The sequence below is a fragment of the Danaus plexippus genome (assembly GCF_018135715.1).
Source record: "Danaus plexippus chromosome 9 unlocalized genomic scaffold, MEX_DaPlex mxdp_26, whole genome shotgun sequence".
Taxonomy (NCBI): domain Eukaryota; kingdom Metazoa; phylum Arthropoda; class Insecta; order Lepidoptera; family Nymphalidae; genus Danaus; species Danaus plexippus.
This window is the reverse complement of record NW_026869848.1, coordinates 3,381,987-3,670,344: the sequence shown is the minus strand read 5'-3', so window position 1 is coordinate 3,670,344 and position 288,358 is coordinate 3,381,987. Positions and strand designations below refer to the sequence as shown.

At 30.9% G+C, this 288,358-nt stretch overlaps 17 protein-coding genes and 2 long non-coding RNA genes across 48 annotated transcripts; 9 read left to right on the top strand and 10 right to left on the bottom strand.

The window, feature by feature from the left end:
- Nucleotides 1-9,795: 9,795 nt before the first annotated feature.
- On the bottom strand, nt 9,796-18,874 carry LOC116767798 (intraflagellar transport protein 81 homolog). Its single transcript, XM_032658297.2, has 11 exons — nt 18,617-18,874; nt 18,335-18,540; nt 15,528-15,715; nt 15,322-15,443; nt 15,120-15,251; nt 14,719-14,850; nt 14,010-14,210; nt 11,593-11,712; nt 11,339-11,512; nt 10,528-10,914; nt 9,796-10,060 (listed from the first exon to the last, which is right to left on the bottom strand). The coding sequence occupies exons 1-11, from the start codon at nt 18,761-18,763 to the stop codon at nt 9,893-9,895; spliced, it is 1,977 nt and encodes a 658-aa protein (XP_032514188.2). The 5' UTR covers nt 18,764-18,874; the 3' UTR covers nt 9,796-9,892.
- Nucleotides 18,875-21,600: 2,726 nt separating this feature from the next.
- On the bottom strand, nt 21,601-58,809 carry LOC116767693 (trafficking kinesin-binding protein milt). 18 transcript variants are annotated; one of them, XM_061527360.1, is made up of 15 exons: nt 53,254-53,429; nt 51,740-51,952; nt 40,808-40,912; nt 38,607-38,711; nt 31,438-31,514; nt 31,197-31,361; nt 28,212-28,413; nt 26,510-26,640; nt 25,774-25,863; nt 25,210-25,415; nt 24,858-25,031; nt 24,630-24,772; nt 24,390-24,545; nt 24,167-24,317; nt 21,601-23,911 (listed from the first exon to the last, which is right to left on the bottom strand). In XM_061527360.1, the coding sequence occupies exons 2-15, from the start codon at nt 51,825-51,827 to the stop codon at nt 23,158-23,160; spliced, it is 2,547 nt and encodes an 848-aa protein (XP_061383344.1). In that variant the 5' UTR covers nt 51,828-51,952; nt 53,254-53,429; the 3' UTR covers nt 21,601-23,157. The 18 variants fall into 18 exon arrangements, with proteins under 18 accessions (XP_061383344.1, XP_061383342.1, XP_061383345.1 ...); XM_061527358.1 differs by having other exon boundaries at nt 51,740-52,057; nt 53,316-53,422; XM_061527361.1 differs by having other exon boundaries at nt 53,316-53,421.
- Nucleotides 58,810-61,820: 3,011 nt separating this feature from the next.
- LOC116767561 (DNA primase small subunit) lies at nt 61,821-65,990 on the top strand. The gene is made up of 7 exons (XM_032657940.2): nt 61,821-61,972; nt 62,045-62,301; nt 63,079-63,248; nt 63,423-63,621; nt 64,233-64,440; nt 64,595-64,934; nt 65,826-65,990. Exons 1-7 carry the CDS (start codon nt 61,970-61,972, stop codon nt 65,843-65,845), a joined length of 1,197 nt encoding a protein of 398 aa, XP_032513831.2. The 5' UTR covers nt 61,821-61,969; the 3' UTR covers nt 65,846-65,990.
- Nucleotides 65,870-75,722, bottom strand: LOC116767302 (peflin). 2 transcript variants are annotated; one of them, XM_061527571.1, is made up of 6 exons: nt 75,571-75,722; nt 75,277-75,300; nt 66,819-66,855; nt 66,564-66,776; nt 66,348-66,491; nt 65,870-66,272 (listed from the first exon to the last, which is right to left on the bottom strand). In XM_061527571.1, exons 2-6 carry the CDS (start codon nt 75,286-75,288, stop codon nt 66,052-66,054), a joined length of 627 nt encoding a protein of 208 aa, XP_061383555.1. In that variant the 5' UTR covers nt 75,289-75,300; nt 75,571-75,722; the 3' UTR covers nt 65,870-66,051. The 2 variants fall into 2 exon arrangements, with proteins under 2 accessions (XP_061383555.1, XP_032513448.2); XM_032657557.2 differs by having other exon boundaries at nt 66,564-66,855.
- On the bottom strand, nt 69,659-73,042 carry LOC116767249 (leucine-rich repeats and immunoglobulin-like domains protein 3). The gene has a single exon (XM_032657499.2). The coding sequence runs from the start codon at nt 72,722-72,724 to the stop codon at nt 70,046-70,048; it is 2,679 nt and encodes an 892-aa protein (XP_032513390.2). The 5' UTR covers nt 72,725-73,042; the 3' UTR covers nt 69,659-70,045.
- Nucleotides 73,048-73,804, top strand: LOC116767251 (uncharacterized). Of its 2 annotated transcripts, XR_009753617.1 has the most exons (3): nt 73,048-73,116; nt 73,185-73,303; nt 73,496-73,804. It is a non-coding gene; the product is annotated as an uncharacterized LOC116767251 (long non-coding RNA). The 2 variants fall into 2 exon arrangements; XR_004353300.2 differs by lacking the exon at nt 73,048-73,116 and having other exon boundaries at nt 73,127-73,303.
- A 380-nt stretch (nt 75,723-76,102) lies between the features above and the next one.
- Nucleotides 76,103-78,333, top strand: LOC116767250 (NECAP-like protein CG9132). Its single transcript, XM_032657501.2, has 5 exons — nt 76,103-76,360; nt 76,429-76,634; nt 76,737-76,921; nt 77,135-77,316; nt 77,532-78,333. Exons 1-5 carry the CDS (start codon nt 76,275-76,277, stop codon nt 77,593-77,595), a joined length of 723 nt encoding a protein of 240 aa, XP_032513392.1. The 5' UTR covers nt 76,103-76,274; the 3' UTR covers nt 77,596-78,333.
- A 10,046-nt stretch (nt 78,334-88,379) lies between these two features.
- On the bottom strand, nt 88,380-136,539 carry LOC116767514 (potassium voltage-gated channel subfamily H member 8). 5 transcript variants are annotated; one of them, XM_061527484.1, is made up of 16 exons: nt 136,399-136,539; nt 113,275-113,379; nt 98,909-99,139; nt 96,511-96,648; nt 94,232-94,488; nt 93,885-94,119; nt 93,642-93,805; nt 93,267-93,483; nt 92,830-93,009; nt 92,450-92,649; nt 91,798-92,047; nt 91,605-91,720; nt 91,225-91,505; nt 90,944-91,145; nt 90,723-90,869; nt 88,380-90,593 (listed from the first exon to the last, which is right to left on the bottom strand). In XM_061527484.1, the coding sequence occupies exons 2-16, from the start codon at nt 113,348-113,350 to the stop codon at nt 90,123-90,125; spliced, it is 3,165 nt and encodes a 1,054-aa protein (XP_061383468.1). In that variant the 5' UTR covers nt 113,351-113,379; nt 136,399-136,539; the 3' UTR covers nt 88,380-90,122. The 5 variants fall into 5 exon arrangements, with proteins under 5 accessions (XP_061383468.1, XP_032513745.2, XP_061383467.1 ...); XM_032657854.2 differs by lacking the exon at nt 136,399-136,539 and adding an exon at nt 135,188-135,328 and having other exon boundaries at nt 94,241-94,488; XM_061527483.1 differs by lacking the exon at nt 136,399-136,539 and adding an exon at nt 135,188-135,327.
- Nucleotides 125,895-127,846, top strand: LOC116767728 (uncharacterized). Its single transcript, XM_032658182.2, is given in 4 exon segments — nt 125,895-126,325; nt 126,509-126,559; nt 126,635-126,847; nt 126,850-127,846. Coding segments are annotated over 4 exon segments (873 nt in total). The 5' UTR covers nt 125,895-125,977; the 3' UTR covers nt 127,111-127,846.
- Nucleotides 136,540-143,334: 6,795 nt separating the features above from the next.
- On the top strand, nt 143,335-145,977 carry LOC116767504 (uncharacterized). Its single transcript, XM_061527450.1, has 2 exons — nt 143,335-143,570; nt 144,688-145,977. Exons 1-2 carry the CDS (start codon nt 143,384-143,386, stop codon nt 145,302-145,304), a joined length of 804 nt encoding a protein of 267 aa, XP_061383434.1. The 5' UTR covers nt 143,335-143,383; the 3' UTR covers nt 145,305-145,977.
- A 2,429-nt stretch (nt 145,978-148,406) lies between these two features.
- Nucleotides 148,407-152,287, bottom strand: LOC116767417 (protein kintoun). The gene is made up of 3 exons (XM_032657728.2): nt 150,163-152,287; nt 149,617-149,737; nt 148,407-149,490 (listed from the first exon to the last, which is right to left on the bottom strand). The coding sequence occupies exons 1-3, from the start codon at nt 152,160-152,162 to the stop codon at nt 149,137-149,139; spliced, it is 2,475 nt and encodes an 824-aa protein (XP_032513619.2). The 5' UTR covers nt 152,163-152,287; the 3' UTR covers nt 148,407-149,136.
- A 294-nt stretch (nt 152,288-152,581) lies between these two features.
- On the top strand, nt 152,582-154,949 carry LOC116767692 (rRNA methyltransferase 3, mitochondrial). The gene is made up of 5 exons (XM_032658139.2): nt 152,582-153,089; nt 153,232-153,479; nt 153,655-153,810; nt 153,943-154,237; nt 154,710-154,949. Exons 2-5 carry the CDS (start codon nt 153,287-153,289, stop codon nt 154,876-154,878), a joined length of 813 nt encoding a protein of 270 aa, XP_032514030.2. The 5' UTR covers nt 152,582-153,089; nt 153,232-153,286; the 3' UTR covers nt 154,879-154,949.
- Nucleotides 154,950-155,891: 942 nt separating this feature from the next.
- Nucleotides 155,892-202,885, top strand: LOC116767303 (transmembrane protein 132E). Its single transcript, XM_061527420.1, is given in 22 exon segments — nt 155,892-156,333; nt 188,587-189,418; nt 190,247-190,393; nt 191,149-191,416; nt 192,521-192,664; nt 193,388-193,562; nt 194,204-194,352; nt 194,940-195,141; nt 195,575-195,747; nt 196,514-196,682; nt 197,098-197,370; nt 197,571-197,705; nt 197,789-197,829; nt 198,313-198,444; nt 198,447-198,507; nt 198,587-198,881; nt 198,995-199,100; nt 199,182-199,300; nt 199,390-199,688; nt 199,878-199,967; nt 200,347-200,492; nt 200,883-202,885. Coding segments are annotated over 22 exon segments (4,002 nt in total). The 5' UTR covers nt 155,892-156,302; the 3' UTR covers nt 200,898-202,885.
- Nucleotides 202,886-204,422: 1,537 nt separating this feature from the next.
- Nucleotides 204,423-206,376, bottom strand: LOC116767304 (large ribosomal subunit protein uL16m). Its single transcript, XM_061527530.1, has 5 exons — nt 206,219-206,376; nt 206,053-206,130; nt 205,803-205,960; nt 205,050-205,292; nt 204,423-204,707 (listed from the first exon to the last, which is right to left on the bottom strand). Exons 1-5 carry the CDS (start codon nt 206,247-206,249, stop codon nt 204,492-204,494), a joined length of 726 nt encoding a protein of 241 aa, XP_061383514.1. The 5' UTR covers nt 206,250-206,376; the 3' UTR covers nt 204,423-204,491.
- A 1,526-nt stretch (nt 206,377-207,902) lies between these two features.
- On the bottom strand, nt 207,903-212,628 carry LOC116767357 (glycolipid transfer protein). 6 transcript variants are annotated; one of them, XM_061527416.1, is made up of 7 exons: nt 212,458-212,582; nt 210,275-210,378; nt 209,498-209,777; nt 209,358-209,413; nt 209,162-209,274; nt 208,875-209,025; nt 207,903-208,792 (listed from the first exon to the last, which is right to left on the bottom strand). In XM_061527416.1, exons 3-7 carry the CDS (start codon nt 209,634-209,636, stop codon nt 208,625-208,627), a joined length of 627 nt encoding a protein of 208 aa, XP_061383400.1. In that variant the 5' UTR covers nt 209,637-209,777; nt 210,275-210,378; nt 212,458-212,582; the 3' UTR covers nt 207,903-208,624. The 6 variants fall into 6 exon arrangements, 3 of the variants coding, with proteins under 3 accessions (XP_061383400.1, XP_061383402.1, XP_032513533.2); XM_061527418.1 differs by lacking the exon at nt 210,275-210,378 and having other exon boundaries at nt 212,458-212,579; XM_032657642.2 differs by lacking the exon at nt 212,458-212,582 and having other exon boundaries at nt 210,275-210,522.
- A 23,353-nt stretch (nt 212,629-235,981) lies between these two features.
- Nucleotides 235,982-236,965, top strand: LOC133320153 (uncharacterized). Its single transcript, XR_009753598.1, has 2 exons — nt 235,982-236,104; nt 236,456-236,965. It is a non-coding gene; the product is annotated as an uncharacterized LOC133320153 (long non-coding RNA).
- Nucleotides 236,966-237,679: 714 nt separating this feature from the next.
- LOC116767366 (cytochrome P450 306a1) lies at nt 237,680-243,171 on the top strand. 2 transcript variants are annotated; one of them, XM_032657653.2, is made up of 8 exons: nt 237,680-237,810; nt 240,011-240,331; nt 240,400-240,545; nt 240,897-241,096; nt 241,567-242,017; nt 242,166-242,312; nt 242,674-242,848; nt 242,915-243,171. In XM_032657653.2, the coding sequence occupies exons 2-8, from the start codon at nt 240,013-240,015 to the stop codon at nt 243,094-243,096; spliced, it is 1,620 nt and encodes a 539-aa protein (XP_032513544.2). In that variant the 5' UTR covers nt 237,680-237,810; nt 240,011-240,012; the 3' UTR covers nt 243,097-243,171. The 2 variants fall into 2 exon arrangements, with proteins under 2 accessions (XP_032513544.2, XP_061383393.1); XM_061527409.1 differs by having other exon boundaries at nt 237,720-237,810; nt 239,992-240,331.
- A 108-nt stretch (nt 243,172-243,279) lies between these two features.
- Nucleotides 243,280-246,458, bottom strand: LOC116767365 (cytochrome P450 18a1). Its single transcript, XM_032657652.2, has 6 exons — nt 245,904-246,458; nt 245,563-245,684; nt 245,231-245,455; nt 244,930-245,134; nt 244,580-244,844; nt 243,280-244,495 (listed from the first exon to the last, which is right to left on the bottom strand). Exons 1-6 carry the CDS (start codon nt 246,286-246,288, stop codon nt 244,075-244,077), a joined length of 1,623 nt encoding a protein of 540 aa, XP_032513543.1. The 5' UTR covers nt 246,289-246,458; the 3' UTR covers nt 243,280-244,074.
- A 28,293-nt stretch (nt 246,459-274,751) lies between these two features.
- Nucleotides 274,752-281,427, bottom strand: LOC116767508 (serine/threonine-protein kinase fused). Its single transcript, XM_032657847.2, has 11 exons — nt 281,209-281,427; nt 280,778-281,037; nt 280,277-280,445; nt 279,888-280,043; nt 279,458-279,645; nt 278,182-279,023; nt 277,895-278,001; nt 277,236-277,373; nt 276,879-276,973; nt 276,184-276,317; nt 274,752-275,457 (listed from the first exon to the last, which is right to left on the bottom strand). The coding sequence occupies exons 1-11, from the start codon at nt 281,317-281,319 to the stop codon at nt 275,105-275,107; spliced, it is 2,553 nt and encodes an 850-aa protein (XP_032513738.2). The 5' UTR covers nt 281,320-281,427; the 3' UTR covers nt 274,752-275,104.
- Between the last annotated feature and the right edge of the window lie 6,931 nt (nt 281,428-288,358).

The following is a 288,358-nucleotide window of genomic DNA, read 5'->3' as shown; positions in this document are numbered from 1 at the left end:
TAAGAAAGTATTAATGTTACGCATATAGCATTTTAATATTTGATAAATTCTTTTTAAACTATTAATTCACATTCTTTTTCTATGAAAGCTGTTGTATAAATTGCTGGCGAGAAACATTTTCAAAATCGATAACATTTTATCTAGACGATTAAAAATAATCTTAATCTGAAAAACTTCTGTGTCACTACATAGAATAACTATATGTTGACATATTATTGCACAAAACATATTAATACATTTACACAAAATCTCTATTTTCATTAAAAGGAGGAATGAATGAAGATAAATTATAACTCATACAAATTGATTTCACTAAGAACTGACGAGCAGTTTAATTTAATCACACCCGTCTGTATGGGCCGTAATGTTGAAAGATAACTCATTTAACAACTATATAAATGTTACGGAATATGAAGTTACGATGAAATCTGTATTTAGGAAACTGCTTGAATATTGAAATGAGAAAGCCGTTTATATAGATTTAGTTACAATATATGAGTTAATCCTTAAATATTATATTATATAAAATGATATTAATATCATATTTAATACAACAAACACTCATCTGTACTGAAACTGTACGCCTTAATTGACATTTAAAGATTAAACTGGCACACGTGAAGTACTTAATTGAGTAATTAGATACTGAAAACGCCTTATACTTGGCTAAATCGATACTAACCAAACATAGCTAAGAGCCACTGTAATAAAAAAAAGCCTTCAAATGAAAAAAACCGAATCGAAATTAGTTCACCCGTTTAAGAGTTAAGATGTCACAGACAGATAAACACACACATTATATGTGGAAGAGCCTAGCTGTGGTTCAACGACTACCATTCAAACATGGGCTGGCTCGGGGAAGTACCACCCTCTTACAAGAGTGGCATGAAGTAGCCTTAAATGACTGCGTTTCGTCCGATGAGTGAGAGAGCCGATTGCTCTTTCCCTTTTCCCACCCTTTTTTACATTTCCCTTTTCCCACCCTTTCCCATTCCTCTCCATCTTCCATAATCTAGGTGGGTAACATCTCTGCAACATCCCTTATGTTGCAAGTGTCCTTTGGCGATGGCGACTACCTTCCATCAAGTAGGCTCTCTGCTCGTTTGCCACCTTTGAAATATAAAAAAAAGAGTTATAAAAATCCTTTTTTGATTCATGTGTTGAAGTCATATTTAATACTTATAATGTCATGCATAAAAAATACAACTTTCACACATTATATACCGTCCTCTCTCACAAAATAACATTGTAAAAGGTAATCTATCGCAAGCTTAAGCGAAAGGTTAAGAGTATGAAAGTAAGTTGTAAGTGTTTTATGTGTATTAAATATTAAAGGTGAAACTTTATTTTGGTATTAAGCTCGGCTACATTTGCATATTTTGTATTAAGCCCATATTTGAAATAAATTTCAGTAATGATGTTTACGAAAATACTAGATGAGAAATCCGAAAATACCGGTCCTTATATTATTTATATATTATTTTCAATACAACTTTGCAGTACAATTTATTTTGAATTTTAACCTCTACGTCTTATATATATTAATGTCATTCGAAGCACTGTTTCATACTGTCTATTCTTTGTATATATCTAATTATATTCATTGCAACATTTTATACAAAACTAATTACTCAAGAAATGTCTTTTTTCGAAGATAGAACAAACTAAAGTAGACTTATTCCATTTGTTAAATCACTTTTTCTTAAGCAAATCAACATAAATATCCCAGAACCTTAATGCGCTAATCACATAAGTTCTTATTTGAATTATTTGTGCAAACAAAGCATTACTTTCTTTAGGATCTCAGTTACTATTCATGAGGTTGAATAATAGAAACGAAAGATGTCAAGCTACAGTTGGAATTAAATTAGCAGTAGCGAAATACACTCTGATTATATTCATTTGTTTATTGTAAAGCAAGGGATAATGGTTATAGTCATAATTGGCACATTCGTTTTTTATAGACAGTCGCAAAAATTACAAAAATACCAAAGTTCCATACTATAATATGAACGGAGTGGCTAACTTTGTAGAGACATTTTCCTACTGTGGATTCTGACGATGTCAAAGATGATATCCCAATAATTGGTAAATGGTTTTATCCCTAAGATAGACAGATAACCTTACAATATTTAGTTTATGATAATTCAGGCCCCTTCTAGCATTTTATCTCAATAAAAGTCTTTATATTTCACAAGCTTTTGTCTATATTCGTACGTCTTTTCATTACAATCGTATCTGAAATTAAATGTAAAGTTATTAACTTAACTTATTCATAATAATTTTTATTTTTTCATAGTCAAAAGTAAGTTGACGAGTTAATATTATTTCTTTATCAAAATATATCTATTAATATAATAATAATAATAATAATAAAATAAACTTAAACGCTATTAAAATGAGATCTAGTTGTGAAATTCACGGAACGTAATAGCCGTAACAATTTGATCTCTTCACCAACTACTTATAATAAATATCCCTTCCCTCTGTCACAGGACTTGTCGCGTCAGCTGTCAAAAGGGTGATTAAAGACATTCCCCTATTGCAAAGCAATCAAGGAAACCTGTTGCCTCATAGATATTGTATTTTGTTCTTCCCTTCAACTTGTACAAAATTATTACTGATCATATCAATTCATTAATTGCGACGTTGAGGGGTTTTGTGCAGGTAATAAAGTTACATATGTTGATAGTGGAAAGCTTCATTAGTTTCTATTAATGTACAGAATTTTATGAGAATACGTTAATTTTTTAAAACCGTGGTATCCAAGTGTTTTTCTTAATATTTAATGTACTTTTCGAAAAACCAAACAAAAACATGTAAATGAATTGTGTGTTCACACACTGCTGACTTCGACGCGCGCCTATTTTTGATATCTGTCACAATGGACAAACCGGGCCACTACATTCGGTTTGATAAACCACAAACCCTCGCTCAGGAAGACAAGTATATACCGAGGTTAATTCGCGAGGCTATTGAAATTACAAAACATCTCAATTTTAATAGCGAAGATGGCTGGAATCTATCAAACACCTGGGACTACCTTCTTAAAAATATAAAATCCCATGTCCGTAACCACACCGCAGGACCTCAAGACACCGTAAGCGCATTCTGCCGGCATCCAGAGCGGTACCCCAGAAAATTAAGAAATCAATGGTGGTAGGTGATAAATAACAAGGACCAACTGACAGACATTCACATCTCGTCTGCCCGTGATCACGGTTGCTGAAAAGTAACCGAAACGTCGGGAGTATGTAGTTTTTTACAAAAATAAATCACGCGTAGGTTATCCGAAAAATACTAGTTTCATTTAAATGAATAAAACTCGCGAAAATCTTAGATCTCATTATCTAAACAAAAACAATTTCGCAGACAGTTAGGGAAATTTCTGGTTTTAGCATTTTTTTACTTGATGAAAAAGTGTTGGAATGAATATTAATTGTTAGGTACGTTTTATTCCAACATGCACTGATGGAAACAAGAAAATAAAAGAAAAGTATTAACAATATTATCTTTTTTTTTTAATAAACATCCGATAAGAGCCTAATCCCAAACATATAATGCATTAAGTATTATTTTGCTATCTGAACTGACATATTGTTTAAATTCCAAATAATTCTCAGAAGTTGTAATATCTGTATTCTTCATCACTCATAAAACAGCATCATTTCAAATATCTTTTCGGCAAATGTTTTTTTTTTTTTTCATTGTATATTTTTAAATATTTTCATATAAATATTTCTGAACGTGGCATTGAAAAGTTAATTTCTTACAATGGTGCATTTTACTGTATATGTTACTGTAAATGAATGTCGAAGTTTCAATTCAACTAGTGCTAACGGAAATGACAGATTTCTACGAATCCCTCCGACTGCAGCGTATCAAATTACTTTATTAGAGTATTTTAAATACTATACTCTTATATATTTTATTCTATAATAACTTCAATATTGAGGCATTCATTGAATATTAATTTATAATATAACAAAAATACAGCTAAAACAAACGTGTAACATGAACAGTTTAAATTACTTAAAGTTGAAGCGTCGTATTAAATGACCTGTTCTCAGCACCTCGCAAACTTCTATTCGCCTGTCAGTCATTAGGATACAACAAACTTCAGCATACTACCACTGGTATGTAATTAACGACTTTCTAAACTAAGGCATAACCAAATTGTCGCTTCAATTTCACATCTACCGACTATGTACGACGGTGTTATCTATAAATGCTACTTAACCCTATTCATGGTAATGATCGTGTATAATAGTGTATATTATATCGTAATAAATGCGATTTTAGATAAATAGTATTTTAATATCCTTTTTGTAACAACGTAAACGCAAGTTAGACGATATCTCTAGTCAAAGGTTTCACAAAAAAAATATAAAATCAATGTGCGATCTCGGATTTTAGGACATGTTGTCTCATACATCTCATACATTTCCTGAATTCTTTTTTTTTTGTTAATTATTCTTAAAATGCCGATATTGCAAACAGAACTCAAACATATTTTAAATCTCATTTGCGTAACCGTGACTCTGAGTATCTTATGTCTTATATCTTCAACCAACATAAAAAATATAAACCCAAACTAATGGAGGTTTCTAGTAACACAGAAAATTTAAAGCGTCGTAATGTATGAATAGAGGTTTATCATAATATTTAATATTAAACATAACTTTCGCTTTGAAAAAATGACGGGGATAAAAGCTTTGAGAGTGAAAAGAGTTGTTCTCTTTTACGACATTTTTGAGCTTATTTATATTCTAAAAACAAATTGCAAGAGAATACGGAGATATACTAAAATATAATTCCAGTCTCATTTACAAGGAGAACAGCGGTATTCGTATATTGTACATGAGTTTGTATTGGGAGGCAATGTTTATTTATTTTATATATACTGACATTCCTAATTTAACTTCTGTATGTGTATGTGAGAGAATTTTAGCTGACAATGTTTACTCTGTATAAATAGTTTCAAGGATAGGAATAAATTTTGGAATTTCGCCTAGAGTCGCAATATCTATGGGTCCCTGGTATAATAACATGCGAAAATAAACAAAATATGGTAAACACGCCGGCTATTAGTAAAACACAGTATAATATAATATTCTTGACTACAAATAATTAATTGCTCAGTAATGAAGACATATTGTTTTTTTGAAATAAAATTCGAAGCAAAAAGGCTGCAATACCTTCATTTACAGAGAATTTTTTATATTAGTTATATTGAGTGTTAAATATACTTATGTGAATTAATTATTATATTATATTATGCTTATTTTAGAAAGTCTTTCGGACGTTTTGATAAGGAATGATATTATCAATTTAAATCGACCTATCGAATAACTGTAAGAGTATTTTTCAGCAATTGTTCTTTAAATAATAATAACCCATGAAAGAATGAAACCAATGAAAGAATTCTGCCAATGAAAGGAGTTATGTATCATAATTTAAACAGCTCCTTATTTATAACTTAGTTTTTAATTTAACCTTTAATTAATCTTGTGTATTTTTTTCTGGGTAAGCAATTAGTTTATTTATTAACAATTTTCAAAAAATTTCCACCAAACTTACCTAATTGTATCTTTTAATATTATATTCGCTTATTAAAAATAAATGAATTTCGTTATCCTGTAAGTACAATATAACTTGTATCAATCAATTATAACGTTACGTTGTGAAGCCGTATAATATTCACGATAATTTATTAAAAAGTATATATAGGCTTGACATAATATCCCTCTTTGTAATAAACAATATTTTGTTTTTCATTTTAAAGTAAATAACTCTTAAATTTGTTTTTGACTTAGTACTGATTTGCTTTGCAATTCAAGAAAAAGTAATAAAAATTTTCAATCGACTTACTCGTGTAAATTATATAATATGAATATGAATTAAATATTTACTGTAACTGTGATTACTTAATTACGTAAAAACTATTCAGCCTTTTCTTTTCACAATATCATACAATAGTTAAAAATACTTTTAATAATTTTAGTAAGGGAAACTCGTTTATTCAATTGTGAAATCCTCACATGTACCAGATGTATGACAATTAGACACAAATAGGTCCTACCAACAATAAAACAAACCATTTCATACTAGCTTTTGCCCGTAACTTTATCCATGTTGTCTTCAATATATGTATGGGCATAGAAAAATGAGTTGTGTGCCTAATACACCTTATAGATTTGTATGCTCAGCAACCGCCAGCTATCGTCTCAAAACATCATGGTACACAACTGAACAAAATATATTATCATAGATTATTTATAGGTTATATGTTATTATAGTTTACTAAGCTATATTATTGGATAATTTCATGAAAATCCGTTAAATATATTTTACGTCAAAAAGTAACAAACAACCAAACATCCCTACTAACGGTCGTATTTATGATATAAGTAGAATTAATTCACTGTAAATGGTATTTTATATTCATCATAAAATCAGTCATAGATTCGTGGACGACAATTTAAATTTTAATGTCCAATGTAAAAGAAGGATGTGTACTCAACCCATTATTCGTTTAGACAATGTTTAAACAAGAAAATTAACATAAAATGTCCGAAACTTTATCATCTCATTTGTAGTTTTAAATTCCTAGTAAAAATGAGTGCAGAGTATGCCACTGCGACATCAGCTGAGCTATTACGTTGTTATTGGAAAAGTTTGTGCTGATTTACTGCTATTTTCATTAAAATATTCTGTACTTCATATGGTACAAATGATAGTTTCAATTCCGGTATGAAGACATGTGTTACGTGAAAAAGTTTGTTTAAATTTGATATCTACATATGTTAATGAATATACAGTTCCGCATCAACTCTTAATATAAATAAAAATTAATAAGAAATAACAAAAGAAATAATTCTAAATATATATATTTACTCTTTAATATAATGTTCGAATTACATTGGACCATATTACGACGCTGGTTAAAAAAGCAGAAATTTTATAAGCAGGAATTGTTCGAACATCAAGAGCCAGCGAAAAGCTTGTTGACTTTGAGTTTAAAAATGTTTCTACAGTATAGACGATGTAAAAAAGTAACATTATTAAAAATAAAAAATGAGGTGAATTAAAGGATCTGAATTAATCATTTTGAACCGATAATAAACCCAAAAATAAACAAAATCGATAAAACCGTCTCACATACATATCATTATTTCACCTTAAAAACTTTATTTAAAATAAAATTTCTAAAAGTGAAATGTATGTTTCGTATTGAAAATATTCAGGTATAAGTAAAACCAAGTCGGCACCATTCTTTTGAATGTAACCCATAACAGAGAACTCATATATTTTAGGCCCTAGTTTACGTAACCTAAAATGTGCGAATTACTCCAAGCCAGACCACATTGTATGAAGAATAGTCAATATTGGAGATTTGTTATTTGATTTAAGTGTAGACAGCTTTTTCGGTATTTCTTTTTGTATTGCAGTTTGATTTCCTACAGTTTTCATTCTACTTTTAAATGAAAAAACGATACAAAGGAAAATTTTAAGTGAAAAGGAAATGCTGGAAAATAAATCATAAAAATGTGTTTTAATAACATTAATGAAAGCCATTAAATTATTTTAACCATGTAGATATGATAAGCACAAGTTTTTAAGCTATTGCACAGGTATTATCGCGGACTCTGAGCGCGGTGACCAAATAATAAAATACCGTAAAGAAAATAATGTTAGGTTTATTTTCGTCGAAATGCAATAGCTTTACCGCGCTAGTAACCGAATGAGATCCACAGGTTTTCAATGAGGGAACAAAGATTGATCTGGTTTTAAAACATTACGTTAAATCATTTAAATAGAACAGAACAAGTACTTATATTTGTAGGAGCCCAAAATAGTCATAATGGTTTTTGTGAACTGAGATGTACATTTTTTTATAATAAAGAAGCACTTTCAATATGAAATACTTCATTGAAGTAATAATCTGCAGCCCCGTTTCGTCTTGACACTCAGACAGATTGTCATGTTCCAAACTCAATAACGTCGGTTCTCAGATGCTTTGTAAACATAACAAAAATATTTAATATACATAAATCATAGTATATATATAAATATATATATATATATGTAATTATTTTACAATATACAATATAAAGCACGGGTTGTGGAGTTAAAGGCAGACTGCGTGACTGTAACTTAAAGTAAATAGTCACGTGCTTGTTTTCATTTTGAAATAGTCATTCGTTCATCTATATATTTAAATATTTATTTTAATAGCAAAACGACTTAATAAAATCCAGAGTCGATATATTAGATACGCAAAAAGTTTTATTATTTCAAACGTTTAAGTCAACCTGTTACAAAATTTCAGTGTTCATTCATGTGCAGACATTTTGCCAAATTTGAATAATGTCTAGTCAACGGAATAAGCTGACGTCACCCGAAAAGGATTTAAGAATTTTTATAAAAGAGCCAAAGATTTCACAAGATGTTAATATGCATGCTTGCATGATTCCTTTTTAATAAAACTATCTTGGAGACACTGCGAGATTTATATCTGGGACACGATGATTTAAAGCATTTTTGACATATTGATAGTTGTTATAGAAAAGTTGCATAGCAAGGCTTTAGCAACGCCGCTGGTCGCTGTAATGATACAACAGTATATTTATATTGCATATACAGATCAAATCTGTACGAAATTATTTATTGGGCGTAATTAAATTGCTATCTATGGCTCTCCACCAAGTGGCGAATTTGTGTTTGAATTCAGATATTTTTTTTATTTATAATTTCATGAACAATGCAATGTTTAATAAAATAATAATAATATGAAAATGATTATAAGTTTCTCTATAAATTTGTGGCAAAAAATATGTAACATTTCTTTCATTGGTGAGCCATAATTAAAACGAATAATTAATTTAGCACTGATCACAGTAAAGCCGAGTATGATCTATACAAGTCACGCATTTCCGAGCAAAAGCCATCTATCTGAATTGCAAATTAAAGTAAGTTTGTCTCAGCTAGCTGAAAATGTCAACTATCGGTGCGCTTTCAAGAGACGAAATGAGCGCATATTGTGTAACTTTCAAAGAGAATACTCAAGTCTCGGTATTAAATTATTTTAAATGCATTTCATTAACACTAATTTAAATATCATATAGGATGTTTTAATTATAATTTTAACATTTCTCCAAAGGATTATTCATATATATTGAACAATATTAGGTACATAATTGACTATTTTATTTCTCCGAACTTGCTGTTCTTGTATTTTTACTAGCTAATTATAATTGTATATTAAATATCTCTACTATTTAATTTTATTATCTGATGATTGAACCTAACAATGGACTGTACAAGATGTTTTCTGCATGTAATATTCTTGTCACACTTAGAGATTTTTATCATGTTATGAACGAGATGCCATGACACGGAGATATTGCAATATATGTATCTATGTGTCCACGTACATATGTATGTATAAACAATATAATATCTGAAACTTGATAACCTACCATCACATATTTGAAACCTTTTGGAACCTCATGTTGCTCGGGAGAATGATTTTTCTATTCTTTCATCCCAATTTACTAATTGGATACCCACCATATCATCTTTAAAATTGCACTTGTAAAATTTTGTATTTACGAAGCAAAAGTTTTATAGTTTTACTAAATTTATAATAAACTGTCTGGAAAAAAACAACCAACTAAGTAGAAGTGTAGAAATAGTACGATACGATTTAATAATGTTTTAATTAATTATCTTGTTAAAAATTATCAGAAGAATTACATTTTTATGATAAAAGAAACCATTAAAACAAAACAAAATGGTACAATTTTTTTTATTGCTATTCCATCAAAAACTGGCTGTCGTAAATCAAATCACAAGTGTGCAGTCTGACCAAGGTGATAATATTTATACACTAAGTGAGAGTCAACATCTGTGAATGTTTCGTGATGTGCATCCGTTCGTGACGTGTATTAGGTTCGCTGCGTGCCTTTAGTTTGCAACGCAACAATTGCAGAACGTTCTGCCACAAACGCGTCTGTTCCTCGACCGCACCTTGCTTGGAACTTATCTCTCTTTGCTCCTAGATACATAAATAAATATGTTAATATTTTTATATTAATAAATTGTTAATTTACTTAAATCTCTTGCTGTTTGGAATGCTTTAATTCAGGTTCACGACATGTCGAGTAAGTCCTAGCTGCTAACTTTTATAAAAAAAAATATACTATATTATTATCATTGTGTTAACATTATATTTTATATAATATATGGATAAAGTAACTGTTTTTATAAAATTCAAACCATTACATACATCTTATACTACAATAGTTCCATGAATACATTCAATATTTTTTTAAATTAATCAAATATTATTCCATCAATTGAGTTTGAATATTTTTTCAAGCAATTGTAGCCCAAGCGTACCTAGACGTATCAGCTTTTATATTAAGCATAAAGTTATTTTAAATATTTTGTCGATAATAATATAGAAGTTATGATATATAAACGTATATTATTAAAAACTTTCAAGACGACCACAATACTCACAACTTCTAAATTCCTAACAATCTCTTCAAGCTCCGCAACCCTTTTCTTCAAAGCTTCCATTTTGGACGGGGTCCTCGGAGATTGCATTGAGTTTTTCATCTCAAACATAACAACTTCTTGCAAACTTTCAGCCTTTGTTATTTTTTGTCTTAAGTTTTTCCATTCATCTTCTTTACGGTTTAACAAATCAGTCAATTCTTTAACTTGACTCTTTAACGGCTCCATTTGGGAAGAAATATTTATAGAAGTGGCTTCATAAACTCTTTTTTTCTGTTCGTATTGGGTCTGTATTTCTTGGTATTCCTGTTTGATCGGCTTAACCTCATCAGCTAATGGTTGAATTTCTTGACGAACCATTGACAACTTTTGAGCCGTCTGGGCAACTAGCTGTTCGTAATTTGAACATATATTTTAAGACTTATATAAACATAATAGAGAACCTCGTATAATAAATTTTCACGAAAGATAAAATTCAAATTTATCAGATTTATATTTTGCGGTGTAACTCATTCTTAATCATATAGAAATTTATATTTTTCATTAAATGATAAATGCATAATGTGTTTTAATATTTTAACACGTAAACTGCTGGGTAAGTTCATTCGTTAACTTACAAAAACATCAGATAATATATAATTTTATATTTTCAATAAAATTAAATAATTTAATACTATAATCTTTAAGACAACTAAGAATTTAAAACTTTGATTAAGATTAATGTATATAAATAAAGTTCGACTTTAGAGCTTCTTAGAAACCTAATCACAACTTATTTATTATGGCCATTGAAAACAGAAATTGTTTTGGACACCTGAGAAACTTCATGAAAAGATTTTTTAGTTAAATCCGTAGATTTCTCCTTATTCCCTTCAATGATGTCTTCGTCGTCAATTATCATTTTCTTATGATTGACGAGTGCCAATTCCACCGTGGGATCCTTCGTGCATAATATTTGTAGAGTTCTGGACAGTATCCCCGCCTCCACCTAAATTATAATGAATACAAATAAAACACAATAAAAAGTTTTAATTTGAATATAAATACGAATAAAAATTTAATACCAACCTTAAAAGTTGATAAATTTGCCCTTTGCCTTTTATACAGGGTACTTTTAGTGCGAAGAGAATTGACATATTTTTTCAACTCTTCTCCTCTTAGTACCATATCGCCGAGCAATTGTTTCACCTAAAACAATTTAAACTGAGAAAGAAATAAAAGGACATGACACTTCTCTTTATCCTACATTTTAAAAGAAGCTTTAACGAGGCAGATGAAAATCCTTCTAATAGGCAATTCCGGGTTAAAACAAATGAAACGAATCAAACAGGATTACAGATATCCGTTATCTCAATACCCAATCCAGATTAAAGATTCCATTCAACATCATCGTGAAAGGCAATAGTAAAAAGAAATTATCGATGGCGGATCTCTCGACGGTTCGACATAATGACCGATTACTTGAAATGGGAAGAATATCTCATCAGATAAGAGCACTCGATTATTTCTGAAAACAAACTCGCTATGAAAGCCGAAGTGTTCTTTCCATTACCCGTAAATTGACTTATTTTTTGATACGTTGAGAGCACGACCTTTAATATAAGCTTATATAACTTTAAATAGAATAGATAAATCTTATTTTCTATGTTATCTCTGTTTTGAGAAATAAATAGTCTATAAACAGATATAGAAAATTCATGTACGTTGTTGCAAACGTTAATTGACCAAATTTTTTCGTTATGAAGTAAAGTGAGCCAAAAAAAAAATCTCTGTTTAAACTGTAAATGAAATGGAAAGCTGTGATCTATAATAAAGCACTTTAACATATCTTTAGAACAGAGAATTTAAGTACAAAATTTTAAAATTGTAATTTTTTTCTACCTACCGGAGCCGAATTTTTATAGAAACCTTCATGATATGAGTTTTATTCTTTCTGTTTTAGTAGCCATAAAGTTTTTTGCATAAAAATTTAATTACGGCTAGATAAAATAAAAAAAGGTTTATTTTTGTCCTAAAAGAAATATGTATTTAATGTTAAACGAATGATATATTAATATAAAATGACTACAGTTTGTTGCTCAAACTAACCACTTTTATTTCTCAACGTAATAATGGCAGTATTATATGTTTAAAAAAACTTATGAGATCGGTAAATCACAAATCTTTTTGATTTGATTGACAAATGTTTGATCTACATCTTAGAATTATTAAAAATTCGGTGCTTATTAGTATTTAAAACCTGTCTGTTATAAAAAATAACAATAATCTTATCTCTGAACGCGGCTGTTCATAAGCCTCTTTAACATATGATTTTATATTTCTAAATTCTTATTTAATATCAATATTTTAAAAATAAACAAAGATTTCCAAACAGCTGGCTTACCTACAGTTTGCATTAGTATTTTTTTCTGAGCGCTGTCTGTGATCATTTTACCGACACACACAAGTTAAATTGTCAAAATGTCATTGCAACTTTTTTCCATTACAGTCTGTCTTTGTTTCTTTTTATTTTATTTTAAGACCGTACGAGACCGTTGGTTGTGTAATTTTAATATGCGATACATTACATTAATTATCGTTATATGGGCAAAAATATTACATGAGATATTTTACATTATTAAACTCTAAATACCGATACAATAAGGTAGTGCTTTTCAAAAAACATATATACATATAGTTATTTATTTATTGCATTCCCATATTATTTTCAAATCCTTTGAAGGATATTACTTCAATAATGTCATATTTTTTATTATTAAATAAAGTTTAACGTTAAAAATATAATCTGTTTGAGGAAATATGTAATTAAAATAACGATATTATGGAATATTTTATAAACATCCTTACTGAAAGAGAAATAACATTTCCTTTTAATACGAAAACAAGGCATAAAACCAAATTGAAAACAGTCTCGCTTAAAATTTTAGAACCCGCCCTCGGGAACTTGGCAGCCGAGAGAACTATCAATGGCGCAATAAACATGCCACACTATTGCTTCTAGCTGAATTTGGCAAAAGTGTACCATGCAGTTTGTCATAAAAAATAATTTTCATATATGACACCAACACAAGTCAAAGAATAATAAATTGTATAAAAACTTTCCTACTATAATTTTACATTTGTTTTATTCGTTATAAACGAAATTTCAGTTTTCACTATTTACGGGAGGGAAGTTATGTTGCATTCCCGAGTATAAATTATTTTTAATCATCTTTTTTGTTCATACTTATGGGATCAAAAAAACAAGAGCTAATAAAATATAAATAAAAAATAATAGTAAATTATAATAACAAATACAAGACCAGAGATAAACATATTGTTTTTTTTTTTTCATAAAAACTTAATAATTTGGCAAATATTAACAGATTGACATAATATTTGTATTAAACAAGACAAAAACTGAAAGAGGATAATAGACTTTAGTTCGGATTTAAACCGTTTATTAAAAACTTTTTTATAATTGAAATTCTTCTAACCCGTCTCACCTGTGATCGTAAGTCAGCTAGAGTCGCCTCGTGTTCCCTGAGTGTGGTAGTCAGCTGGTGTACTCGAGCGGCGCTTGACTCCTTGTTCCTCCTTATGACGGCCGCCTGTTGACGGAAAGGAGCCAGCTTGTCCTCTTGAGGATCGGATTCAGAGAGACGACGTTGAACTATCTGCTCGATCTCACCATTCACTTTTGTTATCTTTACATGAAAAATATTTTGATGTAACATGTGTGTTATATTAGTGTTTACAATGGAACATGTTTTGGCTAATTATTTATCATAATTAGGGATCCTATTGATTCAGAGATATTTTGCATTAAAAACATATATATAAGAAGCACAATACTCAAAGTAAAAAAAAAATCACTTATATCTGTTTATTTTGAAATGAACAAATATAAATTATAAGGCGCGAGCTTTTTAAAAGGATAATAGAAATGTGGTTGTAAAAAAGCAGGCATAAATGTCATTGTATCTTCTTTATGATTACAAAGTGTTTAAAGAAATGTTTTCTTGTCTTTTATGTCTACTTTTTACATGAGTTTTCCGTGTTAAAAAAATAATAAATATATATAATAATAATCAAAAAAAGGTCTTAACTATTTCTCATCTTGAGAAAAGGCAAACGTTAGTAAAACCATATGACTGGTAACAGATTTTTTTTTTTAATGTCATAATACAATAATATTAACAGCAAATATCATACCTTATCCTGAAGGACAATTAGATCAGACCGTGTCGGATGTTGTTCCATGGCAATCGTTTGCATTATGTTTAATTCCTTCTGTAGACTCGCCGTCTCTTGGGGAAGCTTTTCTTTAATTAGATAACTGTTCAACTAAAATAAAATTTACTTACTTGCTGTATATATAATTAATTAAAGAAGCTTGCATGAATTTTATACAAATGATTTTTAGGACTAATTTACATGAGATTGCTTCTTTAAATATTAAATATATTTCCTTACAAACAGATTAATAATGATGGTGATAATAATGTATTTACAGCAGAGATTAAAAAAATTAAACATTTTTTATTCAAAGAAGTGTTTTATAACACGAACTACAGAGTAATATCGGGAACAATAAACGTCAGAGAGCGCGCTACCTGTATTTCCTCTTCTAAATGTTTAATAACGTCTGCTGCGGTTTTCGGGGTTGCACTTTGTCCGTGCATAACGTTCAAATACCGCTTCAACTGTTCCGAAGCTGTTTTCAATTGAGCTTGTTGCATGTTGTACTGAAATTTTCAACTCTGTGTTGCATGAAATGTAATTGGAAGTTTTCGTAGAAAAATTTGAGTGGCTTACTTGACTTTCTAATTCCTTTGCTTTTTCCTGTTGGACACGTAGTAGTTTACTCACTGCCAGCAAATCTTCTTTATTCCTTACGTCTACTAAATGAACTTGGACGTTTTCTAAGCGCTTGATAACTAAAAAAATTAACAAGCAATATTTATGAAAATTAATTTCATAATGACTAGTTTTTAAACATAATTATCTGCCAAAAAAGTTACCAATGTCCCTTTCCACTGCCATTTCCTTAATATCATTAATTATTTCAGTTGCGTTTTCTTTTTGCAGCATCCTTGTTCTTTTATGTACATCCTTAAACTCATCGATAAGATTCTGATAAAGGTCTAATAAATCTTGGATCGTATTGTTCCTTGTAACATCGGCTGGTATGTCAGGAACTTTCAAGTACCTACAAAAAACCACCGTTTAACTAATATGTTTTAATCAAATATCAATATCAACTGTTATCGTTTTACTATGATAATATATAGTAATAAATTTTGATATGTTGGATATATGTATGATAATAATCTCTGTTTGTATTATCTTCACATAATAGGTATACACTTGAGCACTAATTACCCTAGAAATGCATTGTACCAAATTGCATTATACATAATAAACATGACAAAGACGAAGTGATCATATTCTGTTTGCTGAGTTGTGACTCCTGTTATGTTTCATAGGCATATATGTTCATGATGCAATTGATCATAAAATATTGAAGAGAATCATATCATAAAATATTTAAATCTGAGATATTTTATTGAAATTAACGAAACAAAAGGTAAAAGTTAAAGATTTATTTAATATCACGAATATGACATATTGGTTAATAAATATAATTTAAAAAAATTATATATAAAAGTATTTTATATTTAGTTAAAGTGTATGTTTAGCAAAACAACACTATCGAATGCTTTTACATATTATTTCTTAAAGTAATAGTAATCTTCTTGGGTTGGGTTTAGGGGGTATTTACTATTTATTATCACCAACATCACGCTTGAGGTAATGATGTAATGAATATTCTATTCATGCCTTCTGTAGGTATCAAAAAAGAAAATGGCCGTCATTGTACGTTATTTCAAAGTGCGACGATAAAAAAATATGCCTATTTAGTGTCTAAAAATAATTTACTATTAACTATATCAAAAATAGGTTGAACATTTGTATGGAGTACTTAATAACAATAAAGTGTTTCCGAATATAGAGACATTGAATATGTTTTTGAAGAAATAATTTATTATCTATATAATATTTAAGTAGCATTAATAGGAAGAGGCATTTGACTACAATATTAAATTGTTTGACAAAAAATATACTTAATTTGAAAAAGCACATCATAAATATATTAAATAAAATAAGAAATAAATGAAAAACGTAGGTATTCTACTCACTACGTTTATCTTTAATCTAACTGAATTCTATTTGTATCAAGCTTTGCCAATCAGTAGCTATAAAAAGACATGCAAACAGTTTTATAAAGACCATATTATACGAATATAAATCTTGTAAAATTAAACAGTACTATATATTTAATTGCATGACTTATGAAATTCTACAAAGAATTATTTACTTAAAATACTATTCAAAATAATATATATGCAGACATTTAAGAAGTTCCTACTGTTAAAATACTGTTTATTTATAAATACAATAAAAAAGTGTTTACAAATAAATTCAATATTTGAAAAATATTGGACAGTTCCAAGTTTATTATAATAATTAGTTGCCAAAAAGTTAAAGTAATTATGTGGTAAGATACTAACAAAGTGTTACTGAACAATATAATAATTCAAGATTTTTGGACTAGAAAGCGAAAATATCTAAACAAATAGGTTTATTGTTACGAATAAATGTTCTAGAAAATCAGGAAGATTAAATCAATACACCACAAGCGCAACAGTCTAGCGTGAGTCATTATAATTAGAATAGTAATTAAGTATGGCCTTCTTCGTCATGGGTTATAACCAAAACTAATAGGAGTTAAAGTATAGTGGTATAATACCTGCAATAATAGTTCCCGACATATATTTTTTTAAGGACACAACTTATAAAAATTATATTATTTAGGATATAAGAGAAAGTCTAGAGGATCACTCGTCCGAGGGTGGTCACATTTTAAGGGCCGACGAATACAAAATAAAAATAAATAATGATAGTGATAGGTAGTTCATAAATAGTCAACAGAGAATTTGTTTGCTTTGACATGTTAAGAAAAGGTCAAAAAAAAATGAAAACATAGTGAATCTAAAAGTTGTGTCCTTTATACGTACATACATACAGACATGTGTAGTTTATATTAAATTTAGATATCGCAACATTTTTATGAAACTGAGAACAAATGTCTAAAATTTACAAATTTTATTAAGGTTTAATCTGCAGTTTTACTGTAATATAATCACAACTCAATCATTTCATTTACATAAGTTATAGGATCAGAAAAAACTATGCTAAAACATATTGATAAAGAATAAAACTATGGTAAGTAAGTTCCAAAATTAATTTTACCGTTACAAGTTAAGAATATGACATCACATTATTATACAAAAAGTGGTTTAGAATGGAGTATAACTTAAAGTAAATATATATTAAATAATTTGCTTCCCGGTCCTTTATATACTTAATGGATTTTATCAATAATTACCATACATATAATTTCGTAAACTGATGAATGTTTATGAAGGTTAAATTTGACAAGGTGAATCAAAGAAAGTAATTACTGGAATTAATACAAAATATTAAAATGTGTTTGAATTGAAGGCTTTTGCATTTTCATAGATTCAGTTTTCCAAGATTTCGTCAAATATGACGAGAATGCATGACCAAAAGCTTCCAAATAGAATTGATATTTCGAAAAGTACATGCCAGAATCATCAGTAACTAATAGTAGGAGAGTTGGCTCCAAATTTTGAGGAGATGTTTGAGGAAACTGAAAACTTATCCCATGCATCTTCTATTATAAAACTGGAATGTAGGTTAATAAACTAGGTAGCTATTATTAGGCATATCCATAATTACTTACTTAGCCAAATATGCTGTATTTTTCACTTGTTCTTTATTTGACAAAAGCCAATGTAAGACATGGTGAACAGTCCTTTGATCTCCTGCGATTAATTGCGACCTAAATGCTGTTGCTTCAACACTAGTAGGCGGCCGATATTTTACATTACCCAACATTTCTAAAAGCCTTACGGTAACCATCTCCGGCTCATCTTCATGAACATTGAGCTATTAAGAGTGCATTGAAAAATTATCTCCTTTGTTACGAAGATACAAAGTATAAAACTAAAAGATACATTCTTACCTTTTCCCCTGCTCCAAAACTAACCAAAAGATCACTTAGTACTTGCAGTAATTGTTTTTCGTCTAAAGAGTCAAATTTTATTAAGTCGTAATTTTTGCCTAATGTTGAATTCAATTCCTTCACTATAAACTTTATTTGCTCAGTCATCTTGCTTATTAAATTAAGTTAATAACAATTACTAAAGGACGATTGCACAATCGTACAAAATGCGTTAGTGTTTTCGTTTTAAAGTTGCTTGGCAACCAAATTCGACGCAGCAGTTACAATAGCGCTATCTTTTTCTTATCATTTACTTATTTTTTACTTATGTCATCCTTACATGTTACGATATATATTAAAAATTTTAAGTCTGAAAGGAACAGGTGTTGTCCCCAACTTGGAATTTTATATGTGGTGGTTGGTGGTGTTGTTTTTTCGATGTTACTTGTGCGGTCGTTTATATTCAACTTATTCAAAAGCGTATGAAAAGACTTTTCTGTATTTAGATACAAAATAAAATTCCTTATCCATCATTTTTTCAGTTCAAACCAATGTCTTAGATATAAGTTTTATCGATTTTTCTTATTTTAAAAAAGTCCAAGACAACGTTCATGAAGCATGGCAATGTCTAACAAATAACCTAAAAATGGTAAATGCGAGAATACATCAGCATTCGCCATAATTTACAATAAGGGGCCGTCCATTAATCACCTGAGGTTTGCAAGGGGGGAGGGGGGGGTATATATAAAATCTCGAAATATCACACAGAGGTGGGGGGTTCTAATAATATATCACGGGTATTTATTTTTTCGGGATACCGAACCAAAAAGCGGCGTTCGTCTTTTTGGTCTCACGCTATAATAGTGAGGTGATAATAGCGAGATAGTAATAGTGAGGTGTACAATGTTCGTCCTGCCCACATCCTCACGCAACGATCAGACGGTAGATCGAGAGATTCTCTGCGTATTGCGCGAAAACGATGACGCCGAGTGGCTTGACGAAACGGATGTTGATCTTCAACCAAGCACTGTCCCAACATCTGACTTGCAAGATGCTTTATATCCAGTTACTGGTGTAGAAAAAAATCTGACGAACCCATGGTCTGAGGATACTGCACATTAAATCTGTCTACATTTAAACGTTATAATAATAATTATTGTAGTCTTTAATTTTCTATAATAAAATTAGACTATACCGCCTAGTTTCGAATTGACTGTAGCTGTTAGCCTTATTGGTTTTACAGCGTCACCGAGATGGATGGGCGGCCCGATGGGACGCACGCGTTTAATTCAGGCCCGAAGGGCCCAACTGAGGAATACGCCCGTTCCAAGGCTGCCTCTAAGAGGCCGGAGGATGAAATCGGATATTGGATTACATGACGTCCCCCGACGGCAGAACGCCGGAGTGACACGGGACCTCGTCTTCGCCGGCGAAGACGGTGTGTGTAGATGTGATTTTGTGTCGTGGGGCTCCTTGCGTCTGTGTTGTCTGTTGTTGTTATATCGTCAGGGTCTAGGAGAACGTCTTTGGGACGCCTCTTGCCTAACGGGGAGTTGGGTGACGGGGAGTAGTCACACGCTTTGACTACTAGTGGGTTGGGATAAACCGTCGCGGTCTCGAAAAATCTCTTTAAAATCGTCTTGAAGTGTGCAGCTATCGTAGGAAGTCGCAGGTGCCTATGGAGGTCGGAATTCCTGATGTACCAGGGTGCGAGTGTGGCAGTGCGCATGAGTCTATTTTGCAGCACTTGCAGTTTGTTGATGGCTGAGGAACGAGCGTCGGCGAAGCACGCGCTTGCGTACGACATGACGGGAATGCAGGTCTTGTAAAGTGTGACCTTATTTCTAAAGGACAGTTTACTTTTACTGCAGATCAGGGGATATAGGCGACCTAGGATGTAAGCTGCCCTATTTCTAACTATCTGAATGTGGGGTCTGAAAGTGAAATTACTATCCAGAGTGACCCCTAGATATTGGGCTCTTTTTTGCCAAGGAATGGGGCTGTCGTACAAGGAAATTTTTCGGGAGAGGATGCCTACTCGATTACTTCTGGTAAAAATAACTGCAGCGCTTTTGTCTAGATTATACTGAAAGCTGTATTTTATAAATATTTAGAAATAGTTACGAAATTATATAGTTACTAAAAAATACACGTGATATAGGAATGGAGGGGGGGGGAATGTTAAACCTCACTGTGTATTACCAAGGGGGAGGGAGAGTGAAAAAAAGCTAATATAAACGTCACGTAATTAATGGATAGCCCCCAATATTAATATGTACACCGATAACTTAGCTAAAAAATAGCTTAGGTTAAGTATGCATAGTCACTAAAATACGATTTGTATTTCATAAAGCTTCACACATTAACGTAGATTATTGAAACGGAAAAGACTAACGCTTTATATGTAAAGGAATTAACAAGGACTAAGCATATCGATTCTGATTACACATACATATATATCGGCGCAAGCAGCTGCAATGACGGATGCAACATGAAAATAACTGTCATCAATTATTATAACAACTTATTGGTCGTCGTTACTATTGTTAAAAGTAAAACGAAATCAAAGAGAATAGAACTATGTTTGAATTCTGGTATAAATATGACGTCTGGACGCACGACAGCGGACTGCAGAGTTCAGCGAGTGCGGATCATAAAGAATGTGATTATGAAGAACCTTCGAGAAATACAAGAACATTTAGAAGAATTGAAGTTTCATTTTAAAATATCTGGAACGTACTGAAACAAGTGACGTCAGCACATTAGTGACGTCAGCGAGGCTGGCGTCCTGTCTTTAAAATAATGAATTTGTAATAAATCCGATATATATTACACATTCTGATTACACATACACATATATATACATAAACAAATTATTAAAAATATTAACAGTAGTAATAAAAGTTAACCAGCCTTCAATATATGAGAACTTCAAAATATGTTTGTACAACCATAAGTGACGATAAAACGATTTGCATTACATTGAGGGTCTAACAATAAAACACTTTTTAATTGTGGAATAAATTATATTTCTATTATAATACAATCATTGCTATCATAATTTTTATCGTCAATTCTCAACAATTACCGTTATATTATACAGTTTTGTGCCTTATACTGTATTAAGTAGATCGAATTAAAAAACAATCGTATCCCCTCACAGCCTTCACTATCTCAATTAGTGACCATTAAGTTTTTTTTTCTTATAGCTTTTAATTAAAGCATAAACAAAATTCAATAATACCCTATTTGCCTATTGATTTTGCAATCATTCTATACTAAATTCGTGCGATTGCTCACACAGGAAACCTCACTGGCATAGTTGATACCTAGCACCGATGGGGTAGGAGAAGCTGATAGCACTAACGTTATTTAAATGACAAAGAAACTAGGAAACGTTGAACTTGTTATGTTTTTACATAATGACTCGAATTAACTTCTCCTCCCCAATGAAAAATAAAATGTTAATAAATAATAAAGCTATCAGAACATTCATAGATTTCAACTAAACTTATTTTCTATAGTGTTAAGAGGAAATTCAGAATAAATCTCTTCTGTTGCAAACATGTACCATCAATCTTTTGAAACCCTTTTGGAAAATTATACAGATAATATATTACATTGAAAATTTTTATAATTTTTTTTTTCGTTATAGCAATCTTAAAAAGAAAAAAGAATTATTAATATGTTCATTATAACTAATCCTATGAATTAAGTAAACAAATAGTTTGTACTCTCCTATTTTACTTGAAACCCAATTAATTGTTTACCGATTGATGCATGAACTAATACTTAGTTTTGAATAACTATATTTTAAATGATAATGTAATCATACCATATTATCAAAAATAATAACTATAGATAGCATTCCCAATACACTATCTTAGAACCAAAACTACACTACAGTGACCAAATAAACTTGTATAATTTTACAAGACAATATGTATATGAGCAAATGTGATGATAATGTTTCATTGATTATAATTAGGTTAAATATTAATGATCTATAATATTCCCAACAAAATAGAATTGATTTGAACTTTGACAGCTTGTAGACTGCAAATGGATATTTAGTTATACTTGTTTCATACAAAGTTGATCTATAAGGAATGTGTAAAAAGATTTCAAAATGCTGTATGTTCTTTTTGCACAGATAACTTTTTTTTATTATTTTTTACTTAATTAAGATCATATAAGATTCATCATTGTATCCAAGTATATAAATGCAAAATATCAATTTTCTAATAAATATAATACAAAACGAACAACGTCAAAACAAATAAAATCACGAACATAAACGTCTCAAAACGTAAAATAATACACCACGTTATTGATGATATCCACATTTACACTTAAACTCTAATGATCGGTACCTCACATGGTATAACGTTCTAAACAAAAGTATACTTCCTAATTCTAAATCACAAGTAAGAAAATCATTAAGGCGACGTATCAAATATAATCCGATTCAGTTCGGCGACGCCCCGACCCGTCATGTGCGAACGGGGGAGTTTGTGTGACTCATGGAAGCTCTGTCCGTCGCACAGGCGGGTTGGACACCCTCACAGAAGGCCACCTTTCCGACCGAAGAGAAAAGTGCTGAGAGTGCCCAGGGGAGATGAATGCGCTGGTACATTATTAGCGGCGGGCGCCGTTCCCACCGTGCCCAAGTCGGTACGGGGTCGAGGTGCTCTTACTCGTGGCCTCCGCGCTCCGTTTGAAGGCCCCGTCACGCATCCCAACCCCATCGAGGCAGCCACGTCTAGGGCTCCCTCACCCGGGTGAGCGGGCACCCCCAGTGGAGCATCCGCGTCATCCGACCGTTCGGAGGGCGCGGCAGCGGGCGATCGAAGCGTTCTCTTCAGGCACGTCAGCTGTTCCATCGGACTGCGATGGACGAGACCCATATAAAGAGAACCCGGGGTTTGCAGAGCGAGCGGGGCCGGTGAACCGTCGGAGTTCGGAGAAGTTAGGTATCGCCGCCGAAGGATTGATGTACCGCTCGCTATCAAAGCATGCAGGGAGGGCGGGGCGTCCCCAGGCCGCGGTGTGGGAGGAGGTGAAGAATCCGGCGAGCCTAACAGGGGGCTGTTAGCGGGTGTGGCCGTCGGTGTGAAGTGTGAGCGCTGGACTGGAACGCATAGCGACTCTCGGCGAGAGTGAACCGGTGACACCGCGGCGGAAGACCGGCGTGATGTGAGGCGCGAACTCCAGGCGCTGCCCAGCACACTGCTGGATAGACTGCTCATACCGCTGCTACACACGCTGCTCACGCTGCTACCTACGAGGCTGCCATCGTTCGGATGTAAGACCGTGCTGCAGCCAAATCAAAACAAAAAGAAGCTTAAGCGATGATATCATAATTACAAATAAATAATCAATTGTGAGTAGCCTGCTGCTAAAATACTGATAATAATTAAGGAATAATTAATAAAATTAAGTTAAGCGAACATGATGGTAAAAACAGAAATGTTCACAGTACAATATATAAGCCAGCTATTGTAGATAACATATTGTCTTAAGTAAGGCTTCATGTGATATACATATATGCTCATTTATTTGTAAACATACCTGTTCGTATATGTGTATATATGACTGGAGTGTGGTAGCCGCGGCATGTCATCATCTTCTTCTACATCCGATAACCTGTATACCCTCATGCCTAACGATTGTGCAGATCGTGAGCCCCTCACACCAACACCTTCTTGCTCTTCTAATAAGCCTGCAATACATAAAAAAATAATTTGCTGCTCAACTGTTTAAATTCAGTTAACATTAGTTAGTATATACATACCAGACATATTAGGCTTAGCGAGCTGAGCCCAAGTGTGCAGCGTAAGGGAGCCTTCCATAGGCTTAACGATCTGTAACTTATGAGGAGCGCGGAACCTCGCGATCCCGCCTGCCGCACCTGCTCCCCATACCGCACTCTCTTCACTGGCATCCCTATCTGCAAGATAAAAAATAAAATGTTATCATTAATAATGCATTAACTTGAAAAGATATCGATTTCCAATTAACAATAACAACAAACCAGATCGTCGTCGTTGATGTAGCAAATGCGACGCCGCTAGTGAAGCGCGCCGCGAATTGATCTCTTGTGGAGTGAGACGTCTCAGGGCCGCTGCTAGCTCCGCGGCACCCGGTGCTCCAGGAACGCCGACTGCTGCGTTACCGCTGTAACATACAATTTATTGCATTTTTGTTACAGCAAACCAATAAGTGAAAAACATCAAGAAAATTAACAAAAAAAAATATCTACGGGTACAAATCCTCAGACTCGGTGTCCGATGTATCTTCAAAAAAGGAGTCGGAGGTGGTTTTAGGAACCGGCTTGAAGACGCGGGGAGCGACATCGTCCTCGGAGCCAGACAGTGAAGCACCCGACCAGCGAGATGCACACTGCACCGTTTCAAACACCTTCTGCATGCTTGAACTGTAACAATACGTTTATTCTCCAGTGATATCGTAAGTTGTAATAAACAGAATTTTTTGAGGTATTATATACGAATCAAACGTTTTTTTTATATATGGATCTAAATATACCGTGTATATTTTTATACAGTAGCACAGTAAAGAGTATTATTGTGAAATAAAAAACAAACATGACTTACTGTGCGAGCGGGTCTCCGATACCCGAGTCGAGACTGAGCTCGGAGTACACGGAGGAGTGCATCTCACGATGTAGGCTGGCTGGTAGGAGACCGGCAGCGGCGGCCACGGAGGGCATGAGGCCGCGGGTGCTCTCACCGCGACGACGGACCGCGCGGAGCTGCTCCTGTGCCTCCGCCAAGAGTGCTGCCACCTCTGCATACCGCTCCTGTAAACATTTTCATAATATATTAGTAATTTTACCTCGCGACTTTGTCCGCGTCAATTTCGAAATTGGATTCAGAGAGTAGTGTGTAAAGTATATTATTATAGATGTGGTAACCCATAGACAGCAGCTATATTCTGTACCAAGTGACTACGCAAAATCCAACTGTTATGCAGTAATCTAGCGGGAAATACTAGCATTGTAGAATAAGTTCTGAGCTATCGTATCCCGATATTTAAACTTTGGAGTGAAAGAAAGCAACAATACGTTACCCACACACATTTACCTTTAATGATTACGTTGGAAAAAGGGATGTGAAAAAAGGTAAACATTTTTAATAATTGTCATTATAACTACCAACCTTAGCGTCTGCCAATTCTGATGCGAGCGCATTTTGATTATCTTTTGTGATTTCCAATATTCGTATAGTGTGCTCGTGTTCTACGGTCAACTGTAAAAAACAATAATTATAGTAACTCAATACAAAAAACTACCCCCACCACCTGTCAACAAATGAGAATGACAAGTGAAAATGTATTAGTTTTAGGTCAGCACACTCGTCGGAATGTTTTGAACGCATTTAGTAAGTCTATGTATAATATAATTATATACTAAACTAGTTCATTTACGTAAGACCCATGTCGTGACTACCGCTTACCTTTCTAACTTACTAAGATAGAATAGAAAAGAAAGTTACTTAATGTAACTGTAATTAATATTCTATTACGGTGATATTCATTTACTATCTGATATGTTATAATTACATTAAATACAATACAACTTGTTTCTTTGATATATAAAAATCTAGTGTGTTAGTAATTAACGCCATTATATCTTTATCTAAGTATGAAGGTGGTAAGAGTCAGTTAAAACGGAAAAATATTTTTTAACTGTTTGTACGTCTGTCTTTCATGTGAAATATCGGAAATTACTTATATATAATTTTAATAATCACCATAACTAAAGGTTGATAAACATTTAAAGCAATAGAGAATGGAAATCATTGTGACGTCACGATACTTGGAATTCAGATTTCATTAAATTAATACTATAATAAATTAATACTAAATATTGTTTCTTAGTACTATTGTCATCACCTGTTGTAAGCTTCGTTCACTGAGCGCGAGCCTTGCGCTGGTTGAATCCAATTGATGCTGGAGATCAGCGGAACGTTGGCGTTCTTCAGCTAACTCCGAACTTAACACCGATGCTTCAGAGTTAGCACTCGCTGGAATGCAATAAAAAGGTGGTTACTTTTAATTATAGTTATAGTAAGTGTAGATTGTTATGGTAATTTTTTTAATCCATTAATTAATAAAATATAAAGATTATATTTGTTTTTGAGTGTAACAAAAACAATTTATACGAATTTAATGGCATGAATTCTACGAAACCAATTCGTAAAAAAACAATGAACGCGTTAAGTAGACAGTAACTGTAACAAACATGCAACATTACTACACAATGCATTGAAAGTTTTGAAAGCTTCAATTATGGAGACGGTCCCACGGTGATAATGGAATTGTTGGAACAAGTATGGTCTGACAGGGTGCAAGCCTTAGGAGAAAACACGCTGCTAGGCCACCTTGTCCCACCAAAACCACTTTTAAACATCTTCATATCCTTCTCAGGCACAAGTTTTCTTGTAAACATATAATTACATATTAATGATAACAAATAAATTTGTTTTACTTAATAACCAAATTAACTAATTTTAGTCCGTATCCTTATTATTCCTAGTTGGTATAGTAAAGTAGTTTTTCTGTTCATAAATCGTAGCACATTTCAATACTAAGGCAGGTAGCTCACTGCGAAACAATGATAGACTAAACATAAATTTGTCTAGTTTTACTTTCGTAACATTAACAGTATTTCCTTCATTTCCGGTGATATAAATTACTGTACGGGGGATATGTGTGCCATTTATGATAAAACAACTAGTTTCCGTTCCGAGTGGTGTGTTGTGTAACTAGCCGATGACGTCACACAGTTCAAAGATCTTAATACTTGTGTTAAGAATACATTTCCTTAGTTCTAAAACTATTATATTATCATTGTATAAGTGAATTAAAATGTTAATAATATTCTATATAAGCCAATCAAATAGTTTGAAGTAATTGAAGTAATAAATTAATAATATTATAACCAGTATAAATATAGGAAATTAATATTTATGCGTTTCATTACTACCAACTGTCAAGTATATAACAATTCTACAATTTATGATCCATTTCCTATAATTATTCCGTTCCGTAACATATCTAACAATTTACAATGTGAATTATTCTGTTTCTCATCGTACGTTATTAGAATTAGTTCAACACTGATCACATGACCTTCATTAAAATCCCATATTCAAAAATACATTTATTATTGTCGAACTACAACTTATGAAATTAATTTTCTAACTGAAATACAATATGAGGTTCGTGAATCGTAATTTTCACATCAATCATAACATGTAGTGTTGTGTGTATTTGATAAAGGCGTAGTTAATTGGACAATAGTTCTAAAAGCTTCACTGCTTGCTAACATGTTGGTATAATAATTAAAGCATTTTAAGTCATATTATTGTTAAGAGTGTTGTAGTGATATAGCGAGAACACAATTTCTTATATATAAATTATTAACAAAATATGCTAAATAATAATCAATTTAACGGACTAAGTCCAGTATTGTTAATTACAACAACCTTATACATATATCTATACCCAGCTATATATGGCATATTAATTAGTTTGATTAATAATAATGTCCTAATGGAGCATCGACCACTTGTATTGTAATGTGAATACTCACAAAGCTGTGAGGCGATGTCCCTGAGGAGTTGTCTCTCAGCGAGCTCGGCGCTGTCAGCTCCGGCTGCGAGGCGCGCCGCCTCATCCCTGAGCGCCCTGTTCTCCCTCTCCAGGGCGCCTGTGCGTTTCTTCAGAGCGATCGCAGTAGCCGCCTCTTGCTCCTCAGCTGTTGGCGAACCATCCTCTGTGTCGTTTGTTAATATCTGAAAAGAAGATCTTTTTAATATATATGTTTATATTATATAAGAATATAGATTCTATTGATATGATATAGAGCAAGACCCAGGGCTGCAAGACGTCACGTATTTTCTGACGGATGAAATGTGGACGATTGAGTAGCTTTAGTATGTACTATGATCGTATGCCTACCTGCTGTATGTCAAACGGCCAATTTTTAGGTACTAACTGATCAAGGTACATAAAAACATTACTTCACTTAAATTCTCATGGCTGATTTTTATATATGTTTTAAAATGTGTACTTAAAAATAAGTTGCCAATACTCCCAGACATTGTCCGTCGGCCATATTGCTTGACAGGCCCTTTAAAGCTCTCACAATAACTATATAGTTAACTTCACGTAAGTTCTGATGTTCCATTTTTATATATGTTCATTCTAAATGTCGATTATAGTGAGGAAGTGAGTTATTATCAGTAATATAATTATATCAACTATAACCTGATAATTAGATCATGAAATTCACTATATTCAATATGTGATTGTTGTAATCATAGCTTAGCAAGCATGCTTTCAAAGATAACGATAACAAATATTAAATCAGATGCATATTCAGATGATAATATAGTAAATTTACGATTGTCCTATTTTTATTGTAATTATAATCTATAAATATTATATGATGCTTTTAATACTCGGTCGCGAATTTATTCATAATTATTTTATCGATCGCGAAGTTATGCAGATATTATTTAGTGATAAAGCATATCTCGTGCTTTTATGATTGGTAAGGTAAAGAATATGAAATTATTTACCTATACTTACAACAAGTAAATGTATGAAATATTTAATTAATTATCCAAATCTGTTACATAAAAATGTTGTGTTGATTCGACACGAGTTTATGATAACGTATTTATAGACATACTAAGTAACACTGTATATTGTCTATAGTTTTGTCAGTTAAAATTTTGTTAAAACTGGTACTATTGTAGTTTAATATCAGAGAGAACTGGTTCCTTGGTTGGTATCGTTTCTGAGTATTCTTAACTGTTAGTCGTTATTCTAGAACTCCAGACACATTTCTACTCGATCAGATCTTTATTTGATAAATATTTTAGTGTTGCCCAACTGAACAACGTTTTAAAATCTTTCCTACTGTTTTTTTTTCTTCGTTAAACAATTCACGTTTTTATTTGGATCTGCACACGGATTACATATAAATATTAAATAATATACCAACATTTAAATATTAATTTCTTTTGTGGTGAGACCACCGGCTTCCTATTTATATTAATATATATGTATTTAAAAAAAAACTCTTCCGAAATTAGTTTCTTAGTTTGATTAGTATTTGAATGGTTTTTTTATAATGAAAAATTATATGTTTTAATTTATCATATTCAGACCAGGCGAGCTTAAACAAATAGTTTAATTTGATTTTTGTAACAATTAATAACAATTATTATTCTTAGTTATATAATTAAACATCAATTCTTAAAATAAAATAAAATTATTTATGTTTTTTATTTTAGCGACTTTGTTTAATTGTCCCTTAACAGAAACCTAAAAACCCTAACTTCGACAAGAAATAATTTTAATGGAAAATGACAAATTGATTTTCGTTACCTGATCGACACTTAATTCATGAGGTATTTATTACCTCAAGAGGTAAGAAAATTGTGGGTCTACCATACGAATTAAATAACTGGTTGCGTACAAAAAAAACACAAGAGCGTAACTGATGCTGAACTGATTCTCAATTTACAAGTTGGAAAACTTAAAAAACAAAAAAAAAATATTGTTTTAATGCAGTTTAAAGTTGAATTGTCTTAAGTTACTTGTAACGTAAGTACGATAAATCAATTAAACATGATAACTAAAAAATGCTTAAATAATGTAACGCAAGCTATGTGATAAAATGATCGAAACGTTGGTCAAATAGAATAAACTATGTACGTCTAAAGTTAGTATTACATTAGCAGAATTTTTAATAGAAAAAGAACAAGCGCTTTTGTCTTAAAACAACAGTTACCTAAATATTAAGTTCGCCTGTAAAACTCTTGACATAACTGTAGACGGTTCCATTCTCCTTAAATGTAATGAACAGTTACAAGTACAGCTCTAATGAGCTCCAGGTGAAGCTTAGATCTGTCTCTACCATTAAAAAACTCATCTTCCAGCATATTACACCATGATATCTGATATTTTGTTTTACATAAAAAGTATACATTTATTGCCATACAATTTTTGGCTTTTTTCTAGAAGGTTAAAATTACAAAAGCCCCCCAAATTATTTGTAGTGGACGCTTTAAAATTAATTATTATACCCATAAAATATATAGAATATAAAAAAAAATAGACTTAATAAACGAATAACTTGCATGTATAATAAAATATATGAAGATAATAAAAATAACAGTGAATGTTTTTGGCATTGCATTTATGTCTAAAATATTCTAAATCTGTGATTAAAATTCTTATCATACTAAAAACAGGAAACTGCTTGGACATAGACACTACTGTATCATCTAATGTTCATGTTATCTTAAAATAGATTTGACAGTTACAAGTATAACACTTGGTCTACTATTATCAGGCTTGAGTAAACATGCCTTTGGGATATGAAATTTCAGCCAGAACTAATGAACGTAACTATTATTGATATATTGATATCGAACTAGACAACATATAGTCAGAAAGTGAATTACAATTAACCAGTTAGAACAACGTTCGTGATTGTTTCAGGAGTCAGGACGGATTCATATATGATATAAATGTGGCATTTTTTATTCTGTTCATATCTCACCTGCAGTAGATCACTCTTAGCAGTAAGGTCGTGCCGCAGCTGTGTGATGTGATCCCTCGCCCCTCTTAGTTCGGTCTCCAAGGCGGTCACACGAGCCTCCAGCCGACCGTTGGCAGCCAGCAATTCCTTGCCGATACGAGCAGTCAGCTCTAAATCTTTTTCTTTCTATAATATAAGAATCGTTAAAGCCATCTCAATATCCAACAGCACTGGCCAGTCGACCGTTTCAAACAAGCCTTACCTCTTCTAAGAGCCGTGTTACCGCTTCGATGTCATTGTAGGTTTTTGTCATTTGGCTCACCCTGTTGCTGCATAGAACTGTAAAAAGGAATAGGTGTTCGCTATCGTTGAAATATATTTATATAGAAACTTGATAAGATAACGTATAGTAAATATTTTACATTATAATGGCACCAATCTTTTAAATATTTGATAATAAATTATTTGTATAAACAAAACAAAATAGCATTGCTTTGTTTATACGAAGAAATTTTCTACACCCGTTTGTTTAATCACTTTTAGAAATAAAACTACTTAGCTAATGTGTATTAATGTAATTAAAAAGGCTACATAGAAGGTAACAAAGCAATTACTTAAACAATTATTGGTCTAAGCAATTATTTTTTTATTGGTCAAACATAAATAAATAAAAATCAAACGAAATATATTAATAACGTTTATCTATTGTTTCTTAATTTCCATATAAATTATTTTTATTTTACAAAATTACTCTAACATATTATTGGATTACATAATAATATGTAACACTAGAGAATTCATAAATAGCACGACTGAACACTGAAACTGTGATATATACCACATATTTCCAAATCGGTCACAAAACAATAGAGAAATTCAACACACGACATGTCATCAATCGGGTAACCAATTCACTGAATACTCCAGATTCCTCAAGCCGACAACAAACACACGTATCAGAAACAATTAGGTACGCACTCAGTTGTTCTACTGATTTAAAAATATCGATAAGATATTGCTTAATAAAGGATTTGAACAAAAACATGTCAATACCAGTACTGACCAGAAATAATATCATCGATGCTTTGCATGTAAGAGTCCATTGCATCCTTTGATCGCACTTGTTTAAACAGTATATATTCCGTGAAACGAGCGGTACAATACGTAATAGGAGATGTATTAAATGTTAAAATCAACTCGATAGTATACTTGGACCGACGCCGACTGTACAGCGTGGAACTCATCCAACAACAGAACTGCAAATCTAAACACGAATCGAAGTATACCATTATGAAACATGGGAAAACTGGAGTACAAGACAATGACAACATTGGTATCGATAAATACAAAGCGATTACTACACCGTATACGATGAGATAACTTTTTTACTATACGATTGTATAATATTTTCGTATTAATTATTAATTTGTTGATATAAAGTGATTTTATATACACTATAAAAATATGAGTGCAATTTCAGGTGTTATAGTGAGGTGCAATCAAAACTAGAACTAATATTTATATAAATAAGATTGATTTCGTAGAAACAGAGTACATACACGCTGTAAATCGGTTTTAGTGAGTGGGGTGAAATATTTTATATACACAAATGATTCAAAGCAAACATTTGAGGATCGGTATGCGTTAGTAATATTGGCTGTGACGTCACAGAAGTATCATGTGATAGAAAAAGCATGTTACATATATTGTTACTCAATTTACGTAATTAATAAGCGTTGCTCCCAACTAAGGCGCTTTCTATTTAACAAAAAGTAATTAGTGAGAACAATAACTTATAGAAGCATTCAATGTATATGAATGTTTTTTATCTTTAGTAACAACTCCATTATAACAACGGATATCGATTGTATTTACGGTTACGTCTCGTTGAACGTACTTTCAGCTTCTTCAACTATAATTTCTTTTATAACCCATACCATTGTTACCCCTACTACTGTAGGAATTCGTCATTTAAACAGGCATGGTTACAAATCAAATGTAGAAACGTACGTCTGTGGCCGGACGGCCAATAAATCGGTTTATTTGCGTAATTTTTATAAATATTGAATTTAATAATAATATGTATATATGGTGGAGTTTGAAAGTTAATATACAAGGATATTAGTGAATTTATGTCCATTAAATTAATTTTAGTTGGGAAAAGAAGAATAGAAATACAGCTAACACCATCACAAAGCCTCGATTGGATAAAGGTGAGAAAATCAGAAAATTATAAGGATATTAAAGCAAAGTAGATATAAAAGCAATGGATGGAAGAAAGAAAGACGTGGAGATTGAGACGACACCTGAAGACGATGAAAGCGATGAGGTGATATCTAAAAGAATCTTCGCTTCATATTGGTACCTCGATCAAGGAGCAATGTCCGTATAACACGAAAGTAGAGTCGGCCGAACCTGTCCCTGGCCAGATGGTACAGAAAGTCGGGATACTCCCCGAGGCACTCGCGTAGTTCCGAGTCGGGGAGGAAGCTCAGCTCCTGGAAGAGCTCTCGATCGAAGCCGGGCGGCGGCGAGGCACGCGAGCCCCCCGCGCACCCCGCGCCCGAGCCCGCACCGCCCTCCGCCGTGACGTGCCCGAGCCAACATCGGCCCCGCCCGCCTCACCACAACCACCCCCCACACACTTCAATATCACTTGAATTTGTCCACCTTTATATAATTCACGAGTCTACCAGTTATAAGTCCGACAGCGCAGTGCCTCTCAACGGACTCCAATATCATACTTACACAGCCCTAAAATAAATATTGATCGTGACGACACAGGCGCTAAATCTATAGTCGTGTTTAACATTATTATATATACTAGCAATACATAATAAGTTCTGTAAGCATTTGCTTTACAAAGCCAATATAACATATGTTAATTCTGGCAAGGTAAAATAACGTCTCTAATGTCTTTCTATTTGGCCAAGCATCCGAACTATTTAGATGAGATTAAATGGAATACGGCAAGACTAAAATATCTGACCAATATAATGCTTTACGTAACTACAGGAATACATAAATAAGTATATTGAGTAGACCAAGTGATTTATCCACAATAATTAAATAAACATGACAAGTTTTCCCAATACAAAACATGCCTAACAATGGCTGGTTTATTAAATATTGAAAAACAATGGAAAGTAAAGACAATTCCACCACATAATTTAAAATGCTATGCGATTGTTTTACAATATAACGGCGTGTAACACTAAGATCTCGAACGATTTATTTATGTTAAATAGCCTTCAAGTTTCCACGGTCATAAGGAAAATCTGTTAAACGTGAACAAAAAAATAAAAAGTAAATAGACGGAAATTTATTAAAGAGGTCATTTGTATATTAAAAAGTCCTTTACGTGAATCTATTAAATTTAATTATTGAAATATCAAACAATGTGTTACATTGTGAGTAAACTTGTTTAACGTGACTGACTGTTTAAAGTTATCATGATGAGCAAATGACTCTAATTTTAAGTACCTATTTAAATAATAATGCAAACATATAATAACTCTGTGGAGAATATATTGACAGCAAATTCCATGTAGTAAAAGGTCGGTTTAAATTTTCTATAAAGTTAAGCGCAGTCTAGAGAATGGGGGAGTGTTTAAAGGTCGGTTCGCACGTGATTATCTGACGTAAAACAGCCTTGTGTATTAGACGGATACAGTGAGTTTCTTGACATAGGCAACCTATTTTATATAATGTTAAAAATATACAATAAATTAGTTTTTACAACAATTCTATAATTAGCGTATGTAAAGGAAAATCTAAATTTTAATCAAAAAAAATATTTTAAGATAATTAAAACGTGACGACCAACACATTTCTATAATTGCTTTGAAGACTGATAAGAAAATATAATATATATAGATAAAGACATAGATATATACATTATGGTAGACTTGTTACATTAAAAAGTTAAAAAAAATACGAAACGAAAAAAAATATAAATTTTATATTATATAATAAACACGATACGAATAATGTTCAATAAAAAAGTTAAATGTTACTAAACTTATACTTATAAAGTAAAAGTAAATTGCAAAAACCAGTCCAATGCAAGGTGCGAATGTAACTCGAATTCAAAGTGATATAAATATAATATATTCGTACCTATAAACCGGCGATAAAAACTGTTCACTTAACATATAAAAAACACATGTTTTTAATTAAAAATAATTACGATTAAAACATCCATTGACAAAAACAATAACTAACGAAACCTTGACGACCAACTGAATATATTAAAGATAATGTTGTTTTATTTAGATTTTATAGTTAATTTTATGCATTACATTAGACTGACCTACTATTATAGATAAAGATAACAAATGATAAAGAAATGTGGAAGCAAACAGGCTTAGATTGTCAAGAATTTTTGGAAATGAGACTTATAAAATGTTAAAAATCCACTGTCCCTGTGAAAAAAACTTGAAAATATTTTCAACCACAACTTGGTAAACATTTCTGTTAACTTAAAAGTCAATGAGTGGACCATATGCGGAGAATAAAATCTTTTTTTTCGTTTCACTACAAGTGTTACCATGACGTCATAATATTGAATAAGGCAGAACGAATGCGTTACGTATTTAACTCAAAATAATAATTATGAGATTTGTAAATATTAATATAAAAAAACCTTACGCTCAGATGTCAATAATCCAAATTACTTCATGAATTCTATAACGTTACAACTTAGGTTTTGAACGGAACGATTTCTACATTAACGGTTTGAACATTCGAGGCCAATGTTAAGAACTTTCACGATCAAATGCAAGCATCTATACAATGGAACACGCGATTCACATATTCGAATTTCGAACGATTATAATTCACAAGCGTCCACTTCCGTCCTCGACCAAGCTGGCACTACGATCTTCACTCGTTAGTCGTTCGTGCAGCAGTATTTTTTATAACATACTCGAGCAGTTTGATTCTTATTCCGTTGTAATAGAATCTTTTATTGTTTATTTCTGTTAATGCAGGTCTTTTGCATTATAACAGGTATGCGTAATAATGACTCGATAGGCTTACTGTCTATACTTTATATTTGATTGACATTCCTAAAGTTGTTCATGAAGTTTCATATAAGGCAGTTCGGAACAGCTGTAATTAATTAACAGTTATTAAAGGCAAGAAGCACTAATTTATGTAGTTAATAATATGCGGTATACTGGTATGTTTTAAAAAGTATTTAAAATTACATTGCTAAAACATAAAAAGGCATAAAAAAATTAAGAAAACCAAGAGAGGCAATTAATAATAATAGTTATCATTCGCCATTTTTAAAAATAATTTTATAAAAGTTAAAAAATGTTTCCTTACTTTGTCTTGCTGATCACATATGTTCTGATTAAATTCCATGATATTTCGATAAAATCTAATCATATTAATATTGCCGTAGGTAATAATTTTATTATAATTTTCTCCTCTTTTTATCGTCATTATTATATATTCTAGTACATTATTAGGAAATTTATTTAAAATACTGAAATGTGAATGATTTACTTAAGCCATTGTTCTACTTTATAGCACACTGTAAATTATACATTTGAACATAATAATTATGCTCTCACGGTCAAGATAAGATATTCCAGCAGAAGCCCCGGCTGTTGCGGGTTGCGGGGTGCGGGGCTTCGGTCGTCGCGACGGCGCGCACTCCCGAATCCCGAACACTCAATCAATAACCACGCCAACAAGAGTCTAAATTTATACAATATGAAACTGTACTATTCTGTTAACACAAAAGACGATTAATCAACCATCTATTATCCGATATACTAAGACAACTAATTAGTAATAACTCACAAAATTATGTAATGATATTTAATCTATATAACACAAATCTCTTTTTTACAAACTTATTAATAACACCGCGACGGATATGTTCAGGAACGGCGGTTTTGTAGGATAAAAGGACGGTAGCGGTATGGAGCCTGCAGCGGTGCAGGTCTGTAGTCAGCCGGGGAACGGGTCGTTTGCAGTTTTGCACAAGGGTAGGTCGGCTAGGTGTGGTGTGGTGTTGCGGCTGTGCGCGCGGTTATTGATCGCGAAATACGTACAGACGAGTAGCGAGCACGCGCGTCCCGCCTACCGCCGCGACCGGCACTGTTGACGCGACGCCGCGCATGCGCCCTGACAGAACGCCTGCTGCCCGACACTAACGCCAGCCGCAACACCGCAATTTACAATTATACGCTTCTTATCTACAAAATGATTTCTACGCTATTCAGACGCCATATACATATACCGAATCACTAGAGCGAATCTACTATCACTTATATAAGGTCAAGGAGTTATTATTTCATTTATTAATAACCTGTTGGTAAATTTTGTCACGATAAATATAAGTCTGTCAGTTGTCACTTATAAACTTTATAATAATATGATTGTATCTCAAACCGAAGTTTCAATGTTCACATTATCTAAATAAAGTAAATACAAATTCGAAGTTATTTTATACTTTCATAAGCAAAATAAAAATTAAACCAAGATTGAATGCATTTTAAATTATATAACGACTATAAAAGAAACATTAAATAAAGGATATTAAAAGTACAATTAAAAATGTAAATAATAATAAATGATCAAACGGTCGGACTTAAAAATAATTTTATACGAATGTATAAATGTGTCAGATAGCGGTCCGCCATATTTAGAATTCAAAATTCAAAAACGAATTAATTCTAGAAATAATTACATGGACTGGCATGATTTCTATGCATTAAACTTGATAGAGATAGAATCATAGAGTACAGATAACATAAAAAAAATCAATAATGTATGTTGTATTATCAAAAACGTTGAAATTATATTCTATATCGAAAACTTATAAAAAAGAAATGTAATATAAAATTAATAAATTTTAATATTAATTTACATCTAAATCCTAGATATATTCGAGACTATAACCATATTTTTTACTTTCATTCAATGAAAAAGAATTATATAATGAGAATATTATACAATGTTTTAGAGGAAACAACTGTATACATTTTAATATATCTTCTAAGATAATAAATTACTGATCTGTTCCGGAATTGCTTTCAATATCAAGATGCATATAAATGATTGGATCTCCGAAAAAATTTAATCAAACAATTAATTCTGTATATACATATGTGTAATTCCCTCAACCATCTAATGCAAAACATATAGAGATTAGTTAAAACTGATGGCCTCAGGCATAATCATGTATTAGAAGAAGTACATGTTCTATTTTTCTTATTATTATGTTCCACAGTGTTATTGAACTGTTAAACACTCTCTTTTTTAATAAATTAAAATAATTTAAAACACAATTTTAAATAAAATATAGTTATAAACGGAGATAGGTAAGAAAGAAGTATATAATTATATGAGAAAATATCAAATTGGTGCCATTATAACAAATCATGTATTTCTATATAAATGAGTTGTACTTACGGAAATAGTTGAGCGTCTCCCTGATCTGGTCAGGTGTTAGTGCAAGGTCTTCCTGGCTGACGGGTAGTGCTGGTGAAGGTATGAACCAATCTTGATTTTCGTATCCTGGAATAAAATTTATATTAAACTACACGCAAAAACACTTGATTTCACTTAATAAGTTCACTCGAATGTAACTATAAAGGAAACGAGTCACACAAATAAACACGGTGTCTATTTTAGAGAACTCTTATAACCTTATACAGTTAAAACAATCACAAGTAAGATAACAATATATTATACAATGGACAACAATTGTATATTGTATAATACATGGCCGATGTAGTCGTCTACGTCAGAGGAGCGTTGTATCACACCTACAACATTCCCGTACACTTTCAATCCAGTCCAATCCAGTTTTTTGATATCACGTGACTTTATCTATTGTAACGAAACAGGCCCTTTTTACGATTTTCATTGATTTATTAAATCTCTATTCAAACTAATCTCTGAATATTAATTTTCTTATCTGCCCTTGTTATCTTATTTTTAAAAATCGAATATATATTTGAGAGTAATTTAACTGTGCAAGGAACGGTTTTTTCCTTTTTATGAAACTACCGTCGTGCACCGTAAGTAGAATCTATGTATATCTGCGGTCGTGGCCATTATAGGATTCCTGCAGGCTCGTACGGCATTCTAGTAGTTGCAGCCGGTCGGTATGCGGTCGGGAATGTGACTTGGTCTGCGGACGATGACTCTTCGGATGACACATTATTATTTATAGCGTCATCAGCGAGCTGGCGCCGGAAACTCTCACCTATACTGGGACGGAAGACCGCTTATTCCGGGCTCCTTCTAGTATTGGGTTGCAGATATCCTTAACGCTTTTTAATCTGATTTCATGTATAAAAATAATTACCATTTATGGAGTTTAATTTCAATAAAACGTGTTTTGTTTTAGGAGAGGAAACCACCTTTTTTAACACTTTTTAGTTTTACTGCGACTTATTTTTTGTAAATCTTATTAGGTACGTCTTTCTATGATAATGAAAATCGTTGGATATTTCCAAGGACATACTCTTAGTACGTTCATAAAATTACAGATACATAATATTTTGATAGTAATCTGATAAATTGCATTCAAATATATCCAATAAAAATGATTAAGTAGTTAAGATTTCGCACATGACTGATTATGGATAATGGAAATGAATAATGTATGTTTAATCTTTATGTTAAATGGACAAGAAAGTTTGTTTAGAGTTAATGAATTTTGTTACAGTCGAAGTGAAATCACGAGAAAGCACACATATAAGTCACATTAGCTTTCCTTGTCAGTTTATTTATATGAATAGTGCTTGATAATTAACAATAATCAGCAACTAGTGCGCTGCGTCTTCCGATCGTCGTAGAATTTGCGAGTATTTTATACTATAGAATAACTAAAACAAAAACGTTAGATAAAAACTGTACTGAAGGTCGAGTTGATTGATTCCTGAATAATTGAAGTTTTTATAGAAACATGAGGTAAGAAAAACTTAGATAGAATTATGACATCCTTTGAATAAATATGATAATTTGTTCGTATATTTTAATTCTATAACCGCAATCATCAATTCTATATAAGACCTCATACGGTCAGAATTCTCAAAAATTGTAATTGCAGAAATCATCAAAAATATTTCTGTACAAATTCTATAGTTTCGTTTTACCTGTTTTAAAACTTTGATAAATGTACATATTTTTAAATTGAATTAATATTTTGTAGTACCGATATAAAGATAATATAAGCATTGGCATATCGCACTAGGAACAGACGTGTCAATTATTTTTAGTAACTAAAAGTGTGTCTAATAATAGCGTATTTGGACAGCGGAGTCAGAGCTCTAACATACACCTGATAAGTGGGCCTTTCATAGACATACAACACAATAGACCAATAATATTTAATTATTTAATAATATAATCTAAAACACGTAACAAACAAAGTGTCATTTGAATGAAATAACTATTCTTATCCCTTATAAAGATCGTATAGATCACGTTCAAAAACATATGTAGGAAAGATCTTGATAGAATACAATGTTTGTAAGACAAATTTGAAAGAAAGTCAAATTTAAATAGCTACGTACTCCTCATATTGTGTTGTATTTAATATTAATTACTTGTATTGTTATAGGTTTTATCTAAATTAATTTAATGAAAAAAAATATATATACCTCCAAATTGAGTGAGGCTGTCAGCTCGCAGTCGGTACTTTGGTATGTGTTCCTGAAGGAGGCTGATGATCTCTACTTCAGGCACCTCCTCGCTATTGCACAGCTCTGTTAATACGTAATAAATACATTAAAAATATTATATTTATATATATATATATAAATTTAATACTTCCATTGTTTTCATGTGAATAATTTAAACAATTACATATAATTCTGCCTTGTGGAATTGTAAATGGATAACAGAGTAGTATTAATTAAATAATAAAATTCAAAATAACATTCATTAGTTGATTTAGGAACATATGAGACATAAATATTATATATCAGAATTAAAAATCAATAGAGAGCTAAAGTATATAAGTCGTCGTACTGGAGAATTTGTCGGGGCGCAATTCCCGTGAACTTATAGCAAGTTAGATATGTCTGGTGGCTGCAGTTAGTTTGGTACAGGGCAGACAGAATCAATACTCTGAATGCCGCTGACCGCGCCATCTACAGAAACGCACCTCAACTCTCGCATACGATACCCTTACTTATATTACAGTTCAATGGGAGGATAAATCATGAATCACATAAGATTTCTCCCATACATCATATTTTAAACAGATACCTCACATGCGTCTTGGTCAGGAAAATGTAATGTGAAACTGCAAAATTGTACTTTGAATAGGAAGCGCTTTGTCTCCATAATGATGGTTATCGTCTAGTTAAGCAAGTGAATAATTTGTTACGCTTAACAATATTATTTATGTGCATACAAAATCTTATTGAAGTTAAAGACTAAATCATGAAACGTACATTATTTTAACTATACAACCTCCCTATATAATTGTCTATTGCTCTATAAAACCGTCATTTATTGTTTCTGGTCTTTAACTTAATCATTATGCGTGGATTCCAAGTCCTATTACCCTGTTAGTAATATAATCACGAATTGAACAAGAAAGCTCAATTAAAGGGAGCATAGTAAGAGAATGTTCGAGAATGTTCACTTAAAATTCTTTATGAATTTCGTTACTAAGTGAAACGTTAGTTTAGCATATTAAAACGATTGGTATTTTAATTGAAAATACACGTCATTTTTCTTACAGTCGTATATTGTTTTTCATCTAATTAGAAAACATTTCTTTGTTATTATGCAATGTTTGAAATATGATTAATGAATTAGTTGAGTTACTAATAATTGTTTATATATACATTATTTTCTCTTAAAAATAAATTAAAGAAAGTAATATTGAAAACATGCATAATATTTTCGATTAATAATAGTTACGAGAATTTTAGATAACATTTCGTTGAATTATTATATACTAAAATTATAAAATATCAAAATTTTGTTTCATAATATAACTTGAAAACTTTCACTGCAAAATAGTTTTAAGTAACATACATTTTTAGTATTTGAATATATTTTGTTTTGTATTAATTTTATTAAAGTCCACGCATTAAAGTAGTAAATTTACTTATAAATATTTATAACTAAATAATCAACCAGATGTCAAGAACCTAGTATATATGTCGTTTAACGTTTAACCGTAATCCTTGTCTCTCGTTAACGAGTTTAACTTACATTAACAATAAGAAACTAAACAGCTCTAAAGGTTTTAATTAAAATGCAACAGACTTATAAATATTCACGTAACAGTAACAGAAAGGAATATTAAGCCATTTTCATGATATATGAATATATTATTGAAAATAAACGTTTCATATGATTTTAAATTAATTTTAAGATTATCAATAAATCATTGATTCATTCTAAAATGTTGATCTTAATTATACGGGTATAAAATATTGAAAAGAATTACTTTCTTAATTATAAGGATTCATAACTAGTAGATATCGAATATCGACCGTATAAAAGAATATTTTTTCGTTACTGCTATTATATATTTGTTTATTAATATATCATTACGAACTTTAAAAAAAATAATTATATACTTTAATGTTACTGGTAGTAGTTTTTTCTTAGATTTCCTAAAAACTCAGAAAATCAACGATTGAGGATAAAGTGAAGTAAATTCGAAAATCACAGTTTTATGCTAAGTATGCCGAATGTCCTATAACATGTGAATATTATTGGGAAGCTATTTTAAAATAATCACAAAACTTGATGACGACTTTTGGTTCTGGTCATAAAATGGTACATAAAAGGTACGTTATGAAAAATAGATTAAATCAACAATATAATTTCAAATTTAAATTTTTATATCTGTACCTACTCCATATGTTTTTCAAGCGACTTATACATAACCATTTTTAAGATATCACAATATACAAATTGCGGATAACTGCCACCAAGGACTCATTAGGAATTTATCAATATTCAACTCCTTAAAACAACAAATTTCAATAAAAATAAGAATCGATGTAGTGTTTAAAGGATATCATATATAACGGATGTATACTATAAAATTATTAAATATTACAAATACAGATAGAAAAACGAATAATGATTAAAATGAGAAAGATATTTACAACAAGTAAATACAAGAACTTAACAAGTTATTTACTAAAACCTTCCTCGAGAATCACGCTATCGACTGGTGATGACTGTTCGATATATGATCAGTGCAGTAATTTTTCCGTTTATCGCGAACAGACAGACAGACAGACATAGCAAAGAACTTTGTTTTATAATATGTATTGATTGTACTTAGCAACTTGCTAGACGCTTATTCATATTAACAAAATAAGTGACATCATTTAAATATTTGTTTTATTTAAATTTAAATGTTATTCTGTATATAATTATTAAAACTTTTTTTAGATATAATGAGCATATTCTAAATGAATTATTTATTTAAAATCTTAATAATAACTTAAATATAAAGAAAGATTTCTAAAGAATTAAGCGAAAGTGATCGGAATAATTAAATTTCGATATCGTTTTGAAATATGTATAATTGAAAATATTAATACCTATTTAAAAAATGCTTACACATTCATTATCATTTACTAGTTATATTGGCAAACGTGAGGTACTTGTGTTACCGACATATTAATCCTTGATATGGAATATCACATTTTGTTTGTTGAATGACGTTAATATTTATAATAACTTCTAATAGCATTAAATTATGACTACTTAACTTATATCGATTTAAAGGAAATGTTTTACCGATTTATTTTTGTAAAGTGATAGTTTTTTTACGTAGGGTATTATTTTATTTATGTTTTTTAATATGGTATGTTTTTTTTAAAAACGGAACTCGATCGGTCACTCGCTGTTGGATACCGATCGAGACGGTTGTGCTTGAAAGTATAAAACCATTTTAAAGTATCAAGGTGTTTTCTTGTAATCGACTCATCAGGTTATAGCCTACCAAGTTCTAGTAAAAGCGTTAATAAAATAATAAACTCCCAAATACGGCTCCTGAGCGTGATCGAAAGAAGTGTATATTACATCTCAGAAGTGGGATAGCATCGAGTTTTTATTTTAAATCTTGGTGTGATCCTACCCGCCCAAGAGAAACGTAAGTATTTTTCTTTAATGTTCTGTATTAAAGTACTTGGAATGTACTATACTGTGCTTAACAATATTGCAGTATGGAATGAAGTTTTGAAATACGAGGGTATTTTTGTTTTTTTTTTTTTATTAGTTATATATTAAACTAAATATGCCGCGTCTGTAAAGAAAAGAATAGCTAAACATATAGTAATACCGAATTTGAAATGTGCTGGGGTTATATACCTATATTGTATACAATTGCAAGGTGAGGAATTGTTACCTATTGAACATTACATTAGGAAATGATTTAAGTGCCGTTTACGTTAATATTTTAACCTATAAACTAATACGTTTTATGTAAATCTTATCCTCTTAATGTCGTTACTCTGTTCGAGGACGATGCTCAAACGAAAGGAAAGGGTCGGATCGCCTGCTAGCGATTCTTCACGGGGCGCCAGTCGCCGCGTAGCAAGAGGTGTTCGCAGTGCACGCGTGGCAGCCGAAGGCAAGGCGAAACGCGTGGCAACCGAAGGCAAGGCGAGACGCGTGGCAGCCGAAGGCAAGGCGAGACGCGTGGCAGCCGAAGGCAAGGCGAGACGCGTGTGGCTCGTGAGCGCGACGGCCGCGGGCAGTCTACTAGATCGCGGCTATGCAGAACTGCGAGGCAGCGCACTTCGCCTGCGATCCGGACTGCTGTGCTGTCACGCCAGGCGACCATCAGCGCAACCAACGAGCGAAGATAGAATTGGTAATGACTGTGCCAATGAATCAAGGTATGCGGACGTACAACAACAGTTTTTGCGGAGTTTATTACCGTAATGCGGCTTATTAAGGATAAGAATACTACTGAGCGTGACAAGTTCCCTATTCTCAATAATGTTATTCCTGAGTTTGACCCGTTCTGTAAAGAACAAACTATTGATTCTTGGATACATAAAATTGAAGAATGTGCACAAATATATAATTGGGACGAAAAACAAATTGTTCACTACGCTTTACCTAAGTTTTCCGGGGTAGCGAAGACGTGGTATCAGGGGTTGCCACCTTTACTTTACTCGTGGAAAGAGTGGAAACTTAAGCTCAAAGAGTCTTTTCCCTCTCGAGATAATTATGCGGAAATACTTACCGAGATGTTAGGGAAGAAGGCGCGATATAACGAATCACTTGAGCTCTATTATTACACTAAAATGAATCTTATAAACCGTTGCGAGATAGTAGGTAAGCGCGCTGTAGATTGTCTAATTTTTAGTATTGAAGATAGGGGTATTCGGCTAGGTGCACAGGCTGCAGAATTCAACGAGCCAGAACAGGTCCTTAAATTCTTCAAGACCGTAAAAGTAGGACATGATAGAAATACTTTTGTTGAGAATAAAGGGAAAGATAGAGATAGGCGTATACAACAAGTCGTTCTTAATTCTCAATCTTCTAATAACAAAAGTAGCCAACCACAAAAAAAAACGAACTATAGTCAGATGGTATGTTTTAACTGTAACGAAACGGGACATCCATTTTTCCGATGCATAAAACCGAGAATACAATGTACTAACTGTAATTTAAGAGGCCATGTAGCAACCGAATGTCCCAAAAAGGGACAAAATACTTTAAACGAAAGTAAAAAGGTGTTACGAATCGAAAATGAGTGTAATTCTAGCCTGAAGTATAAGATGCCATTAAAAATTAATGACAAAATTTCTCATTGCTTAGTCGATCTAGGCTGTGAAGGTACCCTTATACGTCTGAGTGATGCACAAGGTCTAGGACTCGAATGGAAACCAACTGCAGGGCCAATACTTTCTGGATTTGGCAACACACACTTTCGACCTATAGGCTCTACTATCGCGGATATTGAAATTCAAGGAGTTACAGAAAGGAACATTGAAATATTAGTAGTTGATGACGCTCACATTAACACTCCAGTTATGTTAGGACACACTTTTACTGAAAGGCCTAATATTAAAATAATTAAAACGGGCTCTGATGTTATTTTTTTTCAAAAGTAAAACAATATAATTTAGAGAAATGCGTGCTGCACTGTGCTACAGACGTCTCCAATGTTAGTGGAAAAATAAAGGCAGTTCCCATTATTAATGCTGGGCGCTATTCTGGTGAAGTTTATATTAACGGAACTGTCAGGGGACGTGAAAATAAGGAACATTATTTATTACCAGGGGAGCTTATCACTCGCGGCTTTAAGATGGATAGATGCCTTCAAGTAAACCGATTGCAAACAACAACTGAATCGTTTTCAAATGAATCAACGTTAAATATTGGTGATGGTATTAGTGACGTAGATAAAGATAAACTCACACCTCTCTTAGAGAATTATAAGGACTGTTTCTCAAGTAATTTGAAAGATCTTGGTTTCACGACTGAAACTGAAATGGTGATTCATCTGGAAGATTCGGAGCCGGTGGTTTATCGTCCATATAGGCTTTCGTTTTCTGAACGACAGTGTGTACGTGACATGGTACAAGAAATGTTAGACAGCTTAATAATACGTGAAACTAACTCTCCATTTGCAAGTCCCATTTTCTTAGTCAACAAGAAATCGGGAGAAAAATGCCTATGCGTAGGTTATCGGGCTCTAAATAAAAAGACTATGCGGGAACACTTTCCTCTTCCGAGAATAGAAGATCAGTTAGATCTGTTATCTGGTAGTTCTCTATATGTATATAGTAAATTTTTCTATGACAAGATTGACTATCTAGGTTATGAAGTAAGTTCCGAAGGTATTAGACCCGGTACGAACAAGACAGAAGCTGTATCACAATTTATCGCCCCGCGAATTGTCCACGAGGTTAGGAGATTTTTGGGATTGGCGAGTTATTCTAGGAGGTTTGTAAAAGATTTTGCTCTGTTGGCTAGGCCCCTCACAGCTTTATTAAAGAAAGATTCTCCGTGGAAATGTAGCGATGATGAAATTAAAGAATTCGATTCTTAAAAAAATAGACTTACAGAGCGACCTATTTTAGCTATTTACAATCCGGAAGCTGAAACTCAATTACATACAGATGCCTGTAAAATTGGGGTAGCGGGAATACTTTTCCAAAAGGATGATACTGGTTTATTAAAAGTAATTGCTTATTACGGTAGACAAACAAGTATTGATGAACAGAAATTGCATTCATTTGAGTTAGAGACTCTCGCCGTTATAGCTTCGCTTGCAAAATTTAGAGTCTAGTTTTTAGGTCTTAAATTTAAAATAATAACTGTTTGTAACGCCCTAAGAAGCACCCTTACCAAGCGAGATCTGATTCCGAGAATTGCTCGTTGGTGGGTGCAATTCTTGGAGTTTGGTTGTGAAATCGAGTATAGACCTGGCGAAAAGATGGCTCACGTTGATGCATTAAGTAGGAGTCCCGTAGATAGCAGTATCAGCGATCAGCACGTCATTGATGTTCTCGCTGTTAACACGGACGACTGGCTTACGACTGTACAACAAGCAGATGACGAAATAAAGAATATTTCCGATATATTAAATGATCCGAACACTAAAAACGTAGTAGACATTTTTAATAATTATAAATTAAAAAATGGCCGAGTATTCCGTGTTACCAGTGACAACAATGAACGTTGGGTAGTACCGAAAGGTGTCAGGTGGCAAATTTTGAAGAGTAATCATGATGATATCGGCCACTTCGGTGTAGATAAGACTTTAACTCGTATACAAGCGTCATACTGGTTTCCCAAGATGAGACGATTTGAAAAAAAAAATATGTTGCAGCTTGTCTTGAGTGTGCACACCATAAAGTTCCAAGTGGACCTAAAGCGGGGGAATTGCATCCTATTCCAAAAGTCGATAGGCCGTTTCACACAGTGCATGCAGACCATTTAGGACCATTCATACGGTCAAAGCGAGGTAGCACATATATTCTTGTTACAATTGACAGTTTTACGAAATTCATAAACCTCTCAGCCGTACGTAACACAAAATCTTCGACAAGTATTAGAATTTTTAAAGAGCATTTCAGCTATTTCGGTACACTAATGCGCCTTATCACAGATCAAGGTACTAGTTTTACAAGTAAAGTGTTTAAAAATTTTATTAAATCTACTGGTATTAAGCACATATATAACTCCTCGTGCCAACGGGCAGGTAGAGCGGTACAATCGTACAATTTTGGCTGCACTTGGCGCCATGAACCATGACAAACCAAACGGTAACTGGGACGAACATTTACCGGATATACAGTTAGGTATTAATACCACAGTCAATGCTACCACTAAAAAGACACCGGTTGAATTACTATTTGGTTATAACTTCACGAACCCATCCCAAGGCATATTAAATGAAGTTATATCAGACGCGATACCAGAGGTTACCACAGATGACTTAGTTAAGTTAAGATCAGACACTAACGAGCTCATTCAGGTTCAACAACTAAAGTCCAAAGAAAATTTCGATAAACATCTGAAAACTAATGTAGTTTTCAAAGACAGGAGACTTGATTAGGGTTATAAGAGCGGCAACGGGAATAGAGGGACAGTCTAAAAAGCTTGAGCCAAAATGTCAAGGTCCCTACCGTATTAAAAAGGTGCTTCCCAATGACAGGTTCGTAATAGAAGATACTCCTATTACTAGAAAAGGTAGGCATTACGAATCTGTTGTAGCGATAGACAAGATATTTCTATGGCTTACGTTTGCACCACCGATGTCAGAGGACGAAGCGACTTCTAGTGCGGAATCTGCAACTGTATCAGGAGATGAGTAGAGGGCAATTAGGGAGCTTATCATGGATCAGTTTAGATTAAATAACTGGTCAAGGTCATGGATCAGTTTAGATTAGATAACTGGTCAAGGTCATGGATCAGTTTAGATTAGATAACTGGTCAAGGTCATGGATCAGTTTAGATTAGATAACTGGTCAAGGTCATGGATCAGTTTAGATTAGATAACTGGTCAAGGTCATGGATCAGTTTAGATTAGATAACTGGTCAAGGTCATGGATCAGTTTAGATTAGATAACTGGTCAAGGTCATGGATCAGTTTAGATTAGATAACTGGTCAAGGTCATGGATCAGTTTAGATTAGATAACTGGTCAAGGTCATGGATCAGTTTAGATTAGATAACTGGTCAAGGTCATGGATCAGTTTAGATAAGATAACTGGTCAACGTCATGGATCAGTTTAGATTTAAGTAACTGGTCGTCGTCATGGATCAGTTTAGATTTAAGTAACTGGTCAACGTCATGGATCAGTTTAGATAAGATAACTGATCGTCGTCATGGATCAGTTTAGATAAGATAACTGATCGTCGTCATGGATCAGTTTAGATTTAAATAACTGATCGTCGTCATGGGTCAGTTTAGATTTAAGTAACTGGTCAACGTCATGGATCAGTTTAGATAAGATAACTGATCGTCGTCATGGATCAGTTTAGATTTAAGTAACTGGTCAACGTCATGGATCAGTTTAGATAAGATAACTGATCGTTGTCATGGATCAGTTTAGATTTAAGTAACTGATCGTCGTCATGGATCAGTTTAGATTTAAGTAACTGATCATTGTCATGGATCAGTTTAAATTTAAGTAACTGATCATTGTCATGGATCGGTGTAAATTAAAGTAACTGATCATTGTCATGGATCGGTTTAGATTTAACTAACTGATCATTATCGTGGATCAGTTTAAATTTAAGTAACTGATCATTGTCATGGATCGGTGTAAATTAAAGTAACTGATTATTTTCATGGATCGGTTTAGATTTAACTAACTGATCATTATCGTGGATCAGTTTAAATTTAAGTAACTGATCATCGTCATGGATCAGTTTAGATTTTAGTAACTGATCATTGTCATGGATCAGTTAAGATTTGAGTAACTGATCATTATCATGGATCGGTGTAGATTAAAGTTACTGGTTATTGTCATGGATCGCTGTAGATTAAAGTTACTGGTCATTGTCATGGATCGGTGTAGATTAAAGTTACTGGTCATTGACATGGATCAGTTTAGATTTATGTTACGGATCATTGTCATGCATCAGTTTAGTTTTATGTTACGGATCATTGTCATGCATCAGTTTAGATTTATGTTACTGATCATTGTGATGCATCAGTTTAAATTCAAGTAACCGATGTAAGTGATGGACCAGTCATACTACATGGACGTCACATAATATCATTGTTTAGACTAATTAACTGTTGTATATTTTGATAATTTTAATCAGATCAAACTTATTGTCATAACAATTAGGTCTTCCCAATTCTCTAAATATCGTTTATAAATGGTAATTAAATGTTTCTGAGAATATGTTTAATTTTATATAAATCATAAAGTAACATAATTTATTTAACTAAAAATATACATACATATTATCTCTTTCTCTTCTGTAATTTACGAGGGACTCGTAAACTGGAGGATGGCCGAGTTGTTACCGACATATTAATCCTTGATATGGAATATCACATTTTGTTTGTTGAATGACGTTAATATTTATAATAACTTCTAATAGCATTAAATTATGACTACTTAACTTATATCGATTTAAAGGAAATGTTTTACCGATTTATTTTTGTAAAGTGATAGTTTTTTTACGTAGGGTATTATTTTATTTATGTTTTTTAATATGGTATGTTTTTTTTAAAAACGGAACTCGATCGGTCACTCGCTGTTGGATACCGATCGAGACGGTTGTGCTTGAAAGTATAAAACCATTTTAAAGTATCAAGGTGTTTTCTTGTAATCGACTCATCAGGTTATAGCCTACCAAGTTCTAGTAAAAGCGTTAATAAAATAATAAACTCCCAAATACGGCTCCTGAGCGTGATCGAAAGAAGTGTATATTACACTTGTTATATCGATCATAGGCATATTCTTGATTAAGTAACTTTGGAAAAGAACTAACACTCTTTAAACTAACACATCGCTGGACCGACATTAATTAAACATAGAGAACAACTGTTGCAAAGAAATTAACTTAAAAATTAAAAAAAACGCATACAAATTAACATTACAATTAAAAGCAATTAATTATTACTTATATTATTAAAGAAAATATTCAAACAAATACCCAAACAATACAACACGTAAAGTAAGTCTATTTTTGGTAATATATTTCTATCCAGAAGACAAACGAGATTCTTTATACCCCAAATTCAGATTTCATTGGTAAATAAACCTTAGTTTTATTAATGACTTTGCCGTGTACAATACAGGTAAAATGGCAAAAAAAACTATCAATCTCTGCAATAATAATAGTACAGTTTATTTCTCGATCCGAACTCATTGAATACATAATCATTATAACTAGGAATTATTAGCATTACTCCACCTATCATTAAATAGTTCGCGTCTATATTACTTAAACCAAATACAAAAACTCTTTATATTGTTGCTAATAACATTATTTTGTTAGCATTACTCAGTATATAATCAGCAGTACAAAAAATAACATAAAAAACGGTTAACTTGAATAACAAAGAGTTGAATTACCCACTATCTGTTTGATAAAAGACTTTCCACAACACAATCAACCTACCGTCGTTCCATGAGAATAGCAAATCCTGCTGCCTGTCTTGGAGAACGTCCCGACGTCGTGGACGCGGTCTCGATCTTCCTCCACTCATAATTATATAACATGGAAACCGGTACCAGGTATTGAGAAGTCACATCAGAACACCAAAATACACCGAACGTGAAATTGTGTACGTGCACTTGAAACTGTTTGAGTTTTAATCATTCGCGTTTTAATCTAGATACATGATAATGGGTCGGACGTCATAGATTCGATAATGAACAGACCACAAGTACATTGCTAATGGAATGGATTGACGACAGAGACAATATATTTTTTGTACTGTAATAAAAACCTACAGTAAACTTAACTAGCGTAATGAAAGTAAAAACTGAGTGAACATTTAAAATACTATCAATTTAAAGAACGTTAACTTATTTGTTTTTCATTTCAGGTTTTTTATCTTGTATTTAAAAGAGGATTATGATAACGATAAAAATTTAAACTAATCGAAGAATAGCTAGTGTAAAAGGTCTATAGAAATAGAAATGATGCCGAGGCCACACGCACAGTTCACTTGCGGAGGCGTACGGTCGACGCACTCAAAGCGTTAATAAAAATAAGGATGTCGTCAATATGTTGGCAACACTCACACTCATACTCGGGTCACCTCTGAATCAGCTGTACCCCATGACTGATATATATACACATATATGTATGTATGTGTAACTTTACAAAGGTCCACCCAATTAATAAAAATTAACGTTTTATATGAGAGTAACTACTCAGAAGGCAATGACGTGTTTTTGTAACTTTTTTTGTGTTGATCACACTTTTGCTTAAATGAAAAATCTTGTCTGCTGTTCACATATTAAATATCAGCAAGTTTAATTATCTAGCGCATCTATCAATTCCCTAAAAATAATACTATCGACTGAAACTAAATCTAGTGTTCAAGCAGACGTTATATAAGAACATTCTGAAACTAGTTCGACCAAACGCCTACCTATTTAGCTTGACCCATTAAGAGGAAAACGTTCTACATACATTATTACTGAAACATTATCCGTAATGCTAAATAGCAATGTTTAATTTCAACACAATGAGACTTCTGTATTATGATGGTGATATTTACATAGTTCACAAGCATAACAAAGCTATCGCTGGAGGCAGAGCTGTCCGGTTATGTAACAGACTCGAAGATATTGCACACAATGGAACGAGATCATAACGGTATTATTTCCTTACAAGTGTGTGAACTTTAACATGAGATAAACGAACATAGGACAGTCGTATCCTCCGTAAAATTTCAGCATAAGTCAGTTACTACATGTTGGCAAACGGTTTCATAAACCTGAAACGTTGACATCACAGCGCGTTTATGTAATATTATTTTAAATACGTAATCATAACCTAAACATATTATGGATATTTTATTTTACAGTAATAACTAACTACTCTACTCAATCATTAATTTTATTTATTGAATCACCTATTTGGGATAAATATTTTAATATTTGAAATATATTTATTTTCACCATATATATTCAAACAAAATAGCGATTCTTGTTAAACTTCAAGCAACCAAACGGGCCATTACTCAAGCTGATGTCGTTGGAATGAACATTAAAACGTCCGTCTGCAGTCAACAAAGATAAATAAGGTTAACGCGTTGCAGGCCGCGGAAAGATATGGCCGTTGTCGGCAGAGACGCGGCGTGCGACTGTGATGCGCTCGCGCCCGCCCGCCCGGAATAGTTTCTGGCTTAAAGCCAATACAAAATTTTCAAGAGATTCCCCCATTCATAAGAACCGAACATAAGCTTTCATTGTACGACTTTGACGTGCTATATAACTTTTCAATGACAGATGCTGTCATGATAAACTTCAAGTTAACGCCGGAGACATACAGAATATATAGTATGCTTCTAAATATAATTCGTCTTACGTAACAAAAGCAATCACGGAAAAAAATCCTTATGGTAAGGTAAACATAAGGAAAATTATTACAAAAACACCTATAGTTGCAAGTCTCAAGTTAACTTGGATTAAGTAAATTTTACTTAGTTAGATTAGTGTACTGTAAACAACGCCACTGTAATACGATAATAATTATTTAACTAAGATAATATAAGCCTTCTTAATGTTAATTAAAGTAAATATTAAATAGACACTCACTGCTGTTTCACAAAGCGCAGTCACTTATAATAAATATTTCTTAACTTCATTGGTTCTACGTTTTTATAGATTTAATATCACTACAAAGCGTAATAAGATGATTTTCCAAATCGGATTAGTTTTTCAACCGGTAAATTTCTTTCGCATTATGATACGGTTTAGAAAAACAAACTCAATGGCGTTATAGTTGCTTTGTAACAATTTTTATCAAAATAAATGATCTATAGTCATACGTCAAAAACTACATGTAGATAGAGGCGTTATTAAATACGGGAAAACACGAAGCAAAATTGTTATTCCTTCTGAAGTAAATTATGAGATCGGATATCAGGTTCGCTATATGTCATTTCAGCAACTAAATTTATTGTACAGACTTAAATAAACATGTGAAAGCTATGATAAAAAGCATAGTTTATTTGTCCCATAAAATATATTTGGGTGCTTTATGAGTATGCAAGTTATAAATTTAATTCCCGCACGCATGATGCTGCGTAAAATCCAATATCTAAAGAATACATATACATGAAATACAAGTTACAAAGAAACAGAAAAAAACAATGTTGAAAAACGAAATCGTCACTTAGTGGTCTATGTGTCCTTTTAAAATAACTGTTTTTGTCATTTTGAGATATGGAAATCTGCTAAAACAATACGTCCACACGGTAAAAGTGGTTATTTCTAAGTGCAAATTAGTGTTGTAGGTAAAAACTTTGGAACTAATTTTGAAGTGATTATTAGAAACTACCGACTTAAAATTAGTTCAAATTAAAGCGAGTTAACTCAATTTTCTATTTTTATCTGGTAATGTTAGTCGTTTAAGTGTCATAAAAGTATATTTTGAACATTGCATCTTAAGGTTGTTGTACTATCGTATTTTATAGAAAATATTTGAATTCGTTTAGATATTCATTATAGAAATTATTTGTTACAATTCATTGCCTTTATTCAGGTAACTTGTGAATTCTTGTTTTGTAAAAGTTCTTGTCCTTGAAGTTAAAATAGTCAACAACTGCTCTAGAAATACTTTAATTTTTTCCCGCTAGATAATTTTGCAGAGATCTAAACAGGTAATAATCAGATGGTGCAAGGTCAAGTCAATATGGTGAATAAATAAGAATTTCCCATCTTAACGCATTTAATTTTTGTAGTTTATTTATTTAATTTATCGCCAATGCAATATGAGGTCGAACATAGTCGTAGTGGAACACTATTACTTTTTTGGGTAGTAATGTTGGCCTTTTTTATTTAATAGCTGCATTCAATTTATCTAGCTTATGGCAGTATAGATCCACGTTGATGATTTTTCCCTGTTTGAGCAACTTGTAGTACACTGGAACTTTACTGTCCAACCACAAACTAAGCAGTACTCGTTGTTGATCGATACTTGGTTTGGGAACTGCTTCTGGTGATGTTCCTAGTTTGCAGTAAGATAGAAAGGATAAATTTACTTCTAATATTCTTGTAAAGAATCCACTTTCATCTCCAGTAATCAGCTTGTCGAAAAACGGCTCGACATTGTGTCCAATCAGATGTGATAAACATATTCTTACACTATCAGACAAATTCATGTGGAACACAAAAAATTTGCTTTAACACAAACCCAAATATATTTAATTTTCTCCAAAATTTGTATGATGAATGGCAAATTCTTCTTTAGTTTCTCGATTTGTTAAACGTGCTAACTAACGGAACGAAAATACAGCGCACATAAATGTTTATATGAAACTGATACGTTGCTCCTTTTGTTATTCATACAAAATGCAGTTCGCAAACGCATTTCATTTACTTACATGTTTTTCACTTCAGATGTCACAAGAAAATGATGAAAAAAAAACAATCCTTTCATATTATACAACAGATAAATAAAAAAACCGAATGACTCCCTAGCTAAATGTTATTTTTGTTTACAAGAAAATTTGCCTGTTATTTAAAATACATCAAATACCATAAATCTATAAAAGTAAAGTTTTTATTAATAATACCAACTAATCAATTGGCCACATTAGATATTTATGGTTGCATGGGAATGTGCTACTAATAATCATAGTTTTTATAAAATATTTAATATTGGACATAAGCAACATCTGCAGTTGTGTCAAATAAAAAAGAACTTGAAATATTCTAGTTTAACCTAATACTAGTTGTGTTCACATCATCCTTGCTTTTATCACCAAGCAAAAGTGTGGGATTTCGGGATGCCAAAACAGCACAGATTGGAAGAATAATGCTAGATAAAACTGTATTTCCTAGATATTATTTTTCACGATACTTGCTTTTGTCATACAAATTACAGGAAAGTCACCACGTGGAGTGTATTATAATAAAAATTAATACATTTCCTTCAACGTATTCTCCTCGAATTCCTATAGATTACAACGATAAAGTCTCCGATGTATGTGGCATGGGCTTTCTGTTTTTGTTTCGTTTCCTGTGAAAGAATTTTTCAAAACACGTCATGGTTTTAAAATCGTACTGTTTCACAGCTATTGTAACTTTTACTGTATATACGAAGCTGTACTATAAGTTTTACTATATATACTATATGGATTATTATATCATTTTTTTTGTTTAATCTTCCTCCCGATTCTCCTCCTCCTTTGTCTCCCCAACAGATTCAATAAAGATCAGATACCCAAATCGAAATATTATTTTACCCTTTTATAAATATCACTCTAAAACTCAAATTACCTAAACCCGATCTGTCTATTTAATGAAAAAATATGATAAAGCAATTCAAAGAAATTTCAGGTAAGTTTAATAACATGTATTTTAATTAAAACTAGATTACATGATTAATCTAGGAAATTCCCATACTGGGTGACGCGGAGCGGAGGGTTTCTACAGAATAGTCAGGAGGGTGCTTCCAAAATGATTCAATATAAGTCTCCTATATGAAACGTATTAAATGAAACTAATATTTTCGGCTCACCTCGTCTGCCTTTGATCACGATTGCTGTAAAGTAACCAAAACGTCGGGAGTGTGTAGTTTTAATAATAATAAAATAACGCGAAGTAATCCGAAAATATTAGTTTCAATTAAATGAATAATCGCTAAAGTCTTAGATCTCGTGTATACATTTCTGTTAATTAGTATTCACTTGATATGGGGCTCCCTAAAATAAAAGTTAATTTTGGTATGGTTCCGTTATCGTTAAATGTTAGAAGACGTAGCCTTGTCCAGGGATTAACCTACGTATTTTTGGTACTGTAATTAATAATACATCGGTTTTAAAAACATAACAGTACAATATATTGAACGTTAAACTGAGAACGACACTGAAGCTCAAAATAGTTACAATGCATATTCATTTATATAATATGATATCAAAATAAGGGCAAGATAAGGTTTCTTATACATAATACGTAAATCCAAAAAAGCAAAAATCTCAAAACAAACAGAAACTCAACAAACATCTCAAATTCTGTCAGACTATTTGAATAAGAATTTACAACAAAAAGTCAACACACTTTATACGTGTAGAGGACTTATTGCATGATAAAATATTTATTCAAATTTTGGGATTTTTATTCACTCTTTTCTAACGCCAGCCACGCCTAAAACATGACTGAGCGTGATCAATATTCAAAGTGACTTGAAACCGGGTACCGAGTGGTTGGAGTAACCGAGACGCACTAAGGACAAATATTTTCTACAAAATGACTAAAATATCAACTATACCTTAAAACCAACAATAAAACTTTAAAATTCTATTAATATGAATTAAATATTTTTAAAAGAAATCAGTTTAAATTTTTACCATATTAATAAACTACTGTTATTATTTCCGAATTCAGAAAAACATCGTAAGTAAATGATTAAGTCAAATGATGTACACAAAATAACAGTCCGAGAAGTATGACCTCAGTTTAACAAATTAAAAGCATGACTCATGAACGCGAACAACTCACCAGAACCGTGCGAGTTGTATGACATCAATTAATTGAATTCAAAAAATTTTGGCATACAAAGCTAAGCTAATTGTTGTTTAGTACAAATTTCGGATAATCTTTAACATTTAAGGTTTTGTCGTATTTCACTATACTGTGAAAACCCATAGTCATATTTGAACTGTACAAAAGTAAAAAGAAAATTTCATCACTCAATAGCCTTACAATAAATTTATTCTGTGGTACACCTCACCATTTATTTTATAGATAAAACCTGTTGATTAGTGATGTAATCATTAATCATATGAGTTGAATAAAATATTAAACTCAGGTAATTGTATAGAATTATGTCACCATAGCATAATGTCATAATTATATAAAAAAAAAACATCTATTTCAAATATTTTTATCTTCTTATTAAAAACTGTTTGCTCTTAAGAACCTATATTCCTAATATAATATTATATGCTATAATAATGCTCATAATTTCTCTAATTTATAATCAATGTGAAATAATGAAATGAATAAGCACTCATTCCGAACTTCAAGTAATGTGCCTTGGGCCTCCTTTCACTTATAAACAATCTACTTATCACATATAAATTATAATATACATAAGAATTAGACAGTTACTTGGGGCTACTTAAGTCTTTTATTTTTGTGTCCAATACTACTTTCAATTAATCCACTTACTCAACTAAAATTCTTTTGGTACCTACTAAACATTAAGTAATATTATAATTGTATTCATTTTCTATATATTTTCCAATAACATTGTATAATATTCTATAAATTATTTTTGGAATACATATGTCAAAAGGCATTTATTTGAATTGAACATTGAATACAAATTAGAAGTATCCAATAAGTTAAAATATATTACAATGACTCCTAAATCTAAATTCATAATTAAAAATGAGAAATTTTTTCAAATCATAAGCTGACCTGTGATAGTAGCGACGTGGCGTGTTGTGCGCGGAGCTAGCGAGGGCGCGCGAGCCACATCCTGAAGGGCCGCCAGCTTGACGGACTACCCTGTCAATAATATATGACACATTCCAAAAAAATACTATGATAATGTGACATATGTACACATATTTGAATATGTTTTAAGAAATGAAAGAAAGCTTAAATGAATATTATTATTTGATGTACTTGGAGATCTGAAGATATTTGTTCATAGTTCTAAAATAAATGTACGCGAAGCAAAATTCAGACAACTAGTGTCTTATAATGTTTTAAAAATAGTATAATAGCAATGTCGAATATCTTTTTCTTTATTGTTTCAAATTTTCAATGGTACAAGATATGTTATATTCTTGTAGCGAACTTTGAGAATATGCAGTTGCACAGATTACATAATCTTATCTCAGTGTACATATTATCTCAGCACTGTACCGACTTAAAACCAAAATTGCATCTTAAAACAATAATAACAATTACAAAATAAAAAACTTAATAATTTTATAATGTTTTAAGGCTTTTAGTATTCTGATATTTGGAAGTTAAACCTTTAATGTCAGTTATAACTATAACTGACACTTATAACTATTTACTGAGGAACATCTATCATGCCTCTTAGAAATTAAATTAAAAGTTACATTCTTAAGCCAAAAAAACATTATGTTCTTAATAGGCAAAATGTACCAAATTAAGAATTGTAAAACAGTTTTATAAAAAAGCAAACATAAAATGTTGATTTTAATATAAGGATAGTAAGACTTACAATCTTATTTCTAAAACTGGTCTAGGTGCCTGTTATTTGAATCCTGAAAATATAACTTTCGATACACAAAATTGTATGAAATTATACAGTTCGAAAATAACTCTTCAAAGCAAGATGTTATTCGACGTACAAAAATCTACTTGGTAAAAAATTTTATCTGACAATAATTCTAAAATTCAGAACGTAGTGGATAACCAGAAGACTATTCCAAAACTGTAGTTAGTACTATTAATAAATCACAACGTTAAACTGAATAATATTAATAATACATAAATAAATATTATAAACAAAAATATTATTTGAATTTAGAATAATTTTGAACTTACTATCATTTTAACATCATCGCTCCTGATAGGAACCCTGACCTTGTTTGCAGTTATCCATTGTCTTAACACCATAAGTTTCTAATTTTATAAACACTAATCGCAATACGATACTGTAAGTTTTTGAATAAAACACTATCAGAAAATCCACAGCTAAACGTCGTTTCTATCTCATTGAAAATTATGAAAACCTGGGTCCACAAAGTTGACTAAAATTAATACAGATAACAGAACATCCAGTTACAACAGTCACAATATTTTTACTGCTTCTCTCAATGCTATACAATGATTGTCTCTGATCTTGTGCGAAATAAACTTTATATACGAATTTAATAAAATATAAATATCACAACTTAAAACAAAAAATATATATATAATACTCAATTAATATTCTTTTAATAATTTAAATTATTTTTAATACTTCTTAATATAAATTCGGAATAATCAAAATAATTTAAGTATTCACTATTTATGTACTTAGCTAATACAGAATATAAAATAAAATTTAATTATTATATACAATTGTATCAATACAATACAATTGTATGTAATGTTTGTTACTTTGGGTTTTAGCTAAAATACTAGTATTGATTGACTTCATTTTTAAATGTTTATGAGGCAACATTAGAAATGTTTGGCTTTGATTATTACCATTTATATGTTACACATACTTCTATTTTTTTTGTTGAAATTAGTTTTACCCTTTTTTAACTTCTTCAAGATGAGATATTACAAATGCACATATTTTTCATTACGTTTTATATTTATCAAAATGAAGAATTTGACAAAATACTTAAATATTTTTTTTATAAAAACTATTTATTAACAAAATAAATATTATAACGATCATTGAACTTTGAAATATTATCAAACTTAAAACTATAATAGAAATACCTGTAACAAATTATTATTATTTTTTATTTTTATACTAAATAAAAAGCCATTTGCTATATGATTTTTGGCCTGAATTACCTAGTTCTTAATTCTTTTTAATTAAGTTGACTGAAATCCTGTTCACACGGTATAATACCTAGTTCACACATATGAGATACTAATTAATATTTTTACACCAAACGTCATATCCCGTCGTTTTCACTACAGAAATATTGACGAATTTGTCTTTTGGATATGTAGAAAAGTATAAACTAATAAAGTACAAAAGTATCGTGATAATTTCGAGTGAATAAGTTTTAAAGATTTATGATAAAAGAAACATCTTACCTTCAAATATAATGATACTAAAGATAACACCTATTATAACAATGTAAGCGAAAGAATAAATTGCCAAAATTGTTGTAAGAGATGTTAAAATAAAACATGCAATTAATGTAGTACAAATAGGAGCTTGGAGTAAATTTGAAATCACTTTATACGCTGCCTTATATATTGAATCTGAAACTGCAATATATACAGGAAGACAAGGTTCTGAAACAATAAATAGTATTTAATTCAACAAATTTCGGATAATAACAATATGTAGAATAGTATGTTTTGATTAACACAACTTACGCAAGGAAAATTTAATAGCTTGATAAAAAGCGTTGTTTATGTTTATCTCCATACTAAGGTTCTTATGTAAGGTGCTTATACGTATTTGAAAATTAATTTTCGAAGTATATATAAAAAATTTAAAGCGTATCTATTGGTTGCAATTAAATATATATATTTTTTTGTAAGGTGCATAAGGGTAGACGGTAAATTTATTTTAACATTGTAAATGACGTTGGGTAATTATTATTGGCACAAATAAGATCTGTCAAATTAAATAAAACACTAGGTATTACTTTTAATAAAATCGTTATGAAATATAAATTATATCATCGGTAGGTGATTCTATTTCCTGAAGTTAAGGTACCCACTGGACTATTTGATAACTTAATATGAATATGTTACTTCCTAGGTCTGCTCGAAAGTAAGTGAAGGTCTTATTTCTAAGATGTTAATGCTATTAAAATAGTAATGGCAACTCTGAGTTGGTCGTTACGTAGATGTCAAAGAACGAAATTAACTTTTTTCGCGCCATTATTAGTCTTTGCTTGAAATATATCAAAAATTAAGTTAAAGATAAAAATAATTAAATAAACACCCTTACTATTTTTTAAATAAAATTTTATTTCTTATGAAGTAACAATCTGTCATAATGGTATGTTTTATTCACTGTGTTTGTAGTATCTGCTTAATGTTTTTAATTTAAAAACTAATTATTTTGTTACAGGTTGGACAACATGATGAGAACCTACTGCCGGAGATGTTACCTGTGTATTATACAAGATTATTTCCTCAGAATATATTTTGTAGATGGCTTGCTTGTGGCAGTAGCCCTCAGCCTCTATCTAACAGAGAGTTATCATTTACACTTGCTGATGATATATACTTACGGTATCTTTCTATTAACAATCAAAAAGAATTCCAAACACTATTACAAAAGAAGTGCCCTCATAAATTAGACATTGGCGCTGTCTACAACACAAAGTAAGTTGAAAAGTATACAAGCTATAATAATAATAATTAACACATGTATATGTATTAATTATTATTTATTTTATTATTTTACATTAAATAAACATTTTAGTTAAGTGGTGATAAATTTTATCCAGAAATATGTAGAGAGGATAAACAAGTTAAAAAAAGGAACACAATATTATTGTTAACATTGTTTTTGCAAAATCATAGTGATCCCAAACTAATAGTTTATTGAAATATAGGCTTGTAATTTTGTATATAAATGTTTTGTCAACATATTTGTGAAAATAGTCATTAGGGTGTAATTAGGTTACTGACTCAATATAAGTTTTGATTTGAATTTTTATGGATTCTCAAGTCATTCAAGGCATCCTAATAAAATATTGTTGTTTAGAGGTAGGTTCTCTGAGACTGTATCAAACAGAAGTGGTAATGAGCAATATAAATAATTGTTAATGGTAAGAGATAATTGAAAAATATATCCATATATATGTCCATAAATATTGAGATCTGAAATTATGTTCAGATTTTCAATCCCCACATGAAGTACTCTGAAATATAGAATCACATTCCTCAGCTCATGGAACAAGTTATATATTAATGAGGCAGGTCCGATCCATTGTAAAAGAGTTTAAAAGTAGTATATTTATAAGAGTATTCATAAACATTTCAAAAATTCATAAAAGTAAATAAAAGTTAAAAAAAAAAAATTTCCCTTATGTCCTTAATTCACTCAGAAATATTTAAATGTTTATAGATTTGAAAATATAAATGTTTTTATTTTAGGCCATCCATTGGGCGCCATGATGCAGTTGTGCTGTCCAGGGAACTTGTGTTTGATATTGATCTTACAGATTATGATGAAGTACGAACTTGTTGTCAGGAGGCCAAAGTTTGTAACAAATGCTGGAAATTTATTGTGGTAGCATGTGAAATTATTAACGCTGCTCTGAAAGGTAATGCACATGTAATTGACATTTTGGAAAACCAGTTATATTTCAAAATTTTGCTACTTATGTTATTTTTATGTATGATTTATAATTCTCTGATAAATTTCATAAATAATATTTTCGATCATTTTTCATTTAACTATTTGTAGCCTATATGATTATTATATGTCTTGATTTCAGATGATTTTGGTTTCCAGAATATTCTTTGGGTTTTCTCTGGTAGAAGAGGTTGTCATTGTTGGGTATCAGACTATGAAGCAAGAACACTAGATAGTCCTGGTCGTGCTGCTATTGCTGATTACCTTTGCCTTATTTTTGGAGGGGAAAATAAAAATAAGAAAGTACATCTTGGAAGTGATAACTTGCACTCTAGTATAAAGTAATGATTATACTCAATTTCATTTTTACTATAGTTAATTTTTTTACTCATTCAATCATTTTTAAATATGGATAAATCTGATTAGTGAAGAATATAATAATTATTAATTATTATAAGTAATAAGGTAATTAATTCTTGTTTTCTTTAAAAAACATGCAGGAATTTTGGGACTAAGTTACTTCCCAGCCCAAATAAGTAACAAAATTAGACAATTTTCTAAATATTTGTGCAAAAAAAGTCCAATTTTATCCGTAGGTCATGTATTTATTAATACTGTCTAAAAATCAAGCTGCACCAAAAATAAATATATGTATATCTTTCTAACAAAAAAAATTAAGTTACTTTTTATACATCACCTATTTTCTTTTTAAGTTCTTTTAAAATTTGTTCAGTTTTTTCAAACAGAAAAATCCAGACAAGAAGTATAAATAAATTCATTTTGGTAGGTATGTGTGTCCTGTGTGCTCAAATCTTATTTATTTGTATAGATATTTCATATCGATCCTTCATATTGTGGGTATAAATAAATTAACTCTCATGATAAACTAATTATTTGGCATAAAAAATCTATATCTTATTTTATACTTAATCTAAAACATTTATCATTGTAGGAGGTCTCTCAATATAATTGATAGATATTTCCTTGAGATACTAGAAGATCAAGATTTTTTGTCAACTTCGGAGGGTACAAAAAAATTTCTAAAAATAATACCAGATGACACCTTACGTAAACAAGTTGAAGATAGCTTCGGAAGAGGATCGTCTACTGTTGACAAATGGGAATGTTTCATACAAACCTACTATCAGTTCTGTAAAGAGGTAAGGCTGGATTTATGGAAAACACATTGTTGCCTTATTTTTTGACTAATGCACTTTTATCGTTGTTAATAATAATGTTGTCAGTGAAAAATCCATAAGTACTGGTTAATAAATAATATCTGATAATAATCTAAGCCTGATTTCTTATTTGCAGAATATTAACGCTATCAGAAAAATGAAATACCTAGTCGAAGAAATTAAAATACAATATTGTTATCCAAGATTAGATGTGAATGTTACAAAGGGCTTTAACCATTTACTTAAATCTCCATTTAGTATACATCCTAAGACTGGTAAAGTATCCATAGTATTCAAACCAGAAAATGCCCGAAACATGAAATTAGAAGATATACCAACCATTTACAGCCTTCTAGATGATAACTCTCCAGATAAAATTCAACATCAAAATAATATGAGAACAGCTGTTAAAAATTTTCAAGAAGTGGTCTTCTCACTGGAGAAAACTGAAGCATTGAGAAGAAGGAATGAAGCTAGTAAGTAGACTTTTCATTTAATTATATTGATTAAACTATTTTAATGAAGGTAAACAATGTATGAAATAATAAATAAATCAAACTACCTAACAATATGAAACTTAGTCTCCAATACATTTGATCATAGTTGATGTTCAAAATAGTTAACTACAAGAAAAGTTTGGCAGTACTTCAGAAGTATTGGAAAAGTTTGGTGATATGTATAAAAAAAGATTGTGGGGAGACCTTTGTTAGATGCAGCTGAATCTAGTTTTTGTCGATATTATCTTGTAGTTCAAAAAGTATGTTAATAAAATATTTAAGAGATTCGAAATCTGGCCTTGATACGGTAATAAATTTTTGATTCTAATCTTATAAACTGTGGCTAATCACGTTACACGATTTGTTTTGACGTTAAATTTTTGTAGAAAAATTACCACGCTGTCACTATAATTTGTTACCTCAATTCCATTTTTATCAGATTACAGATTTCAACAAGTGTATAATAAGAATTATAGTGATTATATAAGTAGAAAATTCGCACTTTTTTAATCTGTGTATAAAAAAAAGTCGTGTTAGTTACACTATTTATAACTCGAGAACGGCTATACGGGTTTGGCTGAAAATTGGTGGAGAGATAGCTTAGAACAAGGGAGAGGACATAGGATACTTTTCATCCGATTGAAAAAGAAAAAAAAATAAGTTGATCAAATCCAAAATCTTGTTATCTACTGTCTTTAACGAGGAATAGAGTTCGCCCCCGGTCAGCTATACATTTCTAATTCTGAAACTAACGCAGACTAAATCGCGAGCAAAAGCTAGTCCTTTATAAAAGTATTTACATCCTTAAAAACACGCATTAATTGAAATTGACCATTGTTATTCATGTGAATGTATTTATTTATTTTTCAGACACATCTATCGACTTCTAAGTTACGAGAAATAATAAAGAGACCTCTATTTCATAAAAGTGTAATTAAAATAATGTTGCTTATTGATAAAGAAAGATTCCAGACATGCTGTGGTATTTTAAAATATATACATACTATAATTATCATTAAAAAGTAAAAAAATAAATTGCCGTGTTTTATTAAAGCCATTTGCCACTGGTGGCGATAGAGATTATTATTTCTTTACTTTATACTGAGCAACTAAGTGCTATATTGAGGAAATCTTCAAATCCAATTGTGACAGTCCCATTTTGCTGCGTGTCTCTTACTCGGAAGGCTTCGGTGAATCTTTGTATTTGAATGCATAGCACTATGAAATTATCCACTGATATTTGTTTATTTTGTCCCCATCTTTTGCTTAGGAAGCCAATAAAGTCTGGCGAGAAACGAAATCCCATTGTAGATAGGGCTGAAACAATAAACCAATAAGTTTTGTGAGATGTACTTAATCAAGTTTGTTAACATTTAATTATATTTTTCTTACCTTTAGATAATTCTTCTTCCTCAATGTGTCCAGATTGATCAGTGTCATAAGTTTTGAAAACCGCAAGCCACTGATTAATGTAAGTGTACAATTTATCAAACTCTTCTACGTTTATGTGACCTGTACGATCCTTGTCAAACATACCTTAAAAAGTAAAAATTTTAAAATATGTAGTAAATAAACAAATAAAATCTAAATGTAAATAAATACACCCACCCATCATTAAGCTACAAGCTGTTTCTGAAAATGTTTTTCCTTGAGCATTGACCAACGCTGATTTTAGCTCTAACGCCGTTATAAAACCAGAACGATCTTTATCGACCGCATTGAACCATTGCTGTACTTGAGGTGAGATGGTCCCTTCCGTGCCCATGGATGGATAAGGACCGTGACCTATTTCCAGCTGGGCCGGTGATCCTCCATAACCAGGTTGATTGTAACCGGAATCAGGTTGATTGTAACCGGAACCAGGTTGATTGTAACCGGAACCAGGTTGATTGTAACCGGGCTGAAAACATTTATTAAAATATTACTAGATGATACATAATAAAAATTTCAAAAAAATGTACTTTGTGTGGGGATACGGTGTCGTTTGTGGGGATACGGTGTCGTTTGTGGGGATACGGTGTCGTTTGTGGGGATACGGCGTCGTTTGTGGGGATACGGCGTCGTTTGTGGGGATACGGCGTCGTTTGTGGGGATACGGCGTCGTTTGTGGGGATACGGCGTCGTTTGTGGGGATACGGTGTCGTTGTGGGGATACGGTGTCGTTGTGGGGATACGGTGTCGTTTGTGGGGATACGGTGTCGTTTGTGGGGATACGGTGTCGTTTGTGGGGATACGGTGTCGTTTGTGGGGATACGGTGTCGTTTGTGGGGATACGGTGTCGTTTGTGGGGATACGGTGTCGTTTGTGGGGATACGGTGTCGTTTGTGGGGATACGGTGTCGTTTGTGGGGATACGGTGTCGTTTGTGGGGATACGGTGTCGTTTGTGGGGATACGGTGTCGTTTGTGGGGATACGGTGTCGTTTGTGGGGATACGGTGTCGTTTGTGGGGATAGGGTGTCGTTTGTGGGGATACGGTGTCGTGTGTCGTGTCGTCGTAAATGAGTGTTTCTTTTGTAGTTCCATAGGACTAGGTCTTCTATTAGACTGTCAATTGTTAAGCATACGTCTAGTCCTTTATAAATGTCACTTGACGTAGCTTAACTATAAAATATTATCAGATATTTTCGTCTCAACTCGACTAGAACAGTTCATTAGAATTATGGATCACAAAAATATAGCAAAATATATTTTAATAAATAAAATACGAATAGAAGACACAATCCATTGTGGTTTGTTTTTCAATTTCAAGCACCTGAAAGATACTACTCACTCATAGCCTATTTTAAGGTTTCGCGAAATCATGTCCAAATATTTTTTTACATTCTTCGAATAGGTAACAGAATTTAAAACACAACATAATATAGCTATTACTATTTTGTTTCACTATCATCAGTATTTATAATTCCTAGTAGATATATATTTACCCGCAATCAGTAGATATAAAATGATTTTAGATTCCTTAAATATTTCAGGCACGAGACTATTGAAATTAAATTCTGTTCTACTTTTCTCGCTATATACGTAGATCATTTTATGCTTCTTGTCATAGTCAAATATTTATAGAAATATACGCAATGTAAACAAAAAAATCATTTAGTTACTTTTCCTTTTATCTTTTATATTTAAAGTTCTGTCAGCCATGAGTAAATTTAGGCAGTAATAAAAATTACGGGTCATATCGAAATTAGGTTATTTAAAAATAAATGAAATATGTTGTCTTTTAAAACGAATTTATTCTACAAAATATAAATAGTAGTTACCTTATATACATTCTACCACTACGCTAAAACAATACAAAACCAGTTGCATAAGAACGCAATGACAAATTAGATAGTCCTGCTATAAATTATCCGACAAAACAATTACAAGAACGAATTGTGTATTTAAATCTTATTAGGAGTTAAATATTATTCATTATAAACGATCAGGCGGCAAGCATGACAACTAATTAATTAATATGCTTTCTTATCATAGATACTTAAATGCTGTAAATATTATATAGGCACAATCCAGTCTATTGGAGTATATAATGCTTATTTAGGCCACAGCAGGTACCTAATAAAATATTCATAACAAAAAATAAATTTTATAATATAGATAAATTTTCAGCTTCATTACACAACTCTTGTAAACTCTATTGATAATAGTAAGCATGAGAAATGGTCATTTTATTGTAACAGAGTTTAAACATATTTTTGTGTCATCTGTTACTGTGGATATACATAAGCAGGAACATACACTTACATTGTAAATTACATATCAAAGCTTTACTAAGAAGTATATATATGTACTTATTAGCCATAAAAATACTAATACTAATGTTATAATAGCTGCAACATTATGAATTAGTTGTAACACGATACTGGTATGTTAACATAGATTAAATATTGTTTTGTATATATGCTTATGGATTTATTGATGGGTAATTGAAACTACTGCAAACACTTTAATAGGTTCTTTATCATAAATAGGCCTTAAAGATATCATATAAGATAGAATTACGTTTTTGTTTACAAGTAGCCTTATTTGCAAATCATTTTTCTTTACTTTAATATAAATTGAAAATGTATGTATATAGTCTTACAGTGAGCAAATTATCATTCTAATGGTGATGTGTATGCAGTATTTTTATTTTCTTTAAGAACTTCTGTTGTAATTGTTTATATTTTATAAGTTAATTTTTTTGTGTATTTTTTTATAAATCTGAATTTAAAAATATTGCAAATTTTGATCATCTTCTGCAAATAATTTTAAATGTTACTAGTAATAAATACAAGAGTTAGAGTAAATACATTACAAAAATGCAGTTATCTGCATGTCTTCAAAAGCATTTTGCAATGAACAAATTATTAAGTTTGCTTCATTTTTCAATAACAACTGTATAAACTATAAAACAAATACTTTATATAGGATGCTTTATTTTTTATTGTTCTCAGTTATCCTATCTCATTATTGTAAACACTCACTCAATCTTCATTTAAACATATAAACAAGAATTTAACAATCCTAAAATACTTTTACAAATTATTTTTGCTTATATTATTACAATAATGAAGTCTATAAATTATTGTTACTGTGTTACTTTTAATATTTTTTATCATTATGAAGCCAGAATTTCTTGATACAAATGCAATGATTTTATTAAATTTAAATCAAAATTTCTATTTTAATTACCCAATATATTAATATTTTATCATACCTTATTGTAGGCTAGTCTATATAAAAGGCTGTTCAGAAATCTCATTGTAAAACTAAAAGCTACCCATAAAATCACAATATAATCTAATTATAATTTAAGGAATACTAAACGTATTTTCTTTGTTCACATCTATAATAATTATTATTGCCTAGACATAAAACAATGTTCATATACATAAAGGACATTCAGTCTTTTACAAATAACCAATACTGGCAAGTTTGCTACACATATTTTGTACTAAGCATTCAATGTGAAATGCCTAAGTTAGGACCTTTTACTAACTAAAGAGCAACTCTACATTCTAAATGGAGTAAGTATAGACACTTCTGTTCAAATACATCACTATTTGTAACTATGTCTTAGATTTATTATAAGTATACTTTCATAAGCTTAAACATTACCACTGTGACTAGAGAAACTATAAGTAGCTGGTGTAACACAGGTGTTTACACACACCTGAATAGATGGTTTAAATGAGGAAGGTAGAAGCTTATGTGCTTCTGGCACTGGAGAATAACTATGACACACTGCGGTTTCAAAATGTACCTGATCACTTCTGTCTGTAGGCACACCATCAAAGCTTGTTTGCTTAGCCGAGTCACCTGTTCCACTATCTTTACAAGAAGAATGTTCAGATAAATTGTCCGGGAACATGTGAGGTGTTTCACTATCACTATGAACAATTTGTGTCATTTTCACACTTTCAGAAGGATAATTGGGTACAGCTCCAGCCATGCGTCGGCGGGTGTGGTAAATTATTACCACCCATATTATGGAAGTTCCTACCGCACAACACACAGCAGTGATTATTATAATACCAGTCATATCTTCTTCTTTAACCATTATAGCCACCGGTGGTAACACTTTTAGCTCTATCATATCTTTTTTAGAACCAAGCTCATTTTTAATTTCACATTCATACTGTCCAGCATCATTGGGTTCTGCACCAATTATTACTAAAAGTTGATCATCTGCGGTGAAGTAGTGCCGTTCTGTAGGTATTAATGGCATTCCATCTTTAGACCATTTCAATACAGGTTTAGGTGACCCTGTAATCATACATTGTAAAACAACTGATTCACCACTTGTGACTTCTTTATTTTCCATGACTCTTATAAAGGATGGTTCCTGAAGCACTGTTAGAGTTGCATTAGATATAATTGTACCTGCTGGATTTTTAGCAGCACAACTATATATTCCCATATCAGTGGTTTTTGCATTGACTATAAAGAATAGATGGTCTGTCGGCATCACATTCATTCTTCTCTCTCTTGCAGCAGGAAAGTCATTCCCACCATCTTTCTTCCATGATATTTCTGGTGAAGGATCACCCGTTGCGGCACATTTCAATGTAACAGTTTCCCCAGTTTTTACAGTAACATTAGTTGGTGTTTTTATAAATCTTGGAAATGTAACTATATTTACCTTTGCTTGTGATGAGTAAGTGATGCCAAATTTATTACTTACTACACATTGATATTTACCTGAGTCAGCATGAGACACGTCAGGTATAACTAACACAGATGTAGCATGTGGTTTTCCACTCTCAGATAAAGTTACATTTTGATAAACCATTGGATTACTCACATTACCATTATTTTTCCTCCACAGAAACGTAATGTTGCTGAACGGGTTTGATGTTGCAGAACATACTAAATTAGCTGAACGATTTTTAATAGCTAAATGGGATTTCGGATGTTCTATTATCTTAGGTTTTGGTGAATCTCCACAATTATCTTCTTTTAGTTTGGAAATTACAACACCTCTTAGTTCGGCAGGATAAACACAGGTAGCTGTTACATATTTTTGTTCTACTTTGTCTTTTATCCATTTGACCATCCAAAGCAAGTTACAGTCACATAGCAATGATGAAGAATTGAGATATAGTTTTCTAATGTTTGTCATAGTATCAAAAGCATGTTGCTGAATTGAAGTTATGTTATTACCCCTCAAATCCAATTCGACAACATTTGTTAGGCCTTCAAAAGCTCTGGAACTTATTGATTTAATATGATTTGTTGATAGATTAAACACCATTAAATTTTGCAATTTTGAAAAAGGTCCTGACATATCCTCCACAGTCCATGATATCTTGTTGTTATTCAAATCCAAGTTCTTCAATTGAGCCATATGACTAAAAGCCTCTTGAGATATTGCAGAAATATTATTGTTGGCTAAGGTTAGTGTATTCAAATTATTCAAATGTTGAAAGGTGCGGCCTTCTATTTTCATAATGTAATTGTGTGATAAGTCTATTGATTCCAAGTTTGTGCATAGTTCCCAACTGCCAAAATCAATTTGAGATATTATGTTGTTTGATAAAGACAATGATGTTAAAGATTCTAAACCATACATCCAGCCTTTAGAAATACTCTTAATTCTATTATGATCCAGTTGCAAAAGGTTGACAGATTTAAACCCAAAAAAGGCACCATCCATTATATTTTCTATATTGTTATATTTAATTTTAAGTGTTGTTAAACTTGAAAGTCCTTGAAATAAAAGGCCATCAATAACACGTAATCTGTTATGGTTCAATTCCAATACTTTCAATGCAGTCTGATGCATAAACAAATGGTTAGGTAGTGATACAAGCTCATTTTTGTTCAGTCTTAGAGTAACCAAATTCGTAAGATTGTTAAGAGCTTCTGGTTCAATGACTCTTATGTGATTGCTGTTTAAACTTAGAATTGTGATAGAACTATTGACTGAAAAATGTCCAACATCCACAGCTCCAATATTATTTCTGTTTAAACTAATTTCAAGGATTTGATTTTTGTGTAAAAAGTTAGGAATATGAGCTATGGAGTTCTTATTCAATTTTAAAATTTTCAAAAGCGGTAAGTCATTAAAGCCTTCAATTACATCTTCTGTTAATTTATTGTAACTTAGGTCTAATTGTTCCACCCACTTCGGAATTCTTGGCACTGAAGCTAAATTTTTTTTTGAACAGTCAATGTATTCTTTTAAGCAATCACATTTCTTAGGACATTCATAATTTTCATTCTGACTTGATATTCGTATCAAGTACAAGATCGTCACAATAGTGAATAAAACGGAGTATCCCATTTTTATTATTCATTTGTCTAAGTTCTGAAATCATTGAGCACAAACGATCTGCGTCTTTGTTCTTACATAATTATAAAGATAGCAATAGCAAAGAACAGTGAGCCCTTAGATCAATTTAAATCACTTAACGGTTTATTACATTTTGTCATCACCGATAAACAGCAATAATAAAAACAACACTGATTTTTATTTCTGGTAAAGACTCGACCGCCATTTTGTCTAATCAATCTTTTTACTGTCTATTGCCATACGGTCGTAGTTCAATATATAATATTGTCTATGCCCAATTTGAATTAGTATGTTATATATATATTCGATATCTCAAAATAATTAAATCTTTAATTTGATATTACTTGATAATTTTGAAAATATAAAACAAAGTAGCAATACAGGTATTAATTCTTTGGTTGATTGGAAACTGTTTAAACAACCGTTTTTCTATAAAATTTTCTTCTTTTAGATGCGATAAAACTTTTTTATAAAATGTTTTGTATTTTCCCACAAAATTACATGTTAATTTTCTGACATAAACCAGTTCAGACTTCAGTATATTACATAATACGTGTTATATCCTAACCCGTGAGTACTTACTTAACCGTATTACATTTTAGTTTTAGCTTTGTAAACTGTAGACTGTGGCTTTCCTTAAAACTATATCTAGTTAAAGACAGGCTTTAATTTATAGTGTCATGTATTTTTTTAGGATGGTTAATAGGACCGTCAGTAAAACCAAGACCATAGATTCTAAATATAATAATTATAATTTTACAGAAACAGAGTGAAAACTTTATGGGCAGTTCACAGTATCAATCCAGAATTCAACAGCATGGAAGAAAATGTTTATTCATGTTTTACCAAGAAAAATTAAAGATTAAGAGGAAGAGTAGTAGAAACCCCTCCAAACGAAAAACTACACAGATATTAATTTTAGTATGAAATTCTCAACTTCTTTTATTTTCATATCACAAGCTTTGAAAAAGTTCCGTAGGGATAGGAAGTTAAATGATGTTTAAAAATTACTAAACAGAATTAAAACACTTTTATGGGGCTTTAGGAAATATAAATCTACTATTTTGAAAATCTTTAGTAATTTATTGACAATTTCTTGTGACATTTCACTCGTTACCATTGAGTTAAATAGGGTTAAGAATCAAGATCTTACCGACTTACTGAAAGATATATTTTTACATCCAAATGAAACAAAACTATTGAAGAAATATGGATTTGCAAATCTGGCTTGTGGTTAAGAATCAAGATCTTACCCACAAGCCAGATTTGCAAATCCATATTTCTTCAATAGTTTTGTTTCATTTGGATGTAAAAATATATCTTTCAGTGTATATGGTTATTAACATTATAAATACAGGCAATCCTCTTATGGCATGTTAGGTTCTCAAAATACGCAACGTAAATGAAACGACGTAAGTCGAGATATTTTTTTTTTATATGTTTACATACATATAAAACATTAGATACATATAAAACTCAATAGTTAGGATCCACATGGACTGAAAGTTTCAAAATATTTTTTTATCCAAAAGTAAGTTCTTAAAATAATTTAATATGTACATATGAAATTGCTTGTTATTTTTGGTATTTGCCTGTTATTAATTTTAATAATATGATAATAAAACTTGAATATGCAATCAAAACATGTAAATAGATATAGTAAATTAAAATTTCGGCTTAAAAAAACTATTAATGCTAGATTTCTTCAGCCTTATCTTCTTGCTATAATAGAGGTCTTGGCAACACTGATAGGCTGCGAAATTTTGTGATACGCATTTTTTAAATATTCTCTCAAAATTAGAATTTTTTGCTTCAAAAATAATTGTGCCATTTATAAAATTTGCAAAGGCAAATGAAAGCTTTGTATGTTACGGAGAGTCAAGACATTGTTTGACATAACTTGAAACAACATAAGTTTGTGACGGTTTCTTAATGATAGGAGGCAGTTACAACATGAGTTGAGGCAACAGGGTCACATCACACAAGTGGCAATAAATATATTCTCGGATAGAAAGAATTTTCGGAAGGAGTATATTTAAGTTTTCAAAGTACTAATAAGTTAAAACTTCCTTACATTTAAATTGTAAAACTAAGTCTAATTCATAGATTTATAAGTAAACAAAATAACAGTTGTAAAGATGTTGTTTAAATATGTCAAAAAAATAATGTTTTGAGTGGTTTCGAATTGGAAGTTTTTTTATTAAATTGTAATCACCACTTAATTACAATTTGGTAACAAAAATCATATCTTACGGCACCTTGTTTTTTAAGTAGAAATTCAATTAAATTGTGTACTTAAACACTTCACATATAGAATGTAAACAGACTCGATAAAACTCAAGTATATGGTTTGAAAAATACAAAGAACCTGAGATCATATGATCTTTTTATATTCAAGTATTAACATATTTAAATTTGTGAAGCAAAACTTCCGTTAGTAAATATTAGTAGTTATTTATAAAATCATTTACTTTGAATAATGAACTTGAGAAAATTATTCTCAAGAGTAATTTTTAATAAAATTATGTGTAATTCATACTTACATTGTAGGCCATTGTTCTTAACACCTGGAAAGAAGAAACAGTTTATAAATTACTACCAAAAATGAAGATGCTGAATTGTTTTCCTCATGATTAACGCAGATGTCAGATATATAATTATAACACTGCTACAGTTATTACCATTTTCTTTGAAACCCGGTTGCCCTTCAATATTTGTTAATTAAGTAAATAATAAATTCCAGAACAATTAGAGTTCTGGTAAGAACAGTAGCTACTTTGATTATGCCTAGTATTCCTATGATACAATATTTATATAAATATAGACGTGATCGTTACCTTCTTTAACGACTGTTTGATGCTAGATCAGTAATAATTAGGCGATGTTGTAATTTATGGTTAATACAATTATCGTTTGTTATTCCACTACTTTCATAAGTTTTGACACTTGGCGCTTGACTTTTATATTAAACTTCTGTGATATCCGAATAATTTCACAGATAAATAGGGAAACGATAAATAATTAATAGCTATCAAAAATATGTATTGTGAATGAAGCTATAGCTTTAAATTAAAATTTACTTTCAAATAGCTAGAAATTAAATTTTTAAAAATTGCAAAACCCTCTCGCTTGCGAAATTATATTAATAAAAAGCTTTATTTTAAATTCATCTTAAACGCGTTATGTAAATGAAATTTTATCTTTTAATTAATATGGATACATTCGTAAAGATTCTTTCTTTACTGAACAATTTTTATGTTTCATTTTTTGTTATAATACGTCTTTGGTAATGTGGGGTGAATTATTGGGTACCTATTACCTATAAAAACAATTTTAATGATTCCGAAATTTTCTTCTGTCACGTCATGATTCACGTCAAACACGTCATGTGAATGACAAAGATTAGTGTATTGATATTTCTTACTGTATGTAATATTTTTCATTTAGAGATCTTAGAATCTATATTGAAGAACAGTCCAACAGGCCCTAATAAACATTTGGGTAACTTTATATGGATAGTTATAATATTTACTGCTAGACAATGGAAGCTTATGAAAGTGTGTTGCTTGTGAAAAATGAAGTCTTTGTTTTTAAAATACCCCCGAGGACGTCTAACAGAGGATATAGGTAAATTTTTGCTTCCAATACAATATGATATATTTTATAAACAATTTTATATTCAAGTTTTGTATTAGGGCAGCTGATTGGAACTTACAAGAGCCACAATGGACGGGGCGTATGCGCCTTGTTGCGAAAGGCGATGATTTAATTATGAAGCTAGAAGATAAGACAAGCGGTGAATTGTTTGCAAAATGCCCCATCGATAAATATCCGGGGGTGGCACTTGAGGCTGTAACAGACAGTTCAAGATATTTTGTTGTAAAAATACAGGATGATAATGGTATTTACAAACTGGATTTTTAATTTTATCTTATTGTAACTTTCTATTATGTTATTATTTAAACTTTTGTTTTACCAAAGTGACTTATTATCTCAATTTCAGGTCGCAGTGCCTATATAGGTCTTGGATTTGGAGATAGATCAGATTCTTTTGACTTGAATGTAGCTTTGCAAGATCACTTTAAGTGGTTGCGGAAGGAACAAGAAGGAGAAGGAACTGCAGACCAACAACAGATGGATTTCAGTTTTAAAGAAGGCGAAACAATTAAGATTAATATGAAAATAACTGTAAGAGCCCACTTTTTGTTGTACAAATCTATTAAATTTTAAACATTGTTATTTAAACAAATTGTGCGGAAAAATGTTCTTCAGTTATTAATAGTCATATTTATTCACTATATTTTTTCAATTTTTTAATGCCTAGATATGCCTTAAAAGAAACTAATATTATTTTGACACATTGTAATTCAATAGTAAAAGGATTTTTGATTTTATTTTCAGAAGAAAGATGGCAGTGAGGCTAGTCGCCCTCGTCGAGCTGGGGGTGCTAATGTGGGTGGGCTACTACCTCCACCTCCAGGAGGATCCAAGCTTCCACCACCACCTTCTCCGCAGCATGTGCCAACTCCAGCTGGGACCCCAGCTGTGCCTAATACTGAATGGGGTGACTTTAACTCAGCTAGGTAACTTGATACTTTAGCCAACATAGTATAAAAACCTAGTAATATATAAAGGATACTAGGAACTTATTGTTTTATGAGAATAATTTTTTTAGGAAATAACAATGTTGACTATTATTTTTGGTAAACTTATGATATATACAAAAAGCATATCGTCCTTGGCATAAGATAGTTACATAATGTTGTTGTGTTGGTACATAACAAAATATTTTTTCCAGTGCTCCGCCCCAACCACCAAAGCCAACAACTCCAGCTAACCAGCAAAACTGGGTGCAGTTCTAAATGAAATAATTTTATTGTACCTGCAAGATGCAGATAGTGCATTGCACAATACTTATGAATCTTACTTAAATTATTTACATATCCATTGATTGTTTGTATATACGCCGGTATGCCTCTCTATTACATGATTTTAATTTAATGTTTTGTGTATTTCGGCACTTATTAATAAATACAACTCAATTTTGGTCATGTTATAGATAAAAGTTTGTTAGGCTATGCAAAGTATTTTCATAAATTCGATAACGAGACATTATTTATTTAGTTTTGTGCCACACAGTTTCTTTTTTTCTATTTCATGCTTCCAACTATAATCGTAATCATTAACATATGTTTTTAAGACTATATTAACATTCCTTCATTGTTGTTTAAGGGCAAACAAAATTTGTTGCATACTTCTTTTGTTATTTATTCATGTTGAAATTATTATTATTTTTTTTGCAATTAATTTTATTTAATACAAAAATCTGTTTATCATTCAACACAATATGTCTTCAGTAGACATATTCAGATACATTTGTTTACAAATCGAAATTGGAAGTTTCTAATAAATAATATATAGTTATTGTTAATTAGATTTGGCTATACATCTAATTGTTATGAATGTTAGTATTATATGCATGTCATAGACAGGCTTTATGTATATAGCATGTGATAGCTGTGTACAAATGTTTTATTAATAGATCTGTTCTAGCATTCTGTTTGAAATGTATGTACAAATGTAATAAAGGATAGCAGCTATTTGTTGTTTTATTGATAATTCTTCTAAAAGTTTTGTGTACATGATATAAAATGGTAAGCGACAGAATCTTACCTTTTGTATTAACTGTAACTTCCTGCCATTATAAACTTTGAAATATAATATTACGAACCCTAAGTACTCCACAACGTTCCTAATTATTTCTCTCATTGACTTTACCTGTTCATAGTTCATTGATTCACTAGGTATCTCAAAAATGTAAATCTATACGACCCTAGCTAAAATCACATATATGTTTATTGTTAGCAATCGCAAATCCTGATTGAAAACCTAACTGCTAAACAACCGAGACAGGTCAATCGCATTAGGCCACCGTTTTTCATGACAAAGCAAGACACTGCACAAGAGACAGCTACCAAATTAGAAGATATTCTATTGGAATGTCTATGACATCCACCGTGCTCCAACAGATAAACATTTTTTTCGAAATCGGATAACATCTTGCAAGGGAAAAAATTCAACTCCTATGGACAGTCCAAAGCGCTTTCAAAGAGTTTATTGAGTCCCGTCCGATTGATTTCTTTAGTACAGATGAATGAGATGGCAAAAGTACATAAATAAAATAGTGCATACATACTTTCATTAAATAAATATATTTAAAAAAGTCGAGTTTAGGTTATTTCCTTACAAAACGACTATTTCATATGTTAGGACCTAATGTATATATCGGATTTTATTACAAATTCATTGTTTTAAAGACAGGACGCCAGCCTCGCTGACGTCTCTAATGTCACTTGTTTCAGTAAGTTCCAGATATTTTAAAATGAAACTTCAATTCTTCTAAATGTTCTTGTATTTCTCGAAGGTTCTTTATGCTCCGCACTCGCTGAACTCTGCAGTCCCCCGTCGTGCGTCCAGACGTCATATTTAAACCAGAATTCAAACATAGTTCTATTCTCTTTGATTTCGTTTTACTTTTAACAATAGTAACGACGACCAATAAGGTGTTATAATAATTGGTGCCAGTTATTTTCATGTTGCATCCGTCGTTGAAGCTGCTTGCGCCGATATATATATATAATAGGTACCAGCTCCGGCTTCGCACGGGCTCTTTACAAAAAATATGAAATAACCTATTTAATTTTGAGAATTATAAAACTTAGGTATGATAAATTTCAAATGGTACGTCCGATTTTAATGATTTAAAAAATTATTTACAGATACTGATGACTTGAAAATAAAGTGATTTATTTTGATAAGACTTAACACCGTATTTATGTAAATAGCTTTTCAATAAACGCTTTAGGAATGCCAATTTTTTAAAGTTGTAAAATGGATATAGTATGTTATCCTTAAGGTATAGAATTACGCCACCGCGGACTTTTCTGTAGACCTATATAAGATACACAATTCCATCATATATTATTTTGTTATATCTCAAAGACTATAGGCAGCGTTTTCGATAAAAGTTCTCAGACGGCTCATGTTTTCCCGACATTTTCAACAAATATCGTTAATGTACGCGCAAGTTTTGTATTAACTTACCAAATTATATACTTCCTCGAGACTCACACTATCGAGTAGTAACAACTGTTTGATAATCGGTACAGTTGTTTTTCCGTTTATCGCGAACAGACAGACAGACGCGGCGAGGGACTTTTTTATAATATGTATATATATTAAGAATCCACAACAGATTAAAGGTCCGACGAAAGACCTTGCTGCTTCCCCCCACTTTCCTAATTATGCACGTAATAAGTCCTCCAGTGAAACTATTTCAATATCTCATTAATTAATTATTCTTTAATTACTGAGATTCATTTATTGTCTATAGCTTGTATTCGTTCTTAAATATTACTAATGAACAAAGCACAAAGAGTAACCAGTTGAAACAAATGACTAAACTAGATTAGGGTTGATTTTAATATACTTTTTCCTATAATATTTAAAATATTTCTTTATTAAGTAATTGTTTCATAAATAAAAACAAAAAATGCAGCTTCAAGGTTCAAAGCAAGTCTGCTTAAATTGCTTTTCTTTAAATTTAAACCTAACTAATATTACAACTAAAAATTACCTACAAAAACATTCGTCATGACACTATAACATGTGCCTAAACCTTGCATTGTTAGTTCTCATTGTCCGTTTTGTAAATCGATAGGAAGACAGTGCCTCACAGAGATTCAGAGGTGGGGTATTTTATATTGGACTAGAGTATGTTGCAAATAGCACAATTTTAAGTGCAAATGTTCCTTTGCGAATAACATCGCCGTTATAAAGATGTTAAGTTTTCTTAGAGTAGCCGTCAAGTTCATCCGAAATAAAACACTTTTCAACAGCTTTGTAGGAGATGATTTTCAAAGAAGAGGTTTGACTTGATACCGATATTACATTCTGTAATAATTTTTTTTTATCCCAATCGTGAATGGCCAATTTCTTTGCTATGTATAAATTTAATTGATTTATACAAATACAGTCAAATCCCATTACGTGACATTCAGAATATACTTTTACAAATTTTCTAAGCTATTACGTAGATAGATAGGTAATTAATGGTTACGTAGATAGATAGGTAATTAATGGAGGAATGTAGATAGGTAATTAATGAAGGAATAGTAAAATCCTGTGCTATTTCTTTTAGCAATCGATATTCAATACCTGTTCGTTTCATTAACTACTTGCGGAAATCACGGCGAGTGTGTAGCCTAATAGTGTCTTATTCTCCTATATCAAGAGAAAGATTTAGTTAGAAAATATAATGGCTTTACTCACTTTATTTTACTTGAAAAAATAATCATACAGAGGTTTTCTTAAATATATAAGTATACTTAGGGTCTTAAATTTTAAGTAGTAGCCCTTCTCAACTTTCTGAAATAAGAACCTTCATCAAATATATTTGTAGTGGTTCATTTTCTGCTTTATATTTGAAAAGCATAATATTATTCATGGATGTGGGTTAAGAAGTCGTTTTCACTTGAGTAATCATTAAAGGAGGGCTTTGTTACTGAGGTTCGTTGAATTGTAAAAGTCTAATGCTTTCCTTTAATATAATATCTACAAATAGAAAGGAGAAATATTATAATTTCTTAAAAGATTATTTGATTAAATATTGCTCATTCGTCAAATTTAATACTTGTAGTAGTAAAAAAATCTTTTTTTTTTCATCAACATTGATCCTTCAATTATTTCTTTACGGCGTAGCGTTCAAAATAATTAAACTGGCTCCTGTTTTACACGTCTTATTATTGTTCATATTAAGAATTATATAAAGTTACCCGCTATAATATATAATGTTAACGCATCGTAATTTCGTAAATTGTTATCTTACTTTCTTTGTTGCCGAGACACCTTTAACAAATAACTATAGTAGGCACTGATAAGTCGGAGAATATAAATTGATTACATAATTAATAAATGATCTGATCCAGTAGAACATAATAGTAGGTATTTCATAGCGGTTTTCCTAATAGTAGAATTGTTATAAATTTAGGATTGCTGTTTTGAATTTCATTTTAAACCATTTATGTAGTGTTAGCGAGTATTTAAATATTTTAAAGTTAACATCTATTTCTTTGTGTAAATGTGTTTTTTTTTATATTAACGTACCTAACCATAATTGAATATTGTGTCGAAAGTTAGAAGGTGATTTATATGATTTAAATGTAATTTGTTGTTCGTGACTATGTTTTAGTTATTATTAGGTTACTAAAGTGCCAAGTTTTGGGGTCTGAAACTTCTGATATGTGTTGTTATGAACATTTGGTTTTCCATATACCAGCTCGACCCTTATTAATGACATATTTCATTATAACTATGCCTGATGCAATATATTTTTTTCTTTTATTTAATATTTCTAGATACAAATAAGAATTATTATATAATATTTTATTATTTTTATAATTTTAGATATGGCATACTTTGCATATTTTTTTTAATTTATTACAGTGTGTAGGTTTTTTATCTTAGTAGAAAACCATTAAATATATGTAAAGCTTATTCGAAATAGCGTCCATTGGATGTCATACAATCTTTGAAACCTAAAGGGCAATTACTAGTAGTAGCACGCACTTGTATATAGGAAAATTCTTCTTTGCCAATCCGAAACATTGTTTTAAGGTCTTCAAATTATCACTGTGTTTAAAGCAGGTTTTGCTAAGTAAAATGTATCATAAATCATAACCTAGCGAATTAAGATCAGAACAAACTCACCTCTAGTTTTCAGCTCTGATGAAGTGCAATTTTACGTTTCTAATCAAGATTGGGTGGATCCAGTTTTGTGGATCAGCGCATAATCTCATTGGAAGGTATTGAACACCATTTTAGTTGTTATGGGACTTAATTATATTCACTTACTGTTTTATAACTTCGCTTTTGGACAGGATTTCTTCGAGTTCTTTTTCTGAGTTGACGGCCAGATCTTTTAAATATTTTTAACCAAAGTATGGTTAAGAGTCTCATTTAGTTTTGATCTACAGTGCTTTTTTATCTTCTTCAGTTTGAAAAAATCATATTAATACGTCTTGATTGGAAACTAATTAAATTCAACAAATAGTACTCGTTACATATATATTTTAAACATCATCAGAAAGGTTGTTTGAAAAATTTTAATGATAAAACAAAACACCGTCCGACAGATTTATGTCAGTATTCAAGTTTGTTGTAAGGGTATGGTTTTGTGTCACCCTTATCTATAATATTTGTGAAATAATATATATGTCGACGCAAGCAGCTTCAATGACGAATGCAACATGAAAATAACTCAAGGCTGTCATCAATTATTATAACAACTTATTGGTCGTCCTTACTATTGTTAAAAGTAAAACGAAATCAAAGAGAATAGAACTATGTTTTAATTCTGGTATAAATATGACGTCTGGACGCACGACAGCGGACTGCAGAGTTCAGCGAGTGCGGATCATAAAGAATGTGATTATGAAGAACCTTCGAGAAATACAAGAACATTTAGAAGAATTGAAGTTTCATTTTAAAATATCTGGAACGTACTGAAACAAGTGACATTAGTGACGTCAGTGAGGTTGGCGTCCTGTCTTTAAAACAATGATTTTATAAAAAATCTGATATATATAACTATAATATTTATCAAGTTTCTTTAGAAAGGTTTCATAAAAATAAACATGAGAATATCGGTATCAAATCTCGAGTTAAGGGATTTCTCCTAGCTCAGGTTATACTTTGTGGTTAAATTTATTTTTTTCGTTTCGTATCTCTAAAGATAAAAGCAATACTTGCTATTATGATATAAAAAATAAATTTAAACTTTTGATTCAATCTCGTTTAAAAGGGTTCATAAAATTGTTAGTTCAATATGCTTCACATAAAAAAACACTCTTATTTTTGACATAATCCTAAGAATTTTTGGTATAATAACAAAAAGAATTCTTATGAATATAGTTGAATAAAATTTTAAGCATGGTACAATTTTTTTTTGTACCAACCATATATTTTAATTGGCTGTCACTGTGGTTAATCAATTTCGTCAAAGAAAGCTGTTGTGAATAATTAGTAGAGAACCACTCTTTATATATTAATAAGAAAATATAATAAATTGCTTTATTGCTCTTCCTTTTTTATTATTAATTAAATTAGTCCGAACTTTGTTCATGTAGTATACTATTCTTATTGGAATGCCAAGAAATATTTCTGAAAAAAATTACAAAAACGTTACTGCTTTTCATTATTTTATCAGTTGACTTCTTTTACTCACATCCTACATACATATTTTAATTATTTTCTAGTGACATTTGCACAATGTGTCCTTTATTACAAAATTGTCCTAAACCATTAATTTTGACCCTACATAGATGGATATATTAATATTTTTTCTTATATAAAATAATAATGAGAGGACAAAAGAGATCCTTGAACAATCTAGGCAGTCTTATGGGTGAATAACGTGTCATAAATTGTCTGTTAATCTATTAAATTATATTGCTTCTAAATAAATCAAATATGTTTAATATATCAGTTTACCACTCAATGGAAGGCAGATGTAAACAACCTGATTCTGTATTTGTTCACTTGATTGAGAATGTCGTTTCAACTGAGCTACTACAGCTACGAGTGTGTGTAAACAATCGTCACCCAATCATTCGTTGTAATGCGATTGTTCGTACAAGGTCACAGTTCCCGGACGAATTCAATAATGAGTGATTTTAGTTATCTTTGTGTTGTTTTTTATGTTATAGAATTAACAGTAATTAAAAATGTTTATTTAACTTAGTTGGTTTTCGTGAAAGTCTTGGACTTTTAATATATGAATTTTTTTTTATAATGTGTAGACACGAAATTAGAAATTAATGTGTTATGCAGTTGATATGTTTCAAAAATTTTCTTGTACTTAGTTTTTGTTGCAAAAATATTTTTTCCTTTTTGCATCCTGCATCATCGCATTGTCATATCTAAACCTCATATGGTTTCACTGATAAAAGCACAGATAACTAATTTTAGATCTTTATAATTATCTAAAATACAATATATAGCTTCGCTGGAATCTCTTTGAATACTTTACCTGCACACTTTAATTGAAATTAAAAACGGGAGAATAAGTTTTTAGTAAAAAGTGATCAACATGATTCATTTTCAGGTTTTACGTCTCCTGCCTTATAGGGAGCTACCAAGACATATTAGTGGGAATATAGGTACATAATTATATGTTAACAAATTAAATTACTTTTTGCCAAATGATTGTCGGCAATTCTTACGCCGGAGAGCTACTAGAAAACAAAATATGCTACCGAAACTCAATCCATTCCTAGACCAGCAATTCAGAAAGTGAAGTTATAATTTTATCAGTATTTGAAAAAAAAGTAGGAGGAGGAATTGAAATCAAAACAACTGTACCATCAATACATATAACGCAAAAAAAAAATTCTAAAAAAAAAAAAACAAAATGGATAGGTTGAGAAATCTATTCCAAAATGCTTTTGCAGTCATTATAGTTAATTGAAGTCAATTTTATATTTTTACTCTAATTAAACAATCATATTCTAATCACATAAAACCCTTGTTAGCGTAAATCTAAATAAATATCTAAAAAAAGATGAAACCAAAATGTCATCTAATTGTTTCTATGATAATTTGACTTTTTTATTTCTTGATACGTTCTATGTTGACACTGAATGAATTTAAGTATCTGAAGAATTGTTTGAAGACATTGGGTTCCGAAGTATTCTGTTTTGAAATAGGATACTATGACTATACTGTATATCTGTATTTACTAACAATAAAGGAATTTACTAAGATAAATAACTTATCAGATCTCTTTTATTATGATCTAGATTTAGCAATAGATAGATCAATTAAAAGAGCAAAAATTACTTAAGATAAATCATTCACCTAATGCATTATTTTGAAGAAGTCATGGTCTACTCGAAAGCTTCATTTAAGTATTGATACGCTTTATTGAGCACGGCACAATGAATAGTGATTGTAAATTAATTAATTAAAAAGCTAAAAATAAACGTTGTGACCCACGAAAGGCGATTTTATTGCCAGTTTAACGGCAATCTCTTTCAGTGAACACAAGTTTAAGTAGAAATTATTACAAGAGTAATTCAATAGTAAATATACGACGGCGGATAAATCGTTATAAACCTAAATAATAAATACATATAAAATATAATATTTTTTAGATTAAACTAATATAAAGTAACTATTTTGTTTCACTCCAAAAAAAGACAGACAATTTTTTTTTAGTGTGTCAAATATGTCAATTGAGAATAAAATTTTATAAACTATTCTTATAATTAAATTATAAAATTATTTGTAGTGAAATATAAGTGTCTAAAACAGTAAATATTTAAAAACTGGGTCAAGAAATATTATTTATCAGATGAAAATTAAATAGACATTGTATTTATTATGTATACATACATATCTTGACATATATACATACTGGCAAAACACCACAATTTAATTGTGTGAATAGTAAAAGAATTTCATAAAATAATTATTTCTAAGAAATTTTGTGATATGAAAATCATTTTTCATCTTGTCTGCCCGTGATCACGGTTGCTTCAACGTAAAAAATCGCGGTAAAAAACGCGTAAAACATCCGAAAATATTAGTTTTATTTGAATTTCATAAAAGCTAGTAAAAAACTGAGGCATTTTAGGAATTAAAATAGTGAAAGATGAAGGAAACTAAATCTTCCCCACAAATAATAAGGCGTTTTGATTAAAATAGTTATAGTATAGAAGAAAAAACATATGAGGATCCCGGCGTTGAGAATTGGAAGCCACTTACCTGGTCTTCTAGTCAGTTCAGAAAATGATCGTCACTATAATATAAAATAAAGAGAAAAAGAGACTGGTAGAATGTTGATAGAATTATATTATTTATTAATTATCTTAGTCCACTTAGATCTTTTAAATGAAATTTCCATGACAGTGTCTGTTCAATGTGTATCTATGTCTAAGTCTTTACCTGAAGAGCAATATGAAATCGGTAGCTTGAAATGTAACCAATCAACTTTAGGTGACACTTGACTGCTGCCTATAAAAAAAAAATAATTGCCTTAGATTTAAAGTGGTTAATATAATATCAATCAGGAAAAATTACTTTCTTCTGTCTGGCGTTACAGATGTTTTTAAATTCCAGTTAGTTCATAGCATACCAAGTCAAAGGAAATATCTTTCTCTTTTGTTTAATATCTCTCGTCATAAATCTCAAATCAAGTAAACCTATCGGGAAAAGTAAATTTTTGAATAAATTTGTTATCTTTTTATGCTTATTAATTTTCACTTCCACACTTCCTTACATTTCAGAGGATGAATTTATGTGCCTATACAAATATAGACCTTTTTCAAACTCAATCAGGTAAGCTAATGATTATCAATTATCCTTGTTTATTATGCAGTGTTGGCGTCTTATTTTATTTTTCCTGTACTTGTCTCTGCTAAAATATAATTGAGATAAAGTGTATGTAGTTCTCGTTACTCGTCTGTTAGACTTTTTAATGTTTTTGAACACTTTATTTTAATATTTAAAATCGATCCATTTAACTTTTATTCATCGTGATGCTCAGTTCTAAAAGCACTTTAAATTAGTTTGTTGGAGCACCTTCGTTCATTGTTTTAAATATTAAAAATCTTACAATAAAAATTCCATTAGGTAAAGCTGGAAGTGTTTTTAATATTATATTTAAAATGAGACATTTAATATAACGTTAAAAACGAGTTTAGTTTGCCGAGTACAATGTTTTAATGATTACAAACTGTTTGCTGTGTTATATAGGAAAATGCTTTAAATTCTGGTCGCGGTAATTTATTGAGGCAGTAACCGTTCGAGCGTAGCATGACACAGAATTAAATTTTACGAGTCGTCTCCTAAAACTGGTTGCTGCAGTATTGAATTTATGCAAACAAATGTACATGAAACTGAATTTATACATTAAGAGTCGTTTTAAGAGACGTTTAATTTAAATCTGTATGTAAAAAAACAGACAGACGATTAATTTAATTGGCTTATTTTTTTTATTAACTTCTTCGTTAAACCTCATTTAGTGGATCGCTTTAAAATTATATTTTCTATTAATATTGAACAAATCAAGTTTTTTGAAAGATTCTTTTCGGATACTGAAGATTCTAGATGGAAACTTAAATTACTCGTAGCTAGATATAGAATAGATAACAGAAATTGTTGAAAATATACCTGGTACTTATTTTTTATGTTCGATGTACTGAAATGAGTTGTAAAATACTCCCACAATTTAAGTTCAGAATATAATATAGAACTATATTAGTTTTTAATGACTAGGTAGCTTTTTTTGATTGTTAACCTTTATATAGATACTGTCATACTATACTATACATATGTAATTTGTGTATATTATTTAATATAATGATTATATTATTTAATATAATCAATAAATTTCATTATTTTATACAATTTATTCCATGTAAATCACAATTTAAGCGTTTCATTCCTTCTTTAAATGGGTTCATCCACAATGGTGGTAAGCAATGTGAAGTGACAAATAAAAAAATGTCGTTGCGCATTTAGGAGGTGATAAATCTCTCGTCTGCATTTTACACTGTTTTTACGGAATGAAATAAAGAAACAACGATTTAACATCAAATTGTCTTTATTAACTTTACACAATTAACTTTGTACTACAAGAGAAAGATCATTAATAATGTCTATGTACAAAAAATATGTTTACGCACAAACATGCGACTGTTGTTTAAAGATCACGATAAATCTCAAGAATTATAATGTAAATAAATAAGATTTTAGGCACTGCACGTGTTCTTCTCCATATCACATTCGTGGGATTTTACGAGTATAACGTACACCACATTTTAATTCATATATCTAGTAAGCGTCTCCGTTCTTTAAAGAATTATTATCTAAATTCTCATAGTTTTTATGAAATACACATGCATGTTGACCCGTTCGTTCGGCATTACAGGTAAAAAACATCCATGAGATACCTAACGTGGTATATAATTTAATTAGAAGGTGGGAGCGGTCAGGGATGTCTCTACTCTAATAAACAAGATAATTAAATCGAATGTTTCAGAATGTCTTTAACATTTTTCTAAATATTTTCCCTTCGTAGTTTATAATCAAATGTATTAATTTTGATATTCAAATTCAACCCAATTATAATTAATCCTATGATATATATTTTTTCTTTCACTATAACACCGACAGAACAGGCTACTAAGAATAAATTAATTAAAAACTATTAAAATTTAAAGATCAATCTGAATTTCAATCATAGATAGGTTTGCTGAATGTTTTAACTTCTAATAAAATAATACATTATTTAAATCAACATTAATTATTTACAATATCATACTATAATATTGCTCATATAATACTTTTTAAAATAAGAACCGTAAAATAGGTGATTATCTACACATTGGAAGGTTCTACTATATTGTATATAAAAAAAAAATCTTTATTTATTCGGAATAATTAATTAGACTTAACAGACTTAAATAATATAATAAGTACACGAAAAAAGCATTAAATGCTCAAAAAAGTTTATAAATTAGTAAAAATATTAAGAGATCATATTTTGATAAATCTAATTAGGAATAGACTGTTTATAATATGTCCTACTTAATATGTAGGTATACACTAAGAACTACGAACATTGACTTTGGCAACAATTTTGACAAACATTTAGATTTTTAATAATTTGTATAGAAAATTACATTAATACACAGGACATATAAAGAATTCGATTAATTTAAAATAAACGGTTTAAATCCTTTGTGTTGCATGAATTAAAAATATTTTTAAAATTGACAAAAATAAATTGTTGTAATAAAAGGTTAGGGTAGCATACTCGTACTTTCCTTTAGCATCATTCTTATCTGGATTAAAAAATAACAAACAATATATCGTGACTAAACTTTATATGGGTAAAGCTGTATAGAAATAGTTTAAACATTTGTTTACATATTTCAGTTAAATATTGTCACACAGATATGTCGTGAAGACATGAAATGAGGTTAGGAGTCGCTATAATACGAAGATGTCACTAATATAACAATATTTTCAAAAATACCAACTATTACCTAAATATTAGTTACAGGGTTTGTGAGTTGTAACATCGGATGATAACAGACGAAAGTTATTTTAACATAAAATTTGTCAAGTGACTAGATGATAGTATTTTATTTATTCATAAATTATACAGATAACGACATGATATGTAAATTTTCGTGATATATTCGAAGTAGAAAAAAAAGTTAAATACTTTGTCTGGTAGTAACAGGAAAGTATCCCATTAAAGTAACACCAAGAGTCCACTTGAACATGTATTGACTAATGAGCATATTGGAATCATGACCACTTAACTTTTATCATTATTTTTAAGGCTATATGTGCTGGGAGATGATCTGGAAGGCAGCAACCGCTCGGATACTTCACAAATATCGCTAGCAGAATATCTATTTCTTTTTAAATTTAAATTTCTGTCTTTATCTAACGACCGAATCTTATCCGTCTGCAAGTCGAGATCTTTTTCACTTCCAATGGGGCTATTCGCCGCTTCGCCTTTGTCACTGGCCGAACTAGACGGTGTTTGACTACCATTTTCGGATTCTATTATTTGCTCAAGACCACTCGGCCTTCTGCTTCTCGTATCATAATACTCTACAGCTGGTGGTATCACTGGCGCCAGGTTTGCCATTGGGTCTAATCCTAACAGAAGCATGACAGTAGCTGGGTGTTCCAGTATGTACTGAGTAACGCAATGGAGAAACGGTTCGGTTTGCGTACTTCGATTTATTTTTGGCCGTTCAGGACTGAGAGGGCGTTCGTGCTGCAGAAAATGTACAAAAATAAATCACTTTGGCTATTAAAATAAATGTACCGAATAACAACTGATTTTAATTTTGGTCTTAAATATATGTACTCCTAAATGTGGAAGACAAAAGTTATTATTTATTACCTGATCCCAGCAAAATACGTCAGGTGGATGACTACAACTTCTGGCAAGTTGATTAGGAGGAGTGTTCCATTGTAAATTTGGATTTGAGTGTGCTGCGTGCCACACTGGACCTGTCATCTCTTGTAGAGCTTGTATTGCATTACGAACCTAAGTATTTGAATAATAATTATACATTATACATTTATGTTTATTAATATGTATTAAAGCCTATTAATACTTACCTCCATGCTGAGAGCGGCAACGTCATGATGCAAGCTCGACACTTGTGTGTCAAGTCTATCAACTGAAGAGCGTGTATTATGCATTTCTAAATTTAATCCCTCCAAAGAATCAGCTCGAGTAATTTTGGGTGTAGCCACCGACCGCTGTCTTTCGATTCTTTCTCGCAATTCCCTATGTGATAATCGTGGTTGTCCGTCAGTTCTGTTTAGAAAAATTAAACGCGTGTTATGATTTCTCCCTTGTCACGATGTATTTATCGTTGTTGTTATCACTACAGTACCTGAATTTTGTATGACGGGGACTACTACTAGATAATAGAGGTTTTTTTGGGGATAGAGCATTTTCTTCAGCGGCATTTTCATCATCCTCTGAAATTGATGGTAGAGTGAGAGATGGATGCCCGTTCCCTTCTTCTTGCTCAGCCTCGTAGCCTTCTCGTAAATTGTATGTCAAATCATGCAATATATCATGAACAAATTCTTGTTGATATTCCGGGTAAAGTCGTAAAACTTCACCCAGACCAACCATGTTGATACATTTTAAATCGCAATATGTGAGGGCCTATAACGAGAATATTTTAAAATTCATAAATATAAATTTAATAAACATGGAATTATTTTATTTATTCCTCATTCTATTCATACTTATGGTAATTTTTACCTTGACATCACTGCTTGACTTTACAACCACGTCGGGGTTATTAGATTGCGATGTTCCCGAGCCATTGTGGACTTGTAAATGAGTATTCATGTCACATCCCACCAAATCACCCTTTCCTGGCGATGCGAAAACTTTTTTAATGAAATAATTTCAAAAGTATGAAATGTTTCAAAAAATCAAAAGACTCACTCACCGAGAATAGCGACAACCATATCATTTTGCATAACTTCCATCGATCCGTTACAAATATAGTGAATATAAGTTAGAGCATCTCCTTTGTGAACAAGGTATTCTCCGGGAGCGCAAAAATTGTTTCGAATATGTAGTGACAGAAGTTTCAGACAACCCTGAGACGCGGACTCAAATATTGGAAGTGATAATATCTCCCGATGCAAATGTAACGACACATCTCCTCGCAATTCCTCAGGGAATTCTTTGAGGGTCTACAACAGTACAAGTATTTTTTATTAAATAGTGAATCTAAACTGTAAACAAGATTATTTTAATTATATACTTTTTATTTCTAAAAGATAATCTTGCGGTGTTGGGAAATTTATACTCTGAATAACGCTTGAAATTAGTAATATCGCTTGAAAAACTGCGGCCTCGGAAGCGTTTATTTAATTGACCGTTTCATATTTCCAAGCCATTTAATTCAGTCAAGTCTGAATACAATGGTGTCACGAAATTTTCAAGGATTTGTTCACATAATTTGTGATACTTTATATATTGACAATAAATAAGCACTACGATTCCTTGTATTTAAAAAAATTGGTAAGGTTTTAATTGTAAATACTTATTTAGATATCTCAATTAATTACTTATGCTTTTAGTTTGTAGCATACCTCGTGAATATCAATGCCATGATTGAGTGACCACATTGTTTGGAAGTAGTCTTGCATGCGCTGTTTAAGTTCTTTAGGAACTTGGTTTATGGTGAGAAAATCTTTGAGGTCACGCCATTTGCTTTGATACATAGATCGTCGCGAGTACATTCTTTGAATAATTGCAGTCACATTACCGAACACAACCGCATGCATTAGAGCTGTGAAGAGTTACGATTTGTGTAATCACCGTTAATGGCATCTCAGCTAAAACTACGTTTATTCAAGAGCTTTTCTGTTTTAATTACATTAAACTTGAAAATTTATAAACAGAGGTTACTATAAAATATTGAGTCTTCATTTTATTTTGAAAGGGGATTTCTTAAAAACAAATTTCTTACCTCCGACAAGCATTGTAAGGATGCTAAATATTTTCTCAGGTAAGGTGTTTGCGGACACGTTGCCGAAACCAACACTCGTTAATGATGAACAAGTGAAGTAGAGAGCAGTAACATAGCTCTCACTATGGGATATGTTCACAATTGGTACTTTCAGGCGTTCAGCCAGATTGTTAATCCAACCTTTAAACAAAAATATACTTCAAAATTATAAACATATCATCCAATCAGATTTTCAGATTGATTTGAACACCCAATTACACTCTAAATGAACAACATTGTCAAATTCCAATCAACCACTCAAATGGCTCTGAAAGACCGGACGAATCCAATCGATTCCAGTTCCTAAATATTTCATGATTTTAAAAAGCGTTGATTTTCTAAAGGTTTTTTAGTATTGAATATTTTTTTATTTATTTATTTAAAATTATATAACGTACCTAAATCCCAACTTTCATTTCTATGATGCTGAATTTCCTTTTCCGCTATAATAAACCATATGCAGGCCAGCCAATGTGCTACTAGCGTGAAAGATAACATTAAAAGAGTTAAAATTAGGGCGGAATATTGTGAATATCGGTCCATTTTTTGGAGCAAACGAGCCAAACGTAGTAGTCGAGTTAATTTCACAAGATGAACGTTCCCGTGAGTAGACTCCTTAAAAAAATTAAAAAAACGCTTAACAAAGTGTAAAACTATTAATTAATTTTAAAAAGTATCGCTTTTTGAGAAACCCAGTAAACGTTTGAAATCAAAGCAATTATATTACAAACAGCTGGGCTGGTTAAATTAATTAGTGGAATAAAGTAACTCACCGTCCCGCTATATACGTCTGATGCATAAAGTAGGTCAAACGGAAGCGCGGCAAGAAGATCAACGACAAACCAAGTGCGGATGTAATTAAGAGCTATTGCTTTTGAATCAGATACTACTTCTCCTTTCTTACTTACAAATGTTGTTCGGAAATTTAAAACGATATCTGAAAATGAAGCCCAAGGGAATTTCAAATTAAATATATTATTCGTGAATATAATGTTCACAATTATAAAGACCTGTACCTATAATGAAAAGGGCTTCGACAACAACGTCACTCGTTACACTGATCCTTGGATGACCTTCATCAACAAAACTCGCGTTATATGGCACCACAACAGCTACATAAAATGTTGCTATTAGGATCAACCAGTCCCAGAAGGTTTTAAAAATGCCGTAATGTGAGATAATAAATCTTGACTTTTTTATAGCTGACGTTTTGTATTCAGGCAGCGGAGGGTCAGATGAGTGTAGGAGGTTCTAAAATAACAAATGTTCTGTAATTGTGACACGATACAGCCTGTTTGCAATAATTGTGAAAAGCTTGGTTATTTTGCATTGTGAATTCAGGTTAAGTTTTATTATAAATTACCTTACTAACATTGTTGAGTTTTAATTTGGTCTTCATTTTATCCGGTTTATAATGTCCTGAAAGCTGGTATAAAACTGCCCTGGAGCGCCGTCTGCCCATGTTGGCGGGTGAGGGCGCTTCGGGGTCAAGATTGCCATTCGGGTCTGGAAGTAGGCAACTAGATTCAGCTCGGAACCTGGCGCCTAAAAGTGCCGCTGCGGGTACAAATGGGGATAACGCTAGAGTGACCACTCCTGCCGAAGGCCGCACCGCGGCTCCTGTACGCACAAACCACCCTGTTACTAACATTACCGTGCCATGTTAGGCCACAACCATACGCGATGCTTCCACTTTATAATACTATCAATGTTTTATTGTAGGAGGTATTTATTCATCCTCATATTGTTTGTTTAATGGGTAATGAAAACATGTTATGAAAATATAAAGAAGCGATTGCGGTTCTTATAGCAATTGCGCTTAAAAGCATAGCGTATGACGGAACCCATGTTATTTTATTGTACAAGTACAAATGAAAATGTATGAACGAGATTTTCTTTGCAAGCATTGAAAAAGGATCAACGAAGTCTTTCAATTTTATATGTTGGTAATCGTAATGAATATTAATAGAAAAAAATGTGTGTGAGCTCAACAGAAACGAATATTTTGATGTTCTGTTCTTCCATTAAAAAGGTTCCATTTATAAAGAGAACGCTTTCAAAGAAAATCAGGTACATTTATAACAAGAAATTGATGAAGTGACAACAAAATGGGACCTTGTCAATAGGATAGACGGCTGTAAGTATTTGAATTTGCTGTCACTTTGTTTATTGTTTTTAAGCAGATCGTAAGCAAAAATAATACACTGATACACGGACACTTTTTACCCAACTACGAAAAAGCCAAACAGGAGAGTTATGGTAATTTCCAAAATCTAAGTAATTAATATAAGTGCCAAACTGGAAAACAATACAGCCCATTTTGACAAACTTCATTTGGCTTTTATTGTCCCATAATACATACATTACAATAAAAAAAAAAAATTGGTGGTAATTTTAAACTTAACAAGCGAAATCTCAAAATCAAGGACTTCAGAAGGTCAGTTACAATTCTATTTAAAATTTTCATCTTGAAAGTATTTTGACACAAATTCGATGGAGGAAACTAAAATTCCTGATAAACTAAATAGTAGAGAAATAAATAAACACCTGTTAGCGTAACAAGCAAGTTTAAAAGATAGAAACAAGATAAAATAGACTCTGTTGCAGGTGAAGTAGACAAAAAAGACCAAATAAAACACTGGCCCTCGACCGTTTAGTCTACTCAACATGTTTATATCTTTTTGAAAAATTTTAAATTTAGATTAAAATATAAAATTATGAACAGACTACTTTAATATAATTTTGAAAACAAGACCACTTAAAAAATATATCTACGGTAGAAAAAATAACTCAACTTAACCAAATTTATTTTACAATACCACATTGGATTTTAAATAAAAAACTTAAATACCATATACACTTTGCAAAATGTAGACGAAATGTGATCCATCAATTTATGTATTACTGAAATTTCCGCAAATATTTGTATGAATGTTTGTTTAACACACACTGCGTTTGCAAGTAAAATAAAATAAACATTTAAGCAAAAATGAAATGAAATGAAATGATAAAAAAAAATGGGTAACGAATATTTTGAAACTATTTTATTTCTTTTAAATACCTTCTACATAACAGGTAACAGGAAATGTTTATATAATACTTTCGATTTATAATAAATACGTAAAAATACAGGGTGGTTTATAACAAGTAATTCAACAACAGCTACTGAAAATAATTATTTATATTGAATTTCTCTTACACTCATTATTACATAACCATGATAAGTAATCATTTCTAATATTCCTTAAAAACGAATTAAAAAAAAACATTCAATAACTATTTCAAGACAAGTTTAGAAAACAACAAGACTAGAAAATAAGAAAAGACTATTCCTACATCACTAACTCCTGCTACTTATTGCATCTAGATTAGAAACATGGAATTGTTACAGAATATAGTTTCTAGTAAACATATTAATCAAACGTTACCGTGCCATGATGCGCGAACTCGCTACGCTGTTCTGGGTTCTATAGGGCTATGGTAATTTTATAACACTAAATGACTAGAGCGACGAGCTCAGATAATACAAGAGAAAGATATATTACTAAACAAAACGCCTCTTGGGAGGACTACAAAAGTACATTTTTATAAAATTTTCAAGTTTGTCAAAAAAGAAATTCACTATATTTTCCAAGCACTTACCGCTGTCGAACTCCTCATTAGTGTTCATGGCGGCCATCTTAGTGTTGGTGATATCTTTGAACGAAGCGAGGAATAAGACCACTTCTCGTTTTTCATTTTTAATTGGGACGATATCAAGTAAGCACCAGAAAGGGGTCCCTGTAAAAAAAGGTTTTTAAATAAAATTTACTTACCGATCTTACCAATTACCTCCAAGTTTATATGTACATATGTATGTCTGTATTTTAGTAGACATTAATATTTCTCTCAGGGTGAATCCATTGTTATATCGAATAATATTGATTTCGGGAAAGCTTCAAACCTAGCAATGGTTATTCAGTTCGGTACCCGTTGAATAACTTTGTTGATTGCTATATCTACATGTGTGCCTGACGAGGCCTTTCATTGCTTCCCGACTATCATTGATTTGAATGTCATGAGGTGAGCTTTATCAGGAGATATATTAGCTCCATCTTTATAATTTTATATATCCAGACTGCGAGGACAACAAGCTAAGCTGTAAAAGTTTAATTTTGTTGAATGCAATCGTAAATCTCTTATTGGTTTTCTTTACGATTCCGCTTGCATAAGGATTTAAACTTATACTCTAAAGCTGTAAATCTGTGTAAATAATATATTTTAAGATAATTTGATTGTGGCTAGCAGTATAATTAAAGAGACTTTGATTTTAAAACATCTGCTATAAAGTAAGAGTGTCTAGGTTCTTTTCTATTTTTTTTTATTTCGTGTATTTATTTGATATTATTCACGTATGCCCAGAAGTGAATGTGAGCGGACTAAAGATAAGTTTTAAGTAAATATAAATATTTCACAAAATAATGGTATATTAATGGAAGTATTTTTTTATTTTAACTAATTCAGAAATAAAAACTATTTAGGATATGAATAAAGCTTTTATAACATCGTTAATCGTTAATTAATCTTATTGTTAGATTACATCATACAGCATAGAGGTATGGATATAAATTAGGTATAAAAGTGTAGAGAAATCAATAAAAATATATGATTTATCCAATATTCATATGACATATGATTGAAATTAAAAATACTATGAACAATTATATGTTTTTATGTCATTTTGTAAATTAAAATATTATTTTACTCTTCATTACTTAAATGCTTTTACAAAAGCCTCACATTTTAAGTCTTTGTTTGCAGATTAATATTCTCTTTTGTTTTAATATATATCATTTGTTTTTAATCCCAACAGAGTATAATTAAAATCGTCTAATTGATGTAAAATATACTTTAATGAAAATTATACTCCATCATATTATGGTATATTTTCTAAACTGTTTTTAATACGAGATGGATATGAAAGTAACACATATCTGCATTCATTGTAGATAAAAAAAATATTAAACGATTTTGACTTATTAATCTGTAATCTGAAAGGTGACCGTTGAAACTCTCAGCAGTATGTCCATTTTGGACTACATGTCGCTGCCTTGAATTATATTGAAGAAATCTCATTATTTAGACCTAATACTAGAATCAAATTAAATTTACTCGACATCCAACCTTAATGGAGATTACAACAAATGAAAGGTTTGAATACGTTTTCAGGTATATCGTAATTATTTACTAGAAAGAGAAATATTTTGGAAATGTTCCAAAAACTATTCTTATCTACTCAACGTTGGTGCTAAAGTTTTCTTCAAACAGAAATATTTAAGAATACGATATTATAGCAATTTGAGTTCAAAACAAGCAAATCTATTAGAATCGGGCCAAAGTTTAGCTGGGGATAGGAAGATGATATAAATATATATATTACTCAACAAATAATTTTGAACAATAATAATCACTCAGTGCCTTCTATATAGGACATAATAATTGAATATATTTAAATATCTTTACATACATATTTTTAATTATTTTGTAAATCGAGTATGTATATTCAAAATAAAATTCGTAACAATTGGTTATTTAGATTGGTGCTGAGAATATTTTTATTGATACACTTAATATGACAACCAATACATTAATTTTGAAATTATGTATTCCTATAAATATTGTTAAGAATGTAGAACGTTGATAATTTTGTATCTATTGTGTTACGTTTTATAATAGTTACACAATTAATCTATGCGTACTCATTCATTTTACAGAAATAAATGTATTACTTAGCTCAATAATTATTATTATTTACTAATGAGCTCCAACCAAGCGTGCTCATTAAGACGGTATATAAATTAAGACTGAAAGTTAGCGTAATCTTAAATAATTGGTAAAAGTTAAGGACGTTGTTTACAAATCTTAGCCAACGGGAATTGTTTTAAACCATTAAAACATTCTAAGAATTGTACAGAATTTTAACGAAAAACAAAATCCTTTGCATTTTATAATTAATATAATGAGAAAGTAATTATTGAAAATGAATCAAATTTTATTTTACCGTTTTTCTTATAGAATATAAGTTCCAGCTTGAGTTCATGTTTGGAATCCAGGGCTGTGTCGATCTCGTGTCGATGTTCTTCCATTGTGTCAGGTCCATGAAGAAACTTGCAGGCGCATCCCTTTTGCATAATGTGCGCCCGAGCCCATCCAGTCAACTCGCAGAATCCATCTGAGCAATATACGATCGGGTAACACGGCACTTGCGCGTTTCCCAACACGAAATTGCTGTCTGTAACAAATCAATTAATTTATTTAAACCAATTTACTTATTCTCATTGTCAATACACATTTTATACATTGTAGGCAGACAATAGTGATCTTCGAGAATGGACTATTGTCGTATGGAAATGAAAAGGTGAAAACAATTACGACCAGATTCTAAATTTATATATTTTCGGTTATGACAAAAGTACGAAGTCTGTTTAATTATTTTTTCGATTATTCATAATAGTTAGATAGAGAGAAGAGCTTGGAAGGTTCTGGTGAGCGTTTAACGGGCGTTAGATAGGGGCCCCTTAAAGCTACACCTGGGTCGCAAGTCTCAGGCATTGTTGAAGCTCCTTTCAATGACACGCGATGGACCCGGCACCTGCACGGTGAATCCATTGAATACTAAGAAGTTTCGTCTCTATGTGTGAGAGGTAGTATTGATATCAACGTATAAAGTCATTCGTTTTATTTATTGACAACTTGTAAAGCCTCCATGGAAGCTTTAATGTCAAATTATTTAGTTAGCTGTCGATGTCAGTGTAACTATCAGTAAGTGCATTAGTGCCTGCGCCGGGTGTGCGCACTGATCGTTTAAAAAGAAATACAACATGTCGGACTCTGACGACGAACACGGACATTAAATAATCGTTTCCAATGTTACACTACACAAACCCAATATAATCTGAATCTTAAATATAATCTATGAACTTTCGTGTTATTTTAGGCTGTTGAGATAAATTACCTTTAATTAAATTCTATGGACTAGTCTAGTATTGTTCTTAGCTAATATCCAAATGAGAGCTTTGGGCTCCCAAGAAAGTTTAAATTGTTCTCATTCAGGTTGAAACAAGACGTATGATCTTTAAACAAAGCGAAATGTGTGCTGTAAGTGGGTCTTAAGTGTTTTATGATGTTAAATACAAACGTATATATCATTTTAAGTGTGTGTTTCCACTGAAAGTAAATTATATACATTTTAAATATTATTAGTATGAATAGCGTGATATATGATGGACGTCGGATTAAGTACACGTTCGGAAATAATAAAAATAAACATCAGAGAACACGAGTAGTGAATTAGGTGGAATATTAATAAAAAATATTATCATATTTTTTTAGTTCGGTTTTGTCAGTGTATGTTAAGACAAAATATCTCTTTATTATTTTTTCTTTTTAGTTCTCTTATATTTTTTCTTAACATACCTACATAGGTAAGCTATTCACGTACTATTTTGAAGTCGGTGGCATTTTTTATGTTTATTATAATTTACAGAATATTCTGTATAAATATATCTGTTATTTATTTTAATACATACACAATGAGATAATTTTCATTTTTAGTGTTAACAGAAAAGGTAAAAAAAAAATGATTATAATCCATAGGAATAAAGATTTTTGTAGACTTCGAAAAAGGTAAATATCAAGACAAAGATTTAAAAATTAAGGATATAGAAGATTTAATAAATACAAATGAACTTATTAAAGCTGAACTTGAGTTTCATAATAACATTCCTTATAAAGTTATAAGAATAAGCTATCATAGTGTCCAAAGTTTCTAATTAGATGTTCTAACTAACGTGAAAACAAGTTGAAAGTGACAACATCTTTATATAAAACCTTGTATATTTCATTTTTAAGTTAATTATAAAAAAATCATGCGTCGTAAATAAACAATACCGTAGTGGAATTTTACTGAAAATAAGCCTGATGACATTAATTAAAAAATCGCTAAAATACTATATTTACTATATTAAACTTGAAGCTAGGAATATAAAATGCGCACGTTTTTTTATTAAGATTGACATTAATATTTATTTTTCCAAAATAAAACTACAAAATAAGGCAATTCGACATGATGTCTTGAACACCATACAGAGCTCATGACGTCACTTCTAAATCGAGGCATTAAAAACATGCACGAACGTCTATTTCGTAATGTTAACTTTCACTACTTTTTATTACATCGAGTACTATTTGAGTGTAAATGTTATTAAAATATAATATAAAATACCACGAGTCATGAAGATAGGATTCACTAAGGCAAGCAGCGCTAATTTATACGACCTTATATATTTATTTATATTTGTACGTACATCGTTCAAAGGAATTTCAAAATTTGTCATCATGCCTAAATATTAAATCATGAAAAACGGTGTATCAGCTAATATAATTTTAAAGATTCAATTATTATATACCTATTGTATATTCTGTATAAAAGTGACCGGATTCTTCATTATATTTTTTTATTCAAAACGGTCACTTTTTGTAACATGTGGTATGATAACCTACAAATGCAATCAACTCAAATTAAAAAAATATATAAATTCAAAGAACAAAAATTTTTTTTCAATTGTATTTGCATGACAATGATTTTGCAAATAAAGTTCAGTTAAAAATTCTTTGACACAAATAAAATACCTCAGTATGTATAAAATTTAATTGTTACAACGAATTTTTAAATAAATAAATAAATAAAAGTGGTCCAATATGATTTAAAAATCACTTGATGTGATAGGTCTGACGTCATTGTGTATATTAAAAAGCTAAAAGTTTATGTTTTTGCTTTGAAATAATTTAAATAGTTATTTTTTAAATAACAATCACAACAGCTGATCAGGGTTGTTTATAAAAACATTCTGTGAGAGGTCGATGAGAACAAATTTGAATGGAATATGCACAATGACGTCACATACGCAAGAGCGAGCTTCATATTCGTTTGAATTTTAACTTTTTTTATTGTTAGTTAGTTTAAATGTTTATGAATAAAGATTTTTTTTTAATTAAAAAAGAAATTACAATCATAAAACATAACTATTTAATGGATTCAAAAATGAGGCAAATACTCAATTGCTTTGACTTTAAGCAGTTGCTCTCTCCCCATTTCTCTCTATCTTTTTCTGTCCCATGGGACGGTTGGTTGGGACTTCTCAGTCACACATATTCACTCGCGGCATTATTTCACTTTCCAAAATTCGACAACCGTAATACAGGACTAATTTTTCGCAGGCAACCCTATACCACCGTATTTGCAATTAAATAATCTTTATTTTTATTGGATTAAATTATCATACCGGTGCAAAATTGTACTATCAATTTACCTGTTTATACCTGGCAACCCGAGAGTTATGAGTGGAAAAGAAAAGGCAACCTAACGTTTTCATATTCTATGGGCTTCAGGCTTTCGTTTAGTACGGAAATTGTTTAATAATCAAACCGGTGAAATATGAAAAAAAAATATTTTGTAATTATTAATTAGTCATATCCTGGACTTAAATTTATTAGGCAAGCCATATGCAATATAATAATGCGCAAATTAAATTTAATATAAAATATGTTTCAACAAAAAAGCATCTCGATGAATGTCGTTTTATATCGGAATCCTATACTAATATTTTTTAAATATTAAGTTTCTAGTTTTAAATATGAAGTTAGGGAACAGTTTTTTTTAATTAATAGTATTTTCTCTACATATTTCCTTCATTTTCTATTCATTAAGCGTCTGGGTGGGATCCGTGATTTCGGTTCATACTGATATGCATAATATTTACTTATTCTTCTTTCACAATAATACAATAATCTTTAAATTATTCACAATTGTAATTGGTCGCAATATTTATTTTGTCCTATTATTTTTTATCATTTATGAGATCTGCCAGTTAAATAAAAGTGTTTGTTCGTAATAAGTAAAACCTCAAAACCTAGATGAAATTTAAACCGAATGACTTAAAGTTTCATCTCCATTAAACCATCATCTTTAGGTCCTTTGAGATGGAAAACAAAAAGGACCCAACCCAGCTTTAATCGAATGCTTGAATAATGCATATATCTCAACTGTTAATATAAATGGATTAGTGCTAAGATCTTCAGTTACAGACATTTTCATCATTTACAATGTTTGCTACATTCAATCATATCTCACAATACGAATACAGATTTGTTACTTAATTACATTATTGTCACCTTTAATTGAATTACTGTCTAAAAGTCAGACTAATAGTCAATAAAGAAACAAGTGCGCACAAAAGATAGTTCAAGCAGGTAATAAAATAGTAGTAAATGTAATAAGATAAAACACGATAAGGTTATAATATATATTAAAAATAATAACTTCTTAATTCTTCAATATCGTTTTTATTATAGTCCTGCTGGTTATATCTTGAGACATGTGAGCAGGAAGGGGAGGTAAACACATGCCACTTTAACTTAGGCTACAGCCGATTCGCGAGACTGTTCCATAATTCAATTCCTCATGCCAGCTTTACCTAGACGCACAAGATATAAATATCCTAAGACAGGTGCCGCGATACCACTAAGTATAATAAAAAATTCATACGGAAAAAAATTTAAGCCAATAAGTTAACAAGAACAAATGATCTTGGTGAATATAATAAACATGATATGAAAAAAAAAATGTACAAAAATAACTGAAGTTGAGATATATGAATAATTTAATGGATATATCTGAAATACAAACGAAAAATGTAAAAAAAAAAATTATATTAAATTTGTAAAAGTTTTTTTTAATCTAAAATCATTCATAAAATTACTTAGTAGTACTTTTTCGTTTGATGGATTTTTTAAGGCTTCATTCCACTGTAATTAATGAACACTTTACCAATGTCAATTTGATGAAAATACATATTTTGCATTTTGAACTACTGTAGTTTTGATAAAGTTTTTTTTCATTTTCTTCAAAATTAACTTTTATAATATATTTAAATGTGTATTTATTTTTTTGTCAAAAATGAAACATAATAATTCAGCCACTGTATTTATTAAGGCGGATTCTATGTTAGTTGTCCGAAGATTTTTTGGTCGCCAAATGTTTCGTGTCTCTCGCCGTCAAAATACCACAGGAGGTAACGAGCGTTAGCCGCGGGGACTATAAACACGGTCGTTGTTGTCACTTTTATTATATATAACTACAATCACAATACAAAAGTATTATCTATGTTGTATCCCATATTCCGCAGGAAACCATTTTTATATTAACTTTTATATAATGGTACAAATATTTTATACCTGGTTGGACCGCTTCGAAACTAAAGGCATTTAAGAATTTTGTTTTCAAAAAAGTCGTAAAACAATAAGACGGTCTACGTGATGTTGAAACTAATCCTTTTAAAATGATATTTTATTAAAAGTTATTGGTCCAGCTTTAACATTGTTTTATATATCATGTCCTTCTTTAAATCAGTAAAACTAAAAAACTACATTGAAAAAATTATTATATTCTGTTATCGAAAACGAAAAAAAACCTTTTATCTGATTTCTAAGAGAGCTGTTCGAATTGTAAACTATGCTGTTAGTATTTCTCTTCAACCTTTTCTATTTACCGATGGAATAAGGGTGTTAGCTAATCTCATGTTCTCAAAGCAGTCGTACTTCTCAATATAAATAAATTCAACTACGAATAAATTTATTTTAAATGTATTTAATAAGATTTCTTTAATGTCCTTGTATAAAGACGATAAAAATTTTATAGGGATGATAGAAACTATAAACGCTGTATTTTTAATATATCTATTATATTGAAGATGAAAATAAATTTAATATTTTCAATTTCATAAGAAAAATCAGAGAATCTGTTAGCTATACATATTAAGCAAAGGATAATGTTTTAAATTCCTATTAAAAAAAAGATATTGAAATGTGAGAGTAGTCTGAGACGATTGAAATAAAAATATCTTATAAATTGTTTAATATCTTTGAGAATTCTAAGAAATTGAATTTAATAAGTTAAAGAAAATGAAGTTAATATTAAGTATATTGAAAAAGTAATAAAGTGAATGAAATAGAACAAGTTTAGATTACATTTCTTCATCCACCTTTTATCCTCTATATGTTTTGTTCAAACTTTCTTCAATGTCTATTTAGAGTAACGCGTTAGTCGAGTAAGACTTTGAAGTTATAACTATACGAGTACACTTAAAAACAGTCTTTATTTCGTAACATATTAAAGTATGTTTTCTAACTAACGAAATGAAGATCGTATGGTTTTAAATTGACTAATAATTTAGTTAATAAAAATGAATTCAGAGCGTATGCTGGTTTAGTTTTCACTGGATAATAATTTCCAATGAGATATCATACATGATACGTTTTGTAGTCATATAAATGTGGGGTTTTATAACGTTTTTCAACAAGTTTGATTTTGAAAACCTGATTTCCTTAAAGTGAAATGTTCTAGTCCAAATGTCCAGCAGTGGACCAGTATAGGCTGATGATGATGATGATGAAATGTTCTAGTAGCCATTTAACCACGATAATGTTACATTCAAGTATATTATCGATCCATTCATACGATTTCAAATAGTGTTACCATTGTTGGAGAAATCAAAATGTATTTATTACAAAATACTTAGGATTTAACTCACCTATCTCAAGCCCGTAAACTACTTTGGTATCATAATCCTTGAAAATATAATTACAATCATGATTACTATAAATATTTATAAACTCTCCCTAATCTATTCGGTTTTATCAAGATGAGTCTCAAGTGGCAAATACTGCTTCCTTAATACAATATTAATTAAAAGTTATATGAATGCCGTAGAGAAAATCATTACATTGCTTTACTTCCAGGAGACAAATTTAAAACCATTTGATACTAAAATTAAAAAAATACCATAACGCCTTATTTCTCTATTGTATATAATTTTAACTATAAAGAGATTTTTTTTGTTATTTAATATATTTTGTTACATTTTTTTTTAATATTTAAATGAATAACTGGACGGGGCGAAGAAGATCCTGTGATGTGATAAATTTTAATGAATTTCCAACAAGTCTGAAGATGTTTTATGGGAAGAAAGGACGTCAAGATCGTGTCTCACAAAGCTGTTTAATTACACATTGAGCTATCTGAATCTTTACTTTCAAAATAAAGTTCTTTTAGTCCAAATATTATAAGACAAAATTATAATTTACAAATAGGTCTCGTAGCCGTTGGACGTGCTAGAGAAACTAATTCTTGTTTCTCTTTGATATGAAATAGGTACAATACGTACCTTCTTATACGAGATACTATCTTTTTAAATACTATGTAAATTTCAATTTAATTGTTAATTTACCTAGAATTTATGTATTTTTTATATATTTATAATTTTATACAAAAAGGTCAGCGACAAACTAAAAGTTTCTCGTTTGTAATATTTACATAAAGTGTCAGCTCATTAACTTTTATCTTTTATGCATACAATTTTATTTCAAAGTGTATCATGTATTATAATTTGTTATTTATATAGTAGAATTAAATAAACATAACGAATAAATAACTGGAAATGTATCATTTATATTGTAACATTATGAACTATTAACGTAATATAGGAGTTTGGCGCTAATTGAGTTTTTCGTAATAAGGAAATCCTTAAGAAAAAGTTTCATAAACTTTTCTTTTATTAAGACCTGAATATTATTAATTAAATTCAGGCCTGACAACTCAATAACGTCAAATATAATTTATCCTCGAAGTTAAAATCAATAAGGGAGTTGGAATAGTAAAGTTCAATTGGATTAAAGGTTAAAGCATTTTAATAGATAATGGCTACATCAGTTATATGTTTATATTAATATATGAACATGTAAAATGAACACATGACATAATTAGGTATGTTGTTACTTTGTGATTAAATATATCGGTATAATTTATATAATTTTGACGTGTTAAAATATGCCGTATAGAGTTTAGTTTAATAATTTTGTATTTGAAATCAATTGACTCTTAAATGCTAAAATAACTCTGTCTTTTTTATTTTTAGTACCTCATACACACAGACACGCACGTACACATACACACAGACACGCACGCACACAGACACACACACGCACACGTAGACGCTGACGCATAAACACACACGCCTCTCTTTTTGAATGAGGTTTAAAAACTACTAAATAAGGTTAAAAAACTACTTATTAAGGTTTTAATTTACACTTGAAAAAAAATTGAAGCTAATTTTGTTGAGGTTTACAGATTAAAATTACGAATGCCAAAAGGCTTTCCTTCACTTATATACAACATTATGCTCTATATATATTACCGTCACACCTAAAGCTAATGATCAATCATCAAAATCTCGTTGAATGGCATTTCCGTAGCTTTCGACATTATTAAATAATATTTCAAATTCGTTCAGACATCCACAAAACACGATGTCTTAGCAAAAAATGTAAAAATGATGAGGTTGGCACTCAATCAGAAATCTCCTGACGTGTCTTTTTGTCAAATACAATTTTTAACCGTCGTCATTTTCGGATTATCGTATTGTTTGCGACATATCACGTGGCACATTATTTATTACACATTACTCAGATATGTTCGTAGCGACATCGTTAGCTTTATAACTGGCCACTAAATATACAAAATTAAATTCTATTGCTCAATTGTTGTTAAATTAGTAGTTGTTGTATTATATTAGCATTATCAGACACATATGTATATGTTGTAATCAAAATGGTTTTTGTTTTAAGTTACTTATTATTCAGTCATATTTTGGGCACAGGTATGTATTATCATATTTTATGATACCTATCTCTAATTTATTAATATGTAACGAAGTGTAAAAATATATATTGTATATCAAATTCAAACCTGACGAAAGATCGAATATCAAATTGCGTTAAATGAATATTAAAAATATTTTTCTAGCTTCTAAAATTTACACGACAGACGGATATTTTCGATTTTCAGACAGCTAAGGCAAATTTGATAAAATGTTTATCTCCTTTTTTACATCAAGGATTTCTTTTTATTGTTTTGGTATATAAATCTGAAATATTTTCATTATTCGTCTACTTTTATTCTCCATAATTCTGTATAGATTACTTCTGTCGACCTTGATCTGAATATTGTGCGCATAAGTATCGATAAACATGGATAAAGTATCATATATTATTGAGATAATGCAACTGAGTGGGAGAGGAATGTGATTGGGACCACGCACGATTATATATATAATAGTTCTATTTATCTTTGAATCATTAACTAATTCTCAATAATGGATATAACAAAAAGTGCCACAAGCTCGTAACAAAGTTGGACAATCAAGAGGCTTGGTTTCATCATACAAGGGCAAATTAGATTTCTCTTTTGTTAATCGTATGAAATTGGGAGCTTTGTGTAAACTACGTAACTTATTACTATTCGTCTGTTTCTCTGTATAGGTCTTGTGATTAAAATTCGGATTACGATAATATTATAAGATATCAAAACATTTAAGTGGAAGTAATGTTTTCTATGTTTATGTCGAGTAGTCAATCATGTTTTTTCTTTGTTTCAAACGAATAAAAAGGGCTCATTTTTCATTATGATAATAAATTTTGTATTTTTTTCACAGTATATCTTACTTTTTGAGCGAGCTTTGATGTTTTCGTGAACATCTGTTCCATAAATCTGTACGACACTTCACAAGCTGCAAATTATATTTACAAGAAGACGCTTAAGACTCAACCAAGTTATCTAAATTTAGACTTGTTTGAATTGTTTGCCCCCAAAATTTAATGAAAACATTATTTATAACACAATTTCGTAACGAATTAATTAATTAATTTAGAAATTCAACTTTTTTAGTAAACACGGTTATTGCTAAACATTAAAACTACAGCTAAAAAAATAATAAAATGAAAAGTAGGCGAGATTAATTTAAAAAAAAATAATTATATCAATTTAAATTACGATGAACACACTTTACAACGGATGACAGAGATCGTTGAATCTTCTAAATACACACAGACACAGACAAGGACATTATTATATACTCGTAATGTAAATTGCCTCGTTAGCCTGAAATTAGCTTGGTACAATACCCAAAACGAAATGTTAGAATAATTATGAAAGCGGGTAATATTACATTTCAATTTGTATATTTAAATACGAATCGTAGGATTCATTGAGGATCCGTAAATCTTTAAATCTGTATTTAGTTTTCATTAGCGATTATCTCCGGTATAATTATCAATCTGTTTTAATATTTTAATTTAATCCGTATTATAGCCTTTATTACTGTCTACTAAGTGCAAAAAAATATTGCTACTTTTATGTAACTCGTGTGTTAGTATTTTAGTACGTTGTAGCCTAGGGTTACAAGTGATAAGATGAAAAAAACTGTAATTAATAATGTCAAAGAGACATGCATATTAAATAGTTATTAAATGAAAAATTTAATTAATATTTTTGTCTTTTATTTGATAAATGCGGACCGTAAATTTATATGTACATAATTGAGAATAACATAAAATTTCATATAGTAACAAATGTTAATAGTTTTCAAATATTCAGTTCAGAAAATGTTATTCTGGATAATGTTTAAAATATCAAAGATTGATTCTACTAATTCGTATTTAATTATCTCAGTACATTTAGAGGCTTCATGTAATTTGAATAATGACGAGTCATCGAGTATAAATCAAAAATAAGGCTAAATTGTTTTTTATTGTATCTTTTGATCAATGATATTTTTATTTTCACTTCTTTTAAAATTATTTAAGCAATAATGTGAGTTGTAAATCACAACATGTGTATTGTAACTCTCCATTAAATGTTTTTATGTCATTGATATTTTCCGAGAATTTTCACTACTAATTCAGCTATTCTTAAAACTGTTTTTTTAACCACTTAAAAAAATCGATTCAACAGAACTTGTGTAACTAATGTCATCAGATTGATTAAGATGTTGAACATAGCTAGCAAAAATATCTTTAACAATTTCACGCGAGTTTCAAATCCCATCAATTTCGATTAGGTACTATATTATTTAAAAGCATACTGAGATATTTTTCTATACAAATTTATATAGATTTTTGTGTTCGTGTGAACGATTTATGGAAAGATAGCTCAAAAAGTTTGATTTTAACCATTCGTACTCTTTAGTTCAGCATAAATATAGAATATTTATGGCTAGAAATAACTTTATAGCAGTCGAGAATGCAGCTTGGTGCACGTTCGCAAAATGCTAATTTTACGAATGCTCTACGGTCATTGTGCTGGTTGAGTCGATACATCGCACCGCTAATCGATGCTGGCGCCAATTGGACCGAATGTTTTATCTTACTGAAATGATGCATAACATTACACGGAATTAATAATCATTAGTTTACTACACCTCGTCTCACTAGCGTCTGCAGTTAGATTGTTCTCAACATGTTCCTCTTGATATATAACAAACTCTTTTTGCGAGATTTTTTTTTTTTGAAATTTTTATTTTGTCAGACTTCTATTTGTATTTTTTTAATTTTTTGCTGTTTCTTTAAAAAAAAAACATAATATTCGGATCTAATATTATCGCGAGTATTCATTTAAACATTAAATAACCAAGACAAATAGACTTCAATACAAGTACGCATTATAATAAGTTATATAATTAAAAAGTTAAAGGTTAACCTGAATATACACATTTCCAGTTTTGGAGAATGTAAACTAATTGTTCCGTAGAACCTCAATTGAGATACTTGTATTTGCTTAAGTATTAATTTCAACGTGAATAGTCCCTGTTAATTGCTAAATTTCCTTTAGCATAGTTTAGTTATCTGTTGTTTTCTTGTTATTCAGATCTATATATTTTAACTTCATTTTGAAGCAGAATAGAATACTTCGATTTATTACATGGCATTAAGAAATTTCTCTCGCCTATTTCTCAATAGATCTATAATAATTAACAGTTAATGATAGAATAGTGTATAATGGAATATATCAATACATAATAACAATTTTAATTACTTAACGCATCATTAGTTTCTGTAATAACAGTATTAGTTAACACACCCCTCCATTAATTATATAATGGCTTCAGTTTTAGGTCGTATTTGAGTTGGGTTGCGGATGGTGGTGACATAATAAGGGGTTGACAGTTTGATTGGATACATCCTGTATGTTACTTTAAGGTGCAATAGGAACAGAAGATTATTGAAAACGATTATTCATTTTGTTATTAAAATCATTCAAATCCCATGATCAATGTTTATATAACTTCTACATTTTCATAAGCCTTTCAAATAAGCGTAGTATCAATCTTACCGTTCAGCAGGTTTGCGATTAAGAAAAAAGATATTATTTTCTTTCATTCCGCTGATCTTAGTGAATAGGTCGGTGTATTTACATTTTGGTTAACTCTTATGAAAATTAAAACCAATTTTAAGATCAGAAAGTTTAGTCCGATTATTTTTGTGATGGTTTCATAAATATGTAACAACTAGATTTGCTAATATTTATGGCTTCCATCCAATTTACCGTTCGTTCTTTTAAAGGCTTAAACTAAAGCTAGTTATTAAATCATTATTAACTTTTATTGTATTGCGTTTTAATATCACTGAGTTAATGCACAAAAACTGTTACTTTATAACCTTTTCTAGAGTAAAACCTTAAATTTATTATTTAGAGTAAATAAATATAACCTAGTCCGCTATTATAAGTTGCCTTTCATATATGATTTATTCAGTCATGTCTTTTACCTTACTAGCTTTGTCTTTCGAAGTGAACGCTATGCATATTCAAATATAAAACACACACGCTTAAAATACATTCATTCTCTTTGAAATAAAAATTCGAAATTCTTTAAAAGGTCCTTATCTTCACATATTAGCTTTCCATCATTAAAATCTTTAAAGAAATAAATAACTTTAAGCCGTAGAGATAAAAACATAGACAATCTTTTTGTACAAAGGTATATGATATGAATAAGGCAGAGTATCTATTCAACTTAGTGTTTCCACAGAGTAATAAGGAAAACGGGAGAAAGTCACTTCATGCCTCGGTTTTCTTGTTAGTATCTGTAATTAATACTTAATGAAACTACTCATTTGTCTTTGTATTCAAATAAATGCTATATCAAAACGGATGCGTACATTTTTTAATTCTTTCTGACTATAAATTAGTTTTATTTAGTAAAAGAAATAGTTATTGATAATGTGTCACGGACCTTGACATTTCAGATCGCTGCTAGGACTTTTATTTTGATCCAAAAAAGGCTGTCATAGACAGCAATCGATCGGGATCAAAGACCTCAAGTGGTTTATAACAAAAGATAATTTTGCGTTTGTTTATAATATCAATTTAAATTTTGATACTTTCGACAAAACAAAACCTATAATCTCTGTTATCATTTAATTCAAATGGTCAGTAAAACATCGGATAATCAAATAAAATTTTTAATAGTTGTCAGAAACAGCTAGAACAAAAAATATCAGTGTATTTTATTTGCTTAAATCAAAACTGTACTGGAACATCGTAACAAAAACAGTAGTTTCTTTTTTAGCAAAATAGAGTGTCGCCAGCACTTTATTTTTTTATGGCAAGGGTGGCGAATGATAAACCGTTTTGGGAACTTTTAGGCTCGCGACTTGAAGTTTATTGTACGCCTATTTTAGCGAAACGACGTAACAGATTTAGTAAAAAATATATACAAAAAAAGCTTCTGAATATTAGTCCGTAAATAAAGACAAAATTAATTAATTCGTTATCTAAAATTTACTTTACTAACAATTATTACTATATTATGATTACGCAGTATTTTGCCCTTTTTTAATTATAAAAGGGTATTACGTATTTATTAGAGAACGAAGTTAGTATTTACAGACAGTATTAACGTTTTTTAATAATCGTTCTGTAATCAAAGTTTTGTACTGGATTTTGTGAACGCAAATTTTCGGTAACAGAAAATTAGAGACCTGTGTAAATGAGAAGGAATTCATACGTTTGTGGGTTCCAAATAAAATTTCATATGTTTACAGGCAAACTAAGAAGTTATTTAATGAAAAACTATAATTTGTTTTAAACTCCATGACGATTCTTAATAATTTGTTTGTCTGTAATTTGTAAGAATATGAAATATTTTGATAGATAATAAATACATCAGGAAGCTGAAAATAGCCTCACAGCCGGCAATCCGTTAAAGGCAATATATGGAAATCATATTCTCGTTAGGGCTAGATGTGTGTAGCATTGTAGAAAATAGCAATCTCCAAGTCACGTTACATATTTCTAAATATAAAAATGATTCTTATCTGTGAACCTCTATTCTAATATATTAAAAGATTAAAAAGGCAAGGTTTTTAAATGATCAACCTACGTGTCATAATGCATGTTTGTATTCTTGTAATCTATTTTAACTAAACACATACCGTTATGTGAAAAAACTTGGGTGTTGGATTGTAAATACTCACGTGTGCCATCGAAGCGTGTCGCTATAGTATCGAGGAAGGTGTTCTGGGGCGCAAGGAGCCCCTTGCGAACCGGCATTACCCCGCGCCGCGCCCCTCGCGCTTATCCTGAAACCGTAATAAACAATTAATCTTATGAAATCAAAATTTTACTACGAAGATAATTTGTTTGTAAGTTTGGGTAACGGATTTGGGTATATAAGTTGAGGAATTATCTTTAGTATAATCTACCAATGATCGTAAATAAGCTTTGAGCCTTTAATTCTGTCTGGAAAGGTTTATTTTTAATTAAAATCTTGATCTCTTAAAAGATGTCTTGGTTTAAACAATAAAATTAATATACAGTCTAACATTTTCTCTTATTACATATTATATATATATATATATATATATATTTATACGCGTATAATTAAGATATATGTATATATGAATAATATAAAGATCATATTTGACAAACTTAAATATTAATGTAATATATGTTATATGTATATAAATATAGCAGCGTTGAGAAGGTGTAATATATAAGCGAACCTTCTGTATTCCGGTCTGATATTTTGTGATTTTAGTTCTCATGCCTCGTATGTCGCGTTGTGACTGTTTTTAAGACAATGCGAAAGAAAAAATGTTTCAACGTATTGTTAATGTATGAATGCAGAGGTTTTTGTTATTCTTCTTTTCTGTGTTTTGATTTCATATTTTTATTTATTTCTTAATATTCAGCCATTACATTATAAAATCGAATAACTTCTCATATCTCAATAAATAATATTTTCTCTTTAAATCTTTAAGAACAGAACAAATAAAGCAGAATTGAAAATTAAATCTGAATGAAAGAAAAATCTTCTTAAAGTAATAAGATTCGGCTTCAGGAGGGATATATTTTCCGAGTGTGTTCATTTATTGATATTAATAAAGTATGATTACTTTTTTTGGGGCGAAAATTTTCTGAAGGCAGTGAAAATTAATTTATAAGTTATATTTAATTTTATAGTACATAAGTTAATACACACACGTGTCTTAGAAAATACGCGGATTATTATACTACATAAAGAAGCAATGACAGGTTACATATTAATGTATAAAATTATATACATAATAATTAATGATTTGACTTTTGTCAATTAGGAACTGTGGATTTCAGTTATGTTCCAAAATCCAAGACCTGGTCGAGGTAAAACGTTTCTGTATAATTTATAATCTATTTATTGCTCAGCTAATCAGAACAATTTAATATGGAAGTAAAGAAGTATGTGGAGTTTAACAATAAATTAAGATCCCTAAATATCTAAAATTAAAATGAGAATGGGTGTTGATGATTGTTTAAATGAACCAAGAATTTAATAAGCTGATAATTTTGGTAGTTATTTATTTTTATGAAGCCCAGTTTTATATAATAAGCATCCGATACAAATTCTAATTAAACACGAACTGACATCATCCTCGTTTTCATTAGTCGTTTTATAAATCTTCCCGTGTAATGAAATCTCTATTTAAGGTGACCCATAAATGGTACGTTAGAATATGCTCGCAGCCTTTCCACCTTCTCGTAAATTTTTTATGTTTCATAAATGCTGTAATAAATATGAATTAATGGGTTTTCTAGGTTGTGCCCTTTTGTTAGACATTTTCCTATAGCACGAGTCGTTGGATACGCTGATTGAAACAATAAAAACAAGCGTAAATCTATCAGCGCCGACTTGGATATTGATAGTAACCGGTTCCAAACTGTTTCTTTAAAGGTGGCGAGTAAATCAAGTATGTGTGTGTTATTGTTTCTTAACAACGGAAACCGTTAATTAATTACGTTATATATATATATAAATGATTCATATATAGTCTGTGTAGTACACTATAAATATTAAAATGGTATATAAACTTTTTGCATGAAAACTTATTTGTGCTCTAAGTTTTGCTACATACTCGAATATTCACCCTTCCACTTTACCTTTTATGTTTGAGTTAGAAAACCTACAGTGTAAGTCTAATTAGATATTAAAATTTATATTATATAAAAAATTCCGGTTTCCAAATCTAACGAGCAGAGCTGCAGTTTGAGTAAGCATAAAAAAGAAAAAGCAATTTATTCTGGCCAGTAATTTGAATAAACTTTTTTTGTGCTGAAGTTCTCTTTACCAAAAATTTTATCTTTATAGGTTTCACTGAGCTTTATTAAGTTTATAGTGAGTTTCAATTTTATGTTGTTTTCATATTGTTCATGAAAAATAATTATATTTGTTGCACCTACAGTGACTATTTTACTTTATTTTCCAATTCAAATATAAAATAACAGTATACCATATTTATTGTAGAGTGGTTAAATTATAAAGAATATAAAACATGGTTGAGGTATAGAAAATCATAATTATGAAATTTATTTGGACGAAGTGATGTCAATGAACAAAATTATTTAATATTGAAGGGGAAATCCTAGCTGTATTCTAGTAATAAAATGTTCCATAAAAAAATTAAAATTTCTTCGAATTGTGCGTTTAGTCAAGTGTAATTTTTGTTAACTGAAATTAGATTTTTTCTTTTGTGGTTACGGAAGAAAATAGTGCTAAAAATAGTGAGAATATGAGATAATAAATAACAATTATTAACCATATTCAAATCATAACTTATTTTGCTCTCGCATTTATTTCGCTTTATACAATATTAAAAAAGAATATAGTGGAAACTGTAGGTAGTTTCCACAGAAGTATTTATTGAATATCTAATGGGAGAGGTATAATTATTTCAATCGATCTCGTAACAAGCCTCCTCGAGTATCTCGAGACGGAGTTCGCATTGAGTATCGCAATTATTTCTTTTCGATAAAACTTTATGGTGAATTGAATCCTAATTCACTGTTCTTGTGAGATATTGGAATCAATTTGAATTTAAAATGAGATATTTTAGAAACTCTCTCCTGTCTTACGTGAATGAATGAAGAATTATCTTATAAAATAATATAAAATGCTTTGTAAAATCTTAATCATAAAGGAATAACAGAATTTTACCTCATCACGAGAGCACCTATTTAATGAATATCGGTTTACCGAAGTTTCCATATTTAGGAGATTTACATTGTTATCGGCAGCCCCTAAGATTTAAAAAAAAATTACCCTATAACTTTTGTGACGTTTCTATACCTACATTGATCTTGTTTATAGATCTTCTGGTCATAAACTTGACACTTTCACATTTAACTAAGCATCTTCACCAACTTCATCCTTAAAATAATATGAAAATCCAGGTTAAGTAACAAGAGATGACCGATTTACTTTTACGGTTTACCGTTAACAATCATCACCTTACTATGATTTATCTTCAAACACAACTCTAGGCTGAAAAGTAAAATTTTCAGGGATTTTCCATGTGCAAACTGCTAACGGCTAATAAAGATATAGTCTGTACCAAGTATGTGATTAAGCTGTCCGTCCTGTGTTAAGGGTTAAATGTATAATTATCTTCGTGTTCACATTAGCAGAAGCACCGATATTATGAAAACAATCTTTCCTCATATATACAACATATATGTATATAAGTATATATTGTCAAAACCTCGTAATTTAATACAGGAAAGTAATGTATTTACTTTCCTTTGCCTTTTGTCTGAATATATTTGTTGAGTTTTTATTATAGTATTACAGTAAGAATTAGAGCAATGACATTTTAATAATAATAGAATACTATCCCATTATATTCAAGTATATTAAATCCTTTATATGGCATGTAAGAAAAAAAAAGCCAGCTTAATGCCAACAATATGAATTTTTTTAGCATACTATAATATTAGATTTATAATTTAATTTTAAATGTGTTGTTATTCTAACCCCGAAACCCGAATCAACATTTCGACACCCTGACTAAGGATTTTTGGCCTACGGGTGTAATTCCCCCAATTTCCACAGAATTTATAATGAAATGTAAGCTCGGGACAGGTACGTTGGAAATAAAACGTTACAGCCTTTTGAAACCTTTTGAAACTTGGTTTACCAAAGTTAGAAATTACTAATCTTTAAGGTATGATTATCTGTGGTAAAAAGGGTTCGGGTTCGAAGATTTTGTAAGAAATAACATAAAAAAAGTATCAATTATAATTTAAATAACAAGTGCCAATGACAAGTATTCTGCTCACTGACGTCACATAGGTCATAGACTATGACTTTTATAACAGTTGCAACATATGCGAATTATGTACAAAATTTATCTTCTACCGATGTATTTGCCGTTTTATAAGATAGATTTTATAATTTTAAGTTGCCAAACTATTGTTTAAAAATATAAATATAAAGCGTGTCGTAAACAGCTAATTACAATCAGTTACACATAATCAATGAAATTAAATTAGAAGAAAAGGCTCTCAAAGTTATGATTACCATCGCCTTTTTATAATTATACACATATATATCGTAATCCTTATGTCATTATTGTTTTTTTAAGATTTTTAAGACTTTGAATGTTTCGTATCCTTAGCACCTTGCAACAAAAATACTATACAAGTCAACTTAACCTACAGATAGGGCCTTTTTTTTGCATTGTTAAAGTTATCTACGTGAAGCTCGTAAGGAAATCAAAATCATTACAGACGAACTGCGGACTGAGACAACAGTTTCCTAACAGTAAAATATATTTTATATATCCGTTTTAACAATCGGAACAAAAAAAATTAAAAGTTTAATTTCTTAACAACTACAAAAAAATTTCTTTCGCAATGCAACCTTTGGACAGCACATTAGTATTTTATTTCTCATTTTTGTATACATTAGAAGACATAAAATCATAAAATGATGACCCCTGATTTTAAATTACAATTGAAAATGTTTCTGAAACACTATTTCAAAGTCGTTTTGAGGAGTTTCTTGACAATGCGCTATTGCCAGCTTCCATATGAGGATATAATCATTTTTAAAATATTCACATTTATAAGTTAGGTAAATCTGTTAATAAAATGGGCATTGCAATGAGACACAAACTAGACATGAAAGAATACATAAAAGTACGCAAAAAAATAAATGTTACCGTTATGGAAAGAAAGTTTCAATTGAAGACAATTACAAAATAAATACATATTTTAAAGACAGGACAATTCGCAATAAATTTTGAAACTCTTCAGCTTTTGTAGTGAAATAATTCTGTGAGCTCATCAAATAAATTTATATGATGAGCTCAAAGAACGTAACTTACGTAGCAAAAATACATGTCTGAGTATATTTCCTAAGAAACAAAAATACTGTGCCTAATCCGTACTATGAGAGCAAATTACTGAGAAAAAGAGAATAATATATAATCGTACCAAGAAAGAAATTGACAGTACGAAGTTTTGATTATCATGACATACACCTTGATTCGACAGCAAAAAGAAAATGAAAGGAATTATATTGGATTTAGTGTTAGTCTCTGAGTTATATTTACTTATATAAGTGGAAATGTCTACATACATATATTGTATATCTATTAAATATGAACTGTTCTGAGACTTGTTATTACAGATTTAATAAAACAAATGGAAAAATAAGCTTCTTTATCAACGATTTCATGTAAATTTATAAAGTATGAATTAAAGTGAGTCAAACAATATTATTTTATATTTAATTATTGTAAATAAGCAATTGGATTATTAATTATTTATCACATAGCATTGGATAATTTACTCGTTTGATCCTGCGTCGTTCTAAAATACTTTGTGGCCTGCCAATAAAAATGTCGAAATTAAACGTTTTATGTAACTCTGTAAAATGTACTTAGGAAAATATTTTATATTTTAAGTTACGGAAGATTATTGCTTTCATCAAATAAAAGTTCCCTCGAACCATAATCTATCCATTTCAAGTACTAGTGTTATTTCTATCGTCCCGACTTGAGGATATTGATACTTAGACAGGGATTTATCTTTATTATTTCAGTTAATCTCTTGTAGATCGCGTTTCTAAATCTGTAATAACATTATCAGTGTCTTATATAATGCCTAGATCAAATCATTATCCATGTATGTGATAACATTTATCAGTAACAAGATACAGTAAACAACTAATTTAATATACAGAGGATTAAACGTGTTTACACAAAAATAAAACCATTGTTATTAAATCCAATAGTTGAGCAAATTACTGAGCTAATTAAAATAAGCAACTATGATGGAAGTAAAAGTTATATTCAATAGTTGGTATTGAAATGAATTTTCAGATAATTTTATTGGTTTCCAGTTATTAAATAAGGAATAAGGTAATAGTCAAAATCAATCACATTATTATTTATTTCTTTTCATACGCAAGTAAACTTCGCGACAAGATTTTACATTATAAAAATTATGTAATTACGTTTTAAATGGATTGTATACTTTTATGGGTATTTTTTTATAAAACCTTATTTGAATGTTTTTAACTTAAAGTCTTTTTTGATGTTTAAGCTACCAGTCACATACGTTTTTAGAATTAATATTAAACCCTGCGATTCTACACCAATATTATAGAAATGCATTACAATTATCTAGTCCATTGCGATGGAAATATCGTTATGAATTAAGAATATCATCACAAAGGCAACTATGCATCATCTAAACAAAATATACTTAAACAATTCCAGTCGACATGTTAAGCATCTGCTTCAACATAAAGTTTTGCGTATTATAACCTCACCATATATATACAGTGGCGTCACTTTATTTTTTCGAATTAATCTTAACGAAACAACACATTTTTCACGAATATTGTAGAAGTGTATTAAAAGTAATGCACCAACTAAAATAATTCATGCTATTGGATAAAGAATGACGTCGCATGTCATTCAAACCGAACTTGTATACAAGATTTCAACTCTATTGTTTGAAGATATCAGCATAAAATTGAGTTTCAAGTTTTAACCCGAACAAATTACGTAATATGAATTTGGCTAGTTAAATAAACGCTTGTGATATACATACATAAACTTGATCGTGACTGTGGCTTGTCATTGTACAAACGACGGGAGCGAGGATGCAAGGGTTAGACAACATATACGGTATAACGGACATTAAAAATAGAAGTCAGCAGTGTGTGAACATACAGTAGACGAGCTACAGCATTTTATTTGTTTTGGTAAAATATAAATCCTTGCTCATGAAAAATATAAATATGTATATATCAAGATTACATTCGAGCCGATTGAAGTTAAAACCAATACATATTTTATTAGAGAAAATGACTAGCAATTTATAAATGTTTCTAATTTTCCTGTATGTCGTGTGTTTGTCGTTGTACTCCTCTTAAACGATGGACAGATTTGAATGTTTTTTTTTATATACATTTGGATGGCGCTCCAGGTGCGTTAGATTCATAGATCAGCCCAACAAAGCGAGCTGCATTCGGTATCTAGGTTATATAAAATGAAATGGCTGCTCAGTGCCTATATGTATTGTTTTAATACAGTTTATAATTTTATACATTTCTTTCTGAGCGTAATTCTGATGTTCACACAAAGGGAGTCACGGGCAAACACTAGTTAAAATTATAAAATCAGATATCTAGGACCACACAGCAATATTTTAAGATAGGTACAGTATGTACATCACAGTCAAAGCAAGTTTCCGAAAAAAAGATATTTTACGAGGAATATAGATGCCAAACAATGAACACTAACACATACTTTTATTTCACAAGTAACCGAAACGTCAGGGGTATTACAAAGAATCGAGTCGGATATGAACATTGTACGTTATTTTATCTTACAATCGCCTATTAGTTATAAATACGGCAGAACACTTGTACGAAAACGAAGCGTACAAATGTACACCGCCTATAGACACTAGCCGATGTCGCTACCATATTAGCCTTGGCTCCTCTCTCGAGCGCATTACCTTTATATTAACCCTACTCCCCAGTTGGCGGTAAGGCGAGATGCCACCAAATGACAGATAAAAAATGCTGTGAAAATTAATAAAAAACATAATTTATTTTATAAAGTAATATTTTCAAATAAACACAAACGTTACAAAGAAATATTTTTTTTACAAAAGACGTTTTTATCAACTTGGCTTTGTTATAAAGAAAACAGTTGAGTGTATTCTTGATTACAAACTTCAGATCAAAGAGAAGTGCAAGAACGCTATCTTATATATATCTTGCAATTGCATCCAATGTAATGAAAATATTTTATATACTGACTTTCAAAGAATTTTATATTTATCATAATTCATTATAATATGATTTACTTTCTTGAGATATTAGCACCATAAACTAGGAACATCCTCAAATAAATATTGCTTCTCTTTATTGGTAACACTAAGTTATACAGACACTAACGAATTGTAAAATTTCAGTTACTTTGTTTTTGCTTATTTAGTCTCGCGGTTTGATTGAAAGAAGGAAGTCCTAAATACTCTGCAAAAATATTTAAAGTAAAATAACAATAAGACGGTGCTCTCATTCGCCCTGAGTTCGTGCATAGCCCGAAGTTCACAACATCTTTTGATAAAAAACGTAAAAATGATGCCCAGACTCTTAAGTCGCTAAAACTTTCACAAGTCGTTAAATGACTTTTAGATGCGTACTCTAATTTTCGTGTATGATCATGTGTCATAAAAATATTCGGTCCACAACGCTGAAATACGGTGGCTATAACTAGAAAAGTTATTTTAATGATGTAGTCTTAGATATTACATGTATCATGTTATATTAGACTTGGTTTATACTGAAATATATAGTTATACCATTTCCGAGGTTCATTAATATAATCTTACACGATAGCCAATACAATTTTGTGTTAAAACTTTTTGATAACCATCTGTCCCAAATTTTATTTGCTGGCTCTTTGAAGTGGATGTGAAATAGGAAATACGAAAGCGGATCGGGCCCATCAAAATCTACATAAATCTTTTCATCCTTATACTTTGTTTTTTTATATACTCCATGTTGAAGAATTTCATTAAAAATTAGTTTATTGTTCAAATCACTCAAGGAAAACTTTTACTTAAGTGATTAGATTAGGAGGCTTCATTTTATTGCGTTAGAAACTTATATATGAAATTGAATTAAAATTCAAATAGAAAGTAAGTTATAATAAGTTCATCGACGTTATTATTATAAGCCTAACATTATTTTAATATTAAAAACTTTCATATTATAGTTTCATACGGACCACGGCATTTTTAAGTATTTTTTAATAAGAAGAATTGTAACAGCCGGGTCGAGCAGTCATAAAAAATAAAAGAACCTAGAGGCCGTTATTAATTTTTCCTCTTCAATATTTCACTTTACCTTCGTAGCAGGTAAAACCTAGGGACGAAATATTGTTTGTCATTTTTATTATAAATATATATTATTCTAGCTATGTTTACTGACACCCTCGTAGACCCTCAGATAACGTCGGATGAGAAAATTTTCAGTTAACGTTAAAATGTTGAAATTGATCTGTCAATTTTAATTCAATTTTCTCAGATATAATTTTTTAATTTTTCCTTTATTCTTTGGATAAAAGGTTTATGTTTACGTATTATTAATATATATGTATGTAAATATTTTATATATAAATATATATCTATGTATGTATTTTATATATAGAAATTTCGATTATAAATTGAAACCTTATTCTTGGGCTTCCAAAATAATGGGCCGAAGTTAATCTGTTTGAGGCTGTTATGAAGTTGAATATGAACTAGTATGTATGTGTATATTAATCATAGTTGACTCATGTTAGCAAATTAAATACTTCATTGTTATATTACTGACGTGCCTCAAAGGTAGTGAGCAGTCGATTCTGTTGCGGACATTTATATTTTACTCCACATTCATCCGCCCTCGCAATGAATCGGGTATATTATATTTATAAGGGTTTCGGGACCATTTGATATCCGTTGATTAAAAAGGGGCTCTTTCATTAATTACTTAAAGGTTTTAAAAATATTTCTACGTTCCGAATCAATATCAAATAAATGTTTAATCATTAAAACGAGTAACAAATCCATTAACTTATATATTCTGATCGAAACACTCGTAGATTTTAACTTCGTGAGATCATTTTGAAAATGTTTTATTGTAAAATACTTAATAGTGCCCATGATTTCTTTTATAAATTTTAATAAAGCGATACCTGGCAGTGGATGTCTGTTTTTACCAGTAATTATCAAGAGAGCTGGTACGTTGAATATTGTTCCAAAATATGATTGCTAATTGATAAAAGAGTTTTTATGTAGAATGTAAATGATATTGCATTAAACTTTTAATACTCGCTCTGTAATGTGCAGTATTAAATAAATATTATAATTATATAATTTGTTTATGGGCTCGTACACATTAAACAAACTTTAATTTCCATTATGTTTAAGTTCCATTATATTTTGTGGTGTTTACCACTACTTCAATCCAAAATTTTATCATGCCTTTATAATGAAATTATTGCTGAATGTTCAAATAAACATTCTCAGCTTATATCTCTAACATTAAGTGATGTTCACATTTTTGAATTTTGCATATTTCTGAACGCAATGCAAGTTTTAAAGCAAAAGTTTCATATATAAAAGTCAGTAAATAATTTAATGTTTAACTTCTTTAACTTACAATTTTGTACGCTAGCTTGATTATACATCCACTGGCAAGAAAATTAGGTTAACTGCATATTTTCAGCTGCGGTTTTCTTATTTTATGTAGATTAGAATTTAATGAGAAGGTAAGCCATATTTTAGATAAATTAATAATCCATAGATTGAAGTTATTATAGCACAACTATTAAATAAAAAATATATATCTTTTTAAATAAATTACATTTTAATATAAAACGATATGTTCACAAAGGTAAGTACATCATTATTTTGTTCATAGAAAAAATATGATTTGTTACCAATATTTAAAACATGGGACTGTTTTTCTATGAAAGTACTGAAACACAACGCTAAAACTTTTTACACAGTCGAAGCAATGTTCAAAGTTTCGTAAAAACAACCTTTTATGCTGGATATGTGGATGTGTGCGTAAATGAAAATCTAAATTGAAAAGTTGTAATGGAGAAGGTTTTGTGCGATTGTTTTTTGTTTATTGTAACAAGTGCTTTATCTACAGAGTTATTTGAATCACATAATAACTACATGAATTGTGACATTTAATTTTAAAAATCGTTGCGATGGTAAATTCATATACAGTCTAGCTGCTTCCGACGTCCTTGTTTGCATACCTCGATACACATTATTACGTTAAAATTTTATGGCGACAAATCCTCGGTAGTTTACTAAAATGTAAATGTACTTTGTAGTTTACTTAAATGTAAATGTACTTAATGTAAGGCATTTTACAGAGTAATAATTTCTAAAATTTTCACGTGTAAACATTTCGGGCCCATTGAAAGCGAGCAAAGCTATATTTTTCACATATGACTCGCCTTTTTTATTGTACATTTTACTTGATGTTTCGGTTACTTTGCAATAACCGTGATTAAGGGAATATAAGATGTCTAGAGACATGAAAGGCTAAAATGTACCAAAAATATAGTTTTATTCTCTTCACATTCTCATGTTTAATGTTTAATATTTTAAGACAAGTTTTTTTAAAGTAATTTATACCTTTGAAATAGATTTAAACAATTATTTTTATGTGATTTATTCGACCTTGCCTTAAAATGACGGATAAAATACGTATTGTTTAGAAGCATAAGTATAAAGTTAACAAATTAATATCAATAATTTTAAATTTATTAGATCTATGAATATATTTATGTATATTTAAAACACTGGACTACCACTTTATTGATAAAACATTGTAGTAGATGCTTATCTTTCTATCTGATTCTACTCTCCGATTGCATTATTACTTCATATGAACCCAAGTGGTCCTTATTATTTTTGAATACGTTGAAAAACCAAAAGTCCACTTTTAAAGTTAAAATGCGTGCTTTCCGTATAATAGAGATTTCTATCTCTTCCTCATTACTCGGAAACTATAATTTTCATAAGATTCGATACTGATAAGCAGAAACAAGTGTTAATTATACACTTATATATGTATATATATTTCCATAAATTAGATTTGTTATCCCATATTTAAATGAATAAAGGTTTGAAGGTTTCTTCATCTACATTGCTTTCTAAAACTTTGATTCATTGTGATGAAACTTTACGAGTTTTAGGACGACACTAAAAGCTCAATAACGTAAGAGTAAAAATATATAAACACGTAATTATTATTAATTTATATTTTTAATATCTTTTTAAGCTATAAACGTCCCTAAAATAATTTTTGTTTTATTTTCTTTATATAATAAGACAAGCGACGTCTATACAATCAAAACTACCTGTAAGAGCTACTAACTTATAATCATAAAAGCATATACCACCAGGAAATAAATTTGTATAAAAATTCTTTTGTTTGTCCACATATTTTAATATAACCATAGAGATCCGTTAAGGAAAATGCAATCAAAAGTATGAGCAATTAAAATAAAATGTTGAGTATCAACATTTATGTATGGTATAAGAAAATACACAAAAGTCAAATAAATTATATAAAGAAATGCACATATTGCATCCTCGACGTTTAATTTATAACTACTGTAGATTGAAACATCGTATATGCGAGGCGCATTCTTCTGGGATCGATCTAAAATGACCTGCACGGTACGCCCGCTCCCCTTTCCTCGTCACCCGAATGCGTGCTGTATCGACCAATCATAACCTAGCGTCTACCTCAGTCTTCAGCTGACGCTGGCTCTTGATGGCCAAAGCATTTTGCGTTACATTTAATTTTTTATACCAATAATAACAATGACAGATCGACTCTCAGAATCACAGGTGTTGCGTCTCGTAGAAGTATATCGAGATTACGAGTGCTTATGGAATATGTGGAGTGATCTATATAAAAATAGGGAGGCACGGCAAATCGCATACAGCGAAATATATAGACGTCTCAATATTCCTGGCCTCGAACTAAAAGACATACCAAAGAAAATTAAAAATTTAAGATCTTCATACTGTCAAGAATTAAAAAGGATGGAAAAGAGTAGCCGACAAGGAAATACTGGAGAATTTCTTTATGAACCAAGAGTTTCCTGGTTCACCCTTGCAGAAAGTTATTTAAAGCCATTCATAAAGAGACATGAATTAATCGCGCCCGTAAGTAAAGTACTTTTCAGCCGTGCCCTATTAATTTTAAAAAACGATATGAACTTTTAATAAGCGAGAACAACTTATTTCAGTTTACATTATTACTATAAGGAAATAAGCTATAAATTAAAAAAATTGTATCCATATATTATGGTTTGTCTTCTGTATTTGATTAATTCTTTTATATTATAGGATCCATCAGTAATTCCTGCAGGAGAATTGGCCGCATATGGTCACTGCCAGGTTGGACAATTAAGCTCTTTTTTACAGTCTTGAACCCTCTTCATTGCTGTTTATTAAATAATAATATATTTTTAGACGACTGTTAATCATGGCAGTAAAGAAGAAATGCTTGTGGAGAGCTTAATAAGAAAAGAAATTAAACACGAAGATGAATCAGAAGAAGAATCTTTCAATGAAGAAAATACGGGGAAATCACAAAACGTAGTTCTGAAAACACACGAACACTTAAGTATAATGAAATTTCCTCAGCCTCTTCACCTAGCAAGAACGAGCACAATATCAGTCAAGTCCTAGCCAAAATTGAAAAAATTGCTAAAAATATCTCAAAATCTGCTGAAACGTTTACAAAAACTACAGAAGACGAGTTTGACATCTTCGGTCGCTATATAGCTAAGACGCTACGTTCTTTGCCAAAGGAACTATCAATTGCTGCAAAAGTAGCAATTCAAAAATCTGTATCAGATATTCAAATAAAGGCAGTTAGAAAAGATAAGATTGCATTAGAATCACATGGTTGTTCATCTACAACAGAAACGGATGGATCAAAATAATTTTACTGTCACGAAATATCCATTTATAGACAAAAAAATATATATTATAGAAAAATATAATATTAGTTGTGTTAAAAACTATGAAGTCGAAGCTTATAGCTAATTCTCTTAAAATTTGTTGTTGTTTTTTCGTAAATCAAAACGAAACTTAGTTTCATGGAATATTTAATTACATAAGTATCAGATTAAAACTGTCCTAAATAAAATTTTATGTACTTCTTATTCCATAAAACACAAATTTTATACAGAAAACAAAAGTATACGAAGTCGTACTTCATACATCATACGTCACTATGTACCTTCCTAACTTAAGTAAACTAAGATTTGCTATTTCTTTTTCATAAGGGTTTATGTAAATATGTTTTCTTCCTGAAGCATTAAAAATTCAGTTCTCCAAGAATAACACTTGAGGCTGACGAGCTCTTGACCGGGATTCCAATTTCGTTTATTCGTCTAAGATATATTCTTATGACTAAGATCATATTTAGAACTTGTAAGGACTGCATTCAGATACGTAATTTTTGTAATTCATTGACATATTTCCGTTTAATGAAAATAATGTTTATCTTGTTATATATATTAAAACAAATATACCTTCATTGTTAATTATTTTAAAATTTTTTCGTTGTTATTTGTTACCGGAATTAAGTTTTTTTTTTAATGTAACCTGCATAAAAATTTTATAAAATTATCGTATTATAATACGAAGTTATCAATTATAATAATTTGGAACAATTTTACAAGCATTTTATTTAAGACTAAAATTCAAGACTACAAACAGTACACTATTTGCTTTATTTCCTTGGTTCTTTTCATTAGCCAAAGCGAAACAATGAATCTATACCAAAAACCTGATTATTAATTACATTAATCTTCATGATATAGTTACTGTCTATAGATAGCCGTTAGTTATATCGGTAATTGGTTTATCATATAATTAAATCATAATTAATTTTACTTATTTTAAAAAACATTCAAATTGCAAAGCGTAAATTGAAAATTACATACTTATTATTATTGCTACATTTTAAATATACATACACTTAAAACAATTTATGTCCAAAAAGAAAGAAGTCAAAACTAATAAGTTATTATCAAAAATGACGTCACATACTATATCACCGGTACCGAACGTAATCCTAGTAGATTTCTTAAAAGATGACTTGACAAAAAAATACTATATATATTGTTGTAAATAAGTGTCTCATATATAGGGAAATAGTGTTAATGTGTGCACGAGTAGAGTGCAACCTCGATATGCAAATCAGAAGGAAACAAGTAAATATTCAGTATTTCAAGTGTTTCGTTAAGATAAGGTTTGTTCAATTAACTTTAGTTTAGTCTAAAATTTATTATAAAGCGTTAAATAAATTGTTTATTCTTTTTAAGTTACATTTCTATTTTGTAAAACCAAAACTTTACAAATTAATTACCCAGGTGTGGGTTAAAGAGGCCCACCTCCACCGTCCAAGCTCCTCACTCTACCTAACCAAAATTTGAAACAAATCTACTAGGGCTGCGTTCAAAGTACGTTCTGAAAATGAATTGATGTTAGTTCTGGACAGGCATTACATATTTCAATAAAATTACTGAACGTGTATTATGCATTTCTATGTGAAAACAATGGGCAGCTAAGAATTTGTTCCCAGAGTTTATAATCGTTTTTCAAATGAGTAAAAATGAGTATCTAAGTACCATATACATTACAGTAATTGAATAATAATTTAAAGATAAAATACGTTTCAAAATTTTGTTGCAACATGAATTTCATAATGAAATAAAGCTTCATACATTGGTGTTATAGTTACAAAAGGTTTTTTAACTACCAATATTCGTTAATTAAAGATTTTTACCTCTTTTTTGTTAGTTAAAAATCCATCAAAAAGAGACTTTTAGCAAATAATATTCGCAACATAAAGGTATGTTTTACAAGAACTCTTCTGGACAATTCAGTGGGACTACAACAATTTTGTTGAAATGAAAGAGTTTTTTCAGGTTTTTAGTAATAAGTTTGCGCTATTTACAAATTAAGGGTTTCAAATATTACATATATTACATTTAAAAGTACACAATTATTATCTGTCTGTCTCTTAAAATATTTGCTAGGAATCCATTAAATAAATCTATTTTGTTTTTAACTTTAACGCAGCAAATTTCCAAGAACCGTAGCGTTAAATTCTGACTAAAATAAGTCGTAAATAGTTAAGATGGACACCAACTGACAAGTTTCTGACTTAGTTTCAGTTGAAATGTCTCTCAAGTAATCTTTGCCAACTAACGAGATCCCTTGAGTTCATTTTAGATAGCAGCTGATAAAACTATGTATACTATGATTATTGGATGACGGCTGTTCCATTTCTAGGCCTTACTTCAAACCCTTGCCAAATTTAGGAGTTACCAGATTATATATTAATGTAAGAAAATTATTTCTCTTTTTGCAATCATAAATGTAATTTTTTTGTTATATATGGTATTAAATTTGGCGAAACTAAAGAACAGCATTGGTTAAATGTTACGTATGTATGTATTTATTGTTTTAATACCAGGTGTATTTATTGTAGCATAAAATACCGACTTAGGATTTTCACGACATAATTATGTTTGAAAATTTTATCAGCTTAGTTAAATATAATTCACTTTTTATAACCATATAACAATTAAGGTGTACAATATTTGTATATATGAAAATGAGACAGGTTATCGCTGTGGGGTGAATATTAAATACTGCTATAATTTTATTTATGGGACTTATGAAATTATTATAAGTACGAAATGTAATAACATTTTCTTAACCGTAAAATAAATCTTACAAAAAATGGTCAAACACAAAAAGTTCAAAGTAAAAATATACAGGAGATTATTTTTAGATCAGATCAAGGAATATTAAAACTGTTTACTTAGGAGACAAACAAAAATTTATAACTTTTTGTTAACTATTGATATAGTTCTAAATAGTTCTGTATATTTTCTACGTTCTAAAAATACGTCAATTGTATTTTACGTAAGGTGAATAAACTGGAAACATTAAAACTGATGTATTGGGATGACAGCAAGGAATGTCGTATCAACGGCTGTTTTGGCCCTGTTCCAATACCTAAATATTTTACAGTTACACTCTCTATCTAAATCTTTAAGAGGGCTAAGAATTCAACTTAGTTGTATGTAACCATTTTTATTGTTTTGTAATAATATCGTTGGTGATTAATAATCTATAATGCACTACAGTGTTTCGGTGTTGTCGTGCTTATATTTGGTCATGTTGGTAATAAGCTCTCAACTAATAAAGGATTACGATGCATGCTGTACTATGTTTCCATAAAGCTGTAACAAACAACGTCAAATTCCCTACACGCTTTAATACCGTGATGAATGTTTGTTAACATTGTGATCACATTATACGAATTTATAAAGTAAAACGCTGTTTGGTAAAACTTAACTACAATATTTCACAGATATAAATTTATACTGGCGATGGTCCACAGTCAGCGGACAATAAAATTTAATGTTTTTGAACTCAGGAACAGTCAATTGTTTTTTCCTATTTCTTTTACATTATATTTTTTGAATTTAACTGCATATTAATCTAACACATTTTAATAAAATACAACGAGGTATTGTTTGTTGTACATACCCTAGAATTTATTTAAGAATTTAAATGAGAACGTATTTAATCCGAATAAGAGTAAGTTAAACATTTCAATAATTCAGCACACTATTTGTTTTCATAATTATTATTAAATGATCAAAATTTATTCAGAACAAAACTATGCTGAAAAATATTAAATAACTAATATTTAATCAAAAAGAGATATTTTTTTATAAACTCCTTATATAAAACAATAATAAGATTAACCTTTGGTCATAACTGAAACTGATACACGATTTAGGCTATGTTATTTAAAAAGAGGCTTTCATTGAAATAGTAACAGATGATTTTAATATTTATGATAACCTTTCTGTATGAGATTATTTTTCTGACGAATAATAATTTGTGGCATGTTCACGTACGTGCACACAATCTTCTATTCCAATAGGTATTGGGGGAGATTTTTTACATATTTTTGAACTCTGCAACCATACAAATCAACTGTAACTAAAAACTTTATATTTTGTGTTAGAACCTCATGATTTCGGTAACAATTTGATTTAAGTTAGATTATTTCGTCATGTGGGATGATAATATCAGAGAACATAATTATTATGAAACGCCAATCATCACATTTCATCTTACGAATGCTTGTAATATACGTCCGCGTTAATGCAATGATTATACAAATCATACGAAAATTTCATACATTTCATATTAGATTCAATATTTTCGACAGAATTCTATCAATTAGTTTACTCGTGAACGTGGTTTGGCTGATTGCCAACATCTGGAAAATACCGCTGCTTGCCTCGCCTCATTCTTCATTAATTGGTTTACTTCTTAGGAGCAATAAAATGTTGAAACCAGAACAATAACTAACTTTGAACTAAAAATTTGAAAGACCACTTCGTTATTTATATATAGATCCATACACATGTAGCATGATTATTGGATCTGTGGATTCAAAGCTATAATATTATAACCATATTTCTTTTCTATTGAAATCTTTTGTCAAAGGTGTATTGAGATTAAATATTTCTTTATATCATTTCAATAGATAATTGAAAATTATTGTTGTAATAGTCATTCAATTTAATGCTCGAGGAGCCAATTCCAGTAATCGGTCTACAGACTTTGTTGTCAATGGTTAATACAGCTTTTCGAACTGAAGACATTAAATAAATATTTATTCGGTTTGACATAAATGTAAGATAATTTTTAAGATGAAATCATAAAGATAACATTATCAGTTGTTAGCAGTGACCTAGATGTTACATATTATAACTATGACATAGCTAAGAGACAATGTAGCTGGCACATCTGAATTCACACTAACTTTTTAAACATCGTTTTATATTATAACCGAGACGTGTAAGTTAGAAGTATTTACTACAGAGTGCTTTTCCGTTTCGTATTATATTCAGTGCAATAAAGAACACATCTATTTTCAAATTAAATTTGGAACTCCTCCAGCCAAGTAAATTTTGAAAAAAGTACTAACCCTGGCTTTATCGATTCGGTTACCGAAATAAAATACATCACTTTAACCCATTCGACATTTTTTGCATGACTAATTAACTTAAAATAATCATAAAACGAATATTTTATAACTACTACGATCTATCAAAATAAAATATAATACATTTTCTGTCATTTCTTAGATAACAAGCAATACGTAAATTGCAAGTGTAGTCTAGAGATTAACATGCAGTAATTGCATATGTATATATGTAAATGATTGCCGGAACAATCTATATTGTTGGAAAACTATTATGGTACACTTAATGTCGTGATCATAAAAGGCATAATAACATTGTAACGACTTTTTATCATGTTGCCGCCATGGTAACGGAGATCATATTCACAGGTAAAAAGGCAATAAAGTACTTAACGTGCTTAAAGATGTACTATAATTTAAACACAGCCTTTGCCGCTATCCCTTATTTATATAATGAAAACTGAGCATATTGTTTTAATCAAATTTTAAGATTTAACTTAATACTCCAGTACAAAGGGCATCGAATGAACAAGGGTCAAAATTGTAGTCTTGAGGTTTCAGAGCTTATGCCTAAAGTATAAATCCTTTGAGCATAAATTTTATGTACCTACAAATACAGACCACAACGTACTTTTATGTGTTTAAACTAAATTTTGAACTTATAAAAATATTATTTTTGGACAACCTGCGTGGTGTGGAAGGATTTCTGACAGTTTTTATTTAAAAAGCTACTTATGCACTATGTTAAGTAGCTATCTTTCTTACTACTACAATTTATAGAAGTTGAATTATGTAAAAAGCGTGATATATATACAGACGTCTTATTAAAACACGTTTATTCCAGCAGTGTATTTACAACTGCTTGTACACACATACGGTCATATATTTTAAGTAAACGTTGACATGTTAAATTTCAATTTTATTTTCATTGCTATTAATATACTACGGCTACATAATATGTTGTATTTCTCTGCCTGATAGCGTGAGCGTACATTCCACGATACCAATAACTGAAATACCGAAATACTAATCAAGCTTTGTCTCATATTTGTCAAACAATATCAAGTTTGCTAACAAGAATATCTTCATAGATCTACGTTTGTTAGTTGCTGTAATTTTGTTATCTGTTTCTTCGAACATCATTCTTATACTTTAAAATTTTGTGTAGAAAATTATTACTGAACGATATGATTTTCATCGTCTAGAAAGCAAAATCAGAGCACGTTCTGTGTTGCTAGTTACAGCATGAATAATCCATTAACTTCTTATAATGAATAATGGGCTAAATTTTGTTGTGTCATTGCTCCCGTTCATTGTACACAAGATTTAAAAACAAAGTCATAGCTCAACACGTCTCTATGGAGTAACCACACCCTTTCTTATATTTAAAGTGATGTAGAAAATATCCAAATAAAAAATGTTCAAAATGTATAGTATCTTTTCATCCTAGTTTAGACGAAAAAGAAAATACCTCCATTTTTATTTTTGCCCTGAAGTTTTGAGAGTGAGTGACGTTTTACGTAATTCTATTGAGGTGGGCTTAAAAAATTATAATCTTGAAGCGTTAAATCATATACAAATGAAAAGTAGATAACTTCTCTTTAAGAAAACTTGACAAAATGTTTAGTTAAAAACTTATGTAATATGTTATTGTACCTAGCTATATTAAAGGTTAAGTATTTATAAATTTCTTTATCTTAAAGAAGCCTTCGTATTATATTAATTTTAAAATATATGTTCTATAAAGCTTTTTGATCAAGACCTCCAGAAGGCTGTAAAAATTATTCTTATTTCTAAGATTCTACTCTAGGCAGAGGTCAAGTTGTTTAGAAGCAGACTTGTCATTTATTTCTGTATCACACTATTTAATTAAGTGTATTAGTATTCTCCTTGTGTGATGCAGTGTCTCTTTGTACACATGATTGAGGATTATCTGCTAGAACCAACCTAACCAATGTACATCTATGCCAACAAATGCCTGGAGGTAGTAATTATACCTGAAAGCAGTTGTGTCCTTTGTTACACTAATGTTATGTTTGAAGTTATGTAACTGTCGAGTGTGTAGGAATATTAAAGCTTAATATATATACATATATTTTTTTAATCTTATCAAAAGAATTAATTCATTGTTATCAAAAAAAGTATTATTCTATAATTGATTAACATTGGTGGAACGTTACGTGAAAAACTCCAGATATTCATACTTGTTTAAAATTGACTCTTAATTAAGTTCTGGTTTTAAGAGACATTGAAATAATAAATATGTAATAGAAACTCCACTAAATTATACAGTAAGATAGTTTAATTTTTATATTGTTTAAAAATCCGTCTCCGTTTATAAATATCGCCTGTTACGTAAATTAACAGCGCATGCTGTTAACATAAAGTAAATTCGACACAGAACAGCACATACACTGACCCTTTTATGAATATTTCTATTTATATACCTTAATTCTATAATTAGCATATTTATTTTTTGACCGATTTTTGGTTCAAGAAAATTCGTTGCTTCATAGCTCTACATATATCTAACAAATAGTAAATATTTGGAACCGTGCAAGCGTAATGTAAATAAAAATATGCCGGCCATGTTTTACGATTGTGGTATTTCGGTGAAAGTATTCTCGGGTTGGCGATTCTTACACAAATAATCCTTAATAATTAAAACAGTTAATGGCGTTTTGGTCGGCGCGTAGTTATTGCGAATCACGATGTTTCAAAACAATAATCACTTAAATTTTGTTATTTCTGTAACAAACAGGTTGAATCATATTAAATTAATTAAAAAAATATTTAAGATTATAATCTTCCCGGCCGTTATCATATTTTATGACTAAACATTTGAAAAATATGTAAACAATTTTATCGAAGTACCTTTGAATTTTTTTCCGTTTATTACAAATTAACACCACAGTGAAATGACAAATTTAAAAAGACTATACTATAAATAGTAAAGCATTCTTTTGATTTCATCTAATAAATGTCCAGACCTATTTAACTTCTTTGTTTTCTTAATCAGGAATGTAGGAAACGGTTGCCGTGCGCTGCACACGTTAGCACACGTATGCACTTGACTGGTGCGCTGTACACGTCAGGATCGATCTAGCCCCGGCCGTTCAACGGTCCCCTGAAGAGAGCTAAATCACTTCACTGCACTTCACTTATATATCAAACCACTTTCGTCACCTACACCTTTGATATAAAAATAAAAATACGATATATTTACGAATTTCTTTTACGAATCCAAGGTCATGCGGTATGTTTAGGTTTAATGTAAATGTATCGATTGCAGATAGCAGATAAAGATAATGGACGGAATATATCTGATAAGTCCAGTTCTATAATAATAGGAAATTGCTGTGAATGTTTCAATGATTTTGACATTTTAATTCCAAAGTCTCCATGCACATTAACCGATGTTTTTTTCCAGTACAATGTATTTCAGGGGTTTGACTCGTTTAAAATACTGTAAATTTACGCACCGTTAACGGTCACTCGGCGACCCTTCATTTCATTTTCAGCTTCGTTGATCCCTGAGCCGAATGGAAACTGATATGAACCGATCATTATAAATTCTCGACAATTTTTGCACGTGACTAGTTTAGTGGTGACTGATCAAATATATGGAAATACAAGATGTCAATAAAACTCCACTCTATTTTAAACTCCTACAAGTTAAATAGGAAATTATATCAAAACGATTGAGAGAATGAGATATGAAAAACTATTTATATTTCAATTGAGCTAAAAGTTCGGATGTTATTATAAATGCCATCTTATGAATGTACACATGTTTTAAATACACTCGGATCAGTAATTTTTTTAGGATTTCTATCTTTGAAAAACAATGATCTTCTCTCATCGATTTTCGTGCGCAAGTAGCGTATTTACTACATAAAATTTATCTTGTCGGACCAAAACAAATTTATTACATACATAAATCCATTTTTAACTCTAAATAAAAAAAATCTCCAACAATAAATCTTTCATCTCAAATGAGAAAAGAAATAATCTATTTAAATGATATCGATACATTTTTTTTCTTGGAATTGATTTCTTTTAATTATTTAGTTACAAAAAATATATATTTCGAGATAATGAAATATAAAGAAAATATTATAGTATAAAAAAAAAACACAATTATATGAAGACAATAACCGATTACAATTAATTTAGCCGTTTAAAAATGCACATAAATTACCTTATTATGAATGAGACAAGCCAATTTATGTTCGGGGCGAAAACAATTTAATTAACATGGAAGTTTTCGTACACATTTTTAAACACAAAGACAAACACGTGCGATACGGAAGACAGGGCGCGTCGTTGAAAACGGCGCGCTTGTCGGAGCGGGGACACAGACTGCCTGCGGCCTGGCCATACCGGGGAGCCCCGGGGGCGGGCGCAACAGATACGCCACAGGTTACCCGGGCCTCATACCCCGGGATATAACCTCCTTACTCCCTGAACACCAATTTACATCCTCATTATCGTCTTCGGAGTCAGCATCAGAGCGGCGTGAAGATTGACGGCCAACATCAAGAACTTTCTCAACGTCCACTTCTTTATAAGTTAAAATTTTAATGACTGAATATAAATAATGAATCTCAATAATAAATCTTGATCCCTTGAACTCCAATCAATTAATGAACACCAATGATGACCTTAGCCTCAATAAATATTCCGATTTTGAAAGATGAATTTATTACAGGTATTTTTTAACATGATTTTGCTAAACGCTTATTTTTATATTCACGTCCCACCTCTCATTTTATATTTAACAGTTGTTTTATAATAAATGTATACTATTTATTTTTATACATATAGTAAAGAATTATTTTACAATATCGAAAGTTAACTAATATAAGCTGATAATACAAATGTCACCCCAAGAATGTATAAATGTTGCATTATACATACCTACATATAACATTACAATAGAGTTGTTGAATGTTTAATGAGCATACGTAACAACGGAACACCTAGCGTGTCTCGGAATAATGAGAGTTGTAGTTTACCGTGTGAATATTCATATCATTCTAAAATAAAAAGTAAATAAGGAATTAAACGAATTGAAAAAAATAATTATCTCGTATTAAAGTATATAATGTGTTAATCTTAGAAAACCGACGGAATAAACATCAAGTTTAACTAAGAAAGTGCGTGAACACGATTCTAAGAATCCCTTATAAAAAGAATTAAAATTGAATATCTATAAAACATCGGTATGCTCTTAACTTTATGAAATATTTCTTAAGTAATGAAAGCTTTCAATACTTAAATGTTGGTGTATTTTATTGATCATTAAGCTGTATTGCTTCTTTAATTTTATTCTACATTCAGCTTTTTTTCTTTGTTCAAGGTTATGTAATAAATTTTATATTAATAGTCTATTAAATGTAATTGAGAGACGGATTTTCATTCAACTAAAAATAATACAAAGAGAGGCCATTTGATTTTTTTTTATCAATGAAATTGTCTAAATCTTATTTACCCTATAAGTTTTTTTCTATTGGATTAACAATGGAATCCTAAAAATGATGTTCAAACCGCAGTTATGCAGTTTAAGATTCCTGTGGACTAAAGATCAGTAAGAAGTAAGGTAGTATCCAAGAACAAAAAGGAAACGAATAGGAAACCGACCTAAAGAAGAACGAGAAGATATTGATTTTGTCCCTTCCCGTCTCTTTAATCCTCGCCGCATATTTACTGTAAGTTGTCGTAATTTTGAATTAAATTAGAGCCACCAGCCTTATAATATTTACAACACCACGTAATGTATACTAGCACCCATCATCATGTTTTGCATTTTCCCACAAAGCCAACTGCTTCTGTACGACTCTGTAATCCTGAAAATACTACGCATGAATTTTAAATCACTTCCGGAGCAATTGTGGCTGAGCTCTTTCATTTTAAACCGCTACACTTTTGCGGTGACCGCCAACGGTACTTTGTTTCAGAAATAAGTATCAAAACATTGCGATATTAAATAAATCACTCGAAAATATTAGTTGACTTTTAGACGTAACCTTGAAAAGCATTTCCTAAAGCTGGAAACCGTGACGCATTGTTTGAGAAGATCAGGTCTTTTTTATTGACCTACAATCGTGTATGGCATATAGTGCACTTGCCACTTTGGTATCGGTTGACCGCTCCGCCTCGGGTCTGAAACGTGTCTGTGTTTCCTACTGAATTTATCATACGTGCCACGGCGGACTAACGTTCGTTTCAATAACGCTGAAATTGTTAGGCTTAGAATACGTTTACAATCTACCGTCGTGTATGTATACTATTAAGTTTATATTTCAAACAGTCTAAAAGCATTCATAACACTACCCTTATAAATTATACAGTTGCTCTAGTTACTCATGCTATGCTTACAATAAAACTAGTATTATTCGGATATACTACGCGGATTTTATTATTTAAAAACTACATAATCCCGACGTTTCGCTTACTTTGCAGCAACCGTGATCACGGGCAGACGAGGTTTCAGGCAGACAGTTTTTAAATAATGAAATCCGCGTAAGTATATCCAAATAATACTAGTTTCATTTAAATGAATAAAACTCGCGAAAATCTTAGATCTCATTATGCTTACAATAATTTTCATATATGGTAGTTCATTCAGGTACACTATTTAATACCTAAATTTAAACACAGTATCTGCTGCAACAAAGCACTTAACCGACCGAAGAACGTTTCCAGCAAGTTAGCGTTAACCTATTTTGGTTAGTACAATGCCACAAAACGTAGTTACTACAACGGCTTTGTGCACTTCTCTCCGCTTATCATCGCGTTATGATAAAATTTGATCAAGTTAGGCTCATTTTATAGAAATACAGCGCTATTGCTATTTATAAGGAAACGCAATTGAAATTTAAAAGCGACACAAGCTACCCAAGTTTTAATTAGATATTCGTAATTGTAGAGGTGGATGAGGTAACTTTCTCAATTCTCAGTACTAAAAATTTCAGGGTACGCGTTCCAACTTTTATGAATTCATTGTACAATGGGTCGTGATGAAGAGTCCTCAATAGAGGCGATTCATTAAGAATTCATTGTCATAAATGGCGTAGGCGTCAGACCTGAGTATTTTAGTAAAATGTAGCTAGAATTTGTACGTACGCTTTAGTGTGATGAGATGACTTAATATTTGGAGAGCACTGATTGGAAATCGCTTTGATGTTACAATTTATTTCAATGTCCTCGGTTCCATAAAAGCACTACCCCAATTGAATTGGGATATGATTTTTTTTTACATATTAATCAAAAAGATGATTTCAAGGATGCGTAGAGATTAATTTTTAATTATGCTTACCATTAAAAATATATGATTTCTAGTAATAGTATTTCTGACTTGTTTTATAAGAAACATAACTATTTATAATCTTCAACATTTAAATAAATAAAAACATTAACTTGCAATACAATAAAAATGTCCAGTTAATTTGGAAAAGAAATTTATCTGAAAGCAAAACTAACAGAAGTAATTATTTTGTTACTCAACATTATTACTTTTAAGAATGTGAGTATTGACATGTAACTTTCCTCTCATATTTAATAACGTTTTTAATATTTCTCCTAAGAGTTTCTTTTCTCCAAGTAGAAGCAAATAATTTTCTATTTTCTTCTCGCTGCTTGGGCCAATAAAGCTCCTTATTGTACGTACTATATATTGATTTCCAGTTTGAAAACACAGTAATGGACCAGAATGTGCGAACGATAAACATTTATACTGCAATGAAAACCTCATTTCATTTCAAACTGGTTTTTACGCTAAAACACTTAGGCACTTCTGTGTGAAATCAATTTATTAATGATTTTTTAATTTAATTATAATACAATCATGTTCTATGGTTTTTCAATTATGACCAATATTTTAACTACAGCATAGGTTGTGTGTTGAAAATTAATATCATCAATTTATTATATTAACCGGTTTCAAAGTGAAAATTCACTTCATATTTTTATACATAGTTTAAACGAAATTATATAATTTTAACCAAATTTTATTTCGTTATTAACTCATTCTGTTTAAAGCCTCTGAAAACTGAACAGATGTTCAAACTTACATTAAGCCTCTTTGGAGTGTAGCTTTAATATAGTTATATAATAACAGAAATCGTGACTAAATCAAAAAATCCTTTTGAAATGATTCCTTACTATTGTAACATAACATTAGATCTGTGCGTTATCTAAACAAGAATTTAAAAAAAAATATTTTAAAATTTATAATATATGTATAAATTTAATTTGTTTATCACAGTCTCAAAGCAATCGACTTTTCATTTTATATATCATAAAACTAATAGGATTCCTAAGATAGATTTAGTTCAATGTAATGTACATTTAAAGGGACCATTAAAGGTGGTATCGTTGCTCCCGGACAATAGCTAAGGATTCTTTGTTGTCTGGCGTTATATGTTAAATATAAATAAACATTTAGACTATACCGTCTACAGTCATTTATCACTCTGTGTGCTAAACTTTCAACCGTCACTTTTCAATTGATAAATGATGCAACACTGAAGTGTATTTCATTATGTTAACAAAATAACAAATAATTTGCGTATATTCGTGAAGATATTTATACTGTTTTATTCGTCGGGGTGTAATACATAATTTAATATATATATAACCTTAATCGTTCTGTTGTTTTTTCTTTATTCGGTTGCAGCCTATCCAAGGAGGTTTGTATAAAGAAGTTATAAAGATACATATATGGATACGAACGTGTACATATTTTCTACAGTAAGTACGAAACGTATGAAAAAAATTGATAAATATTCTGCTTCTCTACCGATTTTATTAGAACATTATTTAATATTAGACTGGAGCATAAAATAAGAAAATATTATGATATTATTTCATGTCATTACATTTATTTTATATATTTATATTATTAAAAAAGAATAAATTGATGAAAATATACTTATTAATTATCTTTTAATATTATTAGATATTACAATAATTTTATAGTTTTGAAATCGTTGTTTTTTATTTTCTGCAAGTTTCTAATTTAAATATTCCACGTCCTAAAATTCATATTCCTGATACAGAAACCGGGGTGTAATGTTGAATATTTATACGAACTGCGCGCTCATAAGGAATTTTAAATCATAAATACCATTTTAGGCTTTTTTACTGCGTAAATATTGCAACACTGAAAAGTAATGTACTCCATTATGCATTATCATTAAAGGTTACAAAACATAAATTTTCCATACAAAAGTCGAAATTAATAACTGTGATTCATCTCAATCATATCAACGATACATCATATTTTAAAAATGTATTTCTCCTGCGATTTATATTTTGAATAAAAAAGTCGTTCTGTACGTATGCATCTACAAAAATTTTGTATATGAAGTTTTTTAATTCGTACTTATATCAAAAATATAAAACTAACATAAGACATATGCTACGTTTGTCCTCAAAATTCAGAAAGTAGCTAAATATTAAAATCTATTTGGTTATAAATTTATAAGAGACAAAAAATTCTATATGATTAGCACATTGCTAGATAAGACCGGATAAAAGACGAGGCACTGATTTAAATTTTCGCTTTTGCAAATCCTTTTATCGAACGGCTTTCCGTTCGCATTGAAACACGTCGCTCCCTGTTGCCTAATCTCCTTCCTCGTCACGAAATAGTCAAATAATCGCTATTTCGTTTCTGGTGATAAAGTGAAAAGGAAAAGAGGGACTCTCGAATATACTTTTTGTCAGGCTCTGAAGATAATGAATAAACCGAAAAAATGGTTCATCCCATAACTAAATAAAATAATATTAGTGTAACAATTTTTTTCGTGCAATCTCCAAGGTATTAAGTTGAAGAGTTCCAAAGTTATACAAATATATAATATTAATAAACTTTATAAAGAGAAATTAGAACGTCCTAAATAAATAAGAGGAACATAAAAGGAGAAAGTACAACAAAATGACACCCGCTGTTAATTATAATTAATCTATTTTGCCACGTTTTCTTACGTTATTACTTATTTATTAGTATGTATAATTTATTAAATATAATTAAACCCATAATATTTATTTATATCAAGAGCAAAACCAGTATTTTTGAGGAATACAAAAAAAATATTTAAAGCATCTACGATAACACAATAACAAAATTTTATGAAATTTTAAAAAACTCAAGCGCATTTATTATCGATTAACGATAACACTGGCCTTAAATCATTTTGCAAAAGAACGAATAATCTTACACCGCTGAGCCAATATTAAACAAATATAATTTGGAAACCGTTTGAGAGCTTGCTTGCTATAAAGAAATATATACAAAAGCAACAGCACTCCCATACGCACTCACTAATAACACCTTTCCTAGAGTCGGGAGTTAAAAAAAATAAGTTGTAAGTTTTTACAGGTAAATAACACTGATAAATTGTCATCTTTGAATTACTACGAAATAAATGATATTATTTTTAACATATTTTTTGCAAAAACAAACCAATGTATTTTTTTTATTAATTACATGACGAGCCTTTCGGTCTTATCTTTGTCATATTAGTATTGGGAAATTCATTAATGCCGTTATGAAAAAAGTTAACGAAAGTTAGTAATTTTGTTCTCATTAATATAATAGGTAATACTGTTATAAAAACATATATTAAATCAGAACAATACGTTATTACTTATTAACTGAATATTAAAAAACTTATAAATCATCTCATTAAATAATTATTATAATTAGTAGCGATTAACAATATAAAGTTGTGACATTTCATGTCTCAGTAAAAAAAATCCTTTTTAAAAAGTTAAAAGTTCTCGGTGTAGTCATAATTTAATATTTTTATCAATAATATACTGAGTACGTTAGGCTTCGTTCACACGGCATTGTCCTGCACGTTTTTTTGCAGTATACGTCTTAACGTATAAATAGTGACCATACAACGCACATAGATCCATTCACACGACGATTGTACGGCAGAAAAACGTGTACCGCTTATACGTTTAAACACATACTCAACGGAATTGTCAAGCAAATCAAATGAACTTTGACGTATTCGGTTCGCAGTGGCACATAATATAGCTCTGTCTCGTTCACACGGCACGATGTTCACACGTTTTTTATCGAATAGCAACCGAAGAAGTGTTTAGTAGTACCTGAGCGTCTTTTGGACGGGTGGCACGTATTTTATGTTTGATTTGGTTTGATATTCAAAATGGTTGAGGAATCTTCTATAGACAACGAACTATTAATTTCTTTAGTGGAACAATGTCCCGTTTTATGGGATAAAACTTTGGAACTTTATAAAAATCGCGTCGCAACTCAAGCGGCTTGGAAGGGAATCATGGTAATAATTGATCCTAATTTTGAGACAAAGGAAGAAAAAACAAGACAAGCCTTAGGTATGTATATTTTATTACTAATAATAAAAATTGAGTTACAACATATTTTAACTTGCTCTGCTTAGTTCTAAATGTATTCGTTTTGCCATGGGACTGCTCCTTCGTTTGATAAAAAATAGTGACTAAAAATGGACCTTACGCTGTTTGCTTGAACATTTCGAACTGCCGTACTTTGAATATTTTCAAATAATGAAGGATTTGCCACATCTTCAAAATTGTGTCCATCATTTTCACGAACATAATTGTGTAATACAATGCATGCTTTTATGATTTCTGTCAATAAACTTGGTGAAACATCAATAGCCTTATGTAGAATTCTCCATTTTCCCGCTAAGATACCAAAAGTACACTCCACGTACCTCCTAGCTCTGCTCAGGCGGTAATTGAAGATTTCCTGTGTTCCTCCAACAGGGCGTAGTAAATTATTACATATGTAGAGCAAATCCCTCATCACCAATAAATACGTAAGGTGTACTTTCTCCACCTTCTAATAATGGCTTTGGTTTGGGTATATTCAACGAACCATCATTAAGTTTTTTCCACAAGACGGAATTTTTCAAAATGGATGAGTCACAATCTTTTCCGTATGATCCTATGTCTACATATATAAATCTGTATTCCGAATCAACCACCGCAAGTAGCACAATTGAAAAATAATCTTTATAATTGAAGTACATGGATCCACTATGAGGAGGCTTTAAGATTTTTATGTGTTTTCCGTCAATTGCACCTAAACAATGAGGGAAATTAGTCTTTCTTTCAAAACCTTCCACTATTTTTATTCATTCACTTTCTGTAGAAAGCATTTGAAGATATTCTCCCTGAAGGACATGCCATAGAGTCCAGCAAACATCCCAGATGACACCACTTATAGTCGATACTCCAACTTTGTATGAATAGTGTAAATCTTTCATGGAGCGATGCTAAATACCTGAAAAAAATGTATATGTACAGTCAACAGCACGTCCCTCTATACAGATCCAATATAAACTGACACGCGGCATCATTACACAGACTGGTTTGACAAGATCAGTTTATAATGGAGGTGTAAAGAGGGACGTGCTATTGTCTGTACCGTATTACTTTTTTGATTACCGTTTTTGTTTGTCTTTTACAGCTAAAACGATTATTCAACGGTGGACTCATATAAGAGATAATTATAATCGATCGTATAAAAAGATAAAAGATCAGAAAAGCTCAGGAAGTGGCGCCAAAACAGCAAAGCCTTATGTATATAGTAAACAGTTATCTTTTCTGCAGAAAGTAATAGAACCTAAAAAGACAGTAAATAATGCTACTACCGAAAATAACAACACGGAATCCAATAATAACACAGAATCCGAAAACCAGAAAAAAAATTCTGAGGGTGGAAATGAAACATTGGAAACAAACTCTATAGAGACACATGACACAATGGCGGCAAAGAGCCCAATACCTAATCGTGTACCTAAAAGATCTCTAAAGAATATGATTAGTCCTGTTGATGCGAAGATGATGAAATTTATGGATTCTTATTCGAATAACGAACCTAAAACAATGAATCGGCATCTTTCATTTTTTAATGGGATATTACCATCCTTAGATAAGTATGACGATGATGAAGTCCTTGAATTCCAAATGGGTGTGTTACAGTTAATGAAAAAAATTAAAAACAGTCGCCAAATTCGTGAATCGTCGTCTTTCAACTGTGACAACTGTGTGAAGACTGCGGCTATTCGTCTTTTACACGAATGATAATTTACCGTGTGAAGACCCGGATGATTGTACGTTAAAACAACGAATACGAAAAAAACGTGCAGGACAATGCCGTGTGAACGAAGCCTAAAGCTGTTACTTCTATCTTTCTTCCGAATAGCTCTACAAGTGTTGGTAAAAGGCTAGCTTACGGTATAAAACATCTTAATTTCCCACTAGAGTTCCTGAAACTAGATTAAGTGTCAATCTTTGTATGAAGATTAGTGTGAAATTGAGGAATATCTGGAACATTCCAAGCAAACGAAGACAATAAAATACTTATTGCAAACATCCATCTCCTTACAAAACAGAAGACGGGTCTCCTTTAACAGTGAGGTGTGTTTAAATTTGATATAGATTGAGCACGTGTCTCAGACAGGGTTAGTAAGGGAGCTCGTTTCTTTCACTTTGATTCCTTATATATTGGCAACAACTTATTACCTTTATCTTTGTCCACTTTGCTACATTTCTGCATGCCAATTTGTTTTTTTACAGTGAAATGGATTATCCTTAAGTTTTGTGTAGTTGAAACGATGTTGGTAAAAAATAAAAATTCATTGAATTGTTTTGTATCATACAGACAACATAAAAATGTAGTTTTAATAGAATAATGAGAGATAATTGTTGATTTACTGAGAGGCTAAAAAATTTTAATTTTCTCAAAAGTAAGAAACTTAACTAAAATGGAGCTAGGAAAAACTTTTATCGATAATTATTATACAGTTAAAATGTGTCACTGTAAAGTTATAAAAGATTTAATAAATTATTATAAGCATTAATTAAACACTGATTTAATTTGAGAGTAATCACTGATTTAATTTTAAAGTAAACATAAACAGTTTAAATTCATGCAACAATATTTCTGGTAAGTAGCGCCATCTGTCAGAATTAAATTGTACTTGACAGCTTAAAGGTGTATAAGTGTACAAACAGTGTACATTTTCGATGACGAATAATTGACAACGTACACGTATACATAGAATCCAGGGCCTATATTAAAATTGAAATGAGAAACTAAACAAAGTGCCTCATAATGAGCACTTAGGGATACACCATTAGTATATATAGATGGTGATTTTATGAAAATCTACAGAATACAGTCTTTCTTTACTTAATAACAAATACAAGAATATGTTAAATAATAATTACAACACTACCAGAAAATATTGCTGTAGATATTAAAATTAAATTAGTCAATGAATACTAAACTGCTAGCGACATCTGTATAATGTGCTCGGAACTACATATATTTTGTAAAGAGTAGTTTGTTTGTTTGAAGCCAATTAAAAAACAAAAGAAGAATTAGTTAATAAAATTTAAAAATCATCAGTTTTTATTGACATTTAGATGATTTTTCTAAAATTAATAAACTTAATGTGTTATTATACCTACCCACTGCCTAAGCAGTCAAATACCGTCACATACAGCATTCGTAAAGTGAAATGCTTACGTTTATGCTATTAAGTTTACGTTTGCAGTATTAAAACAAAAATCATTTCATCATATAATATATGTGTACGATTATTTTTACTTAATGTTAGTGTTAGCATACATATTGCTTCTAATTAAGCGATCAAGAAAATATTATATGATTGTAATTAGCTGTCAGCCTCCAGGGTATGCTGGCGTCACGCGCAAAGAAGTCGTTTATCATAAAAATATTTTTTTCATTAATTTGAAATAAATATAAATATTTAACTATATGTCACAATGTGTACATTAATTCTTTGTCTGCACATAAAAAAGTGACAGAAAAATAATAATAAAACTTCTCTATTATTATTTTTCTGTGGTGAACTTATATCGACGATAAGTGAGACAATTTAATCTTATAGGATTAAATCCGTCATAATGTATTCAAATATTTTCTGAAATAGTACTTACTGTTTTCATATTTTCTTTTCTATTTCTAAGTTTTGAGACTGTCTATTTAACAAAACTGAAATACAAGCAGATTTACACATTTTTCGAAATTTCGATCTGTGACTTTGCTAAATTAAATGATACGTTGGTTTAGGGTTTTGTCGCTGTATTTCAGTCTGCTTTTGTTTCAATTTTCTCTGTTACATTATTATTTATTTAAATTTCCAGCTAAACAATAGGTAATGGATACCATCGCTCTTCACCAACAACGCTAATAGCTCTAGAGTCTAGAGTCTAGTATATAGATATACCTACTTACTGTCATCTGAGAGACCTCTACGTTCAGTTAATATATTAAGCCTAACAATAATAGTACAAAATTTTGTGTTCTTTAGAAAGGTTAAAGAAGGAGGGGAAAATTCAAAGATCCCATTGCCGCCACTCAGCGAAAAGTTAATATTTTTAAAGTTATTGGTTCGAAATGAAATCGTCTCACATATGGAGAGTTTCAACGTTTTTCATTTATAAACCTACGTTGATTATGAATAAAAATATTGGAATCTGTCTTGACGTGTGCAATACAGTTCAATAGGTCTTGTATTCAAGTACGAGTCAAAGTAATGAAGTGCACGTCTATATATTATATATTTTTTATCTATTCCCCTAACATGAATGGTTCCTTATAATAAAAGTTATGATATTATCACTTTCCCCCATTTTAACATCACCCATTATCACTCATAATGATTTTGGAAATATTTAGATATACCTCGTCCTAGAGATATAATAGTTTTCTTCACAAGCCTATATAGCACATTATAATCGACTCACAAGTATTTATTCGTAAAAAATATTAAAGCGTTCAATCAATAAACAGATTAATGATATGACCATATGGTAGAAAATATAGATAATAAATATGTTTTGAAAAAATCCGAAACCCACAAAAGAAAAGTTTTTTTATTTCATTAGCAAAATATAAAATTTCGTTGTAATGTAAATTAATGAATATAAAATAAATATCATATAAACATTGTGTCGCCTTCAAGGTTAGATCTTATTTCGTTCGAAACGTGACATTAAAGTGGGTCACGATAAGATTATTGAAATATATGAGTTATCTTTCCGGATAAAATAACAATTATATAAAGTAACGTATATTTTATGTAACGTATATGTGTATAATGCATTGTGTAAAGGTACTATTTACTTAAAGGAGAAAAATAAAAACAAAAATGATAAATTTCATACTTCTATTAAATTACTATTCGAAACATTACAATAATTAAACATAGACTTTCTCAACATAACACATTTATATTCTAACACACTTCAATACTAATACAATGTAAATGCAAGGTTTATGACAACAGCTAAGTTATTGTGCTATATCTATACCTATTCCGATTTAAGTAAAGGCACTAACAAGAATTGAGCAAAGATATATGCATAATTCTTAGGCGTACAATTTTTAAATATCACCAATAGGCTTTAATGGTGTTGTTATTCAATTTTTTATTGCTTTTATGTTCAAATTGGAATTGTTATAAAAATATAAAAGTGCCATTCGTTGACTGTATTAAGATAGTAGATATTTTTTTTTACGTACAAAAGTATGTCAATTAGTTATACTACATCTAATTTGTACCATTGCATGTGTTCTACACAGTAAAATATTGTCTAAATTGAACATAACTTTGCAATAACAAAAAAAAGTTAATTTCACGTACTAGAAATGATTTGATAATCTTTGTAAAATTATGGCCCTTCATGAAGAATAATAAATATAAAACTATTGCCATAAACTTAGCCCATAAAACATAAACGATGTAAAAGCATACAATTCATAATGGAAAGGTTTAATGAATAAAATAAAATATATTCACTCATGAGCACACTGGGTTAAAACTAGGGAAACTAGAAAATACAATAAAACTTAGTGCCTCACACCATAACAAAATGGCAAAGCTCACATATCAAGATCAAATATGAGATCATTCTTGAATTGGACTTCCAGATATTGGCCTTTGTTTAATCTGTCGGGATCATAGAGATTTGTGTTATGTTTTATACTATCACATGACTGCTTCTTTTGTGTCAAAGGTTTTGCATCTCTCTGCCAATTTTCAATGTTTTTGTTACCATTACTGTCCAAATTCTTTGTTTTTTCTGTTTTTATAGTGTTTTCATTGGCATTTTCATCATACTGGTTGCTGTAAAAATCACTGTCGGACATTACATTTTTACTTTCCTCAGCATCTGAAGTGTCCGGCACACCACTGTCATGACGCTGTTTGATAGAAGCCTTCCTTGGTTTGGAAAACTGAAAATAATGATTGCATCGCATATTAAACCTTCTCTTCTAGATTCAATTGCTAAGTTTAATTCAGAATCTTCAAATAATTTAATTTACTTTAAGAGCATCTTATCAATTAATTTTAATGAATACCTTTAATGAATTTGAAGTGTCATCTTCAGCTTCACTTTCACTCTTACGCCTTTCAAGGTTACGTTTTTTGCTCTTCTTACGCTGATTTTTCTTTTTTTGGCCCTCAATTGAAGAATTATATCTGAAATGTAAAAATTCTCATAAAGTTATCATATAAAACTGAAATACACATATATCCTATTGTATATGCTCATATCATTTTTTACAGAATTGGAGTTTGTGAGAAAATTAAAATGATAAAAATTAATTACCACAAACTTAATTGCAAAACAACATATACTTCCACCAGAACCCTTATACTTCTATTACCCAGCTTTATATGAGACTGGACATAATTATCTTATCCAATTAATTTGCTATTGGAACCATAAATCAGAGAATGATTTTGCAATCAATCAAAGGGCATGTATTTTATTAAAGATACATATAATGCAGTCTGGCAACATTTTCCCACAAACATTTGGCAATGTAAAGGTAAACAAAATTATAATTGTATTATTTAACATCTTATTGACGTGACTTATGACAGTCCAATTACATTCTTACCTGTAAAATTGCTTAGCAATGACATCATTAAACCTAACAGTCTTTTTTAAACTAGATTCCTCATGGATATAATCAGAGCTGATATAGTCCATGGATGATGCTATATCTCCAGCGCTTGATTCAGAGAAACTACGCATCATGGGCATAGACTTGCGTAAGATGCTCTTGGCTCCAGTTGTAGTGAATGATTCCGTCCAAACAATTTCTCTTTCATTTTCTTCGTCATCATCATCCTCATCAAGGACATCTTCATTGCTTTTTGATGACACAACAATATTTGTTTCTTTTCCAAAGTTCGTGACTTCTATTAATGGAGTTAGGGTATCCTCTTCTGATGTCTTTTCATCAAATTCTTCTGTATTAACAATTTGCTTAGTTGGAACGACATCAAAGCATTCAGTTTTCATGTCACTTTCTGTCAAACCGATTTGGAATTTTTCAGGTAGGTTTCCAAGCACTTCTAATTGTAAAATAACATTATTGTCCCAAGCTTCACCGGATACATTTTCCAAATTTATTTCATCGCTGAATACAATTAGGGCTGCATAGTGTAAAGGAACAAACCCAGAACCAAGAGAGGAGAACTTGATATATATACTGTTTTTGTCATGCTTTACTTTCACAGAATCAGGTTCGGTATTTTTAACATGAAATGTGAAAGCTAGAATATCATCTAATGCATTGTATGTATATGGAGGGAGTGTGTAACCAATTGAGGAATCCAAGAATCCAGTTTCATCAATAGGGCTGAGTGACTTATATCCAGTGGGTTCTGATGGAGTAGATGATATTTCTTCTATAAGATTTGTCTTACATTCTTCATCACTGTTAGAAGTATCTTCACTTTCAACCCCACTGTCTCCTTTCAGGGACAATGAAGTACTGGATAAACTCTTTCTGATTACAGGTAAAGTTATAGTTAGAGTATGTTTAGTTTTGTCAAATCTAGCATTGCCACAATCGCTATTAACAGGATATGGCAATTCAAGGTCTAATTTATATTTTGCTGGTTTTTCAGTGATTAAACTTAATGTCTTCTCCCGAACATCTAAAGAACAATCTTGTGTTGACGAGATAAGCGGCATGTTTATTTCAACAACTATATGACTTGGTATAGCAGAGTAGTGTTTACAATCTCTACTGTTAGTAAATTCCTGCATGTCAACATTTTTTTGCTGTTTAATAACATATTTTGGCATTGTATAACCATTTTCGGAGGCATGAGTGTAATCTTTATGACAGTTTTTTGCTTTTTTTCTATGTTCTTTTATACTTTTATTTGTTTTAACTTCTGGAGATTGTTTTTTGTCTGGATATAAATGCTGAGGATATAACTTGTCAATTACATCTTGGGATAATTCCTCATTTTCTTCATCAGTAACTGGTTTAAAGTTAGGGTCTTCTTTCCTAATCACAGCCGCGGTCGACATTCCTTTGTAGTAAGACTTAGGAAAGCGGCAATTGTTGCTATCTAAGTGAATGTTGTATGTTTTCTGTAATCCATCAAAGGCACTTTTGTTTACCAATTCTCTGAATTTTTTGTTAACCTCTGCCATGCGCAGTGTGTCCGGGTGAAAAACAACATCGTAAATTACGCAGCGTTGTTTGTTGTGATCGAAATCTTCCCGAGGAGGAATAAGGGTATATGGTAGTTGCCAATTCATACCTTTTTGACCATTAATCTCCTGAACACGGCAAGATGGTTTCTCAATATTCTCATTGCTGCAAATATTTATAAAAGCCTTTCTGTCGCCAGCGACGCTCGTTTTAATAACATAACTGCCTTTAGGATTGATGAAAGTTACATCGTAGCCACGTTCCTTTTCTAGTTGGGTCATTTCTTTTTGATAGATTGCTTGATTTGCCGGGTCACGTACTTCATCGCAGTATTCGTTAAGTAGTTCTCGAAATTTCTTGCTTTTCATAGCGTCTTGAATTGCTTCGAGATCTGCTTTAGTAAAATTGGGTTCTTCATCACGAGGTTTTACTCCTGTTGCCATGTTGTCTTCCTTAAAATTTACAAGTGATAAAAATAAACACAATTATTACGCATAAACACGGTAATTTTCAGCTGACGATTGAATAGTACAGACTTAAAACGTAGCTTTATCGTGATTCGTGAGCTTTGAGTTTTGGATTATCTAGTGTTCCTCGATTGGTCGATCGTTGGTTATTTTCCAGTTGTCAACAAACTCAGCCGGCATTGAGATAGACAGACTATATAATGAAAAAAAAACATGTAATGTCATTAGCAACTTACATTTGAAAAGCAAATATCGAAAGTTATCTGTTATTTAAAATATAAAAGATTACAGTAAACAAAATTTATAAGAAAAATTTACCTCATTCAATATACATATTTTTACTAAAGATAATATGTTTCACACGATGAATTTTGACAATTGTTGAAATTTTAAATTGTCACAGAAATAAATCATAACATACTGTTTAGTGTTTACGTTATGAAGATTTGGTGAACAAAAATCTTTAGAAATAAACCTTTTCTGTATTTAAAATAAATTAATATTATATAATAAATGATCATGTCCAGGCACATTTACAATTTATCTTGTTCTTTTATGCATCAACTACCTTATGTTTCTTCTGCTAGGTTATATAGCAGATGGATGCATCGAAAACCGGCCAAAGTTTTATTACCTTTTGAACCAAATTCCAATTCCAATTTGAAAAAAGAAAAGGTAATTGATTTAGGGAACAGCGACACAAGAAAGAAAAAAATATTCATGATGATAAAAAATAAATGTTAAAAACGCTCCAGTTGTTAGTAAAGACAAATTCAAAGAAATTAAGGAAAAGAAAGAGACTGTGTTAAAAAAAAGAAAATTCTATTTAAGCCAGAAAAAAGTATTTGATGACAATGGTGAAATTATTTATGAAAAATTAAATAATAATGATGGTAGAATCAGGTGAATGGAAATTTATATTTTATGTTCTATTTAAATACCAAAGGAGATAAATGACAAAATATCTCTAAACATATTTTTTAACTAAGATTTAATCCCTCTCAAATTAAACTAAATAGTATTACATGTTGTCTTTAATTTTCAGCTCCCTCCTTGTTAGGCTAAAGTCCAAGAAAGAGAGATTACGAAGCCAACAAATAATGGTGGAGGGTTGGCGGTTGATAGTAGATGGACTGGAAGCAAAATGTGCTTTAAGATATGTTATATTCAGCCAATTAGAGGATTTAAACAAATTGAGACCATTCCTGCCTGATACTGGTGTAAAGTTTTATAAGATACCATACAAAGAAATCGAATTATGGTCCAATGTTGACACACCCCCTGGAATTATTGGTAATTATTTTTATGCTGATAAATTTTCAAATGAAAAATGTATAATATTTAAAAACTCAAAATAAGCCTGACATATAATTTACCACTAAAATGTTTTTATGAATACATATATTCAATTTTTATATACAATTAGATTATCATAATAAATGGGTTGTTAATTAAAAAAAAATTGTAGGTGTGTTTGATACGCCTACGACAGATAATGTAAAGTGGTTAAGTCAACCTTTGCCAATACATTTAATATGTGACAATGTACGAACACCTGGCAATCTTGGAGGCATACTAAGGGCAGCGGCTGGTGTGGGATGCGAGAAAGTTTTATTAACCAAAGGTAGTAAACATCATCATAAGATTGTACCTGTTATGTAAAATATATAAATGTGTTTATTTAAAACAAAAAAAAATGGCTCCAAACTTTAAATTTATGCTCTTATTGTTGAATAATTATAATATATTTCTGAAGGTTGTGTAGATCTCTGGGATCCAAAAGTGGTAAGGAGTGGTGCTGGTGCACACTTCAGACAGCCTATCATATCGTCAATAGAGTGGGAAGAGCTACCTAATAATTTAGCAGAAAAAACAACAATATTTATAGCAGACAGCAATGTAAAATTGATGAATGACGATTTTGATTCGGAAAATGCTTTGGACTGTAATATACCCGTTGTACCTTATTATAGTGTTGATTTTGGTATCTTGAAACATATCACACTGATAATTGGAGGAGAAACGGAAGGTATAAGTGAAAACAGTTACAGGTACTTATTTTTTCTATTATCATAATTTTTAGTTCGACAGAATGTATAAAACAATCGTTGACCTTTCAGTATTAATTTTAGAGTATGTAATGTAAGTATGAGTAATTCATAAAAATACCATTCTGTAATCCATACGGTAATATCTGAGATCAATCTGTTTTGTCAAGTTTCAATGTAAAATTATATTGGAGGGACAAATAGTACTATTTTTCATGCACTTTCATATTTTAGTTACTAATATTAGTATGATTGTCGTAAAAGTTTATCGAGGTGCATCAGGATTATAAAAATGTCATTTTCTTTTTTCATTCTATTTTCATTTAATTTTGATAATCTTCAACTTAATACCACCAAAAATTTTTATCCAAATTTTAAGGCCTTTTTTTTATTGAAAATGAGTTCATGAAAAGTTATTGTATCTATTATATCTAAATTGTTTTTATTAAAAATTAAAAAAGGAATACTGTTTCAGGTTGGCAGCTAACAGAAATGGTCTTAGATTAAATATTCCGCTACAAAAAGGCGTTGATAGTCTGAACACTGGAATGGCAACTGCTGTAATAGCATTTGAAATGAGAAAACAATTAATACAGGCCCAGGCAAAGGCTCAGTTAGATAAGATAGGGATGAAAGTAGTTTAAGGAAAATGTATTGCGTATAGAAAATAGTGGTCACTTGTTCTTTGTAATGAAATAAAAGTAGTATATATATACATATATGTTTTTATTTTTTAAACCTCATTATTTTAAATAGATTTTGCGTGGGACGTTATATACATGGTGTGATGGCGCCCTCTGTGTCTGGGATTAAGACTTATATGATCAACTGTAAAACAACAGTTTTTGTGCCTAGATGGAGTTAATTTGGTAAAAATGAACCGTTTTTAAAATTTTTAAATTTACTGTTTAAATCTTTATATTTTAATGGTGTACATTTGAAATCGGTACATATTAATATGGAGATGTAGATAAGAACATAAGAGTTACTTTTTATATAACGATAAATTATTTTTTAAGTAATGTGAAATTTTTGCCAGCAATTATATTAAGAATGGGGTCACAAGAGTTCACTATGTCAATACGACTACAATGCCTCCATTGGCTTTAAAAAATGCCTATCTGATGATGTCATAAGATGCGCAGTCAATAGGCACAAGTCCAAATAGGCTCTCGTTGGGACTAGAATCTAGATTAATTACATTACTGGATTTACTAGAAGAATACTCTTAGCGTCTCTATTTAAATACATTATTAAGTCTGGGCGATGACGCCATCCTTAATTTAGAAATCGGCAAAAATATAAAATTATTTCCGACGATATGACATAATAAATAAGACAAAATAAGTAAATATTAAGGAAAATATAAATAATATTTACAGTTGAATTACAGAAAGTAGATTTTTTAATATTAACCGAATAAAAAGTTGCTCAATAATGCACGTGACGCATCTAGATTATGGGTAAAGTATTAAGGGAATCTTCAAAGGAGAATTCGTAGTACCTAGTTAAGGATGTTCAATGTAGAAGGAGGCGTCGTCGGTCAATACTGTAGGTGGTGCGGTGGCCGTACAGAGCGCAGGCGTGGACCCGCCGCCCCCCACACCCTGCTCCGCCGTTGTTCACGGCCCCCGCCGGCGGCCCACTCACGCAACTCGCGAGTCAGCCGCCGTGCGCTGTGTTCGCGCGACGATACTCAGACGAGCTCGAGTCATGTGTAATGTTTTCATCGCAGACAGGATCTGTCAGCTAAGTTTCGATAACGTAAAAGATGAATGAATAATTTATTCAATAACGACGATTCGCGGGTCTATTTTTTTGGAAAATCTCGCCGCTGTCAGAGGACAGCTTTCGCCCAGCATCTAGTTTTTCTTGAAAGCTCGTGGCCGTTGACACTGCAGCGTGCGGGTCCCGCAGTGTGCAAGTGTGTGGTTGATTAGCGAACGTAAAGACGAGGACGTCAGCTGAGTCGCGTAAACATAAGCTTGACCGAGTTTTACTGAGGAGACCATGGCTCTGCCTCCGGCGTAGACTGGCAGCTCGAGGAATATAAGGATAGGATTTCATCATGCGGCGACTCATTTTGCTGTTATTGACAGGTAAAAAGCTTCATAGATACTCTAAATAGAATAAAAATATAAATGTACTTAACGTCAAAGTAAATTTGTAGTAATCTCTATCAGTAAGTTGCAGTGTAACTTAGATATGGGTAAGTACGTACGTGCAACGCTAAATTGAAAATTTATAATATTATTAGGGATTTAATTATTGATATTGGTATACATAAACGATTTAGTCTCATTTATTTTTAATCTAGTCCATTAATGAAAAAGTTATACTATATTTAGAAAATAGTACTAAGCAAAAATAATTAGAAGATTTTACCAATTATAAACTCATCCTACGCTTATTGTCTGTAAGAGTTACAGGAATTCTCGCCTTTTCCAACGATAAAATTATTACACGAATCGAAGGGCTATTAAAAAGTTTTGTATTGTTTGAATCGCATTTAAAAATTGTTACCATTTTTTAGTAATTTTAAATTCCCTCTAGTTATTTTGATTTATCAATAACAAAAGCATTACTAACATCTGTCGATACTGGAATGTTCTCACGGCTATAAGATTTTTCATTCACAATACCATTATAAGTTTCAATTGTCATTTGTTACCAGTAAATAAAGAATGAACTAAAATTATATTTTTGTTTTAATATAGTTAAATATTTATAGGTAAATAAAATAAAATATATAAAAACTAATTTATAGAAGCCGTTAGTGGTAAAGTTTAAAATTCATTATGTAAATTTTTTGAATGAAATTTTTGTCTTTTTAAACATTTCTCTAAATCAAGTCTTAAAAATCCTATATCACAATTGAGACGACAGGTGTTGAATGCAGGTAGAACGAAAAGGACTATTATCCCGACGGCCTAGCAAAAAACTGGCCATATGCTTCCAATTGCGAGACTATTATTATTAACTGAAGTAATTTATAGTTTTGCTTGTTATTGGACCCGCATCTCCAATTTGTATCAATGAATAAACTGTTAAAATTGCGCCCAATGACCGCTGGTAATGAATGCTATGTATTATGATAGAGAGTTGTTACGTAACACTTATACCTACATGTTCCCACAAAGTTACTAAAGCTCACATTGTTCAGATTTTTTAGAAAATTCACTCTAAAATATTAGTGTTCATATCTGTAATGAGTCAGCATACATGCAAAGTATATTATATATTTATAAATTAAAAGAAAACATTGTCAGGAATATACATTTTATAACCTATATATATTACATAATCATCTTTAACTGCCAGGATTTACGTAATAGTTTTTATGACCTAACCTTTAGTTATAAGAAACTTGTAAATGACCTATTGATCTTTCCGTACATATTTTATCTATATTGATCCAGACTACAAGTTACTCGAATTTTAATAAAATATCGTTTGTTGATTAAAATGCTACGAGGTTATTTAAGCTAAGGCATTTCCCGAAACCTCATTGATAACGGTATACCGAAATTAAATAATTAACACTAGTTCCAGCAGACTTAAATTCTTTTTACGTTTATAACATACAATATACATATTTAAATATACCGTCACGTGTTACCCATGTAACATACATATTTTTTATATTCCTAAGACTTTTTTCGTATCCAAAGTTCAGAAAATATGCGATAAAGATTTTGCATTTTAATATTTTTTTCTCAAACTCTACCCAATATTTAGTTTGAAACTTGTTTCCCGACGCAATTTATCATGTATCCCAAATGTTAGTTCTTTCTTCTCAAGGCGGATGCAGAACGCACCTGGCCTATCCGTTTCAGACTTTTTTTTTTAAAGGCACTGCACTTAAGTTTATTTTTAGTATTCTGACATTGAAATCAATTCCAGCCTCGGAGTTACGGTAATGGAATCTATTTAAAGAACAATAAGGCACCAACTGAGTAATTTTTCAACTGTTAATGAAATTTAGTATTAAAATCTTTAGGTATTTTTCATTGCTCGACAATATTCATCTTGATGAAATAGCTTAATTAAAATCAGTTGTGAAAATTTCTGGGATCTTTCGATATCCATTAACTTGTAAGTGATTTATCCAAAGCTTTGCTAGCTTACGTCGGCTTCCTAAAAACGGGTTTTCACTCCTACATAAGTTCTAATGGATTAAAAGAACCGTTTATTAAATTTAATAAACATAATAACTGAGATTAGTTTTTTAGGTTACATATTATCTACGTTTATAAAATGCATCAAAACAGCTTTTATGTTGCACCATATTATATTCTATCCGTAGATAAACTTATTAATATAGATGGAGATTGGAGATAGCGTTTTGACAAGCTAGAAGATATTGGATGACCTTGAGATGCGAAGATTTTTTTACTTTCGTTATTTAATCTATTTTGGGGTGGTGACAGGCATCATACAGAATGGTTGCGGGGACACGATAAGTAGCCGGGGCGCCGCTTTCATCTGTTCCGCACTGTGTGTACTCTTTATGGGATGCGAGGCGCATCTTAAGCTTCACTTACACTGAAAACCGTTCTTAATTTCATATAAATGATTAAACGCTGGGGTAAAAAGATAAATCGAAATTACAGTAAACAGTGAGAGAAGAAAAAATATTACATTTTATGATATTTATAAAAAGAGCCATCAAACTATAATGATCCTACAAACATACATACGTAATTATTACGCAATACGTATAATATTTAAATCTAATTACATCGGCATGAGCGCCGCCTTTTAGCTACAGATCAAGGGTCTTAAACTCTAATGACGTTAACTGCATTGCTCTCTTTCATTCACAGGAGCCGTGACGCTTGCATACCGTTATCTCATGAGATAACCTATATATTTATTGCCCTTTTTACGAGTACCAGTAAATGTATAATTTACGGATTCAGCCCACATATTAACAGATAAAATTTATCAATTCTTCAGGTTATTTAATTGTTTTTTTTTTTAAATTTAAAATTTGTTGTATTATATGATTTTTTTTTATATTAATTATATTATTACTTTATAGTATAATCAAGTATACGAAGCATATAAAAAGAATACATGTAAATGACATCGATTTATTTAATACATTTACATATATAACTCATAACTTTCCCACAAGTGCAATTTTTGGTCATAATAAAGATGTTCCGTAAGATATACCGCAGTTAGACATTATGTGTACAATGAGATTTCCCAGGTGCAAATGAATCTTATTTAATTTTACTCTGGAGCCTGAAACAATCCTAATCGTGTTACATATAACGCCAGTTCTCTCATTCTTTGCCCACATTAAACCTACAAATCTTCATTAATTCTACAAAATTTATATTTCGACTCTTCTCACACTTTCCATATGACACTGAAGTTTAAACTTTACGGCGGCTCTGCCGGAAATTTATTCCTTTAAAACAGCACTATCAGAATATTGTAAAAGAATCTCACTTTTAACAAATTTACATGTAAATGGAAGAGATGTAACAGATGTTAACAAGACATTGTATCTTTATGATTCTCAATATCTTTCTGTTACATCTTATAATTTACATATTAACTGTTGTCCATCGCTTCGTCACTTTGGCACTTTAATCTTGTTCCGTTGCCTTTTGGAAATACATATGTTGTATTGTAAACTGTCTCTATAAAATATTATGCATTTCTTTTACGTAACCAATGAAGTATTGAAGGAGGATAATGAAGTAAATATAAATTTAAGGATAGGAAATCGTCGTCACTCTATACTCTATATGATTTTTTAAATAGATATTGTAACTGTTTCAAAAGATCGTAAAGACGATTTCTATTCAACTCGATAACAGAATATTATATGAGGTAATGAAAGCCGTGTGAAGGACAGTCGTGTAAAATAAAGGTTAAGTCTCACAGGACCGTTGAGGTCAACAATACCTTAGGAAGGTCGTAGGCTAGATTACGGCGACATAATAGTACATAAGTTTTATTTTGAATTATCTCCACTATTTTGTCCACTGATTAAAGGAGGTGTTATTTTAATGTTCTATCAATTGAAAATTCAGAGTGTAATATAAAATAATTATGAAACAAAATATTAAGGAATACCTAGTATGAAATGATTCCAATAAATATTCTCCAAAGGCTCCATAGATTCAAGTTTCATTGGACTAAATGTGTTGAAATGTATTTCCTCTGTGCCTGCCTTGTGAGGTTAACTTCTTGCGGAGTGTTTAATTGCTTTTCAGTTGTTCAATTGCTTTAAACTGAACTTTTAAGTCTACATTTTGTTAAATTAAATCCCCAGTGCTCTGCTTTTAAACGAGTATTTTGTGATTTATATAACAAATAGTTCTTTTAAATTTTACATAGGAAGATGTTTCATGTATACTTTTATGTTATTCAAAGAAAAAATTGTTTCGGATTAATATTATAAATTCCTTTTTGTACTTGTACTTGATATTTTTACTATATTACACAAAAAAATTCAAACATGTTTGGATTCTAAATCAAAACAAACAAGTCGAGTAGGGAGGACAAAAGACTTTGTAAATTGCAATTATCGACCTTGACGACTTAGGGTTTCTGGACGAGAACCGGCACGTGCAGTTAGTAAAACGATAATGATAGAGTAGCTATGGGGGAATCATAATCAACTGAATAACTAATTCAAACCATTTCACATTACTCCGCGTTAGGCCCTTTTTGCGGCACCCTAAGACCTATTGTCAAAAGTCCTCATGGATTCGAGGGTCATTCTGCCATTATTTTTGTAAAAATGTTTTGAAAAGGTCATTATAGACCCAATTTATTATTATATATTACTGCGGATGTGTAAATAAATATATTAAAAACGATTCGAAGATTAAATAAATTGATTGTGATTAAAAGTTTTGTTTCCATTTGCTTTGAAAGTAAAAATTAAATGACTGATATATTTGACGTTTTAGGCAACATAGACTCAAATAACCTAGGAATTACCCTCATATGTTGTCCAAATAGTATATATGTATATATTGGATTTAAAAGTACAATATGTAATGTAAATTGGGTCAAACAGGCTAAGGACGAAGGCTAAGTAGGACAGGAAAGGGCGAGAGATATTCCAGACAGCGTTAAAATCGCTTCTGTTCCAAGTCTGCTTTATAACAACATATTTAATGCTGAAAACTGTATGGTAATTCCCGCTACGTTCACGACCTCCTTGGCAAAAGAAATTTGGCTACTTTTTCCTTAAATTTATGTTAAGATATATAAATATGGTTTTGTATTTATTCTTCATACATTAGGTCAAACGGTCGAGGCTATTCCTCAAAACACATTAAATTGCCTTCAAGTTGACACATTGAAGTTAAATGTACCGCTAATAGTAAAGAGGACGTTTGGTCTCCAATAAAATTTGATTACATTTGATCATAAATCTTTTTTTCATTATCTCACTTGGCGTCGGCGGGTCCGTCTCTGGCGCGGGAGACAGCGCCCAAATCCCCATGTTTTGACACACATACACAGCGTATTTATGACATACAGTCCGCCTCTGCCGATCTGACATGAGATTTATGAAGTCACCATGTGTGCAAAGAGATTGGATTGCTTTTATGCAACGGCAAACCCTGTTACGGATGTTGACATTTTTATCAGTACATTTGAACTTTGGATACTACTTAGAATTGCTGTTCTGTTAAATTAAGTTTCTGTTTTTTTTTATATATACCATTATTAATAAGGAAGATTTGAAATACTTAATAAAATCTATAATTTTTGTTTCAAAAATTTCGTTTTGTTAGCTCTTGTCTTACCGAGTAGTTAATACATAAATTTTTGAACATAACTACGAAAGGGTTTAAATATCAATTTAAAACATTTTTATTTCTAATTTGAAATTCTAATTATGGTACATCTACAATAAGGCATTTCCTTTACGTCGATACTTAGTTAATTAACGGAGTCTGTCCCACGCTCATTGCTTTCCTTAATTCAGATCAATTAATACCTATCTGCTTGCAATCACTTTAATGATGACTGATATCCGTAGAGTGTGCTAGATTATATCCAATCGAAAACGTCATGGTTGAGATAAAATATAACTTTATTATTGTAACAACACTTTAATGGATTTTTTTTAGTACCAAGTAAATTAAACAAAATTGAATTAAGCCAATGTTATTATAAGCCCTTACGTTGCTACTCGTGTCTCTGGGGTTGATACATTAAGGCTTACAATTTGCTTACTCATGATAACTTTTTGAGGACCCCAAAATTAAACTGGCGTACGACGTGAGTGCGTTTGTAAGTCGCTAAGATTTATCGTTTTTATCTAATGACATTTTTTATACAATTCACTTTTGGCGCACCCTTCTTCGTATATGTTATAAAAAAAAAGAGTAAAAAATATAGATCCATATCTCATCTTATTTCGTTACAGTTAACTTTCGGGGTTATCGATCGACTCACGGATTCCAAATGTCACACTTGCCCGTTAAAGTTATCGTGACCGAGATCTCGAAGTCAAACGTTTACATCCTGGCTAAAATGATATTAATGACTCTTACACGACCATTATTTTAAATACAAGTTAAATATTTGGATACAGATTATGCAATACGTACTTCCGGACAACGGACGGACGCGTCGGAACATGGAAAGCATTTTAAGCGGTTGCACTGATACCATCCCGTCTATTGTTCCATTTATTTTGGGACCGACCTATTGATCCGCCGCAATATTAAAGTTCCGCTTATAATGGTCCTTTTTCATGCAAATATGTGTTGTATATCAAACAAGTAAATGACTTTTTGTTGCGAAATAGTTTACAAACTACCATGCGGGATCGAAAATTCGACATGTTTTTCTCTTTTTTTTTCATCAATATATTTTGAGAGATATGCTGCTAATAACAGTTTATAGACGATTTTCGACAAACGGTACCATATAACAGAATTCTAAGAGGTTTTTCGGGAGTTTATTAAACGGTAGTATAATTATCACATCATAATAAGTATTTAATACAGATTCTTAGAGTTCAAAAGCCATTGCGTGATTTTTTTTGAAATGGTTAGTCCCCAAGTATTAGGGCTGATAATAATTGTATATATAAAACCACACTATACATGTACAAATTAAGACTGAAAGTATATTATTTATATCTAATTCCGTGTTTACAATATTGTATCTTGGCTACCATAAGTGTGACGGGAAAATAATAAATTAGAAATAATATTAATAGAGAGCATGATTATATAGCATGAGCAACCCTAATCACGAAGCCTCATATTGTGAGTACCTCAGTAGCAACCTGATACAAATCTCAAATGAAACACGATGCTCGTTTAGGGTTCTATAGTTTACGACTAACATCGTATATCGATACATTTTATTTATTGGCAAGTCTTTACATAATTAATATATATTTATATATAAAATAAATAATCTAACTTTCTATGAAGTAATTCGTTTATTGACATCGAAATAGGTTATTAAAATTAAACACATTATGAAACATTCTAAAGATCAATAGTTTTAATAAAAATAATAAAATAACCATTGTATTTTAATATAAAGCTTTTACATCGACACGTTTTCTATAACTTTTTATTTCTTTCTTTTATAGTTATACCTTTCGAGGCTATTAAATTGATGCGATGTTATAAGTAAAAGAAATAGTCCGAACTCAGACGTAGGTATTTGTCCCAGATTGCTTCCCGACGCTCCGGAGGGAGATTATCCCAGCATCACCCCATGTAACAAATATACTGGGTTTTGTCCTTTATTTTTCCCTGATTATATACCGTGTTCTCATCGATTTGTAGGTACCGAAGAACCTCGCCAAGTTAATCTTGATGTATTCTAAGTATATTATTGGAAACAATAATGCTTGGGACACATTATGTAAGTCTATATCATGTAACGGAGTTATGTTAAGTTTTCCTTACCTCTCATAGAATAATAAAGTTGTGGAAAATGACCTGAAATGCTTTCTACTTATGGAACATTATGAAAAAAGCTTAGATTTATTGTTGCTATAAACTAAAGATATTGAAATTATTTCAAAGGACGATATTTCTTCTCGAATGTAGACATCTGTGACCTTCTAGGGTCAAAAGGGCTGTCTTTCGACCCTTGACTATTTATATAGTTAGAGTCTCCCCAAAATTGATTTAGACTTTATTTCAATTGAATGACTTTCAACCCTTTTTATTTAAACGTATTAATGTTTTATTGCTTCAACCATTCATAAGAGGGTATCATATATATCATGTAGATGCATATATTGTACTTACTATCGATATTGTCACAAGCCTTGTAAATAAATATATCAGGAGATAATGTTATTACCGTAATTAATGTTCCAAAATGTGCTTTATATTGTCATAACTGGTTATATAACGTGCAATATTTGAGATAATAATATTTGCCAATATGTTAGTGAATCCTAAATCGATAGCACCACTAATTTTGAACTTAAATTTTCTTATATATTATAGTTGGTATACATGCCTTATACGCGAGTCGTTAAATCTCTACTAAAATACTTGATCCTTTTTAAATTCGATTTTGTAGCTGTACCCATGAGACTAATGAAAAATATTTTCCTCGTCCATGTTTTTTTTCTGGGATAAAATAAATTTCTCGTGGGCATTACGTATTTCTGGCGACATTTTTATACAAACAAAATGTAGTAAAAAGTTAGAAGCAGAGTTACAGCCTTTATCCCACTACTGGATGACAGACTCTTTTCAAACTATGTAAATTCTAAACTAACCTTGTTTCGATGTTTCCCTAAGTGAAATCCGGTTCTATATAAAGGAATGTGGAAGTGGGATTTCTTTAATGTATTTTTCTTCACACTATGTATAGAGTACGATTGTACTTGAGAATCAGATGTAAAGACAAGCTATCGCTACCATGGAGGGTAGTATTAGAACTGTCAAGAAAATTCCTTCGGTCTCTCCTCGGTAAAATCACATACCAGTCCGATGGTAGATTTACTTTGTTCTACTTTATTATATTGTTCTAAAATGTACTTCATTTATTAAAACTTTGAATATCTACGAGTTTTATTAAAAATAATATTAGTTTGACTGTTATATTAATTGTTTGTCCTTTATGCCGTTGGGCTCACGACACGTTCAGTAGTTTCATTATTGTGTCGGACCGGCCAGTAATGGGTGTCGCCTCATTACATAGAGCTTTGTTATCGTACTGCGAACCATTGCAATTAGAATAACCGTAATTACTAATTTATTTTGGGATGATTACAATAGCTTTCTACTGAACAAAACAAGAGTTTTGCTCGAAAAACAGGTTTTGCCTTCTATTAGGATAATTACATTAAAATAATAACATTAAAATTGAAATGAATGATTGAAAAAATATCATAAATAATAATTTCTTACTTAAGACTGAAACCGTTTTCCTAGAAACTTGTAATTTAAAAAGCAATTTCGCCGTCATAGTATACGGTTTAATTTAATATAAAAAAGAAATATTTAACTTTATTTAATTGTAGCGGTCTAGAATGAGGTCAGAGCGCAGACACATGTCTAAGTAATAAAACACAGCTAGCCACGGGATCTACCAGCTTTATTGCATTTAGCTCGATGCAATTTTGAGTCCATTAATCTTCTCTGTGCTGTTTCGGTGCTTCGCTCCTAACCTTAGTTTACCTAAACACCTCTTGCAATTTCCGCAACTGCACTTGCAGTTTCGACTCTTATAATGGAAAAAATCCCTGTATTTGCTTTTCTGTCCGTAATTTATTCAAAATTTATTTTGATTTAAATATCCAATTTAAATAGTTCTATGTAAAATATGTTTCAACCTATAAACATAAAAGTGTCATCCTTTCGTAAGACCAATATTTGTTCACCATAAAAACTCATGAGCTGTCAAGGGATTAGGACGACATCTCTCCCCTCGGCACTCTTGGCACGCGACTGTTCACAAAATGGAGCCAAGCGTATTTACAAGGATCTCTTACTTCGTGTATATTCGAATTGAAATTCATCCCTTAAATTGTGTACATTAAATGGTACATGCTCATAGATAACGCGGTTCATAGGGTACTATTGTTAGACTAAATATATAACATAAAAAGATGACAGAAGCTACGATCATAAATATCACTGGCAGCAAAGTTATAAAAGCAGAAAACTTGTAAACGTTGGCCGAGTAGGAGGAGTAATTAAAAAGTCCTTTGAGGCGGCTTTGAAGTGTCTGTTTCTTTAGGAGTCTAGCTGGAGTCGATAAAGTGTACGATTCAAAAGATTTATAGCCGCGCTAAAGTTATAGACACGACGTCGACGAAGCCACGCACTGCTTGTGTCAGTTTGGACGATAAATGAACTTTCAAACTTCTAAGAAAATGTGTCCGGAGCGTGATGTTTAAAATTACTTCTTTGTTATTCCTAAAATTAGAAGATACTGTTAAGAGTGTTATACCAAAAGGATATTTGCTATAATATAAAATATTGAATAGGTTTTTATTAATAGCGCTATTACGTCGCTTTAAATCTAAGGTATATTACTTTCAGTAACGACATGTAATAAGCATTAACGACACGTAATAAAAAGTTAACTTCAGTATGTACGTATATAAAATATAAGCTTGAGTCGAGTGTATTAGTCGATAAATGAAATTTGTATCATACAGCCAAGACACAATGACGAGCTAAGGATTAATCCTATTTCCCATTAAACAATTTAATATCCGTAACGGAATATTACCAACGTAACGTATACAATTTTTACTGATACAATTGTTTCCGTGCAAGGCTATAAAGGATTACAAATGAGAAGGAAACGTTAAGAACACGTGCCTTAGAATTAAATAGTTTCTTTTGTCGGCTAAACGTTCACCGACTAACTCAAACGGCGTGCTATTGTGATCGCTACTATGGATTGTTCCTCGCAAGCCGAGCACGATTAATAGCGACTCGACCGTTCTGCAGACACTTACTTTATATCCAGTAAACGATGTCGAAAAAGGAAGTACTTTAACTCATTAAGTTCTTTTCTTCAGAGTTTAACTTGTCGTACTGTTTAAAGATCTCTTGCTCCGCTGGTAATTCAAATATCTATTATTGTATAGTTGGATACCAATATGAAATTTTCGTTTACAAGTACTTTGCAAATGAAGTATTAATGTAGTATTAATGTGTCAAAAACCGGCCATTAAGCTACATTAACAAAAGAAGTAATTCCTATTTAAAGAATTTTATTCTCGTCTGGTGTCTTGATAAAAATGTCTGGGGTTGTTTAGCTTTCCCCTAATATTGTCCACGACGTTCCCCTTTTGTTTCCCTTAATGTAATTATGGGACGTCATTTAAAGGCCGCTGCGATGCCGTATTAGAACGAGAATACATCGTCGAACTAAACACCGACTGTTATAGATATTTATTCATACATCTACATCGATACGACGAAACATAGATGTGAAGATAAATAAACGTAAAACTGTCGGTATTTAATAATAAATACGAACTTGTACTAAGGATAAAACTTTGTATACATCAGCGATATGAGTAGCTAACGGTCAGCACTACCTTATTTCGTAATCGATATTGGCTTCAGTAAAAACAAGAATGATTAATGAGTTGAAGAACATACGTAATGTAAAATATTTATAGTGTATTAAAATATATATATATATCATTTGTTACATCCACGCTAGGTATAGATATGAACAACAAGGAGTTTGAACTAACTCCAAAAACTCGTTTGGGTACCGAAGCGCAAAAATTACAGCCTTGCTGTCTAGCCATTCAGAAATCCGTGACGACGTCGAGACGTATTACTACTTTCAAACTATGTGCAGGAACATAAACCTAACAGCACCTATTTTAAAAGTTATAACACCTTAAACTTCCTTATAAAGACTTCCGAAGCATCTGAGATAATGCCTTGTTGAAAACTACTAGACTTTTATTTAAAAATCAATATTTACTTAACATTAACTATAATGGTATCGATTATAAAACGTTCTGTTTTTGTGATATGTGAGTCATTTCAAATAATATAATATGGTAGGACATTTCGAATTCTAGATGGTTCCATCGTCTGTCAACTGTGGATTTTATGTGTTATGTAGGTATGTCCTGTAAACTGATAACAAAGTAGAGTTCTACTTAGTTAGTAGCTTCCTGGTTCGCTTATGTTAAATACTTTAAGTACTTTACTTTTATCTTAGAATAAAATCTATATCCAGAGATAATGAGTAAAGAATATTAATGATATCTTAGATTTTCGTGACCACATATATGAGAATGAAACTATGTTTTTCGGATGTGACTATGCGATTTTATTATTTTATTTTTACATTTTTATCGTCGCTTCGATTAGTAACAGCAATTCTATCTATTGTCGAATGTTCTTAGCTTAGATAATCGTAATTAAGTATATATGTTATAATAGAGGCGATATTAAAATAAGACATAATCTAATGATGTCGTAAGTAAGTCATAGATATATTCATTAAAGAAATCTTCAAGATTTTCAACTTTGACTTTACTTAAAAGTGAGATTACCGCAGCGCGGCAGCCTGCAGTTAAAGTTTTGACAGTATTTTCTGAAAACTTTGCATCTGATTAGTTTTAAAATTCCAAGTCATATAAAGTCGAATCCCCTTTTGAGTTGTAAATAATATTTTGTCTAGATGCAGAAGTGACATATCTTTATTTTTTTAATAGATCACATTAAAAGTGTCATGATTTTTTTCTTTTGCAGCTTGATAATCCTCATTATTTAATAAAGGTCACGAACAATCGCGTCCAATCTGCATCACAATAACTAGGGGTATTTCAAAATAAACGAAATATGATTTAAATGAATATTTAATATTTCTAAGTTAAAAAAAAGGTCTTTTACTATTATAGGAAACTCGAAATGTCATATATTTACTAAATTATTGAAATTAAATACTTTTAAATTTCAACCATAATTCAATCCGTGAAACTATTTTAAATAATCGTATATTGGTGAAGCGGAGATACAGTGACTAAAATCAAGTTGGAATTTACACAATAACTTGTTAGAATAACTTCCAAATAATTATACGATTACAAGATTAAAGAGGCGCGATGATTAACGTGATTAAGCAATTCATGGAGATTATCAAGAAACTGATTTCACCTCCGCGGTTATACGGTTATAGAATACAGCCTCACTAATAACTGTTAATTAACTATAATGTTATAAGCCATCTCATAGCTCACCGCGGCAATACAAATAAGTCATTAATTATCAAGATCCTTTATCATTGCTTATAAGTTACTTATATATTTAAATAATGCTTTGTATATAATGAATGCAAATATAATATAGAAGAGATAGTTACGTATAATTAATTATGTTTATGACATAAAAGATGAGAAGCCTCAGCATTAATATAGTTAAAGATTTGCAAAAATTCTGGTTGAATTCTGTTCTTTGGATACACATATGTAGGAATTCCTGTCCAGTTTTTGTTTTCCCAGTGGCACTGTATAAACAGCGGAAAGTCCGAGTTCCGACGGAACTAGTAAATGTGTACATTTCTACGCTCTGGTGCATATTTTTCCTAGATTTTTAGCATTCATACCGCATCACTTGTTACAAATGTGAGAGTTAGGTTATTTATTTATTATAAAGCCACTGTAATAGTTATATAATATTTAAATTGGTATAGTGACAATATTTCTACTTTAAAAAGACTGTTAGTACAAAGTACAAATATTATCTCTATTTAATGTATATAATATAATATCCGTATTCTAAAATTAAACAAGCCTCGATAATGTAATTTTAACTGAAAATGGACGGTAATATGTAGATTCAATGATGTGGTTTACAGGGTTTGCTATAGGAAACCTTTGTTAATCTTATTAAACTATATTCAATTTATCTATTTCCATTTGATATACGTAAGTGTTATTTGAGTATTGTTTTATTTAATGCCATTTAAATAATACAATAGAGAGCGTATTTTGTTTTTCATATAAACATTTTTACTTCGATGAGATGATTAGTGTTTATTCGTAGATAAGTTTTCAAACATCGCCTTCGTTTAAATTACAATAATATTCTCGATTTAATATTAATATGGAGACAAAACCACGTTCATGTGTGTGTATTTTAATAAAATGTCACATTAAGACCAGCTTGTAAAGCCATTAAGCATTTTTATTTTAAAGCCAATAAATTGATTAAAGTAAAGGAAAACCATATGCCATTAAATTATTTTAAATAGTTTTTTTTTGTATTTAAGTTCATAAAAATTTAGGTTGGCGTCAATAGGGTTTTTGGTTCTGTAGTGGAATGTTACTATTGCATAGACTAAGAGAAGCCTAAGAACAGAACTTAATAAAAAAACAATCAAATTCCAATCCTCTCGTATCCTCTCGTATGTAAGCACACAAATGTTTTATTAGCTTATAAATGTCACTGGGACATTATATGTCTTAGAGAATTATCTATTCTGACAGTAAAATATGTCGTGTCACTTCTCTCAAAAAGACTAATAAAAACCTTAGTTTCCAAAGGCACGTCCATTGAATGTTACTTAATATATATGGACCTAAAATTAAGTGGTAAATATAATAAATTTGAGTCTTTTGATGGTATTAGTGTTGAAGTAATGGGACACTAATGGCACCGAAGCTCAGGTAATTTCTTTCAGCGCTATTAATTAGTTTACTTATAATTTATTCGAGTGCTTTGACTCTGATATCGGACTTCCATTGGTTTGGAATTCTATTATGTGATTGTATTACCTTCTGGCTCGGGTCCCTCATTATTTGTAAGATTTTAAAGTAAGTTGTAAGATTTTAATGTATAATATGTATGAAATGTGTTTAAATATTTCATTTTACTTATCATAGTTTAAAATACATGGATATGTAAAAGATTACTAATTAAATATGCATAATATAAAGATATAATCTAAATAGATCGTAGAATATATGCAGTCTATGTCACCAAGAGATCATAAAACAAATACATTCCAAAGATATTGTAAATTTTAACAGCATTATTTACAGTGTAATTACTTCCAAAAAAGCCCGTTGCGATACTGTTTTTACGTCTCAGCGTATAATTTCATTTTGAATTTAAAACATAAAAATCCGAAAGTGGACTTCAATTTCATTATACGAGCAAAAATAAAAAAAAATCAGTATTTTTATTGCATGTTCCGTTTATTCGAAAGTAACCATAATCGTTATAATTACTTTGAATAAATGAGCACGTAATTTCGAAAAAAAATATAACTTTATTCAGATCCTGCTTTTTTAGAAGCTTTCATATAAAAATAAACATTTTGAAGCATTTGATTACATTTACTATTATATAGCGATGACAGTTCGTAATTTGTAACGTGAGTTTAGGTCCAAATAGTTATATAATTTGTTCTGTAATTCCTTTTTTTTGTCATTTAATAGAAATATTACTCATCACATTAAATGCTCGTGCATGAACATTTAATCAAATCAACTCTTGTCCTCGACTCGGTGATCCGAAGCAAATCGATGGGAAACAGTTCATTTCATTCTGCCTTTATTGTTCCAGCGTCAGTTTTAAAATAAATATCAAACCATCAAGCATATTGTGATGAACTATGAAAGGATGTCTAGTGCGAATAAATCTTTTTGTTTTTTTTTTAAACATATATTTTACACACTGAATGCTTTTTATGATAAATTGTTTTCCTTTACTGCGCACAATGTTAAATTATAAAATTTAATAAAATGATGCATTTTATTTTATTTACAATACGTAGCTAAAACATTGCATTGAATTACGTCACGGCTGAGGAGACGAGGGTGAGGTCTATTCGTGTCACACAAGGACTATATGAAGTTAATCTATGAATTCTTATTACCTTGCACGTCTGCATCATATTATATATATCTACACTATAACTAATATTACTACTTTGAGTTATTCACAAAATGTTTTTACAGGACATCACTAAGATTATTATTTGTGGCGATATTCCTTAAATAATAATATTTAATTAAAACTATTGAGAGAAATACATTTATATTGTGTTATAAAGATTTTTTTATATAATAAAGCATGAAGCGATCGGTAAGTAATAATGTAAACTACTTTGAGCGATAGCAGAAAATTAAATGCACAAAACTCTTAGGACGGCGCAGCTCTTGGGACTTCAGAGCTCCATTTAACAAACCGCGAACAGAAATTCTCAATTTAAAAACTGTTACATCATGCGGACAATTTTCAAATGAAAATCATGAACAATTGTTGCTCGTGGAATGCTCTATTAATATTTATACGTCGGAAATATTCATTAAAACATGTTTTGACCCGCCGCTATATCACCGAAACGCCCAATACAATATTCAAATTCTTATTTTCCCTTTTAGGGTTCCGATCGAATGTTACGATAAGCATGAAATGATTTTAAAATAAACAAATATTCCTCACATTAAAAACAAAAACCAATTTATCAAGCGCCGCTACTTAAAAAGGTGTGTGTAAAAAAAAAACATTTGAAAACCGTAACTACGTGTGATATTAACTATTATGTATATAAAGAAATCTTAACACCTGATATAATAAACTAATTAACAGTCCCACTGATCTTGCGATGTCTATGTACACAGGAGTAACCCAGAATTCTGAGTATAAACAAGTCGCGGATGCCAGAACACTTCATAATCAATTTGCTAAGCATATGTATTAAGTGTTGAAATTCAAATATTTATCTTCGGTTCCCAGGCGTAAGCGCAAGCGACCGTTGACCTGAACCCGTAGCGAGAACGCGCCTGCTTTATGTTTGACCGCTGATGTGATCGAGACAGTTTTTATTACAGAATTAATTAATGGCTCTATACAAAATATTACTATTTATTTTTAGAATTTTTGTTTATAATACTCATTCGTTTGGCAAATTTAAACCGTTATATAGGTGTACATTTCAAAGTAATTCTCATAAAATATCATGTTTATTCGTTTATATCTGTTATAAAGCCCTTACAGTCGCTCTGCCCCCAGGACAGGTTCCCCTGGAATCCGTCGTATATCCGTAGTTATAGTCCGTATTAGCCGGTCGTTCGCTGACAAGTACAAGTTCTCTACTTTCAGAAGTTAATGACTGTAGCACATCAGAATGAGGAAGTCATCCATTCATTTAATGACGAAACAGATAGTTATCGATAACAACAATTGAACATTTAACGTAATAAATGTAATATGAAAAGAATAATAAAGAATAAAAAGAATATAAAAAATTAATGAAAAGAAAGCATTCGAAGTAGTGTAACTGGCAAATATTTCATTTCAAATTCGTCTGAATGAATCATTTTTTAAATAGAGTACTTCTGTTCGTGGTTTGTTAAATTGAGCTCTGCAATCCCAAGAGCCGTGCTATCCCAAGAGTTTTGTGCATTTCATTTTCTTTTGTCACTAAAAGTATTTCAAAGCGTTACTCTCATATCGCTACAAAACTATTATAAAATTTCCAAGTAAATAAATGTAGTAAGTAAAATTATCTGTGTGGTGTTTTAGATGTTATTTTAACTCTGCTTTTTAAATCGTTTAGTTATTCTTATTTGTAACACATATGTATTTTTGTTATAATTATTTGATATAAATGATCACATGTGTGCAATAGTATGTATACATACATGGAATGTAAAATTTTGTTATATAATTTCACTAATAATTGCTATTCCGCGTAACCTCAATATTCCATGATGCTGTGTTTTCTATTAAATGTGGTATGTGGTTATACCAATAATTTCATGTTGTAAATTACTGTTGAAAATTCGATTCCTTCAATTATTTAAATCAGAAATATTCGCTAGCCGTTTCAATGTGACCAATGTTGTATTGAACTGTTGTAAACAATATTTAAGCTCCGAGAGGACCGTGTATAAATATTGTCGCTGTCAGAATACGAGACTACACTGTGTAAACCATTAAATCTCCGTATTTATACTTTTAGTTCACGTACAAGCTGTGGAAGCTACTCGTTAATGGAACGGGTAAATATCTAATTGATTTCGATTTCCATTTTAGATCCTTCTAGATTGTATGCTTTTTCAGTTTATACTAAGTTTTACCAAAAGGAAAGGTTTTAGGTTGTATCGTCATGTTCAAAAGCTTTTTTTATCTAAAATCCTAAAGGTATTGTTAAACTTTCTAAGTGTTAATATTTTTGTTACCTCTATCTGTTGTTGTAAATGTTGTAATTAATTCATAATTTTCTAAATGTTTTGAGTAAATGTAAATAATATTTTAAGATCCTTAAAAGTTTCTCAAAACAAATTGTCTTAACTCGAAAAGTTGTTCCTATCAATTTTCGTAGACGTTTCTAATTAAACTTTGAGATAAGTCTAAGAGTTTCCTTTTTGGAAACATTTATATCGTTCAGTTTTCGTAATGGTTTTAAAGTAAACAACTGTAGAGTGATAAGGAAAAAATAACTGTAATACCCTTTTAACAAACACGGAAGAATCTTTCCTTTTTGTTACATTGCATTTGATGAATCGACTGATGTTTTAAGATGAATCTTCCAGTTTCGACACAAAATGATTTAGAGATGACCGCTAAAATTTTGGAAAAATAATTTAAGAACCTTAAATATTTTAAATTATGTTAAATAATTACAATATAATGAATTTCACTTAGCAAAGGAGCGTTTCTTAAAAATAAAGGAAATAGGAGCAATTATTAATAAGCAAGATATGATTCCGAATGTAGCTGTTTCAAGTTCAACTGAGATCTGATCTGAATAGAAATGTGAAAATTATATGACTGTCACATTATATTATGGATGAATTATTAAATTCAATTCACCTTACTACAGTTTAAAAATAGAATTCTGTCGGCTAAGAATTAAAGTGAAACAATTTTGTTTTGACACATTTTGATCAGAAGCTATTTTAAATGCCAGTTTTTAGCCGAGGTTACTTACTTACTTACTACGTAGGTTTGAAAGTAGTGTGTATATAAAGTTATTTTATAACTCTATTTCGTAAAGAGCTAGATTGATTTAAATTTAGGATTAATTGCTTAATTTGTCGTAATGTTTTTTTTTTACTCTGTACATAAACATAAATAAGAATTTGTATTTTTTATAGTTTAATTGATACTTCTTAAAAAAAAATATATATATCAATTGATAGAAAAACTACTTCTTAGGACAAAGGGCAAAGGGTCACGAATACGAATTATATACCTGTGATTTCAACAAAATCAAGTGCTGAAACTAATGCAGGAACATGCATCATAATATTTTAATTGAACCCATTTTTTAAACAAATAACTTATAACGGTATTTTTTTCCTTGATTCAGATATCTTTTCACATGTTGGCAGAATTTTCCAATGCGTGATTTAGGATCTCCATCCAACTGATTGTTCCGATTCGATTTATCGTGTAACATACCTTATAATTTAACCAAGTTTATTCTCGAAGTTGCATTTACTAAAACCATCGAAAGCAAGTCTAATTTATATCTGTGCAAGGAAATTTGTACCTGTCAAATTTCTTCTACATAAACTCTATGTATTTTTTTTTTTTGTTTCGAAATTAAAGAATAAAAAACCTCTAACATGTACAGCATGTAACAAAACCTTTAAAAAATGGTCAGACTTTTAGTTAAGTTTTAATTTGTTCTCGGTAGAAAAAGTATATTACAAACAAGTCTCACGGCAAGCGTTTTAATGCAGCAGTTGCATGTTATATTACAATGTAGCGAGGCACTTCACAGATGTTTTGCGAGCGTTTCATTAAGGTTGCTGACGTTTTCTTTATATACAGGGGATTCTTAAAAAGTGCACGGTTCATCGTGTGAATGCTTTGTTTTATCTAGCACTGGTTCTTATTATCTTCATTGTTTAGAACGTCAGGGGCTTAATTACTGTTAGTACTTCATAAGCTGTAATAAATCTTTGTTTAATTTTAAATGTTATTTTTTATAGTTATGTATAAAATAGAATTTAATTAAGACTATACTATAACTCATAAATTGAATTTGGTGTGATAACAGGAGGAAGGTATGCAGAAATATTTTCAATTAAAGTTTCTGGTTTCTCATAAACTTTCCGGACGTGACGTAATTCGCAGCTCCTAATACGTAGAAGCAGGAGGGTCGAGTTTATGCCAGGTTTATCTTAGTATTACTAGTTGCTCTTGAGTAGTTCCTAGTTAACATGAAGGTAAGATATTTAGTAGCTGACAGCGTTTTATCAAATATTTATTACGTCATTGATTACATGTGGTGGCGTGTGGGAACTTTCAATACTGAATAAAACTGATTGTTATCGATTCTGACAAACCTTTAATTTGTTTAAGCAATTATATAAATAATACTATATGATTTCTGTCCATTTATTCGATAGGAGGCAAACTAACACACGGCCCACCTGATAGTTAGCTGTGTCATGACACTGCTATTTACAACTTGATGGAATAGCGGATCCCGTCCTTGAAGATGTAAATAATTTTACAGCAATAAAGTATACTTATTGAGACATGGTATGCGTTTTGAGATGGAGTGGACTTTTTTAAGTAATTATGGTACTGGGTGTTAACATTAAAAAAAACTTGTTACTCACAAATTTTTTCCATTTTCGAATATCAACGTTTCCTTAGGAAATGTCAATATTTTCATGATTAATGTCACTGTCAATTCAATAAGAAATCGACAACCTTAGTTATGATCGTAATGAGTGTTATTTGATGAAAGAAGAGGAATTTAATTGTCTTATTTGCTTTTATAAACTTTACGATGTAGACTTTAAACGGCATTAGTTAAAAGCATTCAATCCAAAATAGCGGTTCTAGGAAGCTTTAATTAAAACGTATACTGCCAGAATCAAATAAATAAATAAAAATCAAGTTTTAAAACCAACAAACTCGCCATACTTGAAGAGTAATTGAAATAATTGGCACATTTCGCGCGACTAAATTGAAGAGGACGAGAGTGTTTATTAAAAACATCAAGTTGACTTAACGTTATATAATTTAGGCTATAATTCATTTTATACCTCTTAACTCGATATTTTTTGCAGTAAATAGTTTTATAGATTATATCCCAATTAACTACGTCCTATTCCGCTAAGGGTATTGGGTCAGGGGTAGCCCTTTATTATCTGTTGAAGGATTTTGGATATCCAAATACGCCTTAAAGTGGTTTAGATAAAAGATGAGACATTCCGCTGTAATATGGAGCCAAACATACGATATCACGGATCGATTTGAATTGAAACAGCTTTCTATTGATGTTCCAAATATATGAAGAAGTTTCAATAAAAGTTATCTTGTATATAAAACTGAATTCACTTCAAATATAAGAATTTGAATCAGTTTAAATTTCCTGTTCAATTTGTTTCGTAATATTTACCAGTTCTACCAAGAGACCTATAAAGGATAATAAAAAAGAATTAGGTTTAAAATAGCAAAGAACTAAGCTCAATCTACTATGTATCTATCCTAAAACTCCAACACTATATAAAATATATATATCCATAAGATCATTAGAAAAACTATTTTTTAAATATTAAATTATATCAATGTAGAATACATATGTAGTATAGTAACTAAGGAGACCTGAAAATACTATCATGGCTCACTAATCAATAATTATCTCATAATGAATCATTTATTTCCCAATTTCATTTTAAATAAAAAACATTGAAACTAATGATATAAAATAAACCTTTACCGTATATCGATAACGGCGAGGTACGTTAGTGTGATATGATCAAAACCATTCCGAATATTGCCTCCACACTTATGACAATGTTAGTGAAGAGAAACGACACATTGGGACCCTTAAAAATACATTTAGTCACGTTCCTACGAGAAAATTGGGTATCAACGTAGATACGAAGACATCCGAAGTATTAAGATGGAAGGATCCTAACAACATTTACTGAACAATAAAGATGTTTACAACACTTACTGATTTATTTATAGACTTCTAACAAAAGCTATATCTTATCTTAATATTAGCATGGTATTAAATCGATGCTAATTTATCTTTACGGGATCCTTCGAAAATAGCCTCAATAGAATTAGACTGTCCCGTGAATAAGTTAGTAGAACTACTAAAAGTCAACGCTGTCTGCAGAGGCTTCTATTTGTATAATAGGTATCGACAGCAATCCACAAAACCTGCTCCAAAACTTAACAGTTGATGAAACAGCAAAAACAAAAGCTATTTAACATTTACGAAGTTCCGGGTAAACAGAAACTTTCGTCATTCAGTGGAATGGGTTAAAAATACACGAAGGCTTTGGACAGAATTTATGTAGTCACGCAATTGATTGACCGATTTCGACTCAACCTACATTTATTTGTACTTTTTAAATGTCAGTACACAGCAGTAATCGATTTAAAGGAAGTTTTTTTTTTTGCGGACGTACATAAGCTTTAAGTATATGTTTTCAAGAAAATAAGAAAAGCTGTATTAATAAGTTTTTTAATTCTGTTTCAGGTAATGCATTCACATCTGGAGAGTATCAAATGTAAATATATAATATCCCCAATCTTTTACGACTCGAAACAAATTGTATGTTTGTTGAGGAGAGAAAGATTGCTGTTTTTATTGCGCGCTTCTAACCATTCTTCACGTCATTTACAATACCTTGGTCTCCCATGTATTTTTTATAGTGTTGTCTTTTTACCCTCTTGAAAGTTTTTCGAAAACGTTTCGAAAAACTTAAACGACGCATATAGTAAAATAAATAATTTTAAATGGGTTTAAGATTGTTATTTACTGAAATGTAAAGTGAGTTGTCAATTTGGCTACAAATAACATTAATTTGTTATAAATGTAACTGATAACATAGCGTATTCATTGGCTCTTTGCTACAAACAAAGTAAGATAATAAGTTGGTCTGTACAAATTCTGCTAAAGCTTTAGAAAGATAGGTGTGAGTAATATCTGAGAAAGAAAATTTTACGACCACCCTGATTTTATTCATGTAGACAGCAAAAATTTAAAATAAATTGACTATAAAGCCTTTTATGTGTGCGTATTAAGGTAACAAATACCAGTATGTTGATACGTTATCTTATGATATTAATATGTCTCATAAAAAAACTTTTGAAATAATGAAATCAGTAGGTACTTTATGTGTTCCTAATTAGGGTCGCTTATTAAATCGTGAGAAAAAGCTTTAGCGAGTATAAAACGCAAGTCTTATAGCCCAGATAAGGTTAATTTACTGGCCAAGCAGAACCGCGTTATCTGGTGTATTTGGTATCGAGTTATTTGTGCTCTTATGTCACTATGAGTAAAGGCTACATTGTCGTGAAAAATAATCACGTGTGGACCTAAGTATCAGTGCCTGTTTCCTCGCTTGCCACAACAAAGCAACTCTATATATCAAGTTGTCGTTTCGACTTAAGGCGAGATGTTACCCGAAACCTTGTTTGTCACGTAACGCGATGCTGTTATAGTACAGCTCACATAAAGTCCGTGCTCTAAACGAAAACATGAAAATCAAATGAAAATCCATGCCATTAAAAAAAAATATATTATTCCTTATATCTTGAATTATAAGTGGCTTTGTAATCGTAAATACATTAGTTTTATTTTATTGCTCTAAGTTGTTTTGTGATAAGGTTTAATTATTTCCACGGGAAATCGTGGCTGTATGCTATTCGTATTTAAAATATACGGCCTTACAATAATAAAAAAATCTTATTATACATACAAGTGTTTTGGCGCGTCAACTTTCAAGTGGACACTTCGTTATATTAGTTTGAACTAATGAACACTGCTTAGTGCTGTAAGCTACTTCAATTAACATAGAATAATTTTTTTTATGCTGTTCTTTCCTACTTAGGTAATATATTAAAAATTTTGTTTGTATAGAAAATCATATAAATATTACTATATTCGTAAGATATTTTCGTGTTGGTCAGTTGGTGTATGCCTTTATGGCTTTTGCTATGGCTCTTTCATGCTACATTTCTCATAAATCTAAAATAAAGGTGGTACACCTCCTTCATTTTACTTTAATAGTAAAAGATGCAGAAAAAGACTAAGAATTAGTTATAAAACACTCTTGTTGGTCCTTTTTATAGGTAACCGGAATTCAAAAAACAGATGCTTACGTTCCTACTATATTTGTTGTAAAATCTCAGTTTTCCGTGCGGTCCAAACGGAGTGAAAATGAAATAAAAGCACACAAATCAATCGGAATTGAGTTTGAACCACTGAAGTCATTGTGCCCCTGGAAGTGGATGTCATTTCGACCTAAAAATCGGAAAAACGTACGAAGCTGACACTCCATTACTTTGTCGTCTTACAAATGAAGTTTTCTTTGAAAATATATTTAGAATTTATACATTGTGCACGTTTTATGATTGCAATGCTTGAGGAATTTAAATGTTAGCACATTTTATGATGTTGAAAAAGTTCGTGACGTCTCATATTTATTTAGCGACAGTTCGCTGAAAAAGTTAAGCACTCTTACATAAAACAAGACTGAAACATGGGCGAAGGAAGACTTGTTAAGTCACAAGTTTTAGGCCCTGTGGCACCCTCCACGCTCGTTTATCTCTACAACAATGTCTAATTGAAATAGCGTTTTTATTTACTTTTCCTCATCTCATATTTCATAGAAAAAGACGTACATTTTTTGTTGTTTGCAAACGTTTTAAATATTTGATTAAATGAAAATAAACTTCCTTCCTTGACTATTTATATATTTTTTGCTTTCACTTATACATACTATTAGCACTTAATAGGTTTGTCGAAGCGCTCATCACAGGTTGAATTCGTTGTAATGAAGGCAATATTGACGTGAACACGTTTAGCGTCTGTACGTTTAACATTCTCAGTTACGGGGTCATTTCCAATTTATTCGGGACACGTCCGGTTATGCAAATAAAATATATACCTGTAAATTGCTACGTTACTCAGACGGCCTGTGAAAGCTTTTTAGAATAAAGCTTTTTCATTAATAAAGTTCATACTCTATTGGGTCACTTTGAAAGTGACTCGCCCTTAAAATCCTAATACAGAAAATGTCTGTACTGATTGTCCTAACGAATGATGTTTAGGCACCACATAGCCGAAAATTAGCAATTTAATACATACCTGATTATTCGTGTTTCGAATAGTATTTCAGTTGAAAATGGGAATCGACATGGGAACAGCAATTTGGATGTTGTGAATTGCGCAAATTGTTCCAACGATATCGTTTGCATACGCAAATGTGTAGCATGTTCATGTCTACAGTCAACAGTGCAGTGTACGCACAGTAAATAATGACTTTGTAACCATAAATGATGTTAATTGGTCCAACTCCAGAGGCTTTTAGGTAATGAAATATAAAATGGTCTATCGGTATATTGTTTTCGAAAGTTTATCAATTTATTATTTAAATTATACTGTTTCATTTTATAGATATTTTGTAAAAAAAAAAATATATATATAAAATCGTAGCTGCATGAAAATAATTCAAAGGAATACGTCAGTTTACTAGGAACTCATTTAAAATTTAAAAGCACTCAGTTCTTCTCTTTCAACATTTCAACGGAACAAGCGAGTGCAGTATTCTTTCGAACTAATAAAAGCAAATGTCCGTACGTCCGGAATAGGAAAGCGAAGTTCCGTTTACCTCATCGCCACTCATAATGTGCTCTCGACTTAATTAAATTACGGCTCTAGCAAACGAGATATGCACGGCCAGTGCTCAAAGCGAGCCTTTGATAGTGTGCAAAGCGCTAACGAATCTTGAGTGGCTATTTATATAATTAAATTGAACATTATCAAATCGATTTTAGATGTTCGTTTTTGTTGTCAACAAATCGCTTTTATTTTTAGTTAATCATTATTATATTGTTAATTCCATTCGTGTATGTCTTCTATGTATATTAATTGAAAGGAGGAGACGTAATGCGATTTTAAAATATAGAATTGCTTTTTTTAGACTAAGAAAAAAAACTTCTTTCAAGAATATATTATTTCCATCCCATTTAATTTTACTTTAGAAACTATTCTCTGTTACCGCTTTTGTAACATGTGTACCACCTAAAAGTAGACAACTTCTAAAACTTTGTGTAAACTGGGCTCTCGGTCTATACTGTCTGAGAGATGAGTTCGTGTATTGTTAAGTCTTTGTAACTATGTTGCGAGTGTATCAGCAATCTTGCTGATGGAACCTGCCAAGCTTTTCGTAGCTAGTATTTCTCTCTTTTGTTTTGAGGTGTAAAATAGCTCTAAAATTAGTCTACTTTAAGGGTCAAGAGAACAACAAAATTAAATAATATGACAAAAAAATATGACTGCTACTCAAAAACTTTCTGTTATCTTGTAAAAGAAAATATATATATTTTTACTTAAATTTATTATTAAACTGCAAAAAAAAGAGTTATCTTCTCCATAACATGCACTCGTGTATATCACAAACGTGCTGTAATAAAAAAGACATTTTCTGTATGCAAAATCTAAATTCTAACTTACAGCAAAATGATGGCGGGTGCAGTTTTACGCCTTCTAGTAAAAAAAAAACTCAGCAAGAGTTTTATACAAACTTCAGTTGTATTGCAAAAAAAGTTTATCTTACTAAAAATATGTAAGTGTTTCAAATAAAAACACTAATTTCATGGTTTGATATAAACATTATGTTGTTTTGGGTTCAATGAAATTTAAACAACTCGGTAGGCTTTTATTCCGCCGTATGTTATCGCTTTAGGGTCCTCTAAAATGTTTTTGAATTATCATGTCCTTATTCGAAGCAACCTGTTTTATTACTATATGGCGTGCATCACAGCCACAATTTCAGCTTAACACTCATTTTAAATTAGTCTTTATTGGCAATGATATTAGAGCTACTTGTGCATAAGTATGCACTATGCATGTAACCGCATGATCCTTTAACATCGATTCCCTGCTGAGTATTGCGGCGCGTGCGCTGCGGGAATCCACATTACTTACTGCAATTGGTCACGATTGTAACCGTACGAAAGAAATAAATATAGTGTAATAATATTTTTTTATTTAATTTCTTTATTCTTTCATGGTCATTACGTATATTATAAAACAATAAATTAGACTTAATATTTTCTATTTCTGAAAACAAGTTACACAAACCACAGGACCATTCATTGTACGCAGGAAGAATGGGGTTATGTCAAAACAGAACTGTTTTTATAACTTAACAGTTCAGTTATCTGGTTTCATAGAATCTGTACAATAATAAATACATACAATGTCACCAACCGCAGCCAATGAAAACAATGTCTGATGTACAATTATCCGTTGTTTGCCGTCAGTATTCGTTTTCAGGTCGCCGGTCTGTCAATACATAAAGATAAATAGAATTTTAAATTAAATTTATTGATCGTCTATTCTCATTTCATGTCGACGTTTGGTTTATTTAAACAAAATGATTTATGCTATGCACTTGCAAGTTCATTAAAATCCTCTTGCCTGCTTTATAAGTTATATAAATGTAAAAAAATGCAGCGGTAACGTACTAAATTCCAATATCATTTACATTTTCTACCAACAAAGGTCCGGAGGTCGGTAATACCTCCCTATCCTAATCTTATTTCCATCCTTTTACCAAGAAACCTTGTTATTGTGAATCGATTTCACGGGTTTCCTCTTTAAAAATGCTGAGAGCATTAATAATTTGGATAACGATGGAATATTCCAGAGTTGATGTTATCCGTGGAGATTTTAGTAAAAGAAAAAAAAATCTATTGTTTCAGACTTTATCACCATTAATAACCCTTTATGGTTGCAGTTATTGAATTTAAGTCTAAGCAGTCTATTGTGTTGGAGTTTGTTAAAGCGTTCCATTCAAATGGAAAGATTCCATCCAGAGGTAACTCTGAATCTACCTCAATATTTAACTTAGAAAAGTAAGAAATGATAATATTTTATATCTACTTAAGGATAATTCATGAAAACTATATGCCATTTATAATTATAAAGATATACTATCGCACTAAATCCCTGACACTAGTTACTATTCGAGGTGAATAAAATGAATCAAGTAAGCAAATCTTGCAAATCCTTACACCGCTCTAGACAAATGAGGGGTGCGAATACTAAGATCAAGGGGCGTTCTACTCCATTTGCATTTAGATGGGCGAGACAAGATATTGTTGAGGAGTACAATTCGCCTGAAGCTTTTGTCACCACACAATCACCCCACCATCCACACTAATTACGGATACTTACAATCTGCCAGTTATTACCGGCTTTATAAAAACTTGCTTGCTCCGAGGAGATTTTCATAATAATACATTTTTGATACTGATGATTCAGTTAATTCCTTAAATTGAAGCTTGTTATGTTAATTCTATGACTTGTTAAAAGATGGGGCTCTTATTATTTAATTATTTTATCAATAACGCTATACTTTGTAACTGTAATATGTAACTCGTAAATAATTACTATTAATCACTAGACTTAACTTTGGACTATAGGTATGACGTTAATTTACTATAGAGATATTTTTACCTGCCTACTTCAACTTGTATATTGACATAACACAAGTTTAATGACTTGAGTATCGATTAACATAACTAGTTAACTTTCACAATATACATACATCATACATTCATAGCAGATGCAAACAAACAACCAGACGTTCGGTTGTAAATCTTTGTCATCAAACACCAGATAAGGGTAAACCGTTACCAGCGAATAAAATCGGTAGGCCCACGCACGTTTTAACAATGCAAAGAAAGCGAGTGCATATGTTCTCTAAGAATTCCAAGACGAGCTTTTAGATGTGTGAATAAGACGGGAATGCGGGGGCGAATCATCTGTAAGGAACGTATGCGACATAGCTGCAACAAATGATAGAATCCTAGCTCTGCTTTTATGTCCGCCGCCGTGGGGGATTGGAAGGTTTTGAAGAAAATACTCTTACATTTCGTACTATGTTTACAGAGTAAGCTATTCGTAGTCTCATTAAGGAACGTAATAAGATAATATTTCCTCATTGGTCTTAATCCCCATTAAGATTTCGCTTAACTTAATCAATTCTGTGTAATCTTCGATCCGATTTAGATTGTATGGTTTGGTCCTAATTGCTTAATAATTACTATAACCCATTAAACATGTTGTTGTATTCATATATATTTAAATATGTTTTAAGTGTGCATCTTTTTAATTAACAGTCGAAATTGATTGTTTCGGTATGCATGAACTTGTAAGAACTGTTAGTTTTTAAGTATCACTATGAAATTGGTAATGTCATGAAAGGCAAAGAGTATGATGTGTAAGTCAGGTGCAAGGAATGTATTACGTAACGAAACTTCATACAAGTACTCTCCAGTTAAGTGTACAAGAGGTTAACGTCTAAAGTGAGATTCGAGAGCTCAATCTAACGACATTCCTATAAATATAACTAGACAGCCTAGTACTTTGTGGACAAGACCAAGATTAGTATTGATTTATAGCTTAGGACTTTACGATGATAATAATCAACCAAATCTTCATAGTTTATTATTTCATTCATATTTTATGTTAACAAATAATAATATATAAAATAAATAACACGGACATGGAATAATAGATACGTAAAACAATTTAATACATTATTAATTAAGGAAACAGCATAAAAATTTTAGCATTTTATTTGCTTAAGTTTCTAGCAATCAATTCACACATCTACCAAAAGTCTCAATATTTTATATATAATATAAATACAACAACCCATTCAAAAACTAGTATCGAATAAAAGCAGTTATGGGAACGTTATAGACAAATAATGTTCAACCGATGTTTAGAATAAATAAATAATCTCGCGGACATGAGTCACTATCACATTGTTCTGAGAAACGACGTCTTGCTATCGATAACCACATGGTTAAATTTCCCATCTCAAGAATGTTCCTCTGTCTCTTTCAGGACTTCTATATAAAAGTGGGACAGGAGATCGAATCAATTATCTCACGTATTTTAAATTAATTTTTTTTACCTCGTGTAGAATCAGATTGACTTTATATTTTATACAAGCAATTCTTAAACTGACAAAGAGTTTTCTAAACGTTAGTTTAAGATATATCTATAATAATTATAAGTAAGTGAAAATTTAAATTCATGTATAGTAAAGTTGTTTTTTTTTTCTAGCCGTATATAATTTGGCAAAAAGCTTTTGAAGCCGTAAAAGGGATTGATGATCCCTCACTAGGCACTCTGTCACGCACATGCATAATTGTAAATGACGACTCGTCTGTGACATTTTACAAAATAAAATCTGTTTCAGAATTGAAAACATTATTCTTTCTTCATAATATATGAAAAATAAAAAACTTTCTAGTTTTATTTAAATCAGATGGAGAGCTATATCGATTATGTTACAAATTTATATTGGAGTTTATAATTGTGTAATCCGGAATGATTTTAAAAATAACTTCATACAAAATTTTAATAGACTTTGTATAATAAATTATACTAAAACGAAATAGCACCATTTTTATGTGGTAAATTCAATGCAATGAAACATGCAAAACGTTGTGGCCTGACTGTTTGAAATTGAAAAAGGCAATTTATTTAGTAGCCAGCCCAACGCCCTTGCCATACACAGAGGATAAGCCATTATTTTTTACGCTCCATTTTCTTACCTCAATTTTCCCATTTTATTGTTTTATTATACAACTCTGTAAGCTGAAATTCAGTATTATTTAATGAGTATCGCTTTAATATAAGTAACTTTTATTGTTGAATTTATTGTTTAAATTTCATAATTAATTCACAAAAAAACATTGTAAATGTATAAAAATATTAATTTTTTTCAAAACATTTGGAAAATGGAGTGAAGTTTTAGCTCTGGTTATATAATATTTAATATATAAAATGAATATCTGGGTTGTGCTGTATAAAGATTCCTTCTGAAGCTTGTCGTGTGCGTTCTTTGTGTTACGTAGCGGGATTATTACTTTATAAATTCGACGATGATGTTTTAAGGAAGTTCCAACATAACGTAGGGTAGACGACATGTCTTGTCATTAATTTTCTCTCCGTTTTATTTTAGTGCCGACCTAACTTATATAAATGAAATATATTTTTATTTTACATTTTAAGTTAGACATAACATGTTCTTATTTAGTGAAAATGGTTATATTATAAAAAATGGTTGCCGTTCTGTTATTTTTGTTTCATTGGTATATTAAGTTTATTAAAACACCGTTGTAGTAATTACATAAAAAGCTCTGGCTGATATTAATTAATTAAAGGCACTCTATTAATATTGTTCATGATTGTTAGTATATAATGTTACAATTGACGAAAGGGGACGAAATGAATGCGGTAATGTCGGAGCGCCATTAATGTGCAAATATTTGTTCATTTGTCATGCCATGTTGCTTTTCAAACAGTTGACGTCACAATGTTTATGACACTCGTTCTAACATTTTCTACTCATTCAGTATTTTAATGCAAACAAAAAATATTATGGCAGTTAAAAAAACTTTGTATCATTAAATACAGACGTCCCTAAAATCTTTTATGACTATCTTACTTATTTTACTTTATCCAACTTTGAGATACTCCTGAAGTTATCCAAATAAAGAAAAATATTCTCAAAAAAAAAGTTATAACAAATGGAGAAATTATGTAAAGAAACGCCCGAGTGAAATGAAACGTGTACCTGGCTGAAGTATTTTCTTGACAACTGCGCAATATAAAGGTATCATATCTCTTGGAGGGATTGAAAGCTCACCAAGTGTTCTTTGTTCTAAGTGCGTCACGTTTTCGAGCTTTTTATCATCTTGCTCTATCCCTGGCGGCTTTCCTTGTAAATGAAGAAGATTATAAAATATATTCGTTACTTTTAACATTTCTGCTTCTACGAAATCATTTTTTTCACCTATACAACTGGGAAATTAGATTTTATTATTGTGATATTCATAATAAGAAAGATTTTTGTATGAAAAAAAGGTTAATCTTTTAAAAATAAGACTTGACTTGTTAAAGGCAAGGCATTATAATAGTATTTATTTAGTGTCGACATTACATTCCGTTTTCTATAGGAAATATTTAAAACAATATGACGTAATAAATTCTATGAAATCCGCTCGGTACTTCTAGATGAGAGTGTGACACGATTTCCTGTAATAACCGAGACGAATGATGGGATCTCATCTAATGCCTGTCTGACGATGCATTCATCAAGCGAATTCAAGCGCTTCTTCAATTAAGTCTCCTTGTTATACTTTGTGGTTTGAGCTTATAGGATTTACACGAATTTTTTATGTACTAATGAAGTGTATCTTGAATAAGAAATAATAATGAATGAAGAATCATAAAGTAATTGGAGTCGAGTCAGTTTTGAACACTTTTTATGTATATTATAATTCATATTAATATTGTGTTTTGTTTATGTCTCAAGTATGAGTCTTCTAAAGATTACTTTATTTTTTTTTATTTTGCAGGGATTGTGCTTGGCGTGGAAGTTCACTTTGAAAATAAGGATAGTGGATTTTTTCTAAAGCATACGGCAAGATGGAATGGGGCGGGGCCACCTCCAGAACCGATGGGCACAGCCCTACCTGGAGCTCTTCTGTCCCTTGATCGGTTTACCGTTCTGCAAGGCTCTGCTCCAGCCTCAGTTCGAGCAACTTACGGTCCATTTTCTACAAAACAAACTGTCCCAGCACGATACGCCGTTCCAGATCCCCTGGAACCGCCCAGAAGAAACGCAACATTAGTGGAATTACAAGACGCTACAGCACATAGGTTAGATGTATCAGCACACCTAGTTTTCCGTGAACTACCAAAAGATGCACCAGTGTTGAGGGTTCTATTTCACACTGGAGGTGAAGGTGGCGCTCGCCGCGCAGCTGCTCGGCCTAGACGTGTTTGTATTACTTTACATGCCACTATTGGAACAAAAACTCTTACCGCAACTTGTGGACCTGAAGGAGAAGAAGGAGCCTGTTTGGCAGAATTAACAGTTCCTGCTGCTTGGTGGCCTGCTGATGGAAAAGGCAAAAGACCACCTAAAACGATGAAATTAGCTTATAGCGCCGCTGAAGCAAGTAGTGGCGAAACGGGTGAAGGTGTTTGCGGAAAAGTTTCAGTTCAACCAGCTTGGCCGCTAGGTTCAGTAACCCTAGCGGGTGCTCGAGCTGGTTACAGAGAAGCTCGTGCTGGTGATTGTGCTCTCCTACTTCCAAGAGCTCCATTATATCCCCATTTCCGACTTCATTTACCATTTGTCGTTCGCCGTGATGCCAGTCATACAATTGGACACGTCGTAATAAGGTAATTTCCAAATATTACCTAAAATATATATATATATATTTTTAAAATAGCACAAAACTACATACAAATATAATACAATTATAATGGTTTCTATGAATAATATCGAAATATTAAATCCTTGTTTAGCAGTCATAATTGTGGATATTTCTGAGAGTACTTAAGATAGGACGTGGACATGCAAATTGCAGTCAGCACTTGAGCTCTTCACAGTCGACCAAAACGTTTTACCATCCACTAATAAATCTGTCTGGTTTGTGTTTACTTCCGCTTGTCGAAGCAGTTAACATCTAACAAATATTATTTTAGTTTGAGGATATTTATTTTCACTTATTTATTGTGTAATGTTTTGCATGTCAGATTTTTTTAAAAATAGGTATTTATATGGCTAAAAAGACATTGTGAAACAATAACGAGTAAACTTTTAGAAAAATCCTTAACATTTTACATGAAAAAAAAACAATTTAAATATGTTTTATCCTCACTTAAAAATGTTATATTAGCAACCCTTGCATTGTACAAAGAGCATAATTCATTTTTTTAGAGCTTGAAAACTAGCTATAGCGTGCAACTGTGAAAAGCTCTTGCTAATTATAATAAAGTATGAGGGAAAATTAAAAACGGTTTTTCTAACAATTAAAAATTAAATAATTATTACCTTAAATATAAATGCATAATATTGTTAGCAGCACCTGTTTCTAAACTTCAGCACATACGTGTCTCTTTACATTTGAATTATGACTAGGGTCGTTGGGGAATATCGTTACGGTCGGTTACATTTATAACAACTGTTTTGATACTAATATTTCCATTGCTTCTGTATTTTGTTAGAATGAAAGTGAAATCGGGCTTGAGATTGGTGAGTGTGACGGCGTCAAATTCTCACTGGGCGGTTACAGCTGAAGTAAAACCTCGAGCTGCTACAGTCACTGCAACTCGACTTGAGCAACCACTACGTGATGATGACAATCTTGATACGTGAGTACAATAAAATATATGATAATAAATTTTACACCGTTTTATGTGTCTCCAGTTAAATATATTAGAAAGTTAAATTTCGATCGCGTCGCACATTTTAATGTGAAAATATTGCTATCCTCGTTATCCCACCTAAATTTCCAATGTACGTTATGCTATTCTCTTTTACATCCGTATAATATATTAAGAACATTTTCTGAATTCTAGAAAATGATTTGAAGAATTTTATGCTATCTGTCTTGGCAACCCTAGGTTTGTAGTTATTTTAGTACCTAGATTAGGAGAAGTGGGTCGGCACATAAAACGAAGACCCAGACAGGGAAATAGTTAAATTAGTCCAAACTGCTTCCAATATGTCTACTGATTGATTTTTCCAATTTTAGTCATTTATAAATATAAAATAGAAGTCAATTAAAACTGAAACGAACCGAAGTTTATTGTTTTAACTGTTCCGGTTATAAAAGTCACGCTGCCTCACAGAGTTATAAATTGGCAAAATGCCTGTGTCACCTAAATGAAACTTAAAATTTTGAATTTCAAGTTAGTACTCTCTGAGTGGCTTTTGGACGCATGTCAAAACTGCTCACTGAATATTATTTCATTTTACAAGAATAAGTAACTTCTTCGGTATATTTAAAATTCTTTATCTATTATAGTGAAAATAAATGTTAAATAAAATCCAAGTGAATAGCTAGATACTAAAGTTTAGAGGAGCTTTAGTAATATTGATTTTTACTTACTTTGATTAAATCCAGCGATATTGAAGAGAGTACTGGTGCCGGCGGACCAGGATGGGAAGAGATTCTCACCTGGCTGGTTGAGGTTGGAGCTGAAGGAGAGGGTGATGCCGAAGGTTCAGAAGGTGAATCAGGCAGAGGAATGGCTCGAATCAGCTGGTCTGCCAAAGTATCTTCATCTACCAGCGTCACTTCCACAACAGAAGAAACACCTCACGAACATCGCGTTAATACGAGACTCGACATCGAAAAGGACGACATTCAGGCTGTTCTACCCATATCAAAGGTTCGTGATCACTTTGTGTTTATAACACAAACAAATATTACAACATAACGTTTCAATTGAACATGTAACATTACGTTTTATATTCAATAATTTTATAGGAGATCAAATATCACAGATATTTTATCAGAAACGTCACTGATTTTTCTTTGTAATTACTAGATGATATTTTTATTAAATTGGATCTGAAACCAGTTTTTACTAAGAGGATAATGAAATTGTAAAGAAACACACAGTATAAAAATAAATTATATTGTACCATGATCTTTCATTTCTACATTTTGTATTTCGTTATATGTTAATCTGTATAATAAATCCATTCCATGGTGTCCCACACATAAAATTTAAACTAAAAATATAACTAACGTAAACAATGAAAGTTTATGTTAGATAAATTGTAATCCGTTTACGAAATTAGAATAAACTATCGACTAGCCATAAACGGGGAGCGATAAATCCTAAAATATATCCATTCAAGAGCAGCATTAATGTAACGGACGCCTTACAGACTGCTGTAGTGACATTATATATTAAAACTCATTTAATATTTGAGAACATTCCTGAATTATTTAAGCTTGAATCTTATACTCCTCTAACTGTTTCTTCTGATATGAATAGCCGAGAGTATATTAGTTCAGCAATCCGTACATAGTGGACACTTTGAAATGAGTTAGAGTTCCCGGGAAACAAACTTACTTGAAGATAAACTATCGGATAAGTTCAGTTATTTGCATACTGCGTGTTCTATAGTTATCTGTTTTATGAAGGGTCTAATTGTAAAGTTAACCTCATAATACCGAGAAGAAAGTTCGACGCAGAGGAAAAATGTTTCACGTTAATGTGTAGTAGTTTCTCATAGTAAAATCCTGCCAGGTAAAATATATTGGTAAATTCGAGCACAATCTTTATATTAGTAAATTGTTATATAATTGAGATCAACCAATAAATATTCGCCAACATTACATTTGAAATGGTTAAATTGTCATGATTGCTTTAATTAAAGAAAACATTCCTTTCAATTGGCTTCGTTCACGAATTTGTTATTACTGATTTTAAGTATAATTCATGTACTAAAAATCTGATTCTGAATGTATTTCGTTCATTTAGAACTGGGAGGTATTAAATACTGCAGTGCTGACTGGAAGACAGGTTTCCCAGGCGATGAAAGTGCTGATAGTCTCTCAGGCGGGCCAAGTCGCTGACGTCACACTCCAAAGCTCCTGTCATTCGGAGGACGAGAGCGTACTTAAGGTGGGTTTAGAAAACAGCAATTAAAACATTATGGTAGTCTGATTTCTGTTAAAATGAACTAGCGCTTGAGTTTATATTTCAAAGTGATTACTTAATACATTAAAGCACTGTGACAACTCGTAAATTCTGTCTGTAATTATGATTACACTGTCGAAGATGGTACTGCTTGTATACATTTATTCATCTGTAGAATAACTGAACTTAATTATAAGTGTTTATATCATCAAGAACTAACAATAAGATTGTGTTTTATGTTTTTTTAAATACTTGAATCTTTTGATTAGAGAAAATGTTAGTTTTAGCAGAATACGGCTCAAATTTGTAACGAGAATACTTAGAATGCTTAAAACTAATTTTTGCCCTAACTTTTGTGAAACCCGCAAAAGTTTCCCTTGGGAGTTTTGTTGGGAAAACCACGATACCATTACAAAACGCAGGCTTACGTCTTTATTACAAATTAAAAGTACTTTGCATTAGAATAAGCCTATTTTAGAAGAATTGCTCACATAATGACAGCGATTTCCATTACAATAACTGTAAAACTGCAGTAAAAGCAAAAGCTACTTAACGTGGATTTTAAAGCATTTTAAATATAACTCTTTTATCACGGTATTTTAGTTTCAGCCTTTGACTGTCTATATTTTTTATTAGAAATTTTATTATCATTTGAAAATAATCATATAATAATATTTTTAAACAGTACGTTACTTTTAAAACGTCCAGGTTTCATCGTCATGTAGTTCAGTGTATGTGGACGGATCCGAAATTCGGGGCTCTTCAAATGCTTCTATAATAGTCAAGTATGGAACCTATACTGGCCTGGCCCGGTTCACTGTGTGGATGCCGGAATATCCTCTCGAAATCGACGTTGACGATAATCGCCTGTCACAAGTCAAAGGTTTGTGCATTGTTTGCTAACTATACTCGTAGGTACTTGATAGATGGTGCGATGTCATTAAGGATGAATGACAGGTAATGTCAACACCAATATGATATTTGACAGGTACCTATTACATTTTTGACAGATATTGTTAATTGAAATATTTTGCTTTCTATAAATAAATCTAAAAACCTTTATGACATGTGCATTAATATCGATTTTAAATGTCAGAAAACCTGGTCAATTTGTTACACGACACCCACAGCTCTAACTAATGCTTTAAGCATGAAACCTGAATAACTGCAGGACTTTAACCTCACGCAATAAACAGATCTGATAGTATTAGCCTTGAATCCTAATAAGTTTTCCACTTAAAACTTTTCCTGGTATAATATATAGCATCCCTATAAATTAAACCAGGAAAAGTTGTTCTGACATAAAGTTAAGGTTGAAGATAACAAGAAAATTGGTTATATGTAATTCTATTACTGACTTCAAATGTGTGTAGCTCTTCTGAGCTACACACATTTAATAAATATAAGAATTCGTCATAAACGGGGTATAAATTACAATGATGTATCTAAACTGTATCTATATTTTACAAAGCTATTCATAGAATTCTTTGAGCTCCTATTGACCCATTTCTATTATATCTGTAGGCTGGAAAGTATCAGACGAAGCAAATGCTAAAGACAGATTACGAAGGTCTTTGTCGTCACGGGGGTGGGGCGGCTCTAGACCCGACGCCCCCAACTCACTGACGGATCAGCGCTCCTGCAGACTCAGATACCAACAAAGCAATGTTGAGGTCCGTATACAGATTGGTTTCTTTGTACCTACCTGCATTCAGTTCCAAACAAAAGATTTAATAAGTATCCGTCCGGCTTATCTGAATTGCTACGTTGGCAAAATACAGTTGATCGTGCTCGCATTTAATTAAGTACCGTAATATATTTTTGGATGTTTGCCAATATGCTGTTTATATTCTTGAATAACAAATGACTACTAGCTTTTAAACTGATGTAATATGGCTTCGATGTCCCTATTTATGAAATGTTACATTGGATAACGTACAAAACGGAATCGATGATTTAAAAAGTCGTATTAGAAAGTAAAAATTAACCATGATACTTATATAAACTCATATATAAACCAGATACGGAATTTCGATATTTGGTAACAAGAAATACGCGTAGGAGGTGGGTGATTGATGAATGATTTTAAGTCAGTCATTAAGTAATAACTTAAGCTACAATTACCTTAAAGGGTTAATTTGGTGACGTCGACGCTTTTCGTGTTAAAAATCAGCATATTCTACCTTACGTCTTGTTACTTGAGAAATGATATAAATATATTTCGAAGTGCTGTTATAATTATTAATTAAATCACTGCTAGGTGTACGCTCGCTTCCTGGCTAAGGATCACGATTCCGGTCGCGTTTCCTACTTTGTTTCTCGTCGTACGTGGCTCAAAGTGACCGAGCTGGTTCTGTCTTTGATGCGTGTTTCCGACCCTCGTATCGCATCGCTCAGGGACCGCGTTCTTCAAGGACGTAGCACAGGAAGAACCGAGGTTCAAGTGCTGTCGCCTATTACTGGTGAGTTTTAGTACTAGGGGTATTTTGATGAGTTTTTTATTATCCAAAAACAAAACTACAATAGTTTATATATTCTTAGAGTATTGTTGCGAAAAAGCTACGTGAAAACATTGATTTAAATAAAAATATAAACTATTTTTTTTTGTCAATCCTGTAAAATTTATTCGTTGTATTAAAGTCCTGAAGTCTATATTTTGATGATTTTATTTTTTTTGGCAAAAAATACCTTAAGTCAATATACGTAAAAAAATAGGTACCATTAAATCCATTCTACCGAAAAATTTCATTTACATACATTTTTAAAGCTTTTTAACTGACATTTAACTTTTTCATAAAAATTACAATCAACAGTATTAAAAAATATTAAGGAATTACTGTAATTGTCATTATTTCTTTAATGTATTCATATCATTATTTCAATTTAATTCATTAGGACGAGTGATCGGTCTCCGTGAAGTCCGTGTTGTGAACGACAAAGTGTCGATATCTCGTCTCTTAGTGCGTGTTATATCCGGTCTGCAGCTGAACATCTCGCCAGACACCGCCATTGAAAATGGATACGTATCAGAAACGACGGTCACGAGGCGTCTCACTGCGCAATATCAGGTATTTTATCTCTTAATCACATTAATTATACGAGAATATCTTAGTATCTATAATAACATAAGTTTAGAGCAATGTTGAGATAAAACTTTACTTATGATTCAAACAGAAAATATATAATGAAAATTTTACGAATTACGTAACTGGATTGCATATCACTAAGATCAGGCTTCGAATTGTGCTAGTGTCAATGAATTTTTATTATTATTATTATTATTATTATTATTCAAATCTTAGTTTATTAGAAAAATAATATTTTTCTAAATTACTTTAGTCCTTTTGTAATAATGAGACATTTGAACATGACAATAAGGAAGCACTGACAAAATGAGGAGGGATCAAAATTAAGGCACAAATCCTTTGTTTAAGGGATCTCTAAATAGAGACCGTTTATGCTAACAGTATACGTGTTGTTGTTACTATCAATGTTGTTATTTACAAATGGTGCCTTGTACAGTCTATCTATGATAGAAAACAGTAATGGTACTGGTAGAAAACAAGATTAGTAAGTGTTTTATAACTAAGATAAAATAATACGCAGAAATGTATACAGCAATAGATATCATCTAGTAACATTCAACATAAAAACAAGGTATTAATCAAAGAAGTAAAGTATTTGTAACATAAAAATGTGCTCCAAAACAACTCATTCTCATTACTCGCCTTGACTTTTGAACTTTAGGCGACCTCCAGGCAGTAATTCCCGTCTGAAAGGTCAAGTGGAAAATACGTCGAATAATCATACCATAAACGTTTACTTTTTTTACAGGAGGGTTTGTTGGACATAGACATTGAATTCTCTGATGGAAGCCACACCGCCCTCCGAGATGTTTCCGTTTCCGATTATTATCTGTTGGTGGAGAGTTTGGACTCCGAAGTCGTGGCTTTCGCTCCAATGTTGGCATCACGACATCCAAGGGTTATCGCGGTTGGTGAAGGTGAGTTTTTTGATTTAAGGAAAGAACTCTATGAATGCGATTATAATAATCTCAATTCGACGCTGTTTTAATATTCAAATTTTTTTCATAATAATTCTTAAAATCTGAACAGAAGAAATACTTATTGATTGAATATGAGTATTTTTTCATATAATCGCTTTTAGGAAGGATAATACATAAAAAATATCCAGATTTTTGTCACAATTAGAAATAGCCTGTACTGCTTTTAGTCTTTTTTTGATAAAGGGCTTTTTTATTATTTCCTTGCAGTATCTGCTATATTAATAGCTGTTTTAACTGTTGGGTATTTAACAGTAAACACAAATAAGAACTATAGTACTTTTTCTTAATAACCTACCATATAATATAGATAAGATTTTTTACTATAGGTTATAACATGTATATTATCTTTCAGGTAGTGGAGAACTACTTCGTGTAACTCTCCTCACTCCGGAGCAATGTCGTTCAGGACCGCTACGTCGGGTCGCACTCCCTGGGAAAGGAGACACAAAGACACCAGCTAACATAAAGAACATACCGGGAGCTCTGGCCAGTGCCGCTGCAGCTGTTGATGTGGACTTCAGCGGTGGTGACGCATCACAACGACCTGATACACCACAAAATGATGACATCATGGCCAGGGGCGGTCTACGGACTGGAATGTCTGACTTGAGCGATGTCCTCAAAGGTTAATAATCATTATTATTTTAAGCTAGTAATTAAAACTCATTTTAGTAATATTTTGTTTTATGAGCATACCTTTGGTATTTTGCTAAGATTCAAATCTGAATTCATATTACTGGAGTTCTAAAAGACTTTTTATCACTTTCTTTAAATTTTTTTATTACGAAACAGGTAGGTATAATAAAAAACGTAATTTTTTTCTAGGTTTTTCTCCATTCAAAGACGAAAATAACCACGAACCAACAGTGCAGGCGCAGCAGTACGGGTCTATATTTAGAAGTAATTCTGCCTTACATCCGAGACATCCTCCGCAAAACAGTATGTCGCAAGTTGAGATAGGTAAAGCTTTTAATAACATAAAAAACATGCCATATAAAATTAAAGTACCAAAATTATTTTAAATATCTTCATAATTCTTTCAGGAATGTTCGTTCTTCTTGGTGCATTTTGCTTCGCTATAGTAGTAAGTATAAAATCATTGTGACGCAATACATATGAAATCATTATTGGAATATTATACGACCCCATTAAGTTGTCGACCCCACTGTAATTATTTATGCAATATTTGGGTAGGGCCTAACATTAGTCATTTTAAAACTGAATATCTAATTCATAGAATAAATAAAATAAAGTTTTCTGAAAAAATATATTTTTTTTTTTTACTATATACGTTAAACGTGCATGCATAAACAGAAACTTCCATGATTCGCAATAAAAAGTGTAGAGCAAAAAAATCTCTAATCAATAACATACGCTATGTTTAATTTAGAAATATTATACAGTTTTATTGAAACTCTCTCCTTATTCAAAATACAGAGATCCGTTCCAGCGATAACAACTAATTTAAATCAAGCAAAAAAATTCTCATAAGAAAAAAAAATGTAAATTACGATACTCATATTATAATACTAGCAAATTACTATATTCATACTACTATTAACTACAGGTGTTCGTAGTATCTTGTGTCGTATATGCATATCGGCTGAAACCGGCTCCGGAAGCTGGTGCAGGCACCAAGATGGGAGGAAGCCCGTTAAGTGGTGGGGGTAACGTACGCCCAGCCGTCACTACCGCGCTCGGGCTAGCGAGGGAAAACCTGTCAGAGAATCCACCACGAATGCTCATGATTGGGTTTGGCTCGGTAAATATTATTCTTATTGACCACATAAATGTAAACGATGACAAGTAGAATCGGGAAATTAAATTAGCGTTCCCAACAGGCCGAGCGACCATAGAGAGAAACGGAAACCGTCATCCAGCTCGCAATTCAACCCAGCCGGAGAAATCCAACAACCAGGAGATGAGGATCACTTCCAATCCCCTGAACTACAACTACTTGGATCCCGAAGATGCTATTCGTGAAAACGGAAACGTCATGGTCACCAGCTTCGACAACCCTAACTCCATCGAACTGCCATCGCAAAGTGAGAAACGCGATAGGGTCATCGACTCTACCACGTACTGCAAGAAGCCAGCTAGACACAATCGTCAAAACTCAGGAGACGGTCATTGGCAGTAAGATTATCATTGTCACCATTATTGCATCTTTCACAACAGCCACTCATTGTAGAGCTTTATCTCGTTTGTATATGTAGAATATTTGTATATGTTTGGATTTGATTTTGTAGAATGGATACAGGAAACGAAGACGACTACCGACCCCCCGTTCCTCCCCATAGGAACTCTTCAACGCCACAACCTCAAGTCCCTGTGCCACCTCGAAATCCCAACAAAGTATGTAGAATACAAATTTCAGTCCAAAGTTATTTTATTATTTAAAAAAATTTAATAAGCAACACTGACCGTTGATTACAGATTTTACCAGAGACCGTTATGCCTCCTACTCGACGAAACCACTCACGGAATCATCACAAAAAACATGACCGTGAACATGACATCAAGCGATCTCCGGAAAATGGCAATCGCTCCGAACGGTACTGTGCAATAGTTTTAGTATAATCTGTTTTCATAAATATTTAATTTTAATAAAACTGTATGTTCATAAGACGTAATATTTTTCCAGAGTTATTGATTTAAGCAAGATGGACGCACCTTACATGTCAAGCCGAGAAATGATGGATCAATATAAACGCGACTCTTACCCCAACCTTCAATTACGAAATGACTTTGACGATAACCCCGTGGAAAAACTTACCAACAAGGACGACTGTGCGCGTCTCTTCGAATTTGATAACGACGCTCCGCTCATCATGGAAAACAAGGACTTCAGAGAGATCGTTGGTCTCAACAGAGGCACGGACGACTCACGACGCACTTTTGCCAAACCGGAGAGCCCTGATTACATGCACGACTCGGGAATAGGTAAATAATTTCTTCATCTAAACTAACAAAGCATAATAGTTTAAATAAGACATCTAAAAATAGCGAAAATAACAAACTTGTCCATAGTTTGTCACTAATATATAAAACCTTGTCCTGTCTTGCAGAAATATTTTCTGATATTTAAAAATCAAAGGAACACCAAAACTTACAACTTATTTTCTTTCATAGGATTGCCGGAAGTACAAATGCGACATAAGAAAAAGGAAAAGGAATCCAACATCAAGAACGAATTCGTTGAACCTGCAATCCAAAACAAAGGTAATATACTTTGCACATAATTTGTAGCAATTTAGGGTAAGTTTTAGAATATTATTAATAAGTTTATTTTAATACAAAATTGTTTCATTTAGTTTTATTAAAATTTCTATAGTCTGTCTAGTCTATCTCAGTCTTGCAATTTTTTAATATGCCCTAAAAGATTTGAAAACAAATATCCGCTTGGTTTTAAAGAACATAAAAAGTTAAAACGCTATATATACTCATACATATCTAATAATGAATTTTCACATAGTATCAATTGAAGGTTACAAAATTATTCAAATTAGATCCTGACAACTAGATAAATGTAAATTTATTTCGTCAACGGTAGTATATCCGAAAGTCAAAACTGTCATTTTTAGTGTTATAAAACTTCTAGGTGGCAATTCCCCTGAAGTGAAGCGCGCAACAATTGTCGGTAATCCGATGTACTCTCGCGAGACTGGCCGCGACCAGGAGCCGCTCGCCCTCGACGATCTCCACATGGACTACGATCAGATCATGCACTATTTCCACAACCTCAAGGTATAATAACACCGTCCCATGCTTCTAGTGTAGACGTTGCTGTGCACCGGCCACGGATTATATCATCATCCCCTTATCGTTCGATGTACTTATGAATAGAGCCTAAATTTTGATGCATTTAATACGTATAGCGTTTTTTGTATAATTACATTTTATACGAATATACATATACTTCAGTATTATATATAGATCTATAGGTAGGTATAGCTGTGTATTGTAACGTCGATCCGATCAATCTTACGTTCGCCTTTCGATACATTTCCTTCTCGTTCTTATACACTCACATCATAGTAGCGAGTTAGAATGCTAAAACCTAGCAAACAATCATCACCATGAGATTCACTTCATAGATAGAAGTTTCGAATCTGACAATTGTCTAATTTTTCGCAGGAATCGAACGCCTGAGTAGAGCAGATCATTGCAAAGATCCGGCAGATATTGTCTACGTTTAAATATCAGCATATCACCAAAGCTACAATCGACGTATTCAATGCAGCCTCTGATTCAGTCGAGGCCGGACCTGAGGATAGCGCCATCGATAATCACAACTCGAAATCTGACTGCGATGCGCATATTTACGAAAACGTTAATACAACTGTCGCACCCACGCAGATGCTATGTGACTCGATTGCTCACAAAAACAATTTCATGAAAGTACAATTGAAATTCTTGTTGGAGCATTTGAGTGAATCTTACGAGTAAAAGTTGTGGTCGATGTGTTATCCTCTATACAATGTGTCCAAAATTGGATCCTTGCAGTGATCGGAAACGAAATATAAAAAAATAAACTATGTTAACTTTTATACGTATTATAGTGTTAAAAATATTTAATCTAGTCACATTCAAAAGTGCACACGATAATAACTAACAAGAGTGTGCACTTAGCTTATTAATACTCCTGTCAATGGTTATAATATTGTAGATAATATAACTAGCGTTGGTTTTATGTATAAATTGTTTTTATACTAACGGTCTAATCGATTAATCAGAGCGATATATACCTACCTACACATAGCTATATGATAATTTAATCTTCATAATATTCCAATACCAAATTAGAAATTAATTCAATACTTGCAAGTGTCTTAGAACTGTAAATATTTCCACTAGAAACAGTAAAAACGCTACCTCACTTATATATCTCTTAGCTTAGCCAATATCTGTATTGCAAGCAAAAATGTAAATTTTGAGCTAGTATATCTCTTTACATATATCCCCGTTAACGTTAATATTTTGTTAATAATAATTCAACGTAAATGTAATAGATTTGTCGTTCTTGAATAAACGTATATGTTGTGGGATTTCTTTATAAAATGTCTTACTTATTAAGACTGCAAAAAGCCAGTGTTAGATTTAAATATTAATATTATAACGACATAGTATAAGACACAACTAGTCAAATATTATAATTATGGGCTTATTATTTAATTGCTCAATAAATAAAGATTTTAATTAATATGCCAGAATTTTTTTAATATATTGACTATTTTTTACGTTCCTCAATAATACCACCGCATGTTATGGTATTGAAATTATTTTAGGTTGATATTTAAAACAAGTGTTAGCGCATGGCCTATTCAAATGAATTCTTCTTGTTAATAGATGCGGCTTTTTCGATATGACCTTGCATAATTTATCTGAAGGTTTATTATATGTGATAAACGACTGCTGACAATTGAAAATAGTCGTAATATAATAAAAAAGCCATATCATATAAAAACTAGCGCTTGTATTATACTATATGTAAACATTATTCTTAATTTATTGAAAATGTACATTGCATTTACTTGTAAGTTAGTTTTTTAGGCTTTGTAAATATTGTTATGACGTTATATAATTTATAGGTACCCTTCGTGGTGGAAAGGCAAAATATGTATGTAGTAGACGCTTACATATAACAGTGTAGATGCACCCTTATGTCAGAATAATAAGTGTCAGTTAAAAGTAATACAATATAGTAAATGTTTTGATCTTGTAATTGTGTATTGTGTCCCTGATATATAGAAAACAAATGGTTTACTCAAATACATAGTTCTAATTATTTATTAGAGTAAGTTGATGGAAATTAAATGTCGCTTTATATTTTCAAATTGAATATATACTGTCTGCTTTTTTAGAAAAAAAAAAGAAACTGCATACTGATATTCATTTATACAAATAGGATGTTGTTTGGCTTTTGTCGTTAGGTTAGACGAGTCGCAGGATGTTCAAGTAATTTACGCTGTAGAATTTGTTACTAACACATTTGTTTTTGTTGAGTTTTTCCCTAATATATTGTGAGAGGTTTATTAATAGATAATAATTAATGCTACAAAATTTATACATGTATGCAAACTGAGGCTTGTCACGAAAATCCTTTCATAAGATGTCAAATATAATAAAACATGATTAAATTTGAAGTTTTAATGAATCCATTCCCATCCTTTAAATAAAGAAATATATCAGAGTGCTTCTCATCTAGAACCTATATACCTCTATTTTTAAGAAGATTATTCAAAGAAAAAAAGGAAAGAATTGTATTTATAAATACCTACAGGCTACAATATTAAAAAGGTACGTTGTGTCAGTGACCACTTTGAAGATATCATTTAATGTTTTTACTATTGAACGCTTGATGTACTTCAAATCTGATTTCAGTTTATACAATGAAGAAATATTCTAGTTCTTTAACTAGTTATGGATACTGAATATCAAGCCGTGGCCAGTAATGAAGTAATGACAAAGTCACTTTGCTTTTTTGCTGATCTTTGCTGAACGTAATTTACACTTAAGTTCAATAAATCATTAATTCTTGCTATATTGAACACACTTTATGGTATAAAAAAGGCAAATTAAAAATATAACTATTTAAGAAACAACAGCAGATCAAAGGTCCATCAAAGCAATTTGTTAAGAGTATCTGTCTTTCTTAAGCTGGGGTTGTTTACAGTATTTATGGTCAAGCGGTTTGATTGTAAAGAAGTACTCGGTTCGAAATCGTTAAAATTATCTACTCTCTATTATCTACTGTTGCGATTGGCCAAGAAGTTCGAGCTGGGTGTAACATACCTACACAGAAAATGTCAAAATAATGGAAGATGTATCAAAAAACTTTTTTATCTACATTTACTTAACCAGACTGCTACCAGAAACTTTGTAGTGCAACATTATTTAAGCACCTACCTACATTGAAATTGTTCGTTGTTATGGATACATTTATGAACTACAATTACCTGTTAGTAAAAAAAATTATTGGAGTAAAAAGAGTATATCTTTAAGTAAAATAGAGATTTCACTTGTCTTTTTTATTGGAACTCTTTAATTACAATACTCCAATAATAAACACCAACGAAATATAAATAACCTTAATGTCTGGAGTAGCAACAGTGTATTATATATTAATTTCATGGTTAACCCAATAAACAAGAGTATTCTGATCAAAATAAATCCAAACCAGTTTAAAGATAAAACTATTCACTCATCACACTAACTTACACCCGGTGACGCTGTCAAAGCCAATCAAGTCAAGTCTTGGTCAAGTTGAAAAAGAAAAACACTAACAATTTCCATAAGAAAAGCTAGTTAATATCAATATACAGTCACGGGTACATTTTGTACATACGCCATCTCGTATAAAAAATCTGATTATGTTGAAAACAAATTTGGAGCTGGCGTTCGAAACTAAATCGATGTATTCTCCTGGGACATAAAGACGATCATTCCTTCGAACATTTTTTTTATGACGAATCATAAATTATAAACGAATGACCACATTTGGGAAAATACTACAAAACTTTCAAATCTTTTATGCAGTCAAAGCCATTATGAATCTCAAAAATGTGTTATTGAGATTTCGACCATTAGTAGTAATACATGCAAGAACCTCTTACGTCACTGACTAATGGTATTTATAGGGCAACCTCTTAACCATTTACACAAAAATAAAAAAAATCAATTTTATCAACTACTTTATTACATAATGATCTTATAATTTAATAATTTTAATATAGAAATACTCATTTAGAAGTATTTTCCGTACCACTTGTGATCGTATTTTGATAGGAATCTGTGACATCCGCCCATGTTGTTCTGGATGACATATTTCAAAGTAAACTTATTACTGTTATTTTCTTCACACCATTTTTCAGATGCTGCTTTTTTCTCTAAAAGCTCCTGTGATATTGGTTCTGCCTTAAATGGTAATCTTTCTGCTATTATTCTTAGCATATCATGTACCTGGAATAAAACAAATAAATTAAAATAAACTTTTTTTATATCATTGATTTACTACAGCAAAAGATATACACAGGACTTTCTATAATATATTTCACACTGAACAAATTTTTCTTATACACAATATAGGTTGTTCTGTATAAAGTTACTTTAAATCTCTTAATAATTTATATTTATTGTAATCTAGTATTCAATAAAAAGTTATCATTGTATTAGTTTAGAGACGGTTACGTTCTTTAAATGTCATTGCAATTCTATAACAGGCTGATTTTGACAAATATCATTCGAACAATGAGATCTATACTAAAAAACACAAGCATAAACAAAATTGGAAGATTTTTTTACCTCAGCGTATTCACATTTGCCGCCGATTTCAAATATTATCCTATCTGCCTTAATTGGTGTGACATAATGGTCAATTGCCCCTTTTCCTCCACCCATCCGTTGACCTTGACCTTTTTTGGTCACTGGCTGCCACGGTGGATCTACCCTCCATATGGCAAACATTCTTTTCATATCTAACCTCCTTGCTACTTGAAGACGTACCATTTCAAAATGCTCATGTCTCAACCTCCCACCTCCAGTGGCCTGTGAATCAAAATGATACAGAAATATATAACAAAGTATCTATTAACAATAACAAGGTATAAGACAGCAAAATTTATAAGATAATTATTAAAGAGTGGAAAAATTGTTATTTTCAAGTATGGTATTTCTTAAAACTTTCAATTTTACTTAAAATAATTTCACCAGCTCCCATGGTATAACTAAATTAAACTGATAATTAAAAACCTGCAAGTGGACTTAGTCAGGAAAGTATAAGAAACATATATACATACATGTGAGAAATTTTATATTTTACTCAAATAATTTTTTACCCACATTGTTGGTACACCACCTTATACTCCAGACTTTATTTAAAATTCACTGTGTGTTAGATTAATTTTATAAGCCAATAAAGATTAATTGCCATGAAAAAAAAAGAAAAATTAACATCTCACTTGAATGAAAGGTGTAAATGTTATCCCTTAAGAGTTATTACTACAATTCAACAAAGGAATAATTTCTGGGAAGTATTGAAAATATATGGTAACTTACAACAACACCATACTGTTTCAATTGTAATGTATTGTGTACAGTTTCTGGTCCTCTCATGTATCTAAGACGCTTTTGCATTTTAGGTGGTTTTAAATTTGGTGGATACAGAGGAACTTTATCAAAAACCCTGAGTCTAGGCCGTTCTGGAATTACAATATCTGAAACAACAAAATAGGATTTATAATCAAGCATCTAATCTTTTAGGAACATATCAATTAGTACTATCACACTGTTTATGTTGTTTTCTTACCATCGTAGTTTTTAGGGGGTGGGAAATACTTTATTCCTGAAGTTAACGCCAATTGCATTAATTCTGGGCGCAATATTCCTAAAAAATATGTAGATATTATACGCATGATCCTAATTGTTAACTTAATATGTGGAATAAAATATCAAAAAGTTGAAAATCAAATTACCTATTACGCTTCGACATTGTCCTAAGAGCATTTTTGAGATAAAACAATGGTATTTCTAATATATATAAATTTAAACCATAGGTCTTAGTGCATACCCAATTTAGATAGGTTATTTTTTATGTTATCAGTGTCATTTTGACAAACCATGAATTTGAAACATATACCCACAGATCACAAAATAAAATTGAAACACAAGAAGACATGTCAGTTATGGCAACTAAGTAAATGATACTTTAAAAAAAGTAATTTTTATTTTTTTTCTAGTAACTATGTTTGTAGGAAGTCTTTTAAGAATATTTTTTTCTCATTGCTCATATAGTCATTTTATATTTTAAGTTTTTTTTAAATATCATTGCGTCTCATTATCATTTCGCTTTGACAAAAAGTGCTGACTGTAATATCATGTTGGTTTTAATAATTTTATAATCGTTTAGTAATTTTCACTCTGTCAGACTTTCTTGTGAAAATGTAGTTTTTTTTGGTGGCTCTCTCATGGAAATAATTGACCTGATGCACTACAATAAACAGATAGATAACTCCATTTAATAGCGACAATAGCATGAATATTTGTGTACCGGTACATTCTACGTATTTCATTTGCATCGTCTAGATTAGTCGGTGTTTTCCCAATCAGCCACAGTTAATAGTGAATGTCACTTTGTAAAAACTAAAAAGGAATTCAATTATCCCAACAAGAAAAAAATTCTTTCATGTTTTCTTAGCCAATGCATAAGTACTAAATAGACGATACTATAACTTAACCGTAAGAGTCTATTCACGTATGAATAACAAAATAACATTAAACACAATAACATGAAACACGCTAAAATATCTTATTGCGATTACATACTTGTAAATTGATTCTTTAAGATCAAAACTACGAAACCTATTAAAAATAACTAAAGAGGTACACATTGCTTGTATAAAAAAATGTTGCCATGGAAACTATTCAATATTCAGTTAAAAATTAGTGCACGATTAAAAATATGAAATGTACTCAATTAGTTAGTTAAATAATTAAATTATGGAATATGCTACAGTGTTAAACTTTCAAAAATGTTTATATTTGAATGTATATATTTATATTGTTTGGGTGGTGGTAAATTCTTACTTTCTATTTATTAAGGTATTAAGTATATTAATACATTGATATTACTTGCAAATTAAAATGGAGTATAATTTGTTTTGCTTATGTATTATATCATTCAGGTTTTAAAGCTGGAGCATTTGTCAAGGTATTTATCTATTACGGTGTTCATCCTTCTTACTGTAATTGAATTTGTAAGACTCTACCTTGGTCATTATGGAAATTTATCATGCAGAGTAAGTACATGTGGAATAACAACAAAATAATAAATGTATTTATCTTTTGTTACAAAGTTTTTATATTTTAGGTTCCAGAACTGGCAGGATTTTTGATGTTAACTGTCTTGATGCAAATACCGCTTGTTACATTTTTCTTATTTAATCCGTATTTATTGAGTACCCCGACAGAATTTGTATTACATGCATGCTTGTGGATAACCACAATAATTGAGATTGTATACTGTTTCTTGGTACTTAAAAAGGCATCATCACAAGCAAAATCTATGTATATATCTCAATCAAAAGATTCAGTTGTTAAATATTAAGTGTAAATGTAAATTATTAAATTAAGGTTAACGAAAATTAATTAACTACAACATTTTGATTAGTTCATTTATTAAAGCTTTTCACATTGATAAAATTATAGCATGTAGTTACAGTAAGTATATCAATTTGTCTGATTTACATTTTTCAAAAATATGCTATTTATTGATTCATGTTTACAAAAATATTAAATTTAGATTAATAAGAATTAATAAAATAATTTAAAAGCACTTTGGTTACCTTATTTACCTCCTACTTCATTTATTACTATACTTTTATCTTAGGTCAGAATTTCAGAAAGAATATTTTCAGAGCACCACTGAATCTATGGCCAATTCATGTTCTACATCATTATTTTGTATACTTACACATTTTGTATTTTAAATACTTATTTCTTTAAGTAAATATACAATACTCATTATTATCTCTTCTCTTTCAATTACTTTCTATTCTAATCCAAACAATCACTTTAAAAATACTTATGTCATTTACTTATTGTAACATCCTTGTTTTCTTAATATATTTTTTTATTCTACCTTCAAATATTTCTTAATAATCTGTAGTTACAAAAAAACCTTTAAGATGTCACATCTGAATTTTCATTATCAGTGGCCATTTACCTTTAAATTCAAATAAGTAGTAACAAATATTGTAAACAAAAGTCATTGTTATCAGGTTTTTTTTACACACACATCTACTTTATGTATTGACAGAAATTTATTTTCTCATACAATATCTGTTTTAAATTAATATGTCATAAATAAAATAAATAATTATTTATAGATCACAAACAGGATTCGTTTCAAAAAATTCATCAATTTTGCTTCTTACTCCATGTAAAGTTGCATTAAAATTTGCTAGTTGCATTTCAAAGCCTTTAAGATCATTCTCAACCTCAAATGATTTCAGGATTTGTATAAATGTAGGTGACATTTTACACATAAACTGAAAAACAAAAATTTTCATTACACATAAAATACTTGTTATTTATAGAATAATTGAAATGTACAAATTATTTTTAGCTTACATTAAAAAGTTGTTGTGTGATCCAACTATGATACTTTTTTACAGAACCTTCATAAGCTACTGTAAATATTTTTTTCATGCTCACTTCATAATCTTTTGCCTGAAGACTTACTAACATCTCTTGGAACAGCAATTCAAAAAACAGCAGTGCCCTAGAAAAGAGAACATTTGATGTTAAGATAACATACAAGAAAAATATATCTTAAAATATTGCAAGTTTAATTTTATAATCTTATAAAATTTCTACATATTATATTAATAAAACAAACTTAATACCTTACACCTTACCTATTTAACCATAGAACTCCTTCAGCCGCTGTGTTCTTTCCTTTAGAATATTCATCTAACATTAATTCTAACAAACAAGTATCCTCATTGTATTCATAATGATTTTTTATTTTCTGTGGCACAAATGCATTGAAAATTATTATTTTTTCTAGCAATACAAGACATAAAACTATCTTTAAACATTTCTTTTACTTACATCAACATTTCCTTGCATATCATATTTTACAGGTGCAAAAACTTTTCCAAGACGGTCTGTAAATATAAAGTAAAATATTAAAATAGTAAGTAACCACTTTGTATCATTGTTGTGTTCTACAGTTTTAATCTAATACATACCCACTACCATAATTAAATCAGATGTTGCTTCCAAAAATTTTAAAACATTTATTTTATCATTCACAAGAGTTGGGAAAGATTTAATGGCATTAAAATTGAATCGGTTTTCATCTTCTAAAGAACTGCCTGCCATTTTCATAATAGGTCAAAAAGTCCTTAAGTTTTGGGTGAAGTAGTAACTACTGGCAGGCCGAAGGGCAGAAGCTATATTATCAACGTTTCGGCTCTTATCGCCACACATTGTTATCGCTTAGAAAGCAATACTTAGATATTAAATAACCTGAAAAATTATACATTATAGAGCATGTACATGGATATCTAAATATTTTATTATGTAAAATATGACTTATTTAATTTGAAGAGTATTTTGTCCATATTTACAACATCACACATAACTGATCATACCCAAGTAAATTTTTGATTAATTGTGTATCATGAGCCGTCAGTGTCATGTTAGGGCTTGGAAATGAAATATGAACCTATTACTTATCGATAGATAAATTTCATGTATCTGTATAGATAACCCTTTTTAACACATTGTAAACAATCTAACATGTCTAACATCTTAACAAATTACCCTTAAAGTAATTCTGTAATCACAGAGGGAAAATTATAAAAATACATGACATTTTCATTAAACGAGTTAAATAAACAATTAAGAATCTAATTTTAATATACATTAGAAATTGATGTACTCATCGAAAGTATTAATTTAGAAAATTACTGGTTTATAAAACAAGGTTATTTAAATTCAAATTATTTTATAAGACTACCAACCTATGAATACTTGTAGTAAAACAAAACGACGCCGCTATAGCCTTGATCAGTCTTTAAAAACAATTATTCCACAAATCTTCTAAAATTTAACAATTACCGGTGACCTATTACACAAAGCACATACGTTATGTTAATATTATTATTTTATATATTAGACAGTAGACTTAATGTATTTTTTTATGAAGTACTGATTACGTTGTGCAAAAAAATACACTTTCACGATAGTTCCAGCACAAGAATTCACTTATTAATAGGAAAATGTTTGTTTCAAGACGTTTCCAAGGTCATCTTCGACAACAATAGTTAGCACTTTACTTTTTGGAGAAAAAGTAAAAGGTACTAGAAATCTTTTTTCAGGTAAAGGGTTTGTAAATTCATATGAATCTAAAACCATACCATTAGACTCGTCTCTTACTTCCACTATTCTTATGCCAGCTGTTGATATTATCATCATTCTGTTTTTGTCGAACTTCAAGTATCTGGTGATAGCTTGTCTTTCTCTGCCATATTCATTGTTAAACCATCTATGATACGATAAGAGAACTGCACAATTTTTTGTCCAATATATAGAATCATTACCATTGGAACGATTGAGACTTTTCTTTGATTCTGAGAGCCTATTTGTAATAGTAGAGTAGACGCTGGAAGGTCTCGTAATTGGGGTGACATTCGGGCTTCTTCTTACGATGTCAGATTTTGACATAGACGCAAAGTTTCCAAGCGTAGTTTTACTGCGTGGACCTAAAACTCTCAATGGTTCTGCTACATTCATTGTAACATTTATGTTGCGTTGAAGAGATACAGTTGAATGCTGAACAGGTTTACCGTTATAGTTATTCATATTGTCTTTCACTAAAGCCGATCTTTTATCTCCAACTAGAAATACACGATCAATGTTGTCAAAACCTCTTCCCATTATACCGTCTTTTGTATGACCAAGATCAAACGTATGGCCTAATTCATGAAAAACAGATCCTAGAGTTGTTGCAAAACATGCTCCCAAAGTTCCCCTATAGCCACTGTCATCCATAAACCGTTTTGAATTAACTGGCGTGGGATCCAGGAATCTAGGAATGATTTCTTCTACTGAACTGGGCCAAGTATACATACAAGCCGTTCCAAATAAAGCCAGTCCACCACCGCCCAATGCTGCATAAGCTTCTGTGAGAAATACAATTTCTTCATGTGTCATTGGCTTATCAACATCCGTTCCTTTGAATCTTGTACATGAAATAAAGCCTAAAAATTTCCTGTCATTACTTCCTAAATCTGAAAGCATTAGTTCCCTGCCAAAATGGGTCCATAGTTCTCCTTGCCTCATTTTTCTGGCTTTGTTTACATTAAGGTTGCTTTTAAATATAATACAGCTTTCCCTTTTTTGATTAACCTCATGTTCAAGTTGAAATGTTTTTCTTCCTACTCCACTTTCAAATAGCTTTTCGGCGGTTAGACTTTGAATTATTTTGGCACCAATAGCTATTCGTTTACAAGCACTCTCAATACTGTTATCAACATCGGGGGGACTCTGAAAACACCCATCGTGTCCCTGACATATGATATATACGGGACATACTCTGAGATTAGTTCTTCTGGGTTCATATGACAATTTTATTACTTTTATTTGGTCAATATATTCAAATTCAATACTATTTTCACCAAGCTTAAGAGAAACTATCGTTTTAAATTCTCTATTGCAAACATCCCAATCTGAACTGTTTTTGTTTCCGTTGCTGTCAACTGTACATCTTATTTTGTTATTGTTACATGGTCCAACTGTTATTAAACCTTTTATTAGAACCAGAGAATAATTTATTGTTTCCCCATTTTGAAAATTTGTAATAAAAATTGCTGAGGTTTGTTCATTTTTATTTTCTTCATCTATTCGGTTGTCCATTACCTGAAATATGTATACACTGCAAGTTAAAAACTCTCGCAGTCGAGGTTTTTACATCTATTGACCTTGTTATTGTTTCATACTCATGTAGGCTTCTCAATATTATAAAATAATTCTCTCATCATATAATTAGGTTAAGTGTTGCTTTGTACATTCAGCTCCTTAAAACATAACGTAAACGGGAACGTACTTCAGAATTTGAATGCACTAATTACTTCAAAGTCGTGACATTTATTTATATGCTGAAGACGGTCATAAATGATTTGTATCGTACTATGCAATGACTCACCATGATGTGGTTAACGTGGAGCGCACAGAAACGGCGCGGCGGCGACGGGAGACTGCGGGTGCGGGCGGCGCGGAGGTATAACGGCGGCAACTCGTCGGCTTGCACCGTCGGATCTCCTCAGTCCTCACTTCCCTCTGAACTGCGCATGCTCCATGATGCAGACCGATTGCTCCGTAACGATTGCGATGCCCGCCGGAGGTACAGACTTGCTGTCTCCGATGCCACGAGGGAAATTTAAACTATGCGCCTATATCGAATATAGACTCGAATGCGTCATCATTCACTTCCGTTAAGCATTGTTGGTTTTTTTTCGTTTATATTCACAAACACCTTGCAAAAATGGTTTTATTACGGCCAAATTTCCTAATAAATTATTTTGAAAATCATTATGCGGATGGTTTACATATGAAAAAGAAGTTGATATATAAACTATATGGTTAGATATTTATCTGATAAGAATTAGTTTTACCATCTTTTTATATCTTGATTGTTTCGTTCGGTACCTTCAGTTAATATTTCTATCATGCGTAAGAATCCTCTTTTGCTATATTTTTTTGACAGGGTTTTTGGAAAACGGAAATAATATAAAACATTGATATATAATATAAAATATATATATACATATAATATAATGTACTTAAGGTAATCGTATAATTTTTAAAAAACGAAGTCCATTTTTTTTATTGAATGTTCATGTCTATTGCACCTTGCGTAAGTTATAAGTCCATTATTAGCGTAAGAGATTCATGCAAATTACAAGACATATTTTCTTACGATATTGCTCTTCAAATGTAAATATACAATTTATTACATCAAATATTATTTTATTCATAAGACATAAATGTTGTCATAGATATGTTGCGCATACAAAGGCTTAACGGTAATATAATAGCTATCATTGTCATGGCAAGGAAACACGGCAAGTTATACAAGTTCTAATCTAAGTCGATAATCGTACGCTAATAGACTACTTAGTCTGTGTTAGTCGGTATGCAAAGGCCTATGTAGAACTACGGAAGTGCGTAGCTGACGTAGCGATGATGATGTGCAGGAAGCGGTTGGGGCTGGTCGCAGGAGCCGGTCGTTGTCCCAGTGAACGGACTTTCGCTTTTATCGGAGAACGAACCCGGGCCATTACTACCTCACTCACGTTACACCATCACAAGTGGTCGCTTTTGGCTGCGTTTGTCGTTGGTATGCATACTAATCTCTATTCGATTAGGCTTGTGATTTCTCCACGCCATAATAATATTATGAATGTCGTCTATACTGATAATTTCTAAGCCACTTTTTATGTTAAATTTAATATGTTATATAACGTTTTTTGCAATTTTAATTAGCTAGTAGTATTATAGGCAAGGATATAAAATTTTAGAAATTAAGACCCTCGTTTATAAATTGGTAAGAAGATTCTATGACTAGAATATATTTGATTATTTCTTCGATGACTATCCGCAATAATCTTTTAATTAATTAAAATCCTAAGGACCGATTCTCAGTTCGCCACAAAGCTGGTGACGGGAATATCTTAACTGGCTTTTATATATCGTTGTATCAAAATATTATGGTGTTTTCTGTTGTTCTTTACGCTTTAAAAACTGGCAATTGCTCACTACTTAATTTTCATACAACCTGGTAGGTACTTATAATATTAAAATATTGAGAGTTGCAAAAAGACAACCTTAGGATTAATTTGTGAGCCGAGTTAGCTTGTGTGAAAATTGTAAGAATATATTTAACGTTACAAGAAGAAAATAAAAATAAGAAAAATATAAATTATAGAAAATGAGTATAGTCAATAAAAGATAACAATTACAACTCAATTCAATTTATAACACAGAAGGAACTGGTCTTATTCAGGACCAGAAATATTAACAAAAGAGTATTTATCACGATTTTTTTTTAAAATAAAACTAATATTTTTCGGATAAACTATGCGTGATTTAATTTTGTAAAAAACTACATCTCGTCTGCCCGTGATCACGGTTGCTGAAAAGTAACCGAAACGTCGGGAATATGTCGAAAATCTTAGATCTCATTACGATTTTTTTTTTTGATGAAATAATTCAAACCTCGCATTATTTTAAATATTGCGACCGATTTCATTGAAAAAGAAAAAAATAACAATTTCACACGTTTTCTCAAGCGTGTTTCCTTTTATGATAATTTGCATTAAATAATTTTAAAATTAGGTACCTACTGCGTAATTAGAATTAGAGAGGAAGGAACAATACAAAGTGGGATTAGCATTGAGAGGAATAGTGTTTTAATTTAATATGGATTTAACTGTCTTACACTGTTTTTATCGTTACCTACGAGTGTGGATATAAATCGTAGATTACGCATACAAGGGTTTTTAATTTTGATCCAGGAATTTGGCTTACAAAAAATCTTCTACTTAATGACCATTTACCAGTTGAAATGCTGTTAAGTTTAAAAAAATTTTGGTATTAGATATGTAATTTCCTTTACAACGTATTTGATGGGTGAGGATGAAAAAAGGTTCCAATTCACATTATTATATTGAAAACACGTTCTAACTTAATTAGGCTTTGGATGTAAGCAAAATAAATTAAAGACAGATTTACATTTTTATTATTATTTTTCTTATCTTCACAATTGTTGCAACTGTTAAGCCGTTTTGTAACATGGGGCGAATAAACACGTAAACATGCAAGATAAAGACACAACCCTTTGTCTACCTCTATCTCTAGTTTTACCGCATTCGAATTGAAAAGCCTTTCCTAATTTTTGTTCTACATAGAATAATTAAAGTGTTCATTGGTTTTCGTATTTAAGCAGTGAGTAACATTGTTTTATCCCTTAGCTTTGCGAACTCAGGTCTTCACGATTCGTGTTGCATATTACCGAAATTCAATACGATATTGGTATTGTGATATATTTATGAACTCAAGGGCCCTAAGGTTTGCGTCCAATATGTCGACACGCTCTTTCTTAATAATAATGAAGATCTGTGTAGTTTCATCACAGTGCGCTCGTTGAATAATAACGTCCGGTTGAATGAACCATTGCATCGTGTCCTTGTTTTCTGTGATTTTCCATGGCGAAGTGCGGCACGTGCGATGGGAGCTTCATAGCGACGTTGGTAATGTTTAAGTCGTGTGCATTCGTTACTCGTGATCGGCAATCGACATCACCTGGGTTATGTTCAGACATTGATTTGCGTTATTTAAACTGTAGCCAAAGATTTTAAGGTGATTTTAAGATTTTATCCTTGGTAATGACTGCTAAAATGTATTTTTAGGTTAATGAAATTTTATCAAAAAGTTTGAAAAGCTACTACTAAATTGTCCTTGATTGTTGACAATTTTGTCGCTACATAGGAATCATTTGTTTGCTTGTTTAAACTCATTCGAATAATTCTTTATAACACATATTAATTAAATCTGAATTGAACCCGATAATTTTGTTCAATTGAAGCCATTTCAATGGATCAAAGTTGTTATGATAATTTTTAATAAAAAATAATTTACACGTCAAGTGAATTTTCGTCTAAAAACCAGAATTTAATTTCATATTTTCGAATAAGGCGTTTATGTTAGTTAAAATTTAAACAGTGGTTTTCTGTAATTGCTACAAACATTTACATTTCTTGAGATAAAATTACCTACATAGTTGGTGGTAAGTGCTCGTAAAACTTGTAAAAGGGTACTTTATTGGTTTTATCTCAATAGCTATAAATCAAAAAGTGAATATTTTATCTTGTTCGTAGTAAGTATAAAGATTTATTAACCTACAAATGTTCACAAAAAGAAAGTAGAAAAGGTTTTAATTAACAGAATCAAATCATCAACGAATAAAATTACAGATTGTCAAATAGTAAATAAAAGATTTAATATGTCTTTCTTTTTAATTTACTACCATACTTTTATTTACTATTTTTTACGTCATCTTTTATTAGAGTAATTAATTTATTTTAAGACATTATCCCTTTTTTATTTTAAATAAAAAAGGACTTGCTGAATATTACATTTTTATTGCAATTTTTGCTCTATACTACTCCCAAATTACGTGTTGGGCATTTATTGTATATACATTATACATATCCACCAATGTTATTATTTTTAGTCTATGTGTTTTTTTGATGAATAATATCTACTTTAATAAGTATGTTTAATTAAAAAAATATCTTTATATTAATCAATTCCGTCGATCTTTGACACTTACATATTATACTTTTGTTAAAGTTAATGTTGGTAAAGGTAAAACCTATACCGACACTGGTCTAAAATTTGGTCTACCAATTGTTTCGGACCTCTTAAACAGCAACCTACTTAACAAAGTGCTTTGTTTAATAACTCGAATAATGTAAGTATCATAAAAGACTGTGTGATAAATAATTTATAGTGGACATTCAAATAAGCATTTAAATTATATTTAAACAGTGTTGTATGAGTAAAACTTTTTCTTTACGTTATAAATACTCGAGGTCAGACCTCGTTTGTTAAGTGTGTGTCTGACGAACGGCTTTGTAAGTCGAAAAAAATAATTGTCTATTCCAATCTACTTAAAATAATAATTGGACACAGCCTCGAGTGGTATCTCTGGTTCGCGTTGCTATGCTCTTAGTGGAGCAGTGGAACACTATTCTGTTATGTTTTAATACGGTTACATTTTTTGCCGATGCTTTTAGACTGCGTAAGCCCTTCATCGTTGAATTTCAACTTTGTCTTTCACGTTCAAACCTATTTATGATAAGTATTTTGAATATAGTAAAGTTTATATACATCTCAAAAAGATGAATGATATTTAATTTTTGCTGTTATTCTTATGTCAAACATCTTTGAGAGCAGCTATGGTCTCGGAATGCTTCTAATGCTCGTGCGTACACCTATTCATAGTAACAATAGCCACTAACTGGCTTAATCGAATCGACCATTCAATATCCGTTTAAGAAACTGACCACACATACTGAATATGAAATGCTCGCAAGTTTAATGTGTCACTTTTTGTCAGAAGTAAGCATTTTCGAGTTCGGTCGTTGACCCTAGAATTGCGTAGGCTAGCTACTTTCTCTCGATGTTGGGGCAAGGCGAGGCGTGGCAAGTGAGGTGAGAAGGGGGTCCTGCCAAAATAAGCACGTGAAAGGCTACGTAGCTGTTCCTTTGGTTAGGTACATGAGCCATTCAGACCCTATGTTGAACAAGTAAGTATTTCCTACGTGCACTACGTAGGACAGTTTAAATAAAGATATAAATCTTTATGGCTGTTTGCATTTTATGGTTAGAGTGACTTGAACTAAAGAGGTTAAAGAAATTAAGGTCGAATACGAAATGAGGCTTTCGAACGAGATTAGAACCCAGTGATATTTGAATTTCTCACCAGGGAGTTAAATAATATTGATCGTGAGGTTATTGGAGAGTATTTAAAGCACTAAGTCGCTCATATTCAGAATGAGCCAAGAAGTGAGAGGAGATATTGTCAACGTATAACGGTTTAATTAGTTATAAAAGGAAATAATACAACAACATCTTCAAAATACTGTAAAGTAACTATCGCCTACTTTTTATATTTTATTTGTCAAATAATTATGATGAAAGAGGTGATGAAGCTTGAAAGGCAATCAGTATCCATGACGATTAACATCCAAATAAGGTGTATAGAAGATTATGTAAATGTAAAATTATCATAGGTACTAATAATATTATAATTCAGCATAATTATAATTAATATATTGAAAACTTTTAATTCAGAAAGTCTTTTCATTAACCTACAGTTGAAATTATATCTAGCACTATTTAATAGTCTACTGGGTAATGATTTACTTTATTATTTATTAATTAAATGTAATATGAATTACATTTAATTAATAGTAAATTCATTATATTAAGTCGTTATCAACTTTTGACTACGTTAGTGGATGTCTTTAAAATTGCTTTTAGAGTAGCCTTGTCTTAAGTTCAGTGAACTATATTTAAGCTAAGTCTAAAAGGTTATGCGTATTGTGCTAATGCAATACTGCAAAATAAATAGCAAGTTGCTCAAACAAATATAAGGTTAAGATGATTTACCATCCAATATGTTAATTCATGTACAAATTTTTGCATTCGATTCAATGTGCCTTCTTAGTTTACTTTGAAATATAAAGCATTTTCAAAAATTAGGTAACTTATAAATTTCTACTTTCTCTAATGATAATAGAAGATAAATTCAACGTTAATAGAATAGAAATAGAAACAACCTAAAAAGTCAGTAATAAATATTTTGTTTGGATCCACCTTCAGCCATATATCATTTGTAATGGTAGTAATGAATGAATTATTTGTACACAGTAAGCGATATTTTAAGTTTGCTTGACTGTATGTGTCTCACGTTACGTTTGCACGCACTGAAACACTGGTTACGAAAAGCACAATCCGCAACGGGAATACCAATCGAGCTGATTTGGGCAGCTTACAAAGGTCGAAGGCAAATAATTTATAAAAATTGCGAAACGGCTACATAAAAAGAGTTGGTACATTGGACGTGCTTACGGCACCACGTTCTCTCTTTTGAAGGTTATACGGTAGAGTTGTGCGTGTGTGTATCGTTAAAACAAAACTGTCATAATTTGGAAGACCTAGTTTAAATAGACAACGTAACTGTATTTAAAAGACTTCTGTTTACAGTTCTATCACATGATGTAGAATTTTTTTATATAGGTATATCATTAGATTGTTAGGCTTAACAAACAACAGGTAATTAAAAACACGAATATAAATATTTATCAGTAAAATTTATTAGTATATATTCCAAAGTTTCATAGTGTTGTAATTAATGTGATTTTCTAATGAAATTAAAGTATCGATAGGGTATTAAATAGATTTGGTCTACGAGACGTAGTCGCGTAGACTACGCAGTTGCGCGCGCGCATAACTCAGTGCGCAGATCCGGCGAGCAGCGACAGTAAGTCGCATACGTTTGGGTGCCCGGGGTCGAATCTCATATTTCTAGAGCATTGAACCTCTGCAACCTTGTGCGTTGAGCCTGCCCGCTCTCTGTGCTCTGACGCAACCGCTTCAGCCCCTTCTCCGTTTCAAACAATCATATAATTACTCCTTAAGGGCACATCCATTCTTAAGCTGACACAATGGACGATTTTAATGTAAACGCCAATCGTTTCATGATAGGTTGAACTTAATAGGAATCTAGTCATGCTTACGCAATGTGTGAAGGTGAACGAATTATGAGAATTATTCACTACCCTGGCGAAGAATGTCAGCACAGTAATAAACCTAAATGTTAGTAAATAAAATATTACAATACACTACAATGTAATCAGTAATTTACAGAGTATTGAATAGCTAACAAGCTGCGGTCGTCCGCAAATAGTCAGTCAGAAGTGCGAAACGTTAGCGGGGCTACAATTGGCGCCTGCCCGAGAACGTTGCGAGGTGACGGTTACGTAAAGCTCTGACATAACCGAGTCGACGACCGCTCTTGCGCAACTACCACCAAAACCCGCAACCCCACGCACCACACCTTTTCATCTGCTCCCCCCACCATAGCTAAAAATTACCTAATTGTACCAAAAATGCATCAAAAGGACACCGGTTTAGCGCCCGAGTTACGACATCGCCTTTAGAGCAACAACCTCCGCTAAGGACAAACATAACTAGAATGTTTTGAATATACTTATTAAGATTAATATATCTCGGGTTAAATAAATTCGGTTATTTACATGCTAGTTTCGGTAACTTATATTTCATCATACGATATTTCACATACGATGTTGTAATGTTGTCAAAGGATCGCGAGATTATTGTTATGATTTTATTGACATTGGTTGTTGCTAGGTTTTGTATCTCCTAACTATCTTCTATCTAACTAATTATCTTTGGATGGAGAAGCGTCTTCTTCCGAAATTGTGAGTTCGCAAGTGACGTATTCGTTTGGTACAGTTATCCTTAGTGAACGAAAGTGAAAATTAAATGTGGGCTTGGTCATCGACCCCAAGTAGGGTCGTCGACCGCACTTAACTGCAAAGGCCGTTTGTAAGTGCGGAGGCCGTATACGCGACATTTAACTCCGTGATGCTGATTTGTTCGGCATGTCCATTCAGCAAGCGGCAGCGCCGCCATCGGTATTGCACCGTACGTGGAGATTGCATTAATCTTTTTGCTCTTTGTTTATTAACTTTTTTTATAAACGGAACAATTATTGTCTAGGATTCCTTTTACAGAATTTATACAAAACACATTTAATATATAATTCTTTTTTTGAAAGGATAAAACTTTTGCCAAAATATAATTTACATTTTTTTATAGCATACCTTTTTTTAATCATTATTTTGTTACCTTTCCAGTTATTTATTGAGTTTGAATCTATAAAAACAAAGATTAATTCGTACTCCTAGACCGAGTACAAGTAAATTTTACCGAATACAAGCCAAATATATATAAGATGAAATGTATGTATTATTGTTTATAATTTTCCAATAATACTTTCATAATACAATCGATATAAGGCTTTCCATTCACATCAGTACAGAAGTTGACTCTGGTAGTAGACATGACAATGCTTTCACGAAGTTGTTAACAACTTTCGAAGCAAAATCTGTGCTAATCCGCTGTGAAACTAAATAGCCAGAGATTTGCAAGTTATTTTAATTTTTCTCAACTATTAAAGGCTTTTATTTCTAATATTTTTAAGTTGAATTTCTTTGGATCATTTTTTTAATGGCATCTGCTTATACTTAATTTTATAGTCAAATTAAAGTACTTTGTACATTAATGTCATTTGAAGAATCTTAACTTATTTATGACTTTCTATTCAATAGGATATGCAAAAAAAATGGAAAGGCATTTTCTTATTTCAGGCAGATGTCTCAATACAATCATATTTTAAAAAATTACCTCCAATTAGTATAATTTAATATAATATTGAATATACGATACTATTTTGAAGTGTTTTTTTTATTATTTTTAATTTATAATAAACTTATAAACTAGTCCCTGTTGGCAACTTATATTTATGACAGTCGTATTAATTTACGAGTACAATCATGGATCATTAGATTCGCCATTTTGCTATAACTGTATTATAAAAATTTAATTGCTATAGTCAACTCATGGTTCTGTTAGTGTCGAGCTGTTTGGTATATTATGATACGACACAGAAGAGAGAAATTTGGCGAGATAAAGCAGTAAGGAGGACGCGGTCACGAGAAGTCATCGCCTTCGAACTTGCTACATTCAGAGCAAGCGAAATGTTTCTCCATGGCCCCTGGGCAATGTTACAACCTGTCTATCATGTACATAAACATCATCGGATACTTATTTAATATGTTATCTGGCACACAACAGTGTTGATGCGTAAACTGTTGCTTTGCATTCTAATTTATTAGATTATGTTATGTACTTATGGGCCGCTTTCTTATTGTTTGAAGAAATTACCAAAATAATCTGATAGCATTTTCGAAAGCATAGTGGGTCCTTATGTAAGAGTTCAACGTGACACTTTGAGTGGAAGAGGCGCGTTCGCCCGTTCAGCGCGCCACTTTCCTTCAGCCAAATATTTGGTTAACTTAAACTGTTTGTATGACATACCATGCGTCATATGGAGCCCATAAAAATGTTTTTGCAATAATTGGTTAAGTAAAATTAACACCAAGTATTGCAACGTGTTGACTGGAGCAAGTATAATAGTGAAACTTTTTGGTTCATTTCAATTTTCCTTTTTGATGTATTTCTTTCCTGAGCTTATAGTTATATATAGAAACTAACGAATGTCCTAAAATGATGTATGGGAAATTAAGTTGATTGATACTTTGACGAAAAGTTTAATAGATGTCAATAGAAAGAGTCAATTTGGCAGGTCATCGGCGAAATTTGTTGCAATCCGGTCAAGCAGCAACGTCTCTCCAATTATATTATAGGCATAAAAGATTGCTTTCAAACTAGTTTTTGCCATGGCGAAACAAAAAGTTTTCTAGAAAATATTTTTATATCAGGTTTACATAGCTTATCTTATATAAAGATACTATTAAATAGATTTATTATACCAATAAAATAAAAAAGGACCAACGTGTGACAACTTTCACCCCGCTATGATTTTGTGTTTAGGCTATAATTATAGCGCTTTGGAGCTTTTTATTTTAGTGCAAATACCATTGTTAAAAGCCATTTGCTGTAATTGTCATTTTAAGATGAAGAATCGCGCTTGGACAGCAGCCGCAGCATTTGCGAGGTTATTGACCGGCATCGCTTTATATTTGGCGAACAATGATTTGGATTGGCGAGGTGAATGACCGCGCTCGGAGGGGCTAAACGTAGGCAGTTATTGACCCATATTGGAGGTGAAATGTAGATCAGTGGGCGAGAGCGGCGAAATTTGCCTCGGAGTAGAGAGTCTGTGCACGGAACTGTATGTATGTATGCGCAAGCGCCGGCTTTGTTGTGCATTGATGTTCGATTCATAATACCATTAGTATTCCTTTAATGCCATAATAGACATGTTATAAATATGAAGAACAGACTTTAAATGTATACACAGTCGAAGTATTATATGTTTTGGCTTTTGATTTATCCAATTTCAAGTTGAAAAATTTTTCTTAATTGACAGCAAAGTCCTAAATGAGAATTATAGGGGTAAAACGATTTGACATTAATTTACTATACCATTAGGATTAAAATCGCGTGAAAAATTTTTGGTTTATGGGATATGATTGTATTTATAGCTGACGAACCTTCGACCTATTTTAACACGTGCCCGGAAAGGCTCCATAAGTAATAAAATATACGGCTGTTCTTGGAAGAGTTAAAACAGTTTCTTCTGGGTGTACACATAAAACACAAAATTTTTCGGAGTCTTTTATGGTCATTGAGTAACGGGTTCTTTGTTGTCTGAGGTGTTACCAAGATGTGGTATTTGTAATTAAATTCACATAAATATAATATTAACTTTGACAAATGCAGTACCAAAAATTAAAATTACCTTTTATGAATAAAGAATAGAAAAATGTAACAGGGATTTTATTGAAGTGCAAGATATATAATATTGATGGCAAGGGGGCTTTAGAATACTAGAGAGAGAGCATGCTTGTTTTTATTTAGTTCATTGGCACTTTTGAGGTGTGTCAAAAGATAATTGCTGTGACCATTTGAAAGTTTCGTACAACAATCCCATTTCCCGATTTTTCTGATTTCATACAATCGATTTGATTAATTGAATGAACATGATTGTAAATTCGACCTCTTTAACGATATTAGGGCATAGTTCTTAGGTAATATATAGCAGAATACAGGATAGCTTATGTTATTGTGATATCCATTAATGGAACTAATATTTTTTCCACTTCATTGAACACCACTCTATATAAATAAAGAATGGAACAGAAAATAGACAAAATAGACAATGTCGTACACAAAGGGCGGACCTATGGTCGCTTCCGCACATCGTAAATTATTTCTTCTTTTTATGAAAACTAGTATTATTATACCCTAATGGAGCTATTTAACTGTCGTACATTATACTACATAACACGAAACTGCAAGCTAACAAAGATAGTTGATAGTTTTTTATTATTAAAACTTTGCACATAATAATAATCAGCTTTGATATGTGAATGAAAAATTGTTAAGGAAACTTACATATACTGATAGCAAACATTTTCAAACCTTGTGTACTGTGTGGACGGTTTATTGTGGAAAACGTAATATTAGCAACCTGAATATAAACTTGAGCCATTTTTTCTCATTTTATTAGGATGAAATATACTAAAATATTAATTTTTGTTCATGGAAAACAACTGCTGAACGTGTAAAATTGAAAATAATGAGATCTAAGACTTTCGCGAGTATTCAATAAAATAAAACTAATATTTTTCGGAGTTTGTCTGTAAGTTGCTGAAAAGTAACTGAAACATCGGGATTATGTAGTATTTAAAATAATAAAATTCGCGTAGTAAATCCGAAAAATATTAGTTTTATTTTAAATTGAAAACAATTTATTTTTAAAGGCGTAAAATTACTATAGAATCTTATGTAACAAATTTTAGAATATTATATGATCGTATTTCAGAAAGTAAAGTCAGTCAAAAACTTTGTTTACCTTGAATCTGTTATGGGATGATTTTATGAAATAAGACGTACCAATTCAAAGACATATAGAATTGTATTTCTATATTCCCTACTAAATATAAATCACAAGTCATTGAAGGCAATATAGTACCGTTTTATTTTAAGACAACATATATCTATGGCTAATAAATATATGGGTACATGTGAATATTACAATATATTCATATAATAAGTTTGTTCTAGAATCATGTACAAGGTCCTAGTATTAGAAAGATATTAATTATTTAATCGATTTGAAGACCCTTATTTGTGATATAGGGAAAAACCTGGATAGAAAAGTTATACCTTATGCGTCAGTTCGGTGTGAATCATAGATTTAATTTTTAAATGTTATCGAACATACAGAAATATGGTATGTAAATATCCCATAACAACATTTTTCGAATAACAAAAATGTAATGCCCTACTCTACAGTACTTATCCCACATACCAAAATGTTATATTGTGACTTGTTGCATGTAACACGATGATATTGACAGGCGTATCTTAAAGTGGCACACTTGCTTAGCAATAACGTTGGTATACAGCAACAAAGCGTGGATCTCAGATGACCCCCAAGACTCACTCAAGACCTGCCATGGCTTATACAGCAAGCAATGTTAACAGTAATTGCATTAGAAAACGCTGTTTCAACGATACTGTAGTACATATTTATTGAATACGTTTACTAACCCATAAACGTACAAATCATTAGATTCTGGTTCCTTTTTATAAACATTAACTTGATGAGATCTAAGACTTTCGTGAGAATTCATTTAAATGAAACTAATATTTTCGGATAACTACGCGTACTTTATGTCGTGAATCACATTTCGTCTGCCCGTGATCTCGGTTGCTGCATAGTAACCGAAACGTCGGGAGTATGTAGTTTTTAAAAATAATAAAATACGCGAAGTAATTCGAAAATATTAGTTTCGTTTAAGAGGCCATTAATAAAGAAATATGTCAAATGTCAACAACGTTTTGCAAATTTTTTGTCCGGGAATACATAAGTTTTTGTTAAAAAATGCGTCTTCTATCAATAAGGAGTTCGATAATTCTCACACTGAGACACGTCAATAACAGTTTCTCAGAATAATTATAAAACGGCTGAGAGTTCTTATTATAGTGAGTACAGCAAACAACTTATGTCACATCACACAAGGTTACTACAGTGAGGAAATTCGTTCTAGACTACTTTCCGAAAGCGGCGAGAAGAAAGTACTTTTACTCGGAGACGTACAACGACACAGTTTCCACGATTAATATCTGATGAAGAGTCGTCCACTAGTTGCTTTCCAACTACTTCATTACTCCAATAGCCTGTTCAATACTGACCGTGAGTTCGGGTGCTCAATGTTGAAAGTTTCTTTGTATCTTGACCAAGTATTGATTCTGGTACTGTTTGTAAAATGGTGTAATTGTGAATGTTTGATTATGATATTTTTAAATAATATAATGATTTATTATTTTTGGTTTCAGTTATTTTCCCATTTATATATTAATTTATAGGACATAGAAATATTATTAGGGCTAATGTTTTTACACCTAAAAATAATTGCAATCTCAATAAATGTCAACAATAAACAGGTCCAATTCCAATTTTAAATTAAATTTAAGTAAGTCGTATAATAATAAATTGAAATTTTCTAGAACTTTCCCAGATATCAATCTGTGACTGGATAAGAGAATTGCATTCAATATTTCAGATAACCTAGTTATAAGAAAGAAAATAGATTTTTAAAATTCAATTTTGGTCAAATTTAGTGTTAATCAAATTCTAAAGGAAGGTAAGCAAAATCTTTTATAGAATGACATATGAGTACGCAATCAAATAAATCTATGATATTCGTACATACTTTCATCTTTCTGAATAACAGTTCGTATTAAGTTTCATGACGTCGGGTAAAATGTGAAATTATATTATAAATCGCAGAGTATACCCGAAAATTACAGTTTAACTTTGAAACTACGAATAGTCTAGTATAGTTTTAAAACTCTAGTATAGATAAAATATTTTATAATATTTATACTTAATTAATAATTCAAAATATCTCAATTATGAAAAAACACTGCTACTAGTGATCTTTTGGCAATGTCCTTCGCCAACCCACTGCTCTAACTGCAAGTTATTGTGAGTGGTGATGTTACCGATGTTAATTCAATGGACATAGAATGAAAACCCTAATTAATATAACCAGAAGTCCCCCAAGAACTGAACTTGTTCCTGGACCCATCGGGTAGTAACCCGGGCCTGTTTTTCCTCCTTCAGTATTTATCAATAAAGAAGAAATCATGCTGCCCAAAGCTATAGCAAAAGATAGGTAAAGAAGTCCTTGAATTCTTTACTGCCAATGTAAACCCCTACAGGGCTGATTGAAGCAAAAAGGGAGGTTATAACTTATAAGGTGGAATACATAATTAAATATTATTTAAGTTCTTAAAAATTATTCTTGTTTACATTAAATGTCTAATAATAACTACAGTTTACTCAATAAAATAAATTTCCATGTTGCATATATATATAGATTTTTTACTTTTTTTTTGTTTGTAAGTATGTAGATGGATACAACTTAATCGCAAAAGAAAAAATAAGCTATATAAAATGGTAAATTGTTGAGGCGGTAAACGGTTGTAATTAAATAAGATAAGCATTTAAAATACTAAAGGTAAAAAAGCATTGCTACACAGATCTTATAACGATGCTGTTGCTATGCGGTTGTTTGCCAGACATGCTAAAAAGAATAAAAACACACGTGCTTAGCCGATGACGCAGCGATTGAGGGGTTGAATGGAATATTGGCGCCGATACTGGTTTTTTCATATGACGCAGAAACATGTTGCACTTAAGGATTTTCCGCTCATTTTCGATAAAGAAACCATGTTAACCAGATGTAAGAATTCATTGCTTTGTCACGTTTCAATTCAAATCCCAAAGGTTTTTTTATTAAACATTATTTATTAACACTACATGTTACGATTACTTATATGCTTCGATTACAATAATATATTAAATTATACATTAATTTACCGTTATATTCATACATATAACCCTAATTATGTTTTAATATTGGTTAAAACTTCTTTAAAATGATTGAATCAATCAAATCTCCTTAATCATTCGTGTAATTTCGAATTAAATATTCATTTGCCTATCTTAGGATAGGTTCACACAACAGGTTCTTAGAACGATATAATGTTTCCATGTAATATATTTGATATGCACCTGCTCTTATTTGGCCCTCCCCATTTAATTGTGAACGTGTTGCGAACACGGCCATCAATTATCATGACAGTTTATTTTTGTCTTGGCTTAGCCTGTGAGTAATGTCTTACATGCGTGACAGCTAAGCCTTATAAGTTGAGTTTACTTTTAACGTTGTAATAAATGTGTAATTTACGTAACATATCAGATGAGGTTGTTTGGGAGTTCTGTATTTAAGTTGAAGATAATCTACAAGAAATAGTTTTTTTAAAAAGATCTTGATATATTTATTTCGCAATGGGATATTACTGTGCAGTATTAAAACAAGGGAATTAAAGAGATTTCGTATCTCCTTTGCCTAACTTTCCAGCCACGTTGAATTGGCCGTGGTCAGAAGTTGGTTTTATCTGGTTGGTCAGTTATTAATCAAGAAATGCATAAGTCTCGAAGTTAAAATTATAGTCCTCTGTAGGGCAAACGATTAACTTAAAAAAGTACAATACAGTATATGTTTACAGACCTCCTTTGTAAAGAATCAAGACCACGGGGTCGCTTGCACGTTCAACCGTTGTGCTCTTGGACCTGACAACCAGAAGTCTCTAACCTAAAATTATAATCATTACAAATATATTCATTCACTCGGAGTTAACGAGCGATGAAAAAATTATTTTGGACTCTGAAAATAACAAAATTTTTAATCTCTTTTTGTAAAAACGTTTTTAAAATAAATTTACAATAGGTCTACTTTCAAAATTTTTATCTAAAAATAAAAGAAAAGAGATAAGTAAACTCATTTTAAAAGTTCAACTAACCAGCTCTTCTAAATAGATTTGTATTTTCAGCCTGTGTCACCTTTCTCATTGATTATCTGCAATGACGTACATATACTGTTAATAACGCTCTTTAATTATATATATTTTTTTATTTATTTTTATTTAAAAAAAGAAGGTGACCTCAAAACTAATTAGTTAGTAGAATCTAAGAATGTATCAAATTCCGTCTGACAAAAACTTAGATTAATTGAATGAGACCTTTATTAGCGTATATATTTAGGTAAAGATTTTACTGAATAATATATTTTATTGGCATTTAGAAATCACTAACGGCAGAAGAAAATTCCGTTGTGATTGTGGGATACACATTTAAATTACAAAATCATTGAATTCGATTTTTTTAGGAAACTATCTACCTACCTAAAGTCTACATGTGCTATATAACGTAATAAAATTTAACTTGTGTGCGTGTAGGAGAAAATTGTGTAGTACCTTGTTATTGAAAAGTATTTATACATACATACATACATGTATTATGTAAGTAATAGAATTTTCAATATCAAGTAACAACATCATTTATTTTCATTAGTACAACCACGGAAATAATTTTATTTTCTGGAACTAAAATTATGAAGTTAATGAGAAGATAAACTACTTTTACAACTTCGACGACGAAGAAGTTAAATTATTATAACTTAACTGGTAACAAACATTTAATGATTTTTTTTATGAGTTAAACTGAACTCATGTTTAGAAACAAGACATATACATATGTTTAAGTAACGTAAATTATATAATGAATTTTCGGATAAAGATCCATTATTTTAAGAATGTATTAAATGTTATTGGAATAACATATACAGACAGCGACAGCCATATAAAACCGTATAGCGGCTTTCGTTAGAAACGTATGAATGTTACGATCACAGCGATAATGGACGCAACTGAGTCAAAGGCCAGGCTATCACTCGAAGAGTGCCCGGGCTGACCTTGCTCCAGATGAGTCGACCTTCTCCCTAGCTAACGAGCCATGCTTATCTCGTGTAGCTATGCATTAGTTTCAATGACCGGCCCACTGCTCTTAATTAAGCGGCATTCCCTGTCGTTACCATGAATGTTTCCAATCGTTATACCGTAATTTTTTTGGTACTTTCTGATAATTATTTTGGGTTGTTTTTCTTTATCTCGTCAAATATAATTTTACACTTCTCAAATTGGTAATTTTGAAAAATTTGTTTTATTTTTCTATAATAATCTTGGAAGTGTGTAACAATTAAAAATACAAAAAGTTACTTGAATTGTTAAATTAGGAGTTATTTATGAGTTTCGTTTTTGTTATTCGCATAAAATTCTTTTATCAAAGTATTCATATTTTTGTAATTAGCTAGAGCGTTTTTGATGGAAAAACATATACAAATTGGAATCCAAATAATGTATGAGATAAGACAATGAATGAATCACCAGCATGACATTGGATAAACCTTATAGACGGTTGCATAAAAACTTCATACTTGTAATGTGTTAGTATATCATGGGGTCATTGCGGACAAGCGACAAAAAATATAACATTCAATATGATATATTTTTTAGGCTAACTCTGTTAGATTAAAGCTGCATCATATTTGAATAAACGGAGATGAAAGTGATGCATTTGTTTATGTTGTTGAAACGTGATCCCGTCCATGTATATCTTAGCTTTCTGCAAGCGCTGAGCCCCCCACCCTGGCGGGGCGTGAAAGCACCGCGGCTGTGTGCAGGCGCCTCTAAGTGTGTCACGCAGGTCGACGAACGCCGGCCTAGACCTACATACAGCAATTGGGGCACAATCAGTGACAGTACCGCTGGCGCATTGACCCCGCGCGGTGAAATGCCCATCTCTCTACTTCACACTCTTTCTCTCGACGTCTTCACATTGATTTTCCCATCGATGATTCTTAACTTACGTCTTAATGTTTTCATTTCTTGACTAACAATTACATGTAGATTTATAAAGCGGTTAAATTTCATTTATCAACAATACGTATGCCGTGATTGTAAGTACTCATTTATATTTTCTCTCAGCCATATACATACATCGCATGCTACTATCCGAACTATTTAACGGAACTGACATATATGAAACTGTCATTAAAATATCAAATAATACGCGATATATTTTTTGTCACTGATAATAAGTACTCTTATAAATGTAAGGAGATGGAAGCAAATAATGGAAATAAATCATCTCAAACGAATGCGTGTCCATGTTTTTGTCACGGCTTGTAAGCAGCTCACGACGCGTGATGCATTTACAAATAATACGAGTACACATAAATATTGTTTCCTTTTCACTTTCAAATCTTCAAATATTCTGTGTGACAAAAGCAATATATATACATAATATATTAAATATGTATATGACTAAAATTTGATCTTGGCATTTAATTACTCTGAATTAAAATTAGTTAGGTCTGACGACCTAAATTGATTGTAACACATTAGGAGCTTTTTAAATATATATGAATGAAAATTTGTATAAAATACCTATTTTATAATATTATTTGTATAATATACATTAATTTTTTGAAATTTAGACTTATTTTAGCTTTGAATTAAGAATTTCTTAGATGATTATTAGAGTTATTGTTTTAATTATAAATTTTAGACAATATCATTCAAATTATTCCACATAGTTGTGTTTAATTGTAATATTTTCTTATAATATAATAATGTTAAGTGATATTGTTATACAAACAAAATTAACGATTTTAACGATTTTATGACGCAATAAACGAGTATTATACACAATTTAAGGTAGTTTATACATATGTATGTACATCACGTATTACAAATCTATTGCTCTGAGATATTTTTCATGGAAATTTAGCTACTTCAATACAGTACTGGTGACGTCAGGTAATACGTAGTTACTCCCTTCATACTCAAAAAATTTACTGAATAAGTTGAACACAACAGATTAGTCCAAATTAGTTTTCGAATTTTTATACTATTATGAAATAATATTATTTTAATAATAACTACTTCAAAATATTGAAGCTTATATGTATTACTTTACGTAGTTTGTACCAAAACATTTCAATAATATTTCAATTAAAATTTTTCTTCAAGTAACATGATCTAAGATTTAAAATAGATGCATACATATAAAGATATATTTAAAATGTACACAGATGAACAAGAGCGAATGGAAAAGAAAGTAAAAATGATCGTAATGATACAAATAAGAAATATGCGAACATGTGCATTGAGAAAGGCGCAATCGAATGCTGTGAATCATCTCTTCTAGGGAGAAAAAGTGATGGCGATCCAACTGGAAACATCAGATTTGGAGCGAGTATTGTGTGCAGTTGCTTCGTTCTCGCGTCTCGATGCACATGTAATGCACATTTTTTTGCCTACTTCTTCACTTTCTTCCTATGTACACTTTCTAGGCTTTATGGTGAAATGTCTACGCTTTCTAGCGCAACACTAGTGCAAGTTTTTCTGTTAATGAAAACGACATGATACGGCTGTCAATTTGTTATAAATGTGCAACCTATTACGTTCGGTCTAATAATTTTTAAAAGATACAGGATTTCTCTGGAAAGCAAACTAGTCTCTATCCGTTTGTAATATATATGTTGTATTGCTGTATAATATTTCTATTTAGGTCACAATCTATAAGAGCCAGCCGCTCTGGAAATCTGCATAGACGGATGTTGGTGCTATTAGATATTGTAGGTTTCTCTATCGGAGAAACTTTCGGTTCAAGCTAAGTGTGTCGGGGCTTCGGGCTGCCTTTTTGTGGTCGTGCACCCACGGAAATTGAACCGCGACAATAAACTATGAAACATGTCTATGTAGGCCATCGTCGAGAGTCGCGGGATAGTTGTACGCTGATCGTTAGTCGAGTACTATGCAAATAGGTAGGAACTTTCCTCTGCTTCCTCGGTGACGGTCGCGCGGTCGTTGTATCGATTTCACAAAATCATACATCTCCGAAAACAGATGAATTTTAATTTAAAGTTTTTAATAAAAAATATGTATATTATAAATATCTTTTCGGTCACAAGGTGAAGAAATAAAAATGATATGCTTGGATTATTTTTGAGTACAAAAAGTAGTATAAGCTGGTTGTTGAAATTTGATAAGCGATGTGATACATAGTTTTTGGAAGTGGCCGGACTGAGACCACGACCCGCACAATACGACGGGCGCCTGCGCACGCGGGCTCTGCTGCGCTAACCTACTTGGCGTGCGTTGATCTCTTTGTTTGTAAACATGGCGTCGTCGACGTCGCTGTACTCTCCTCAGAACATCAGCTTCCATTTCGTTTTCTCAAACTTAATCAACCAAATGACTAACACTCATACGTTATGACGTATGACTTGTTAGCTTTATGCTTATTTTCTTTAAAAAAAAGAATAAAATAAGATACGTAAAAGTATTTTAAATTAATAAGAGTTACGAAAACCACTAGTTCACTTAATTACTTCATTTAAAATTTAGGTAGGACCAAATTGCTAGCTATTTTATAAACGTAAATATTAAAATTGTTAGTCAAAGGCTGGTTTTAAATAACTATTATATACTTAACGTGTTAAAGTATAGTTAATTTATAAATGAATGGCATGAAATTACAGTATAGCTACTTAGTCATTAACCATAAGATGAATTATTAATACAGATAAATCTATCAAGTAAATGATGTCGATAAGTATTAAAATTTCAGTTTATGCGGAATATTTGTATATATAAACCGGTTATAAATGAAACAAAACGAATAATTCCGTTAACCTTGATATGTAACAAGGTTTTGTCACTACGCCCGGTAAGTTTTATAAATCGTTTTAAAATGTCACGAGTTGCTCAAGAGTCTGTATGCTGAACTTTCAAACGTGCTCGCTTTGTAGCTAAAGAAATGTTTAGTCGGAATGGTGTTTATTAATTTAATTAAACTTATTTAGTATATCAAAACGTTTGGGTGCATTGTTGAAACATCATAATACTTCGTGCGTATAAGCTGTCCGCGAGATTTGACCTCAATTCTTGACTATTTAGTATTTATGCTCACCACGCAGCTGATACAACTTGTTAGATATTCAATGAACGTTCTAAGACGAATGTCTTATAAATGTTCTAGATATCTATCATAATTTTTAAGTGATTTTTATTGTTACGAACATATTAATACAGATACCGGAATGTAATATTATTTTATATTAAAATTACATTATATTTTAGCAAATTTGAACTTGTCAACTCTCTTTGTAGATTACGTCCTTTTATTTAAGTAATTTTTGATTATTAATTAAGTTTCATTGAAAAACATATTACCAAACTTTCTCATGGTTAAATATTGCCTTTAATTGTCTATTCACCTTAATTCGTTATATATTTACAAAGTATTTATATAACAAGGTTGTAAATTGATTGTCTTAATTTTTAAGTCAAATTTTAAAACAAAAAACAATTCAATAACCGTATTCATCTTAATTCCAAGCATACAAACTTAACATTAGACAGATCGTATATCAATCAGAAAGTTTATTATAAATAACACAACAAAGTTATTTATATCTCGTTTTCTAAATATAGTTTATATAAAAGCATGCATTGGATTCATGGAAATTACTCAGATCTTTATTTATAGATGTATTTTTTAAGGATATTTTCATCGTGTACGTGTCATTATCGCTTTATCATGTCTGTAAGCTGTACGTCTGAATATTAAAAGTAGGACATCCGTGTGTAGTCTATTATAAGGAAAACTATAAGGATACTTTTATACACGTCTCTAAATATAGAATATTCCACGCGCTTGCAAGGAATGCTGGGAATCTTCGAGAGTATTGAGCAACACCTGCTCAACCCAGAGGGTAAAAGCCTTGAATACATTGCCCTCGTGGCTTCGACTGCCTTTTTAACGCGAGCTAAAAATAAAAGAAGGAAGATGTACGCACAGGATGCGGGAATTCTAGAGGATAAAAAGACATGAAGTAATCTAGTACATTGACTGGCCCTAAAAGAAGTGGACGGCGGGGGTATTAACGACGCCAGCTAGGTCTGTAAATGAGAATTAGCATCTTTTATTGATACAAATATCTTAAGTTTCAATAGATCACAGCACTTATTAGAACGTGTAACACCAATGTCTCGTGTATTTTGTCAGGAAACTTGAAAGTGTACGATCAATTGAATTGTCTTACAAAATATAACTTTTGTTTTATTACATTTCATAAATTATATAAAATATATTATAGCTGTTATTACCACTTAATTTGTTTCTCGAATTGAGATTTATTGGAATATATGTTCTTGAGAAAAATATGCTCTAAGTAAATGAGAACTTTCAAGGATCACAACTTGCCCGTCACATTCTTTGCAAAGGAAAAAGATTTAATTTATATTAATTAATGAGACCAGGAAAAAAATGACACTTTTATATTTCTATTATAACTAGGAAGTATATATGTGTAATTGAATAACAAAGCATATGTTTATTTATTTAATTTAATAGCTGTAACAGATTTTGGCTCGTGACTTGTTTAATGCGTTCATATCGATAAAGCGTAAATGTCCTTATAAGTGTTCGGAGGCTAGTTGCGCGGGCGTCTACCTCATGTTAACCTTGCATTGTGTCAGTAACACTGGTCACTGGATAACTGTACGGTAGCTGAATGAGAATAGCAAAAAGTAGGACTTGGTATAGTTCTGGAACGAAGCTGTAAATTCAAAACAATATCAGCCGTATATTTTTTATCAATGAATATGTCATAGCAGTTCTGCATATTAAATAACATAGGAATCGAAACGTATAGAGTCCTTTCTTTATGGGGTATGTTGCGTAATTTAATTATCCGTAGTCATACGTGCCCCGACTTTATATCGGCTGGTTTTAAATATGTTCGACAAAATTCTTCGATGTTGCAACGACATCATGTATAAGATGACTAAAATACCGAATAGAGAATATTCTCGTCACTTCAATATTTTGATGATAAAAGATAAAAAAGGGGTCGTTCTGTTATTAGTTCTTTTTTTTACATTGAAACGAAATACTTGTAAGACATGACGTCTTTGTTCATACTTTTTAATTTAGTTCCTTCTAAATTTTGATTGGATAACTAAATCTTAATTTCCACATTTGCTTTCGTATATATAGAAGTCGAGTCGAAGGAGAGAGAATAATAAAAGTCCGCTTTTTGGTGAAACAATGTCTATAGTTATATTTCCATGATTGAAATCAATAATCTTCCAATTAAGATTTTGACATGGGAAACATAAGAAGAAACATTAGATTTTAATGTACCATCCTTTATTTTATACTGCGCATGCTGGCAGTAAATTGGTATTCATGTGAGCGTTTGTAATTTATAAGTACAATTTTATTATTTATCTTTGACAGTGGAGGCACGTGGACACACGTATTATAGCCATTAGTGGGTAGCGTAAGCCCTAAGAGTTGATCGTTATGATTGGCCCATTAATAGCTGCTCGGCCGCTGACCGGCCTTCACACTCAACGTGCGGCTGCGTTTGCGCCTGCCTGCGTTCGACCTCGCTGTAGTTCTCAGGCTTTTAATTTTACTTGTGCTTACACATTACACATAAAAATGTTCATTTATAGACGTTAGTTTCAATAATATTATTGTTATCTTCTATTATAGAAAAAAATGTACTGAAGCAATAAAATATTTGTATTTTCAGATGAAAAAAAAAAAAAAAGTTAATGAAGTTAATCAGATCGTGATAATATTCATATACAAATTAACATGTATTTATATTTTTACTCTAGAAAATATTGTATTTATGTAAATAGAATGCAGCCATACCAATAAACAAATCCATTTGTCTGTCTGATGCAACTGCGAGTGATATGATGATTTTTTATCTTTGAAGGTTACTACCGAATAATATCATTTGTTGTAGCTCCTTAAGATGTACTTTTCTAAATTATAATTGTATAATTTGTTGTTGCAGATCGAAAGCCGGCTAAATGGATTCCAGGAGAACGAACGCGTTAAGGATAAATTGGTTGAAAAAAGCGTATAACCGGGTAGTGTCTACAAAATCAATGAAATATTTAACACTTGTATGTAAATTCAAGAAAGAGACATAGTCAATGTGTAAAACAACTACGATTTAACCTTCTTAAGAGACCAACCTAAACATTTAATGTCATTCTGCTAAATTATTTTAACAAACTATAATTTCTGTTTTAACTCTATATCCCTTTCTTGTTTCTCTTTTTTGCCTGTATATATCTATAATTGAGAATTTGAATAAATGAGAGTTTGTTATTTTAAAACGTTAACAAATATATAAATCTTAAAATTTGTTTCATCCCAAAGGGTTGAGAGTGTTTTGGGAAGATTAATGAAAAAAGAACAACATTTAACTTTAAAATGGCAGTTCTTTGAATTTTTGACAATTTAAAACTTTGGATAGCTGTAGATCTAAGCTGAAAATAAAACATCAAATGTAATGGAAGTAACACATTTATTTTGAACACCCTTACGTTGAAAGTAGTCTCAGAATATATAAAAATCAATTTAATTGACATAAAATATTGGAGAACTAGAAAAGCGCGAGAAATTATTTACTGCGAGAAAAGAAAGAAACTAAACTTTTTGTCAAAAAGGTAATTTTTAAGAGGTTAGCATTTTCAAAATTTGTTAAAAAATTTATAAACACTTCAAAAACTTGCTCTATTTCAACATATAAAGGTTTTTTATAGGATAATAAATAAATGCGTTTTCAAAATGTAGATGCATATGATTCACGTCATGTGGCAAAATTATTATATTTTGACACACTGTTTATTATATTGATGTTTATTACAGTGCTACGTAATAAAAAAACGCTGCAATAAAAACAAACATTTGACAATACATTTATACAACGACAGAACAGTGAGAGAACTGTTATAATTATTTAAATATTTAAGGTACTTCTGGGTTAAACCGAATAGTTGAGTGAATTTTTTTATATTTATATATATTATTTGTTGATTATCAGTGAGTCAAAGTGGCTTTTTGATCAAAGCAATGTATACACGAGTATTCATTTCTTTTTATTTTTAAAATGATATTCTGTAGCAAATGTGTACACTCTACTTTTATACTTTAAAATCATTCCATTGAAAATGATTTGATAATCTGAATAAATTGATAAGAATAACAAATTATTGTGGGCCTCTTCTTGCATAAACAGCGTCAGTCGCCAACGGGCTTCGAGCCACGTGACTAGTGACAGACGAAGTAGACTGAAGTTAGTTCAGTTCATAAAGTGACATCATACATATCAAGTACGAAAACCACCTGCGAGGAAGTAAGGTTAGTTTAATTATATATTTGCTGCACAACTGCATTTCAACTACAAAGATACATTTATAGAATAAGCGCCGAACACGTCATTCTTCGTGTACATTTATTATTTATAGTTGGCAGCACTGTAACAATCACGGAATTTGAAAGGTTATATTTTATGACATTGAAGTTTAAAGATAAAATATTATTAAGTTGTTGATACGAAGCTATTGATGAAACTAAAATTTATTTTGTATTAGTATGGCGGAAACATTTCTTTCACATTAGAGTATTAAATATTTTATTTTATAAGTTTCATATGTTAGTAGGTAAAATGTCAAACATAGAAATTTTCAATAGAAATATATTGGTATTGTTATTCGTTTTTTATTACTATGGGCTTGACAAATTGTACTCGAGTCGACTTCAAATTGACAATGAATTAAATGACGGACAAGGATACATATCACAGCCTAACTTGTTTTTGTCTTCTCAATGATTTCAAACTATAATGTTAGAGAATTTTGACACGTGCCTTAACGATGGAATTTTTGACATAAAAAGGTTCCACTAAAAATTATATTACATTGAATTTATTTCTTTTATCCAAATGTAGATTTATATTCTTAATAAATTAAGATTCGAAAATCCGACAGCATGGCAGAATAACGTATTACCATCGTGTTGGTTTATATTAAAAAGATAAAAATAAATATTATTACATATAAACCGACTTTTTTTTGGTAAAAGATATCTTTGCATATATAATGATTGATCGTTTAAAAATCTTCGCAGAGGATAGTATAACTGTAGGTATATGAATGAAAAATTGGATACTAATTTGTAATGTAACGAAGCAAGTTCGTATTAAGATTGCTAGTTCTCCGCACTTGCTGGGCGCAGGCTGCAGTGTGAGCAAAAACAGCAAATTAAATATATAGACTAAGAGTACGTAAATATATCTAATGAGGATTATACTAAGGATGACAAATAACATGACTGCCTGAGAGATACCTCCATCTCGTCTACCCGGACCATGGGTTCAAATAGCAAGTTTGCTGAAAAGGAACCGAAACGTTGGTCTTATGTAGTTAAAAAATAATAAAAAACGCGTAGTATCCGAAAAACTAAGTTTTATTTCTATGAATACAATCGCAAATCTTACGTATCTTTAGGGTTATAGTAGTGAGATAAAAATCTGTAAAAATTAATTAAGGCCTAAAAATATCTTTAATTTGTGTGTCTTTAATATTATTACAATTTTAATATTATTAATTATATTGTTAATTATATGTATAATGTCTATATGTGTTATTTCTATAACTGACTGCATATAACATAAAAATAATAATATTCAGTTCAAGATAAAAATAAACATGGAAAAAATATTTCTGTACATTCACGACGGCTTGAACAATTTTTGTTGACCATTTTTTTTTCAAACATTTAAGGCCATTTTCGCCGTCATTGAAGTTACTACGAGACTAATGTTTGTAAATAATGATTATTAGATTGTAAAATCTAAATGTACATACCGTAAAATGAATAAGGAAAATCAAATATAATATTATCAAACATTCCACACTGCTCTATATTAGTACTTATCTAGATTGCACCCGTGCGAAGCCTAAGCGGGTCGCTAAACTACGAGTACATAAATAAATAAAATTTTAATGTCTCTTTACAGTATTCAAATAAATACTTTTTATGGTTATGGAAGCATACATGTTACATAATATATTGATAAAACATTTTTTGTTTTTCTGTTTGTTCCGGCTAATCTCTGAAACGTCTGGTTCGAATTTGACTTGTCTTTCTCTGGCCGATACTTTGTAAAGAGAAGTAAACAATAAAAAATACTTTTCAATACAGATCATTATTATAATTATTTATTTCATTAATGTTGTTTGTATTGTTTTTCGTAATCGATGGTTTCAAACTATAAATTTTATGTTACACTATATTCATCGCTTATCTTCTTGTAGCGACTCCATTAATTTAAATCAAGTAATGATTTATATTCACTCTAACAGACATTAGTCCCGCTTTATATTAATGTTAAATCATTTATCAAACGGTGGTATTTTATCAAATTATGAAATAACTAAATATTTTATTGATAGATATGAGCTTATGTCTATAAAAGTATATGATTTATTACTAATTGTTTTGTATATTATATCGTAACGTATGTAAAGTGTTATGTAGTTATTTTGAAATATTACAGATATGGACGTTATATTCTTATGGCTCGTAACGATCGTGCTGGGATTTTTGTTACTCAAACAACTTTATCGATGGCGGTCTTTACCCCCGGGCCCCTGGGGTCTGCCTGTATTTGGATACCTACCATTTTTAGACCCAGAACAACCTCATTTGACCTTAACTAAGTTGGCGGAGCGTTATGGACCAATTTATGGCATAGATATGGGGAGCACATACGCCGTTATTATTTCTGATTATAAATTAGTTCGGGAAGCGTTTGCCAAAGATGTTTTTTCTGGAAGAGCTCCGCTATATTTGACCCATGGAATCATGAGAGGCTTTGGTATTTATAATGGTATACGATAGAAATAATATTTTTTTACATATCTCATCAAATTCTTGTAATTTCAGGCATAATTTGCTCTGAAGGAGCTCGGTGGAAAGATCAACGCAAACTAGTAACAACTTGGCTTAAAAGCTTTGGTATGAGCAAACATAGCGTATCCAGAGACAAATTAGAAAAGCGTATAGCTTCTGGTGTTCATGAAGTTGTTCAAGTATTGATATTTTTTATTCTTTCAATATTATTTTATGATATACAGACTGTGACACTAAATGCAATTTTTTAGCGTAGCGTAATAACCTCTAAAATTATACTTGTATTTAATACATCCAAATAACATTGTTTAAATATAAAAGATTTTTGTACCTGACAAAAACCGTCATTAATTCTTGAAAGTGACCTTTTCTTGGCACTGACAAATGTTACCGAGACTCTAGCAGAAAAACACGATCTCTGAGTTTTGTTTTTATAATGCGTTTGGGTGATGCTATTTACCATTCTTTGCGAACACTTGAATAATTTACGTCACGCGCACATTTAATTTTACATTATCATCTACTTTTAGAATCTTAGGGAAAACAATGGAAGTCCTGTTAATTTGTCGGATATGATAACGCATTCTTTGGGCAACGTTGTGAATGATATTATATTTGGTTTCAAATACGATGCCGACGACAAGACGTGGCGATGGTTCAGACAAATACAAGAAGAAGGTTGCCATGAAATGGGCGTGTCTGCTATCGTGAACTTCCTTCCGTTTATGAGGTAATATGGTGAAAATTAAAGTACAGAGTAATGATATGATGAAAAAGAACTCAACAATTAATTGATAACTTTAACATTTAACGGAAAACGGAAGCTATTTGAGTGAAAATTTATAAATTCACTTATGTATCTCTATATATCGCTTATAATTATTGAATATATACTTAATCTGTCAGTTCTGTGTTAAATCAAGGAACCGGAACAACCCAAGTGAATTTCGATTTGTTATTCAAATAATAAAAACAATTTTACAGTTAATATTTACTGTTTCCTCGTGATATTTCGTATAAAGACGTAATAGATTACTTGGTATTTCCTGAGGTTGTGTAAAATTTAATTGAAGAATAAATTAATGTTAGTAAATATCAACGGAGATGAACAATAATTTATATAAATTAAACTAAACAACACTTATATATAAGTTACAGTGATAACTTGACGAGACATTTAAACTAAGTCAATGATTTCAGATTCATATCCCCGTCTATTCAAAAGACAATGGAAGTTTTAATTCGAGGGCAAGCCCAAACTCATAGATTATACGCTAGCATCATAGCCCGCCGGCGAAAAATGCTTGGTTTGCAAAAACCTGCTGGAGCTGAGCGCCCTGCACACGATAAGCTGTTTGATGAACATCCTGAGGGGTTCATAAAATGCACAAAGTATAGTAAGAATGCATCAAACGACGAAGTACATTTTTTTAATCCCGATGTATTAATTCCATCCCAGGATGAATGCATTTTGGATAAATTCTTGATAGAACAAAAAAGGAGATATGAAAATAAAGAAGAGAGTGCAATTTTTGTAACCGACGAACAGTTACATTTCTTGTTAGCTGACATGTTTGGGGCAGGACTTGATACTACGTCTGTGACACTATCGTGGTTTTTACTGTACATGGCCTTATATCCGGATGAGCAGGTTAAAAAACCTCTTAATTTGATGATAACTTTATATATACTCATAATTAGTTCCCTTAATCAAAAAACAAATATAAACATCGTAGCGAATCTTACAATATTAGTCAGACCTCGTAAGTTGTTTTTTCCAATGAGTATATCCATTCCAGGAACTCGTGCGTGAAGAAATATTATCTGTGTATTCAGAAGAATGTGAAATCGACAGTTCAAAATTACCTAAACTTATGGCTGCGATTTGCGAAACACAACGAATCCGGTCTATAGTACCTGTGGGTATACCTCATGGATGTCTGCAAGTATGTAAACAACATTATTTTAAACAGTCGTAACGATTTTTTTTCTAGCGAAAATATTTAATTTAAGGCAAATTTCTCAAAATTATATTGAACAAATTAAATATTCAATTGTAATATTATTTATAATATAATTCAGGAGACCTCTATATTTCTAAATAAATAATAAATCCGATTTGATTATAAAAATATACCTCATATATATCAGAGTACCAAACCAAATTAACGAGGTCAAATATATTGTATCGAAATGCGATAAAACGTAAAAATTATGTGTTGTCATAATTTATAAATTCGTTATAGTATTTATAACTGTGCATATCTCACTCTCTATTGTCCTATTTATAGTCTCATTGGCTTTCAGGATACATATTTGGGTAATTATCGAATACCAAAAGGTGCAATGGTCGTACCGCTGCAGTGGGCAATTCATATGGACCCTAACATTTGGGAAGATCCGCATATTTTCAAACCAAGCAGATTCCTCGACGAGAACGGCAAATTGTTGAAACCCCAAGAGTTTATACCGTTTCAAACAGGTATTTATTATCAATTTAAAACTTTTAATATAATATGTTAGCCATAATAAATTTAAATTATTTTAGGTAAGCGAATGTGCCCTGGCGACGAGCTTTCAAGGATGCTTACGGTTGGCTTCATGGTTCAATTGTTCCGATCTTTTCGCGTGCGACTTGAATCAAAGCCCCCCTCGACAAAGGAAATGCAAGGAAAAGTTGGTGTTACTTTGTCGCCACCTCATGTTCTTTTCGTTTGTGACTCTTTATAATTATTATAATATCCTGCTAATATAGAAGATTTCGTCTGATAGTCACTATTACGTATCATAAACAGTTTTTATATATACGAAGTTTTTTTTTTTTAATCTTCGTCGTAGTAATTATATTCGTAAGTTGTTTATTCAGATATAAACATAATAAAAAATAATGCTCAGTTGAAATAAAATTACATCTTATTTTCATGAAATTTTTATCGTTTATTATGAAATACAATTTTGTAACATAATTTTAAAGCAATATTTACAAAGCTTGAGTAAATAATGGTTAAATTTACTGAAAACTCTGAATTTTTACATTCCAAATAATTTACGATATTCAATTAACAGCAACTTTGTTGCAAATATATGCAATTGTTGTATAAAATTATGAAATATGAAAGATTATACTTATAGCGAAAATTATCGCTCTTAGACTAGTTGTTGGTTTCTGCACTACCATGGAATGTTACTTAGTATATTACTCATGATAGACGCATAAAACTAGATATGTATGTAAAAATGAACAGTTACAATCTTACAATAATATTAATATTCACACGTAACACAATAACATGAGATCACACTCAACAGACCACACTCACAAATGACATCTTCTAATAAATAACATTCTACTATAAACATTTATTTTGGTATAGGAAACTAGAGCTTAAGATGTTAATGAAATGATAACTACATTTCGTAACGAAACAGCTTCATTTGATGTATGTGATTGAAGATCTCATAGATCAAAATCTATACATAATACTGAAGTTATAAATTAACAATTCATAATCTCGACGATGGGAATTTTAGTACATCTAAAGTAAAGTTCTGTTTACTATTTAATTGAACACTTTATGCACAGCCTCGACATTCACCGCAGCGATGTCGTCACTTACTTATAACTTAATTAAATTTATCATCGATGCGCTCTAAAACGAGTGATCATGGAATACTGGTGGGTATGTAGTGGCAATATCATCAGAACGCTTAATGCGAACCAACATGGCGCAAGTGTGGATGCTCGTGGACCAGGACAACAGGCGGAGCTGGTGGCGAACGAGGCACGAACTTGACGCGGAAAGGCTGTGGCGAGATTGTGGCACCCACCGTTCCTTCTAGAGATGGTGGCGCTGCACCCGCCTCGGTTTGAACATCGAATTGATGCATCAAACTTGCGAAGAACATAAACATTTCCATTCTTGCCAAAACATCCCCTAGGCACATACGACGTCCGACTCCAAACGGCATAAAGTACTCGGGTCGCTTAATTTTTCCATTTTCATCTATAAATCGACTTGGATTGAACTTGTTGGGCTCGTCCCAGAGGTTTGGATCCATATGTACACAGTTGATAAGAGGAACGACTTGGGAACCAGCAGGAATTCTGTACCCATTCAGGTGAACATCTCTGTGAAGATATATAATTATTAGAAGACTGATACTTCAAACAATAACATAAATAAACATGAAAGTATACCATTTTGATACATACTTTGTGGGAGAATGTGTCGTGGCCAAAGGTACAATGCTAGACATGCGGAGAGTTTCAAGTATCGTAGTTTCTGTGTATGGTAAACTGGACATGTCTTCAATAGTTGGAAGACGCTCTCGACCAATAACCGTATCTAATTCCTCTTGGACTCGTCTCTTCACATCAGGGTTTCGTAACATGAATACGATCATCCACAAAAGTGAAGACTTAATAGTTTCCATGCCAGCGGAAAACAAGTCTCCGAGAATTTGTTTAAGTTGTAATTCTAAAAGCAAATAAAATAATAAAACTCCATCCGTTACTAACATTTTATATACAGAGTGCGTTATAAATATTTTATATGTCATTACCATGATTTCTCCCGTCAAATAAATCTCCTTCTCTGCCTTCAAGTTTTGCTTTTTCAATTTCAATCAAATAAACATCAATGAGGTCTCTAGAATTATTGATGTCGAGAGTATTTCGGTGTTCATCGATTAGAGTTTGATAAAATGCAAACATTTCTTCGCGGTTCTTTGCAACTTTTTCTTGAACTTGAGCTTTGCCTGGTAGATACTATAAAAAGACATTAAATGTTATTATCGTTTAAATATTTACATAAACATACACATGTTCATATGATATTTTATATAATATTGCAAGAGAACTTACGTTGTATAGAGGAATGTATTCTCCATAATGGATTTCTCCAAATAGTCTCATGCCCTCTTCAATTAAATGGTTTAGTCTAGCAAATCGGGCATCACCGTGACTAAAGCGTACTGACATAGTAATACCACAGATCACGTTAGACACGCCCAAAGCGAGAAGCGGGTTGGGATCTACTGGGGCTGCTTCTGTGCATTGCAAGTTATCCATCAGATCGTGAACTTCGTTCTGTTTAAAGAAAATATTAAATTAATATCATGTCATATTTCAATATTTTTATAAGATTATTCAGGTATAGAAATATTGTTTTTGCTATGACGTATAGAAGTAAATACCTTAATTCTCGCTTCCATGATTTTCTTGCCATTTCCCATGTAAGTCATGCCGAATTCGCGGAGTTTCTCGTGCAAGAACCGGCGTTGGCTCTTCCACAGGCGACCCTCACTATTGACGATACCTGAACACAGTGAACAATGTTTGAGTGAGGTTCTTTGTGTTTATAAATTAACTAAAATTTATTCTCGTACCCATAATTATATATATATATAATTGAAAAATCTCAATATTTAAAAAAAATTGTCATGCGAATTTTTGATGATTTAATGTATGTATATGGGAAATATATTTTAGTTTTATAAAATATGTTTAATCATTCTAAATCTTTCCTAATAATTACCTAGACCATCCAAAATATGCATCAATGGAGTGCTGGGTCGACCGGTGAACTCCTCCCGTCGAAACGCTTCTCTGATTAATTTATAGTCACTCAACACCACAGTTAGTTGATTTCCAAGACGAGCGGAGAAAAGGGCACCATAACTTCTCGCAAGCTCCAAAAATGTTTTATGGCGAACCCCAAGGAAGGGTAGGTAGCCGACGACCGGCGGACTCCATGGGCCGGGTGGTAACTTTCGGATTTCACGCACTAGATTTATTAACCGCATTACCAAAAATGTCAAGCCAACAGTCAGCAATAGCGGCATCGTCGTACGCGAAGTACAGTAGCTCATCACTTGCCACAGTCCCCACAACAGTTTTGAGTTAGAGAGTATTGTTATCATTTTTAAAACTTTATTTTTTATTTTATTTCCGTAAAGAAAAGCTTTATCAAGATTTAACTGTGAATAACATTAGTGCGCGGATTATCAATCGCGGTACGCGGTGTCCTTAACGCAGTGATCGTATACCGCGTGCGACGGTTGTCTACGCACTGGCGCGGCGCTGGCGTGGCCTTGCGAATAAATACGCTCTGGCGGCGCGCGCGCAGGTTCGTCCCACCGGCGCTCCTCTCTCCGCGACTTTTCCGTTGGCCGGTTCGCTACGAAACTCGTAGCACGAACTCTGTAGACACGAATTATATCCAGAACGTAGTGAAATGCTTTCTAAAGTATTGGTTATCTTATATGAAAGTCGGTTTGCTTATGCTTTTCATTTATTATATGAACTGTTGGTCATACGGATCTTGATGTAACACTGCAAATATTGATACTCGAATTGATGTCAATTCGTTAGACTTTAAATTTGGCGAGGGGTGAGAGGGGGCTACCGAGGTCACGCGGGAGTGCATGCAGATGATAAGATTAACGAATTGCGTAAGTTAGTGCGAAGCAAGGTGACGGCGGGTCGACGACACAGGCACAAGAGCCTTGGGCAGAGCGCTACGAGATCGACCTCTAACCGACACTTAAATATCGCTCTCAAAATATATATTTATCTCTCGTTAGAACATTTTTTTTTGTATGGAAATGAAAAAAAATGTTTATCACTTGTTTTAATGATATATAAATGTTTTTTTTTTTATATTTGCATGAGACACAATAACGATAAATCAAAACGTCTCTACATTAACAATTGAGTAATTTTAAATATTAAAATTAAACATTTATAGGACCTGTTCAATATATGGAAATAAAAATCATGCTCCTAAGCTATGTAGTTTAAGAAAATATATCCTTAATTACTAACACTCATTACCTAAATACAATCTTTTTGGAGCAGTATATTTGGGTATATATGTATATGAATAGATGCGATTATAGTGCATTGCATTTGCTTTTGAAATTGCGTCTAATTAATTTTATCTTTACGTAATATATAATTTAATTATTATAGTAATTAGTGGATTTTCCATTTTATGTTAAACTGTATCCAAATGGAATCATAACATGAAATTAATTTATAATATTTCGATTTGGTTAAATAAAAATATTGTATAATGAATCATTATTTTTTTAGAAATTTATTTAGTTTCTGGTTCGCTTTCGATCTGTAGCCTATGTCAAGTAAATATTTTTTCATATGATCTGTCGCATCAGTCTATAGACTACAATTTTCGGATTAAGTTCACCGATCACGCACTCGGATAAAAGGTCAATGACCGTCCCTTTAGGTCTTTCATTGTTAGCTTCATTATATGGTATGGAATTGTCAGGATTTAAGTCTTGTTCCTCTCGACAAGCTATACAATAGAATCCGGTCCAATAATTGCCATTATCGTCTATTGAAAATAAATTCATTTGTTTATAATAAGAAATTCTTAATAATTATACTATTTTAAGTGAATAATAAATAAATAATCTTCAATATGACGTCAAAACTAGTCAGGGCTATTTAATTAAAACTTTATAAAAAGGAATTTTATATTATGTTTTTATATATTTATACATGTTTATATTAAGTTAAAGAAAATTTTAAATTTTAAACTTTAAAAAAGTGTTTTTCTTAAACTATTGGATAATAATGAAAATGAAATTAGAAATGTTAAATTTCAGCCATGCCCAATAACTGTGTAGTATTCACAAATATAGTTTGGAATATTTATCATATAATTTGATTACCTACAAACAAAGTATTATGAATCACGGATAACTTTCTTGATTATTTCACGTAATCTTTATCGTTGTGTAATATTTACATATTTCACCCCTTGTTCCTTTCGTCCGTTCCCAGTTGATTTCAGTACAATATTTTTTGTTTATACCTATAACTTAAAGATAAAAGTTTTTTTTTATCATCTTGAATGACGGTATCAATTCAAGGTCCTCTTATCTGTTGTTTTTGTTAAATTACGTTACAATATTTTCATATATCTAGTGACAGCTAACTATTGTTTACAGAATGCTGTTAGTCGATGTTTATACTTAACGAAAACTTTTAATACAGCGAGTTGACAAGTTTTATCAAATATTCCTAAAACTAATTATTAATGTTTCCATTGTGGAAATATACACAGTCCGCATAATATAGGAATAATACTTATAACTTCTTACCAAAAAAAAAATTGCTACGATTAAACAATTTAATAACAACATATTTTTAATAAAAATGTGTTATTATAAAATTCATCATTGGTATAATGAAGTTCATCCTTAGTTTTTTAAAGAATTTTTAGCTAACAAAATCCAAGATAAGGTTTTCAAATAAAAGTTATCCAGATGCAATATTCTCTTTCTTTATTAAGATATTATATTTTCAATATTAACCTCACTACTATCGAAACTACTATACTACTACTACTACTACTACTAAATGAACTGACTCATATATTTACGAAACTTGAAGAGAGTAACCCTTAGTTATTTAATAATACCTCCTTGGTGGTACGTTCTCATTAAAATAGTGCGGTCTTCGCTAATTATCACATCGGTTCATTGTATTCTACGTATGTGCGTCAAGTCAAGACGCGCAAGGGTACTCGCTTATCCTCATTTAATGATACCTTGACACAAATATTTAATTTATTTTAAAGCTGATAAAAAAATTCTTAATCGATTATTATAAATTTGTAACTCCGGCGTTTTCGTAGTGATTTTTATCCCGTTTCGTTGTTTTTATTCGGCTGTATAAACTATAAACATTTGTTGATAATTAACACGTGTATTGTCATTTTTTTTTGTTCTTTGATTCCTAATTTAAAATGTTCCTTTCATTAAATTAGAAGTTTACGACTACCCGGTTCCGGTAAAATGATTTTATATAAGTATGACATCTTTATATATTCCATTGGTAACAAAATAACTAAAATTGTTATTATTTAAATATATTTTAATTTTTAAATTTTCATTTAATAATTCAAAAGTACGTTCTTAATTCTTTGGTACAAAGATTAGATTGTAACAGATCTGTTGTCAAGTAAAAAATCGCATAGTTAACATTAAATGAATAAAATGGTCAAAACGCGTGAGTGTTCCACATATTTACAGAATACCTATGTACGTGATCTCGATTGCGAAAAGCAATTCATCATCACTTGTTAGTACGGCGCCGGTATGGCGAGTGCGAGAATTCACAACAAACAAAACGAATTCGTGAGGAAGTTGGGGTTAAATGCATCATGGAAATATGTTTTATGATATATACAAATAATATTTCTGTTATTACCAACGAAATATATTTTGGACTATTCTAGTATTTTTTTTTCAAAGAACTGTAGCACGGTTTATTGTTATTATAGAATTATATCATATATTATGTAGCTATGACTACAACTTTTACTAGTAGTTTTGGGCATAATATTTTAACTACCTTTAACCTAATTAATATTACCTTTAACCTTTTTATGGTGAACATTTTAACTTCAATGGAAACCTAAGTATAAAAAAAATCAATATTTGTATTAACTGACATCACATCAATAAAAAAAATTAAATGATCTTAATTTACTGTAGGCGTACATCGAACACAATTAGAAAAAAAAAAACCAGAATGTCCGAAAATAATTCAATTGACATAAAAACTTCGGGCCGCTATTGAAATCCAATTTCAATTGATAACAGCATCATTATTGTCTAGAGTCTAGACAATAATGATTATGCTTTTAGATAGACTAGGATTAAAAAGATAAAAAATATATAAAAATGATTAGGGGCAGAGTGAATTTGTTAAAGTATAACATTAAACATATATATAAGGTCGTCCAAACGTCTCTACAGACCTGAGACTCGCCTTCCGTGCATTAAAACAATTGTCTGGTAGGCAAATCTAGATTTTGTCGCTGAAGCATATTGTCTTATTTGCTGGCAGTCCACGTTTTGCTAATTGCCTTTTATAAATTGTTTGGAAATCAAAAAAATAAACGCATCTCTACGCATTTAAACTTAGATATCATGAGTCATTTTGCGTTAAATGATTATTACTTAATAAATCTAAGTGTATAACATTATGTACAATAAATATGCTAAGTATATAATTAAAAAGTTATAAAAATATAATTTTGTATCGTGTGACCTTCAATATATAAAAGTAGGTGACACATTTAAATTTGCACTACCTTACAAGAGCGGACTGATAAATCTTTGATAACCCTAGCCCTATAGCTGATATAAAAGTGCCGTTTTTTTATTATTTATTTCAGTAGCGGCGCACGTCTTTAATTTATATTAAACTTAGTTGTTTATCATATGTATGTATGTTCTATGTATCATAATAATTATTTATCAAGGTTTCATATAAATTTATATTTTCAAACGCTGTAATATTCAGAGATCTGTTTTGTTAAATTTCTTATAAAAAATAATTCTGGAATGGTCCTACAAGTTTTAAGTGATCAAGATTTCGATGTGTGTTTTAAAATATTAAACAAAACAAAAATAAAAAAGACGATATTTGCTGTACGGATGAAAGGAATTGAAATTATCAATGACATATTTATAAGATCCTGAATTCTTTTAATCTTCTTAATATTGGTATATTATACTGTGAACTTTCAGGAGTAATTAGAGTTTATATATTTCTAATAGAATAAAATCGACGTATTATCTCAGTTATGAAATGAAGGAATATATAATACCTACTGTAAAGTTCAAATATAGAAGTAAACAAAGAAAGAAGTTTTGTGTCTTTTATTGTAATATGTAAATTGAACCTTGGTCATTACACATATCCTATGAGTGTTTACGACGAAAAAGTTGACAATGCATTCTTGATAAAGCGTCAGTCTGTCTACTTTGGTTTCGAATGACGTTACGTGGAAGAAGGCCCGATCAGCGTGTCGAACTGTAATGTCTTCCCGGGATACTACGTAACCTGAAACGCTCACGTTACCTGTTCTCGCAATACCTTCATTATATAATAAGGACCATAGCGAAACATTCCAAATATATATATATATACAATATTTTTAAGGACTACAACACTATGATGAAATCCGTAATAGATTTTTAAAAAAATATACGTATTTTTATTAAGTTACATTAACAAGATTTTTTTAATTTTTGTTGTCTGTCAACGTTTTGGCTTCTTTGGAAAAATGTTTTTGTTACAAATTACGGATTACAACAACAAAAGTTTATTATATTTTATTATTTAGTATTACCTAAAAAATATTTAATTTCTTTAACAAAGAACATAAGTTGTGTCATAAACAAAGAATAAAAGACAATATTTCATATACCTAAGTTTATCAACCTTTAGTTTCTAGGAACTGGCTAATGTCTAATGAACAAAAGAATTTAAAATATGATTAATAGTTAAAATACCACTTTATATAGTGAATTCCTCTGCGATCCGATCCTTACGACTGAAGTATGAATACTCCAGATGCAGCTGAGAGTGTGATAACGATATTCAAATCTTGCAATTGTAAGATTAGAGTTTATTGACCCGCAGTGAACATTACGTAGGCAAAACCACTCTACAAGACCGCTTGCGTAAGTGTTCGCGGTTATGCACTCCAAGGGGATTTATTGATAGGTTAAAGGAGAATTTATAATAAAGAGCCAATATAAAATGAGTGTCGTAATTTGTTACAAATTTCAATAAACAATAGAATCCGCAATGTTATTATAAAATTTAATTAACAGATCACACCTTTTGAATATAAGAATGATCAAGTCTACTCGAGTGGTCTTTGTCAAGCACTTTGTTCTTTAATCGTAAAGAGATTGAGAAATATAATTTTTATAATCGAGTTCACGTTCAATATTTAGAAAATTAAAAAATGTGTTATTTTTTATAAGGACAGAGAATTTAATTGTCAAACTTTAGATTCACCATAGTAGTCGTTCCAGACAAAAATTTGTCAAGACAAAAAGATAATAACGCGACGCCATAGATTGGATGCCGCCACGCTAAAAACAAAGATTCGTCTAGTCTACGTATTCGGAGACAATTTACGACCTATTGTATTAAAATGTTTTAGATATTTCTGAGAAACAAGAAAAAAACATATCTGCGCATCTGAAACGTGGTGGAGACAAAGAATTCGTAGTGCATCCACATCTATGACAAATAAAAGAGTCCGACGAAATTGGCAGACGGAACAGAACAAAATACTTTCGACATATTCTTTTTGTCTTAGAAGTCCTTGAATCAAGTTAGGAAGACTGAACTCTGTGCAGAATTTAATAAGTTATTTAGGGTTCCACTGTAGGACACGAAAATTGTTGAACGAAGGTACATACATACATATGTATATGTGGCAAAAAGAGGAAGTACAAATAGAATTTGTCACATCTTTAATAATTATTTATTCTATCCTTGCCATCATCTTTTCTTGGTAAGTTTACTATATGTAGATTGAATTTAATAAGCAGTATTAAAGACCGATTTATCAATAGCCTGTTCATATAGTTTTGAAACTGTTTAACAGATTCTAATGACCCGTGACGTCATTGTGAGTCTAAATAGCGACGCAATTTACCGAATCGCGATAACCTACTTTATTATAGATGAGGAGCTAAAAAACAATAATGAAATTACTTTTGATCAATATTAAGGCATAAAAACAATGAAATATATGGACATATTAATATTATAGATATAAAAAAACAGTGGGTAGCCTATATAAAGTTGAAGTAAATCCCGGCGGTATGCATATCGTATAAGCTGTGACTTTATCCAATTATGACTTTTCTTTTAATACAATGAAAATATACTATACTTTTGTGCATTTTTTCAAATATTTTTTTTAAGAAACCTGCAGAAAATTTCAATTCATCTGCAAGTCTATTTGTGAATACATATAAACTTGTAAAGATTATATGTAAATACATGATTAGCCTCGCTAATAGATTACGGCATTTCAAAAATTAAACCATTTGTCATATTTTCTGGGTAGATGTTCGATACAGCAAACTCTTGAAAGTCAGTTAAAAGAAGCCTTCAAATTTAATCTTCAACTCATACAAAACAAACTAAAGAAGTCTAAACCGTCATGTCTCGAAAATCTCTACTCAAGCTTCTGTCAGTAGAACTTTCCTGACTCTACTTAAATCTGTTAAAACCATTATCATCTTCGGCATACTACCACTACTCATATCATAATATTTCACTAACCTATATGGCAAGGACAAATATTAATTTTTTCATTCGTTTATCACCCAACATTCACGAGTTCACCACGACAATGGCATCATCAATGGTATAATGTAACTGCAATCTAGCTAACTTAACTGTGATATTATTAAGACAGAGAACTATATTTTTAATAAACAGGTACTGAGAACACTTCCTGAACTTTTTTTATGAGAAAGATGGCAAACGAGCAGGCGGCCTACTTGATGGGCAGTAATCACCGTCACCCATGGACTTTCTGGACATCTCTTATATTGCGCATGCGTTGCCAACCATGGTTTTTGAGAAATAGAGAGGAGTGGGAATAAGGAAATGGCAGGAAAGGGTGGGAAAAGGGAAACGGCAACCGGCTCTTCACTATTCGGTCGAAACGCAGCCATAAAAGACTACTTCACTCTGTGAGAGGGTGGTACTTCTCCGGTCGAACCAGCACATGTTCAGCTGTAGTAACTGACCACAGTTGGGCTCTACCATCTTTAAACTTAACTTGATATGAATAAAGTCATAGGTGCAACAAGATAATAATGTAATAATGGCGTAATGTTAAGACGTGTGTACACGAATTGTCTCCTGTTTTGACACGATTGTAACCGAAACGCCTAAAAGATACGAAATTTCAAATAAACAGGGGCCCAGCAGAACCGGTAAATTTTTGCACGAATTCAATTACTTCTACTATTATCCTCTATAAGCTTAAGAAGCGTTCTATTTACAATTTGATAGAAGGCAAGATTAAATAAACTTCAATTGGATAGTATCTAATATTTAACATCTAGGGCTTGATTTTATGTTTTGATATTCAAGTACATTTCAGTTGGTAATTAAAAAAATGAAACGTCCACAGCGCTCACAAACTTATTCATGTGTTATTTTAATTAAAAGCCGAGTTTAGAGTGAATCCGCCTCAAAAAGATTAAAATTAAAAATATACATTTCCTCTCCTTTACTATCGCGTTAAAAAGTTATTAACCTAATGAGTTTTTATATCTTGTAATAAAAAAGATTCCTAGCATAAAAAAACATTATATAGTATAAAAATATATGTTCAGAAATAAAATAATTTACATATTTATATACGTAAATGTCTACGTAGTTTGTAACTTAAGGTGGCTAATATGCCTAATTTAAATAATATTTGTTTGTTCATAATAGGATTTATGTTACTTTAACCAAACATATGCCTTTCAGTAGTGTTCGTTGTCATTATGTTTATTCTAATCTTAGAAACTATTACAAAGATTAAGCGGGTACAGCGCTTATTTAAAAACCTATTTAAATCTCAGCGTAAACTATTCAGGCAAAGATCATAGTATCACATCAAAAAAATTCAAATAAAGACGCGTAATTGAGCTAGTTTAAAAATATAAATTAAATAGTGAGCCGTGCATACGATACGTTGATGAATTCCAAGCTGTCATTACGAATAGGGGGCACCTTAAAGATAATATTGTCGTTTGTGTTGTGTCACCTTTGCGATTAAAGTGATAATTTGATTCATCCTCTTTTGTATAGTGATTTTTATTTACGATATAAAAATAGTGGCGACACGTGAACAATCTTCAAATAATTTTAGTACAGTATTATTAAGTTTTGTGGTTCTTGTTTCATTATACATGGTCATTTAATGATTGGCGGATAGTCTATTTATTTATTATTTACACATACTATATTTATGTGTTTTTCTGCTAAGGCATGCTTTAGAATAAACACATTTAAATGAAATAACATAAATGATGAAATATCTTTATAAATATTGATTATATTTAAAACGTATTACTATCATACAAGCAACGTATAATCACGAGCTTGGGTGGGCGTATGTTATCTTTATGTAGGTATAATTACATATTAACATATTCGGACGTTTTGTATGACATTGATCATATATTTTTTTTCTATCGGCCTATTTATACGATTATTTAAAAATTTAAAAGAATCATTACAAATCCGATTGAACAATTTATCTTGATTTATCTTGAGTTGGCTTAATAACATTTTTTTAATTGGTTTTAAGATTTATGGTATTCTTATCTTAGTCTTTAAAAAAAAATTAATGGAATCATATCTAAATGGATTTAGATCAGATATATTATCGGGACCGACCGTGTGTAGATATTTTTTGAAATATACAAATTGATTTGAATATAAAAAATTACATTAATTAGACTATTTCTTTTGCTCAATCATAATAATTATAGTATCGTTACTTTTGGTCAAAAAAATATTAATATGAAATTGGTCTTTATGAATGAAATTAATGTGTTCATTTAAAGCAATACAATATTTCCATTCATTCAGTTTGTGAGTTTATTTCGTTTTATCTGTGTGACCTGTGGTGACGTAGAAGGGCTATCGTTAAAATATTTTGTAATAGCCATTTTCTAGTACTTTGAAGTAATTTGTGCTCGACATATTCTAATAATTCTCTATGAATTTGTAAGAGCTGTTTCCTAATTTGCACTTTGTTATTAATAATTTATTCCGTTTTTTTTTATTCAAATCATTCTTGTATATTTATTTGATTACGACAATTTTGGTCTTTTAAACATAAAAATAAATTATAAAAATATTTTTTTATGTTAATATTTTAGTTGATCTAGATATATGAATGAAAAAAATCACATTTTTATTTAGAAATATATAAACAATTCCAACATTAACAGATAACTTATCACATTCCAAAATTTCTATTTCAATTCTACTAACCTCATAATTTTGCAAACAGTGGAGTAGCAACAAACAGATAATAGTTTTAGTATTGTGATCAAAATTTTTTTACATGCAATCTAAATACCTCAATAGAGAAGAAACCTTTTTAAGAAAAATAGGAAAATGTTCATCTTGCAGTATAAAACCAAATCTTTCTAAACAAATAAGTGCTTTAAGTAAATGGTAAATTATATTTTGATTTTCATAAATTAAAGGCCTACAATAATAATTAACTATAGTCATCTTATAAGTCGTATTAATTGGCTTAAAAGTATATTTTTAATAATTTTAATGAATCACAACAACGTCACGGTTTTATTCACAAAAATTTTACTTTGTCATTGACACGATTTAATTTAATATATATTAAAAAATACTGACGTCACATCCTTCCGTATTAAATGAGGCTTTATTATTAAAAAAGAACACGTAATATCGTTGGCCATTAAATAAAGAACGCATTTGTGTTCCGAGAAACTTCCTTTAGCTAGAAAATAGATTTTATTACTTAAATAATGCACAAATATATTTATAAAAATTATAATAGTCTAGTTAAGACTATACAATGTTATCCTATAAGGTAACAAACTATTAATTTACACTTCATAATTGTTTTAAAATGTCTATAAAATAATAATAAATATAATTTTATTTTTATCTATATTTTATATTAATTTCAGCAATAAATATAGCTGTTAGTGAATTAGTTGAGAGCTAGGATGGATTTTGACATTAATAATCTTTTATAAAATAATGAATTCATTTTTTTCTTTCATAGTTTCTTTTATAGCTCATTGCTCCCAAGATGTTATAATAATGTCTTTATCCATATGCCTCTAATATTTCCACAGGATGTGAAATGATATGGGCCCACTCAATTTACGCAAGCCAGGGATTTTACAAAACTAGTGACGTATTTAATGATTAACTTTAGTGATTCAACTTGAAATGTGAGTGAGGTTTATTGACACGGAATAAACAGATTTGTGTTACATAATTCCCATACAAACTAATGAATTAAAGTTCAATGACCTCTGATTTGAAATTGTTTATCAAATTTTATGCAATATATCATTTATTTTTATCTGCAAAATTAGTTTGATATCTAAATGATATTTTTTTTATTAAATTCCTTTGAGATGTAGTTGATTTGATCGTTTAATAATATTAAAATCAACATTAAAGTAGTCCTATATGAACTACATATATAATGTCTTAAACATAAATCATTCAGCCCACCTGTATTTTTTTTTTCGCTGCTTAACCAAGAGCTCTTAGTACTATTAAGTAAGCAAAAGCTAACTTCTGTAAGTACGTACTTGTTATTGAAAGTAACAAACACTAAATAAAAAAAAAAATAACGTAAAAATTTATTTACTTTTTAAAAAATCACCACGCTTATACGTCTCGCTAAAACATGTAGCTCATTTAATTTACAAACAAGATTAGTTAGCATACAAATTTGAAAAAAAAAGAAAACCCTTATATTTGTGAAATCGCTGTAAGAACTTGCGAAAATTAAGTGTGAATTAGCCTTGTAGAATGATAATATCAATGACGTAACACGAGAGATATTAATACTCAAACAGTAGCATTAGTCGTCTAAATGTAGGTAGTAGCGGAACAATAATAACATTTATTATCTGATTTATTTATTATCTGTGTATCTTATTGACAGCGTTACATTGTAACTAAGGAACAGTGCAACTGCGCAGTATCAAGGAAGTACACTATCCAGCTAGTTCACAGCGTTATACCTATTCTAAGAATTTATATCTTTAGTAGTTAATTTATTCTAATAGACGACAGTAAACAGGTCATATGGTTCACGGTCATCGACAACGTACTGTGTTATTCCGAAATTTTCAAAACTATGTCCACATTATCGGAACTATTTAAATATTATAATAATAGTACGCCTTACAATCATGTCGTGTGCGAGTGATTGCGTAGCTTTAAATTCTCAATGAATTCAATCATACGTCCAATAAGCACGTGGCCTCAATTTTAATTATGCGGGGATTTAAATATAACCTAAATTTTTATCAGTTCAATATAAAAATATATAATAGATATGTTTATAATTTTAATTATCCTAGTTTCTATGTTAACAAAACTAAGCAATATTATTATCTTTTATTGTTATAAAAAAATCGTTGAGTACGAATTTTCTAGATGTTGCCATACCCAATTTCTATATATTAAAAACGTGATTTGCTTATGAAGCATCTTTTCCCACGAAATTCGTTTAAACTTTTAGCAAGCACGTAATGGTGTACCTTAAACTGTTTTATGAAAATTCATGTTTCTAATATTATTCTTTATGTTTATAATATAGTTAATCTAATAATAGTTTTATTTTGTTTGAATTAACACTATTCATGTTAAAATATTTAATGTACCATTGTACAATTCTAGTTAAATCCGATTGTATTACTTCATAAAAATTGCAATCTTTTGAATACTCACGATCTCAGATTTTCTCACGTCAACAAACGTAAACTAAGTAAGATAGTATTGGACTTGTGAGAACAATACAATAATAACAATCGTAATAATCCTTCGCATTATTATATAATATAATATTATAAATGTTTAATTTTTTTATTAAAATTGATTTACATACAAATTATTTACATTTGAACGAGAAGTTTAAATATAACCAGTGTGAATGCTTGAGGCTGTACAAGATAAGTAGCTAATGAATTGAGTAATACATCATAAAATCATGTAAATACATTTAAGTATGTACAATCACACAAGGGCATAGAATTTTATCATATTCATGTTTTTAGCTTTTCACGGCCGGCGCTTGAACCCGGTATTGTAAACAAATGCAGCAATGCGGAACAGAAGTCATCTCGTTACGTAAAATCCATAGATTATAAATTTAAGACCTCGACGAATATAAATAGCGGCACTTTAATCAGTATTTGAAAATAATAATTTTAGTATTAATAAACGTAAAGAGTTGTTTTAAGTAAGTAAATTGTTGACCTTGCACAATATAAAAGCAATATTTAAGACGAGTTTGTTTTGGCAAGGATAAAGATGGCCAACGGTAGCAACCTTGGTTCAACGCAGTGTTCTGGAGCCAAAATTGCGCAACACCAGGTCAAGGGTGGAAAGGCGCCGCCCTCAATTTTTGTAATAAAAAATTACCTACGCATATTCAATGCAAATTATCCTCATCTCGAATTGCAATATACGAAATTCGGAGTCCTTTTAAAAACTGGTTCCTAAATTTATTGAATGTTTGTCACACGTGAATCGCTAATGACAGCCTCTAGTTTCAGCGGAATTCGAAGAAGGTCCTCCCAATAATTTCGTAAATAAGACGACACCTGCGTCATATATGTGTAATATATTATATATAATATTATACCAGTTTTAAGAATCACTCGCATTCGATATAATAGTATGTATCTTGAGTTGTAACATTATCGATGCAGACAATTTATTAACAGTTGTATGGTAAGAATGTGCTTCGGGCGCCAAACCACTTTTGAGGCTGAGGCGACCTTGACCTGTCTTATTACAGCCAAACTTGTTACAGCAAAAAGTAAAAGCTTTCGCCATGAAATAACTTTAATCATTCGTGCTCATAACAATATATAATCAATCAAATTATCTGTACACTAAAACCTCTTTACAACAAAACATCTCACTGGTCTTAAATCAATATTGTTTTAAATTTACAAATAATTCTAAATATGAAATATTGCGTAATATCAAAGAGTTATTTTAATGAGGTTGTATGTTACATTACACTTCAGAAATTAGAATGTTAAATTTTTGTTAGTATTTCTTAGTATTGTTGGACATATACACATGGAACGTTGTAACTAAAATTGATTTCGTTTTATGTCGTCTAGACGGAACTAAGCAGACGGTGCTAACTCGTTTTACTAAAAATATCGTCCCCTGTGACCTGTTACAAATATCCCTAAAACGATGAGAATAGCTATTTATTAAAACACGTAAAATTTTATGATATTATATAATTTGAATACGGACTCTTTAAAGAGTTTTGAGACGCTTAAAACAGATAAAATAAATTATTGATTTAATTTATTGCTTTTTTTTAAATATTTATAGTGCGTTTTTTTTTTATTTGAATTGACAAAAGATTTTAGCATTATATGATAATACGCAGGTGGTTTTTATTGTATTTTTAAATTAATGGTTCCTCTATGAAACTCTGGTATTATCATGTTATATTTTAAGTAACAGAACAATAATTTGTCAATTTCCATTTTAATATATACATATCAATAAAATTGTTTACCCGTGTATATAAAATTACAACCTCATTGCATCATCAAAAGACCGATAAATATTTATAAATATTACCTACTAACAAAATAACGATTAACTTTTAAGAAAATAAATCAAAATTAATTATTATTTTATTCATAAACATACATAATCAACAATATTTTTAAGAAAATCCTTCATTGTGGCTTAAACAACTATAAAAATATAGAGGTTCATTTAAATAAGTATAATCTGTTAAACTGAACAAGTGACTTAATGCTTAAGCGTTACATAACACAATGTAAAAAATCTGATAGGCTGTCTACATTTTCTTTCAAAAGTATACCGTATTTATACTTTTATAAGTTTATGAAGATATCTATATTGAAAATCAGTTTAACAGTACAATACTACGTATTTGACTTGCTCAAGAAGTCATCAAAATAATTACTCTAGTTGTCCTTGAGAGCTCGGAAAAACAAGGTAGTTTAATCAATTGGTTGTCTGTTTGACAAACAAACAGCGACATTTTTTATTTCTTCCCACGTGATATGAGTTTACATTTTAACTAGGTTCTTAGTATTAAAGTTTTATATAGTCGATATTATTAGGTAATTCCTCTTAAAGAATGCACAGAATATATCCCGGAATTATTTATTCAAATCCACGTTGTCAGAGATAATGACGTTGATTGTGAACGGATCGCTTCCTACTCGCGGTCACCTTGATGTCTTCATTTATCAAAACAGTTAACACTTCAATGATACGTTTGTATATCTTATAAATGTCAAGCACGTGTAATTAGCTTAGGTTTGTGATTTTATCACAACAATTCATTACACTATGAAGGAAAGAAAGTTGAATCACAAGTGTTTAACTGAGAGTTTAAAATAAGTTTTAGAATTGAAAAAAACTCTTAAGACCCATTAAAACTATAAGAGAGTGTTGTAATTTAAGCAATGGTTTTTTAAAAAACTATACATTAGATGTATATACATTGTACAACTATACTAGGTGTATATACATTGAACGACTGTACTAGATGTATGTAAATACATTGCACCTACTAAATAAAATAATACACGCGAGGTTGTAATGAAACATACGTTATATTATAAGCAATTAAAACTCTTCCATACTACAAAATAAATATTTTCGTGATGTTAAAGATATTACAGTACTAAGCTTAAGGAAAACTAACAAACAATTTTGAAAAATATTAATCGTGATAATCTTTATGTGATGAGTTTTTCTATACTTCCTTGGATTTTAATTAAAGTATTTGCTTTAACATTTCTTTCGTTATAAGCATAATAATTGAAAACAAAAATCAATTCTGTATAAAATGGAAATACGAATAATCTTTCTTCTGTCTTAGTCTGATAAATGTTGCCCGATAAAGTAGCGATAGGACTTATAAAGGTTACGATCTGATTATGTAGTAACGGACGAAGCTATACAGGCATTAATATATTAATATATATAGGGTATAAAAAATAATAATGAACCGTAAAATGTTCTGCATACAAACTTATATAAATTTGAACGGGTTAAAGAAATTTGGTATCACGTAGGTAAAGATAACGTTAAGCGAAACAAATAGTACGTGTAGAAAAATAAATACATATGTAACTTTAAAATAAGACGAAAAGATTTTCTTAGCAAATATAAAATATTGAACATTACTCACGATATCACAAAGCAATAGCTGAGGAACGAACTAGCAAGCGACCTTCAATACTGAGTTCACAACTATCTTTATTAGTGCCTTTTCTTTGTTTCTTTCTTATAATCTTGAAAAGAAATAAAATTTACTTTATTAAAATTGATTTCATATTCCTTTTATATAACCGCAAAAGTCTGTTATGAATACGCGATTTGTGATGAACTTGCTCACAATAGTGTATTACGGTAGAAAATTGTATTCTTAGTTGTTTATATTAATTGAATGAAAATTATTATGATTTAAAATTCTTATGTAGTGTCTAATTTAATTATATCTATATTAATTGTAGTTTATATTAACTTTCGTTTATTTGTAAACTACGAATAAACGAGTTCATATAGTCTGAAAGGCCGTAGGCATTTGTGTATAAGGGATATTGCATTGAGTTGCTAGCACAATAAACATATGTCGTAGAATGAAGACACGCTGTTTTATTATATCAAGCTTATGTTATGTAACTACATGATATACATTGTTTATCTTTAGCCCACATAGATTTTTGGATATGATTATAATGTTTTTGAATAATCTTAAAAAATCCATACAATTAAATCTAAATAAAATATGTAATTAGTTATTCAGAAACAGATATATTATTATGACATTAAACTAATTCACTAATTTCACAATATCCAACGTACGGCATTAAGAATTTTACTTACTGTGTTACCTACTAACATAATTTACTATCAAACAGATAGTTAGTTTACGAACTGTCCTTGCAGCATAAAATTGGCGTGCACAAATGCATTTCCTGAGAGTATCATTAGCGGAGTTGCATAACGCTGCACGCGCAGACGCTGGCCGGCGCCAGGCTGACATTAGCCTAAGGTCAAGGCGAACACTACATTATCCTTGTGACGTAATGCCTTGCGCAACTTGCATCCATCATTTTTATAAATAATGTTTGATAATGTTCTGTTATAAGCATTCATATTAGATCACAACTGTTATAGTTTCTAAGTATACTGTCTCGTCAATCTTCGCATTCAATTAATATACAATAAGATATTTTCCTGACCCTACAAAATGTGGTTGGTTTTATTTCTTCTGTTTGTCTAATATTTGTTTGAGTTTAAAAAAAGATGTTGATTATAGGTTAAGTACATAGTTGAATTTAGTTTCACTTACAGTGACTCCGTAATATGATTGTAGTTACAACTTGATAAATTCAACAAAAGTGATGTCATTAAGTTCACTTTCAAAGCGAGAGTGACTCATAGTATCTAAGATGTTTAGGTTAGGTAGAACGTATATGCAGAACTGGTTTTGCGGGTCGCCACTCACAGAAGAAGCGATTAAAGCTTCGTTTTGTTCGACGAGTGCAAAATCCAAAGACCTAAGTCCTATTTTCACAATTCTATTCCTACCTAATAAAAAAGGGAGTGGAATAAAGGAAGGGACGAAAAAAGGTAAGGCAAAATACCATGTCTCAAGGGCAGCTACGCTTCGGCAACCGTATATTAAAGATTTCTTTGATGACATTGGTCGACCTTAGATTTAACTACCATCGAATAGGCCATCTACTGGTTTATTGTAAAATATATTTTACTAGAATGTTTTTTCATGTTGTCATTTTTTCTTGATCTTTTATATAAATATATTAATTGAGATAAAGTTATATTACATAATTAGGGCATTCATTTTAATTTAAATCTAAAATTTACTATTCCCGAAGTAAAGTACAGAGGAAAAAGGAAATTGTAATATAAATAGGTTTCAATTGAAATAGCCTTCATATTATTCATAGCCTCAATGAGTAGGTACTTCAACGTTGGTGAAAAAACGACTGTCAAACATTATATCATAACAAAGACTCCACGAAAACGTCCATGGCACATTTAAAACAAATAAACAAACAATCAAAAAAGAATTATATATATTTTTATGTTAAATTGAAAAATAAATTATATAAAAAATATGCTTATTAATACTGTCCATTCAATTTAAATTTCTTTTTTTTTCATAACATATAAAACCTTTTTAACAGTGAAAATTCGTTTTATTATCAAGTTATAAGAATAAGCTACAGTAATGCAACATTTATGTCACGTGTAAATACATGTGTCCAGTTTGAATAATTTTATTATTATTATTGTATTATATATATGAAAAGCGATATAGATTTAATATATTTTTTTAACTAACTATATTTAACCAAAACATTTCAATATTAATATTCTCACTTTCTTGGTATTACGATATGCCAATGAAATGCATTTTACTATAAAAACCATACATGCTCGTCTAAAACCTAAATCATTGATATTAGGAGCACAAATGATATTGCGGGCAAGCATTACAAATTGTGGTATTGTTTTATTAATAAATAACGATATTCATATCCTTACGTAATTGATCTCCGAACAGTTTAATAAAATGTATTTTACTATATACATCAAACGTTTCTCTAAATCAATCATATAAGGAGCACAAATGATATTGCGGACAAGCATTAATTATTGTAGTATTGTTTTATAATTTATCTATATAAATAGTGATCTAATTTTAATTTCTTTTTAACAAAATAACTAAATTTAACTAACACATTTCAATGTCTTTACGTTATTGGTCATCGAAAATTGCTATAAAAATCATTGACTCGTATGATCCCATATGATATTGCGGGAAAGCATTAATAATAGTGGTATTGTTTTATAATTACCAATGAGAAACCCTGAATCAGGCCGACAAGAGCACCTTAGTAATGACGAACAGACGTTATTGACCTCATTGTGAGTTGGATACATAAACAAAATAGTTACTGTCATCTAACTTAAGTGCATCTCATCTAAGCGATGACATGCTATTTGACGTTTGTGACTTTATTTTTATAATCGAATTAAAATCATAGTACATATATTATTAGTACTATATCAATATAAATAATAAAAATTTTAATGCATATCGATGTGTAATTCATAAACTTCAGAATAAAATTTTGTATAATTTTTTTTTATAGATAATAAAACTGTAGCTTCGCGGCAATCTATTGGATTATTATGTTACATGACACAAAACCTTGATAATGGTAATGACCTATTTCTAATGATATATTATTACTGTAAATCAATTAATTTTATCATACTACCAACGTATATTACTAAAATTATATCCAATATTACATTACGTTGTGTTTATTCTTTGAACACAAAATAAAGTCGTAAATATTTAATTATTCTGTTCTATTTTAGTATTGTTACAGTAATTTATAGCAATTATAAACTTATCCTTATCAGCTCGCCTTTACATCTACTGCATTTCAAATTAGTTTTATTGATTTTGCATTCGTTTCTTAACATAAGGTAAAGTTGTGAGGTCGCTGATATTTTAAATGTGAAAATTAAATCAAATATTAAAATGAGGGTCGATTTAAAAAATTTGCAATACAAAAAAACGACCCTGACTTTAATGTTCGAGAGAGGATGATACATGTGGTAATTTAAACACAACTCATTTCATCACACGTAACCAGAACATTCGGTCCCATCGAAATTCAAATACAAAAGGTAAAAGGGACCATTGCACCATATAAATAAAATTCTTTGAATACTGCCCTGCCCTGGTTTAAGCTATCGAAAGGCAACCCAAAATATTAATAGGTCAACACACGGCGCTTGCGAAAAAGACCCATGAGTTCACAATAATCGAATTTGACATGCTTTTTCAAATTATTTGATATAAGTAACATTCAGATATCATTTTGAATTATTATTTGATAAAATTACAATTTTTACATAATTTCCTATAGTAATTCACAAAGCTTATAGCACTTCTTACAAACTTTTACGAATACCTTGTGTTATACAAGACTTATACAACTTAATTTAAGGTGGGCTAATATAAATTTTTGTCATAAAATTTCAACATAAGTACTTTTGCGAATAAATTAATAATTAAAAATGTCAACACAGAACCAATAGTTAAAACCGGTATAGTGAGTTTCGCTAAATTTTAAATAAATTCTACGTATAAAAAAAATATTTTTTTTCTTTTTCTAAGCTAAGATACTTCTCAATTTAACGTAACAAATAACCTTCTTAGTATACATTTCTTAAAACTTTTCGTAAACAGTTCAAAATCACGTGGCACGATTTGTAGTTAGAAAAATAAATGTTTTATTGTGCAGCGATGCATTAAATTAAATACACGGGTAAATAAATTACTACAGTTTATGCTAACGGAATTTCAAGGTCACATTGAGTTGACGTCAATCATGCGCCAGCGCAGGGAGTACTGCCGAGTCTATTCATCCCTTATAACCTTGACGTTCTGGTTTTGAATTTGAATGTAAGCTTACACGTGGCAAGCTTAAGCTACGGTTCCTTGGAGATCAATAAAATATATATTTTTTTAAATTAACAAATACGCTGACATGATATTTGAACAGAGTGCCAAGTCAATTTAAACAGCACTTAACAATGTTGATCTAACTAATCAGTTGCATTCTAAGTAATCGAACGTGCCATGCATTTTCATAATCACATGTTTATGCACGTGTTTTATCTCAGATAATTCATCATGCCCGACATCTTGCCGCTATTTTTTCAATGGATCCGATTGCAAGTAAAACTGACAGTTTAGTTGTGTGTTTATAAAAAATATTTCTATTTCTATGTTGAAAAATGACAAATTTATTTTTATCGCTTGTGACAGGAACGGATGCTTAAAGCCTTGAACTTGCAGCTTAGGTCAAGTTGATTAAATAACATTCAATGCCTCCCTTCTGCCCTTTATTTCTTATAAATTACAAGGTCGATGTTTTATGAGCCGGAATTCGTGACCATTATATAATAGATTAAAAGCAAGGTTCCCAATAATGGTGTACACTCTTCATTCAATAGCTTTAAAAATAATTTATGGAAGCAGCTGACTGTACTTACTCGTTTGTACACGTTTGTAACTATTGTTTATTATAAATGATTATCATCTAAGGTATGGTAACAAGAAATTTTAAAGACTCTAGTTTCAGAAATGTAATCCACTGATATAATTTAGAAAAGGTAATAAATTAAAATAATAATAACCAAATCATTTTAACACAAAATATAGATAAACTATTAATGAATTACAAACTGTGTAACGGGTTGCTACCTGTGATTTCGAACATATTATTATTGAATATTCCCAACTATCGCATGTTCATCTTCAGTAGGAAGCGGGGTAGGGGTTAAATAACAGTCTCAGCGGAATAGCCAAGGCCGATATGACGTCACGGATGTCACTTCGTCTGGTAATCATTGGAATGGTTAAATAGAATTAATGGTAATTCCATTGTATTGAAAGGAAATTTGTAAGACGAAACGACATTTTATTGTAGAAATGTTCATTGGATAATATCTTAAAATTACATCAACTATTTGTTATCCGCAGTAACTAGTATGTACACCGAATTAACAAGTACTTTAAATTTTGAACACTTAATCAGACCATATTTAGAGTTAATGACTAAATCCATACATCTGAAATAAAAATTTACGCAATCGTAGTCGTAGCCAACCTAGGTACTAAATATTAGTCTTCCGGCATTTATTGTTTGTCTTTACATATCCTTAAATATTTTCGTAGCAAGAAAAATAGAAGTGAAGCAAAGATGTTTCACTGGAGTTATTTTAAAATTGTTCAGTTTTTTTAACGCCTGTCCTTTAATGGAACATATTTATGGAGTAGGTACACTTTTAAAGATATTGAATATACTTATTTCCGGCATAATGTCAAATGTTGACAAAGAAATTATCCAGATTTAATCAGAAGTGTATGTACTTAAAATATTCTATCCTTCGTCGCCATAAAAAATCACAAAAGTAACAATTTTAAGTAGTTCTCTCTACTTACACCTATGAATGGAGCATAAAGTGTATACATAAGTTTTAAATTAATTTAAAAAAATTACATGCGGTAAAATTTATTTAGAAACATTGTGTTTTTCCCAAACCAACATGTAAATATATGTTTATAATGTTATTGATAATGCGATAATGTTAGTCATCCCCTAAGCCCTAAGGTATACCTATATTAAAAATCGTATTTATTGTTTCGAAAATATAGTTTGTATAAGCAGTAGTTTTTTTTTATCATTAGCAATGTTGGCTACGGAACTTTTTATTCCGACTGACGTTTATAAAAGAAAATACAAATAAGTTCTTAAAAAACTAATGACGTTCATGACATTATATTTTTTATTATAATATTTAAAAAAAACGAAGACTATATATAAATAAATATAATAAATAATTCTACTCGTATATGCCTCCTCTTATGAGTTTTATTTGATATTGTATCGGTATTAAACGTATCATTGTAGTTTTTTTAACACTAAACAGTCCTTTGCAATTTCATTCTAGAAGATTTTTCTTTGCATCTTAAGGGAAACAATAAAAAGTATGTAACCTAAGTTAATCGTGCAATAACTAAGAAATGATTCCTCAACATATGGGATGCTGGTTATAAAAAACTAAAATGTAAATTGTAAAGAATAATATAAACAGTTTAAAGAAAAGGCCATATCGTGCAAATAGATGTAATAAAGAAATTGATTATAATTAGCGATTTAACTTTAAAAGCTTAATAAGTGATAATCATACTGTGATAAAAACTATTTGTACGAAATAACTATACTCAGCTGCCAGCCATACCCTCAACTGAAAGTAAACTTCATTAGAGATGTTTACACTTACAAGGTAATTGACGCTAAATACACTAAACACACTAATTCTCGCTGATCGAGAATCTAAGTGGGTTTATGGAACGGACTTGCCAAGTTTCTTTAAAAGGTATTTATATTAAATAAAGACATCAAAGTGTTCACGATGGATTAACGTATTTATGAGGTATAATTTAATATTTCTTGCAAACGACATTAAAGTCACACTTTTATAAGTTCTTTTCGCTTTTAAGATTTACTGTACGTAATATAAGGGACTTATTACATTCAACAAAGATTTCATACCTATTTTAACTTTGAATTAACTGATGTTTAGATCAGCATATTTAATTCTAGTAAATAAAGAAGCTTATACTGTACTGTTTTCTCTTTTTTCAATTTTTTAGCAAGACGACATGAGATAAAAACATATTTTATTCTAGTATTTCATTTAGGTAATAAATATTAAATACCAGTTTGAGATGAGCCCACATTTTTTGTTATATCAAAGGGGGCAAACAAGCAGATGGCCTACTTGATGGAAGGTAGTCACCGTCGCCCATGGACATCTGCAACGTAAGGGATGTTGCACATGCGTTGCCGACCTTGATTGTGGAAGAGACAGAGGAAGAGGAAAGGTTGGTAAAAGGGAAAGGGCAGGAAAAGGAAAAAGGCAACCGGCTCTCTTACTCTTTTGACGAAACGCAGTCTTCAAGGCTACTTCAATCCGATCTTCTATGAGAGTGCGGGACTTCCCCGGTCGAGTCGGCACGTGTTCGAGCTGTAGTTACTGTAGTTTAATATTTTGGTAGTAGAATTTAAACTATGGAGTTCTGTCTATCCAGATACAGATAGATCTAAGAAAAATGAAAACACCAGTTAAATCTTTCTCACAAAACAATGAACTAAAACGTAAAAAATATATTTAAAAAGTAGATATTTTTATTGTAAAGCAAATAAATGTCAGTACCTCGATAAATTGGCAGTTATATTGTGTTGTTTCCTGAATTGCTCTAAATTTTTATGTCACCTTATGTTTTGTGGCCTCTTCTTATAGAGGTATTTTTTTCTATACCTTCGCTTTGAATACCCTTTATAATAATTGAAGTAGGAGGTCACCTGCAGTTAAAACTTTCATTTCATAAATATCAAAATGTCCAAGGGCTATTGTTGATTTAATATTTAGGATTTTAATACTAGATGTACACATATTTAAAACCGATGCTCTCGTGAATTTTCTCGTTAACCATTTTATTTATTTTCTCGTTATTATAAATTTAGTTAAAACCATATAATTTTTTTGCTCTTCATCCAATAATCTTCTTTCATTTTCATATTCCAATAGTCTTTTTTCATTTTCTTAGCTCATTAACAAATCAATCCAGTAGTGTTTGGACACTAAAAAAACATGTTTCAATCACTCAAATAAAAATATTTAATTTGACATTCCTGTATAAAAAACATACGTTAAAATCTGCCCCGCGCTCTTTTTTCGTTCTTATAAGGGAGGTTAACTGTTTTAAAATTTCTTTGAAAGTTATTCAAGAAATTTTGCACAGAAAGAAAGATTCCCTTTCAATTTTTATAGCAATTTTCAAAATATATTTGTCAACAAATCGCTAAGGAGGTAAAAAATATAGAAACCTCCTTAAGAATTACAAATGATAAAGAAAAGGACATCTAATTGCTTGACGTAAAATATTTTCAGGCAGTAGGTATTTATGACATTAAACGGTACCCCGTTAAGAATGCTATTAATTTTTTTCCTATTCTGATTTCTATTACTCTTATATAAAATTTACATATTAAAATGAAATTCATTTTCAAGATGTTTTATTATTATGAGATAGTTGTATATTTCCGTTATAAAAATTAAGTAATAGCGCTGTGATCTTAAAACAAGTAATATTACGCTTACTAGATATATGTCATTAACTTCATTTCAATGGGGCATTGCCCGTGAAGGTCGCTTTATCAAGTATCAAGGACTTATATAAGAGCGCGGATAAAATCTATTATCAAAGTAATAGAAAACCGTTTTCCTGGTTCATTCAACCCGCAAGGACATGCTTTGATAACTGATTTACTATAGATATATTACAAAATAACCACGTGCGTAATATTGTTATGTGTAACGCAATATCTGACTAATTGCTATTTTCTCAAGATATATTTTCTTTTGATGAACAACGAGCACATTGCTTGGTCTATCAGAAATTTACTACGCTAGTCGTAATTGAACCGTAGGTCGTCGACCCTATATTTACTATTCCTAAAGTACTTTGTACAACTGAGTCAGTCTTTGATAATCGATTATCCCCCGGTTTTTCCTAATGCAGTTTTTCATTATATAAAAACGGTAAATTAAGACTCCCATTATATGTGATCTTAATAATAAAAGTACTTTCGTAAAAAGATGGGTGCAACTTTTGATCTTATTTCGTTTAAAACAAACTTAAGATATTATCGTCATATTTTGTAAGGAATTATAAAAAAATATTAATTATTTAAGGTCAATAAAATTAATACCTTTTAACTGATTTCGTTTCTGAATACTACTGCAGTTTTATGTTGATAATGTAGGTATATGACCGGTACACAGAAAAAGATATAAATTCTTTAATACCCGTTGTAGAAAGGGATTGTGAATTATATAAACACAATTTTTTTAAACCTTTTACTTCAAACAATATCTTGTTTTGTTTCGAATTCGTACCATATATTTAATTTTGTTCTTATGTTCTCGATGTCACTCGCCAATTTAAAAACTACTCGTCTCCAAATTTAATCTATCATGCCCACGACGCGATGTGGGTTACGAAGTATATGATTCCAATATGATATGCAATCTCTTGGTGGTGTAGGTATTGAGCGGTCAATGACCTGCTTACAATTCAGTGAACGCCACTTCGCTTCTCGATACGGACAAAAAAATAAATATATAATTTTTACGTTGTGGTAGGGCAGTTATAGTAACGACAATTTTTAAGTATATTTCCTATATTGATTGAACCGTATAAGTTAATTATTTGCAAGATATATTAGAAAGCAATCCAAGACTGACACATACCAAAAAAACATCTCATCCAGATAAAAGAAACAAAATAAAATTAAACTGTGCAATTAATTAGTTTGACATTTTAAGTATCGTTTTAATTCATCTCTGAAATAAATATCGCAAAGAAAATTTATATTTATATCCTGTAATGGAAGTGAAGAAGTTTCTTAAGCAGGATTCTTTAAAACGGAAATCAAGAAAGCGCTTAGCAACAGCCACACCTTCTGAATGATTTTGTTGGCTGACTGTAGCGGTAGTGCCATACTAATTTCACATTTCACTTTCGTTTAGCCAAAGAGCCGCTGCAAACGGTCCCAGTGTCGTTGGCCCCGCGTCCTGGCGGCCGCGTGCCGATTAGATAATTTCCGCGCTGCGTTGTCAAAATACTCATGACCCAATGGTACACTGAATACGATAGTTCAATGATCCCGCTTCGATCGCGCAAATATCTACGTGATTGGCTTGCACACTCAAATTCTGGTACGAAATTCGTTATCGTACAAAAATACCGTAATCGCAAGATTACTAAAACGGCATCTATAGATAATATTGACAAGCACTTTTAAAGCATTTGTACTTTTTATCTTCCTAAGAGATCGTTCAATTAACTTTAGCTCTAGAATATTTTTTTCGTAGGTGAAAATTAAGTGCATGAAATTATGACTTTAAAAATTTTTAAATCACATATTTTTTATTCGAGAGAAGGAAATTATATTTCAGTTTAAAAAGAAATAAAAACTAAAAAAAAGAACTTCCCCCAATTATTGACTAAATGAAATTAACTTTGTTATTTTTGTAAATTATGCTGCTGTGTTGTAACAAAATTTAAGCAATTAGCAATTTCTTTTGATCACAATTGACAAACTAAACGGATCCATTTTGTTTTTTCATTTTGAAGAATAAGAACATCGCATACTTGATCCTAATTTAGTACTGTCAAATTAATAAAGCCACCAGAGTGCTAGTTGAATAATGACAATGTCATATTTGTTGCCATTAGAAGCCAAAAATAGATACCTTATAAGACCTCTTGTAAATTAAAGACAATTGGTTTTTTATCTGCAGTGTAAAATTACATTGATGTTTATTAACGGATTAATATATATATATATTTGTCTAAAATTCCGTGGATTTAAGACTACCCACACAAGAAAATGTGTTTCAAATTTCATTGAGGGAGCACAAAAGTTAACAGCCAGTGTCTTAAATAAATTAAAGAATGTCAACAGTTATTTAAGAGGCCTGAACAAGATTATTATTTTTAAATTATTTTTAATTGAATCGAAAGTTATATTTTAGATATAAGTAAAATAAGATGAATTACTCGTTTTCAATATTTACGATAAATATTGTTATTTGTGTGAATAGCGTTCAAAACATAATATTTTTGCTAATAACATTTTTCTGTTGTAAATGAAAATTGAGAAAATCCAGCGTGATTCTTTTAATAAATTCTTCGGTTTATTTTAGTAGCGCATAGTTGTTTTATAAATGTACTTAACATTTCTCGTTTTATTCTCCAGTTAAGATTTATATCTTTACTAGAGTGCTGAAAAGAGATCAAGCCGATGATTGTAATAATTTTTGTATAATATATAACCGATTAACTTTGATGATAGACAAACTTTTAATGAATTCATGTATTACTTTAGTGACTTTTTTAATAAATTTAAAGTATAAATATAAAATCTATAAACAATTTATACTTTTGTTACTTAAATAGAAGAATAACTCACCTCTTTTAAACATAACTTAAAGGCTCAGAAAACAAGTATTGATTTCGGTTACATCTGTGGTATCTTCTCTTCATCTGTTTTCGCAATTAGAAAAAGATATCAAAAATAAAGCTGCCAGTGTTCATTAAAATTTTAAAAAAATATTCGGAAGTCAGTTAGTTTTAACACATCATTAATGAATTTTTATTTTTTGAAAACTTTCCTCTAATTTACGAAGTTGAGACACAAAGAATTCCTTTCGGAGAAATATTATCATGATTCATGACTTTATTCTTTCACATTTAAATTTGATTGTGTCAGAAACCAATTTAATAAATTATTATAACTAAATAATAACGAAAGTTATTTACGCTTATCTCATGGTAACAAACATTTTATGAGACTATTGTTTTTAACAGCGTACCATAAATACGTGTATAAAACGTATTGTGTTCATGATATGTATTACAAATTTTTGTTAAATAATATTGATAATTTTTTAACAAAAATTGTCGCAATTTTTTCTGTATAGTGGTCGCTTAAAAACGGACTTAAAAAAAGGACATCATAGTACACAATATTCCAGTGATCTATAATTCGTTTAGTTCTCAAAATTCACATACACACATACATTATATATTTGTTAAGATCCAACTAAGAATTTTCATGGTAATTAGCATACAAGAGTGCGGATTTGCCATTCAGCGACAAAGTGACCACAAATTGAGGCGTGGAATTGGTATTTATGCACATTTGAAAATTTGAATATGCATGTTATAGGCGGTGAATGCACGCGGCGACCGGCGCGAGGCCGGCCGATCACCTCCCTTATGTAACTCCATAAAGTGCAACGATCAACAAATTGACAAAACCCGTCCGTATCTCAGACACTTGATCTTTGTGCGAACGAGCCGAATTGACGCTGAATGTTGCGTAATGTGTGAATTGCGCCTAAACTTCACTGATCGATCGCAACAATATAAAGTTCGTTGATCCGCTGTTATTTATAAATTTGATGATAAAAATTTATGTGATATCAATGAATGCATCCGAAATAATTTACGATACGTGCATGAAAACAATATTATATTAAGTGAATAATAAGGTCGGAATGAAAATCATCGTTAAAACAGGTCACTTTATTATTTTTTTTAATTATGGCACAAAATTATTTTGAGTCACTCGCAATCATATATTAATCATATTTTGAGATTCAGTGGAAATTTACTATTTCTCACAAATGTGAGGTCTAACTTTCCATTTTAATTGACGTATTTCTTAGAATAAAAAATATATAATTTCAACAATATGCGTAATAAATTTAAATTCATAAGTTTATATGTTTATTGTTTTTCTCCCAGTAAATATAAAGAACAACTGGAATGTTCCTTATAAGATAGCTTCATTATAATAACAATGGAGTTGAAAATCTCACTTATAAATACAACCTCGATGGTTCAATTTCTTTTATATTTAATCAGCTAGTATAAAATGGCATATTGCTCAATTCCTTTGTCGCCAATCTAGCCGCCCTGTTAAGTGTCACGTTACAGTGGCTGTGAAGAGCCTCAAGTTTATCACTTTCTTTCTTGCTCCACTTCGATTCCATGGCCGCTGAAAAAGTTGTACACGAGAATGTACACAGGAGACTTATGAGAATGCACACTCTCATTTTGAGCGCATCGCTGGAATGTTCTAGAAGCTTCAGGAAGTTAAAACTCGCACTATCGAACAGAATCTTCTCCACCACATCCGCGTGTTCGGGGAGGTCTTGTAAAACGGTTATCAAAATACCAACTACGTTCTGTGATTCTCTTGGTGTTTTTGAATCTGTAACAAAAATGTTTAGTGCGCTACAAACAACGCCATCTACGAATTGTTCTATTCTGAGTAATTTTTAAAGACAATAAAAAAAAATATCCTCAAAATTTTATTACGAAATATTAAATAGTTTGTTAGAATATTATCTAATGCTAAATATAACATTGTAGATATAAATGTAATAGCTTCGTCGTTGTTGCTCAATATTTCGGTAATCGCCTACACTCTGTAGCATCTTTATTAACCGCTTCATTTAATGACGCAATGGAACATTAAATAAAATTATATTAATAAATAAAAATTAAGTTTTCCCGTTGTTAGAAAGTATTGTGATCCAACGTATATACATATTTCGAAACGAACCGATGATGTGGATATTATTGTGTCAATACAAGAAACTAGTAATGGGTTTATTTTGGAATTTTTATAATTATTGAAATTAAAGTGTCGACAAAATTGTTACAATTATATTTTAATATTAAAACAATATTGTGATAAAATTGTATTAAAATACAAGTAGGAAATATACTATGAAAAATTCATCTACACGAGTAGGAATCGAACCTACAACATATGAAATGTCGCATTCCAGTTGCTTTGCCAATTAAGCCATCGTGTCTTAAGTAAAGTCAGTGATTTAAGTATTATATAAATGTACCCTCGGATCAGTACCATAATGATAGTCAATACTCAGTCTATTGACTATAAAAGTCTATTCTCTATAAAAATACTCACGGTATTCTAGTAGTAGTGTGAATACGAGATGCGCGCTGAAGGCGGTGACAGCTGTAGCGAATTGTCTCACAGCTCGAGGCGAACGCACGCACAGCCACGAGCACACCTCCACCATACGGGATATAGAGCGACATCTGGGAATTATAAAATGTATATACGTATAAAACACATTCATGGGACACTCGTTTGTATGACAAGTTTAGAACATTATACAGCCGTTACACCGCTTGAGCTGGCATGAGATACAGAGATTTAAAATTTACATTGCTAACACCTAACCCGGAAACGTTATTGGGGATGAGTTATTTCTACGTCACATATAGAATAGATACATATTTTAAAGAAGGGAATCATTCATTGCTGACGTCTAAATTTTGTACAATTTTGTACAAACCGTTCTTAGCCGATCTTTACTCGGATTAAGGAAAGTTTCTACAAAATTTCAAGTCTCTACGCCTTATTCCAGAGATATACTGATCAGCCTGATGTCGGTAGAAATCTCATATATGTGTAGAATATTACACACTTTACTTAATAGTTAACCCATTAACTATTTGAGTGTAAGAACTTGATCTAGTACCTACTATTGTACAATCGCACGTTAATGTCTTAACTAGAAAGCTTTGTAATACATTCGTTCAAAAACTATATGTATCTGGGAGAAAGTAAAATGTTTTATATAAAATTGTAATTACCTGTCTTCGGAGTCTGGGTCGGAATCTCTTTTGTCTTTCATGAGCGTGTTTATGGCAGCCACAAAGTTGAAAACAACTTTCGCTTCAAGATATACCTAGTTAAGTGATGTAGTACATTAATCCAGACCTTAAGAGCTTTAAACTTAACTTTACTATAGGATCTACATTTATGAGGTTATGTTCGCACACAGTTAATTAAGAACTAACGAATTAAAAAATTATTATATTTTATTACCAATTAAATTTAGGTGTTGCCAGTTAAAAATATTTCAAAGAGAATAGTTATTGCCAGTGTTGAAAATATAGTAATAAGTTGTAAGTTATTTAGTATGTTATAGGTAGGTACAATTAACTCACATCCTGTATATTGAGAAGGGTGTGTCGTGGCAGAGACTGTGAGAGTGCTGGTAGTGCTAGAAGCGCGGCGACGGCCCCACAGACCCGCGCGCCACGCCAACGGGCAGCCGCGCCTACTACGCCCACCACCATACTAACCTGGAATATCAAAAGTATATTAATAAAATCACTTATTAAAATAGAGAATTAAATATTTCCTTCCAACTAACATTAGGGATGTAGAAAACAAAGGCTATTAGTACAACAATGGCTATATATGTAAGAACATTTAAATTTATGTAAATACTAATTACAAGTACTAGATTTAATGAATAAAATAAGCAGAGGACTTCAAAGTTTCGTTCTATAACTTTAGAAATTCTGCATTTTTTCAGATACCCTTATTATAGACTGTATTATATATAAACTCTGGTCATATGTATGATGTAGTGAAAAAGTAAGTATCTGTAATACCATATAAAAAAAAATGAAACATACATATTTTTGTTCATTTGCTAATCATTCAAAAACAAGATAATCGATAAGGATGAAATTTTAGGCCAAAGTAGGTAGATATAGTTCTGGAATAATAAATAAATATAAACATTTAAAATATACATATACTTTTTGTATGTTTTATGTTTTATTTGATAAATTAATTAATTTATATCCAATCTCACCATGTTCAGTTGTGTAAGGGATTCTACATCGCCTTCCATGACCTCAGTGATGTTCGAGTTCAGGAACGCCTCCCATTCCTCTAGTTCCAAGGACGACGGTTCTTTTACTGTAATTAATATGAATACAATCATAACACAGAAGATCGTTTGAAAAGGCTTATATGAGGAATAACTATAATGATTTTATGTTACTAGTAAAACCTTAACAATAAAATCTTTTACTTTAAAAAGTAATTCCAAAGTCCAATATAGTTATGATAGTATAGAAGTAAATGAGACAGGCTTACTTTCATCCTTTTCAACTGTTGGTAGCGGATGATCGTTATTAGCCAGATCTTTCTCGTCTGATGCCTCTTCAATGATCTCACACTTCTCTATATCCTGATCTTTGTCCTCTTTGGGACCTTTTTCTTTATCGGTGTCCGACTTTTTCTCGGTACAGGTTATTTCCAGAGCTGGTTCACTCGTCCTTCTCTGAACCTCAGTCTTATTTTTGTCCAGACTCCTGCTAAAGTGGAATGATCTCTTGATGCTCCTGGTCAACCTATTACCGCCGCTTCCAAAACGTAACTTGTCCCTTGAGAATTGTAATATTTTTTGTTTATAGGACGGCGGTACACTTTTGCTAAGACCCGAACTAACATCGCTACTGCATTTTGTTGAGCTCTTCGGATGCTCCAGGCTATGTGATGCTGTGTCCGTCTGTTTGGGTTTGAGTTTAGAATCATCTTTCTTATCACTAACAACGGATACGTTATCTACATCAACTGGTACATCTTTATGCAGTTCGTGCTTCTCTTCAACAATCTTATGCATTTTGTTCAATTCGTGTTTTTGGTTAGCCGCTTGTAACTGTGCCATGTTATTCTCCAGATTACAAACTACGAGATTCGAGTTGTTCATGACATTGAACTCGTATCTTAGCAGTTTAGCGTTGGCTGCTGTGATGGGTTGCGATTGGTCCTCGTCGTCTGTCTTGAGACTGTCCCTTACACTAAAAGCACTCGTCGCTCTAACGCTGTCATCGTCAGACATCGGGATGCATTCCATAGCATGCATAACCCGAACATTTCTCAAGTCATGCTCTCTATTCTCAGATTTAACTTCACTTACGATTTTTGTGTCGGTTCTGCATTTTGAAAGGAAAGTTGATTTTAATACATGTTATATATATGTATGTATATATTTGTAACGGAATAAACATAAGAAGCATTCTTAAGAATTCTTGTAATTATGCTATTAAACATTACAAAACGCAATGACACCATCTTTTTCCATTTTTCATTGGAGAATTCTTGTTTTATTATAATTTCAAAAATTAAGTCTCTAGTGGTAAAGTCTCCTTACAGAAACTCGGCTGAACGAACATGTACATCTGATTTATAATATATAATGATAAAAGGAAGTGTTAGATTTAAATAATTGTGACACCACTGAATTTATAAAATTCAATTTAATTCAGATAAACAAAATTTTATAAATAAATTTAATTTAAAATATATGACTTTAATTTTCAATATCTAAATCAATAGATAAGGATTTTTGCAATATTTCTAGTCTTACTTTATATTTTTACTCATTTTCTCCGTCTGTAGAAATTTGGCTTCCTGTTGGCTGCAAGACAAGGGCTTGGTGAAGGGTGAGTCACTTTGTTTGTCTTCTGGCAATATTAAAACATGCCCTTTCACATATGGATGTTCAAGAATTTCAGACCAAGACATTCTTTTAGATGGGTCTTTATGCAGAAGGCCCTGAAACATTAATTTGTTACTAAATACTTTTTTCACATCAAACAATTAAAATTAAAATATTTTTTTTATTTAATTTCAGACCACGATTTAAAAAATATCAAAGACAAAATGAACACAAAAGATATATAAATTAAGTTCTGTTCTTCTATCATTTACATTGTATTAATTTAATAATAAAAATATCATATAATTTCTTTAAATTTAACAAAGATTAGAAATGATAAGTTGAATAATAAATCCACCTGCAGAAAAGATCTCGCCTCAGCTGTAATAAAACTAGGCCATTGGACTGGTTTATGCCTTATCATACGGACGAGCTGCCAAATTGACATTGTGCAGAATGGTGGTTGACCAGCCATCAACTCATACACTATACAACCAAGTGACCAAAGATCTGCCTGTAAAATGAACTTCAATATTAATATTGTTACATAATAAAAATATTAGCTTTAAAAACACTAATAAATCTTTCCAATAATTCCAATTTCCAATAAAGAAGTATATCTATATAATTTTGGTTTATAATCTGTGTAAAAGCATTTCATGCATTAGTTACTACAGAGATTTAATAAGTTAGTATGTCGCATATACAAATATGTAGTGTTTATTTTCAATAAATTGGAATCAATACCTGATGATCATATGGCTTTTCATCAATAAGCTCCGGTGCCATGTATAATGGTGTACCTTTTATTGATGTCAGAATGTGGGTAGCATTAGTCATTATTCTTGCCAGGCCAAAATCACAAAGTTTAGCTTTTCCTGTGCTGTCTAACAGAACATTTTGTGGTTTTAGGTCTCTGAAAAATAAGTACATACACACATGTACAACCATATTTTTTATATATGTAACAGTTTCAACATGAGTTAAGAAAATGAAACTATGTACATTCTGTATCTCACTGTTAGTAGAAGAAGCAATCATATAATTATATTTTAGATGCAGGTATTTAGGACTAAGAAAATATTCTTATCCTAATAATACCAACAATGTCACAATTTTAAGTTTCAAATAAAATTTTAAAGGTATATTGGAATATAATTCAACCAAAAAATTATGCTATTCAAATTATGAATATTCTGATAATCAAAATCGATATGTTTATTTTAATTATATTTCATTTATTCATACCTATGAAGCACTCTATGGGAATGTAAATAATACAAGGCAGATACCAAATCCCAGGTCACTTTCTTTACTTCCTCTTCATTGAGACATCCTTCCTTGGCTAGAATACTGTGTAATTCCTTTTCTGCATACTCGGTCACAACTACCAGTTCCGATTCAGTGTCAAAACTATCGATCATTCGAATAATATTAGGATGATCCAGTTGCCTTTGAATATCACATTCCTGTCTTAAGTTTTTTAAATCCTTTGAGGATCTTCCTTTCTGATGAAATAAAAGCAAATAAATGGAACGAACCACTTTAATTTCTCCATCCTTACATGTCAGAAAAATAGGTAAAGTTTAAAGTTATTGTTATTATTGAATTCGTATTTTGTAACTATTTGGGAAAGTAAATGTATGTTTTGTTAGAATATTTGATAAAACAAGTCCCACCTTTCTTATAACTTTTAAAGCTACAATACCATCAGTATCTTTGTGCTTGGCTTTAAAAACTCGACCGAATGATCCTTCACCAATAAATGACAGAACAATATAATTTTCCATCTTTTTAAGTATTTTAACAGCTACTTTTACACTTCACTTTCCATATCTCGATATTATTTAAATCTAAAATGTACAAAAAATAAACAAACAAATAAGCGTCAAGCAAAGTCGTTCAAAGATTAAAAATGAATGTAGATAAAATATTTCATTATTGACAAATGACAGTTCACGTATTATAATTTAACAGACTTTTAATCATTTTATATTCTGTTTAATTACTACTATAATTAAAAAGACTTTTTTTTTGTAATTCTTTTATATAAAACTATGGGCTTATCATTAGGATAAAAGATTAAGCGATAATAATGAACGACAGAGGAGAAATAGGGCAACACAAGATGCCTGCACTAATTTATGATGTCAGGAATAAAACTTCCAAAAATCTTTAAATTCACTTGCAGCCAGCAAGATTCTATATAATAAGGAAAAGTCAATTCTAATACAATGTTACATAACGTGAATTTTTGTCAAATAAGTTTTCTAACCTAATCTGAACTGTAGCGCATGTTGAGCTATAAATGTAATCGATGTAATTATTTGAGCTAAAAGAAAATATAACTCAAACTGAATAACATGTTATGTATGCACACTGATGCAAAAACATGTTTCATACAAATGTCAAATAATTTAGTAGTGTAACGTCCCGCATCATATCTATGAGATCTAAAAATCGGATTCTGCGCATCTATAATCACGTGCCAAGTTAAGTGCCGGCTACTATAACTATAAAAACTGTTATAAGATATTAAGTAAAAAATTCTTAACCTAAAAAAAATTAGGTATAATAATATATTTAAACATACAAAAAAATCTCATATGCTTTGATTAACAAAAGAAAGAAAATATTAAATCCGTATTATATACAGAGATATTTTTAAGAAAGAATTCATTGTAATAAAATTTTTACCTAATTCGAACAAAGAAGTATTGAGAAAATGAAATAGATTATATTGTGACAAATTAACCCTGAATTGTTGTAGGTACTTGAACTATTTCAGTGTTACTCAAGGGTAGTTGAAGAGGCCACAATACTTGAGTCATGGTCATTTTAAAAATCGATGAGGATTAAAGTTAGCAAAAATTGTTTATAAATATATAACGACTGTATTCTATAGTAATTATTGCCTTCACGGAAACTTTCAATGTTTTTACATAAACTAAACACAAGTAGTACAAAAATGGAATCCTTAAAAATCACTGGACACAAGTTTTGGATGGTTTCATATTTCAGGCTTAATATCTGGATTTAGTGAAGAAGGAGATATAAGAGTTTACCAAAGGTGACGAGGATGTTTTTTTTATTGAGTACTTAAAACAAAATGAAATTGTTTAGCATAAAAATACATAAACTAAAATGGAAAGATTATCTAGTCCAGCCATAAGTTCTGGCATGGGCAATTCGTGTCTTTTGACCAGATTCTAATTCCTTCCGAAAAGTGAAACATATTTTTTAAGTGTATTGCTTAAAACACTTTGACTCAAGTATGTGAATCCTTGAAAAAAAATAGTTTTGTATGTCCTTGATAAGACACGCCCAACCAAACTATCACTGAGGCAGATGATGACCACGAGGCATGATGATGAAGCTTCTTTAGAACTGTGAGCGTTCGCTTTATTATTTTGCTTATTGTAGTTGTCTTCAATCCTGAATTTTTTTCTGTGATTACTTTTGTTAAAAGATATTTCTGTATCTTTACCATACGTATCGCTTCAGAAGTTGTTTCAATCGATTCACTCTATGTTTTTAAGTATCCACTCTATTGATGATACAATACGAACATGCGGCTTACCCCAAGCTCTTGAAGTGTCTTGAATATGACCGACGACTCTATACCCAATTTGGTGGAAGCCGTTCACCGCGATCCAATTTTTTTTATCAAACCATTCCATTTGCAATTTGATAATTAACATGAAAAATTTGAAGTCGTGTAAAATCCATAGAAATTTTTAAAAGAATATGGATATTCCAAATTCAAAGTAATGAAATTTTATGAGACATATTAGTCCAGATTAGTTATATATAAGTGTCCTAACAATTTTTTTTGAATTACAATTATAAGGTTGTTTAAATTTTTAATTGATTTTTGATATGCAAATCCGCCGATAGCTTTCGAACAATCCCATTTGCTTGTGACGTCACAATTTTAATTTCTACTGATCGTAACAGATATAATACTATCTATTAACTTTTTTGCGTCTTTATATAATTAGATTAAATGGAATCTAACAACAAAGATATTTAAACCTTAATACTAATCATAACATTTAAAATTCCTTGCATTAAAATAATTTCATCAATCATCAATACATAATGAATTTGTATATTGTTTTTAAATGGCCTGAGTTTAATTTACTATTTTCATAATTCTATATATCGTTGGGTAAAGTTATAGACGAAATTTTTTTTTCCAATATTTATGCAATTGTTTTTTTTGTATGGTTATGATGTCACTGAAATAATTCGTATCATTTATTTATTTACTATAGATGATGACTGCACTGTCCGGAAGATTTTAAGGTATTTATTAAAAAAAATATTTAAATTTAGAGTAACAGAATTAAATTAATTTATGTTGACTCTTGTGGTTTAAATATAACGTCAAACTAAAAAGTCAGTTTGAAACACATATAGATATTCAACCGTTCTGTTTCTATGCGATTAAATTGTCATCCCAAAGACCAAAGTCAGTTTCAGTATTATGCAAATCTTCATACTTCGGCGTTGACATATAATACACACCACTTAAATTGAATTGAAACAAACAATAACTAAATCTAATCTCAATTAAAATCTTTCCTTCAAAAATCTATTTTTATAACTCAAAAGCTTACACACGTATTTCATTTAGTATTTTTATTTTTTTATTTTCTTATAGATCACAATTGAGACATTAACGAATCTTTAGAAAATTTAAAAAAGGTTGCTGTATTAAAATGTTAGCTATAAATATAATAAAAAATTGCCTGTATATAATTTGCTCTTATCATACATGACTTCACAAATTTACCTGATCATATTAATTTTTATTGCACTATTGCTTCATATATTTCTACGTGCAGAACCCTTGAAGATTACAGTAATAATTGCTTTAGGACGGTGATGCATTGTTATAATTAAATAAGAAAAGTTTTTTCACATCAATTATGAATATGATTTAGATTAAACTTTTGAAATAAATAAAATAATCGGTATTCTTCTTTACCAAAAACGAATAGGAGCTATTTGTAGGTGAGCGCACCGCCTAAATTATATTGTACGGGCATGTACCTACCGAACGTTATGTATCAATAATTAATTAGTATATAAAGTAGTGCTCAGTGCTCACATATACATATACTTTTATTTCGATTTGTGTTAATTGACAAATATTTTTTTTAAACTGTTTTATATTTAGTAAGTAAAGAATTTTATTTTTGTTACATTTCATTGTTTTATAAATCTAAGAACATTGAATTGAATTGAATTAATTTGTCTCACTTTTTATAGGTATATTATGTAAGTTGAGATAGATTTTATATACTAGATACAGCTATAAATTCATCGCATAAATCTTATTTATAACGTAGATCAAAGCTTTTTTACATTAAAAATTTAAATATTTTTACAAAATATTTAGCAGCAGGTCTGTAATGATTTAATATGTAATAAAAATATTTAGTCATAACCGTAATGCTCATAAAACTCTGTTTTATATCGACGTACAAAAAATCTCACATTACTACCGGTTAATGATTTGTTGTCTATGATCTATTTATACTCTGTAATCCAGCAACCAGCTGTAAGAGATAAAGATCCCGAATCGCACACACAATAAAACCAATGGGGATATAGCTCGTGGAAGCATTTATTTAACTTAAAGCATATTATTTCTCAGGCGCGAACGATTTTGTAAACAAATGAGACAGAATGTGGGCGTGTTGCGCGATTAGCTATTCTGGTGAATTTCTGATTTGTCTTTAACTGTAATTATTATATCATTTATATTGTGTTTTTTTTTTTCGTTAGAATGAAAACAATCTTAATGGTGGACATAACAGAGGCGTGTCTTTCTTAGAATCGCATTTTTAAAATTATTCAGCTTAATAGACTAAATAATGAAGATGGTTCTAGTTATAAAAATAAATACAGATTAATACGAGACCGATACCAAAATACCTATTCTTTATTTATATTCTATAATTTTACTCTGTAACTAAAATTTATGTTTTTATGGATGAATGACACTGATTGTTTATATTATTTTGGTGGTTGAATCTTTAAAAAACTCAGTTAATAATAAACAATGAGAAATGAATAAATTTCTATTCATCATCAATAGCAGACTGACAAAAGATTACCTTCATGACGTAAATACCGAACGTCTATTAGACTCCTTTGATCTTAAAATAAGCAATCAATGTTAAACCAATGGAATTTAACATTTTGCTTGTATAAAATAACGCAAAATACTAAGAATAAAAATGTAACATTGTTCGTTTTGCAAGATTTCGGTACGTTGTTTCAAAATATCGTGAAGTGTGTTTTATTATACACTAGCTACCAGTCCCGGCTTCGCACCCGTATAATATAAACCCGTAAAAAAAATATAAAATAGCGTATTTAATTTTGAGAATTATTAAACTATATTATGATAACTTTCAAACGCCCGATTTTAATGATTTAAAAACTAATTTACAGATACTTATGTAAGCTTGAAAACGAAGTAATTTATTTTGATAAGACTTAATAGTGTATTTATGTAAATAGCTTTCCTATAAACGCTTTAGGAATAACAATTTATAAAAGTTGTAAAATGGTTATAGTATGTTACCCTTGTTGTATAGACATACGCCACCGCGGACTTTTCTGTAGACCTATATAAAATACACAATTCCGCCATATATTATTGTGTTATATCTCAAAGACTTTAGGCAGCCTTTTCGTTAAAAGCTCTCAGACGGCTCATGTTTTTCCGATATCTTCAACAAATATCATCAATGTACACACACATAAATACAGAAACTTAACAAATTATATACTTAAACCTTCCTGGAGAATCATGCTATCGAGTGGTGATAACTGCTTGAAAAAAGGTGCAATAGTTTTTCCTGTTATCGCGAACGACAGACAGACAGACGCGACGAGGGATTTTGTTTTAACTTTGTTTTATTTTACTTGACGTTTTAGTTGAGTACTTTCATACAACACAAAGAAGCCATTCATGACCGAAAAATATACAGCTTTATTAAAATTTTTACTCTTAAAAATTAGAAATATTAGAAACTGAATGCTAAGTATGTTAATAACATATTTCATGTAAAATTGGTAAAATAAAAAATTATATTTTTAATTAGAGAAAAAGGCAGATGAAAGTTAAATAAATATTATTTATAATTAATTATAATTTGCATAATTACTAGAATCCGTCACTATAGTCAAAGAACATATTTCTCATAATATTTTCACATTATGATGCTAAAATCGTCTAACAAAAAAAAATCCAGTAAGCGCGGTATCATGAAATTATCTTAAATAAATGAATCTTTAATACATTTAGTCACACTGTAATCTATATATACATAGTTCATTTCAATAGAATTTGGCAATCTTGTAAACGAAGCAATTGATCACGATTACTCCGTTCTTATGTGCAATTGAATGTCAGTCCTCGTAATAATTACATCTTAATAAGCCCACCGCTGTTTTTAACAAAATTTTCATCATTAAACAACTGCGTATATATGTTTATTTTATAAAATAATTTTGAACTCGAAAATTTATTGCATTTATGAAATTGACACGATCATTTTACTCATCAAAGTCTATTTGTCTGTGAAAAGTGAGTGTTGTACATGATAAATATATAATTATATAATGAACTAGTTTTTGCCCGCGACTTCGTCTGCGCTATTATCAAAAATAGAAATATTTAGCTGACAGGGGAAACTCTGTTCCAGGCAGTAAATAAGAAGATTTGGATTTCAAGAGTATTCTATGCCCTTTTTTTGGTTCTAAGCTATCTCTCCACCAATTTTCAGCATAACCCGTAAAGTCGTTCTTGGTCTATAAATAGTGTAACTGAGACGACTTTCTTTTTTATAAAGATATTTATAATCATTATCATTTGAATTTTTACCAACTCACAAATATTAAAAAGATCTGATTATAACAAACACTGTAGAATATTCAACAGGCTATGATGAAAATCAGCTAAAACCGAGCGGTAAAATTGGATTTTTTTTCTGGTATTTAGAAGGTCGAACTAAACATAGCTAGCGCTAAAAAGTACTAATTATTATTTTTTTTAATAGTTAGTGTGTTCGTAATACTTATTGACCTTGATGGCATGGTCTTTGGGGGTGGGGATGTTAAAATTCTCGACTAAAGAAATATGTCTGGTCTCGACGACACCGGACAAATATCATCCGATATTTTATATTGTTTCTCATACGTAACCATCATTATAGTCCAATCCTGAGCCGCTTTAAGGATAGAGTAAGGCTTGACGTTTGATTTTATAGCCCTAGTGCCTTCTTTCACAAAACGTTCTGATCGTTCGTTTGTGGTTATTACTTTTGGCGCTCTGACTACGAAAGGACTAACCGCTTTACGTATGGTTATTAAAATCCTACAGTGACGACGCGAGTACTGACCGCTATCCAGGAGTATCCTACAGTTCACCAGCAAATGCTTAGCAGTTTGAACTGCTCCCCCTAGATACTTCAAGTTTTTTCGGTACCTTTACTCCTTCTCACTAAATTACCTTGTTCTGGGAGAGTCATTTAGAACGCATTGAGATAAATTTTTTGCTTTGCTGGCCACCATTCATTAATTAAAGTGCGCCATTTTAGTGCTATTTGGATGCAAAAATTTCGTATGTGTAACCACTCTTTCTGCATTTCTAAATTTAATAAAAAATCACTAATAAATATCTTAAAAAAATATATGTATAAATTAAAGTATTTTTTATGTAAATACTTTAATTAAATAATTAAGATTAAAGTATCGTAACGTATACTCACATCACTAGGGGCATAGTCTTTGTCAATATCAGCTGAT

Bases quoted from the DNA above. Each gene is read 5' to 3' on its own strand.
- LOC116767798 (XM_032658297.2), bottom strand. From the start codon at position 18,763: ATGACTGAGCAAATAAAGTTTATAGTGAAGGAATTGAATTCAACATTA. The intron at 15,716-18,334 runs GTAAGTAATTAT...GGTTTTTTGTAG, and splicing joins AATACAGCATATTTGGCTAA to GTACTTGAAAGTTCCTGACA. The intron at 15,252-15,321 runs GTAAGCCACTCA...TGAAAATTTCAG, and splicing joins CAAAGGAATTAGAAAGTCAA to TACAACATGCAACAAGCTCA.
- LOC116767693 (XM_061527360.1), bottom strand. From the start codon at position 51,827: ATGAGTGGAGGAAGATCGAGACCGCGTCCACGACGTCGGGACGTTCTC. The intron at 38,712-40,807 runs GTATATATATTT...ATTTTATTCCAG, and splicing joins CAGCCTCACTCAATTTGGAG to GATACGAAAATCAAGATTGG. The intron at 28,414-31,196 runs GTGAGATATGAA...TCTTCTTTTCAG, and splicing joins CTAAGAGTGATCTACTGCAG to ATATTAACAAACGACACAGA.
- LOC116767561 (XM_032657940.2), top strand. The intron at 62,302-63,078 runs GTAAGTTGAAAA...TTTTTATTTTAG, and splicing joins GGCGCTGTCTACAACACAAA to GCCATCCATTGGGCGCCATG. The intron at 64,441-64,594 runs GTAAGGCTGGAT...TCTTATTTGCAG, and splicing joins ACTATCAGTTCTGTAAAGAG to AATATTAACGCTATCAGAAA.
- LOC116767249 (XM_032657499.2), bottom strand. From the start codon at position 72,724: ATGGGATACTCCGTTTTATTCACTATTGTGACGATCTTGTACTTGATA.
- LOC116767302 (XM_032657557.2), bottom strand. The intron at 66,492-66,563 runs GTGGGTGTATTT...TTACTTTTTAAG, and splicing joins AGCTTGTAGCTTAATGATGG to GTATGTTTGACAAGGATCGT. The intron at 66,273-66,347 runs GTAAGAAAAATA...TTATTGTTTCAG, and splicing joins GGAAGAAGAATTATCTAAAG to CCCTATCTACAATGGGATTT.
- LOC116767250 (XM_032657501.2), top strand. From the start codon at position 76,275: ATGGAAGCTTATGAAAGTGTGTTGCTTGTGAAAAATGAAGTCTTTGTT. The intron at 76,635-76,736 runs GTATTTACAAAC...TCTCAATTTCAG, and splicing joins AAAAATACAGGATGATAATG to GTCGCAGTGCCTATATAGGT. The intron at 77,317-77,531 runs GTAACTTGATAC...TATTTTTTCCAG, and splicing joins GGTGACTTTAACTCAGCTAG to TGCTCCGCCCCAACCACCAA.
- LOC116767514 (XM_061527484.1), bottom strand. From the start codon at position 113,350: ATGCCGGTTCGCAAGGGGCTCCTTGCGCCCCAGAACACCTTCCTCGAT. The intron at 94,489-96,510 runs GTAAGTGCTTGG...TTGTGCGTACAG, and splicing joins TAATGAGGAGTTCGACAGCG to GAGCCGCGGTGCGGCCTTCG. The intron at 92,048-92,449 runs GTATGCTACAAA...GTACTGTTGTAG, and splicing joins ATGGCATTGATATTCACGAG to ACCCTCAAAGAATTCCCTGA.
- LOC116767504 (XM_061527450.1), top strand. From the start codon at position 143,384: ATGGTTGAGGAATCTTCTATAGACAACGAACTATTAATTTCTTTAGTG. The intron at 143,571-144,687 runs GTATGTATATTT...TGTCTTTTACAG, and splicing joins AAAAACAAGACAAGCCTTAG to CTAAAACGATTATTCAACGG.
- LOC116767417 (XM_032657728.2), bottom strand. From the start codon at position 152,162: ATGGCAACAGGAGTAAAACCTCGTGATGAAGAACCCAATTTTACTAAA. The intron at 149,738-150,162 runs GTAAGAATGTAA...TTTACATTTCAG, and splicing joins ATTGCTAAGCAATTTTACAG to ATATAATTCTTCAATTGAGG. The intron at 149,491-149,616 runs GTATTCATTAAA...CATTATTTTCAG, and splicing joins ACACTTCAAATTCATTAAAG to TTTTCCAAACCAAGGAAGGC.
- LOC116767692 (XM_032658139.2), top strand. From the start codon at position 153,287: ATGGTGGAGGGTTGGCGGTTGATAGTAGATGGACTGGAAGCAAAATGT. The intron at 153,480-153,654 runs GTAATTATTTTT...AAAAAATTGTAG, and splicing joins CACACCCCCTGGAATTATTG to GTGTGTTTGATACGCCTACG. The intron at 153,811-153,942 runs GTAGTAAACATC...ATATTTCTGAAG, and splicing joins GAAAGTTTTATTAACCAAAG to GTTGTGTAGATCTCTGGGAT.
- LOC116767304 (XM_061527530.1), bottom strand. From the start codon at position 206,249: ATGCTCTTAGGACAATGTCGAAGCGTAATAG. The intron at 206,131-206,218 runs GTAATTTGATTT...CATATTTTTTAG, and splicing joins ACAATGTCGAAGCGTAATAG to GAATATTGCGCCCAGAATTA. The intron at 204,708-205,049 runs GTAAAAAAATCT...GTTTTATTCCAG, and splicing joins GCAAATGTGAATACGCTGAG to GTACATGATATGCTAAGAAT.
- LOC116767357 (XM_061527416.1), bottom strand. From the start codon at position 209,636: ATGAAAATGGCAGGCAGTTCTTTAGAAGATGAAAACCGATTCAATTTT. The intron at 209,414-209,497 runs GTATGTATTAGA...TTATATTTACAG, and splicing joins TGATTTAATTATGGTAGTGG to ACCGTCTTGGAAAAGTTTTT. The intron at 209,275-209,357 runs GTAAGTAAAAGA...TTTGTGCCACAG, and splicing joins ATATGCAAGGAAATGTTGAT to AAAATAAAAAATCATTATGA.
- LOC116767366 (XM_032657653.2), top strand. From the start codon at position 240,013: ATGGACGTTATATTCTTATGGCTCGTAACGATCGTGCTGGGATTTTTG. The intron at 240,332-240,399 runs GTATTTATAATG...TTGTAATTTCAG, and splicing joins TGGAATCATGAGAGGCTTTG to GCATAATTTGCTCTGAAGGA. The intron at 240,546-240,896 runs GTATTGATATTT...ATCTACTTTTAG, and splicing joins GTGTTCATGAAGTTGTTCAA to AATCTTAGGGAAAACAATGG.
- LOC116767365 (XM_032657652.2), bottom strand. From the start codon at position 246,288: ATGATAACAATACTCTCTAACTCAAAACTGTTGTGGGGACTGTGGCAA. The intron at 245,685-245,903 runs GTAATTATTAGG...CACTGTGTTCAG, and splicing joins GCATATTTTGGATGGTCTAG to GTATCGTCAATAGTGAGGGT. The intron at 245,456-245,562 runs GTATTTACTTCT...TTCTTTAAACAG, and splicing joins TCATGGAAGCGAGAATTAAG to AACGAAGTTCACGATCTGAT.
- LOC116767508 (XM_032657847.2), bottom strand. From the start codon at position 281,319: ATGGAAAATTATATTGTTCTGTCATTTATTGGTGAAGGATCATTCGGT. The intron at 279,646-279,887 runs GTGGATTTATTA...TTAATGTTTCAG, and splicing joins AGGCGAGATCTTTTCTGCAG to GGCCTTCTGCATAAAGACCC. The intron at 276,974-277,235 runs GTGAGTTAATTG...TCACTTAACTAG, and splicing joins CCCTTCTCAATATACAGGAT to GTATATCTTGAAGCGAAAGT.